The 288358-nt window shown below is 40.5% G+C and overlaps 1 protein-coding gene and 1 long non-coding RNA gene across 9 annotated transcripts; both read right to left on the bottom strand.

Annotated features, from left to right (window-relative positions):
* Window positions 1-102372: 102372 nt before the first annotated feature.
* DUSP10 (dual specificity phosphatase 10) lies at window positions 102373-177261 on the bottom strand. 3 transcript variants are annotated; one of them, XM_086342729.1, is made up of 4 exons: window positions 176963-177100; window positions 173865-174718; window positions 141028-141399; window positions 102373-103002 (listed from the first exon to the last, which is right to left on the bottom strand). In XM_086342729.1, the coding sequence occupies exons 2-4, from the start codon at window positions 174673-174675 to the stop codon at window positions 102947-102949; spliced, it is 1239 nt and encodes a 412-aa protein (XP_086198855.1). In that variant the 5' UTR covers window positions 174676-174718; window positions 176963-177100; the 3' UTR covers window positions 102373-102946. The 3 variants fall into 3 exon arrangements, with proteins under 3 accessions (XP_086198855.1, XP_086198853.1, XP_086198854.1); XM_086342727.1 differs by lacking the exon at window positions 102373-103002 and adding an exon at window positions 136777-137315 and having other exon boundaries at window positions 176963-177261; XM_086342728.1 differs by lacking the exons at window positions 102373-103002; window positions 176963-177100 and adding exons at window positions 136777-137315; window positions 176247-176944.
* Window positions 177262-182988: 5727 nt separating this feature from the next.
* LOC147356879 (uncharacterized) lies at window positions 182989-251271 on the bottom strand. 6 transcript variants are annotated; one of them, XR_015142814.1, is made up of 6 exons: window positions 251126-251271; window positions 223084-223255; window positions 216019-216105; window positions 214945-215109; window positions 193883-193989; window positions 191466-192369 (listed from the first exon to the last, which is right to left on the bottom strand). It is a non-coding gene; the product is annotated as an uncharacterized LOC147356879 (long non-coding RNA). The 6 variants fall into 6 exon arrangements; XR_015142812.1 differs by lacking the exons at window positions 191466-192369; window positions 216019-216105 and adding an exon at window positions 182989-185111 and having other exon boundaries at window positions 251126-251262; XR_015142811.1 differs by lacking the exon at window positions 216019-216105 and having other exon boundaries at window positions 251126-251262.
* Window positions 251272-288358: the final 37087 nt, after the last annotated feature.

Below are 288358 nucleotides of genomic sequence, written 5' to 3'. Positions count from 1 at the left end.
CACATATTTACTGAGCAGCTACTATGTGTCAGATGCTGTCATAAGAGCTGGGGTTAGAGTGAAGCACGAAAATATCTCTTCCATGGGACTAATTCCCTGGTGAAGAAGGTGTGCACCTGTGGACTAAAGAGTGAGAGTCTTCACTCCTTCCCTGGGACAAAGCTTTTCTAGTTTTCTGCAGCTGCCCATGGATTTTTCTAATTGAACATTTTCTTGGCCAGAGGGATTCACATAAATGAGAAAATGACATAATATATAAGTGAGAATGCTTACTTCAAAAATAGCACAATCAAGTTCTCATCCTGAAGAATAAAACCTTATCCCTGACATCCTTTGGTGATAAACAATGAACATAGTAAGTGAAAGGTAAGGCTCTAGAGTCTGACTTTCTTTTGGTTTGAATCCTGACTCTGACACTTACTAACTACATGTTAGAAGGTATGTTTTATAGCCTGAATATTTGTGTCCTCTTCAAATGCATATGGTAAAACCTATTTCCCCAATGTGATGTCATTTGGAGGTAGGGCCTTTGGGAGATGATTGGGTTGTGAGGGTGGAGCCCTTGTAAATGGAATTAGTGCCTTTATAAAAGAGAACTTCCTTGTTCCATTCTGCCACGTGAGGACACAAAGAGAAGATGGAAATCTATGAACCAGGGACTGTGTCTCACCAGACACCAAATCTACCTTGACCTTGGACTTCCCAATCTCCAGAACCATCACTGGTGGGTATTTGTTGTTGATAAGCCACCCAGTCTAGGTTTTGTTATGGCACCCTAAAAGGATGAAGACAATAAGTTGCTCAAATTATCTGAGTCTCACCCTCCTTATAGCTATCTCCCAGAGTATTTGGGCTTCCTTAGTGGCTCAGTCAGAGAAGGCAATGGCACCCCACTCCAGTACTCTTGCCTGGAAAATCCCATGGATGGAGGAGCCTGGTGGGGTACAGTCCATGGAGTTGCTAAGAGTCGCACACGACTGAGCGACTTCACTTTCACTTTTCACTTTCATGCATTGGAGAAGGAAATGGCAACCCACTCCAGTGTTCTTGCCTGGAGAATCCCAGGGACAGGGGAGCCTGGTGGGCTGTCGTCTATGGGCTCGCACAGAGTTGGACACAACTGAAGCAACTTAACAGCAGCAGCAGCGGCTCAGTAGCAAAGAAACTGTCTGCCAAGCAGAAGATGCAGGTTCGTTCTCTGGGTCAGAAAGATCCCCTGGAGGAGGAAATGGCAACCAGCTCCAGTAGTTTTGCCTGGGAAATCCCATAAACAGAGGAGCCTGACGGGCTACAGTCCATGGGGTTGCGTAGTCAGACACAACTCAGTGACTAAGAACAACTACATAGAGTACTTGTGAAATATAAATGAGGTTGTGCATACAAACTACATATTGTACATTTTCTCCTTCATTTTTCAACTTAGCTTATTATAGGTAGGCTGGCTTAGGATATGACCAAGCTGTCTCACCAGGCTTGTGCTCTCTGCCCCTTTCTAACTTCCTCAGGGTAGAAGCCCTGTTCTGTACATCATTCTCTTTGCTCCTGTGTCCTCTCCAGTGGTTCTACACACAGTAGGGGACAGGAAGTGCTTATTGACTGCGGCTGAGAAAATGAATTGGATGTCATTTACACTGACTTGGTATTGCTGAGAAGAGCACACGTGGAGTGTAATGTCGCCTCACCTCCCATCTGCCTTACTTCTGTCCATGCTGCTAAGTCGCTTCAGTCATGTCCAACTCTGTGCAACCCCATAGACGGCAGCCCACCAGGCTCTCCTGTCCCTGGGAGTCTCCAGGCAAGAATACTGGAGCGGGTTGCCATTTCCTTCTCCAATGGAGGAAAGTGAAGTCGCTCAGTCGTGTCCGACTCTTAGCGATCCCATGGACTGCAGCCTACCAGGCTCCTCCATCCATGGGACTTGCCAGGTAAGAGTACTGGAGTGGGGTGCCATTGCCTTCTCCAACTTCTGTCCATAGTCCCTGAATTTTCCCCATCAGCCTGAGGCCAGACCTCAGGCACTTCTGGTTCTCTCCTTTCATTTGTTGAAAAACAATTGAACTCCAATGATTAAGTCTTAGGAATTTTCCCTCTGTCCTATCTCTTGCAATGTATTGTGTCTTATTGGGTCTTTTTTTCCACCATCACCTCCCCTCTCCTGAATTTTATAATTTTATGACATTTCTTAGTAGAAGTACTTGCCTCTAATTCCAATTATGGATGCTGAATATTTGGTTTCCATTTTTCTTTCTTTCTAAAGATTCTTTTTTCTTTTATAAACCTTTATTTTCAAAAATTTCTAAAATGCACATGCAATATTTTTAAAATAAAATATCTTTGATAGGTTTCAATAAATGATTATCAAAAATCATTGACATTATTTTTTCAGTAAGAGGCAAAACTGACAAAGTTAAAATAAGTAGACAAACGTGATTTGTTACTCTGCCTGCAGAAGGGGATTCTGAGCAGTGTGGTGCAGGCCACACCAAGCTCCCCCAGGTCAGGGCCCTGGCTGTAATGAGGACCATTTTTAAAGTCTTTACTGAGTTAGTTATATTGCTTCTGTTTTATGTTTTGTTTTTTTGGCCCCAGGGTATAATTGAACCCGCACCCTCTGAATTGGTAGGTGATGGCTTAACCACTGGACTGCCGGGGAAGTCCCTGAATATTTGGTTTTCATCTATTGACTCAGAGCAAGCAGGAGCCATTTTATTGTCATATAACAGATATACATTAATGGAGAGTTCCTATTGCCTGTAAATCCCAAGCAGGGGAACATAATCAGTGAGGGCAGCATATCTGAGAATTGTCCTGAAACCTCTCCCTCATCTATGTTCATAAACTAGGAAAGCGTATTCAACCTGTGGTTCATTATCCAAAGGGAGTGGATATCTGCCATATACTGCCATGTTCAGGAATCACTTTTCCAAACTTGTGTATGATATTACTGTGTCAAACAAACAAAAAATAAGTTTTAAGTTAAGATTTGTATCTTAAATTGATGAATTTGTCATCAATGACATTGAATTGATCCGAGCTCAAGAAGACACCTTTGGCTTTCTTCTTTCAAATGTCTGAAGCCCTAGTCCCAGTGAGAATAAAGCACTCTAACAAAGTCAGTTTTTCTCCTAGCTTAGTCCATATTAATGTTTATTTATCAGTTCATTCGTTTGATCTTAGAAGCATGTTGTCCCCATGCTTGACTGCAAATAAGAAACATCTAGGAAACTTTTACAATAAAGTTTATCCTGTACTTTTGGAAAAGATAGAATAACAGGGAGTGTACTTATCCTCCTGGGTGAAACAAGTAAAAAGTTGAACAATAATATATTTAAAAGGGCATTTAAAATATCGATGTCAGATAATGAAGGATGGTCATTACTGAGATGGAACATAAATGAGATGATCTTTACTTACTGCCTGGAGAAAGTTTCAGGATATGGCACAGGCGGCGGGGGAAGCTAGGCAGAGCCCTACAATCTTCCTAATTCCAGAGTTGGAATTAGAATGTCAGGAATACCAACAGAGATATAGTCTGGAGTACAAAATACAGAATGGGAGAGGCTCCAGGGAGAGAGAATCCTAGAGATCTGCAGACAGAATTTCTGGAGCATTCAGTTGAATACTGATCAGAGCAAGAATATAAAGAAATGACCCATAGCTGGGGAGCTATATTAAAAGATTACAAGAAACAGTACCCAGAGTACACAAAGCTGTGGAAACAGTATCAGTCCACAATAACCAAAGTGGAAAACCTCATACTTCGGGGAGAATTGGTTAGACTACTAAGAATGATCTTACCTCAGTAGTGGGAAAAAATGAACCATAGTCTAAAACACAATGCTGCACCAACCTAACAAAACTTAAAAGCTTTCCAAGAGGATCAGACTGTTTTCAAGTGATTTAAATGGGTCCCCAAACAGAAGTCTAGAATATTTATGACTATGAAAATAAACTGAACCCAACAAAATACAAGGCAAAATGTTTGGCATCCAGTCAAATATTACCAGTCATGCAAAGAAGCCAGAAAAATACTACTGATGCTGAACAGAAAAATCAATCAATTAAAACTGAACCAGCAATGAGACAGAAGATAGAGTCAGAAGACAAGAACATTAAAACAGTTGTTGTAATTGATTCCATATGTTCAGGAAGCTGGAAAAATGATTGAACATGTTAAGTAGAGACACTAAAGATATACAAAAGTCCCAAATAGAACTACTAGAAACAAAAGCTATAATATCTTGGAAGAGAGACACACTGTATGGAATAGTAGAATATTAAATATTGCAGAAGAAAAGATTAGGAAACTTAAAGACTTAGAAATAATAACTTTGCAAAATGAAATACAGAGAAAAATATTGAGAAAATGAGTAGAGTATCAATAATTTTATAAGTCAATAATATAGAGAAAAACATTGAAAAAATGAGTAGAGTATCAGTAATTTTAAAAGTCAATAATATAGTTTTATTAATTTTAAGCAGCCAAAAAAATTGGAATCTATGGTAGTGTGAGGTGTTTGAAGAATAATGGGCAAAACTTTTACAAATTTGTTGAAAATCATGAGCCACAAATGCAAAAAACTCAATCTTAAGCACAAGGAATGTGTGGAAAAGTACATCAAGGAAAGTGTAAATTAAATCACTTAAAATCAAGGATAAAGTAAAAATTCAAATGCAGTCAGAGAAATATGTACATTATGAAGGAAGAACAGCTGTAAGGATGACAGCAGATGTTTCTTAAAAATAAGAAGCAGGAGGAGATCAGGGTAATATTGCTTAACTGTCTTTTTTATAAAAATCTAGAACATGTGACACAATAAAAGCATATTTTAAAAAAAAAGTGAAGAAAAATATCTTTTTGAGAATAGAAAAGCTGAATCAACCACCAACTGACTTTCAATTATAAAAAATATTAAAGGAAGTCCATCAAGTAGAAGGAAAACAATACCAGATGAAAACCTGAAGCTATGCAAACTAAGATAAGACATCAGAAAATGGTAACTACTTGGGTAAATATAAAGTTGTTGCTCTGCCACTTGTATCTCTTCAAAAGATAATTTTGTGCTTTAAGAAAAAATTATAACATTTATATTATAAAAAAGGATTATATGACAAGCACTCAAAGGCTGGAATTGAAAAAATAGAAGTACACTGATTTAGGTTTTTAATATTTTACATGAAATAATTTCATCTTAATACAAACCATGATGAGTTGAATTGTTTAAGTTATAACCTCTAAAACAACCAGTAAAATAGCCAGTCATAAGCAACAAGTCAACAAATGAGAAAAAAATTACTCATAAAAATACACAAAAAATCCTGGAGATTGATGGTTGTGATTATTGCACAACAATGTGAAAACATTTAATTTCATTGAACTATACACTTAAAAATAGTTCAAAAAGTAAATTTTATGCCATATATATATATATTATTCTACACTAAGGCAAAAGGAAGTAACTTTGAGTTATGACTTTGAATTAGGAAAGGGTTTTTTAAATATAAACTGAAAACATAATCCAAAAAAGAAAAAAAAAAAGTTTTGATAATCAAAATTGAGAGTGTTTGTTCTTTTAAACATCAGTGTTGAGTCAAGCCACAGGCTGAAAATAATTTCCTATTACATATCTGATAAAGAAGTGGTACTTGGAATATGTAAAGAACTCTTAAGATCCTATAGTAAGAAAGTAAACAATTAAATATGAGCTAAATATTTGAATTAAAACTTTACCAGAGAAAGTATACTGGTAAAAAACATGAAAAGATGCTCAACATTATTAGACATTGGGAAAATGCAAATAAAAACCACAATGAGCTAATTCCACACACCTGTTAGATTGTCTAAAATTGGCAAGGATGTAGAGGAACCGAAACTCTCATACACTGCTTGTGGGAATTTAAATTGATATAAATGCTTTTTAAACAATTTGCCTGTTTCTTAAAAAGTTAAATATACAGTGCTCATATGATACAAATATTCTAAGTATTTACCTAAGTGAAAGCATATATCCATATAAGATGTATACACAAATGTTCTCAATGGCTTTATTTGTGATAACCTCAAACTATAAAAATCTAAATGAAGGTGATTAATATATTCATCATCTTGATTGTGGATGGTTTCATGAGTGTAACCATATGTGAAATCTTAAACTGTATACTTTGTAAACACTTGCAGTTTACTGTACATCAATTACAGCTCACCAAAACTGTTAAATATAATTATTCCTATGATATAACCCAAATGATTTATTGAATTTTGGGGAACTCCTAAATTAGACCACTCTGGACCATCATCACTTTAATGGTATCATATGAGCTACTTTTCAACTTAATTATATGAAGAATGCTGCATGAAATTCAGAAAATCTACCTATTGTCCTCAAGGAATTTGAAGTGGCACTCAAGAGACCATGTTGGGCTGCACCCAACAGACCTACAAGCCCTGAAATAACCCAGCCTCAGGACAGAAGGAAAGAGCCCAGAGTCAGTGACAGACATGAATTGTTTATTGGTTAGGGGATCATACACATCTTAAGCAAGGTCCTGAACATCCTGGTATTTGGCAGACAGAGGCAGGACATGGCAGCAGTCATTGCTACTGCAGAGAGGGGGAGGTTACCAGTTGCAGGGGAAATTGATGTCAAGTTGGCTCCCTGGTTACCAGGGAAATCAGCAGAGGTGTATGCTCCTCATATTCCCCTGCAGTTAAGAACCATCTGGGAGCAAGTTTTTCCCTTTGATAAGCTAGCATAGTGGAACCATTCTGAATCAAAGATTAGAACAGTCACTAGCTGAGGCCAGGGGCAAGATGGGGGGAAAGGGGAAAGCATATAGGCAGTTATTGATTAGGCTCTATGTTTAAGATGGAAGATTAGTCATGTGAGTAAGGTATAGGTGAAACAGGGATTGGTTGAGCAGGGAATGAACAGAGAACCGGAGAACCACCATCTTGAGTAGCCTGATAGTACAGACCAGTATTCATTTATTCCTATGGATGGAAGAGCCTGGTGGGCTACACCCCATGGGGTCACAAAGAGTCGGACATGACTAAGCAACTAACACACACATGCGCACACACACACACACACACACACACACATTCATTTATTCACCTAAGTCCAATCCTTTACTGGGTGCTGTGGATTGAAAGATGAATAGGAAATAGTATTTGGGGTCTACCACCAATTATTATAACAGGTGTATTATATATATGTAGTAATATATGCAAAAGGTGCCAATAGAGTACATCAGAAAATACTTAGGCCAACTTGGCAGTGCAGCGAAGTTTTCCTAGTGTGAAATCTAAGCTGAGAATTAATGGAGTCAGCCAGACAACTATTGGGTAGATTACAGGCGCATTACATACAAAGGAAACAGTATGTATAGATTAGACGCTAGAGAGAGAATGGAATTGAGAAATACAAGAGATTCAGTATGACTATGAGCTAGAGAGTGGGTTTTAAGAGGAACTAAGAGTGATGGAAAGCCACTAAAAACTTTTATTAGGGAAGTGATATGTGTAAGATGTTGTAGGAAAAAAAAAATCACTCTGCAATGAATACTACTGAAGGCAATACTAGATACAGGAAGTCCAGTTAGGAGAATAACATAATAATAAAATTTAAAATGATGGGGCTGGAAACTAAGATAGTGAAAGTGGTATTTGAGATACGAATAATATGAGAGTGATTTATTGGTTTCTATTGTGAGAAACTGAATCAAAGAATATAAGAGGAGAAGTTTTTATGGAAAAGATGGTAAGTTTGATTCTGAACATTTTGTGTATTTCTGCAACACTCTAATATGTAATACAGGAAAGTGGCTTCAACAATATCCATGATTTCTTTTCTCAAAAATAAGACCCTGTTGTGAATAACCTTAATGTCATTATTTGTTAATCTGAGCCAGTAATACCTACAACCTACTTTGCGTATTTTCCTTATTGTGCTATAAATTTGAAATATCTCAAAATTTAAATTAAAACATGAAAAAACATACAATAGTTTACTGTGATAAACTTTAAGTCCTTCTGCTATAATTTAATTAAAACCTGGATAAATTAGCAAGCTAAACTTTTAAGTTCCCTAACTTTAAAGATACTACCTGAACTTGCAAAAGAGCGAGGCAAAATTTTAAGCCACACTCTAAAGATTGTTTTTTAAGGAAACTAGTGCTAGGGCTTGGGGATCTAACAACTAATCCTGGGATTTAATGCAAACTGAATATAAGACCTCCTCTTCATTATTTGGAAGGCCTCAGAAAGGACTATAGAGGTTGACAGATGCAAACCCAAATACTTCCTGGAAGAAATTGACCCCAACATTTAGTTCACAGGATTCCCACAGATTAAATTCAATAAAAGTGTAGTTCATAACAAAAAATAAATCACAAGAAAATGAAACACTATAAATAACAGTGAGCAAAAACAAGAGCAGATTTACACCCCCAAGTACTTCTCATATCAGAATTACCAGATAAAAATTTATACATAAAATGTTAAAAGAAATAAACTATTAAATTTTGAAAAATGAGTAAAAAGCAAAAGTTTATCAAACACAATCCTGCATATTTGCAAAAAAGCACTCCCAAAAGAATATTTCTTTTAAAACCAATAGAATAGGACTGAGGTTCAGAAACAAACCCAACCACATATTGGAATCAGATATACGATAAAAGTGATACTTTAATCACTAGAGCAAAAGGGATATCTTTAATAAAGGGTGGAAAATATAAAATTAGATACAAGCCATGTCAGGCACCAAGAAAAATTTAATTGGATCAGAGATATAAATATAAAAAGTGAAAATAAGTAAGGATTAGAATAAAACATGGTTAAATTTTCCTTAATTTTTATTTAATAAAATAAAACACTGATAAATTTAAAAATTCATCTACATACACCCTTAAAAATTATTAGATAGCAAAAAAAATAAGCAAAGTGAAAAAAGAAATGACTAACTGGGAGAGGAATTACCCACGTCCAAGGTCAGGTGCAGCAAGGAGAGGAGTTACCCCGCATCGGAGATCAGGGGCGGCGGCTGGGAGGAGCAACCCCACGTCCAAAGAGCCGTGGCTGCGCGGGCGCAGGAGGGCCTAGAGGAGCTATCCCACGATGAAGGTCAGGAAGGGCGGCGGTGAGGAGATACCCCTCGTCCAAGGTAAGGAGCAATGGCTGCGCTTTGCTGGAGCAGCCATGAAGAGATACCCCACCCCCAAGTAAGACGGTAGGTGTTGCAAGAGGGCATCAGAAGGCAAACACATTGAAACCATACTCACAGAAAACTAGTCAATCTAATCATACTAGGACCACAGCCTTGTCTAACTCAATGAAACTAAGCCATGCCCATGGGGCAACCCAAGACGGGCGGGTCATGGTGGAGAGATCTGACAGAATGTGGTCCACTGGAGAAGGGAATGGCAAACCACTTCAGTATTCTTGCCTTGAGAACCCCATGAACAGTATGAAAAGGCAAAATGATAGGATACTGAAAGAGAAACTACCCAGGTCAGTAGGTGCCCAATATGCTACTGGAGAACAGTGGAGAAATAACTCCAGAAGGAATGAAGGGATGGAGCCATAGCAAAAAGAATACCCAGCTTTGGATGTGACTGGTGGTAGAAGCAAGGTCCAATGCTGTAAAGAGCAATATTGCATAGGAACCTGGAATGTCAGGTCCATGAATCAAGGCAAATTGGAAGTGGTCAAACAAGAGATGGCAAGAGTGAATGTCAACATTCTAGTAATCAGCGAACTGAAATGGACTGGAATGGGTGAATTTAACTCAGATGACCACTATATCTACTACTGTGGGCAGGAATCCCTCAGAAGAAATGGAGTGGCCATCATGGTCAACAAAAGAGTCTGAAATGCAGTACTTGGATGCAATCTCAAAAACGACAGAATGATCTCTGTTCGTTTCCAAGGCAAACCATTCAATATCACAGTAATCCAAGTCTATGCCCCAACCAGTAATGCTGAAGAAGCTGAAGTTGAATGGTTCTATGAAGACCTACAAGACCTTTTAGAACTAACACCCAGAAAAGATGTCCTTTTCATTATAGGGGATTGGAATGCAAAAGTAGGAAGTCAAGAAACACCTTGAGTAACAGGCAAATTTGGCCTTGGAATACGGAATGAAGCAGGGCAAAGACTAATAGAGTTTTGCCAAGAAAATGCACTGGTCATAGCAAACACGCTCTTCCAACAACACAAGAGAAGCCTCTATACATGGACATCACCAGATGGTCAACACCGAAATCAGATTGATTATATTCTTTGCAGCCAAAGATGGAGAAGCTCTATACAGTCAGCAAAACCAAGACTGGGAGCTGACTGTGGCTCAGATCATGAATTCCTTATTGCCAAATTCAGACTGAAATTGAAGAAAGTAGGGAAAACCACTAGACCATTCAGGTATGACCTAAATCAAATCCCTTATGATTATACAGTGGAAGTGAGAAATAGATTTAAGGGCCTAGATCTGATAGATAGAGTGCCTGATGAACTATGGAATGAGGTTCGTGACATTGTACAGGAGACAGGGATCAAGACCATCCCCATGGAAAAGAAATGCAAAAAAGCAAAATGGCTGTCTGGGGAGGCCTTACAAACAGTTGTGAAAAGAAGAGAAGCGAAAAGCAAGGGGGAAAAGGAAAGACATAAACATCTGAATGCAGAGTTCCAAAGAATAGCAAGAAGAGATAAGAAAGCCTTCAGCGATCAATGCAAAGAAATAGAGGAAAACAACAGAATGGGAAAGACTAGAGAGCTCTTCAAGAAAATCAGAGATACCAAGGGGACATTTCATGCAGAGATGGGCTCGATAAAGGACAGAAATGGTATGGACCTAACAGAAGCAGAAGATATTAAGAAGAGATGGCAAGAATACACAGAAGAACTGTACAAAAAAGATCTTCACGACCCAGATAATCACGATGGTGTGATCACTGACCTAGAGCCAGACATCCTGGAATGTGAAGTCAAGTGGGCCTTAGAAAGCATCACTACGAACAAAGCTAGTGGAGGTGACGGAATTCCAGTTGAGCTATTCCAAATCCTGAAAGATGATGCTGTGAAAGTGCTGCACTTAATATGCCAACAAATTTGGAAAACTCAGCAGTGGCCAGAGGACTGGAAAAGGTCAGTTTTCATTCCAATCCCAAAGAAAGGCAATGCCAAAGAATGCTCAAACTACCGCACAATTGCACTCATCTCACATGCTAGTAAAGTAATGCTCAAAATTCTCTAAGCCAGGCTTCAGCAATATGTGAACCACGAACTTCCTGATGTTCAAGCTGGTTTTAGAAAAGGCAGAGGAACCAGAGATCAAATTGCCAACATCCGCTGGATCATGGTAAAAGCAAGAGAGTTCCAGAAAAATATCTATTTCTGCTTTATTGACTATGCCAAAGCCTTGACTGTGTGGATCACAATAAACTGTGGGAAATTCTGAAAGAGATGGGAATACCAGACCACCTGACCTGCCTCTTGAGAAATCTGTGTGCAGGTCAGGAAGCAACAGTTAGAACTGGACATGGAACAACAGACTGGTTCCAAATAGGAAAAGGAGTTCGTCAAGGCTGTATATTGTCACCCTGCTTATTTAACTTATATGCAGAATACATCATGAGAAATGCTGGACTGGAAGAAACACAAGCCGGAATCAAGATTGCTGGGAGAAATACCAATCACCTCAGATATGCAGATGCCACCACCCTTATGGCAGAAAGTGAAGAGGAACTCAAAAGCCTCTTGATGAAAGTGAAAGTGGAGAGTGAAAAAGTTGGCTTAAAGCTCAACATTCAGAAAACGAAGATCATGGCATCTGGTCCTATCACTTCATGGCAAATAGATGGGGAAACAGTGTCAGGCTTTATTTTTTTGGGCTCCAAAATCACTGCAGATGGTGACTACAGCCATGAAATTAAAAGACACTGACTCCTTGGAAGGAAAGTTATGACCAACCTAGATAGCATATTCAAAAGCAGAGACATTACTTTGCCAACAAAGGTCCATCTAGTCAAGGCTATGGTTTTTCCTGTGGTCACGTATGGATGTGAGAGTTGGACTGTGAAGAAGGCTGAGCGCTGAAGAATTGATGCTTTTGAAGTGTGGTGTTGGAGAAGACTCTTGAGAGTCCCTTGGACTGCAAGGAGATCCAACCAGTCCATTCTGAAGGAGATCAGCCCTGGGATTTCTTTGGAAGGAATGATGCTAAAGCTGAAACTCCAATACTTTGGCCACCTCATGCGAAGAGTTGACTCATTGGAAAAGACTCTGATGCTAGGAGGGATTGGGGGCAGGAGGAGAAGGGGACGACAGAGGATGAGATGTCTGGATGGCATCACTGACCCAATGGATGTGAGTCTGAGTGAACTCCAGGAGTTGGTGATGGACAGGGAGGCCTGGTGTGCTGCGATTCATGGGGTCACAAAGAGTCGGACACAACTGAGTGACTGATCTGATTTGAACTGGGAAAACGTTTGTATAACATAAATCATGGAGAAAGGCTTGATATCTTTAAAAGAAATGAATTTTTAATTGGTGGAAAAAGGCCAGAAATACCAAAAAAAGATAGGCAAAGATCCAAAGTAACACATCATAACGCCAGATATAAAAATGGTTCTTACACATACGAAACAAGCCTTCTTTGAAAGCACAGTGATGAATTCACAAACAGTAATTTTGCAATTATCTCACAAACCTACATGTTCATTTATTCTTTGATCCTGCAATCTCACTACAGGAATTTAACCCAAAGATTATTTACAGCAATATTAAAATGTATTTTCACAATGACATCACGAACCATTATTTTTAAAGGCAAAATTTGGGAAACAACCTAAATGTCCAAGAGGGGAAGTTAGCTGAGTAAGCTAAGGTATATACACACAATGGAGTAATACATAACTGAGCAACATAATGAAGGAGATCTTGTTAAGCTGATATGGAGTAATTGTAGGAGGTATTTTAAGTGAAGAAAGCAGAAATGCAAAATATCATATATCATATTATATCATATATAATATGCTGTGTTTTCATAGGAAAGAAGGGAAAACAAGAAAAAAATACATGTATCTGCTTATTTTTACACACAAAAAAAGAACCACATGAAAGAAAAACCAGAAGTTAATAAAGTTGGTTACTTACAAGAGGTGGATGTATTTTGAGATAAAAGGGATATAGAATAGGGACATCCCTGGTGGTCCAGTGGTTAGGACTGTGCTTCTAATGAAGGAGATATGGGTTTGATTCCTCGTAAGGGAACTAGAGTCCCACATGCCAAGTGGTGTGACCAGGCAGTTTAAATATTAAAAAGAATTTTTTTAAAAAAAGAAATATAGGGTAGAGTGACACTTTGCTGAGTGTACTTTTTTGATTAGTGTTGATTTTCAGAAGCAAGTTAGTTATCTACATATTAAAAATAAATCAACAAATATTTGTTGTTCCTCAGTCACTCAGTCTTGTCCAGCTCTTTGTGACCCCATGGACTACAGCATACCAGGCTTCCCTGACAGTAAATAAGAAAAAAAATTAAACTATGAAAAAGTTTAAAAAAAACCCCACTTTGTTGTATATGAGTATCATAATTCACTGAGGGATAAATCTACAAAAGAGAAAGTAATCCAAGTAACCCAAAGTATTTGTCTGTGGGATAGGTATTCAAAGAATTGGAAAATGCTGAACTGTTTTTTAGTAGATTTCTTTTTTATAATGGTAGATTTAAGGCAATTGTGAAATCATTTACGATGTATTAAATTGACCAAAAGGATAAGTGCATCAGAGTTGCTGTGGATGAAAAGACATGCAAATAGGAAATGGGAAAGGGAAGAAAGAGGATGGATTAGAATGGGAAATATTGTAAACTCATGATTTCTAAAATATTAGTATGTATGTGTGTATGCAAATACATGAACATGTGCCTGCCTGTTAAGTCTCTCAGTCATGTCTGACTCTTTGCAACCCCATGGACTATAGCCTGTCAGACTCTTCTGTACATGGGATTTCCTAGGCAAGAACCCTGGAGTGGATTCCCATGCTCTCTTCCAGGGGATCTTCCTGACTCAGGGATCAAACCCAGGTATCTTATGTCTTCTGCATTGGCAGGTGGATTCTTTACTGCTAGTGCCACTTGGGAAGCCCATAGATGTGCATGTATCTATGTAAATATGTGTATATATATGTTTATACATGCATATATTTTCCAGTACTAGTACTGTTCACTGAATGGTTCTTTTAGTAAAGACACCTTAATAACAGTGAGCATGCCTAATGCCCCAAGATTGATCTCTAATACTACTAAAGGTAACCAGGAATCCACAGAGGAATATATGACTCCATGGCTGGTCCAGAGTAAATATAAGCCTAGAACATCTTGTGTCAGAAGGATGAGAATTAGTAAAAAACTTATGGAGGCATGTCTCAAAGACATAGAAACCCATAATGAAGCCTTCAATGGCCTAATATGGCACAATTTTAGCAATAGCAACAAAATTATGAATTCATAATTCATATTTATAATAAATACATGGTGAAGATGATGGATAGATAGATAGAAAGGAGGGTTCTTGCCCTCAGTAGAAGGCTGAGGACTAAATAGTGAATGCGGAGAGTACTGGAGGTGGAAAATCATCTTTCTGCAACCATCATAGTAAAGATCAGTTCGGGCGAGCATCAATGGATGCCAAATATGGGGGAAATACTGATGAAGAGCAGAATATGCGCATGGTCTTAAAACTTCCCTTCATGGGCTGCTTATTCATTACAAGAGAGAAAAATAGTAACTATGCACTTGAGATATCAGACAACACCTTGACTGTATGATGGAATTATGTATATCACCAGTGAGTAGGTAGAGATCATGTCCCTTCAGGTGTGATACCTCAGGAGGACTCAGGGTCATTCACATCATATTCTGACCAGGAATATAGTCAGGATATACTCATGAGGAAATGTCAGACAAAGACCAAATGAGGAGTGTTCTATTAAAAAGATCAAAAGGTACTTCATCCTTCAAAAATATCAACAAGATAAATAAAGGCTTTGGAGATGTTCCAGATATGAAGTGACCTTACAAACACGACAACTGCATGCAATATCTGATCCTAAACTGGCTCTTGTACTGGAGGGAAAAAACACTAATAAAGGAAATTATTGGGTTAATTGATAAAATTAAAATATAAATAGTAGATTAGATTAAATATTCATTACTATTAAGTATACTGAAGTTGATAACTACAGTGCAACAACATAGGAAAATTTCTTATTATTGGAAAATTCATATTTAAGTACTTAGAAAAGGGCCAGTATGTGTTCAGTTTACTTTTAAATTGTTCAGAAACACACGTATGCATAGATAGATGAATGGATAGACAGATAATAGATACATACATATATACAAAGATATATAGATACATAGACAGAAATATATGCCATTCTCAAATATATATATGAGAAAATATAAAGATTTATATATTAAAAGAAATTTTTATATTTGTATATAATAAAAATTTGCGTATTTGCATATAAAAAGAAGGAGGAGGAAGAGGTGATAGAAGAGAAGGAAGGAGAATAATGAGACAGACAAAAAAATGAGATAAAATGTTAACAACAGGAGAATCTGGGTAAAAGATATATGAGTTGCCTTTTTTTTTTTTTCCTGTTCTTGCAATTTTCTCTAAGTCTGAAATTATTTCCAAATAAAAAGTATTATAAAACTCTTGACTCCTCAAATGAAATATTGGGATGAACTTAAAATAAAATTTACCTCATCAAAAAAATAAATAAAACAACTTGAATATCAGATGGGGAAATGCTTCCTGATACAGGGTAAGAGGTGAGGTCACTGTGGTGTTGGCTGTGGTTGGTGTGGGCTGAGGGTGACTCTGCAGATTGGCTCCAGATGGGAAGATGAAGGACAGATATCAGAGCAGATTCAGGGTCCCCCATACACTAGTAACGCAGAAGCCCTCAGCCAAGTTCTTGGGTTTTTTCACTATGGTGTTGTTCCCAAGCCTTTCCTTTCTGACAAGCCCTGAAGTGTTCAGTGAGGTGCCAGATTTGTCCTTGGGGGCTCCAGGACACATCCATATAGGGTTAGTTTGGCCTTGATGAATTTTCTGGGGTTGGCAAAGTTACTTCGTGCCCTGAATACCCTAATCTCAACATTTCTTTCTTTTTCCATTAAGCTCCTTGAAAATATAAGAAATATATATATATATATATATATATATATAAGAATAAGGTGGCATGGGTGCTGTGGACACACCTCAGATGCCTTCACCCAAGCCTCCAGGTCCCCCACTTCCGCGAAAGAAAGACTCTCCCTTCATGCGCCCATCAGAGACTAATTCTTTGCGAAGACTGATGGCACTATTAAATCATTAAGAAGACAGGCTGTCAGCCAGTCTGTTTACGTCTTAACCAGACTCTATCACTTACTGACTGGAGGATATTAAGAAGGTTACTTTCCTGTTCCTTACTTCGCTTACCAGTAAGAGTATAAATATTATATTGTGAGGTTTGAATGAGTAATGCTATACTACACTTATCCCAAAAAGATAGAAAGATTTAATGCATTTAGTCATTTAGATTTAATATTCTCTTAGCTAAATCCTTTAACTGGTGAGAGTTTAGACTCCTCTTTCATAACTGTATTCTGAATTGTACCTGTTTATTATTCTCTTTTGTCTGATCCTTTCAGTGTCCCTCATAAACTCTAAAGTTGACTGAGCTATATTCTTGGTTAACAGTCTCTAACCCTTGAACCCATATCCACGCATCCTCAAACACATGCATATACACGAGCGAAACTGCAAAAAAAACCCTGCAAAAACCATCTGATGCACAAAATAGGGCCTTTTCCAGATTAATCAGGACCACGCTGTCTCTAGCCAGAGAACACAGGGTTATTGGCGAATGAGCAATGATTTAAGAGGTCCAGAAGGCTCTCTTGATCCCAAGTATTCATCTAACATGCTGAAATCCCTGATATGTTAATAACATTTTATTAAGAAGATTGATATTTAGTTGAGTTAAGGCAGGAACATATTGGGAGAGATTTGTGGCTCCTGTTGGAGTCCTAATCATAATTCTGCCCTGCCTTAACCTTTCTGTGACCTAGTTTCATCAACTGTAAAAGAGAAAACCTACATCAATGACTCAGTAGAGTCATACAGGTAAAGAACTTTGGAAAAAAAACATGTCATTATGCTATATAAGTATGATCTAGGTCTCCCCAGTTGGTACTAGTGGTAAAGAACCAGATTGCCAAGGCAGGAGAAAAAATATACAGATTTTTTTTTTCAAGGAACAAATTGTCATATATACCATGAAGGGAAAAGAAAATGCAGTGTGAGAGAAAAAGTAGGATGGAAGGTGGTGAGTGTTTGTGCAGGGGTGCAGAGGTGTGTGGGTTTGACCATCAAAAAAGGCTGTCTGAGGAGGAGGCATTTGACTTCCCTTTTGGAGTAGGCCTCACTAAGAAGAAGTCATTTACTGGCTTTTCAGGTGGCATTAGTAGTAAATAAACCTCCCTAGGTCAGAAAGATCCCCTGGAGGAGGGCATGGCAACCCACTTCATTACTCTTGCCTGGAGAGTTCCATGTACAGAGGAGCCTGGTGGGCTATCGTCCATAGAGTTGCAAAAAGTCAGACACGACTGAAGCGACTCAGCACGCACACATGCACTGAAAATGAGGAGGAGCCATCCAGAAACAGGGGACAGCCTGCATGAAGAGTCTAGAGTGAATGATGGCTGTCCAGCGGACCTAGCATAGTGGGTGAGCCTGCGCATGGCCTGCAATGAAGGCAGAAGTCAGATCATGCAAGGCCCAGCTGGGCATGGGAGAAGTTCACATTTGACTTTATGAGCCCTGTGAAGTCATTGCAAGTCTTTAGGCAAGACAGTAACATAATCCAATTTGCTTTTTCAGATGCTCTCACTGACTGCCATATAAAAGTATATTGGCCTGGAGAAAAGACAGAACACAGGCAGATTAAACCCTCTTCCAAGGGATTTGGCTGCTGTATTCTCTGAACTGAAGAGACCACCCAGGCACTGGTCTGTTTGGTCACCCATACAAAATGCATCCCTCTGTATTTCAGGGAACCAGTCCAAAGCCTCCTGTACTCTTTGGGCTTGGATCATTGATGTTCCATTGGGGCTGGGAGGGACAGCAAGTTTTGACTTTTGAATAATGTCTTGTGCCTTGTAACATATGGCTTTGATCTATCTGAATGGGAATCTTGGTCTGTTTATCTGACATCATTCTTACTATCTCTTTGGCACTCGAGATGTAAATTATGTTCTGATGAATTTTTTCCTTTTAATTTTACAATCAGCTTGTCTTAATATTTTATTATTAATAAAATTTGCTCTTCTATTCCATAAGTGGAAATCTGAAGAAAGAATTCCAATTTTGAAAATCTTTTCCATACTGAGATTAACTAAATGCTCAATTGTTGGGCTAAATTGCTGAGGTTTTGTTGGTTTGCTTGTTTGCATTTGAAAAACTATGTTTGAGTATCTGGATCTACAGCTTCCATTAATTAGTTTGACTGTTTTATCCTTTTTTTTTTTTTTTTCTTTTTGCCTATCAGGTGTTACACAGATAGGTTTGATGTATTGAGTATCTATTGACCCCTATTCTGTCTCTAAGTGGCTGTATGAATTTGGACCTCTGAGACTGTCAGCTGTTTCAACTGTGACCATTTAGTTTGGATGGTATTGTGTATACTGGAGGACATAGCATTGTTTCTTTTTGTTATTATTTTATGTGTCAGTTGGGTTCTGTCAGTATCAGAGGCCAAGATGGAGTTAGGACTACAGAAATTGTATTGGGGAATAGGAGCTGTGAAAGGAAAGGAGAGCAAGCAGAAACAGTATGGTGTATCATCACACTGGGTATAGTCCTGATGAAGTTCTGCCAGTCCAGTTCCAGGCTTCAGACCAATGATTGATCCTTAAAAGAGTCCTACAATTTGGGGCAAAAATAGTCAGACCTTGAATCACCATCTTGCTCAGTCATTGGCTGAAATTCTCCTCAAGAAGAGCGTGACCTCATGTGAAAAGCCGAAGTGGACCCTGAAGGCACAAACAATCTGATGATGGGCAGCCAACCACAGCCCTTGCTGCTGGGCAGCTCCTCCTTGAAGTCCTTGTCTGTGCACATGAGACAACAGCTCCTTCTTTCTACCTAAAGCAAACTTGGAAGAGAGAGGTTAACGGAACAAACTACAGTCCTTATGTGGAGAAGGCAATGGCACCCCACTCCGGTACTCTTGCCTGGAAAGTCTCATGGACAGAGGAGCCTGGTAGGCTGCAGTCCATGGGGTCACTAAGAGTGGGACACGACTGAGCAACTTCACTTTGACTTTTCACTTTCATGCATTGGAGAGACTGCTGTTGGCCCACGGGCCACAACTGCTCACTCTTCTTCTCTCCAGTATCCATTCTAACGTGCCCACATCCTCTTCCACCACCTCTGCTGGTCTTAGTGGCTGACCTGGTCGTGTGACTCAAACTCTCATTTCTGAGAGGTCTGAGATCCCTCTCAGCCAGGGTGGTCTTGCTTATTTATTCTCAGTCACGGTTAGGCAGGAAAGAACTAAAAAGCACCCCAAGTCGGTCACCTGAGCTCCCCATGGATTACCCCCTGCCAGGGTACAAGAGCAGCCCAACTTCTCTCCCAACAAAGATGTGTATAGTCAAATCTATGGTTTTTCCAGTAATCATGTATGGATGTGAGAGTTGGACCATAAAGAAGGCTGAGCCCTGAAAAACTGGTGCTTTTGAACTGTGGTGCTGGAGAAGACTCTTGAGAGTCCCTTGGATAGCAAGGAGATCAAACCAGTCAATCCTAAAGGAAATCAATCCTGAAATTTCACTGGAAGGACTGATGCTGAAGCTGAAGCTCCAATATTTTGGCCACCTGATGCAAAGAGCCAACTAACTGGAAAAGACCTTAATGCTGGGAAAGATTGAAGGCAGGAGGAGAAGAAGATGACAAAGGATGAGATGGTTAGATGGCATCACTGATTCAATGCATGTAAGTTTAAGCAAACTCAGGGAGATAGTGAAGGACAGGGAACCCTGGCATGCTGCAATCCATGGGGTCGCAAAGAGTTGGACATGGCTTAGCAACCGAACAATAACAATCTCTCTGCTGATTAGGATCACTTACTGCTAGTGAGTCCTCTTTTGCCTGCCAGTCCCTTAGCACAAGGGACCCAAGATGCCTGGCAGGGATAAGGACTTCTAATGCTTCAGTCAGGTAGGACCTGCATACAGACACAAAGACTCTCAGTCAATTTCTAGGAGTCATGGTAAGTGGGTTCACCTCTCATGCCTTGGTTCTCAAATCCACATATCCTTTCTATTGTGAACCTAGTGCCATATAAACCTTGAGATTCTTTGTAAATATTGCATCCTGAAGAACGATGTCCAGCTTTCACAGGGTTTTGACTCTGGGCTGGCACTGCATCTGTGACTTCAGCAGGCCTTTACAATGCTCTGTGAGACTGGCATCCTCAGGATGGTGTGCTTTGTGATGCCGTTAACGGATCCCAAAGACTTGAATCCCCTCCCACATCTCCATCACTGGAAAGTGGGTTCTCTGGTCAAATACTACCTTGTATGGGATTCTACCCCTCTGAACCAAATATTCTAGGAGCCCCAAAATAGTGGTGTTAGCTGAGGCCCTGCAAGCAGAAAATGCAAATTCATACTTTGAATAGGTATCTAATCCTATTGGATCTAATTTAATAAATTTACATCTGACTGGTCACTTGATCTCCTCAAAGAATAGGGTCATGTTAGGGGCTTCAAACTGATCTTTGTTGCAAATAGGTTAGACATTCACAGGTAGCAATAAACTGACCTTTGTCAATGGGAGACTGTGCTATTGATTCCATATATATTAATGGCCTGCATCTCTGCATTCATGGCCATTTCATTCATCTGTTAATTGTGCCAACACTGGAGTAGCTGTTGACTGGCAAATACCCAGTTGCCCAAGTTATTTTTTCAATTTGGTTGTTAAATGCCTCACTCATGGTAGATACTTTCTAGTAGCCTTTAATATATAATTTTAAGAAATACTCTTCAAACTTGGTGTCCTCTCTAATATACCCATCCTCACACCTCTACTTCTGATATTTTTGATTCCAGTCTTTTGTTTTTCAAGATCTGGACCCTCTGGCCAGGTCATTCAACACTGCTCATGGAGTTTTGGGGTTTTTTCCCCTCTCACTTGTATCCCTCAGGGACCTGCTGAATAAGGCTTATAATGTAGCCAACATTAATTTTTAAAAAATGTTTATTTATTTATGTTTGGCTGTGCTGGGTCTTCATTGCATGGGCTTTCCTTTAGTTGTGGAGAACAGGGGCTATGCTCTAGTTGCAGTGTGCAGGCTTTTCATTGCAATGGCTTCTCTTGTTGCGGAACTTGGGCCCTATGGCATGTAGGAGTCAGTGGTCGCTGCATGTGGGCTCAGCAGTAGCACATCATGGGCTCCAGAGGGCAGGCTCAGTAGCTGAGCACATGGACCCAGTTGCCCTGCAACATGTAGGATCTTCCTGGACCAGGGTTCAAACTGGCATCCCCTGCATTGCAAGGCAGACTCTCAACCACTGGACTACCAGGGAAGTCAGATGGTGTGACCCAAGTGGCAGAGTTACTTGTATCATGGTCTGAGTCCTGTGGAGAGGCTTTTATTGCTCCGGATGCTACAAAAACCCAAGAGCCACTGTATCACCCAGTATCGCAGCCATATCAATATTCCTAGGTATCTAATGTGTTGCCTCCAGATACCAAAAAGTCCTGTTAGGAATTATACATTCCTCTTTGTAAAAGTAAACACAGAGTGCAACAATTTCTCTTTCATTTTAGACAGGATGATTCTACATGCCCCTGGCCAGGAGAGTCCCATAAATGCTTTACTGAAGTGGCAGTTCTATAAATTATTATAGCATTTATCTCCCACCCTCTTAGTCCCTAGGTTTGGAATACATGCCCTCCAGGGTATTAGACATCCTTATCCTCAGTGTGAGTTTCTGCAAGATACCCAGATGGTCCAGAGATCTTCACATGATATTACAGCAGACAGCTGCAAGAGTTAGCAAAAGTATTACTATAGGGAAAACAATAAACATATATATATATATATATATATATATATACACACACACGCACACACACACATAGTTTTATGTTCTGCATGAATGCAAACTATTTCTGAAAGCCCTTTCATTGTTAAGATAGAAAAAAACACACTTGCCAAATCACTGGATGCCCATCATATACCTGTGGCCACATTTATCTGTTCTAGCAAAGAGAATTCACATAGCAGGTAGCTGCAACAGGTCGAGCCTACAATGGTCAATAGAGTCATTTTCCAGAACCTATGCAAATTCTGCAAGGGCTAGATTTTTGAGTTTAACAGTGACTACCACCTTACAATATTTAACCTGAAACCCTAATAAATGCCTTTTTATTCCATCTTGATTTCTGACTTCTTGATCAAGTACCCTTAAAATCTAGTCCCATGTGGACTGACCTGATCCCTGAAAGTACTGGGGTGATCAAACATTCTACTTTGCCTAAGATTGCTCTGTTTTTCGGAGAAGGTGATGGCATCCCACTCCAGTACTGGTGCCTGGAAAATCCAATGGACAGAGGTGCCTGGGAGGCTGCAGTCCATGCGGTCGCGAAGAGTCGGACATGACTGAGCGACTTCACTTCACTTTTCACTTTCATGCGTTGGAGAAGGAAGTGGCAACCCACTCCAGTGTTCTTGCCTGGAGAATCCCAGGGACCGGGGAGCCTGGTGGGCTGCCATCTATGAGGTCGCACAGAGTCAGACATGACTGAAGTGACTTAGCAGCAGCAGCTCTGTTTTTAGCACAGAAACTCCTGCATTGCAGGCTATCTGCCAGCCTTGGGCAAACCAGCACTTTTGATTGCCCAATAACAGTCACTATTTTTTACAACTCCTCTAGGATAAAATCTCTTTTTTCCTTTATCATGACTAGCATGTTTCCGATTACGTTATGTTGTGACAACCCTATTCATTGGCCTGGAGGCCAGGACCGTACATGGCAATTTTTAAAGGAAGCACTTTTTTATGGCTTTTAGAGAAAAAGATCTCTTATTTTCTCCCATAGTGGGGAAATTTTTGCCTGTTAAGAAGGAGAATACCCACTTCTACAGACTCAAATTGTTCAGAGTCTGTGTATTCTTCAGGGGAATCACCCGTATGACCTCTGCCCATGTGTCAGGGATTTAGGTTTTTCCAACCAGGGCTTGAAGTTTGTCTTACCAGACTTACCTTTTAAAAAATTGTTTTTATTGGAGTATAGTTGATTTACATTGTTTTGTGAGTTTCAGGTATACAGCAAAGTGAATCAATGTACATATATCTCCTCTTTTCACAGACTTGTCTTTGATGAACATTCAGCAGTCTTCGAATTTCAGCTTCTCTGATTGTTACAGACTGGATTTGATCTCATGCTCTGCTCACCATCACATGAGAGGAGGGGATTTTCTCGAGCTGCCCAAGAGACTCTGGTTTTCACGTTTAGTTTTTAGTTGTTTCCATTGTTAATTGTCCTCAGTGTCCTATTACCCACATGCAGGTCATACATGCAACTTAGTAATAGTCATTCAACATCATTGCTAAGCTGCTAAGTCACTTCAGTCGTGTCCAACTCTGTGTGTAGACGGCAGCCCACTAGGCTCCTCCGTCCCTGGGATTCTCCAGGCAAGAACACTGGAGTGGGTTGCCATTTCCTTCTCCAATGCATGAAAGTGAAAAGTGAAAGTGAAGTCACTCAGTCGTGTCCAACTCTTAGCGACCCCGTGGACTACAGCCCACCAGGCTCCTCCATCCATGGGATTCTCCAGGCAAAAGTACTGGAGTGGGGTGCCATTGTCTTTTCCAATTCAACATCATTATTCTTATAACAAATATACATTTGTAGGCATATTTTATAAATTAATATTTATAAATTTCTATTATTATTATTTCATTTCATGAACACCACCAACACCTCTGTATGTTCAAATGCTTAAAATCATTCCACCAGCCTGTTCTCTCAAGATACCAGTGATGAAGTTTTAATATTTAGGTCACCACCTTGCCCCAGGCCATCTTTGCTCTACCTGCCACTCAGGGAGAGTCCTCCTTATGCATGTTCCAGTCTCTTACCCTCATCTTCATGCCTGCTTTCTCAGAAAACTTCTAATGCCAACTGTGCAAGGAAAGGAGTATTCGAAATAGAACCAGGAGTGAGGTCTATTGCAGAGTAAAGGAATATCACCTATGAAAGGAAAAGGAAGGGAAGAGGCTTGTGCAGGGAAACTGCCAGAGTGCAATGCTGTCCTGACTGTGTCAGCCCAGTGAGGAGCTCTGGAGCAAAGCTTGTTCACTGGGAGAGTCTTGCATACAGCTGAATATCTGTCTTGTGAATTTGGCTCATGGCTGCCCTGAGAAGAACATGGCCTCAACTGCCACTGCTTTGCTCTATCTTCAGTTGAGGGTCATCCCAAAGAAATGACTTTGGCTTGAAAACTGTAACAGATCCCAAAGGTATGTCTGCAGGCAGCCAGCTAACTGCATGCCTTACAGCTTGTCAGAAAGTCTGTTCTTGAAGGGGAATCTGAGCAGCACATCTCCATACCCACCGTAAAAATCATAAACACCTACAGTCAAAAGGAACCTTGAAGAATCTTTGCTTTCCACTAATTATAAGATTTGCCATTAGTCTGTGTACCTCCATGAAACAAACAAAAAACAACACACCCAGTCATCAGATCAGATCAGATCAGTCGCTCAGTCGTGTCCAACTCTTTGTGACCCCATGAATCGCATCATGCCAGGCCTCCCTGTCCATCACCAACTCCCGGAGTTCACTCAGACTCACATCCATCGAGTCAGTGATGCCATCCAGCCATCTCATCCTCTGTCGTCCCCTTCTCCTCCTGCCCCCAATCCCTCCCAGCATCAGAGTCTTTTCCAATGAGTCAACTCTTCGCAGGAGGTGGCCAAAGTACTGGAGTTTCAGCTTCAGCATCATTCCTTCCAAGTCATCAGAGACCATCAATTTTAATTCCATGCCATTTCAGAGGTGTTAAAATCCAGAAAAACACACATAGAACAGATGAAACGTGGTACTTACTTTACTTTTTGTTAACCTTTCAGAGAAGGAAGTGTTCTGTGTTGTTAACCCCTTGAGTCTTCGGTACAGGAGTTTAGTCCAATATCATCCTGAATTGTGGAAGAAGCCCAACTCTATTTCTTCTTTTTTCTATTTTCTGTGGTTCACATGGAGATGAAATAATCAGCATCACCCTCTGAAAAAGAGCCTTCCTGGATCACCTCAAGTTGTTCACATTGCTCCTCTTCACCTCTGCTCAGAGTACATAGCATTGAAAGATTAAACAGGAAAAAAAAAAAGAAAAAGAAAATTACAGAACATAACCAAAGTAAAAAAACTGCACAAACACTTTACCACTGGGTATTAAAATTAACACAGCCATTTTGGAAAATAGTAAGGAGTGTCTATAAGAGATGAAGCTATCTATACCCTACGATCTAGTGGTCTACTCCCAGTTACATAGCCAAAAAAAATATGCCAAAAGGCAGATACAGGAATGATAAAACAGCATTACCCATCATAGCTCCAAACTGAAAGCAATCCAGATTTATCCTTTGATAGTAGAATAGGTAGACTGATAAAATATAAAGCATCAATGAATTAAACCCTTGAAAAATGTGACAATGTGGATAAATTCCAGGAAAGGTAGATGTAAAGAGGACATGTGTGATATGATTCTATTCATAAAGCACAAAAATAGGAAAAAGAAATTTATACTGTTCGAAGTCAGGATAATTGTTAGTGTTGAGAGAAAGACAAAAGTAGTGACCAAGAGGTATCTTGAAGATAACAAATTCTGCTTCGCGGTTGATTCTCTCTGTCTTGATGTGTACTATATTCACTCTGTGAGGACTTCCCTGGCAGTCCAGTGGTTAAGACTCCACTTACATGGTAAGAGGGCACGGACTCGATCCTTAATCAGGGATCTAAGATCCCACAAGCCTGCTGTGTGATGTGACATTTTATAAAAAGAACTTCCCTCTTCACTTTGTGAAACTTTATCTAGTTGTACCTTAATGATTTCATATTTTGCCATAGATATAAAGAAATCCTACTTACCTTAATGACTTCATATTTTGCTAAATATGTGTATTTCACTTTAATAAGAAGTTTACAGTGAAGTGAAATAAATGACGCTCATATGACTAAGGCCAAACTCTGGTGGCTCAGATGGTAAAGCATCTAAGATTTGATAAAGCTAGGTACCTGAAGGGTACTTGACAGATGTGTGTGATATTATTTTACATTTTCTCACATGCCGAAAAATATCCTTATAAAAAGTCCAAAAAGAACTTGAAGGTCATGACAAGTCAGTTCTAAGCTTTCTCCATCCTGTTGCTTAGTGATTAGAGGTTCATTGATTGGATATAAAATAAGTGGTCAAGTTGAAAGTAAAAGTATGAAAAAATTATCATTCAAGTTCTAACCAAAGAAAAGATGATATGACTGTATTTATTAAAATAGACTTTAGGTCAAACAACAACTGCAGATTAAAAAGGTCATTTTTGAATCATTAACATTTTGGTTAAGTGGTAAGATATGAAATTAAAACTGTATGGCTGAAAGCAAAGCTAAAAATACATAAAGAAAAAAAAAAAACTTCAAAGAAATCCACATTTATCTAAAGTAAATGATAGAGTATCTAGACTAAAATATCTACAGCAAACTATGAAATCATGACAGAACATTAAAATCTTCTGTACTGTAATTAGATAGCATATTCAAAAGCAGAGACATTACTTTGCCAACAAAGGTCCGTCTAGTCAAGGCTATGGTTTTTCCAGTGGTTACGTATGGATGTGAGAGTTGGACTGTGAAGAAGGCTGATCGCCGAGGAATTGATGCTTTTGAACTGTGGTGTTGGAAAAGACTGTTAGGAGTCCCTTGGACTGCAAGGAGATCCAACCAGTCCATTCTAAAGGAGATCAGCCCTGGGATTTCTTTGGAAGGAATGATGCTAAAGCTGAAACTCCAGTACTTTGGCCACCTCATGCGAAGAGTTGACTCATTAGAAAAGACTCTGATGCTGGGAGGGATTGGGGGCAGGAGGAAAAGGGGACGACAGAGGATGAGATGGCTGGATGGCATCACTGACTCGATGGACGTGAGTTTGAGTGAACTCCGGGAGTTGGTGATGGACAGGGAGGCCTGGCGTGCTGCGGTTCATGGGGTCGCAAGCAAAAGAGTCGGACACGACTGAGCGACTGAACTGAACTGAACATAGCAAACTTAGGAGAGGCAAGTAAAGCAATTCTGAGGGCAAATTCTAACCCTAACTTATATATTAGAAAAATAAAGACTAAATGAGTTAATAAACCATCTGAAGTTCTGAGAAAAATAGCAACATAACTCCAAATATAGCAGATGGAAGAATATTTTTAATAAGAGTTAAAATAAACCAAATAGAAAGCACAGATAAAGTTCAGAGCTTACTAGTTAATACTAACCAAGATTTAGTTCTTTGAAAGATTAATAAGGCTACAAAACTTTAGCAAAATTTATTCCATAGTGTAAGCACAATAGGTATTAAAATGAAAAGTGCTATAGGCATTAAAGAGACAATAAAGGATAATGTGAATAAAGGATAGCATTCATTTGAAAATTTAGATAAAATACACAAATTAATAACTTGCAAAAGCAAAGCAAATTGACAAATAGAAAGTCTAAAACTTTAGAACTATAAAAGAAATAAAATTACTCATCAAAAAATTTTTTCTTTCTACAAACTCCTGGCCCATGTAGCTTCATGAAAGAATTCCATCAAATATTCAAAGATCAGATAATTCCAGTTTTATCCAAGCTCCTCAAGGATAGTATTGAAGTCAGTTCAGTTCAGTTCAGTTCAGTTGCTCAGTCGTGTCTGACTCTTTGTGACCCCATGAACCGCAGCATACCAGGCCTCCCTGTCCATCACCAACTCACGGAGTCCACCCAAACCCATGTCCATTGAGTTGGTGACACCATCCAACCATCTCATCCTCTGTCATCCCCTTCTCCTACTGCCCTCAATCTTTCCCAGCATCAGAGTCTTTTCCAATGAGTCAGCTCTTCGCATCAGGTGGTCAAAGTTTTGGAGTTTCAGCTTCAGCATCAGTTCTAACAATGAACACCCAGGACTGATCTCCTTTAGAATGGACTGGTTGGATCTCCTTGCAGTCCAAGGGACTCTCAAGAGTCTTCTCCAGCACCACAGTTCAAAAGCATCAATTATTCGGCGCTCAGCTTTCTTTATAGTCCAACTCTCACATCCATACATGACTACTGGAAAAACCATAGCCTTGACTACACGGACCTTTGTTGACAAAGTAATGTCTCTGCATTTTAATATGCTGTCTAGGTTGGTCATAACTTTCCTTCCAAGGAGTAAATGTCTTTTAATTTCATGGCTGCAGTCACAATCTGTAGTGATTTTGGAGCCCAGAAAAATAAAGTCATCCACTGTTTCCCCATCTATTTGCCATGAAGTGATGAGACCGGATGCCATGATCTTAGTTTTCTGAATGTTGAGCTTTAAGCCAACTTTTTCACTCTCCTCTTTCACTTTCATCAAGAGGCTCTTTAGTTCTTCACTTTCTGCCATAAGGGTGGTGTCATCTGCATATCTGAGGTTATTGATATTTCTCCTGGCAATCTTGATTCTAGCTTGTGCTTCCTCCAGCCCAGAATTTCTCATGATGTACTCTGCATAGAAGCTAAGTAAGCAGGGTGATAATATACAGGATTTAATTCATGAGTTTAGAATTAAAATTGTAGAGATGTTGTCTCCCCTAAGCATATGACAACTTCAATTAAAATGCCAACTGTAGTCTTTGAGAAACTTGTGAAACTAAGTTAAAATTGTTACAGAAGTATACAGTGCTGGGAATAAACAAGACAGTTTAAAGAAGAAATTGTGAGCCCTGTTGTACCAGATATCAAGACATGTTATGTGTGTGTGCTCAGTCATGTCTAACTCTGAATCTTTGAGACCTCAAGGGCTATAACCCACCAGACTCCTCTGTCCATGGGATTTTTCAGACAAGAATACTGGAGCAGGTTGCCATTTCCTCCTCTAGGGGATCTTCCCAACCCAGGGATCAAACCCACGTCTCTTATGTCTTCTACATTGGCAGGCAGGTTCTTTACCACTAGCACCACCTGGGAAGCCCCATCATAACAGATTAGTCAGACGTAGGTTTCATGTATCTGGACCCTTGTTTTATGACAGATACTATAGCAGAGCAACTGTTATAAGGATGGACTTTTAGCAAATTGTATTGGCACAATTGAGTATCCACTTTGAAAACTCACACTATACAAAAACATCAAATCTGGATGAAATAAATGCAATCATAAAGGACAAAGGTATGAAAATTTTAAAATATAATATAGGATAGTATTTTCATAATTCACAGCAGGGAAAATATTTTTAAAGCAGATGTAAGAAACATAAGCCATGTAGAAATATTACAAACATTATTATAAATTTAAGAAATTGTGCTCATCAAGAGATATTAAAAGGATGAGAATACAAGCTACAAAGCAGAAAATGTTCTAAAATATATCCAAAAAATCACTACTATCCAAAATAGACAAAGGACTATGAATCAATGAGATAAGCAAACTGATGGAAAAGTAGGCAGAAGAACTGAAACAATATTTCACAAAGGAGGACATTTTAATGACAAGTAAATACACAAAGAAAGGCTTAACATCATTATACCCTGAAAAATGAAAACTAAATCCACAAATATAGGCTATGGCATACCCTTCAAGTTGGCAAAAATATGAATATCTTACAATACCAAGTGTTGGGATAGATGGAAACTCTCACCTACCACTGGTGAGAATATGAATTATACTTGAGACCATGAATTATACCAATACTTTATCCATTTTGGAAAATGACTTGAAATTGTTTAGTAAATTTATACACATACATTCCTAGCTACCAGCAATTCCATTCCTGGCAAGAATGTTTGTAACATCATTATGAGTAATTGTCAAAAACAATAAACATCACAAATAAGCATCAATAAGAGAATGGATAATTTGTGGTATTTTTTTAAAGGACAATTATAGCTATATACCTAAACATGGATAAATCATACGTATAATATTAAATGAAAGACACATGGAATGAAAGAACATGTTTGATGTGATTCTATTTATAAAATTATTATAAGCAGGAGTGTAAATAATATTTATGAAAGATGCATACCTAGCCAGTAAAAGCATTTTTTTAAAAAAAGCAAAGAAAGGATTATCGGAAAAGGCAGAACACTCATTATTCATGGGGAAGGGGATGGGGGAGAGCCACATTGGAGGGTCACAGAGTGAGTTTTTTAAATTACTATAAATGTTTTCTTAACCTGGATGGTGACAGCACAGGGGGTAATTTTAATATTATTATTTAAAATGTATATATTATAATGCATTTTTGGTACATATAATATATTTATAAGATTAAGAAAAAAAAAGATAAGTGAAAATTCCAGGAAGTTGGGTCTTGATAAGATAAGACTTTGGCCTCTTCCTTAAGATGGACTGTGATCTGACACCATAGCCAACTTCCAAAGAGTAAGAAATTCAGTCAAAAAAGCCATTCATTTCCTCCTCACAGCATCACTATCGTTTGACTGGATTACCTGGACACTGCTGCTTTCTAGAGTTACAGGCCTTTGATCACTGGGGGTCAAATAAAGGTGTCAAGACATTATTAGAACATCAATTTAACAAGAACAGTAAGGATGTATATTTCACCCAAGCAGTGTGGGAAGTCTTTTTGCAGGTTTTGTTGTTGTTGTTTTAACAAAAGGCATATTTATCCATCAGGAACAAATTAAAGTATTACCTGGTGAAATGATAATGTAATATCTACATTTCTCAAGACTTTCCTAAATAAAACTAGTTTTTTCTTATATGTATCTTCTGTTTACCAAATCCTCCTAGTGAGTGAAATTTGTTCAGTGGTGTCCAACTCTTTGTGACGCCCCCATGGACTATACACTCCATGGAATTCTCCAGGTCAGAATACTAGAGGGGGTAGTAGTTCCCTTCTTCCAGGGATCTTCCCAACCCAAGGATCAAACCCAGGTCTCCCACATTGCAGGCAGATTCTTTACCACTCAAATATGGAAGAAACTGAATACTAAGTGAGGACTTTCAGTGAATTGCTCCTTATTGAACAGGGTGGATCAGCTTAAATATAGTTGTCTTAAAATAATACTTTAAACTTATTTTTTAATAATTTTGAGTCACTTTTAATTATCGTTTGCTTAAGGTCTGTTTTGTATGTTTTCATTCACGTATGACTTTTTGTGACTCATGGACTGTAGCTCACCAGGCCCCTCTCACCATGAAATTTTCCAGGCAAGAATACTGGAGCGGGTTGCTATTCCTTCTCCAGGGCATCTTCCTGACCCAGGGATTAAAGATACATCTCTTGTGGCTCCTGCTTTGGCCGGCAGATTCGTTACCACTGTGCCACCTGGGAAGCTCCTGTTTTATATAACATACTATGAAAATTTCCAAGAGAGAGGGTACACTATCCATATTGTTCTCTATATTCTCAGCTCTTAGAAACAAAGACCTAACACAGTAAATATTTGTCCAGTGATAATAAAGGAAAACAAATGAATATATGAATGAATGAACATCTAATATAACAATCATTGGCTCCTTTACACAGCTGCAGATTCAGGATTCAGCAATGTCCCTTTTCTGATTGCTTTCCAGACTTTTAGAATGAATGAGAATATGCCTCTACTGAAAGTAAGGAAAATGTTGTTAGAAAGAATTCTTTGCCCTTCAAGTTACAGTGGCAAGAATCTCTTAGAGTAACTGAATTCCCTAGGAGAGTCACTTGGAAGCTTCTGAGAAGTTGACTGAATGGGCTGTAAAGATCAAAGCAGTACCTTCCCTCATAAAAATGGCAGTCAGAAAAAGGGGGACAGTAAATCCATATCAATATATTTATCAGAACCCACATCAAGTAAAATTTCCACCCAATACCAACCTAGATTCACAATGTTCACTTCTACATATGAAAGTCTAGCTATATCTGGCTTTTAAATTCACAAACTAATATTGAAATGACAGGTCATTTGACCAAAAAAATTCACAGACATAATTACTTTATGCATTCAAAGCCTTCAGTTCAGTTCAGTTGCTCAGTCGTGTCTGACTCTTTGCAACCCCATGAATCGCAGCACGCCAGGCCTCCCTGTCCATCACCATCTCCCGGAGTTCACTCATACTCATGTCCATTGAGTCAGTGATGCCATCCAGCCATCTCATCCTCTGTCGTCCCCTTCTCCTCCTGCCCCAAATCCCTCCCAGCATCAGAGTCTTTTCCAATGAGTCAACTCTTCGCATGAGGTGGCCAAAGTACTGGAGTTTCAGCTTTAGCATCATTCCTTCCAAACAACACCCAGGGATGATCTCCTTTAGAATGGACTGGTTGGATCTCCTTGCAGTCCAAGGGACTCTCAAGAGTCTTCTCCAACACCACAGTTCAAAAGCATCAATTCTTCGGCTCTCGCTTTCTTCACAGTCCAACTCTAACATCCACACATGACTACTGGAAAAACCATAGCCTTGACTAGACGGACCTTTGTTGGCAAAGTAATGTCTCTGCTTTTGAATATGCTATCTAGGTTGGTCATAACTTCCCTTCCAAGGAGTCAGTGTCTTTTAATTTCATGGTTGCAGTCACCATCTGCAGTGATTTTGGAGCCCCCAAAAATAAAGTCTGACACTGTTTCCACTGTTTTCCCATGTATTTCCCATGAAGTGATAGGACCAGATGCCATGATCTTAGTTTTCTGAATGTTGAGCTTTAAGCCAACTTTTTCACTCTCCTCTTTCACTTTCATCAAGAGGCTTTTTAGTTCCTCTTCACTTTCTGCCATAAGGGTGGGTGTCATCTGCATATCTGAGGTGATTGATATTTCTCCCGGCAATCTTGATTCCAGCCTGTGTCTCTTCCAGTCCAGCATTTCTCATGATGTACTTACTCTGCATATAAGTTAAATAAGCAGGGTGACAATATACGGTTTTGACGTACTCCTTTTCCTATTTGGAACCAGTCTGTTGTTCCATGTCCAGTTCTAACTGTTGCTTCCTGACCCGCATATAGGTTTCTCAAGAGGCAGGTCAGGTGGTCTGGTATTCCCATCTCTTTCAGAATTTTCCACAGTTTCTTGTGATCCACACAGTCAAAGGCTTTGGCATAGTCAATAAAGCAGAAATAGATGTTTTTCTGGAACTCTCTTGCTTTTTCCATGATCCAGCAGATGTTGGCAATTTGATCTCTGGTTCCCCTGCCTTTTCTAAAGCCAGTTTGAACATCTGGAAGTTCACAGTTCACGTATTGCTGCTGTAAATCAAACATTAACCTTAGCACAGACAATTTGCAAGATATTTTATTTGTTATAATCACATCTTTGTGTTTGGGAATTAACTGCGGGAAAGCCATTTTAAATTTTAAAATTCTATATTTTAGAAGATTCTGAAAGAATTATAATTGTAATACTGGTTCACACAGTAATTAGTTATGATTAAGTAGGGCGTAAATCAATGAAAACTTACATTTATAAAATACTTATTAATATGCAAAATATATTCATGTTTACTTATTTGATTATAATGCTGTGAAGTAGCTGAATCCTCAAATGTTAGATTTCCCAGAATCAAACAGAATTTAAGTGGTAGAGCAAGGCCCTTTGAGACCCCATGGACTGTAGCCCACCAGGCTCCTCTGTCCATGGGATTTTCCAGGCAAAAATTCTGAGTGGCCAGCCATTTCCTTCTCTAGAGGATCTTCCTCAGCCAGGGATTAAACTTGGGTTTCCTGCATTGGAGGCAGGTTCCTTATCAACTGAGTCACCAAGGAAGCCAAAGATCCCTCCTTTTCTTGAGTTGGTTAAATGTGTCAGATGATGTCTTACTCCATGCTTCTTCCTAACATCTCTTTACAGAGGCCGAAGAGATGTCCTGCTGTCAAATCATGATTGAATTATTCAGTTCATTTCAGTCGCTCAGTCGTGTCTGACTCTTTGCAACCCCACGTCATGTTTCTATTGACTGAAATTGCAACTGATGAGGCTTTGATATAATTGGAAATATTTTCGTTTGTTTGTTTGCTTGTTTCATTGCAGCAAGAATCTGGGAAGAAGTGGGTGGCTGGAAGCAGAAGCCAGTAACCTGGAAGGAGAAAAGGATGCACACCACACCACTGGGTAATTCTGGGGTGTGACAAGGTAAGGAAGGGGTCTGGTGGAAGGGTTTGATGTGGGAGCATGATAACGTCACAGAAGTAGCTGTTTGTGTTATACCACGTTCAAAATAACATTAAAAGCCACATACCACAGTCTAACTTGCCAGTAATCTGAGATAGAAGTGCATTAATCCAATTACTTTCCTGGCACCCCAAACCACTTACTACCTACATGCTTTTAGAAGCTCAAATAACTCCAGGGCTAAAATGATAAAATATGCCCCAGAATAAACAAGTCTCACATTAGGGCACTGTGAGTCTCCAGGGGAGGTCTTTATGGCCGCAGGCCATGTTTCCTTATGAAAAGGAATAAACCAGCTCCTAGATTATACACTTCTTCCTTCTCTGACTTGTTGTTTAACAAAAAAGATAAAACATAAAACTTTTTTCCCCATTCATGAGGTAACAGTTGTTGCTATCCTCACACACAATCTTTCTGCCATCCTAAGATTTGTAGATGACCCACGTGTGGATGTATACAATTTCAGATGACTGTATTTGTAAACACCATTGTACTAAATATTGAGGATGTTAGGTACTATGTAGCAATAAATTAAAATTCCAGAATTGCAAGAAAAAAATGTTGAAAAGCCATTTGGTCCAGATTTTCCTTCTTGCAGATGAATAGCTAAAATATTTAAAAATGATCTTGATCCGAGGGATGGTATGGGGAGGGAGGTGGCAGGGGGGTTCAGGACGGGGAACACGTGTACACCCATGGCGGATACATGTTGATGTATGGCACAACTAATACAATATTGTAAAGTAAAAAATAATAATAATAAAAAAATTAAAAAATAAAATAAATAAAAAATAAAAATACAGAATTTTAAAATTAGAAAAGACTCTGAGTAACGAAGAGACTAAATCTTTAAGGTTCTCATCACAAGAAAAAAACTATGTATGGTGATAGATGGTGGACTTACTGTGTTGATCATTTTGCAGTATATATGATGCATATATTAAATCATTGCTTTATACCTGAAACAAATATAATGTTCTATGTTAATTACATTTCAATAGGAAAAAAAAAAGTGGAGAAAAAGACCTAAAAATGAGATGGCTAATTATTTGTGTTTTGCCTACCAATGCCAATCAATTTGTAGTGATAATCTGCATTTTGATGAAAATCAGACTTGTCTGGTCTTAGGAGGAAAGGTCACCATGATGGATGGGTTGTGAATGGCTATCCTCTACTTGACTATTTTAAATTTAAAACATAAACAAGATTATCAAGTGATCACATAAAGTGACAACTGGAATAACTCACGTTCTATTTCTTAGTTTTACAATCAGGATGCCATCATCATTTGTTTCTAACCTACTGTTCAAATTGTAGTGTGCACTCAACAGAGGTTGGAGACACAAATCTGATGGAAGAGAACATCAAGATTCTGCACCATCGCACAATTGTTTTAAAGTAAATATGTCGGTGAGTCCACAACGGGAGTTCTCCAAAGTAAATGTCACATTATTTTAGAATACAGTACGATGTCTATCGGGTTTTCCAGATGGTGCTAGTGGTAAAGAATCCACCTGCCAATGCAGCTCAGGTAAGAGACTAAGAGACGTGCGTTCGATCCCTAGGTTCGATCCCCTGGAGGAGGGCCTGGCAACCACTCCAGTATTCTTGTCTGGAGAATCCCACAGACAAAGGAGCCTGGTGACCACAGTCCATAGGGTCACAAAGAGCTGGACATGACTGACATGACTTAGCACACATGCACAATGTCTATAAAAGAATAAATGTTTATAGTAAATAAATAAGAAAAATTAACTAAAGTGAAGCTTAAAGTATATTTATTATTAAAGTAAAACAATAACTGCTGCAAATATTTAGAACTTATGAAGGATGTTTTCAGGGAAGACGCATTTTATCACTGAACTTTTTGTTAGCATTGCTTGTTCTCAGTAATAATAAAAGAGAAAGCAATATTTTGTCAGTTTTATTATTGTTCGGGTAGTAGCTGTAGACAATGCACCGCCTTAGTGCTGACCTCTGGGCAGACAGCTCTCACTGCCCATGTTGCACACTTCCAAGGTATTGGTGCAGATATTTACCCCTCTGATGTTCTATAAACCTCCCCATTTTGTGAACCCCAGTGAAATGAACAGTGTACGGACGCTAGGAGTTGGTGATGGACAGGGAGGCCTGGCGTGCTGCGGTTCATGGGGTCGCAAAGAGTTGGACGTGACTGAGCAACTGAACTGAGCTGAAGTGACAGTAAAAGTAGCTTGGGTTTACATTTCAGTCACTTGATTCAAAGAGCAATCTAATTTGTTGAACAATTCACATTTTCCCTATCCTGAAATTATGCCTCTGTCAAACATCAAGTTTCTGTCTAAATATGAATGTATTTCTATGCCCTTTATTGATTTCACAGAGAAGGCAATGGCAACCCACTCCAGTACTCTTGCCTGGAAAATCCCATGGACGAGGGGCCTGGTGGGCTGCAGTCATGTCAATGCTGGTTGGCTTAATTAATGGTTCTATAACTACCTTGGTATCAAGTAGAACAGGTGACAGTCATGATTTTTTCCCCTTCAAATTTGTCCTGAATTTTATTGATCCCAATTTTCTTCATTAAAAATTTTAGGATCAGCCTGTCTGTTTCCATTGAGATACGTATTGAGATTTTTTATTGAAATTTGTTAGAATTTATAGATCACTTTAGCAGGAATTAATACAAAATTAGCTTTTCCCCCTTACATGAATTCACTATATCTCTCCCTTTTGTTTCTATTAACATCTTTCAAACATATTTTCTATTACTCCATAAATACATGGCTATGTTTTTCTCGAATAGATTTTTATATGCCATATATTTTTTCACTTGTAACCTTCTAATGCTTAGTTTCCATTTATATAGTGTAATTTATTTTGGTGCATCAGTTTTATGTTGTGCAATATTACCAAGTTCTCTTATTAATCCTAGTACCGTATTAGTAAAATCTTAAAATTTTGTATGTAAACAATTATATAATCAGTGAGTAATATGCAAGTTTTTCCTTCTTAGTCAGTCTTTTCCCCTTTTAATTATTTTTTGGTTTATGTATGTTTATATATCTGCTTGTCTCATGGCTCTGGCTAGACCCTCCTAAATAATGTCAGATAGAAATGGTGCTATTGAAAATTCATATCATGTTCCTGACTGTATTTAATGGGAATGTCTTTAACATTTCTCCATTAATCATAATGTTAGCAGAAGTTTTTAAATAAATGCCTTATCAGATTCAGTTCAGTCACTCAGTCGTGTCCGACTCTTTGCAGCCCCATGAACCACTGCACGCCAGGCCTCCCTGTCTATCACCAACTCCCAGAATTCACCCAAACCCATGTCCATTGAGTCGGTGATGCCATCCAACCATCTCATCCTCTGTTGTCCCCTTCTCCTCCTGCCCTCAATCTTTCCCAGCATCAGGGTCTTTTCAAATGAGTCAGCTCTTCACATCAGGTGGCCGAAGTATTGGAGTTTCAGCTTCAACATCAGTCCTAACAACGAACACCCAGGACTGATCTTTAGGATGGACTGGTTGGATCTCCTTGCAGTCCAAGGGACTCTCAGAGTCTTCTCCAACACCACAGTTCAAAAGCATCAATTCTTCAGTGCTCAGCTTTCTTTATAGTTCAACTCTCACATCCATACATGACTACTGGAAAAACCATAGCCTTGACTAGACAGATCTTTGTTGACAAAGTACTGTCTCTGCTTTTGAATAAGCTGTCTATATTGGTCATAACTTTCCTTCCAAGGAGTGAGAGTCTTTTAATTTCATGGCTGCGGTCACCATCTGCAGTGATTTTGGAGCTCAGAAAAACAAAGTTAGCCACTGTTTCCGCTGTTTCCCCATCTATTTGCCATGAAGTGATGAGACCGGACGCCATGATCTTCGTTTTCTGAATGTTGAGCTTTAAGCCAACTCTTACACTCTCCTCTTCTACTTTCATCAGGAGGCTCTTTAGTGCTTCTTCGGTTTCTGCCATAAGGATGGTGTCATCTCCATATCTGAGGTTATTGATATTTCTCCCGGCAATCTTGACTCCAGCTTGTGCTTCCTCCAGCCCAGCGTTTCTCAAGATGTACTCTGCATATAAGTTAAATAAGCAGGGTGACAATATTAGGTAATTGGTTATTCTTGTTTGTTTAAAAGTTCTTTTTATTGTGTTAAGTCATGGATAGCTATTTATCTTTGAAGTTTGGGATTAACATATACACATTATTATATACAAAGCTGATAGTTAACAAGGATCTACTGTATAGTACAGGGAACTCTACTCAATATTCTGTAATAACCTATATGGGAAAATAATCTGAAAAAGAATGGATATCTGTATATATATATAAAACTGAATCATTTTGCTGTACACTTGAAACTAACACAACTTTATTAATCAGCAACACTTCAATATAAATAATTTTTTTTAAATGTTCAATTATGTACATTCCTGTTGAACACAAAGTTCTTATTAAAATATGAATTTCAATAAGATTTAAAATGCCAAATACTAATTTTATGAACTAGCCTTATGTGTTTATTCTGTTACAAAATATATTTTAATTGGCAGTTATAACACATGTAGCAACATTCTTCTCCAGTAATGCACTTATAAAACTTTTTTGATTTACTTTTCTCTATAATATTATCCGTTTTTCTTATATATTTTCTGTAGCTTATTGGTGGTTTAGTCACTAAGTTGTGTCTGACTCTTGCGACCCCATGGACTGTAGCCCGCCAGGCTCTTCTGTCCATGGGATTTCCCAGGCAAGAATACTGGAGTGGACTGTCATTTCCCTCTTCAGAGGATCTTCCCAATCCAGGAATCAAACCCAGGTCTCCTGCATTGCAGGCAGATTCTTTATCAACTGAGCTATGAGGGAAGGCCTTGTAGCTTACTATTTAAGGCATTATGCTTTTTCTTTTATAGAAAATACCAAAATTATCACATATTATTTTTATTAATTTTTTTTCTGAGTTCTAATAATCAAAAAAAGCTATGTATATGCTTTTCTGAATCTTCTAAGGTCATTTTAGAATTTTCTCTTTTAACTTTTAACTGTGGTGAATGATAATAATTAATTTTCCAATATGAAATCAATTTTGCAGTCCCTATCATGGTATATCTATAAGTTTCCAGGTCAGGTTTGCAGATATTCAAGATGCACAATCCTAAGTAATATACCTTTGCCAATATCTTTTCTTCTACTTTCTTTGTTTCAATATCAAAGTTATAATAGTAATATAAAATTATTTGAGAAGACGTCCTTATTTTTCTATATTGTGAAAAACTTATACAAACTTTGGAAGCAGCTATTCTTTAAATGTTAATAAAACATGTTTATGACCCTCTGAGCCTGGTCTCTTTTTGAGGATAGGTTTTGATTATCAGTTATATTTATTTAGTGGGTATAGTACCATTAAGCTTATCAATTATTTTATTGAGTACTTTCTTTTTCAAGAAATTATACATTTTAAAATATATTGTCATAGGTTATTCATATTTTATTATTTAATTTCTACCCCACCTAAATAGATATTCCTCCTTTTATTTTTTCTCCAGTTCTTTTTTTTGGTTTACTGCTGAAATAAACATTACAGATATAACTGAAGTTACCTATATTTCCATTCCTGGTCCCATTCCCTTCTGCTCTGCTAGAGACAATCACTATTATGGGTGATTGGTCCATGTATTTTTATGTATTTTTGACATTGGTATATTTAATTTTTTCAAATTGAGGTAAAATACACATAATATGAAATCTACCAAAGTGTATATTTCAGTGGTATTAAGTACACTCACACTGCTATCCTACCATCACCATCATTCATCTCAAAAACTCCCATCTTATACAACTGCAACCCCACACCCATTAAATGATAACACACCATTTCCTTCCTTTCATTCCTGGCAACCACCATTCTACTTTCTGACTATGAATGTGTACGTTCCATTTGTTCATTCCTAGTATTATTTAGCCATACCTTCTCTTTTTCTCAATCAATTTTGCCACAGAATCATCATATTTTCAGTATTTAGAACAAACTAATTTGGTTTGTAGATCTCCATTTTGTGTTTATTTTATATTTTAATATTGGGTATTGATTTCTTATTTATTTTATTTCAGTTCATTCTTGTTTAACTTCTAAAGTTAAATGTTTATTTAATTAACTTAAACCCTGTCTTCTTTTTCAATATGTGTGTGTAGAGGCTGTGCATTTTAAAGAACTGTTCTTCATACATCACACAAGTGACCATGTATTTTTTTGCTTCAGTAATTTTAATGCTGATTTTTTAAAATGTGGATGCATATTTTTTATTATCTGTGATTTCTATCCACAAAGTTGGGGTGGAAACAAATTTCTTATTCTTGATTTCTAATTTAATTTATGGACAAAAAAGCAATATGGTTCAAATACATTCTATAAAATATGTTGAGAATAGCTTTCCTGTATTTAAGCTACCAAGCTTCATAAACATTCTGGATATGTTTCAAGAGATTGTTTATTTTGCATTTGTTAATGTACATCCTATATATATGCCCATTAGACCAGCCTTGGTAATTGTGTCAATTGAATCTTCATACATTTACTGATTCTGTCAGTTTTTCCTAACAGTAACTGAGAAAGGTATTACAGTCTTAATATTTCTTATCAGGATGTGGGCCTTAGGAAGCATTACTACAAAGTTAGGAGAAGTAATGGAATTCCAGCTGAGCTACTTCAAATCCTAAAAGATGATGCTGTTGACATGATGAACTCAATATGCCAGCAAATTTGGAAAACTCGGCAGTGGCCACAGGACTGGAAAAGGTCAGTTTTCATTCCAATACCAAAGAAGGGCAATGCCAAAGAATGCTCAAACTACTGCACAATTGTGCTCATTTCACATGCTAGCAAGGTCATGCTCAAAATACTTCAAGCAAGGCTTCAAGAGTAAGTGAATCAAGAACTTCCAGATGTACAAGCTGGATTTACAAAAGGCAGAGGAACCAGAGTTCAAATTGCCAATATCCTTTGGATCATAGAAAAAGCAAGAGAATTCAAGAAAAACATCTGCTTCATTGACTACGCTAAAGCCTTTGACTGTGTGGATCACAACAAACTGTGGAAAATTGTTAAGAGATTAGAATACCAGACTACCTTACCTACCTCCTGAGAAACCTGTATGCAAGTCAAGAAGCAACAGAACTGTACATGGAACAATGGACTGGTTCCAAATTGGGAAAGGAGTATGTCAAAGTTGTATATTGTCTCCCTGTTTATTTAACTTATATTCAGAGTACATCATGTGAAATGTAGCACTGGATGAAGCACAAGCTGGAATCAAGTTTGCCGGGAGAAATATTAATAACCTCAGATATGCAGATGACACCATCCTAATGGCAGAAAGTGAAGAGGAAATAAAAAGCCTCTTGATGAAGGTGAAATAAGAGAGTGAAAAAGTTGGCTTAAAACTCAACATTCAAAAAACTAAGATCACGACATCCGGCCACATCACTTCATGGCAAATAGATGGGGAAACAATGGAAACAGTGACAGATTTTATTTTCTTGGGCTCCAAAATCATGGCGGACTGTGACTGCAGTCATGAAATTAGAAGACACTTGCTCCTTGGAAGAAAAGCTATGACAAACCTAGATAGTGTATTAAAAAGCAGAGACAACACTTTGCTGACAACGGTCTATATATCCAAAGCTATGGTTCTTCCCAGTAGTCCTGTATGGATATGTGAGTTGGACCATAAAGAAGGCTGAGAGCTAAAGAATTGATGCTTTCAAAGGAGATCAAAGCTGTCAATCCTAAAGGAAATTGAACCTGAATATTCACTGGAAGAACTGATGCTGAAGCTGAAGCCCCAGTACTTTGGCCACCCGATGTGAAGAGCCAACTCATTGGAAAAGATTCTGATGCTGGGTAAGACTGAGGGCAGGAGGAGAAGCAGGAGGCAGAGAATGAGATTGTTCTATGGCATCATCAACTCAATGGACATGAGTTTGAGCAAACTCTGGGAGATACTGAAAGAAAGAAGCCTGGTGTGCTGCAGTCCATGGGGTGACAAAGAGTCGGACATGACTGAGTGACTGAACAATAACAGCACATGAATATTTATAAATAAACTCACACATGTATAGATATATTTGTTGTTTATTATTTAGTCATTAAGTCGTGTCTGACTCTTTGAGACCCCGTGGACTATAGCCTGCCAGGCTCCTCTGTCCATGTGGTTTCCCAGACAAGAGCACTGGAGTAGCTTGCTATTCAGTCCTCCAGGAGATCTTCCTGACCCAAGGATTGAACCCAGGTCTCTTCATTGCTGAGTCGCTGGGAAAGCCCCCATATAGATATATACTCATATAAATACATGAAAGTGAAAGTGTTAGTCGCTCAGTCGTGTACAACTCTTTGCAATCCCATGGACTGTAGCCACCAGGCTCCTGTATCCATGGAATTTTCCAGGCAAGAATCCTGGAGTGGGTTGCCACTTCCTCCTCCAGATGATCTTTGCAAGCCAAGGATCGAAGCATTGCAGGAGAGAGAGACAGAGATAGATGTAGATATAGATATATGAGGGACTTCCCCAGTGGCTCAGTGGTAAAGAATCCATCTGCAATGCAGGAGACACAGGAGTTGCAGGTTCAATCCCTGGGTCAGGAAGGGTCCTATCCCCCTGGAGGAGGGTATGGCAATCTACTCCAGTATCCTTCCCTAGAGAATTCCACTGATAGAGGAGCCTGGTGGGCTACAGTCCTTAGGCTCACAAAGAGTTGGACAAGACTGAAGTAACTTATCATGCATGCATAGATATATGAAGGTTATATATATAAATATTATATATATTATAAATATATATAAATATAAAATACATATATGAAGGTTATATATATATATATACTTGTAATATATATATATTTTTTTCCTCAACTACTGACAGAGTTATAGTCCGATAAACCCTTCTTAAATTCAAAATGTATGTAATACATGTGATGTACAGAACATCATAGCTTTGCCAGACCTATCTTAAACATGCTCAGAACACTGATATTAGCCTATAGTTGGGCAAAATCTAACACAGAGCCTATTTTATAACTAAGTGTTGAATATCTCATGTAATTTATTGAAAGTTGTACTGGAAGTGAAAAAAGAATAGTTATATGGGTACAGAATTGTTGTAAGTGTATTGGGTGTTTATCTTCATGATTGCCCAGTTGACTGAGAGCTGTAGCTCACCATTTCTGTCCAGCATCGAGAAAGTGCGGTACCACATACTGCTGGCCTGAAAAAATTCAAACTTCAAAGTAGAGTCTCTACTAAATGCGTATTGCTTTTTCATATCACTTTCACACCACCATAAAGAGCAAAAATTGTAAGGTTGTGACTCACTCTCTAGTTCTCTCTATATATAAATTTTTAGAGTTTTTTTTTTTAGGTCATTCTCCTAATATACTTTTATAAGCATACTTTCGATTTCACATTTTATGACCTTAACTATATTAAATATGTTCATTTAAATCCTATATTCAATTATTTTAATGTTTGATATATTTGTGAGTCTGATACTATAGTCTGTCATTTCTGCTAACCCTCACTCATGATACCTGTCTCTCAAGATTTTTTTTTTTCCACATCACAAATCAGTAAAATTTTACTGCAGGATTTCTTAGGTTAAGAAAGTACTTTTCTATATATAATAATTTTGTTTATTGCACAAGCATAAGATCACTATCAACTTTGGGTCATATTTAACTAAAATAAGTCCTTAATTTTTTGTACCATGTACATAGTATAAATCCAAGTGCCAAACTAATAGAAAGAATGGGCTTCCCAGGTGGTGCTAGTGGTAAAGAACCCACCTGCTAATGCAGGACATAAGAGATGTGGTATCTCTTATGTCCTGGGTCAGGAAGATTCCCTGGAAGAGGGCATGGCAACCTACTCCAGTATTCTTGCCTGGGAAATCCCATGGACAGAGGAGCCTGGAGGGCTACAGTCCATAGGATCTCAAAGAGTCAGACATGACTTAGTGACTAAGCACAATGTGAAGAACAGATTATTGTTAGGATTTCTCAAGAGACAGTTATAGTCCTTTCATCAGGAACAAGTCAGACAAATTTTCTCCCTTCGTTCTTTTTTTCTGGTCTCTTCCTTCACTAAAGGTATAACCCAGTGATTTACAACAGGGATGCTTCTACTTCCTCAGAGTGTTTTTGGACATATGTAGAGCCAGTTTTGGTTAGGGAATGCTATTGACATTTACTGGGAAGAGCCCAAGAATAGAATATTAGATACTCTGTAATAGAAGAATATAGCACAACAAAAATTCACTACTCACAGATTTTTTAAAAATTGTTTAGTATTATTTGATCCTAATGGCAACCCACTCCAGTGTTCTTGCCTGGAGAATCCCAGGGATGGGGGAGCCTGGTGGGCTGCCGTCTATGGGGTGGCACAGAGTCGGACACGACTGAAGCCACTTAGCAGCAGCAGCAGCAGCAGCAGCATGTAACTTAATTATACATATAAACCTAAAGGATTTTTTTTCACTATTTTAAACTGTTTTCATATTTTTGTGGGACCCAGCTTTCATGTTAATCATTATTTTACTTTGTTAAGAACTTCACCAAGAATGAGTCATCATTTCAGAAAATCATTACCCATAGAAATTCTGTTCATGAGCCTAGAGTAATTTGTATCAGTCACAGTTGTAACTTTCAAGTTACCTAGAGTAACTTGTATTTAGTCACAGCTGTAACTTTTACAGTGAGTTAATAGGTAACTGTAAGTAACTGATGACTTTTTTATGACTTCCAGTATAGCTTTACTCATAGTCTATGTAGTTAAATGCATCTTAATTTATTATCATTTGTTTTCTCTTTATTTCTTGTCTATTTTTTTTTGGCTAGGATGATTTTTATTTTTTAATTTGTACTTTATATTGGAGTATAGTTGATTAATAATATGCTAGTTTCAAGTGTAGGCTTTTCTGGTGACTCAGTGATAAAGATTTGCCTGTCAGTGTAGGAGACTTGGGTTCAATCCCTGGCTCGGGAAGATCTCTTGGAGAAGGAAATGGCAACCAACTCCAGTATTCCTGCCTGGGAGATTCCAAGGTCAGAGGAGCCTGGCGGGCTCCCGGGGCTGCAAAAGAGTTGTACACAATTTAGCAACTAAACAACAAGTTTCAGGTGTATAGTAAAGTGATGCAGTTATAAATACACATGTATCTATTTGGAGAAGGCAATGGCACCCCACTCCAGTACTCTTGCCTAGAAAATCCCATGGATGGAGGAGCCTGGTAGGCTGCAGTCCATGGGGTTGCTAAGAGTCAGACACGACTGAGCAACTTCACTTTCACTTTTCACTTTCTTGCATTGGAGAAAGAAATGGCAACCCACTCCAGTGTTCTTGCCTGGAGAATCCCAGGGACAGAGGAGCCTGGTGGGCTGCCATCTATGGGGTCGCACAGAGTTGGACACGACTGAAGCGACTTAGCAGCAGCAGCATTCTTGTTTTAAAATTATATTAGAAATTATATAAGTTATAAGATTAATTTTATTTCAGAATAACAAAGGGGATTATAAACTAGGGGAAAAAAAGATGTAGTTTATGATAGTTTTGTGAATCACTGAAGCAGCTCTTCAGGGGCCTTCAGATGTACATAAGTGATTTAGATTCTACTTCCCACCTGGAAAATCCAAAGCTTAAAAACAAAGCTCTAAGTCGTTAGGGGTGACAATAAATCACTGGATTTATGTTCCTGATTTGTTTATCTTCTGCAAATGTGTGTTAGCCATTCAGTCATGTCTGACTCTTTGCAACCCCATGAACTATAGCTCGTCAGGCTCCTCTGTCCATGGGATTCTCCAGGCAAGAATACTGGAATGAATTGCCCTGCCCTCCTCCAGGGGATCTTCCTGTCCCAGGGATTGAACCCTAGTCTCTTATGTCTTCTGCATTGGCGAGCAGGTTCTTTCCCACTAGCACCACCTGGGAAGGAGTTTCCTTAAAAGCTTGTCAGATAAACCACACATTTAGATAAATATTCGATTTAATTTGGGCCTCCCAGATGGTGCTAGTGGTAAAGAATCTGCTGGCCAGTGCAGTAGATGTAAGAAAATTGGGTTGGACCATGGGTCAGGATTCCCTGGTGGCTCAGATGGTAAAGCATCTGCCTGCAATGCGGGAGACCTTGGTTTGATCCCTGGATCGGGAAGATACCCTGCAGAAGGAAATGGCACCCCACTCCAGTACTCTTGCCTGGAAAATTCCATGGACGGAGGAGCCTGGTAGGCTATAGTACATGGAGTCGCAAAGAGTTAGACACGACTGAGCAACTTCACTTATGGGTCAGGAAGATCCCCTGGAGGAGGGCATGGCAACTCACTCCAGTATTCTTGCCTGGAGAATCCCATGGACAGGGGAGCCTGGAGGGCTACAGTCCATGAGGTTACAAAGAATCAGACACCACTGAGCTCACACAAATATATTTAAGTTAGGATTTGCATCTGTTAGTGAGATGGCACTATCTCTTTGTCTTACAAGATTATTCCTTTTGTCAAAGCAAAATGTATATTTAAACACTTCATAAAATATAAAGTCTTAAATAAGTGAAAGTAATTGATAGTGATAATGTTCCTGTAGCTTAATGATTTACATGAGGATCCTCAAGAACAAAACTCGAGAAAACTATAAAATGCAAGTTTCCTGGGATACTCACCATTAAACGGTCTCCCAGCTTTGAACCTGTACCCTCTTCCACATAACCATATAATACTATGAAAAGTATTGAATATTAGCAAGAGAAACAACTAATTTTGAGGAAAAATGGATTACTTCGTGTTAAAGACCTTTGAATGGGAACAAAAGATCTTGGACTTGGTTTAAGGAAATATAGATTTTTTTCGGATGACAAAAAGTACTGAAAATTCAGTCATTGCTGTCAGGCTGAGAGTTGTCCACCTGGTCCCCTCCTGTATGAAGTGATTTTAGCTTCTTTTCCACCTGGTTCCTCACTCCACATCTTCTCTGCTGCCTGTGGTGCCAATTTCTGTTAACCTCAGCACAAGGATCTTCTATTGTTAAATGATAGCCATCTCTGGGCTTCGGGAATGGAGACGTAGAAGTGTCTTTCAGGACAAGATTGAGTGAATCATAATCTGTTCTTTTTTGTAAATTAATTTTTCAGTTCAGTTCAGTTGCTCAGTCATGTCTGACTCTTTGCGACCCCAAGGATCGCAGCAGGCCAGGCCTCCCTATCCGTCACCAACTGCTGGAGTTTACTGAAACTCATGTCCATTGAGTCAGTGATGCCATCCAACCATCTCAACCTCAGTTGTCCCCTTCTCCTCCTGCCCTCAATCTTTTCCAGCATCAGGGTCTTTTCAAATGAGTCAGCTCTTTGCATCAGGTGGTCAGAGTACTGGAGTTTCAACTTTAGCATCAGTCCTTCCAATGAACACTCAGGACTGATCTCCCTTAGGATGGACTGGTTGGATCTCCTTGTAGTCCAAGGGACGCTCAAGAGTCTTCTCCAACACTGCAGTTCAAAATCATCAATTCTTTGGTGCTCAGCTTCCTTTATAGTCCAACTCTTACATCCATACATGACTACTGGAAAAACCACAGCCTTGACTAGATGGACCTTTGTTGGCAAAGTAATGTCTCTACTTTTTAATATGTTGCTATGACGAATATGTCTTGGTCATAACTTGCCTTCCAAGGCATAATCATCTTTTAATTTCATGGCTGCAGTCACCATCTGCAGTGATTTTGGAGACCCAAAAAATAAAGTCAGCCACTGTTTCCCCATCTATTTGCCATGAAGTGATGGAACCGGATGCCATGATCTTAGTTTTCTGAATGTTGAGCTTTAAGCCAAATTTTTCACTCTCCTCTTTCACTTTCATCAAGATGTTCTTTAGTTCCTCTTCACTTTCTGCCATAAGGGTGGTGTCATCTGCATATCTGAGGTGATTGATATTTCTCCCAGCAATCTTGAGTCCAGCCTGTGCTTCATCCAGCCCAGCGTTTCTCATGATGTACTCTGCATATAAGTTAAATAAGCAGGGTGACAATATACAACCTTAATGTACTCCTTTCCCAATTTGGAACCAGTCTGTTGTTCCATGTCCAGTTTTAACTTGCTTCTTTACCTGTGTTGACAAGTGTTGCTTCTTGACCTGCATACAGATTTCTCAAGAGGCAGGTCAGGTGGTCTGGTATTCCCATCTCTTTCAGAATTTTCCACAGTTTATTGTGATCCACAAAAAGGCTTTGGCATAGTCAATAAAGCAGAAATAGATGTTTTTCTGGAATTCTCTTGCTTTTTTGATGATCCAGCAGAGGTTGGCAATTTGATCTCTGGTTCCTCTGCCTTTTCTAAAACCAGCTTGAACATCTGGAAGTTCACAGTTCACGTATTACTGAAGCCTGGCTTGGAGAATTTTGCGTATTACTTTACTAGTGTGTGAGATGAGTGTAATTGTGCAGTCATTTGAGCTTTCTTTGGCATTGCCTTTCTTAGGGATTGGAATGAAAACTGACCTTTTCCAGTCCTGTGGCCACTACTGAGTTTTCCAAGCTGGCATATTGAGTGCAGCACTTTCACAGAATCATGTTTTAGGATTGGAAATAGCTCAACTGGAATTCCATCACCTCCACTAACTTTGTTCATAGTGATGCATCCTAAGGCCCACTTGACTTCGCATTCCAGGATGTCTGGCTCCAGGTGAGTGATCACACCATCATGATTATCTGGGTCATGAAGATCTTTTTTTGTACAGTTCTTCTTTATATTCTTGCCACCTCTTCTTAATAGCTTTTGCTTCTGTTAAGTCCATACCGTTTCTGTCCTTTATTGAGCCCATCTTTGCATGAAATGTTCCCTTAGTGTCTCTAATTTTCTTGAAGAGATCTCTAGTCTTTCCCATTCTATAATTTCCCTCTATTTCTTTACACTGATCACTGAAGACGGCTTTCTTATCTCTCCTTGCTTTTCTTTGGAACTCTGCATTCAGTTGGGTATATCTTTCCTTTTCTCCTTTGCTTTTCACTTCTCTTCTTTTCACAGCTATTTGTAAGACCTCCTGATACAGCCATTTTGCTTTTTTGCATTTCTTTTTCTTGGGGATAGTCTTGATCCCTGTCTCCTGTACAATGTCATGAACCTCTGTCCATAGTTCATCAGCCACTCTATCAGATCTAGTCCCTTAAATCTATTTCTCACTTCCACTGTATAATTATTGGAGTAGAATTGCCTAAAATGTTGTGTTATTTTCTTATGCAGAACAAAATGAATCATATATTCCCCTCCCTTTTGGGCTTCCTTCCCATTCAGGTCACTCTAATGCATTCAGCAGAGTTCCCTATGCTATACAGTATGTTCTCATTAGTTATCTATTTTATACATAGTATCAATAGAGGAAGATTGACATTGACACAGAATCTGTTCTTTAAAGGCTGAAGAAATCTTTGGAGATCAGTAGGATTAACCTCATGGAGTTCATTGGTTCAATATATGATATGGGATATAATAGATGACTACAAAAGGATCTCTAGATGGATCACTTGTGTGGGAAGGGAGAAGAATGCTTCAAAATAAAATTATCATCAAAGGATGAAGCAGCATCGAACATAGATGCTGGCAGCTCTCGATACAAGTGTACAGCATGGAGGGAGGCTAGTTCTAAATAGTTTGGTTGGAGAGAGACTTTGCAGACAAGCTGGATGGACAAGGGTTAACAGCTGGGAAGCTAGAGTAATAGAAGGAAAGGCATAGAGGTGGAGATTAGCAACCACACAAGGAATGACAGAAGTTTAAGGGATCATAATCTTACATTCTGTTTTTTTTTTTTTTTCAAGAAGGCAATTAAGGTCAAAGACCTAAAGTACTTAATCTAAATTTTCACAATGAGTTAGGGACAAAATTAGCACAAGAACTCAAGGCTCCAGACCCCACAGCAGTTATACCATCTCCCCAAAGTTTACCAAGTGTGCTCTTAGAGGAAGTTCAATGCTCTGACATATAAAATCCTACTCAACTTTTATTCATCAAATACCACAAAAATGACAACATTCCCATTGCCAGCTAGCCCAGCGAGGCAAAAGTCCCCGTTCCTTCTTCCAGGAGTGTGGGTGGGCCAGGAACAATCACAGTGGCTGCAGAGATGCTGTGAAGCGAGGAATACCTTTGACTTACTCATCATAGCTGCTGCCGAGGAGCCCCAAAGCGTTGGCTCCTCTCCTGGAAAATTTGATAACTAGTTCTATGGGCCTGACTTCACTGATTGCACATTTAATTATTGGCCAATAAACTAGACCACCATTCTTGAAGCTCCTCAGTTTTCCATGTTAGCAGCACATAAGGCCTGAAACACAGCTTTAAGAAGGTTTCATTGCTCTCCATTTGAGGATTTATAGCAACACAAAAGAAAATTTGAGAAGATGTATCTTCCTGGTTCAACATCACCCACATGAGGATCCAAGGATGAAAAAGCAGGAAATGGGGTCTTGCCAAGCAGACAAAATGAAAAGGATTCTAATCCACAACACTTAAAACATGGCTAAATATCATTAATGTAATGTTGAAGTCAGACGCAAAAGAGTACAGACCATACGATTCCTTTTGTAGAATGACTTGAAAAAAGACAAAGCTGATCTTTCTTGTTAGGAGTCTGGAGAGTCTGGAGAGATCTTTCTCTTGTTAGGAGAAAGGAGTGGGTATTATCTTTTCTAGGGTTAGTGACTGTGGGGGCACCAGAGGACTTCTGGAGAGCATGTAAATTTCTGTTTTGGGATCTGAGAATTGCTTTCATAAGCATGTTCATGAAATTTTGTCTAACTATAGGTTATGATTTGCTCACTTTATGTATATACAGTATATGTCAATCTTTCACTTAATAATGCCACAAATAATAACAACTGGATGAGAGAGTTCTAGTCTAAATTTTTATTAACAAGGAGGAAAGTAATATTACTGTTACAAATTCTCCTTTTAATTTTACTTCTTTATTTGTTGGAATTAGGGTTATAGAACAAGAGGAGAAGATAAAGGGAGAAACTTTGTACACACGTAAGTCATTCTTATTTGTCCTGGACTGGTTAAACAAGTGTATATGCTCTAAAATGGAATACTCAAGGGCAACCTTTAAAGGTGTACATTGAAATCAATTCAAATCAATCCTGCAAATATTCGTTGCACTCTATTATATGCATACAGCTTCCCAGGGGACTCATTAGGTAAAAAATCCACCTGCAACATAGGAGATATAAGAGATACTGGTTCAGTCCCTGGGTTGAGAAAATCCCCTAGAGGAGGAAATAGCAACTCCCCTCCAGTATTCTTGCCTGGAGAATGCCATGGACATAGGAGCCTGGTGGGCTACAGTCCATAGTGTCGCAAACAGTCAGATGTGACTGAAGCAATTTAGCATGCATGGTATTATACTCATGAAACAGAGAATTCCACTATAGGCAGTTCCTAACCAGTGAAAGAATCTATTGTCAGCTTAGATTTCAAACAGGAAATAACTCTTCCCCTAAAAAAAAGAGGTTAAAATTCTCTTCCTTTTACTACAGGGTGGCAGCAAAGACAAATAAAGGAAAAAAAAAAAAAAAAACAGAGAATTCAGATTGAAACAAGGTACCATAGGCTGAAGAAGGAGAAGTCTGATAGATAATGGAATACTGGAGAGCCTAACAGTTAAAGAAACTCTACTTACCAATAAAGTACATAAGAGTAAACTTTGAATAAGTATCTATGTAGGCTTCAATTTTCAAAAGCAATATCCTACATAAATTGGAATGTGACATGCACAGTGTAGGACACCAAGCAGGGGATTTTATCATTTATTTGTTTTACATGAAACACTGGGAGTACAATGTAAGTAAAACAGATGAAGTCTCTGTTCGTACTGAGCTTGCAATTTTAGTGTGAATATTAGAAACAGAGAGAGTACCTTTGAATACGTAGGTAAACAGGTAATATAGTAAATGGTAATGCATGCTATGGAGAAAAAGAAATCAGAGTGAGAAGACCAAAAAGGGCTAAAGGAGGAGCTTGCCATTTTAAATTCAGTGATCATGGAGGCCCTCAATCCTAGGGTGACATTCAAGGAAAGCGAGGAAGTGAAAGAGCTGGATATGTGGGACAAGAGTGTTCCAGGTCAAGGAACAAGCAAGTGCAAAGATGCTGAGGCAGGTGTACACTTGGTGCTCAACGAACAACAAAATCTTTTGCCAGGGTAGAGCAAGTAAAGCAGAGGATACTTGGAGAGGAGATTGTAGATAGCAGAAGCCAAATCACAAGGTCCTTGTAGACCCTTGTAGACTATTGACTAAGAGAAGTAGAGAACTCCCGAAGGTCTTTAAGAATATGGAAGACATATGTAACTTAAAGGGGAATTTTGGCTACTGGGTGTAGAGGAGAAAGAACAGAAGTAAGAAAACCCATGAGGAAGTTCTGACAAGAACACAGAGGAGAATAGCTCAGGGTGACAGTGCTGAGGAAGTGAGGACCAGGCAGACTCTTGGTGTGTTTTGAAGGCAAAGGTGACAGGATATTCTGATGGATTAAATATGAGGTATGAGAAATAAGAATCAAAGAAGATGCTAAGGTTTTTGGACAGATCACTTTTTGAGAGACCTGAAATAGTTATGAGGTGTGATGTGACAACATTTTAAATTTATTTAAAATCATGAAGCCAGATAAGATTACTTAAAAAGCTGGCATAGGTAGAAAAGAAGTCTGAGGGCCAAGTCCTGGGTCAGGAAAGCATCTCAGAGATCATAAGGATGAGAACACATCATCAAGAGGGCTTGATAAAGAGAGATCACTGAGGTCAGAAGACCAAAAGGATCAGAAGTAAGTCAAAGTGTGTCTCAAGGTGGAGGGAGTAGCCAGCTTCACTCAGTGCTGCTATTAGGTGCTTTCAGGACCTAGCCATTAGAATACTGTGAAGTCACTTGTGTCCTTGAGGAAGAGAAGTTCAATGATGGGCTTTGGGAATGGTTCAAGAATGAGCAAGAGAATAGAAATCAGAGGTACAGAGTATGGGCAACTCTTTTGAAGAGTTTTAGTGAGAAGACAATTTGATAAAGTAATAAATGAATTCTTTTTCCAAAGCCATCATTGATGTGGTGATCCAGAAGAGGCACCACTTAGATCTCTTGCTACCAGGATAATGAGCAGCTCCTGCTGCTGAACATCTGGATCTAACACCCTATTTGCACCAAGACCACGTTCACCAGGGCTGTTTCAGACAATGAGGAAATATGGTGGGGACCAGACTCTTGTGGTCTCTTCACCAGCATGGCAGAAACTTTCTTAGATCTGAGCTGTAATCTGATACTCTTCCTTACCACACTCTTCTTGGGCTTCCCAGTTGGCACTAGTGGTAAAGAATCTGCTTGCCAATGCAGGAGCTGCAGGAGACACTGGGTCAAGAAGATCCTCTGGGGATGGGAATGACAACTCCCTCCAGTATTGTTGCCTGGAAAATCCCATGGATGGAGGGGCTTAGCAGACTACAGTCCATGGGCTCTCAAAGGGGGATATAACTGAGCATTCATGCACACAGCCACCCTATCCTCCTAGCTTCCTTTCCTTTCCCACAGGTCAGACCTGAACTAGGATCTGAATTTCACCCTGCACACTACGGTTGCCTCCACTTTAATGTAAACTCAATGATTTCTTTTGACTTTCAAGTACTTGAACTAACACAATAGCTAAGTTGCTAAAATTTAAAGCTTTAAACTCAGGCAATCGAACTTCTGAAGTTCTACTCCATATTTTACTGTTACTGGCAGAATGATGTCTTTGAGCAACCAATGGGAAACTTCACAATTAACCAGAATAGAGTGACTCTCACAGTTTTCTATAAAGAGGATCTAGAGAACTTTCTTTTATGTGAATTCACATGTGTATGTGCATATGAGTTTAGTAAAGATTGTAGTCTTTTTAAAGTACTTTTTAAAGTACTTGGTTTTATTTATTAAATTGGTTTACAATGCTGTGTTAATTTCTGCTGCACAGCAAAGTGATTCAGTTATACATTTATATGCATTCTTTTTTATATTCTTTTCCATTATGGTTTATCATATATGCTCAGTTGTGTTCAACTTTTTGCAACTCCATGGAGCCCGCCAAGCTCCTCTGTCCATGGAGTTTCCCAGGCAAGAATACTGGAGTGGGTTGCCATTTCCTATTCCAGGTGATCTTCCTGACCCAGGGATCGAGCCCAGATCTCTGTGCCTCCTGCATTGGCAGGCAGATTCTCTACCACTGTGCCACCTGGGAAGCCCCTATGGTTTATCACAGCATATTGAATATAGTTCTCTGTGCTATACAGTAGGACTTTGTTGCTTATCCATTCCATTTCTAATTGTTTATCTTTTAATATTTGTAAATATATAAATATACCTACATGAATTATAGAGTTTGTACTGCAGAGTATTGTTTTAATAATTCTCAATGAATCTTTCCCTGTCTTTTGAAGTGTCTAAATTTAAGATCCTCCCTAAGAATTATTTTATCTGGATACACAAATGGGGAATTCTCAACTAGAAATGACCCCTGAGACTCACTGATATTTTCAACAAATATTTCTCAAGTGTGTACTATATATAAGGCATTGGGCTGAGACAAGGTGAACAAAATAGACACAAGGCCGGCCACCAGGCAGCAGACACTGGGGTCCAGAGAGAATAAAACAAAGATGCTCATCTCACCAATTGTTAGCTATATGATATAACACTGAAGCTAAGACCACAGGTTTTAAACCAGACAAACCTAGTTCATAAACTGGTCCTATTACTTAGCAATTGTGTGACTGAAGATAATTGATATAGGCTCTCTAAATCTTATTACATCCTCTGTGAAAAGAGGGCAATAATCTTATTCTATGTAAACAGTCATAAGAATTAAAGGAAATAAAGTGTATGGAGATTGAAAACCACAATCACAGAAAACTAACCAATCTGATCACATGGACCACAGCCTTGTCTAACTCAGTAAAACTATGAGTCATGCTGTGTAGGACCACCCAAGATAGATGGGTCATGGTGGAGAGTTCTGACAAATGTGGTCTACCGGAGATGTAATGGCAAACCATTTCAGTATTCTTGCCTTGAGAACCCAATGAACAGTATGAAAAGGCAGAAAGATAGGACACTGAAAGTTGAACTCAGGTTGGTAGGTGCCCAATATGCTACTGGAGATCAGTGGAGAAATAACTGAAAAAAGAATGAAGAGACGGAGCCAAAGCAAAAACAATACCCAGTTGTGAAGTTGACTGGTGATAGAAGCAAAGTCCGATGCTGTAAAGAGCAATATTGCATAGGAACATGGAATGTTAGGTCCATGAATCAAGGCAAATTGGAAGTGGTCAAACAGGGGATGGCAAGAATGAAAGTCAACATTTTAGGAATCAGTAAACTAAAATAGAATGGAATGGTGAATTTAACTCAGATGACCATTATATCTACTACTGTGGGCAAGAATCCCTTAGAAGAAATGGAGTAGCCATCACAGTCAACAAAAGAGTCTGAAATGCAATCAGTCAGTCAGTCAGTTCAGTCGCTCAGTCGTGTCCGACTCTCTGCAACCTCATGAATCACAGCACGCCAGGCGTCCCTGTCCATCACCAACTCCCGGAATTCACTCAGACTCACGTCCATCGAGTCAATGATGCCATCCAGCCATCTCATCCTCTGTCATCCCCTTCTCCTCCTGCCCCCAATCCCTCCCAGCATGAGTCTTTTCCAATGAGTCAACTCTTTGCATGAGTTGGCCAAAGTACTGGAGTTTCAGCTTTAGCATCATTCCTTCCAAAGAAATCCCAGGGCTGATCTCCTTCAGAATGGACTGGTTGGAACTCCCGGCAGTTCAAGGGACTCTCAAGAGTCTTCTCCAACACACACTTCAAAAGCATCAATTCTTCGGCACTCAGCCTTCTTCACAGTCCAACTCTCACATCCATACATGACCACTGGAAAAACAATAGCCTTGACTAGAGGGACCTTTGTTGGCAAAGTAATGTCTCTGCTTTTCAATATGCTATCTAGGTTGGTCATGACTTTCCTTCCAAGGAGTAAGCGTTTTTTAATTTCATGGCTTCAGTCACCATCTGCAGTGATTTTGGACCCCCCCCAAAAAAAAGCCTGACACTGTTTCCACTGTTGCCCATCTATTTCCCATGAAGTGATGGGACTGGATGCCATGATCTTCGTTTTCTGAATGTTGAGCTTTAAGCCAACTTTTTCACTCTCCACTTTCACTTTCATCAAGAGGCTTTTGAGTTCCTCTTCACTTTCTGCCATAAGGGTGGTGTCATCTGCATATCTGAGGTGATTGATATTTCTCCCAGCAATCTTGATTCCAGCCTGTGTTTCTTCCAGTCCAGCGTTTCTCATGATGTACTCTGCATAAAAGTTAAATAAGCAGGGTGACAATATACAGCCTTGACATACTCCTTTTCCTATTTGGAACCAGTCTGTTGTTCCATGTCCAGTTCTAACTGTTGCTTCCTGACCTGCATATAGGTTTCTCAAGAGGCAGGTCAGTATTCCCATCTCTTTCAGAATTTCCCACAGTTTATTGTGATCGACACAGTCAAAGGCCGAAATGCAATACTTGGATGCAATCTCAAAAATGACAAAATGGTCTCTGTTTATTTTCAAGGCAAACCATTCAATATCACAGTAATCCAAGTCTCTGCCCCGACGAGTAATGCTGAAGAAGCTGAAGTTGAACGGTTCTATGAAGACCTACAAATCTTCTAGAATTAACATCCCAAAAAGATGTCCTTTTCATTATAGGGGACTAAAATGCAAAAGCAGGAAGTCAGGAAACACCTGGAGTAACAGGCAAATTTGGCCTTGGAGTACAGAATAAAGCAGGGCAAAGGCTAGTAGAGTTCTGCCAAGAGAACACACTGGTCATAGCAAACACCCTCTTCCAACAACACAAGAGAAGACTCTACACATGGACATCACCAGATGGTCAATACTGAAATCAGACTGATTATATTCTTTGCAGCCAAAGATGGAGAAGCTCTATACAGTTAGCAAAAACAAGACCAGGAGCTCACTGTGACTCAGATCATGAACTCCTTATTACCAAATTCAAATTTAAATTGAAGACAGTAGGGAAAACTACTAGACCATTCAGGTATGACCAAAATCAAATGCCTTATGATTATGCAGTGGAAGTGAGAAATAGATTCAAGGAATTAGACCTGTTAGACAGAGTGCCTGATGAACTATGGATGGAGGTTCATGACATTGTACAGGAGACAAGGATCAAGACCATCCCCAAGAAAAAGAAATGCAAAAAAGTAAAACGGCTGTCTGAAGAGGCCTTACAAATAGCTGTGAAAAGAAGAGAAGTGAAAAGCAAAGGACAAAAGGAAAGATATACCCATTTGAATGCAGAGTTCCAAAGAATAGCAAGGAGAGATAAGAAAGCCATCTTCAATGATCAGTGCAAAGAAATAGAGGAAAACAACAGCATGAGAAAGATTAGAGATCTCTTCAAGAAAATTAGAGATACCAAGGGAACGTTTCATGAAAAGATGAGCACAATAAAGGACAGAAATGGTATGCACCTAACAGAAGCAGAAAATATTAAAAAGAGGTGGCAAGAATACACAGAACGACTATACAATAAAGATCTTCATGACCTAGATAATCACGAGGGTATGATCACTCACCTAGAGCCAGACATCCTGGAATGTGAAGTCAAGTGGGCCTTAGGAAGAATCACTACAAACAAAGCTACTGGAGATGATGGAATTCAAGTCGAACTGTTTCCAATCCTAAAAGATGATGCTGTGAAAGTGCTGCACTCAATATGCCAGCAAATTTGGAAAACTCAGCAGTGGGCACAAGACTGGAAAAGGTCACTTTTCATTCCAGTTCCAAAGAAAGGCAATGCCAAAGAATGCTCAAACTACCGCACAATTGCACTCATCTCACATGCTAGTAAAGTAATGCTCAAAGTTCTCCAAGCCAGGCTTCAGCAATACATGAACTGTGAACTTCCAGATGTTCAAGTTGCATTTAGAAAAGGCAGAGGAACCAAAGATCAAATTACAAACATCCATTGGATCATCGAAAAAGGAAGAAAGTTCCAGAAAAACATCTATTTCTGTTTTATTAACTATGACAAAGCCTTTGACTATGTGGATCACAATAAACTGTGGAAAATTCTGAAAGTGATGGGAATACCAGACCACCTGACTTGCCTCTTGAGAAATCTGTATGCAGGTCAGGAACCAACAGTTAGATCTGGACATGGAACAACAGACTGGTTCCAAATAGGAAAAGGAGTACATCAAGGTTGTGTATTGTCACCCTGCTTATTATATGCAGAGTACATCATGAGAAATGCTGGGCTGTTTGAAGCATAAGCTGGAATCAAGATTGCCAGGAGAAATATCAGTAACCTCAGATATACAGATGACACCATCCTTATGGTAGAAAGTGAAGAACTAAAGAGCCTCTTGATGAAAGTGAAAGAGGAGAGTGAAAAAGTTGACTTAAAGATCAACATTAAGAAAACTCAGATCATGCCATCCAGTCCCATCACTTCATGGCAAATAGATGGGGAAGCAGTGGAAACAGTGGCTGACTTTATTTTGGGGGGCTCCAAAACCACTGCAGATGGTGACTTCAGCCATGAAATTAAAAGACACTTACTCCTTGGAAGGAAAATTATGACCAACCTAGACAGCATATTAAAAAGCAGAGACATTACTTTGACAACAAAGGTCCATCTAGTCAAAGCTATTGTTTTTCCAGTAGTCATGTATGGACATGAGAGTTGAACTATAAAGAAAGCTGAGCACTAAAGAGTTGATGTTTTTGAACTGAGGTGTTGGAGAAGACTCTTGAGAGTCCCTTGGACTGCAAGGAGATCCAACCAGTCCATCCTAAAGGATATCAGTCCTAAATATTCATTGGACGGACTGATGCTGAAGCTGAAACTCCAATCCTTTGGCCACCTGATGCGAAGAACTGACTCACTGGAAAAGACCCTGATGCTGGGAAAGATTGAAGGCAGGAGGAGAAGGGGATGACAGAGGATGAGATGGTTGGATGGCATCACTGACTCAGTGGACATGAATTTGAGTAAATTCTGGGAGTTGGTGATGGACAGGGTGGCCTGGTGTGTTGCAGTCCATGGGATCACAAAGAGTTGGACATGACTGAGTGACTGAACTGAACTGAAGAGGATTTTAGGGCTTCTCATGTAGCTCAGATAGTAAAGAATCTACCTGCAATGAAGAAGACTCAGGTTCGATCCCTGGGTTGGGAAGATCTCCTGGAGAAGGGAATGGCAACCCACTCCAGTGTTCTTGACTGGAAAATTCCGTGGCCACAGGAGCGTAGTGGGTTACAGTCCATGGAGTCACAGAGTTGGACATGACTGAGAAACTAACACACACAGTAGGATTTGGGGAGATAGAAGAGGTCTCTATATGGTAACAATAACCCTGTATACGAGACAGCAAAAGAGACACTGATGTACAGAACAGTCTTATGGACTCTGTGGGAGAGGGAGAGGGTGGGAAGATTTGGGAGAATGACATTGAAACATGTATAATATCATGTATAAAACGAGTCGCCAGTCCAGGTTCGATGCACGATACTGGATGCTTGGGGCTGGTGCACTGGGACGACCCAGAGGGATGGTATGGGGAGGGAGGAGGGAGGAGGGTTCAGAATGGGGGACACATGTATACCTGTGACGGATTCATTTCGATATTTGGCAAAACCAATACAATATTGTAAAGTTTAAAAATAAAAAATAAAATAAAATTAAAAAAAAAAAAAAGAAGAGGTCTCTAAACACAGTGGTCATTTTCAGGTCTGTTATTACCAGATCTAAAATATTTTTCAGACTGTGCTCTAATGTCAATTTAGTATTAAATCTCATCTTCACAAAAGCCTCCAAAAATGATGCAAATAATGCTGTCAGGTTATGACAAGGTCCCAGTGCCCACCTGTACATTCATTACTTACTCTACCACCACACACTGAGCCAGAATCTGGGGCACTCACCTATAATACTACCAAGATTATCAGGGTACTTCCCTCTCTTTTTTCCCCTTCCATTCTTTGACCTTTAAGTGTTTCACTCATTTACATTTTGGGTAAACTGAGTATTTGAAAAGAAAAAGAATATCTCTTCTTCAAAAAGGGAAAAAATAGAATAAATTTGTTTTAGCTTTGAGACAAAATTTAAGTTAAAAAACCAAAAACTAATCAGCAATGCACTTGCGTTGGGAACTAAAATTGGACTTATTTTATTCATTCTCTTTTGTCTGCAGATACCTGGAACTAGAAAATTTTCTGATATTTCCTGTCCTAATAATCTTGTTTTAGATGTAATTTCCAGGGTGGACAGACAATTTTTGACATCTCCCCTTATCCAACTCCATCTACACTCCTTAACAAACAAATTTTAAAAAACACTGGAGAAAAACACATCAGGAAAATGGTAGTTCATTTATGAAAAACATATATTTTCTTTCTTGTAAGTGTTGTTTTCAAGTTAGAATTTCAACAGTAAAGTGTCATTTTCCAGTGGGGAGAATTATTCACAGAATCTCACCAATTAAAGAGATGGCATAAAGATGCCTTCATTTTGTAAATGAAGAAAGTGATAGGTTTTGGGTGTGTTTTTTTTTTTTTTCCTTTTGCTCTATATCTTCTTTTCCTTCCAGTTTTATTGAGATATAACTGGCAAACAGTATTGTGTGAGTTTAAGTTGTAAAACATAATGATCTTATTTATACACATCATGAAATGATTTCCACACTAAGTTTAGTGAACATTCATCATCTCAGACACAAAATTAAAGAAATAGAAAAAAAAATGTGATGAGTACTCTTAGGCTTTACTGTCTCACCAACTTTCATGTATAATATATAGCAATGTTAATTATATTTATTATTTTATACATTGCATCTGCAGTTTTATTTATGTTGTAACTAGAAGTTTGTAGTAACTTTTGACCATCTTCTTCTAATTATCCTTCCCTCAAACCCCTGTCTCTGGTAATCACAAATCTGATCTCTTTTCCCATGAGTTGTTACTTTTCTTTGTATGCTTTTGAAAAGTAATTGACCGGCAACACTGTACTAGTTCCCGGTATATGACATTGAGATCTTTTCAATGCATTTCAAAATGATGACCACTGAAGTGCAGTTATATTATGTCACCAAACAGATATTACTTAGGTATTGACTATATTCCCCACACAATACATTTCATATCTGACTCCTTTATTTTGCAACTGGAAGTTTGTACACCTTAGTCTTCCTCCCTCACCTATTTCTCTCCTTCCTCCACCCCTATTTCTTATGGTAATCAACTGTTTATATCTATAATTCTGTTCTGTTCTGTTATTTGTTCATTTGTTTTTTAGATTCCACATGTAAATTAAAACATACAGTATATGCCTTTATCTGTCTCACATATTTCACTTAGCTCAATACCCTCTGTGTCTGTTTATGTTGTCACAAAAGACAATACGTCATTAATTTTTATGGCAGTAAATATATATATATATAAACATATAAATAAATAAATATATATATATATATACATACACACACACACACGCACACACCACATCATCCATATCTATTCATCTATCAATGGTCACTTACTTGGGTTGCTTCCATATATTAGCCATTGTAAATAATGCTGTAGTGAACATAATGGTGCATAAATATTTTCTAATTAGTGTTTTTGCATTTTCAGATAAATTCCCAGGTGTGGAATTGCTGGATCATATAGTAGTTCTATTTTTAGTTTTTTGAGAAATCTCTATATTGTTTTTCAGAGTTCCTGCAATAATTTACACTCCCACCAACAGTGCACAAGTTTCCCTTTTTCTCCAAAGTTCTTCCTTTGTGCACAAGTTCTTCCTTTTCCTCACCAACACTTTTTATGTCTATTTAGGTCTTCTACTCACTTTTTGAATGGGTTATTATTTTTTTATATTAAGCTGCATCTATATTAGGCTGCATTTTATATTAAGCTGTTTGTATATTTTTGAGATTAACCCCTTGTCAGCTGCATCATTTGTAAATATTTTCTCCCATTCTGAGAGCTGTCTTTTTGTTTTGTTTATGGTTTCCTTTGCTGTGCCAAAGCTTTAAAGTGTAATAGATTCCATTTGTTTTTTGTTTTTATTTTCATTACTTTAAGAGGTGGATCAAATAAAATCTTGCTGTGATGTATGTCAAACAGTGTTCTACTTATATTTTCCTTTAAGAGTTTTATAATGTGTGGCCTTATGTTTAGATCTTTAATCCATTTTGATCTTATTTTTGTGTATGGTGTTAGGGAGTGCTCTAAATTTATTTTTTAACATGTAGCTGTCTAGTTTTCCCAGCACCACCTATTGATGAGACTGTCTTTTCTCCATTGTATATTCTTGCCTCATTTGTCATAGATTAGGTGACCATAGGTGCATGAGTTTATCTCTGGGCTTTCTATCCTGATACATTGATCTATATTTTATTTCTTTTTCTTGTTTCATTGCTATAACTAGGACTTCCAACACAATATTGAATTAAAGTGATGAGAGTGGTGATTCTGATACTAGGCGTAGGCTTATCATATAGGGCGATTATTATACTGAGGAATGTTCCCTCTGCACCCACTTTGTTCAGAGTGTTTATTGCAAAAGAATGTTGAATTTTGTCAACAGCTTTTTCTGCATCTATTAAGATGATCATGTGTTCTTCAGCTTGTTAATGTGTATCACACTGATTGATTTGCTGACATTGAACCATTCTTGCTTACCTGGGATAAATTCCACTTGCAGGTTGCCTGACTCTTTTAATATATTATTGAATTTGGTTTAATAATATTTTGTTTAGGATTTTTGTATCTATGTGAATTGGTGACATTGGCCTGTAATTTCCTTTTTTATGATATCTTTATTTGATATTGGTATCAGGGTTATGCTGGCCTCATAGCATGAGTTTGGAAGCATTCATTCCACAATATTGGAATATTGTGATAAGAATAGTTGTTATGTTTTCTCTAAATATTTGGCAGAATTCATCTGTGAAGCTCTCTGGCCTGAACTTTTGTTTGTTGGGAGGTTTTTTATTACCGATTTAATTTCAGTACTGGTAATTGATCTGTTCATATGTTCTGTTTCTTCCTGGTTCAGTCTTAGGAGTTTTTGCATGTCTAGGAATTTGTTTATGTCTAAGTTATCCATGTTAAATAATTTCTCATAATAATATCTTATGAATATTTGTGGTGTCAATTGCAACTTCTCCATTTTAATTTCTGATTTATTGATTTGTGCACCCTTTTTTCTCTTAATATATCTGGCTATTGATCAATTTTGTTTATCTTGCAAAGAGCCAACATGGGTAGACCTAGAGGGTATGATGTTTAGTGAAATAAATTAGATAGAAAAAAAACAAATACTGTGTGTTATGACTTATAAGTGGAATCTAAAAGAAGAAAATGAATGTATAAAAAAAACACAAAGATTCAAGTTTGGTTTGGTAAACAAATTCACATGATTGAAGGGGACGTGAACAAGTAACTGGTGAACAAATACATTTGTAATTACAGGAGGTAAAAATTCTTATGAACTACAAATGAAACTGGGTGAAGAGCCAGCAACTGAGTAAGGCCTGAATGAAGTAAGGGAGCAAACCTCACCAGGATGTGGGCTGGAGAGGAGGTCCAGTCACTGCACAGCAACTGCATGTGGTGAGGGGCAGGGCAGGCGTGTCATACTGTCCCTCTCCTCCCCAGCTGCTTATGTAGTCCTTCTCATCTCATTGCATTTGATATATTCAGTCTCAGAAAACACTTATAGCTCCTCAAAAGCAGAATTTATGCTATGGGAGTTTGGATTATTTTGTTTTTTATAATCCCAAATATCCTCTGTTAAACTAAGAATCACAGATTCCAAAATCTGCAACAGTACATGCGAGTGTTTAAACTCTACAGCCAGATAAAATACTTTCTAAGCTATTCCAGTTTAGACCAGAAAATGTGGTATTTGGGCATTTATAATGTGTGTGTGTGTGTGTATGCGCGCATGTGCATAGGAGAGAGAGAAAAACTGGAAGGGAAGGAGGGAGGGAAAAAGAGATTATAATTCAGACCACAGCAGCTTTGCATGTTACAGATGAAGTAATTTGTTTATAATTGCTCAGAAGAGATATTTACCCAAGGAAGTAATAGCAACATTAAGACGCCAGTCTGACTTTCAAGTTTAGGGTCTATTGAGACAAGTCCTGACAGCCAAGCTGAGATGGTGTTGGAGAGCATGTCCACATGATTTTCTATGTTCTGATTCACTGCACTGGGCACCAGCCTAACCCAGATGTCTAACCTCTTTTTACAGTCTGCATTTCTGGGACTTCTTAAAAAGAAACACAGCAAACCCGTAGCCAGAGTCACTTTGATCAGAGAGAAGGGTGATGATACAGAGTCTGGGATCTCTTAGAATGAACTGATGACCAGGATTTTTAATTGAGAATTATGGTACTCTGGAAAACTGAATGATATTTCACTTCTTCTACTACCTAGAACTAATTTTATATCCAGGGCTTCCCTGGTGGCTCACTTGGTAAAGAATCCACCTACAATGCAGGACAGTGCCTGCCATGTGGGAAACCTGGGTTCTATCCCTGGGTCAGGAAGATCCCCTGGAGATGGAAATGGTAATCCATTCCAAAATTCTTGACTGAGAAATCCCATGGACAGAGGAGCCTGGCAGGCTACAGTCCACGGGGTCACAAGAATCAGACACAACTTAGTGACTAAACCATCACCAGCACCACAGTTTTATATCCATTTTCTGCTCTTTATTCAGGGAACCTGCTGACTTCAAAATTCCACTCTAATATAAAAATAGAAGTGATCTCTCCCAGAAGCCAATACCTTGGAGCTGCCCCAATGGCAGCTTTTGCTCTGAAAAATAAGGTTTATGAGCTCAGTGCAATTGCCCTGTTAGATAAAGTCTTAACCATCCCACTGGACTCCTAGGCTTGAGCATATTTTCTGTAGACCTGTGAGAGGACCTCAGACTAGGCAACATGCGACCCACCCACAACTTACCCACACTTCACTGGAACAGAGAGTGCCCATTGCTATTCCTTCAAGCTATGCCTAGGGGTATCTCTCTACCACCCTCCAACTTGTAGCTGGAACTGCAGCTTCTCCAGGTCTTCACCAGACTGGTGCTCTCTCTCTTTCTGTGACATTTTTGTTTCTTTCAAAGTTAGAAATGCCTCCTTTCTCAGAGAAAGACCTTATATTGATAGTCTTCCTTTCAATGACATGGGAATTTCAAGTACCAACAAATAAACAATGTCACGAAAGGTCCTTATTGCCCTTTTATTTACAGAGACAGGAAGGATCCTTCAATCACTTGCCCTACTCTCATCCTTGGTCTGAAGATGAGGATCCAGTTGTCTGAACAGTTTGACTTTATCTTTAGATATAAAATAGTTCACTTTGTCTTTGTGAATAAATAACAGGGAGAGGTGACTACTACCTGCAGCAAAGCCCACCATGACAAGAGTGTTTTGATCTTTTAATCAATTTACTTACAATAGATACAGTAATGACCACAAATTTCCGTTCATTTGGAGCTCTTAAAAGTAAGCATTTTCTTTAAAAATTCTTTAATAGAAACACTGAAAAACAGCAAACATCCTTTAAAAAGGAAATTTTCAAATGGATTTTGCAGATATGCCATCTTTTTTTTAATCCCTGGTTGAAAATACATAATTTATCTTCTCAAGAAACAAGGGTAATTGCTTGAGATAACAAATGACCTTACTCTATATTGCTTTAATTTCCCTTGAAAAGAAAAGAAATATTATTACATGATATTGTCAAAATATCCCCCAAAAGCAATTAACCCCAAGAGTAACCTATAACAATGAAGATGAGTGTGTATGGCAGGGAAGACCACCTTGTCTCCCTCACTGTGGAGTTCTGCATTCTTGAGTGGTCGCCACTGTACCATTGCCATACATGCCGCTAACACCATAGCATAAAGGCCATGTGAGCTGTCCGTGGAAAGTTCAGGGGAATAAAAATTGCTACTACATGGAAGATAAACTAAAACCCAATCTATCCTCACTTTCCTGATTTGAACAGTCATTTTTTTTTTCACAGCTCATGCAGCTCAATATCAAAAAATAACCCAATCAAAAAATAGGCAGAAAATCTAAATAGACATTTCTCCAAAGAAGAAATACAGATAGCCAAGAGGCACATGAAAAGATACTCAACATCACTAATTATTAATTCAAATCAAAACTTTTGGGCTGGCCACAAAGTTTGTTCGGATATCATCTCACATTGGTTAGAACGGACATCATCTAAAATGTCTACAAACAATAAATGCTGGAAAGGGTGTGAAGCAAAGGGAAGCCTCCTACACTGTTGGTGGGAATGTAAATTGGTACCACCACTATGGAGAACAATGTAGTGATTCCTTAACAAACTAAAAATGGAGCTAACGTATGATCTAGCAATCCCACTCCTGGGCATGTACCCAGTGTGTGTGCATGCTAAATCACTGCAGTACCGTCCGACTCTTTGCAACCCTTTGGACCGTAACCCACCAGGCTCCTGTGTCCATGGGATTCTCTAGGCAAGAATACTGGGGTGAATTGCCACACCCTTCTTGAGGGGATCTTTCTGACCAGGGATAAAAACTGCATCTCTTAAATCTCCTGCTTTGGCAGGCATGTTCTTTACCACTAGCACCACCTGGAAAGCCCAGTATAACCAAAGAAAGCCATAACTCAAAAGGATATATGTACCCCAATGTTCAATTCAGCACTGATTACAATGGAAAACATGGAAGTCAAGACACGGAAGCCATCTAAATGTCCATCAAGAAAGAAATGGACACAGAAGAGGTAGACAAACACACAATGGAATATTACTTGGCTATAAAAAAAAAAAAAACCAGAAAGAAATAATGTGATTTGCAGCCCAAATGGATGGACTTGGAGATTATCATACTGAGTGAGGTATGTCAGACAGAGAAAAACAAATATATGATATAATTTATATTAATATGTGGAACCTAAAGAAATGGTATAAAATGGTCCTACTTACAAAACGGAAGTCAAGTCACAGGCTGCAGAAAACAAACTTGAGGTTAGCAGGGGGTAAATTAGAGGGAGGGATAAACTGGGAGATTGAAACTGACATATACACACTACTATATATGTTGAAGCTGGTTTTAGAAAAGGCAGAGGAACCAGAGATCAAATTACCAACATCAGCTGGATCATGGAAAAAGCAAGAGAGTTCCAGAAAAACATCTATTTCTGCTTTATTGACTATGCCAAAGCCCTTGACTGTGTAGATCACAATAAACTGTGGGAAATTCTGAAAGAGATGGGAATACCAGACCACCTGACCTGACCTGCCTCTTGAGAAATCTGTGTGCAGGTCAGGAAGCAACAGTTAGAACTGGACATGGAACAACAGACTGGTTCCAAATAGGAAAAGGAGTATGTCAAGGCTGTATATTGTCACCCTGCTTATTTAACTTATGTGCAGAGTACATCATGAGAAATGCTGGACTGGAAGAAACACAAGCTGGAATCAAGATTGCCGGGAGAAATATCAATCACCTCAGATATGCAGATGACACCACCCTTATGGCAGAAAGTGAAGAGGAACTCAAAAGCCTCTTGATGAAAGTGAAAGCGGAAAGTGAAAAAGTTGGCTTAAAGCTCAACATTCAGAAAACGAAGATCATGGCATCCGGTCCCATCACTTCATGGCAAAGAGATGGAGAAACAGTGGAAACAGTGTCAGACTTTATTTTTTGGGGCTCCAAAATCACTACAGATGGTGACTGCAGCCATGAAATTAAAAGACACTTACTCCTTAGAAAGAAAGTTATGACCAGCCTAGAGAGCATATTCAAAAGCAGAGACATTACTTTGCCAACAAAGGTCCATCTAGTCAAGGCTATGGTTTTTCCAATGGTCATGTATGGATGTGAGAGTTGGACTATGAAGAAAGCTGAGCACCGAAGACTTGATGCTTTTGAACTGTGGTGTTGGAGAAGACTCTTGAGAGTCCTTTGGAGTGCAAGGAGATCCAACCAGTCCATTCTAAAGTAGAGCAGTCCTGGGTGTTCATCGCAAGGACTGATGTTGAAGTTGAAACTCCAGTACTATGGCCACCTCATGCGAAGAGTTGACTCGTTGGAAAAGACTCTGATGCTGGGAGGTATTGGGGGCAGGAGGAGAAGGGGATGACAGAGGATGAGATGGCTGGATGGCATCACTGACTTGATGGACGTGAATCTGAGTGAACTCTGGGAGTTGGTAATGGACAGGGAGGCCTGGCGTGCTGTGATTCATGGGGTCGCGAGGAGTCGGACACAACTGAGCGACTGAACTGAACTGATATATAGAATAGATAAGTTAATAAGAATACTGCATAGTACAGGGAACACTATTCAATGCTCTGTAATGACTTAAATGGGAATAGAACCTAAAAAAGAGTGGATATGTATGTATGTGTATAACTGACTCACTTTGCTGTACAGCAGAAACTAACACAATATTGTAAATTAATTGTGCTCAATAAAAATAAAACAAGTAAATAATCATATGCTACATTTTCATATTTTAATGTGAGAATATTGTATTTATATCTATTTTAGACTGTTCTACTGTTTATCCTTCTTCCAGTACTTTATCATTTTTGTTATTATAGCTTTATATTTACTAGAAAGGAGAGCTATTGTCTTTGCTGTGGGAGTGTTGGTGTTGATGTAAAGTAAATGCAAGAACTCAGAACCCTAGGACAGTAGTTACACCAGTCACAAGCTAATTGAATATGTTCAAATATATTCTGCCAAAATTGAACATTTATCTCATGAATATAATATCATGAAATATAGCTAATATATCCAGGTGTGTCTTGATAAATTGATAAGCCATCACAAATTTAACAAAGCCCATAAACACAACCATGTTACGATACTAGAAAGCTAATATGTGCTCTATGACTAGATCATAGGGAAGAGTCACGTGATCATCTCTGTAGATGATGGAAGAAAATGTCATTTGATTCAATGCTACATTTATTTCGAGAGTATAATTTTCTTAGTAAACTAACATAATTGAAGTTGCAAATCTCAAACTGAAAACCAGCAGCATTCTTGCTAGCCAATGCACTTGGACAAAATAACAGAAAATACAGAACATTTTAAAAGATTCTAGTGGTTTTGATTTTCTAATTTAACTTTCCCGTATATCTTTATCAGTATTTTCCTCTCACCTTCCTTAGATTTACTTTCTTTTTTTTACATCTTCTTCAGTTTTCATTAGTGGATTACTTTTCTTTCTTCTTTATTTTCTTGTGATGTCAATCTTTGAGGTATGAATTTTCTTATAAGAAAAGTTCTAGATGTATTCTATAAGTCTTTACCACATCTCATCAATTCTAACACACACCTTTTCTTTGATCATTTTAACATCTCTGAGACAGAAATTTCTCTCATAATTATCAACAGCATCTTAGCATCACTGTGGCCAGGAAGCAGAGGTGATATGGCTGTCACAGCACACACTTGACCATATGTTTACTATTTTCATTATTTACTTTAGATGCCAGCACTACTGGTATTGCCATTGAAATGTCTTCAAAAGTTTTCCCTATAATTTGGCATTGAAATAATGTATTATGGATGCAGAATACGTGGAAATATATCAGCAGGGCACACATTTACATCAATGGTATACATTTTAATATTAGACAAAGAACTGCAGTTCTATATTTTATTGCAAAGCAACTACTGAATATATTACTGGATCTAAGAAGAGAATGTATCTCCAAGTAGATTAAGCTATGTTACATTTTGTTCCTGAGATGCATGAAAAAGGATTGCCCATCAACACTAAACAAAGAACCAAATAAAGGGGAAATTGCCAAATCCCTTGGAACAGAGAGAAGAAATTTCAAAGCAAAGAGAGCTGGTATGTCTCATACATGCATAATGCAGGACAATTTTCAAAACATCAAATGGCAATTTGACTGAGACTTCCTGCTGATTTTGAACAGAAGCTGCTTAAATTCTGGTTACATATGATCCAATTGAAAAAAAAAAATGAAAACTATGAGTTTGATCAAATAAGAAATACTGCTGAAATATCAGCATTCTTTGTCATGTCTTTGAATTATACCCAAAATGCTAAAGGTGGTTTAGCATTTAACAAAAAGAAAAAGATATGTGCACAGGATATAAAAGTAGTAATTCTTGTTTTATCATACTCTGTATAACTTTTGCTAGCCAGAATTTGCCATGATATTTAGTTATAAACCACAGAATGATATCTGATAATGAGATGTTCCTCCAAGATCTATTAGGCATGCACAGAAAAATGGGAGAACAATGATTGAGCTGATGGAGAACTGGCTAAATGTCATCTGGAAAAGATGTGCAGGTGAGTCTTAAAAGATAAGCAGGGGTTTTCCAGGAGGATGAAGAAGGGACTTCACTACAAACCAGGGGAAGAGAATAAGAAAGATATAGAAGAAAATGAACTCATTTGGAGAAAGATTCAGTTTGGAACGGAGCTTCTACATGGCAAGGGACATGTCTGTTTGGTCATACCCTTCAAGTTACATCAGGGTGATCCATTACATGTTATATGTAGATTCTGGTAGTGGAGCCTTTCAAGGATGCCACAGCCTTAATCACACTATTTGAGGTGCTGCCTAATTCCGATTCTATTCCTCTATTTTCCCCTGTGTCTATCACATAGCTTGTTGGACATCCAAGAAATATTCTAGAGTTCAAAATAAAATCATATAATTTTTGTAGCTTCACCATTCCCGTCAAGAATGCTGAGAACATAGAAGGCCTCAATACATGTATTGAGTGGTGGCCTTATTTGCCCAAAATTTTCATAAGCTTAGTTGGCAAGGTTCATTTCCAAACATTGGAAGTGCTGTATTTATTCTTCAGGTTGCTTGCTTTCCCACTATATGCATGTGCTCTCTCAGGTCCCTCCACAGTATCCTGCCCTTCTCCATACTCCATGCTCCTCAATTTCTGCTTGTCCCCTTCCCTGACATTTCATACAAACCCATATAGTGGTGAGTAGTTAAAGCATTACAGTCAACTTTAAGGTAACATTTCCTCTGAGCAGTGGCACTTTGGTTATCAGCTCACTCGATTTCTAGGAGTTAAAGAAATTCTACAACTCATCTGTGTAAAATCATCATTTGTGAGATCATATTCAAATCTTCTTTAGGTCTTCTTGGCTTAAGCAAAAGCCAAGGACATTATACCTTCTCCCCATTACCACCAAATAAACGAAAATAAAACAGAACTCAGTCTTGGCTCAGAGGTTAAATTGAAGCTTTTACATTAACAGGAAAGAAATGTTTGATATGTGCATTATAAATATATAGGATAATTATTTATTCTGACCTGGGAAGTTTCAATCTATCCAATTCAAGATGAAAAATCTATCCAAGACTGGATGTAGAGGGGTGATGGTATGGAGAGATACAGACAGACAGACAGGTGGATATACAGATAAGACATTGGCCATAAAACAAAGCATTGCTTTAGCTTTAAGCAAAGGTCTTGTTCATTTAACAACAAATATAAGCAAAAAAAATCTTCCATCTTTTCTAGATTTACATTATTATTGAGACTATGGGTAATGCCTTTGCCTCAAAGAAAATGTTCTGTTTCACAGAACCAGGATTGATTATCAGCTTGTGCTGGCCAAGGAGAGATACTGAATACAGTAACCCCAATTTACCATGTCACTAATTTGGCAACAGAAGATTATTCTTAATGGAGTGAAAGAAAGCTACCATTTTTCTTCTGCATCTTTAAAGCCAATGTTTTCTGCTTCTTGAAAGAGAAGCAGTGTCACAAATTCCATTACTATAATACAAACTCTAAGAGCTGGCAGGGATGTTAAAAGGCACCTAGTCCAATCTCCTCATTTTATGGATGAAAAAAAATAAAAATATTGTCTTGTTCCAGACTTTACAACACCCTGGTGACAAAGCCAGGACAGAACCCAAGTTCTGACTTTTTGCAACTAATCACTGAAGACATCTTATGGACCAAGTGCTATCTATCAGAGACATTTCAGTTGCCCATGCAGCCACAGACTGGACTGCAGTAAAATTCAAGATTGCTTAAAAGGTCTCTTCCTACAGGTGGATGGACTTAGGAACTACAAGTAAAACAAAATATTGAGATAAGTTATTTGGAGAAATTTGTGATTGAATCTGAGACATAAAAAAGTCTTATCACTGCACAAGGGCTGCTGAGTCAGGGTAATTCTGAGAAAAAGAGAAATGACCAATGCATGCATCTCTGCATTTTCCAGATGAGGAAAGTGAGGCATGGGGGAAAACCAACAAAACCACATAGCCAAAGAAGAAGTAGGTCCCAAGTGAAGACTTCTCTTTCCTGGGCTGCATTCTGCAACCCAAAGCTGGAGTAATTCTCTGAGACATTCATGATTCAGTGAGAACACCAGCTCAATCAATAAATAATACAGACAGCTGAGAGATTGAGGTCTCTCGGCAGTTCTACCAAGATCTATTAAGAGTAATTTTAGCTCCCTTTTGAATTGCAGTCCTTTTTCTCTGAGCTCTGCCAGAGGTTTTTATTTATTTGTTCTTGCATTTTGGACAGCCTCCTTTGTTGGCTGTGGGATGGTTTTCATTATTTCATTTCATTTGGTTCTTTCAGTCTGTTTCTGTGATTGGTGTGGGCTGGAAATGGACTCCAAACATGCCTGAATGGGAGGGAGGAGGATTCTCTCAACAGCTCAGCCTGTCCTCCCCTTGGACAAGAGTCTTGCATCTCCAACTAGGAGCACCCCCATGAACCTCGGACATCCGACTTTTGTTCTCGCTCCAGCCACACTCATTCTGTTATTTGTTGCAGGCCATGAGATACTTCCTAACTCAGCAGACACTCTTCAGACTTACTTTGAGGAGTGCCTGCTGTTTATAGGATTCCAATCAGTTTAAAACCCACACAATCAATCAGCCAGTCAAACAACAACTCTTAGTTGGACAGCTACTAGGCATCTGGCATTTTGAGAAGACAAATAATGAGCCCAGTGGAAACTGTAGTTCAGAGGGTCTGGAAGTATTCCTCACTGACTTCTACAGCCTTGTTCCTGCATGGATGGATAGGATTCCTTCTCAGACAAGGCAGATACATTGATCAAGGTCATGAAACTGCTCTGGTTCAGAGAGACAACTAATGAGAACAAATCCTATCCCTTCTCCAGTGGATCTTCTTGACCCAGGAATTGAACCGGGGTCTCCGGCATTGCAGGTGGATTCTTTACCGGTTGAGCTACCAGGGAAGCCCTGTAGCACTGGGAACTCTACTTAATGCACTGTGGTGACCTGAATGGGAATGAAGTTCAAAAGGGAGGGGATATATGTATCTGTATGGCTGATTCATTTTGCTGTACAGTAGAAACTAACACAACATTGCAAAGCAACTATCCTCCAATAAAGATTAATTTAAAGAAAGGAAGTTGAAATCAAAGCAAAGTATGTCTACTACACCTCAGTACTTTTTTACACACACAATTTTCTAAGACATTGCAATGCTAATCTCCAAAATGGCATGCCGTGATTTGCACAGTCCTTTATGAAATAGTACCTAACTATACCACTTTCCTGCTAGCTGCTCCCCAGAATTTAATATGGACTGCACTTTGCAGGAGAAAGTTGTCACAATTCCAGTGATGAGAAAGGCATGCTTTAGAAGTCCTAAAAAACTGACCGCCCCCTGCTAAGCATGCCTCAGCCACTTTATCTCGCTGAGTTAAAGCTGGGTAACATACCTGTTCCTGGCAATGACTCAACAGTGCTTACATTTCTTTCCTCACCACAGCATGATGGAAGCTGTGCTACTCTATTTCTTTCAGAGGGCATATCCTTTTACAACAAGAGCTCTGGAAATAGTCTGGCCATTCTACTGGTGGAGGTTTGTAAGGCTGAGCGGCTGCTGGATTCTGAACTGTGGTTCTGGTAGAAGTGAAATAGTAAGTAAGTGTTAGCTGCTCAGTCTTATCTGATTTTTTACGATCCCATGGACTGTTGTCCACCAGGCTACTCTGACCATGGAATTCTCCAGGCAAGAGTACTGGAGTGGGTAGCCATTCTCTTCTCCAGGGGATCTTCCTGACCCAGGGATTGAATCCAGGTCTCTCACATTGCAGGCAGAGGCTTTACCATCTGAGCCACCAAAGAAGCCCAGAAGTGGAATAATCTACCCTTAAGCCAGAGCTTTGGGAAAGGCCGAGGCAGAGGACTGGTGTGGACTGACTTGAAACTCTGTTTACTTGGAGTGCTAGTGGGGTTTCTGAAAGGACTAAAAGAGTGCCCTGGGTGCTGTGACTCTACCCATCTACCATACTTTAACTAATAAAGGAAACAGAGATTTCCTCAGATTTCCAGAGCCTCTCTAAGATCAGGTTCTGATTTACTTCTTAACAGGTAGGAATTCAAGTCAAGTCAGGAAGTTATGTTATCGGACTAGGGCTTTTTCAAGCTCCATGTTGTTCAGTAAGCTGCTCACCATTATGACCCTATACATCTTATTGTAGATTCAAGACTTAAGACCTTAAGGACAGTAATAGAAGATATCGAGTAACTAAATGCCATGATGAATGGTTCCAGCAATACATGCTTGAATGATGTGGGAAAAAAAGAATTGTGTGTAACAATTTGGGTGGGTTTTTTTGTTTATTGGGGATTTTTGGGTGAGGCTTTATTGAGAACCCAGTATGAACCTACTACACAGGGAGGAGAGGAGAGTGGAGATTTCGGGCCTCAGGAATGAGCATGTGAAGAGGGTGTGGGCTGGTCTGGACCTTAGCTGTGCAGGATCATTTTCTGCCCCTGTCCCAGTGCCGACAGAGGCCAAGAGACCTGCCCAGAGGACGACTTTCACTGTCTGGAGTTGACTTCCTGCAAAAGACATTTAAGGCAATTGTATTTTCATTCTGTCAAAAATAAAAGCTTCTTGAAGAAGCTAACAAAGCCAGTTCAGATCAATTGAAAGAACTGCATTACATGACAAATGAAGGGAAGCACCATTTTCACATAAAGATGTATTGCAACCAACTGTCTCCCCTGGGCATTAATCTTGTAATTCTATCAAAAAACCAACAGTAATTAACTTTGCTCAGCATTATTCTTGCATAAACCAATATTTTCTATAACTCATGACTTAGTGATTCTCTAGGGTTTTTTTTTCTTTATTCGTTTAAGTTGAATTATTGCATCACAAAGGAGAGATAGATTAACATATGTGAGGACTTTTGAGGGAGACATACGTGGTATGAACTGTAATTCTGCTAACTACCAGCTTTGAGACTTTGAGTAAAAAGAATGTCATTCTTTGATGCTTGATTTTCTGGACAATTATGTGCAATATAATACTTGCCTGATAGGAATGATGGGACATTAAGTAAGATAATGGAAAAAACACATGACATATGGTAGTCGTTCAATAAATTAGAAGGAATGTCATTCTTATCTAATTCTATAAGTACTTCCTCTATTTATGAGAGTTCGGAAAGGGGCATCATAAGAATCTTTCATTATTTTTGTTAGATACCAACACACACCAAAAGTCACTATGATCACATCAATATGGTATTGGTAAAAGAACAGATATGTAAATAGAATAGATAATTCTGAAGTGGAAAATACAATACACACACACACACACATATATATACACACACATATATTAGTTCAATTCAGTCGCTCAGTCATGTCTGACTCTTTGTGATCCCATGAACTGCAGCACACCAGGCCACCCTGTCCATCACCAACTCCCAGAGTTTACTCAAACTCATGTCCACTGAGTCGGTGATGCCATCCAACCATCTCATCCTCTGTCATCCCCTTCTCTTCCCACCTTCAATCTTTCCCAATATCAGGGTCTTTCCAAATAAGTCAGTTATTCGCATCAGGTGGCCACAGTATTGGAGTTTCAGCTTCAGAATCAGTCCTTCCAATGAATATTCAGGACTGATTTCCTTTAGGATGGACTATCAGTTCAGTTCAATCGTTCAGTCATGTCCAACTCTTTGCGACCCCATGAATCGCAGCATGCCAGGCCTCCCTGTCCATCACCAACTCCCGGAGTTCACTCAGACTCACATCCATCAAGTCAGTGATGCCATCCAGCCATCTCATTCTCTGTTGTCCCCTTCTCCTCTTGCCCCCAATCCCTCCCAGCATCAGAGTCTTTTCCAATAAGTCAACTCTTTGCATGAGGTGGACAAAGTACTGGAGTTTCAGCTTTAGCATCATTCCTTCCAAAGAAATCCCAGGGCTGATCTCCTTCAGAATGGACTGGTTGGATCTCCTTGCAGTCCAAGGGACTCTCAAGAGTCTTCTCCAACACCACAGTTCAAAAGCATCAATTCTTCGGTGCTCAGCCTTCTTCACTTTCCAACTCTCACATCCGTACATGACCACAGGAAAAACCATAGCCTTGACTAGACGGACCTTTGTTGGCAAAGTGATGTCTCTGCTTTTGAATATGCTATCTAGGTTGGACATAACTTTCCTTCCAAGAAGTAAGCGTCTTTTAATTTCATGGCTGCAGTCACCATCTGCAGTGATTTTGGAGCCCAGAAAAATAAAGTCTGACACTGTTTCCACTGTTTCCCCGTCTATTTCCCATGAAGTGATGGGACCGGATGCCATGATCTTCATTTTCTGAATGTTGAGTTTTAAACCAACTTTTTCACTCTCCTCTTTCACCTTCATCAAGAGGCTTTTTAGTTCCTTTTAATTTTCTGCCATAAGGGTGGTGTCATCTGCATATCTGAGGTTATTTATATTTCTCCCGGCAATCTTGATTCCAGCTTGTGTTTCTTCCAGTCCAGTGTTTCTCATGATGTACTCTGCATATAAGTTAAATAAGCAGAGTGTCAATATACAGCCTTGACGTACTCCTTTCCCTATATGGAACCAGTCTGTTGTTCCATGTCCAGTTCTAATTGTTGCTTCCTGACCTGCATACAGATTTCTCAAGAGGCAGGTCAGGTCAGGTGGTCTGGTATTCCCATCTCTTTCAGAATTTCCCACAGTTTATTGTGATCCACACAGTCAAAGGCTTTGACATAGTCAATAAAGCAGAAATAGATGTTTTTCTGGAACTCTCTTGCTTTTTTGATGATCCATTGGATGTTGGCAATTTGATCTCTGGTTCCTCTGCCTTTCCTAAAACCAGCTTGAGCATCAGGAAGTTCACGGTTCACATATTGCTGAAGCCTGGCTTGGAGAATTTTGAGCATTACTAGCATGTGATATGGAGAAGGCAATGGCAACCCACTCCAGTACTCTTGCCTGGAAAATCCCATGGATGGGGGAGCCTGGTGGGCTGTGGTCCATAGGGTCGCTAAGAGTGGAACACGACTGAGCGACTTCACTTTCACTTTTCACTTTCATGCATTGGAGAAGGAAATGGCAACCCACTCCAGTGTTCTTGCCTGGAGAATCCCAGGGATGGAGGAGCCTGGTGGGCTGCCGTCTATTGGGTCGCACAGAGTCGGACACGACTGAAGCGACTTAGCAGCAGCAGCAGCAGCATGTGATATGAGTGCAATTGTGTGGTAGTTTGAGCATTCTTTGGCATTGCCTTTCTTTGGGATCGGGATGAAAACTGACCTTTTCCAGTCCTGTGGTCACTGCTGAGTTTTCCAAATTTGCTGGCATATTGAGTGCAGCACTTTCACAGCATCATCTTTCAGGATTTGAAATAGCTCAACTGGAATTCCATCACCTCCACTAGCTTTGTTCGTAGTGATGCTTTCTAAGGCCCACTTGACTTCACATTCCAGGATGTCTGGCTCTAGGTCAGTGATCACACCATTGTGATTATCTGGGTCGTGAAGATCTTTTTTGTACAGTTCTTCTGTGTATTCTTGCCACCTCTTCTTGATATCTTCTGCTTGTGTTAGGTCCATACCATTTCTGTCCTTTATCGAGCCCATCATTGCATGAAATGTTCCCTTGGTGTCTCTAATTTTCTTGAAGAGATCTCTAGTCTTTCCCATTCTGTTGTTTTCCTCTATTTCTTTGCATTGATCGCTGAGGAAGGCTTTCTTATCTCTTCCTGCTATTCTTTGGAACTCTGCATTCAGATGCTTATATCTTTCCTTTTCTCCTTTGCTTTTCACTTTTCTTCTCTTCACAGCTATTTGTAAGGCCTCCCCAGACAGCCATTTTGCTTTTTTGCATTTCTTTTCCATGGGGATGGTCTTGATCCCTGTCTCCTGTACAATGTCACAAACCTCATTCCGTAGTTCATCAGGTACTCTATCTATCAGATCCAGGCCCTTAAATCTGTTTCTCACTTCCACTGTATAATCATAAGGGATTTGATTTAGGTCATACCTGAATGGTCTAGTGGTTTTCCCTACTTTCTTCAATTTAAGTCTGAATTTGGCAATAAGGAGTTCATGGTCTGAGCCACAGTCAGCTCCTGGTCTATACATGGTGTTTACAGGATGGACTATACATGATGTTAAATATTCATTTAATTTCAGTAGAAAAAGGATAGTTTTTTTTTTTTTTTTAAGTATCTACACATTTTGGTCTTCATTTAGAAGAAAACGGAATCCCATTATATCACCAGTAATAGTAAAAAATCAATCACAAACAGATTAAAGATTTCAATATGAAAAAGAATTTAAATCTTTGTAAGAAACATTTTGAAAAATACTGGCACAATGTAACCTAGCTAAGTCTTTTACTCTAAAAGCTATAAAATAATGATGGCAATTGTTAGCTATATAAAAATTAACAACAATTATATGGAAAAGGATGCACTACAGAAAGTGAACAGATACAACATAGATTTGGGTAAAAAGAATTTGTAACACAGGGAGGTATTAGTACACATACCAAACAAAAATGATTAAAAATTTAAAGAGTAGGTAAAATACATAAAATATATAAATATAAAAGCCAGTAGAAGTGTCAATTTTGTAAATGAAAAGATGATCAAATGCATTCCTAGTCAGAAAAATGCAAATCAAAAGGAATAATGAGATATTACTTTATGTTTATCAGAAGAGCAAAACTGTTTTGAAACTGTAAACACTATAACAGATTTTTCCACTAGAATGAAGGCTCCACAGGCAAGTGATATTTTTGTCAGTTTTATTCACAGCCATAGCCTGAGTCTAAAATAGAAGCTGAGAAAAATAGCAGATGCTTATTCAACATTTGTGAAATGAGCAACAAGCAGCTAACAATTCTACCCTACTTACTATGTACTAAGCACTAATTGCTCTGCAGGTATTAACTCATTTCATCTTCACAACACTCTTAATGATGTAAGTGCTATTTTCCCATTTTACAGATGTGAAATCTGAGGTACAGAATGACACAGCTAACAAGTAGCAGAAGTAGGAATATGACACAGAGTGTCTGGCACCAGATTTTCTGTTCCTTGAACACAAGGGTGTATTATCCTTCCCCACATCCACTTTGCTGGTTGGGCTGTGGGGAAAGAGCATAGCCTTTATTTTTCTAAAGGCTGTGGAAATTTAATCTTTATTATTTCAACCAGCTCTCAAGATAACCCCAAAAGGCACACATTTCCCATATTTCTTGTCAGTTGTAGAAACGAAGTCCAAAAGGGAGGGGAATCTATGTATATGTTCAAGGCTGATTCACCTTGAACTACAGTAGAACTAAATACAACATTGTAAAGCAGCTATATTCCAATAAGAATTAATTTTAAAAAATAAATGAAATAAAATTACAGTGTGCTAAGTTAAAAAAAAAAGGAGAGCATAGCCTTTTTATGAAGCAATTTGGCAAGAATTTCACCCCTAAATGCAAAAATACCAAAAAGAAAGGATATATGCGAGGATGTTTATCATCCCATTGTTCAGTGAGTAAAATTGAAACAAAGGCAATGGCTGAATGATTTATGGTTAATACATAGCACAGAACAGTGTGAAGCTATGAAAAGAGAAAAACTGGCATTATGACAGTTGATTTGGATCAGTGTCAATAATGAAGTTTTGTAAAAAAGCAAACAAGATGCAGAAATACAAAAATAATATGATTCCCATTTTGATTAAAAAATAAAGACAAAATCCTTATCTGTGCCTCTGTGTGTGTGTGTGTGTGTGTGTGTGTTTATGTCATTATATTACTAGAGAAATACTTCTGGGTTGTTATCATGGGTGGCCAGGGGCTTAGAGCTGGGTACTGACATGAGTAGAATAAGGAAAGTGGAAACTAAGCTAAAATGGGAAAAATAAGATTGTATTTTTAAAAATGTATTTGATCACATTTATGCACTTATATAAAATAATGTTCAACAAAAATAATTGAAAGTGTCTATTCATATTTGTTGTTCCTTTTTTTAAAGTGGATTAATTTTCTCATTTTGAGTTGTAAGAGTTGTTTATATATTCAGGATACAAGCCCTTTATTAAATGCATTTAGTGAAAACATTGTCTCCCAGTTTGTGGTTCATCTTTTAATTTTATTAACACTATCTTTTGAAAAGTGAAAGATTTTAAATTCTGATGTAATCCAAATTATCTCTTTTTCTCTTTTATGTTTAAATGCTTTTTGTGAGTTGTCTAAGAAATATTTGCCTACTCCCACAGTCACAGTTTTTCTCCTATGCTTTCTTGTAAAAGTGTTCTTTTTGTGTTTATTCATTTCTAGTTAATATTTGTATATGGTTTGACATAGGGGCTAACATTTGCTTAAAAATCTTTAGTCATCAGGGGAATGGAAACTAACATCACACTGAAATACCTCTACAAATCAACAGATGCCTAAAATTAAAAAATGGCAATTTAAGTGTTAATAAGCATGGTCAGTGACTGGAACTCTCATACGTTATTGAAAGGAAGTAAGGGGGAGGAGCCAAGATGGCGGAGGAGTAGGACGGGGAGAACACTTTCTCCCCCACAAATTCATCAAAAGAGCATTTAAACATCGAGTAAATTCCACAAAACAACTTCTGAATGCCGGCAGAGGACATCAGGCACCCAGAAAAGCAACCCAACTCTTCGAAAAGGGGTAGGAAAAAATATTAAAGACAAAAAAAAGAGACAAAAGAGGGAGGGACGGAGCTCCGTCCCGGGAAGGGAATCTTAAAAAGAGAGAAGTTTCCAAACACCAGGAAACCTTCTCACTGCCGAATCTGTGCCGAGCTTTGGAAGCACAGAGGGCAACATAACAGGGAGAAAAATAAATAAACAATTAAAACTCGCAGATTTCGAGCCCTACGGTAACTCCCCCAGCAGAGAAGCAGCGCCGACGCCTGCACACGCCATTAGCAAGCGGGGGCTGGGCAGGGAGGCGCGGTGCGGGCTGCATCGCTGAGAGTAAGAATCTGACCTGAATACCCTGAGCGCTATCTGAGCGAAATAATTTGGGTTAGCAAACCAGACTGTGGGATATCTACCACGCGAAAAGACAGTCCTAACCTAAAACCGCCAGGCCCGCGCACGGAACAAAGGACTGAACAGAGATAGCCGGCTGCAGACCTTCCCCCTCCGGTGACAGGCAGCCAGAGCCGGAAGGGGGCAATCGCAGCCCCAGAGAGACATTATCTATAAAACTGTAAGCGGGCTTCTTTGCTAACTAAAACTTCTTGGGGGTCTGGACGGTCAACATCTGCCTGAGAAGGTGCGCCGATGTTACAACCAGAAAACCGAGTGACAGGGAGGCGGTAAGTCGCAGCATTGGCGCTCGCCAAACACCTCATCACCTGAGCTGCTCGGACCTGGGAAGAGCACAAAACGCAAACCCAACTGAGTCTGCGCCTCTGAGGACTACCCGAGTGCCTGAACCTGAGCGGCTTGGACCTGGGAGGTGCATGCAGCCCAGGGCCAGCCTCGGATTGTTCCCGGCGGAACAACCTAGAGCCCGAGCAGTGTGGGCAGGGAGGCTACACGCGCCGTGAGCGGGGGCAGACCCAGGGTGGCTGAGGCACTGCGAGCCCACGCCAGTGTTATTTGCAGCATTCCTCCCTCCCTCCCCACAGCGCGACTGAACAAGTAAGCCTAAAAAAAAAAAAAAAAAGTGTCCTCCACCGTCCCCTTTGTGTCAGGGCGGAAACCAGATACTGAAGAGACTAGCAAACAGAAGAAGATATAACAGAGGGAAACGCCTTGGAAGCTACAGGCAATAGACCAAAACCCTGTGGTTACTACGGACTACATAGGAAGGGGCCTATAGATCTTGAGAAATGTAAGTCTGACCAAGGAACTAGCCAAAAATGACCTGAACACACAACACCACCAAGAAAGTCCTAGATATATTTTTATTATTTTTACGATCATTCTTTTTTTTTAATTAAAAAAAATTTTTTTTAAGTCCTCTATTGTTCCTTTAATTTTCACTTTTATAACCTATTACTTTGCAAAAAAAAAAAAAAAAAACTATTTTTTTCTTCTTCGGCAAACTTCATATATATATATATTTTATAATTTTTTGACCTTGTTTTTTTTTTTTTTCTTTTCTTTTCTTTAACATTGTATTTTTGAAATTCTAAACTCTACTCTAGATTTTTAATTTTTGCTTTTTGGTATTTGTTATCAATTTTGTACCTATAGTTTATTTTTATATAATTTCTGTGACTTCTTTTTTTCTTCTTCTTTGTTTCTTTCTCTTCTTCTATATAACATTGTATATCTGAATAATATCAATTTTGTACCTGTATTTTCTTTATAATTTTTGTGACATTGTTTGTTTACATTTGTCTGTTTTCTCTCTTTATTTTTCTTCTTCTTCTTCTTCTTTTTTTTTTTTTTTTTAACATTGTATTTTTGAAACTCCAAACTCTACTCTAGATTTTTAATTTTTGCTTTTTGGTATTAGTTATCAATTTTGTACCTGTACTTTTTTTACAATTTTCGCGACCTTGTTTGTTTTTGTTTGTTCGTTTTTTCTCTCTTTCTTTTCCTTCTTCTTTTCTTTAACATCGTATTTTTGAAATTCCAAACTCTACTCTAGATTTTTAATTCTTGCTTTTATGTATTTGTTACCAATTTTGTACCTTTAAGAACCCAATCTTCAGGACCCATTTTTCACTAGGGAGCAAGAATACTGGCTTGACTGCTCTCTCTCCCTTTAGGCTCTCCTTTTTCTCCACCAGGTCGCCTGTGTCTCCTCCCTAACCCCTCTACTCTACCCAACTCTATGAATTTCTGTGTGTTCCAGACGGTGGAGAACACTTAGGGAACTGATTACTGGCTGGATCTGTCTCCCTCCTTTTCATTCCCCCCTTTTATCCTTCTGGCCACCTCTGTCACCTTCCTCCCTCTTCTCTTCTCTGTATGACTCCGTGAACATCTCTGAGTGGTCTAGTTGTGGAGTGCACATAAGGAAGTGACTACTGGCTACCCTACTCTCTCCATTATTGATTCACCTCATCTCATTTGGGTCACCTCTAACTCCCTCCTCCCTCTTCTCTTCTCCATGTAACCCTGTGAACCTCTCTGAGTGACCCTCATCGTATAGAAACTTTTCATCTTTAATGTAGATGTTTTATCAACGGTGCTGTATAGAAGGAGAAGTTTTGAAACTACTGTAAAAATAAGACCGATAACCGGAAGCAGGAGACTTAAGTCCAAACCCTGACTCCAGGGAACTCCTGACTCCAAGGAACATTAATTGACAGGAGCTCATCAAATGCCTCCATACCGACACTGAAACCAAGCACCACACAAGGGCCAATAAGTCCCAGGGCAAGACATACCAAGCAAATTCTCCAGCAACAAAGGAACACAGCCCTGAGCTTCAAGATACAGGCTGCCCAAAGTCACCCCAAAACTATAGACATCTCATAACTCACTACTGGACATTTCATTGCACTCCAGAGAGAAGAAATACAGCTCCATCCACCAGAACACCGACACAAGCTTCCCTAACCAGGAAACCTTGACAAGCCACCTGTACAAACCCACACACAGTGAGGATACGCCACAATAAAGAGAACTCCACAAACTGCCAGAATACATAAAGGACACCCCAAACTCAGCAATTTAAACAAGATGAAGAGACAGAGGAATATTCAGCAGATAAAGGAACAGGATAAATGCCCACCAAACCAAACAAAAGAGGAAGAGATAGGGAATCTACCTGATAAAGAATTCCGAATAATGATAGTGAAATTGATCCAAAATCTTGAAACTAAAATGGAATCACAGATAAATAGCCTGGAGACAAGGATTGAGAAGATGCTAGAAAGGTTTAACAAGGACCTAGAAGAAATAAAAAAGAGTCAATATATAATGAATAATGCAGTAAATGAAATTAAAAACACTCTGGAGGCAACAAATAGTAGAATAACAGAGGCAGAAGATAGGATTAGTGAATTAGAAGATAGAATGGTAGAAATAAATGAATCAGAGAGGATAAAAGAAAAACGAATTAAAAGAAATGAGGACAATCTCAGAGACCTCCAGGACAATATTAAACGCTACAACATTCGAATCATAGGGGTTCCAGAAGAAGAAGACAAAAAGAAAGACCATGAGAAAATACTTGAGGAGATAATAGTTGAAAACTTCCCTAAAATGGGGAAGGAAATAATCACCCAAGTCCAAGAATCCCAGAGAGTCCCAAACAGGATAAACCCAAGGAGAAACACCCCAAGACACATATTAATCAAATTAACAAAGATCAAACACAAAGAACAAATATTAAAAGCAGCAAGGGAAAAACAACAAATAACACACAAGGGAATTCCCATAAGGATAACAGCTGATCTTTCAATAGAAACTCTTCAAGCCAGGAGGGAATGACAAGACATACTTAAAATGATGAAAGAAAATAACCTACAGCCCAGATTATTGTACCCAGCAAGGATCTCATTCAAGTATGAAGGAGAAATCAAAAGCTTTTCAGACAAGCAAAAGCTGAGAGAATTCTGCACCACCAAACCAGCTCTCCAACAAATACTAAAGGATATTCTCTAGACAAGAAACACAAAAACGGTGTATAAACTCGAACCCAAGACAATAAAGTAAATGGCAACGGGATCATATTATCAGTAATTACCTTAAACGTAAATGGGTTGAATGCCCCAACCAAAAGACAAAGACTGGCTGAATGGATACAAAAACAAGACCCCTACATATGTTGTCTACAGGAGACCCACCTCAAAACAGGGGACACATACAGACTGAAAGTGAAGGGCTGGAAAAAGATTTTCCATGCAAATAGGGACCAAAAGAAAGCAGGAGTAGCAATACTCATATCAGATAAAATAGACTTTAAAACAAAGGCTGTGAAAAGAGACAAAGAAGGTCACTACATAATGATCAAAGGATCAATCCAAGAAGAAGATATAACAATTATAAATATATATGCACCCAACACGGGAGCACCACAGTACGTAAGACAAATGCTAACAAGTATGAAAGGAGAAATTAACAATAACACAATAATAGTGGGAGACTTTAATACCCCACTCACACCTGTGGATAGATCAACTAAACAGAAAATTAACAAGGAAACACAAACTTTAAACGATACAATAGACCAGTTAGACCTAATTGATATATATAGGACATTTCATCCCAAAACAATGAATTTCACCTTTTTCTCAAGCGCACATGGAACCTTCTCCAGGATAGATCACATCCTGGGCCATAAAGCTAGCCTTGTTAAATTCAAAAAAATAGAAATCATCCCAAGCATTTTTTCTGACCACAATGCAGTAAGATTAGATCTCAATTACAGGAGAAAAACTATTAAAAATTCCAACATATGGAGGATGAACAACACGCTGCTGAATAACCAACAAATAACAGAAGAAATAAAAAAAGAAATCAAAATTTGCATAGAAACGAATGAAAATGAAAACACAACAACCCAAAACCTGTGGGACACGGTAAAAGCAGTCCTAAGGGGAAAGTTCATAGCAATACAGGCACACCTCAAGAAACAAGAAAAAAGTCAAATAAATAACGTAACTCTACACCTAAAGCAACTAGAAAAGGAAGAAATGAAGAACCCCAGGGTTAGTAGAAGGAAAGAAATCTTAAAAATTAGAGCAGAAATAAATGCAAAAGAAACAAAAGAGACCATAGCAAAAATCAACAAAACCAAAAGCTGGTTCTTTGAAAGGATAAATAAAATTGACAAACCATTAGCCAGACTCATCAAGAAACAAAGGGAGAAAAATCAAATCAACAAAATTAGAAACGAAAATGGAGAGATCACAACAGACAACACAGAAATACAAAGGATCATAAGAGACTACTATCAACAATTATATGCCAATAAAATGGACAACGTGGAAGAAATGGACAAATTCTTAGAAAAATACAACTTTCCAAAACTCGACCAGGAAGAAATAGAAAATCTTAACAGACCCATCACAAGCATGGAAATTGAAACTGTAATCAAAAATCTTCCAGCAAACAAAAGCCCCGGTCCAGATGGCTTCACAGCTGAATTCTACCAAAAATTTAGAGAAGAGCTGACACCTATCCTGCTCAAACTCTTCCAAAAAATTGCAGAGGAAGGTAAACTTCCAAACTCATTCTATGAGGCCACCATCACCCTAATACCAAAACCTGACAAAGATGCCACAAAAAAAGAAAACTACAGGCCAATATCACTGATGAACATAGATGCAAAAATCCTTAACAAAATTCTAGCAATCAGAATCCAACAACACATTAAAAAGATCATACACCATGATCAAGTGGGCTTTATCCCAGGGATGCAAGGATTCTTCAATATCCGCAAATCAATCAATGTAATACACCACATTAACAAATTGAAAAATAAAAACCATATGATTATCTCAATAGACGCAGAGAAAGCCTTTGACAAAATTCAACATCCATTTATGATAAAAACTCTCCAGAAAGCAGGAATAGAAGGAACATACCTCAACATAATAAAAGCTATATATGACAAACCCACAGCAAACATTATCCTCAATGGTGAAAAATTGAAAGCATTTCCTCTAAAGTCAGGAACAAGACAAGGGTGACCACTTTCACCATTACTATTCAACATAGTTTTGGAAGTCTTGGCCACAGCAATCAGAGCAGAAAAAGAAATAAAAGGAATCCAAATTGGAAAAGAAGAAGTAAAACTCTCACTATTTGCAGATGACATGATCCTCTACATAGAAAACCCTAAAGACTCCACCAGAAAATTACTAGAACTAATCAATGACTATAGTAAAGTTGCAGGATATAAAATCAACACACAGAAATCCCTTGCATTCCTATACACTAATAATGAGAAAACAGAGAGAGAAATTAAGGAAACAATTCCATTCACCATTGCAACGGAAAGAATAAAATACTTAGGAATATATCTACCTAAAGAAACTAAAGACCTATATATAAAAAACTATAAAACACTGGTGAAAGAAATCAAAGAGGACACTAATAGATGGAGAAATATACCATGTTCATGGATTGGAAGAATCAATATAGTGAAAATGAGTATACTACCCAAAGCAATTTATAGATTCAACGCAATCCCTATCAAGCTACCAACAGTATTCTTCACAGAGCTGGAACAAATAATTTCACAATTTGTATGGAAAAACAAAAAACCTCGAATAGCCAAAGCGATCTTGAGAAAGAAGAATGGAACTGGAGGAATCAACCTACCTGACTTCAGGCTCTACTACAAAGCCACAGTTATCAAGACAGTATGGTACTGGCACAAAGACAGATATATAGATCAATGGAATAAAATAGAAAGCCCAGAGATAAATCCACGCACATATGGACACCTTATCTTTGACAAAGGAGGCAAGAATATACAATGGATTAAAGACAATCTCTTTAACAAGTGGTGCTGGGAAATCTGGTCAACCACGTGTAAAAGAATGAAACTAGACCACTTTCTAACACCATACACAAAAATAAACTCAAAATGGATTAAAGATCTAAACGTAAGACCAGAAACTATAAAACTCCTCGAGGAGAACATAGGCAAAACACTCTCTGACATACATCACAGCAGGATCCTCTATGACCCACCTCCCAGAATATTGGAAATAAAAGCAAAAATAAACAAATGGGACCTAATTAACCTTAAAAGCTTCTGCACATCAAAGGAAACTATTAGCAAGGTGAAAAGACAGCCTTCAGAATGGGAGAAAATAATAGCAAATGAAGCAACTGACAAACAACTAATCTCAAAAATATACAAGCAACTCCTACAGCTCAACTCCAGAAAAATAAATGACCCAATCAAAAAATGGGCCAAAGAACTAAATAGACATTTCTCCAAAGAAGACATACAGATGGCTAACAAACACATGAAAACATGCTCAACATCACTCATTATCAGAGAAATGCAAATCAAAACCACTATGAGATACCATTTCACACCAGTCAGAATGGCCGCGATCCAAAAGTCTACAAATAATAAGTGCTGGAGAGGGTGTGGAGAAAAGGGAACCCTCTTACACTGTTGGTGGGAATGCAAACTAGTACAGCCACTATGGAGAACAGTGTGGAGATTCCTTAAAAAACTGGAAATAGAACTGCCTTATGATCCAGCAATCCCACTGCTGGGCATACACACTGAGGAAACCAGAAGGGAAAGAGACACGTGTACCCCAATGTTCATCACAGCACTGTTTATAATAGCTAGGACATGGAAGCAACCTAGATGTCCATCAGCAGATGAATGGATAAGAAACCTGTGGTACATATACACAATGGAGTATTACTCAGCCATTAAAAAGAATACATTTGAATCAGTTCTAATGAGGTGGATGAAACTGGAACCTATTATACAGAGTGAAGTAAGCCAGAAGGAAAAACAGAAATACAGTATACTAACGCATATATATGGAATTTAGAAAGATGGTAACAATAACCTGGTGTATGAGACAGCAAAAGAGACACTGATGTATAGAACAGTCTTATGGACTCTGTGGGAGAGGGAGAGGGTGGGAAGATTTGGGAGAGTGACATTGAAACATGTAGAATATCATGTAAGAAACGAGTTGCCAGTCCAGGTTCGACGCGCGATACTGGATGCTTGGGGCTGGTGCACTGGGACGACCCAGAGGGATGGTGTGGGGAGGGAGGAGGGAGGAGGGTTCAGGATGGGGAACACATGTATGCCTGTGGCGGATTCATTTTGATATTTGGCAAAACTAATACAATTATGTAAAGTTTAAAAATAAAATAAAATTAAAAAAACAACAACAAACAAACAAACAAAAAAAAAAAAGAAAGGAAGTAAATGTTATAACCACTTTAGAAAATTTGACTATTTCTTATAAGTTTACCATGTGATCCACTTATCCTGTGTCCCAACAGTTCCACTTCTAATTATTTACATGAAGAGATACACACAAAAGATTATAAATAAATCTTCATACAGTTTTATTCATAGTTCCAAACTGGAATTAACGAAAATTTTCATCAACAAGGAAGTGAATTAAAAAAAACCTTGTACATGCATAATACTACTCATTTTTTTAAAAGCTGCTGATTCAAGCAATAATATGGATGAATCTCAACATCATGCTGAATGAAGTCAGATATAAAAATGTACATATGTTAAAACGGCAACAACTAGAAACTCTTAGTTACAAGATAAATACTGGAGATGTAACGTACAACATGATGACTATAAATATAACTGCTGTATGATACAGAGGAAAGTTGTAAAGAGAGTAGCTCCTAAGAGTTCTCATCACAAAGATAACTAAACTTACTGTGATAGTCATTTTACAATATAGGTAATCAAGTGATTATACTGTATGCAGTGCTATATGCCAGTTATATCTCAGATTGGAAAAAATTATATAAAAGAATAAAAGCATACATATTTTATGTTTCATTTATATGAAATCAGGCCAGTGGAGTTACGTAAGGGAGGGCTGGGGAGACAATGACTGCAGGTCCACAAATGTGAACTTTTTGGAGTGATATAGAACTGTCCTTTGTCTTAACTGGGACAATGAAACACACACGTATATATTTGTCACACTGTTTGAACTGTACTCTTAAGATGTGTCTATTTTATTATATGTAAATCATATTGGCTTCCAATGCAGCTCAGATGGTAAAGAATCTGCCTGCAACGCCGGAGATCCAGGTTCGATCCCTGGGTTGGGATAATCCCCTGGAGAAGGAAATGGCAACTCACTCCAGTATTCTTGCCTGGAAACTTCCATGGACAGAGGAGCCTAGTGTGTGCTACAGTCCATGGAGTCACAGAGTTGGACATGACTGAGTGACTAACACACAGAAATCATATTGGAAAAGGTCAGTTTTCATTGCAATCCCAAAGAAAGGCAATACCAAAGAATGCTTAAACTACCACACAATTACACTCATCTCACATGCTAGCAAAGTAATGCTCAATATTCTCCAAGCTAGGTTTCAACAGTACATGAACTGAGAACTTCCAGATGTTCAAGCTGGATTTAGAAAAGGTAGAGGTACCAGAAATCAAATTGCCAACATGAGTTGGGTCATAGAAAAAGCAAGAGAATTCCAGAAAAACATCTACTTCTGCTTCATTGACTACACTAAAGCTTTTGACTGTGTGGATCACAGCAAACTGTGGAAAATTCTTCAAGAGATGGGAATACCAGACCACCTTAACTGCCTCCTGAGAAACCTGTATCACACAAGAAGCAGCCAACCACTAGAACCAGACATGGAACAATGGACTGGGTCCAAATTGGGAGAGGAGTATGTCAAGGCTATATATTGTCACCCTGTTTATTTCACTTATATGCAGAGTACATCATACAAAATGCCAGGTTGGATGATGCACAAGCTGGAATCAAGACTGCTGGGAGAAATGTCAATAATCTCAGATTCACAGATGACACTACCCTTAAGGCAGAAAGTGAAGAGGAACTGAAGAGCCTCTTGATGAAGGTGAAAGAGGAGAGTGAAAAAGCTGGCTTAAAGTTCAACATTAAAAAAACTAAGATCATGGCAACTGGTGCCATCACTTCCTGGCATATAGGTGGAGAAACAATGGAAGCAGTGACAGATTTTATTTTCTTGGGCTCCAAAATCAATGCAGATTATGACTGCAGCCATGAAATTAAAAGATGCTTGCTCCTTGGAAGAAAAGCTATGACAAAGCTAGACAAGTTATTAAAAAGTGAGACCTTACTTTGCCAACAAAGGTCCATATAGTCAAGCTATGGTTTTTCCTGTAATCATGTATGGATGTGAGAGTTGACCATGAAGAAGGCTGAGCACCAAAGAACTGATGCTTTTGAACTGTGGTGTTGGAGAAGACTCTTGAGAGTCCCTTGGACTCCAAAGAGATCAAACCAGTCAAACTTAAAGGAAATCAATCCTGAATATTCATTGGAAGGACTCAATGGAGCTGAAGCTCCAATACTTTGGCCACCTAACATGAAGACCTGACTCATTAGAAAAGACCCTGCTGCTGGGAAAGATTGAAGGCAAGAGGAGAAGGGGATGACAGAGGATGAGATGTTTGGATGGCATCACCTGCTGAAAGGACATGATTTTGATCAAGCTCTGGGAGATGGTGAAGGACAGGGAAGCCTGGAGTGCTCAAGTCTATAGGATCGCAAAGAATGAGACACAACAGAGCAAATGAACAACAACCACAAATACTTCAAAAGTAAAAAGGAGGAAAATAAATGAATTTTTAAAATAAACTATGCAAATAAAATCCCCAATGGGATCCTTTTGCGTTCACGAAGACTATTGTGATTCACACTGATTTTCAGACTTCTCTGATTCTTGCCAAACTCTCATGACTATTAAGGATGAATTCCTTTCCAAATGTATTCAAAACATCTCATCCAATTTTTTAAAAGGGGAATCCTCTTCTCCTCCAAAAATTTAGATCCATTTATTTTATGGGCATTTTCCATAAACTATAAATGTCCATCTTGAGAAATTACAAGGGTGAGTTTCTTGAGCTAATATCCATTCTGAGTAATAGGAATATGTTTGGCTTACAGGAACAACTATTGACCATTGCTATATAATCCCTAACATGTTTTACTGAAATAGGTAGTACTCTATCAAGAATTTGTGAAAGTGTCCCAGCCTCTGACTCTTTAGACTCCCTCTTATTACCAAATAGCCCTAGAAAACCCAGTGTAGACCCTGCTCTGTGACCCAGTGGAGGCAGAGTCAGGTCAGATAATGATCGGAGAGCAATGGCTGCCCATTCAAATCACTTGTACAGCTTTTCAAAAATATTTCTTCTCAGGCCCCACCTCAGGCTAATATATCAAAATATTTAAAGATGAGGGTAGGGTAATGATAGTCGTAAGCAGCCACCCACCCCCCCTCCATGAGTAATCAGAATTGGAAATCATCATTTGAAAGGGAGAGGGAAAAGGTATGACATTTGCCACTTTTTTGAAGACACATACTTGGTAGTATAAAACCATTTTTAAAAGAGCAGAAAGCATGTACTCCACACTGAGAAAAGAAAGATTAGTATTTTAAAAATTAAGTTAAAGAAGTAAAAGTATAATCTCAGAATTTTCTCTTCTAAGAAGAGATACTTAGAAGAGTATCTAAGAGTATACTTCAGTTCAGTTCAGTCGCTCAGTCATGTCCGACTCTTTGCGACCCCATGAATCGCAGCATGCCAGGCCTCCCTGTCCATCACCAACTCCCGGAGTTCACTCAGACTCACGTCCATCGATTCAGTGATGCCATCCAGCCATCTCATCCTCTGTCGTCCCCTTCTCCTCCTGCCCCCAATCCCTCCCAGCATCAGAGTCTTTTCCAGTGAGTCAACTCTTTGCATGAGGTGACCAAAATACTAGAGTTTCAGCTTCAGCATCATTCCTTCCAAAGAAATCCCAGGGCTGATCTCCTTCAGAATGGACTGGTTGGATCTCCTTGCAGTCCAAGGGACTCTCAAGAGTCTTCTCCAACACCACAGTTCAAAAGCATCAATTCTTTGGTGCTCAGCCTTCTTCACAGTCCAACTCTCATATCCATACATGACCACAGGAAAAACCATAGCCTTGACTAGACGGACCTTTGTTGGCAAAGTGATGTCTCTGCTTTTGAATATACTATCTAGGTTGGACATAACTTTCCTTCCAAGAAGTAAGCGTCTTTTAATTTCATGGCTGCAGTCACCATCTGCAGTGATTTTGGAGCCCAGAAAAATAAAGTCTGACACTGTTTCCACTGTTTCCCCATCTATTTCCCATGAAGTGATGGGACCGGATGCCATGATCTTCGTTTTCTGAATATTGAGCTTTAAGCCAACTTTTTCACTTTCCACTTTCACTTTCATCAAGAGGTTCTTTAATTCTTCTTCACTTTCTGCTATAAGGGTGGTGTCATCTGCATGTCTGAGGTTATTGATATTTCTCCTGGCAATCTTGATTCCAGCTTGTGTTTCTTCCAGTCCAGCGTTTCTCATGATGTACTCTGCATATAAGTTAAATAAGCAGAGTGTCAATATACAGCCTTGACGTACTCCTTTCCCTATATGGAACCAGTCTGTTGTTCCATGTCCAGTTCTAATTGTTGCTTCCTGACCTGCATACAGATTTCTCAAGAGGCAGGTCAGGTCAGGTGGTCTGGTATTCCCATCTCTTTCAGAATTTCCCACAGTTTATTGTGATCCACACAGTCAAAGGCTTTGACATAGTCAATAAAGCAGAAATAGATGTTTTTCTGGAACTCTCTTGCTTTTTCCATGATCCAGCAGATGTTGGCAATTTGATCTCTGGTTCCTCTGCATCTTCTAAAACCAGCTTGAACATCAGGAAGTTCATGGTTCACATATTGCTGAAGCCTGGCTTGGAGAATTTTGAGCTTTACCATACTAAGAAGAGCCAGATACTGATGCTTGATTCTCAGACCAGCAGTGCTCCAGAAAACACAGTCTTCAAGTGGGTGACTGAGTCTGACACATCCAGACATCATAAGAGGGCCACTAAATTGCCTTGATTTGCCATTTATTTATCTTTTCTGCCAGGTCTCCAGCTCTCTGGTAGGGCTGAGCCAGCTAGTGTATCATTTGATTGTATCTGCTTTACTTTTCTACCTTTTTGTCATCTCATTTCTTCTCCTGGAATGTCTGCTCTGGTGGGAAAAAAAAAAGAAAGAAACCCTATGTTCATTTGAAGCAACATGGATGGATGTGGAGATTATCATACTAAGTGAAGTAATTTAGACAGACAAAGCAGCTGTGCAGTGCTGGAGTGGTGGCTGTGTGATGCTGGAGAAGCTGTGAGGAGATACACCATGTCCAAGGTCAGAGAAACACTAGCAAGATGGTAGGCGCTGGAGCGGCAGCTGCACAGCCCTGGAGCAGCTGTGAGGAGATACCCCACACCCAGGGGCAAAGGAGAAGCCCTAGCAAGAAGGCAGGAGGGGCGAATTTGTGTTTAGAATCAAACCCCATCCCCGCCAGAGATGCTCTGAGGGCTCAAACAAACCTTGTGTGCACCAGGACCCAGAGACGCCACAGAGATTGAGACAGAACTGTGTTTGAGCATCTCCCGTGGAGGTACAGGTCAGCAGTGAACTGCCACAGGGACAGGGGCTCTGGCTACAGCAGACGTGGGTATGGCATAAGTCCTCTTGGAGGAGGTCACCATTAACCCCACCATACAGCTGCCAGAACTTACACAAGACTGAGTAATAGACTCTTGGAGGGTACAAACAGAACCTTATGTGCACCAGGACCCAGGAGAAAGGAGCAGTGACTCCACAAGAGAATGACCCAGACTAGCTTGGGAGTGTCCAGGAGTCTCGAGTGGAGGTGTGGGTCGGTGGTGGCCTGCTGCAGGGTTGCAGGCAGTGAGTTGAGCAGTACAATGAGGAGGTCATCATTATCTTCATTACCTCCACCACAGTTTGGCCCCAGGTAAATAGGAGGGAGGGAACACAGCTACATCCATCAAGAGAAAATTAGATTAAAGATTTACTGAGCATGGCCCAGCCCATCACAACAAGACCCAGTTTCCGCCTCAGTCAGTTTCTCCCATCAGGAAGTTTCCATAGTCCTCTTACCCTTCTCCTTCAGAGGGCAGACAGACTAAACCACAATCACAGAAAACTAACCAAACTGATCACATGGACCACAGCCTTGTCTAACTCAATGAAACTATGAGCCATGCCATGTAGGGCCACCCAAGACGGACGGGTCATGGTGGGGAGGTCTGACAGAATGTGGTCCACTGGAGAAGGGAATGGCAAACCACTTCAGTATTCTTGCCTTGAGAACCCCATGAACAGTATGAAAAGGCCAAAACATAAGACACTGAAAGATGAACTGCCAAGGCTGGTAGGTACCCAGTATGCCACTAGAGATCAATGGAGAAATAACTGCAGAAAGAATGAAGAGATGGAGCCAAAGCAAAACCAAAACCCAGCTGTAGATGTGACTGGTGATAGAAGGAAATTCTGATGCTGTAAAGAGCAATATTGCATAGGAACCTAGAATGTTAGGTCCATGAATCAAGGTAAATTGGAAGTGGTCAAACAGGAGATGGCAAAAGTGAACATCAACATTCTAGGAATCAGTGAACTAAGATGGACTGGAATGGGTGATTAACTCAGATGACTATTATATCTACTACTGTGGGCAAGAATCCCTTAGAAGAAATGGAGTAGCCATCATAGTCAACAGAAGAGTCTGAAATGTAGTACTTGGCTGTGATCTCAATAATGACAGAATGGTCTCTGTCCATTTCTAAGGCAAATCATTCAATATCACAGTAATCCAAGTCTATGACCTGACCAGTAATGCTGAAGAAGCTAATGTTGAATGGTTCCATGAAGACTTACAAGACCTTCTAGAACTAACATCCAAAAAAGATGTCCTTTTCATTATAGGGGACTAAAGTGCAAAAGCAGGAAGTCAAGAAACACCTGGAGTAACAGGCAAATTTAGCCTTGGAGTACAGAATAAAGCAGGGCAAAGGCCAATAGAGTTTTGCCAAGAGAACTCACTGGTCATAGCAAACACCCTCTTCCAACAACACAAGAGAAGACTCTACACATGGACATCACCAGATGGTCAACACCAAAATCAGATTGATTATATTCTTTGCAACCAAAGACGGAGAAGCTCTATACAGTCAGCAAAAATAAGACTGGGAGCTGACTATGGCTCAGATCATGAACTCCTTATTCCCATATCAGACTGAAATTGAAGAAAGTAGGGAAAACCACTAGATCATTCAGGTATGACCTAAATCAAATCCACTATGATTATACAATGGAAATGAGAAATAGATTCAAGGGATTAGATCTGATAGACAGAGTGCCTGATGAACTATGGAAGGAGGTTCGTGACGTTGTACAGGAGACAGGGATCAAGATCATGCCCAAGAAAAAGAAATGCAAAAACTAAAATGGCTGTCTGAGGAGGCCTTACAAATAGCTGTGAAAAGAAGAGAAGTGAAAAGCAAAGGAGAAAAGGAAAGATATACCCATTTGAATGCAGAGTTCCACAGAACAGCAAGGAGGGATAAGAAAGCCTTCCTCAGTGATCAGTGCAAAGAAATAGAGGAAAACAATAGAATGGGAAAGACTAGAGATCTCTTCAAGAAAATTAGAGATACCAAAGGAATGTTTCAGTCAAAGATGGGCTCAATAAATGACAGAAATTGTATGGACCTAACAGAAGCAGAAGATACTAAGAGGAGGTGGCAAGAATACACAGAAGAACTATACAAAAAAGATCTTCACAACCCAGATAATCCTGATGGTATGATCACTCACCTAGAGCCAGACATCCTGGAATGTGAAGTCAAGTGGGCCTTAGGAAGCATCACTACAAACAAAGCTAGTGGTGATGATGGAATTCCAGTCGATCTGTTTCCAATCCTAAAAGATGATGCTGTGAAAGTGCTCATTCAATATTCCAGCAAATTTGGAAAACTCAGCAGTGGCCACAGGACTGGAAAAGATCAGTTTTCATTCCAGTCTCAAAGAAGGGCAATGCCAAGGAATGCTCAAACTACCGCGCAATTGCACTTATCTCGCATACTAGTAAAGTAATGCTCAAAATTCTCCAAGCCAGGCTTTAATATTACGTAAACCATGAACTTTCAGATGTTCAAGCTGGTTTTAGAAAAGGCAGAGGAACCAGAGATCAAATTGCCAACACCCACTGGATCATCGAAAAAGCAAGAGAGTTCCAGAAAAACATCTATTTCTGCTTTATTGACTATGACAAAGCCTTTGACTATGTGGATCACCACAAACTGTGGAGAATTCTGAAAGAGATGGGAATACCAGACCACCTGACCTGCCTCTTGAGAAATCTGTATGGAGGTCAGGAAGCAACAGTTAGAACTGGACATGGAACAACAGACTGGTTCCAAATAGGGAAAGGAGTATGTTAAGGCTGTATATTGTCACCCTGCTTATTTAACTTATATGCAGAGTACAATCATGAGAAACGCTGGCCTGGAAGAAGCCGGAATCAAGATTGCCGGGAGAAATATCAATAACCTCAGATATACAGAGGACAGTACATTTATGGCCGAAAATGAAGAACTAAAAAGCCTCTTGATGAAGGTGAAAGAGGAGAGTGAAAAAGTTGGCTTAAAGCTCAACATTCAGAAAGCTAAGATCATGGCATTTGGTCCCATCACTTCATAGCAAATAGATGGGGAAACAGTGGAAACAGTGACAGACTATTTTTGGGGGCTCCAAAATCACTGCAGATGAAATCAGAAGATGGTTACTCCTTGGAAGAAAAGTTATGACCAACCTAGATAGCATATTTAAAAGCAGAGGCATTACTTTGCCAACAAAGGTCCATCTAGTTAAGGTATGGTTTTTCCAGTAGTCATGTATGGATGTGAGAGTTGGACGATAAAGAAAGCTGAGCACTGAAGAGTTAATGCTTTTGAACTGTGGACTTGGACTGCAAGGAGATCCAACCAGTCCGTCCTAAAGGAAATCCGTCTTGAATATTCATTGGAAGGACTGATACTGAAGCTCAAACTCCAATACTTTGGCCACCTGATGTGAATACTTGACTCATTTGAAAAGACCCTGATGCTGGGAAAAATTCAAGGCAGGAGGAGAAGGGGATGACAGAGGATGAGATGGTTAAATGGCATCACCAACTCAATGGACATGAGTTTGAATAAATTATGGGAGTTGGTGATGGACAGGGGGGCCTGGCGTGCTGCAGTCCATGGGGTCACAAAGAGTCGGACACGACTGAACGACTGAACTGAACTGAACTGAACTGAAAGATAAACATCACATAATATCACTTCTATGGGAAAACTTTAAAAATGATGCAAATGAACTTATTTACAAGACAGAGACAGACTCATAGACTTAGAAAACAGACTTATGGTTACCAAAGAGGAAAGGTAGGTGGCAGTGATAAATTCTGAGTCTGAGATTGACATATACACACTTTTATACTTAAAATTGATATCCAACAAGGATCAGCTGTTAGCACAGGCAACTCTGCATATTATTCTATGTAACATAAATGGGAAAAAAATTTGAAAAAGAATAGATACATGTGTATATATAACTGAATATCTTTGCTGTACATCTGAAACTAACACAACATTTTAATCAATTTTTCTCCACTATAAAAAAAAAGATTTTTTAAAAACTTAAAAAGTAAACAAAACATGGCCATTCTTCCTTTAAAACCTGGCCTAAACTCCTCTTACAGGGAGCCTTCCATGATATATAGAGCCTGCTCACATGTTGCCTGGAGCTTTACTACTTGAAGTGTGATCTGTGGAGCAGCACCGTCGCCATCATCCACCCTAGAAATGCAGAATCTTAGGTCCCACCTCAGACTTGTATGAACACTGTGCTTGCTTAGTGGCTTTGTTGTGTCCGATTCTTTGTGACCCTAGGAACTGTCGCCTACCAGGCTCCTCTGTCCCTGGGATTTCCCAGGCAAGAATACTGGAATGGCTTACCATTTCCTTCTCTGGGGAATCTTAGTCCCTGGGGAACCCAGGGACTGAAGCTGCATTTCCTGTGTCTCCTGCATTGAACACTGTTACCTGCCATATCAGTAAACAGAAGATATTGTGGCCATTGAGCCATCTATCTCTGCAGCCACCCCCAAAAGTGCAGCCTGAGGGGATTCAGGATAGAGAAAAGCAGGTTACGAGCCCTAGACACTCAAGGTGCATAATAAAGGAATGACTCTATGACTTATTTCATTAAGCCCAGACTCTCACATCTTCTCATCAAAAAAAAAAAAAAAAGTGCTAAATCACTAACTTGAGATAGTCTGATAGTATTTATATACATTTAAAACACACAACACACTATTTTATACTGGTTTTGGATAGATGTATGAATGTAGAAAGTATCAAGTGAATGGATGAATATATATAGAATTCATGTTAGTGATGGCTTCCAAAATAAGGGTAAGAAAAATATGATTGGACCATGTGGTCAGAGGAAACTTCACCTGTATCTGGGACTCTATTTTTCTAACTAGAAAATGTGTATAATAATAATATGTGTGTACCTCATAAATTTTCTGTGAGTATTAAATAAATTAATATAGTAAAGTATTATGGTAGTGTATAATATATATTTTCAGTAACCAGATATATTCCAATAAAATATGTATTAGAATCTTTGGTTAAATTAAAATTCTCTGCTTGTATGATTTGTAATGAATAAATGAATGATATTTGAGGGGAAAAAAAAGAATTGCCAGATAATACCCAGACAGGTTAAATATTAAAAAACCTATGGTGATGAGTTTTTTGGGAGATTCAAACTATTCTGCCCCTTCCCATGACTGCTAATTTACTGGTTTTTATGGTTACTGTTTGAGAGCCTTTTCTTTTATCATTGTTATATATTTGTGAAATATCATTGACCCCCTACCAGACAATGCTTTGTTGAACTTCTTATTATGGCCAATTAAAAAAAATTAATTGGAGTTCAGTTGCTTCACAATGTTCTGTTAGCTTCTGCTGTACAGCAAAGTGAGTCAACTATATAGATACATATATCCCCTTTTTTTAGATTCCCTTCCCATTTAGGTGACCACAGAGCAGTGAGTAGTGTTCTCTGTGGTGTAAGTGGGTGGAAGGCCTAAATAAACATTTCTCCAAAGAAGACCAAGAGGCATATGAAAATGTGCTCAAGATCACTAATTATTAGAAAAATGTAAATCAGAACTACAATGAGCCATTGGTTTTAAGGCCACTGCTGAAATGAGAAGCAAATGTGAACAGGTAAGTTGAGACACCACAAAACCAACTTTTTTTGCCAAGAAACATGTGTTTTTCTTGAATGAATGTCCCTCAGATTATTGCAAATTTGGGTTCATTTCCAGCATTTTGGAAAATGTTGCTGATTGTTTTCAGGAAGGAGCACATTTTAAGAGATCCTTACACCATCACTCTAGAAGAACTCTTTCCAGGGACTGATTTTTTTTTTTTTTTTGGTTAAACGGAGCTGATTATGACAATTCATCGACAAAGCCTTGTACCTCAACCACCATTAACAGGATTCCCTAAGTGCTTTGAAAGTTGTGATTTTTTTTTCTTTAGTACTAGTCATTTGTCTCCTGGCCTCTATGCAAGCTCAGTTTAAAATTCAGGTAAAGAGGATTCTAAAAAAAATTTTATGGAGTATAGTTGCTATATAATATTGTGTCATTTTCTGCTGTGCAGTAAAGTGAATCAGCTATATGTACACCTATATAGCCTCATTTGGGGATTCCCTTCCCATTTAGGTCATCACAGAGCACTGAGTAGAGTCCCTGTGCTATACAGTAGATTCTCATTAGTTATCTACATAATGCAAGTTTTTGGAGCTCTCTTTCTTTAAAGCTATGTCATCTCTGGCGTTCAGCCCTTCGAATTTAAGCTGTCTCTGTCTCCCTGAATTTCGATTTATATCTTGTCCCTCAGTTGTGAGTATTATGCTTTGCTTGAGTTCCCTTCCTGTCTGCTGTTGCAGAAAATTCTTCTGTGAGAAAAGCTGAAATAATTGGGGAATTTACCTCATCAGTTTCCCTTCCCTTTTGTATCACAGTTCTATATTTTCTATTGTCCAGTGCCTAAATATGTATTTTATATTTTGTCCAGTTTCCTGGTTGTTTACAGTAGGGGAGCAAGACTAGTATTAGTCACTCCCAAAAGGTCCTAAGTGAAAGTCTGTTGGGGAAAAAAAAAATGCTTTGTGAATATTTTATGTTTTTGCACTGTCAGGGCTTTCTTGGCAATGTTACTGACAACCTGGGTTAAATGATTAAATAATGAACATGCCTTATAAATTAGAGATAGAAAATTGCTCTGGGGAGATTTAAAATTTTATTTTTTTCAGAGTTTTTTGCTTACATTCTATTGGTAATAAAAATCTGGAGACCTTCCTTTTCTCATCCCATAAAAATTTTTTTTACATTTCAGAGCAGCAAAGGTCTCTCTCTTTCTCTCTCTCTTTCCTTCTCTCTGCCCCCAGAAAATGGCAACAGATTTGCCAGTCACCCTATATGAGTTTTGCATCTCATAATATCCAGATTCCACTCCTGTGGTGCAACCTTTGCATTCGCAGTACATTTATTCCTTCATGTTCCATGGTGAGGAACTGACACGGCAGTAAATGCTCTGTTTTGTTTTTTTCCCCTAAAGAGATTTTGTGTTCCCTGTCAGGATAAAGGCAAGTTGATAAATACAGACACAAAAACTTAACCAAGTCTCTTCACTTTTCCTGATGATAAACTTAACACATGCTCATATTAAAAATGTTTACTTCTACAATAAACATGGAAAATTATGAAAAGAAAATACTGTAAACATTTTGAAATATTTCTGAGAGAGAAACAGAGAAAGATCAGTAGGGAAACAAAATGAGAAGGAGAGAAAGGGAAGAGGGAAAAGAATTGTAAAATTGTTATTAGTTTTTCATTTAGCATAACATTATGAGTAACTTCTATGATGCTAAATAATTTTTAGAAAAAACTATTTATTACTTGAATAATAGTCCATTTATTAGATCTTCAATATATTATGTACTCATACATGTATCATTTGGAATTTAAGATATCTCAAGCTTCATCTATTACAAATAATATTTCTTATATGTAATTCCCTAACCATATCTCTGATTACAATACATTCTTAGGATACATTATATTCTTAGCATATTTGTTTAGAAGTTGAAAAACTGGCTCAAATGGTGTGATAATTACTTTTATGTGTCATTTTGACTGGGTCACAGTGCATAGATATGCGCTCCAATACTATTTCGGATGTTTCTATGAGGGTTTTTTTGAATAAGATGAATATTTAAATTGGTGGACCTTGAGTAAAACAGTTGTTCTCCATGGTGTAGGTGGGCCTCATCCAATCAGTTGACAGCCTCAATAAAACCGAAGACTGACCTCTTTTGAGCAAAAGATAATTCTGCCAGGAGACAGCCTTTAGATTTCAGCTGCAGCATCAGCTCTTCTTTGGGTCTTCAGTCTGATAGGCTTTCAGATTCAAACCACAGTAGAAGATCTTCTCTGTGTCTGTAGCTTGTCAGTCCATCCTGGAGATTTTGGACTCACCCTCCTCCACAATTGCACAAGCCAATTCTGTAAAATAAATAAATCCCTTTTCACATATCTACACATCCTCCTAGTTCTGATTCTCTAGAGAACTCCATCTAATACAAATGCCATGAACTTCTTAAAGAGTCCAAAACCAGGCTGACATCACCAGATTATTTGGCAGTGTTTGTGAGGGGCTTCTCTTTTATTTTTAGGAGAAGGTTTTGCCTCTTTTCTGATAAAAGTCCATGGATAAAACTTGCATGTGAAGAACACAGAGAAGGAAGAACCAACTTCTTGGCTCTTAGCAAGAGATACCTCTAAGGTTGTATTACCCTTATATTCAATTTTTCTTTACATTTTGTACTCTAGGAGAATAAGAGAGGCTTTTATCATTTGTTTTATTTATTTTTGTTGTTATTTTGATTTCCACTGCAGTATATAAACAAAACTACACTTTAAAAGCCAAGATTTTCAAAATAATATGATAACAATGATACAAAATCAAAGTCTTATTAATGCTATTTGAAAACAAGTCCATTTTTCTTAAAGTTTTACAATTTGGGGACACTTCCTTGCTTAAGATTAGAGGTTGGGATTTTATATACAGATACTGGGTCAAGGTGTCAACTGACTAGACTTTCCCTAGTTCCTTCTCTCACTGTATATCCTCTGGGCAACTGTTCTTATGAATGTCTACATCATCCAGGAGCCAGAGAGCAGCAAGAAGCATGGAGACATCTTCCAGGTCATTTACCAGGGAAATGTATTAACTTAATTCCATCTCTGACTTGAATCCAGAAAAAAAAAATACATATCCCCTCCTAAGTCAGCCTCACATTTAATGTGGACAAATACTAGCTATTTGAAGACAAGTTATTAGGAAAACAAAAGTCCTATGTCTGGTCAGTCAATTCAGTCACTCAGTCATATATAACTCTCTGCGACCCCATGGACTGCAGCATGCCAGGCTTCCCTGTCCATCACCAACTCCTGGAGCTTACTCAAACTCATGTCCTTCAAGTCAGTGATGCCATCCAAGCATCTCATCCTCTGTCATCCCCTTCTCTTGCCTTCAGTATTTCCTGGCATCAGGGTCTTTTCCAGTGCATCAGTTCTTCGCATCAGGTGGCCAGAATATTGGAGCTTCAGTTTCAGAATCAGTCATTCCAATGAATATTCAGGATTGACAAGTTTGAATTCCTTGCAGTCCAAGGGACTCTCAAGAATATTCTCCAACACCACAGTTCAAAAGCATAAATTATTGGCACTTAGCTTTCTTTATAGTCCAACTGTCACATTCATACATGACTACTGGAAAAACTATAGCTTTGACTATATGGACCTTTGTCGGTAAAGTAGTGTCTCTGTTTTTTAATATGCTGTCTAAGTTTGTCATAGCTTTTCTTTCAAGGAGCATGTGTCTGTGTCTGGTATCTCACACTTACTGGCTCTTTCTGGGCATCTAGTTCAGTCTACTCCAGAGATAGGATGTAGAACTACCTGTTTCTGATATGGCCCCAAGAAGATCATCAGCTCCCAAAAGTAGATAATTGTATTGACAAATGTGTGTGTATGCATGCTCACTCAGTCATGTCTGACTGTTTGCAACCCCAAGGACTATAGCCCACCAGGCTTCTCTGTACATGGGGTTTCCCAAGCAAGAACACTGGAGTGAGTTGCCATTTCCTTCTCCAGGGGATCTTCCTGACCCAGGGATTGAACCCATGACTCCTGAATTGGCAGACTGATTTTTCACTATTGAGGGACCTTTGAAGCCCCATATTAGTAAAGAGCAATATGAAAAACTGCATTCTAGCTCAAAGAGTGGTATATAGGTATCTTTTTATTTAAGAGAACCAAAATAAGACAGTGTTAGAGAACTATAGATGCCCCTTTTGGATTGGTCAGGATTCCTGATACTGGGGGAGTCTACCACATGAAAAATACCAATATTAAGTCAGAACCACAGCAGTGAACAGGGTAAGGGATGAAATCATGGAGAAGAATATCATTAATTATTGAGAGAATTTTAAACTACCCTGCTGTTTTTTACTCTGCTTATTGTGGAAAATTCATCCAATTTCTTATTCCTTCAGCTGAAATAATAGAGAAGGAAATATTTTATTTCTTTTTAACATCAGTTCAAGCAAGGAAAAGAGAGTCACACTGAAGAAAGATGATGATAGGGTCATAGATTGATCCATAATTGTCTATGAATCAAATTGCACAAATTTCACAACCAAACATGTCTAGTGGTAGTAATAATTCAGACAGAAGAATAAGGAAACTATAAGGAGCTCCATTCAAGTAGAGTCTGCTTGCTATAGTCTCTATGGATTCTTACCATCTTCAGTGCATTACATGTGAAACTGCTGATTTTAATCATCATAGTCCTCCTCATGTTGCCATTTTCCAAACAGAGGACATAGTTTCTTACCATTTAGGTTTTTTTTAAAATATATTTTAAAAATTTCTACTGAAGGATAGTTGATTTGAGGGCTTCTCTGGTGGCTGATGTCTATGGGGTCACAGAGTCGGACACGACTGAAGTGACTTCGCAGCAGCAGCAGCTGGTGGCGCTGAGGTAAAGAATTCTCCCATCAGTGCAGGAGAGGCAGGTTCAATCCCTGGGTCAGGAAGATCCCCTGGAGAAGGAAATGGCAACCCATTCCAGTATTCTTGCCCAAAGAATCCCATGGACAGAGGAACCTGGCTGGCTACAGTCTATGGGGTCATAAAGAGTTAGACACGACTTAGTGACTAAACAATAATAATAACAAATAGTTGATTTACAATATCATGTAAGTTTCATGTGTAAAGCACAGAGAAACAGTTATATATATAAAACAACTATATATATATATATATTTTTTTCAGATTATTTTCCCTTATAGGTTATTACAAGCTGTTGAATATAGTTCCCTTTGCTATATGGTAGGTCTTTGTTGGTTATCTGTCTTAAGTCAGTTATAGTCCAAAGCTTTCCCAATAAACATGGAGCAGCTTGAGGGTAGGACCATATCATATATATCTTTATATCTCTAGTGTGTTAGCAAGAATGCCTTGGATATGGTGGCTGCTCAATAAAGATTATTTAGTTGAAAAAATATGATCAAAATGTGGGTGTCCCAAAAGAACTAATGCTTACTAAGCCCCTGATAGGAACAGAACCTTTTTCAAACTATCTCTAACTGAGGATCAGAGTGGTAAGCATAATCAGTCCAGCTAGTTAACATCAGAGATGAAATTCAAAGTGAAGGTGTTTGATTTCCAAAATCACTTGACTCTCCTCAGTTGCAAGAGGGACTGAACAGGAAAAGTAGGTTGCCTTATCACCAAAGCCCTCACTCTTTCAAGCCCTTCTTCGGTCCTATTTTATTCTCCTTTATTAAAAAAAAAAAAAAGTAACTGTTGAGATGTTAACAGACATCTGTAGATGTTGATACCAGACATGATTGCAGTAATTACAAAAGTATCATTCACCATCTGAAGTGAGAGGCATTCAAAAGAGAGAATGTGAGTAAAATGAGAACTAAAATATACACAGATTTAGCTCATGTTGTCAATATTAATGGTGATTAGGGTTATTGGATAGCTAACACAGGGAAGAATATATGCAAAATTTGATTTGTCTGTGTAAAACTAATTCTAATATTTATATAGACTTCTCAGCATTCAGTTTAATTGTCATGCATTCCTGGTGGGTTGGTGGTAAAGAATCCACCTGCCAAGGCAGGAGACACAGGTTCAATCCCTGGGTCAGGAAGATCCCATAGAGAAGGAAATGGCAACCAACTCCAGTATTCTTGCTTGGGAAACCCCATGGACAGAGAAGCCTGGCAGGCTACAGTCCATGAAATTTCAAGAGTCAGACACCACTTAGCGACTAACCAACAAATTTTTAAGTGTGGTTTTGATTAACTTGTATGGGTTTATCTGCCTCTTGGAGCAATCTTGGCCCAAGACTGCTCTGTCTTTGGTGTCTTGCCCATTGAGCTTGGATGAGGAGAAGGGGGAAGTTTGCTCATTAAGTGAAGATTAATCCATGTCATCAAGAGAGGAACCATAAGGACTAAACTTCTTCTCAATTTCTGCTGCCCTTTTCCTTTTCAATACCAAGATTTAGTATTTTACATAAAAAAGAGAAAAAAATTCAAAACACAGGACCTACTGCAAGACTGTTGAGAAAATAACCCTTCACTTTGAAGGAACAGTCCTTTCTCTTTGTCTGTGTTTCTCCTCCCTGGATCTAGTGTTTATTCCTAAAAAATCAAACCAATTTCACAAGGCTTCAGAGGTGTGTTTTCAACTGTCTGCTGGTGTTTTAAAAATGATTCTTCAGCAAGTTAAAGCCTCAAACAAAAGGAGAAAACACCCAAAGAAAAACCTTATTTCAAGATTTTAAAAAATAAATCTTATTTTAAGAATTAATGTGTCATCTCAAGATACATCTCAAGACTCAACAAGAGTCTCAGAAGTTAGAAATGTGTGCTGAATTCCTTGCTCTTAAATAAAGAGCCTGTTGAAATGCTTACTTACCTGCTTCACCATGAGGATATTAAACTTGTAAACCTTCATGGCATGTTGCCTTATTAAGATACATACCTAAAAGGTACATATTGGTAAGGTATCAAACCAAGAAAGTTCACTATGGCATAATAAAGACACCATGATAGGCTAGAATCATATTAATAACAGACACCATAATTTGCAACAAAATTGATGTTCATCATTCAGTAAATATAAAAACTGTAACCTAGATTAGTAGAAAAGTATAAAGCAGTGCTAGTTCACTTCCTCTTTGCTTTCTCATTTCTTTCCCTTCTTTCTCCTTCCACAAGAAATGACTAAACCTTAGTATGCGCTAAACAATATGTAAGTGCTTTGGTGGGGAAGACTTGAAAAAATAACAGACAAAAGCCACATGCTGGCAAATGCCAGAGAACATGACAACAGCTCTGCAGATGAGAGCTAAGCCGTATACAGCACAGCCATCTTAAAAGAAGCAACACTGATAGTATCTCCAAGAACAATCAGCCTTTATTGAAAACAACGTGACTTGAAGGAAGTAGAAGGCATGGATTAGGAAAAGACTGAGAAAATTATGCAGTGAGAGGAGAGAGTAGCCTTGAAGGTAACTTGAGACAACTTGCCTTAAAAAAATGCATACATAACTATAAACTAGATCCCATAGGATGAGTAAAGTGGCACAGATGACCGTTTATTATTAACTCTTTACGCTGAAGAAAAAATTCACTTTCAGGCATTTATAATACATGTCTGATTACTCTTCAGCCCTCTGGTGAAGATGCACAATAACTTTGAATGTATTCTCATGGTGTAAAGTTGAATCATCAGTAATAATGAGTACAATGTGTCTAATTTTTCTTCAACCTCTACACTCTAAAAGAAGGACTTTAAACAGTGTGGAGATTCCTTAAAAAACGAATTAAAACTGCCATCCAACCCAGCAATCCCACTGCTGGGCATACACACCAAGGAAACCAGAATTGAAAGAGACATGTGTACCCCAATGTTCATCGCAGCACTGTTTACCACAGCCAGGACATGGAAGCAACCTAGATGTCCATCGGCAGACAAATGGATAAGAAAGCTGTGGTACGTATACACAATGGAGTATTACTCAGCCATTAAAAAAAAATGCATTTGAATCAGTTCTAATGAGGTGGATGAAACTGGAGCCTATTATACAGAGTGAAGTAAGTCAGAAAGAAAAACACCAATACAGTATACTAATACATATATATATGGAATTTAGAAAGATGGTAATGATGACCCTATATGTGAGACAGCAAAAGAGACACAAATGTAAAGAACAGTCTTTCAGACTCTGTGGGAGAAGGCGAGGGTGGGATGATTTAAGAGAATAACATTGAAACTCGTATATTATCATATGTGAAACAGATCGCCAAAGTTTGATGCATGAGACAGGCTGCTCAGGGCTGCTGCACTGGGATGACCCTGAGGGATGGCATGGGGAGGGAGGTGGGAGTGGGGTCCAGGATGGGTAATACATGTACACCCATGGTTGATGCATGTCAATGTATGGCAAAAATCACTACAATATTGTAAAGTAATTAGCCTCCAATTAAAATAAATAATTTTTTAAAAAATAAAATAAAATGAGGACTTCACTACTAATGATGATCACCCACAAAATCTGTTGAGACTTAAACCAAGACAACCACTGACAGAATTTAATAGGGAAGCAGCTAATCATTCTTAGGACTGTGGACTGACTTCTCAGATGGCAGGTGTTCAAATTTCTTGGGACTCCAAACAACGTTTTTGAGCCACTTTACAAGTGAGGAATCCTGATGGTACAAGTAACAAGAATCACACAAGCCCAGCTTAAGCAATGAAAGGGAAAGATAAAATTGCAAGGATTTAGTAATAGCTTAGAGAAGTCAAGAAAAGATAAGCCCACCCTAAGGAAAAGGATGAGAATGAGAAACTGAAAAGTTGTAAGACATCCAGGCAGGTCTCCTTCTATCACTGTCAGCTCTTTTCTCTTATAATATCTGTTTACATTTTTTTCTCCCACATATCATGGACACCAACATCTCCCAAATGCACATAGTATGTGTCCAGCTGCCTAGAGAGAAACTGACCTCTGGTCTCTTGCCTAATTCTAAATTTCTGGAGATTTGTCTCTAAATAGCCCATCTTACTCAAGTCCCTATTCCCCATCTAGTCAATAGTGACCCAAAGTGGTTACAGCTTTCAGATAGCTACTGAGTTCATAGTGCTATTACATGCTATTGGGGGAGGGGAGTGCAGAGAGAGACAGTCCCCAGAAAGTTGAGCATGTGTTCCAAGGCAGATGGCTGGCCAGACAAAACAACTCTGAGAGACCACAACTGCTTTCGAGTATGAATTTAACTTTTTATACAGAGCACTTAGCACCACCTACTCCTCCCACCCCTCCAATGTAAATAAGCCTTGTTAAAACATAACTGGGTCAGAAAGTTACTTCTCTGGTTTGCCCTTTCTGGATTCTATACTGTGAACTGCAGTTGTCCATGGAGTCCACACATATATCCATGTCAATAACCCCCAAATGGTTCAGGGCTTGATACAGAAGGATATGTGGAAAATAACTAAAGTACACTAGGATATAAGATTGGTGGATGAGACAAAGAATTTACTGGAGGAATCTTTAGAGGCCACCCAATAACAGCCTTCAGGTCAAGTCATCCCAATATAGCCACCCAAGTCATCCCACATAGATGTGCAACCTAAGTAAAAGGCTTATCTTTACTGCAAATACAGCATCTATTTAAGGGTCTCCACTAACTACCTCCATCCAGATTGCCAACACTAAATCTTCCTCTGTTTAAATTCTAGAGTCATTTCTGTGTTTAGGTAACTCCAGTATGATTATATTCACCCAATAACACTACAAAAATATCATTTTAGTAGTAATTTCCAACTGCATCTTACTAAGGAACATGTGAAGATCTTTAGCCAGTTCAGACCTTGAAGAGGTCTTCTATCCTGTGATAATCATCTAAATGTTGCAGCACTGAGGTTTTCTTAACCCTTTCCTGGGTGACCCTGCTAGCCTGACCCTCTGCATTTCCAGCTGGAATATTCACTTGCCTCTATCTGGGTTTCCCCGGTGGCTCAATGGTAAAGAATCCGCCTGTCAACCAGGAGATGAAGGTTCAATCCCTGTGTTGGAAAGATCCCCTGAAGAAGGAAATGGCAACCCACTCCAATATTCTTGCCTGAGAAATCCCATGGACAGAGGAGCTTGGCTGGCTGCAGTCCATAGAGTTGTGAAGAGTTGGACATGACTTAGCAACTGAGCATGCACTCATCTGGTCTGCATGCTCAGGTTCAAAATTTGAAGTGAACATTTAACAAGCACATAAAGAGAACCTCTATCAAAGATGTAATTAAGGAGGCTGGGGTTTGCTTCAGCTAAATGAGCAAGCCATAGGTTGCCAGTTCTTTATTGTTAGAGAAAACCTTTTTCTCTCCTATCTGGATAACACTGCAGTTTTTGCTGTCTTTATTGGAAATATCCTGTTATTTCTAGCTGGTTGCCTCAATCATGTTTTGAAGCTGTGATGTCAGTGGAGATGTTTTATTACACTGTCTGAAAGGTGAAGAAAGTCTCAGATTGGTAAAATCTGGATCCTCTCATTGTGCATTTACTTTAGGGCCTAGGAATGTCCTATAGCTTTCTGTAATACATCCCTTTTGGACTAGAGAAACCTGGTTACTCACCCAATAACTATTGCATGCCCTTTCATGTATGGTCTACATTTCTTACTGCACATTACTTTTCCTCCATAAACTGGAAGACCACACTGACTATAAGGTTATAGGTAGTACCAACCAATTATAATACATTGGACAGTCGCTGGCCAGAAAGCAGGATAGTGGATCATCTGTCCCTTCCCTTCGTTAATCCCCCATTTTTCAATCTGTCTACATCAAGCTAACACATTCCATCCCTTCTACACAAACACCAAATAGTTAACACTAAATGGAAAATAAAATGGGGGTAATTCTCTTTTGGAATGCCATATTTTGGCATTTCTCTCCCAAAATGTCTCAAGGTCTTTTGGCAAAGGGAGTTTATTCAAAAACGTTGTCACTGTGGTATCCTCGTCTGGGATCACAACAGTTGTCTGAGGCATTCTTCCTCATTTCCTGTTGGGAACAGCTGTGAGAGGCTGTTTATTAAATAACTGTTACAATTCTACAGCTCCCTCCCCTCCCCATCACTAGGAAACCATTTGGCATTTCAAGGTTGGTTAAGATGAAGGCTGTCCATTGATATGTTAATAGAAAAAACTGAGTTTACTTCAAAGGAAAAGATAATTTGTTTCTGTTATCCTAAATTATTACGAGCATTGTTAAAAAGGTAAGTATGGACCCCCAAATGATATAATAATTTACAACAATGCTTCAACTTTCTTGGTAAGAAATTTTTACTTTTATTTCTTAGGGCCAATGCACACTTGGATACAGGGCAGCCAGATTAACAGGAGACTGAAAGACAGAAGTGACAGTGACATTTGCCTTCTTCCCTTTTCAGAGAAACAACACCTAAGAAATGTGAAACAAACCTAGGATCTAATCTGATGCTACAAATGACTCAACCAAGTGTCTCTCTAGAGACACAGGCAAATTTGTACATTGCTTTGTGAAGGCTTTTATCTATAAATGTGAAAGTCCACTTGAAAATGGTCTCTAATTACTCAGGGAACATGGCTGAAGCCGTTTTCTCTAAAACATCCCCTGCATAGAACCCACAAGGAGCTCCATTTTGAATTTTGAATTAAACTTAAAATTTTGAGTCAGAATCTTCTTCTCAATGGGGCTAATGTCCTCAGAAGGCACACTGATCAGTCTTGTTGGTTCATACATGTTATATGCGCTTTTCGTGAGTTTCCTTGTAAAAGAGCTTGGAGACAGATGGAGGGAAAAACAAACAAGCAAGAGATGGAATTGAAAGTAATAAAATTAATGTTGTAGTTTAAATCGTGTTGTATCACTATAATACATTCTGGTTATTTCATAGCCTGAGAACAGTGCCTGTCATACAGCGGCCGCTAAGTTTGTTGACTGAATGAATGAGATTCCCAAACAATCAATAATTAGGGAGATCAGTTTAGTTTTGTCTAACATCCAATGGAGAAAAATCATGGAGAGAAGAATGAGCTCTGATATAGAAATCTTGCATTCTGAAAAAGGGAAAAGTTCTTGATGTTTAAATGTTACTCAATGTTCTGAAGAGGTGGAGAAAATTTGGAAAGCTGTTCTTTGGAATTCAACAAAAATTTTTCACTATGTGTTCATGTGACTGCCTTGCTAATTTTAAAATATTAATTTAGGGTGAAATACCAAATTACTGTCCCTTTCATATCCATAACAGAAATAGTCTATTGAAATATGCCCTGATGTCTTTTGCATCTTCTTCAAAGCAAGTTGAGTAAACACTCGGCTCATCAGGTAACCAGGCAGAGTTCTGGGCTCTGACTCACCTGCCATCCCCTTTCCACCCCAAAACTTCAGATCAGTCCAAAGAGAGTCAGAGAAATGCTGGTAGAATACACGATGAATGAAGCTTTCCAGGGTCGTCGGGAAACCCATCCACTCCCTCTCTGAGCCCATCCCAAATGCTCATACAGCAGCTGATAGCAGCAGGGCAACAGGTGAGGTGAAGGGAGGGCCAAGGAGGTCAAAGCAAGACCAGATCATGAACCCATAAACCCAGCATCATCAGCAAACAGCCCCCACTTCCTCTTCCACCAACCACACAGCTCTATCAGGCAATCAGGTTTCCCTGGAGGTTTTGCAGAGATGTCCTAGTGGTGACTACTGCTCTTTGTTATATGAAAGGATAACTGCAGTTTTACTCAGGTGCAGTGGCCAGTCCTTCTCACAAAACATAGTTCTGCACTCAAATACTCATTCACCCTCTTCTACCTCATTCCATTTGTTAATAGCCCTAAAGTCCTCTTGCATATTTCTCATGGTGGATGGTGGCGTGTTTAACTTGTTTGATAAGCTGGTTTGTTTCGTTCCAAAGGAATTTTATTTTCTCATCTTATGATGTTGGGAGGTGACCCAGTAACACAGGATATGCCTGCTATTCTTTTTCAGTGACAACCTTTTACCCTGGTGGCACATAATTAATGGATTTTATGGACTCAAATAACGTGTCTTTGCATCTGGTCCCATAGGAATATATTCATCCATTCTTCGCACCTACGCCATGTATATATTTAACTCCACATATGTATCGGTTCAGTTTAGTTCAGTTCAGTCGCTCAGTCATGTCCGACTCTTTGCGACCCCATGAATCACAGCACACCAGGCCTCCCTGTCCATCACCAACTCCCGGAGTTCACTCAAACTCATGTCCATCGAGTCGATGATGCCATCCAGCCATCTCATTTTCTGTCGTCCCCTTCTCCTCCTGCCCCCAATCCCTCCCAGCATCAGGGTCCTTTCCAGTGAGCCAACTCTTCGCATGAGGTGGCCAAAGTATTGGAATTTCAGCTTCAACATCAGTCTTTTCAATGAACACCCAGGACTGATCTCCTTTAGGATGGACTGGTTGGATATGCATCGATTCTAAATATTCCATTTTGCAGTGTTGAAAAAGGCAGCTGTTCTCTTCGTTTCGTAAGAGTGTAAAAAGAACGGTACTCTGAAAACAATTTATAATTCATTAACACCAGTGTTAGGACTCTGAGCATGCTTCTAAAGGAATTTCTGTGGGATACTGTAACTCTTCTCCAGAACATCAGTGACAAATGGTCGGGCCACCTTCGTATCATCCAGAAGTACAATGGAGCCTTTAGAGTCTGCTTATTCTCTACCTGTACCTGTTCTTGGGGCAATAAGTTCAAAATTTTATTACTAGTTGAGTGAAGGGAGTGCCCTATAATTATTTTCAAGTGTATCTCTTAATGCTTTGAAAAACTACCAAGACAAGTGGTTCTTAAAGTTATTCAAAGAATCCTAGGGCTTTCTGAGATCATATAAAGGGAATTCATGGGGATGAAAACACTTTTGGTAATACTATGAAGACATTATTTGTCTTTTTCATTGTGTTAACATTGGTGCCAGTGATGCAAATTGGTGGTGGGTAAAACTGTAAAACTGCTGGTGCTTTTGCACAAATCTTGGTATTGACACCAAATGGTAATAGCAGTTTTCTTTTTTCCATTGCCACACAGATCCAATTAAGAAAAAGTACTCATTTCACCTAATAATGCCCTTGATGGATCAGTCAAAACTATTAACATTATTGAATCTCAACCTTTGAATAAATATCTTAGCAGCTATGTGACAAAATGGGAAGTAAGCATAAAGCAATTATGCTACGTACCAAAATATTATGGCTGTTTGAAAGGAAAGCACTTGGAGATTGTTTGTGGTGCAAGCTGAACTAGCCACTCATTTCATGAAACACTATTTTTACTTGAAAAAATGACTGACAAACTATGGTAATTCAAGCTTTGGTATTTGATCAGACATTTTCTCAAAAGTGAATGAAGTAAGCATGTCACTAAAAGACTACAACTGAAAAAATTATTGCCAGTAGTAAAATTTTAGATTTCAAGTGAAAATTAAAATTTTAGGGAGAAAAAGCACTGTTTTTCTATCATGACATTTAGCTTAAGAACTTCCTAATAAATCCTTTCCTGATGATATCAATTATGAGGTCAATGAACGTAGTTCTTAAATACTGTATAATGAAATACATCATTTGCATTTGGAAGAGCTGTGATAGGTTAAATTTTGACCCCGCAACTTTTGGCCCCTGGTGTCGCATGATTTTTGTTATAATACATGACAAAAAGGAGTTTGCAGATGTAACTAAGGTTCATGATTGGTTGATTTTAAGATACACTGAATATCCTGGATTATATAGATGAATCCAAATTGCAGAAGCCCTTAACAAGAAAAAGAAGAAACAGGAGAGATTTAAAGAATGAAAAGAACTCAACCTGCTTTACCTATCTTGAAGACAAAGGGTATCACATAGAAAGTGTAAGAAGAGAATGAACTCTGTGAATGCTTGGAATGAGACTGGAAGTAAATTCTTCCTCAGAGTCATCCCTAAGCAATGCATATGACTCTTACCTTGATTTTGGCCTTCTGAGACCTAAACAGAGAACCCAGTTAAGACACAATATCTGGACTTCTGATCCATGGAAACAGTGAGAAATGGGTGTTGCATTAAGCCTCTAAATTTGTGGAAATTGCTTGTTGCAGCAATAGAAAACTAATATACTCAGTGAACCAAATATTTTCCAAATGACCAATATATGATGCTTCTTGCATCTGTAGCTTGATACATGGCTTGAGCAATATCAATCATTTTCTAGGCAAATATTGCTTCTGTCTTCTTCTCCTGTTTGTCTACTCACTGAACTTTAGTTACACATATATTCACTGTATTACATGAACTTTTCTCATATACATGTCATTGAATCAAACACATATTTCCTCATGGATTTCCTTCTCCTATATGTATTTTCCATCTTTTTGAGTTTTCATTCTTTTTTTTTTAATTTAATTTTTTTTAAACTTTACAATATTGTATTAGTTTTGCCAAATATCGAAATGAATCCGCCACAGGTATACCTGTGTTCCCCATCCTGAACCCTCCTCCCTCCTCCCTCCCCATACCCTCCCTCTGGATCGTCCCAGTGCACCAGCCCCAAGCATCCAGTATCGTGCATCAAACCTGGACTGGCGACTTGTTTCATACATGATATTATACATGTTTCAATGCCATTCTCCCAAATCTCCCCACCCTCTGCCTCTCCCACAGAGTCCATAAGACTGATCTATACATCAGTGTCTCTTTTGCTGTCTCATACACAGGGTTATTGTTACCATCTTAATTCTATAAACTTTCTTCTAATTTTTCTTTCAGCTCCCTAATTTTTTCTTATGTCTAATTATTGTCAAACCCATCCATTGATTTTTAAATTTTAGGTAATATGTTTTAGTGATATAATTTACTTTTGTTTAAGTGTCTAGTTCTCTTCCAAAATTCTAAGTTTATCTTGTCATATTAAGTGAACATAAAATTTAATCCTCATGTCTGAAAGATATATATATCATATATACATACACACACACACACACACATATATATATACACACATTATATATATATATATATATATATATATATCTGAAATTGTGGAGAGATAATCTGGAGCTCTGGATAATGTTTATCTATCACCTAGGCTAATGCTAGGAGTCCCAGACTTATCTTAATCCAACACATGACCAAAATGCTCCAAGGATGGATTACAAACTCTCTAAGGTTGATATACTCATTATCTCCTTGCTGCTGCTGCTGCTAAGTCACTTCAGTTGAGTTGGACTCTGTGTGACCCCATAGATGGCAGCCCACCAGGCTCCCCTGTCCCTGGGATTCTCCAGGCAAGAACACTGGAGTGGGTTGCCATTTCCTTCTCCAATGCATGAAAGTGAAGAGTGAAAGTGAAGTCACTTAGTCGTGTCTGACTCTTAGCAACCCCATGGACTGCAGCCTACCAGGCTCCTCTGTCCATGGGATTTTCCAGGCAAGAGTACTGGAGTGGGGTGCCATTGCCTTCAGTCCACAGGTATAATCCTTTGGGGATACCAATCCAAAACCTGGGAGATTTACCAGTATCCTTTCTTCCTTGGAGGGAACATTGAACTCCAACATTTCCCTTAGTCCTCTCAGCCTGCTAAAGACTTTGCTCAATTTTTCATCCTCTCAGCTGACTCTTCCAGAACCAGAAGATGCATTAGTATTAAAGCATGCCCAAATGCCAAGATTACTTCTCTGGGTTTCCTTATTCTCCTGAATTTTGTTTCCATAATTTAGAATGACTTCAGCAGTTCTCTAGTGTTTTCAAAAATGTTTCTTGTATTATATCAAGTTTTATTACTTATTTTTTAAGTATATCTAATGTTTTAAAATTTTTTTGGCCATGCCATGGGTCATGTGGGATCTTAGTTCCCTGACCAGAGATTGGACTCATGACCCCTATGTTGGAAGTATGGAGTCTTAACCACTGGACTGCTGGGAAAATCCCATAGTAATTAATTTTAGTATAATAATTGACCCAAATTGCTAGCCCTACTTTACTACAAGCAAATCCTTATCCCTTATAGTTTATTACAAAGTATTGAATATAAGGGAAAAGATATGGGGAAAACATATATATAATTGAATCACTTTGCTGTATACCTGAAACTAATACAACATTGTAAGTCAAATATACTTCAATAAAATCAACAAAAAATCTTTTCTGGTTTTCTAATTTTCCTTGATATTCTGTAGTTTCTCTACAATGTATTTAAGTATCAATTTGTTTTTATTTACCCTGCTTCATCACCATTGTTCTTTTTTCAGTCTGCATCTGGTGTTTGTTTTCAATTCCTAAACTCTCTACTATCGTATTTTTGAATAGTATTTGTTCCTACTATCTCTAGTCTTTCTTTTTGGGAATTTCTATTAGAATTTCTATTCTACTAATTTCTATTAGAATTTCTATTCTAATTTCTATTAGAATTTCTGTTCCCTATACCTATTAACTTTTCTTCCAAATGCTCTACTCATTTTTCTTGATCTAGGATATTTTAAGTGGTTTACTCAAAATTATTTTTCAATCCATTAATCTCTCCTCTGGTATTTATAGTTTAGTGTTTATCTTGTGTGTTGTGTTTATTTTTACCACTCATTTTTCATCTTTGAGAATTTCTAGTTTTCTTTTTCAAAAGCACCTGTTCTCTTTCACAATTTCCTATTATTGTTCTATGAATTATTTTCTTTTTCTTATACTTGAACATCTTAACCATGTTCATTTAAAAAGTTTTATTTTTCTGTTTTCATGTTGAGAAATAACTAAATATTTATTAGACGTGTCTTACAAATATTTCTTATCCTTCCCCACAGTCTGAAGATGTATCCTAAAGTCATTGCATAGTTTTTGCTGAGACCATTTTGAATTCACTATTTGTACTGATTCTTACTGAGTTAGTAATACAAGAGATTTATCTCACTCCAAAACATGATGTAAGTAGGGGTTCTTACTTGTTATAGTTGAGTCTATTTCCATTATATTTAGAAAAACATCTTAATTTTGCACCATATAATTGGACAGGAGCCAAAGTTTCACGTGGAGCTGGGATTTCTTGCAAAGAGTACATTTTCATCAACAAAGTTTGCTATCCAATCTTCTGTTCCTACTCGGGTATTTGAACCCTACTTCTTTCATCTGATTGTATAACCTTCTGGGACACATTCTTCAAATCCTACTTACTTTTTATGCCCAAAATCTCCTTCATTTCTGATACCTAGAGAATTTACTTCTTGCTTTAAAAACTGGCAGGGTATTTTTAAAGAGGTATTTTAAATCTATTACCTGTATTTCTGTGTGCTTGGAATTTGGAGTGTGCTCAGGAGGGCACTTACAGCATTTGTTCAGTCTACCATCTTGAAAGGGATTATTTTTTAAACTCTAAATGCAATAAGTGGGGAAAACCACTAGATCATTCAGGTATGACCTAAATCAAGTCCCTTATGACTATACAGTGGAAGTGAGAAATAGATTTAAGGGACTAGATCTGAGACACAGGGTGCCTGATGAACTATGGATGGAGGTTTGTGACACTGTACAGGAGACAGATATCAAGACTATCCCCAAGAAAAAGAAATGCAAAAAAGCAAAATGGCTGTCTGAGGAGGCCTCACACATAGCTGTGAAAAGAGATGCAAAAAGCAAAGGAGAAAAGGAAAGATATACCCATTTGAATGCAGAGTTCCAAAGAATAGCAAGGAGAGATAAGAAAGCCTTCCTTAGTGATCAATGCAAAGAAATAGAGGAAAACAATAGAATGGGAAAGACTAGACATCTCTTCAAAAAATTAGAGATACCAAGGGAACATTTCATGCAAAGATGGGCTCAATAAAGGACAGAAATGGTATGGACTTAACAGAAGCGGAAGATATTAAGAAGAGGTGGCAAGAATACACAGAAGAACTGTACAAAAAAGACTTCCATGACCCAGATAATCACGATGATGTATTCCCTCACACTCACCTAGAGCCAGACATCCTGGAATTTGAAGTCAAGTCAGCCTTAAGAAGAATCACTACGAACAAAGCTAGTGGAGGTGATGGAATTCCAGTTGAGCTCTTTCAAATCCTGAAAGATGATGCTGTGAAAGCGCTACACTCAACATGGCAGCAAATATGGAAAACTCAGCAGTGGCCACAGAACTGGAGAAGGTCAGTTTTCATTCCAATCCCAAAGAAAGGCCATGCTAAAGAATTCTCAAACTACTGCACAATTGCACGCATCTCACACACTAGTAAAGTAATACTCAAAATTCTCCAAGCCAGGCTTCAGCAATATGTGAACCATGAACTTCCATATGTTCAAGCTGGTTTTAGAAAATGCAGAGGAACCAGAGATCAAATTGCCAACATCCGCTGGATCATCAAAAAAGCAAAAGAGTTCCAGAAAAATATCTATTTCTGCTTTATTGACTACACCAAAACCTTTGACTGTGTGGATCACAATAAATTGTGGAAAATTCTGAAAGAGATGGGAATACCAGACCACCTGACCTGCCTCTTGAGAAACCTGAATGCAGGTCAGGAAGCAACAGTTAGAACTGGATATGGAACAACAGACTGGTTCCAAATAGGAAAAGGAGTACGTCAAGGCTGCATATTGTCACCCTGCCTATTTAAATTATATCCAGAGTACATCATGAGAAACGCTGGGCTAGATGAAGCACAAGATGGAATAAAGATTGCTGGGAGAAATATCAGTAACCTCAGATATGCAGATAACATCACCCTTATGGCAGAAAGTGAAGAAAAACTAAAGAGCCTCTTGATGAAAGTAAAAGAGGAGAGTGAAAAAGTTGGCTTAAAGCTCAACATTCAGAAAACAAAGATCATGGCATCTGGTCCCATCACTTCTTGGGAAATAGATGGGGAAACAGTGGAAACAGTGTCAGACTTTATTTTGGGGGGCTCCAAAGTCACTGCAGATGGTGATTGCAGCCATGAAATTAAAAGACGCTTACTCCTTGGAAGGAAAGTTATGACCAACCTAGACAGCATATTACAAAGCAGAGACATTACTTTGCCAACAAAGGTCTGTCTAGTCAAGGCTATGGTTTTTCCAGTGGTCATATATGGATGTGAGAGTTGGACTATAAAGAAAGCCGAGCACCAAAGAACTGATGCTTTTGAACTGTGGTGTTGGAGAAGACTCTTGAGAGTCCCTTGGTTTGCAAGGAGATCCAACCAGTCCATCCTAAAGGAGATCAGTCCTGGGTGTTCTTTGGAAGGACTGATGTTGAAGCTGAAACTCCATTACTTGGCCACCTGATGTGAAGAACTGACTCATTTGAAAAGACCCTGATGCTGGGAAAGATTGAAGGCAGGAGAAGGGGACGACAGAGGATGAGATGGTTGGATGGCATCACCAACTCCATGGATATGGATTTGGGGAGACTCCGGCACTTGGTGATGTTCAGGGAGGCCAGGGGGTTGCAAAGAGTCGGACATGACTGAGAGACTGAACTGAACTGAACTGAAATTCAATCACATTTGTCAAGAAGGATATTCTGGTGTATCTGCCAGCAACAGATTATAAAAATTCTAAATCCTGTGTTTTTTCCTGAGAAAGTAAATAAGAAATTTAGATCAATATTCTGAATTCAGACTATATATTTTTTTTTTCCTAATTGAAATGTAGCTGATTTATAATGTTGAGTTCTAGCTGGAGAGAAAAGCTTGGGTAAAGGCAAGGAACTCCATGCTAGTGGGTGTGTGAGTGCTAAGTTGCTTCAGTCATATTGGATTCTGGACTGTAGCCTTGCAGACTTCACTGTCCATGGGATTCTCCAGGCAAGAATACTGGAGTGGATTGCCATGCTCTTCTTCAGGGGATCTTCCAGACACAGGCACTGAACCCACATCTCATATGTCTTCTGCATTGGCAGGCAGATTCTTTACCACTAGCACCACTTGGGAAGCCCATGCCAGTGGGTATCAGACCTCAATTCCAGAAATCTGTGGATGTTGTCTCCTATGGTAAGGTGTCCATAATTTGACTATATGAAGGCTTTTAAGGAGATTATTCTGGATTATGCAGGTGGGCCTAAATATGTCATGTGTTTTCATAAGAGAAAGATAGAGGGAAATTAGATACACACAGAGGGGAAGGAGATGAGAAGACTAAGGCATGAGACAGTCACAAGCCAAGAAAAGCTGGAAAAGCAAGAGATAGATATGCCCTGTGTGTGTGTGTGTGTTAGTTGTCTTAGTTGTCTGACTCTTTGCAACCCCACCAGGCCCCTCCATCCATGAGATTCTCCAGGCAAGAGTACTGGAGTGGGTTGCCATTTCCTTCTCCATAGATATGCCCTGAGAGCCTTCCAAAGCTGTGTGGCCCTGATGAAAACTTCATCATCAAGGTTTTCAACCTTTAAAACTTTTAGCCTTCAGAAATGTGAGAGAATACACTTCTGTCACTTGAAGCCACCAAGGTTGTATTAATTGGTTAGAACAGCTACAGAAAACAAGTACATTCCCGAAACATTTGCGGAGGCGAAATGCTGATGTTAATGGCCAACAGTGAATAAATACACAGCTCTTTCCCTGGGAATTTTTACTTTACTAGCCCCTTGTCAAAAGGAATGTCCTGACAATAAAATCTTAGGCATTTACAGAGAGCTCAAGTGGTAAAGAATCCGCCTGCAACGCAAGAGACAGGGTTTCAGTCCCTGGATTGGGAGGAGGAAATGGCAACGCACTCCAGTATTCTTGCCTGGAAAATCCCATGGACAGAGGAGCATGGTGGGCTACAGTCCTTGAGGTCGCACAGACAGACATGACTGAGCACCCATGCACAGGCAGGTCTGGTCATGAAGGGTAACATTTTGAGGAAGTCAGCTTTCAGGAAGTGCTTACAGTGGTGGTACCAGTGTTCCAGAGTGCCCGTGATGTCTGGGCTGGTTATTCAAAACATCAGAAGATCAACACCAACCATAATTGATGGAATTTTGGATGCTGAGAGAATAGGAGAGTTAGAGGGAACAGATTAAGTTCCTTCATTTGTTTCCTTCTTTTATTCATTCATGCATTTATCCAAGCAACAAAGAAGCCAATACCCTTTGATGTAGGAGAACGTCAGACATTGAGATTAACGAGTAAGGGCTTTAGGCGACACAGGCTGGGCTTCCCCTCGTGTCTTCCCACTATGCTGAGATGACCTTGACAGAGTTAGGTATTAGACTTGGCAAAGCCTTCATTTATTAAAAAAAAAAATGGGGATAATAATGCCTACCTTTCAGAGAGGTTACAAGGACTAGATGAGAAGCTTATGCAAAGGATTAGAGGTGTGTTTGGGGTGCACTAAAAACTCAGTGCATGCATGTAGGTGCAGTCGCTCAATCATGCCTGACTCTTAGCAGCCCCGTGGACTGTAGCCCAGTCTTCTGTAGCCAGACTCCTCTGTCCATGGGATTTCCCAGGCAAGAATACTGGGGTAAGTTGCCACTTCCTCCTCCAGGGGATTTTCCCGACCCAGGGATTAAACCATGTCTCCTTTTTCTCCTGCATTGGCAGGTAGATTCTTTACCAATGAGTCATCTGGGAAGCCACTACTCAGTAACGTCCAGGTAGCACTATAGAGTACCTCCACTTATTGAGTTGTGGGCTCTTTTTATTTACTTCTTAGTTGATTTATCAGACACTGCAGTTGCCTGTTCCCCTGAAGGATTTTGCCAGAGATAAATGTGAGACATGAGAACTTTTAAATTACAATGAAGTTACGCAGTGTAAGCTATGCTGTGTACGCAACCCACTTCGGGAGCACACAGGGGAAAAGAATGGAGAGAGGAAGAGGAGGATCTGGAATGGCCTCAAGGAGACAGTGACTTTGAAGATGGGTATAGAAGACGCTAGTAAAGTAGTGCTCAAAATTCTCCAAGCCAGGCTTCAGCAATACGTGAACCGTGAACTTCCAGATGTTCAAGCTGGTTTTAGAAAAGGCAGAAGAACCAGAGATCAAATTGCCAACACCCACTGGATCATCGAAAAAGCAAGAGAGTTCCAGAAAAACATCTATTTCTGCTTTATTGACTATGCCAAAGCCTTTGACTGTGTGGATCACAATAAACTGTGGAAAATTCTGAAAGAGATGAGAATACCAGACCTCCTGACCTGCCTCTTGAGAAACCTATATGCAGGACAGAAAGCAACAGTTAGAACTGGACATGGAACAACAGACTGGTTCCAAATAGGAAAAGGAGTATGTCAAGGCTGTATATTGTCACCCTGCTTATTTAGCTTATAGGCAGAGTACATCATGAGAAATGCTGGGCTGGAAGAAACACAAGCTGGAATCAAGATTGCCGGGAGAAATATCAATCACCTCAGATATGCAGATGACATCACCCTTATGGCAGAAAGTGAAGAGGAACTCAAAAGCCTCTTGATGAAAGTGAAAGTGGAGAGTGAAAAAGTTGGCTTAAAGCTCAATATTCAGAAAACGAAGATCATGGCATCTGGTCCTATCACTTCATGGCAAATAGATGAGGAAACAGTAGAAACAGTGTCAGACTTTATTTTGGGGGGCTCCAAAATCACTGCAGATGGTGGTTGCAGCCATGAAATTAAAAGACACTTATTCCTTGGAAGGAAAGTTATGACCAACCTAGATAGCATATTCAAAAGCAGAGACATTACTTTGCCAACAAAGGTCCATCTAGTCAAGGCTATGGTTTTTCCTGTGGTCATGTATGGATGTGAGAGTTGGACTGTGAAGAAGGCTGAGCGCCAAAGAATTGATGCTTTTAAACTGTGGTGTTGGAGATGACTCTTGAGAGTTCCTTGGACTGCAAGAAGATCCAACCAGTCCATTCTAAAGGAGATCAGTCCTGGGTGTTTTTTGGAAGGACTGATGCTAAAGCTGAAACTCCAATACTTTGGCCACCTCATGCGAAGAGTTGACTCATTGGAAAAGACTCTGATGCTGGGAGGGATTGGGGGCAGGAGGAGAAGGGGACGACAGAGGATAAGATGGCTGGATGGCTTCACTGACTCGATGGAGATGAGTTTGAGTGAACTGTGGGAGCTGGTGATGGACAGGGAGACCTGGCGTGCTGCAATTCATGGGGTCGCAAAGAGTTGGACATGACTGAGCGACTGAACTGAACTGAACTGATAGAAGACTGTGAAAGATTCGATCTTACGGAAGAGAAAACAACCACATGTGTTCCCAAGGATCTGTGATTACAGATTGTATGTCTACACTCATTTGTATAGATTTATGTTTTGGAGCAAGGCTATCTTTTTTGCTTTTCATTTGTATTTTCTTCCTTCTGGATGGTAAGTTGAGACAATAACCTACATCTTCTTGAAATAAAATAGTTAATTCTTGCTGAACTTTTCTTCTATAATGTGAAGAATAGCTAATCAAATTTCTTTGTGAATATTATACACTTTTACTTTATATGTATATTTATAAATATATATAAATATCAAGCAGTGCCTGGAGCCAATAGCTGCTCAATAAATTTTACTTATAATTCTCATCTCTTCTATTTATCTCATTTGCCTTTGCCTCTACACTGTAGAGGCAGTTGGTTATTTAAAAAAAAAATAGTGGATTGGATTTCATGGTCTGGAACTTGAGGGCAACTTGACTTTCAAATTACTGTATCTCCTCGAGATCCTAGCACATACAGAGGGCTCCATGGGTGGTTGGTGATGGAAAGGAGAGAGAAGGAGCAGAGCAAGGACAGAGATGAAGAAAGCAAGAATGGTCCACGTACTACTTTATGAACCCTGTGGTTCATAAAGCTATGGTTTTTCCAGTAGTCATGTATGGATGTGAGAATTGGACCATAAAGAAAGCTGAACACCAAAGAATTGATGCTTTTGAACTGTAGTGTTGGAGAAGACTCTTGAGAGTCCCTTGGACTGCAAGGAGATCCAACCAGTCCACCCTAAAGGAAATCAGTCCTGAATATTCATTGGAAGGACTGGTGCTGAAGCTAAAGCTCCAATACCTTGACCTCCTGATATGAAGAACCAACTTCTTGGAAAAGACTGTGATGCTGGGAAAAATTGAAGGCAGGAGGAGAAAGGGACAACAGAGGATGAAATGGTTGGACGGCATCACCGACTCAATGGACATGAGTTTGAGCAAGCTCTGGGAGTTTGTGATGGACAGGGAGGCCTGGCGTGTTGCAGTCCTTGGGGTTGCAAAGAGTGGGACATGACTGAGCAACTGAACTGAACTGTGCCCTGAAGAGTTATCTCCTTCTCCCCAAGGGAAAGGGCAAAATAACTTAGTGTTGTGGAATTAAGGGTTTGTTTTTTTTTTTCCTGAGACTTGCACTTTTCTGACTAGGGTTTTTTTGTGTATGAGTTATCTTATTTAATCCTCACAACATGCCCAAAGTCCCAGAGGTTGAAATACCAGTCTGATTCCAGAGTCTTCTCTTTCCATAGCATCATCCTGACTATCAGATACTGCTATTTCTCTAATAAGAAAACAGAACTATCAGAGAAAAGATCAAATTTCTTGTCCAAGATCAGTTACTAACTGTATGATCTCGGGTTGTTTACAGACTGCTACCTGCCGGTCCTCAGTTTCCTCTTTTGTGTAACAGCAATAATGCCTGCCATTGCTAACTTCTGCAAGATTGCTGTAAGGGTCTCATAGTATGAGTGTGTAAAGGAAAATAACCTTTGATAATTGTAAAGCTATAAACGTATGAAAACCTGTTAGTGACATTCATACAAAGTGTCTGTAACTGATACCAGATCCTTCACTGAGTAAGGAAGAAAGGGTGGAACAAGGAGAACAGAACAGAGTCAAATATTCAGGCACAGAGGTAAAAGGGCATAAGAACCTGCTGGGGACACTTGAAGGTCTTACTATGCTACTTCATAGCTTTTCTGTCTGAACCAAGGCTGTCCAGACCTGATGTGATAATCTTTACTTTTCTGCATCCTGTCTTTGTGTTTACCCAAGACTCCGGAATTCATAGACTGTTTCTCACCCCCAAACACATGCATCCATCCCTGGGGAGAAGATCCTTCCCTCTCCAAATATGTACAAAACCACCATCCCCAGCGCCGGCTGCGGGCTGGCTGAGCTCAGGGCTATTCTGGGGCAGCCAGTTTGCACGCTGATAGGGGAGGATTAATGAGACAGTCTGCTCATCCATTGCAATTAGAAACAACACTGGAACTATTCTGGGGCTATTTCTATGCAGGGAACTTGAACTGCTCATCAGCCCTCCTCACTCAGAGACCTGTGGGTAATTAGGGCTGTGTTAAATATAGGAGAATCAGCGCAGAGCAGCCCCATCTGTGCTGGCGCCTTGGGTGCTGAGGATACATGGTGCCCTCAGCTAGCACTCCAAGAGCACTAAAAGAAGGATTTAGCAGCAACCTGGAGGATTTTGGTGTTGCTTAACTAAAGCTAAAAATGCCCTGGCCTTTTAGCCACGCATGGGCTGTCAGAGACAATTCAGGAGTGAAAAACCACGTCAGCCCCAGTAAAGCATCCTGACATTTATGGACCCTGAAGAGCCAAGCCCACAGGTTTGCCACCAGACCATTAAAAGGAGCAGTTCATCTTAGAACTGAGGGTGTGGAAGGAGTATTGCATAAGTCTATCAACCTTATATCTCAACATGAACAACTTGACGGACAAGTGAGCAAAGATGCATCCTTATCATTGCAACCGCCTGATGCCAAACAGTTGTGTGGACACTGGGTCATTATGAAGCGATTTCCTGTCCTTGTGAAAAGGTACTCTTAAGTCAGGAACTAACGGCACTCTGGATTTGAAAACTCTTAGCAGCCATTAAGTAATTTTCCCATAAGATTGCCAAGGGGCTGAAAAAGATCAGGTATTATTACCTCCATTTCTAAGATTTTATGATCATCTTTATTTTCTAAAAGTTGAAGTCTGGAGAATAAAATCAGGCCCAGCAGCAGGGCCCACAGTAGGTCCAAAGAGAGCCACCTTGAACTCCTATGGGCAGTCATCAACACGGGATGGTCCTCACCTCCTTTTTTCATGCTTTTTCCTTTTTTCTGTTTAGCATCATTGATTCACATTACTCTGTCTTCTAGCTTGCTGATCCATTCTTCTGTATCATTTAGTCTACTTTTGATTCCTTCCAGTGTATTTATAAAAATACACTGGAAGGAATCAGATATTGCATTCTTGATCTCCATTTGGCTGTTCTTTTTATTTTCTAATTCTCTGTTAAAATGTCTAATTTCTTGCTCTGTGCATCCATTTCACTCCCGAGATCTCTGATCATCTTTTCAGTCACTACCCTGAACTCTTCCTCATATATAGATTGTCTGTTTCTACTTCACTTAGCTCTTCCTCTGGGATTTTAATTTGTTCCTTTGTCTGAAACATGCTCCTTCTAAAGACTATGCTTTTCCATGGATGGGTGGTACTGGGTCTTGAGCCTTCTGGTGGACTAGGCCATTAGATCTAAATCTCTTTTAACTATATAAGAGGAATTCTTAAGCATAGAATGTACTGTTTGATGTTCCAGGACATTCCAGTTGATATTTGCACTGAGGAGAAAACATATTTATCCCCTTATATGAAGATAGTGGTAATGAAAAAAAAAAAAAAATTTGACTTAAGTGCTCACTTCCTCTTTTGAGCTTCAGGTTTGTTCAATCATGAAATGATTCAGAAGGAAATAATTATAATTTAAACACAACTTACAAAGATTCTATAATCACATATGTTTTTAGAGGGCTCAGTAACCTCATGATAAAGACTTCAACTTTATCCTGGCACCAAAGACAGGTGGTTTTTAGGAAATTCTCTTAAAGATAAAGGATAAGTTATTACATCTAATCCTTCCTACTACTAAGGAAAGAGGTACAGTGTCTAGTAGGTTTTCTTGAATTTTACAGAACATGTATATCCTCACTGGGCATGCTAATCCACTCTACCAAGTAACATGAAAGGTTATTAATTTAATTAGAAAGAAAGAAAAGAAAGGAAGTGAAGTCTCTCAGTCATGGCCAACTCTTAGCAACCCCATGGACTGTAGCCTGCCAGGCTCCTCCATCCATGAGATTTTCCAGACACGAATACTGGAGTGGGTTCCATTTCCTCCTCCAGAGGATCTTCGGACCCAGGGATCGAACCTGAGTCTCCCACACTGCAGGCAGACTCTTTACCATCTGAGTCACCAGGAAGTAAGGCTCCTGATGTATTATGATTTACAGGAACAAATAAATATTTGGTCTTTGTTCCTGCTTTTGATATATAGAGCTCCTAAAACCCTTGGAATTTCCCATGGATGAGAGCGATACTGGTGCTTTTTGTCATGCAGTGAGATAACTTTCGGAAAGCACCTAAGGATGGGGGCTAGGCACTAGGGAAACCAACCATGCAATTAACTATTGGGAACTTTCAGCCCCGCCCTAGACCTCTGGAGAGGAGAAAGGGGCTGGAGATTTAGTTCAATCACTAATGATTTAATCAGTTGTGCCAATATAACAAAACCTCTATAAAAACCCAAAAGGACAGGACTTTATGAGCTTCTGGGCTAGTGAACACACAGAGATTTGGGAAGAATGGTGTGCTCTCAGAAGACATGGAAGCTCTGTGCCCTTTCCTTATATCTTGCCCGATGTCTTTCTTCTACTTGGCCATTCCTAATAAACTGGTAACCTAGTACGTCACATGTGTCTCAGAGTCCTCTATGCCACTCTAGCAAATTAAATCCAGGGAGGGTGTCATTGGAACCCACAATCTTTGGATAGTCATTCAGAAACACTGGTAATAACCTGGACTTATGACTGATGTCTGGAGTGGGGGGGTCTTGTAGGACTAAATCCTTAACCTGTGGCACCTGGTACTATCTCCAAATAGTGTCAGAATCTAGTTGAATTGTAGGACACCCAGCTGGTTTCCAATAATAACTTGGTATGGTGGGGAAAAAACCCACACATTAGAACTGGATGTAGAAACTGAGCTCCAGAATAAGAGAAGTATCTGCAATATTTCAAGGCTGTCCTGAAAGCTGCTCTTATATCTATACCCAGTACATCCCATGGTGCTAGAAGGGTCTCTATTAGACACGGATTGTTTATGAAGCCATTCACCTGATAGGTGAATCATAGAGCAGCCATTCAGGATTTTGGAACCAAACTCTGACAGCTTCTTCAGGAAAATACCATTCATTTTTTGAGTAACAGTTTGAAATTGAAAGCTTACTCATAGATGATTACTTTATGAACCTGGATTGTTCATGAAGAAATATGTTATTGACCCACTAAGTCTCTAAATTGGGCAGGAATAACATTATTTGCTTGTCAAGTGGAACTGCACTATGTGAAATCAGATTCAAGTAAATTAAATAAACAAGTGATCTATTCCTGCTGCATCACTTCCTTGAACTCACAGTTATGGCTTCATGGAATGTTCTCTGTGACCAGTGGACCGAAAGACAAATATTTGACCTTGATTGCAGAGTTGTGTATATCTCGATACCATCCTAAAATGAATGGCTACGTCACTACAGCCCCACTCGGTGGGTGGCCAAGGCTGAGGGTGGTGAAGGAAAAATTTCACAGTGGGCAGAACTTCCAGCAATACACCTGGTTGTTCATTTTGCCTGAGAGAGAGTCAGAGATATGGATCTACGTTGCTTTGCAAGAAGTAGCCAATGGTTTGGAAGGCTTCTCAGGGACTTGGAAGAAATATAATTGACAAATTGGAGACAGAAAAGTCTGGGGAATAAGCCAATGGGCAGAACTCTCTGAATGGGCATAAGATGTACCATGTGAATGTTTAAAAAGCTCAACCTCAGCATAGAAAGGTCTTAATAAGGGACAAGACAATGTATTCTGTGAATCTCCGTCAAGTCTGCTTCTCTCAGTCACACCTGTCTGTAACCAATGGCTCATGCACAAAATAGCCATGATGGAAGAAATGGAGGTTATGCATGGGCTCAGTAATATGAATTTCCATTCACCATGGCTACTCTGGCTACAGCCAACACTGAGCACCCAACTCACCCAAAGCAGAGACAAATACCAAGCCCCTGAAATAGAACCATTTCTAGGGTACTCAGCCAGCTATATTATGTAGGTTAATTACATCGGAACTCTCCTATTATGGAAGGGGCAGTGTTTTGTTCTCACTCTACAGAAACACACTCCTCATATGGATTAGACTTCACTTACAATACTTTTTCCAAAATTAGTATCTGTGGGGTTATAGAATTCTTATATCTTATTCACCATCATAGCATTCCACAATGCCTTGTTTCTGATGAAGGAACTTACTTTGCAGCACAGGAAGTGGGGTGACAGGCTCACACTTGTGGAATTTACTACTCTTGCTATGTTATCCATCATTCTGAAGCAGTAAAATAGTACTTTTGACATTTCAGTTATGGAGCTAGATGGATGGTAAAATTTTCAGGGCTAGGGTAATGTCCTGCAAGATGCAGTAAATTTTTGAACATATATGTCAACAAATATATGTTGCTGTTTCTCCCTTATTCAAGAGTCACAGGCCCAAAAAGAGCTGTAAATGAAAAAAATTCCTCTGACTGTTACTTTTGGTGATCTACTTGCAAAATTTGTGCTACCTACCCTGCACCTTTGTGCTCTACTGGTCTAGAAGTCTTAGTTTCCAAAGCACAGATACACCTGCTAGGAGACCCAACAATGGCTCCATTATACTGGAAGTTGATACTATCTGCTGACTAATTTGGGCTCCTCATGCTAAAGGGAAAAAAAAAAAAACAGGCAAAGGATGGGGTTGCTGTATTTCTGGAATGACTTGTGACTACCAAGGGGAAATTGGATTACTATAGGACTATGGGAGTAGGAAGAACTAGATCTGGATGAAGGGCACCTCTTAGGCTCTCATGTCTTACAACAAAAGAACCCAATGCAGGTAGGACTGCCAAAGGTTCAGATCCATCAAAAATGAAGATTTAGGTTATCCCAACAGCCAAGGAACTGGGAGCAGGTGAGATGCTTGTTGAGGACAAAGGGTAAATGGAATGGGTAGTAAAAGAAGGAAGTTATAATTATCACCTGTGACTACATGATCACTTGTAGAAATTAGGACAGTAAGAGTTATAAATATTTCTTACTTTGATATAAATATATTTGGTTTATATTAACCAGTTCCTTTTTCTCCTGTAGCTATTGTACCATCTAATATTAAATGTGGTTAGTCTTTGTATTAGTCTCCTTGGGCTGTCACAACAAAGTCCCCAAAACTGAGTAACTAAAAGCAATAGAAATGTATTACCTTATAGTCTGGAGGCTTGAAGTCCAAAATCAAGGTGTTAGCAGGGTTGGTTCTTTTGGAGACTCTGAGAATATGTTTCATGTCTCTCTCCTAGCTTCTGGTGATATCCAGTAATCTTTGGTGCTCCTTTACTTAGATGAATCACTCCAGTCTCCACCTCCCTAGTTATATGGCATTGGTTCCTCTGAATGTGTCCAAATCACCCTTTTATAAGAAGGATGTGTCCAGTTATACCAGTAATTGTATTAGCTCCCATCCTAATCCAATATGACCTTTTAAAACCTTGATTACATCTGCAACTATGCTATTTTCAAATAACATCACATTTACAAGGTCTGAAATTAAAACTTCAAAAACATCTTTTTGGCAAACACAATTCAATCTACAATATCCTTATATCTCAGTATTTAAATTACAGGATTTCAAAGAGACAGATCTCAAGTACAAGAGAAATGATTACCCCCAAATGAATAAAGTAACACATGAGACTATGCACTCTCATTTGGAGAAAGGATTAGTATCTCTTCAACTGTGGAAGTGATAGCTGCATCTTCTTAGGTGGAAACATCACTTTCTAATGTCTTTGTTCGGAAGTTATATATATATGGTTAAGAGAAGTGTAAATGGATAGCAAGTTGGCAAAGGATAGACTCTGGCAGTTTTGTGCAAGATCAACTTAGCTGAATATGAAATTGCATTTCCCAGAATTCCTTTATCTATTTCATGCTGGGATAAGGTTCACTTTAAAATAAATCTGCAAGAGATTGGAACACAGAAGTGAAGCAGCAGCCATTATACTATGAAGAGGGCACCAATGACTATTGCAACCAATGCACATTTTCACTGACCTGGAAACTCACCTTGGGTTAGGGCCATAACTGTGACTGTGGCTCTTAAAGCTATTTCCAGATTTCCTCCTTTGCTTCATAAGTCCTGCACCAGATACATGGTCAGCAAAATGGGAAAGGATACTTCTGGGTACTGGATACTTCTAAGTCACCCACATCATGGAAGTTGGTAAAAGGCAAATGTGGGCACTATTTTTTTCCACATAATTACAGTTCTTCCTTGTTCTCCTTTACTTTATGGCCACCTTTTCTCCCTGTTAGCTCTGTTGATCCACAGAGACATGGATCATCATCATCGAACATGGAGGCAATGTACTGCCATTGACTTCTTCACTACAGCTCCCAGTTGTCTCACCCTGTGTATCTTCCACCAAACAATGGCAAAGTTTGTCACAAAGGAGGAAATCAGGAACAATGGAAAGCACTGGTATTCATAGTCTACAATCTCCATAAAGTCAGAAAATTTTCTATAGATAGGTTTTGGACAGTTATTTCTAAATACCTTCTTATTGCCTTTCTGGATCCTTACTCATCATTTTTGATGCTCTCTTCCATTCACATCCATATATTATGACAGTCTCCAATGAGACCTTAAAAACAAATATCAACCCATATTTCTGGAGATTGGATGTTACAATGCTTGGGGAATAAAATATAATGTGTTGTGGCTTATGTATAAGAGCCTACTCACAATCAGGGTGACACCCATATTTCTTGATTTCTATTCAGTTTTACTTGTCAAACTTCTCGTCTTCCAGAAGATCTAGTTAGAGCAATTTACAAGCATTCTATCTTATTCCACTTCTGAAGTGTGATTGTTTTCCGAGTTCTATATAGTCTTTTTGTTTGTTTTACTATAAACTCCCATTTTCTTCTGTTCCCCATATTTTATCACCTTTCAGAGGGTTGCCTTTTCTCATTTACCATCAACATGTGGTTTGGCAGACATGTACATTTCCTCTTTCATATCTTCCCTTGTACATGTCCTCCTTTTGTCAGCTTCCCCGCCCCATGTCCTGCCGTACATGTCCTTTTCCAAAAGTTGCTAGCACGAGCTCTTCCATGAAATGTGAACTCTACATCTGGGTTAATATTCATTGATTGGAAACATATTAACTGGGGGGGGATGCTTATAGAGGAGCTGAAGCTGCTATTCTATTTAATTTAAAGTAACAATGCCTTTTTTTTTAATTTTATTAGATATGTTACAGATTCATTCTATTGTTAAATTAATCCAGCATGAAATAATTCTTGCTGGACTCAGAGAATAATATGTGCATCAGTTATTCAGAGACCCTGTTTCTCAGGAAGACAACAGTGAATTCCCAGCTCAGTCCCAAAGCTCCGAGACAACAAATGAGGCTCAGAACCTCATTTGAGGTAACAGAGCAGAACCCTAAGGGACCTTCCCAGGGCAAACTCCTCCCTCATATCCTTGGCTTAGATCCTTTTTGAAGTGCCTAGATGATAGTATTGATGCACATTTCCTGAGTTGTTTCACAGGTGCTAAAACCACCATCAAAGAGAAGAAATTAACTACTTGATGCTCATGAGCACACAGCCCCCAGACCTACTGGCACCTAAGCAATGATAATGTTAAGCTCTGTGACGCTGCACTATTACCTCACCATCAATCGATCAGAGAATTGCACAAGTTGATCACATACCTCGGGACTCCAGTTCCTTACCTTGTCCTTAAAAATGCTTTGCTGAAACCCATCTAGGAGTTTGGGTGTTTTAAGTACCAGCTGCCTTGACACCTTGCAATAAACACTGCACTTTCCTTCACCACATCCTGGTGTCAACAGATTGCCTTTACTACTTGAGGGTGAGCAAACCAAAGTTTGACTCAGTAACAAAACCTGGGGAGTCTGGTTTCTGGTGCAATGGCTTGGTTAATCCATGTAAATTTCACTAAGTGGTTAACATTCCTCATGAAGAAAGAGGCTAAGTGATTCAAAACAGATTAGTAAAATAAAGACAAGTTTCTCAGAATTCTTGGTATGCTCATTGGCAGAATTCCTATCTGCCCTAGGACAATCTTGCTCTCAAAAGCATAAAGTTATAAAGTTCAAAAATCATAAATTATTTTCATATTTTGCTCAAGAAACTATAGCAATTCTTATTTTGTTAAAAAGAAAAAAAAAGGGGGGGAATAAAACTCACACTATCAGAACTTTAATATTTGAACTTAGAATAAAGAAAAAGAAATATATAGTAAATCATTATATATTTTAAATCCCTAATTACACATCAATCCCACTTCTTAAATACGTTCTAGCACCAAGAAAATTGTTAGACTGAAGAGTAGAAAGCACCATAGAGAAATTTGCTTTTCACCTTATTAATGCTTTGTAATAAACCAAACTAAGTCAAAACAACCTTCAATTAATTCTTGTTAAATTCAGTCTCTATTTTGCTAATCAAACAAAAAGTTAAATCACTTCTACTAGAAAAGCTATTTTTTAAATATTAAAAAAATTTCATTATAATACTGGTCGGCAAATGTTCACAAGGATATTATGTCCAAACGTACTCATATAGAATTGGAAATTTCAAAATCATTCTACTTTTTTACTCACCTTGGGCAAATTTTAATCTGCTGTGAATCCTCCCTATGGCCAATTCCCTGGAGGCTTCTATTTTCAATAAAAATAGAAAACATTTGATTTGTTTTCTTCCCCTACCCCCTCCGTACTCCTCTGTGGACTGAGAACCCATGGAATACCAACTATGTATTAACCAAGTGTGATGGGGAAGCTGTACTTATGAAGTTGAATTCAGTTTGCTGGCAGAAAAGTAGGAAACAGCAGTGTGTTGCAGTGCATACCAGGTCTTCCCTGGCGGCTCAGAAGGTAAAGAATCTGCCTGCAGTGCTTCCTGATTAACGTTACCAAAGGTGCCAGGTGGGTAAGTGACAATGGAAGGGGGATATCAAGACCCCCACAATATTGATATTGTAGGGGTCATATTGTAGGGGTCACAGACATTGATCAAAGAGCCACTGGGGAGATAAGAGAATTCTAACCAATCAATCTGGCAGTGACCTGGTCACCAAGGCTCAAAGGCTGCTGTCAAACCTCACACCTTTTTCAAGGAGATTACCTGAGGTTTCCCCTTTGTAAGAGGAATTACATTGGCAGAAGTGGATGGCAGGACTGTGACAATAGAGGGGACCATGACCTGGCCGACTAGAGCTTTTTCACTTCCTTGCTAATTCTCTCTGCTTCACACTGAGGCCAGAGAATATTTCCTTTCCCTCATCTCTCTATCCCTGTATCAAAAATTTGTGTTTACTTCCAGTTACGTTACATGGACAGCTTACAAGAGGTAAGAGATGCTTGAACTTGAATTGAGGAAAAGAAGAGGAAATAGACACATTTCCAAATGATTTTCATTTATATAATGAAAATAAAATTTTTACACAATCAACAGAAACACACCAAGATTTTTTGCGAAAAATATTTTTAAATAAATTTTTGTCTTTTTTTTTACATTCTGATATACATATGTAACAAGGTTTATGGCACTGTAACCAGAATCAAATCAAAGAGAAAAAAAAAAGGAAAAAGGTGGGAAAGAAAGTAACTGGTTTTGTTTAATTCCTTTCTATCTCCAAGCTGGCAACTTTGCACTATTTGTCTATTTTTCAGCTGCCAGCTCTAACTCATTTGCACACTCAAAACACCATATTATTGCACAAGAAGCCAGTGAAGGCATATGGTATAATGGTCAGTTCCTTGCTATTTGAAAAAAAAAAAATCTCTTAAACACAGAGAGGGAAGAAAAGTAATCCAGAGTATGAAACACACAAAATCAACAGTATCCTTTGTCTCTTTAAAGAATGTGAAGGGTTCTTAGACCACTTAAGCTGCCCTGGTCTTCTCTTTGCACCAGTGAGCACAGCAGGGCTTGGTTTGGTTGGGTTTTTGTTTTCTATAAGGACAGGTCAGGCAGATCCTAGGTCTTCATGATTCAATTCTTTTCTACTTACTTTGGGTTCTTTTTAATTGGTTTAAAGTATAGTGTCTTCGGTCTATGAACCTGCACAGACTAGTTAATCGTAAACTCTACAAATAGCTTAAAAGGAAAAGGGGAAGAAACAGGTTTTATGATATTTTTATTGTTGGCTTAAAAAAATGACTTCTTTAGACTCCCTGCTTTGTCAGTTGGTGGGAAGTAAATCTCAACGGCATCAAAAGTTAAATTCTTCTCACACTGGTTAAAAATAAAGTTTTTAAACAAGTTTGTTTCCATTCACAAACTTTACCCCCATCTAAAAAAAGAAGAAAAAGAAAAAAAGAAAAGAAAGAATCCATACTCCTTCCTCTTCATCTCCTAATGGAGAACAGTCATCCTTTCCAGCCAGACTATGGTCACACAACTGTCTCCACACCCATCAGCTTTGGTGTAAGGATTCGTGGTGTCACACCATTGTTCAGGTCTTCCTCAAACTCCAGCAACTGCCCCATGAAGTTAAGGTTTGGGGAAATAATTGGTCGTTTGCCTTTGACAAATTTATAAGCATCAGTCATGGTCATCCGCGTGTGCTTCATCAAGTAGGCGATGACGATGGTGGCAGAGCGGGACACGCCCGCCTGACAGTGGATGAGCAGCCCCTTCCCACACTGGTGAGCTTCCTCTGGAATGAGGGAGAAAAGCAAGAGGTGCAGGGCAGGGGACAGAGAGATGGAAGGAGAGAGGTTAACGTTTATCTAGACTTGATGATGTCATATTCTGTAGAGAAAGACAACATGAAAATGGTTTGGGAACTAAGTATAATGTCCTACTTAATTGTGTCTGTTTATGGCACAACCTCCAGAACTGGCTAAAAGCAGCATTAGCTTGAATAAGAAGCTTATTTTACATTTAGAGGGATGAGTAGGTGAGAGTCATTCACTATAATAGTGGACTTCACAGGTGATGGTGGTCAACTGAGGAATGAGTTGTGACATAATCAGCCTAAATGTAGTCACTGGTGAAGTAGACCCTTCTGATTAAGGATGTTAATTCCCATCGTCACACTGTGTCATTTATCGAAGCTAGTGTTATTAACAATGTCTCTCCTACCTGTGATAGAGAAAAAGCACTTCTTTTTTTTATATTGTAGAACTGCTCTGTACAGGAACTAGTATTAAATAGATAAGAGTGTCACCTCCATCTGAACTGTCCAATCCCCTCACATGCATACATGATGTTCTAACATGGTAATGATATGGATGACGGAGGAATTCCAGTGCTGGCTCAGAATCCAGGGCAATCGAAAAAGATAATACTTTAAAGGTTTTCAGATATATTAAAAACCCAGGAGAACAGCTTGTGGGCACTGTCTGAATGGATTCTCAGTGACACTTCTAAACTATTGGGTTGGCCAAAAAGTTCGTTTGGGTTCTTAGAGTATACAAATACCCAAACAAATTTTTTGGCCAACCCAATAAAAGTCATCCCAAAGACAGTATCCCTGAAAAATATACCAATTAGAAGATTGGGAAAGGAGTATGTAAAGGAGAGCCAGATTTTAACATAAACTACTTCTACTGGTTACCCACTCATAGATCAACAAAACAAACATTGAGCAAATTTTCAACTTAAAAATTCAGAGATTTGACTTACTTCTTATAGATAACAGTATTTTACAAAAGCATCTCCTGTTTTCAATTTCTTCTTTTTAGCACACACTATTTAACGGCCTCCACCCCCAGAGTGGAAAGCATGGGGGTAAAGAAGATGAGCCACAAAGGGCTAGGTCTGGCCATGGTTCCACCTCGTAGAGGACCTTGCGTGAATCCTGTAACTGCTCAGAGGCTCAATCCTCCTATCTGAATAATGGGAGTAATACTAACCAGGCATAGGGGAATACAGGAATAATATCAGCCAACGCAGCAATAACCAACTGTCATAGTTAAATCCTAAACCTAGACTCTGCTTAGTTTACATCAAACTCTCTGTGGATGCTATTATGTTTCTAAAACAGGGTGTATTTTTCTTAAAGCAAGACTGTAAGATTTCAGTTTACTCAATGATATAACAATGAAAATTTAAAAATTGTGCCTGTGCAGGGTGTGATGTGGAATTGTTTCCAGCCTTTAATGTTATTTATTTTTGTTTTGTTTTGTTTTTAGAAAACCAGGTAAGCCTGAATAATTTATAAGGAATGTGGATGCTTTGATTGAAATCCTTAGACCCTAAGCACATCTTATGCTACTCATTAAATAGAAAACAATTTCTTAACTTCCCCCAACTGGAACTAAGACAAAAAGTTGTACTCATGACATTATATGTCAACCAGGATGTTCCTCATCTACTTGGATGCAAACTTTTCTCCCTTGGGGCTCAAGATTTGATTCAGATATCATTAACAAAGAGTTTAAGGTATCTTTGCATCCACAAGCATTATGCATTAGAACTATTGTAACACTTGACTTACAGAAAAATCCAAACAAATTTTCTGGCCAACCCAATAATAGAGCCTTGTAAACACTGCCCACACTTCTGGCCCCAGTGTCTGGCCTTGGAGTCAAGAGCATTAGGCTCTGGTCCCTTCTCTAACACTAAAGTTCCTACAATCTAGGAGAAGTCACTTTACTTTTCTGAGTTCAATGACCATTCAGAATTTCCTTCCAGATTGAACATTTCATAGGCCTGCAAAACCAGGCAAGATCAGCAAGAAAATGCCTGGGCCAAGTGACCAGAGCTGCCAACTCTACAGCAAATCTACCTACTTCAGTGGCTGATAAATCCAAGTTTTTGTGTTTTTTTTTCTGACAAAAGAGTATTGAACTTGAGTGCATTCTTCCTGAGACAGAGGCCAGTGACAACTTGCTACAATATTTAGGAAAAGGACTGGGTCACTCTTTTGTAGTAAGAAAGACTAGAGTCACTTGAGAAAAAAATTGTTGAGTGCCAGGTCCTCTCCAAGTGATCATTTAAGCCTTGCAACAGTTTGAGGCTTAGAAGCAGCAAAAGTTAAAGTTGAGGATTAGGGTTAGGCTGGTCGTTGCTTCTCTGTGGAGATTAAAGCCTGCTGCTGCTAGAATTTTCTCTCCTTGGGAACTACACGGGCTATACCATTCGCTCTTTCCTACTTCAATGAGCCTGGATGAACTAAGGAAATCTAGTATCATCTCATGAGCGCTCAACCTCACACGCTTTGGCTACACAACTTTTAAGAATGGAGAGACAAAGCAAACAGAAGGGGAATACTACTCCCCACTCCCCCCACCACCTTCGCACTGATGTGATACATAAAGATGTTCACTATAGCACTATGTTTCTGAAAAATATCCTTCAGAAACGATCCTTCAGCAAATGCTACCTTGACCTCAAGCATTGGCAATTAACTCAAGGTAAGATGAGATGGCTGGATGACATCACTGACTCGATGGACGTGAGTCTGAGTAAACTCCGGGAGTTGGTGATGGACAGGGAGGCCTGGCGTGCTGCGATTCATGGGGTCGCAAAGAGTCAGACACGACTGAGCGACTGAACTGAACTGAAGGGAGACATGGATAAGCTTAGAAGTCTGTGTCATACTTACAATACAGCCAGCACTCAGTACCTGCAGGGCATCGCTTCCTGCATCCCTCTACTCCTGTGGATAAAATCCACAGATGTTCAAGTCCCTTTATATAAAATGGCACAGTGCAATCAGCCCTCCATATCCAGAAATTCCATCAGTGGTTGGCTGAATCTGCAGAGGTGGAACCTGTGGATCTGGTGCTGTGCTATGCTTAGTCATTCAGTCATGTACAACTCTTTGCGACTCCATGGATTGTAGCCTGCCAGGCTCCTCTGGGGATTCATGGGAAGCCCATGGGGATTCTCCAGGCAAGAATACTGGAGTAGGTTGCCATGCCATCCTCCAGGGGATCTTCCCAACCCAGGTCTCCCTCATTGCAGGTGGATCCTTTACTGTCTGAGACACCAGAAAAGCCCACCAGAGGGCAGGCTATATTTAACTCCCTACAAGATGCCAAGAAATCTCAGTAGACCATATACTCACGCACCTGTTTTGGCCACCAACTTCTTCCTTTCTACCAATTCTTTCGATATGATGTCATAGAACATCTCAATGCTAACCCCTGCCACTTTTTCACTGGGAACTGGAGACATGAGGTGGTCTCACTGAATGGATTCCCAACCCAGTTGAATGACTGTACTTTGATAACCATGGCTCCAAAACACTTGCTGGGTTATGACTTAGGAGAATACCCTGCACCAGGTGGGGGAGCCCAAAAACACTTCCGTGGAGCTTTTCTGCAACTCAGGCAGAAATCTCGGACCTGCTATCAAAGCAAAAAAGCCGGAGGGAAAAGGAAGCCAGAAGACGAGACTTCCCCATGGGAGATAGTTACCGATGAACTCAAAAGCCTCTTCAAAGTACTGCCGCAGGTTCTGCTTGTTGCTGTCGGTGGCCGGCAGCCGCTTGTAGTTGAACAGGCCTTTCTCGTAGTGGTAGAGGGGCAGGTGGGTGGTGACGTTAATGACGTAGCCAATGTTCAGGCGCTGCATCGTCTCCAGGTCCTGAGCGTCCTGCTCGTTGCCAAGGAACAGGAAGGGCAAGATGGGTGTCAGCTCCGCGTTCTCAATGTCGGGGGTGCTGGGGATGGATTGAGGTAGCATGCTCGAGGCCGCAGACGCGCCGCCCCCCACCTCCCGGCACTCTTGGAGCTGGAGGGAGTTATCACAGAGGTTTTCATGGTTCTGCTTAAAACTGCTAAGTCCACCTGCAACACAAACACAGGAAGTGAGAATGACTCCCACCTCGAACTTCAGAGCTGTCAGAAGAATGAATGCGTGTAGTTGCTTATTGCATTTTTAGAAAGAAAATCAAAACACAAATGAAAGTCCCTTGGGAGACCCAGGACAAATTTTGGAGGCTGCATGCAGTACTTTGGAATTGTGCCTTTTATACAAACTGGGGCATGTTCCCCTGGAAAGAGTTCCACGAAGCATCAGGTAATTTCATTAGCCGCACATTTGATCTGCCCCTAAGAGTCATATGCTCAGTGGCCTATATACAGCCTTGCACTTTAGGAGCCCAGGAAGGCACAGATGACTTCCTCGGGTGTAGAATTTCTGCCAGTAACTAACTGGGCAATGGAGGTGTGTGACTTGCACCCTTTGTAAGCTCACCTCACCCAGAAGGCCAAGTTTGCTCCCAAACAAGAGAGTGGTTACAAGCAAAGACCTTAGAAGAACCCAGATTATCTTGGTTATAATCCCAGTTCCACCACTTCTTGGGTCTGTGATCTGGATAAGTTAATTTCTCTTTCTTGGCCTCAAATTCCCCATCTGTAAAATGAGGGTAATGGCATATACCTCTTAGTATGATTAGGAATCTGGTATACAGGGATCCAGAGGAGGCAATGGCACCCCACTCCAGTACTCTTGCCTGGAAACTCCCATGGATGGAGGAGCCTGGTAGGCTGCAGTCCGTGAGGTCGCTAAGAGTCAGACTTGACTAAGCGACTTCACTTTCACTTTCATGCATTGGAGAAGGAAATGGCAAGCCACTCCAGTGTTCTTGCCTGGAGAATCCCAGGGACAGCGGAGCCTGGTGGGCTGCTGTCTATGGGGTCGCACAGAGTTGGACACGACTGAAGTGACTTAGCAGCAGCAGCAGCATATAGGGATCCATACAAAGTATGCAAACCTCCCCCTCATCAAATGCAAATCATTTATGAGAATATATATCTTAAGGAAATCATCTGACCAAAGATATCCAGCTAGATGCATAAAGATGTTCACTATAGCAGTATCCGTTTTCTAGAAAGGCCAAGTAAGAAACAAAACCATTTTTGAAAAGAGAAAAGTTGTCAGTCACCCAAGTGCAATATTATGTAGCCATTCAGAGTTGTGAAAGGACCATGAAAATAAAGACTATGTTTCTATTTAATATTAAATGAAAAAATCTGATTCAAAAATGTTCACCATCCACATGATCAAAAGCTAAAGAACCATGCAAAAAAGAGCACTAGTTTAAATTAGGAAATGTATGGATTATAGTCTATTGCTTAAATTTTTTCTTTAATATTTGTTAGATGTGTTTGTGGGTAAGCCAAAAGGATTATTATGAAGGTCAGATTACACAGTGTACATGTAAGGGCTATGAAATCAGAGTTGACAGTATTACCTACTCAGTGAGCTCTAATTCTTATCCATCAGACACACTCTGGCCTTGCCTTTGAACACAGGCAGAAGCTGGAGATCGCCTAGAAGCTGAAAGTCATCAGAACACATTTACCACTCCCTCTCTCCTCCAGACGGATGCCTTACTTCTCTCTTGATAGTTTGAGGAGATAAGAGAAGAAACATAAGTGAACAGGATATGGTTGTGTTAAAATAAATAAAGGAAGTTGAACTGTTCACCAGTTTCTGAATCTATGTCCTTCTCCATTTCAAGTCTCATCTCTGTCAACCACATCAGGAAGCTTCAGGCTGTACCCCAAGACCAAGTCTCAGTGCGGCTCACAGCCAGTGCACACAAGTTGTAAAAACCCGGGAAATCATTATTTTTATTAAGATGCAGCCATGACTCAAAGTGTTTTGAAAGGAGTAGTATCATGACCATCTGTGTCTAAGCCTATTTGAAAAGAAAAACAAGAGCTACAAATTCATTTTAATTAATTTCTAGAATTAAACTCTGCCTTTACATCTTATTAGTTTATTCTGCTATGAAATAATGATTAAAATAAAAAGTTTGTCTGGATCCAAAGGGATCATTTTTCAAGCAGACGGAAGAAATGGAGATTATCAGTAAAAACTTCATTAGTGAATATACCTAAACAAGAATTTGAAATTACCCACCGTCACCAACACAAGCTCCATGAAAGAGACTGAAGAGTTATTTAGAAGTTTGCTCAGCTTTGGCTCCATAAAATCCTAGTAAACAGTTCCACACCAGTTCTGTAATGGGAACCTAGTTCACTTTTTTTTTTTTCCTTAAGAAAAAGACAGTTGTTACACTTTTCCATATAAGATGAGAGGACAGAACAACAAAACAAACTCAAAAGAAGCCTTTAGGGGGTAGGTGGGGGGGCAGGGAGACTTCTCTGTGTTCTTATTTAGGGTACTCAAGCTGTAATTTGTCTTAAAAGCAGCTAGTTTGGGGGAAAAAAATGCATGCCAGAAAACCACACACACAGAAAAAAAGCAACATAGAGCTTTTTAAAATTCTGTCTCTACACCTCCTTCCCCAATGACATCAGCTGGAGACTCCCCACCTGCCCAGTTGCCATAGCAGTTACACAAAGACATACAATGACATCAGTTGGCATGATATCAGCTCTTTGAGTGCAAACAATACAAGAAGAACTACTTTGTTTAAGGCCTTTGGTGCAACTGTGTTCTGGGGAGCCAATGACGTAATGCTAACAGGTGGCATGAGCCTTCCATTTGCCTAATGGGGGGAAAAAGCCCATGGGGGAGGGGAAGAGAGGGAATTGGAGACAGACAGACACAAAATGCTCCGGATCCCAGGGGGTGCTCACATGCGAAATTATGTGTATGTTTAAGCCGTGTGGGAACTCTGTTCGTCGAATCTTTGGAGGCAGAGTGCATAGAAAAGGAAATATTCTAATTCACACATATTAACTAGACAAGGAAACGTTCATTGAGGGATATGAACAAACAGTCTGTTCAACTGCCAGTCTGCTGACCAATGTCAGCATCAGTTCTCCCTAAGGGTCATGCACAGCAAGATACTGCAGTTAAAGAACTCTGAGGATGGTGCTTACAGCAAAATGAACCAGTAGAATCTTATAGTAGTGGCTTTGACAGAGATGTCTGTAGGGAGGACTGTTTTCTTCCCTTAGGGCTTTGGAAGTGAAGGGAAGGAGGAGGGCTTATGTGGTTCTCTCTTCCAAAGACTTTCCCTCCACCCTACCTCACCACATCCCACAGAAGCTGAACAGACTAGTCACTTCATGAGGAGTTTTGATTACTTTGTATTTGTTAGGACAACATAGGAGCATTACAAGATGACAACTAACAACTGAAGTGGAAGCAGTGTCGCATGGTGGTTAAGAGAAGGGTGAGAGACAGTCAAATACAGACTGCAACTGTGATTATGTCTCATGAGAGCTGTAAGACCTGGTACAAATCTCTTTTCCTCACTAAGCCTCAGTTTACTGATCTGTGAAGTGGGCATAATATCACCTACCCAAATTGTGGTATAGGATACCTATGTAAACATATGATCGGGCATTTGATAAGTAATATTTCATTACTACAATGTCATCATTGCTGCTGCCCTCACCTTCAGCAGATCTGCTGACTCTGAAGTTTGTGAGAACCCTCCACGCAGTGCCGTGACTCTGAGGCCAGACTGAATCCCAGCACTGCCAAACACTGGCAATGAGACCTTGTACAAGGTCCTTACCTCTCGGCTTCTTCGCTTCCCCGCAGGTGAAACAGGGTCACCTGCCTTATCGACAGTCTTGAGAATTAAACTGATTTATAAGAATAAAGTATTTTGAAACAATATATAGCACATATTAAGCACTTTTTTCATTACTTTGGAAAACTACCATTTTAAAGATCTAAAAAAAAATTCTAAGACAAATACCATGTGATATCACTTATATGTGGAATATAAAATATGACACAAACAAATCGATCTATGAAACAGAAACAAAATCATGGATAGAGAACAGACTGGCAGTTGCCGAGGGGGAGGAATTTGGGGGAGGGGTAGAGTGTGAAGTTGGGGTTAGCAGATGTAAACTTTTATATATGGAATGGATAAACAACAAACTCCTACTGTATAGCACAGAGGACTATATTCAATATCCTATGAAAAACCATAATGGAAAAGAAAATTTTAAAAAAGAATGTGTATATAGGTGTAACTGAATCACTTTGCTATATACCAGGAATTAATACAACATTGTAAATCAACTACATTTTTGTAAAAAAAAAAAAAAAAAAAACTAGATATCTCAAAAAAAAAAAAAAATTCTAAAGAAGCCAGAAAAGGAGGAAAAATAAAGTACAAACTGAATGAATAAAAGAGCTTTAAGATATGAGGTTATCATCCAGAAAAAAATCTGCTTAATATAAAGACTCTAAATGATAAATAAGCTAATGTTCCAGAGTTTTTATTTTAAAAGTTTATTGAAAACGAACTAGGAACCAAGGTATCTGAGCAATTTTATAGTTTAAATAATATACTTTTATTATAAAGAAAGCAACAGCATTGTTTCCTAAACAATGAAATCTGATTTCATTTTCTTTGTCCTAGCTTTCCCAAGAAAAGTCTGCATGTCTTTGGATTCCTGGTTTTGCCAGAGGAGAATTGAGTGTTTTCAATAAAATCCCTCTTCTCCCCTCCCTCCCCTTCTCTCTCCTGTGCCCCCAAGTCCCACTGGCTGAGCGATCTCTATAGACACAGAACTGCTCGAAGTTATCAGTGCAAATATTTCCCAGGCATGGGCAACAGAACTGGAGGCAAACATTTCAAACCTTATCTCAAAACCAGGTTCTCTGCCAAAATGAGTATGGTCAGCACGTGGATTCTGAATGGCAACAACAAAGAATACACAGCACCCCCACAAAACACGTAAAAATGCAACTGGTGCGTTTCCTCCAACAGAAGGTCAGTGAGGTGAGAGTACCACTGAAGCAGTGGATTCTAGTTGAAGTGGGAAACCTCTCTCTATAGATGCATTTCAGCTCCTGTAGCTGTTTTGGCTATTCCAGCCCTAGAAACACAAGAGCCCTCGGTAATGTGATTCAGAAGCAGTGCTCTGGGTGGCAAAATAAAGAAACTGCATCCAAATGCAGAATCTATAAGCAAGACATTTCCATCTTTCAACGATGGCCAGCACTTTGACACACCAGCTTTTTGGCTGTACACTAAGTTGAAAAGAGAGCATGTTCCAGAAATCTAATAAAAATGCTCACTGAAGGTCAGCAAATGGCATGAACATCCAAAGAAAAGTGGAAGGGGGTGCAAGATGGACTTTGCTACAAGCCTGCTTCGAGCATATTCTTTGTCATTCTTTGTTGTCTAGATTTTCTTACTGGGTAACTCGTTTTTTAAAGTAAAGTGGTGCTTAATGATAGTAGTTAAGAACATAGACTCTGGAGCCAGACTGCTTGTGCTGAGAATCATGGTTTCTCTAACTAGCTGTGTTACCTTGGTGAGTTATTTAACACCTCTGCACCTCAACTTCCACACCCATTATGTGGAGCTAACAGAAGTGTTTATGTCATAGAGCTCTTAATATGGATAAGATGCTACATGAGTTATTACCACTATAAATGAGAAAGCGATTGTTAGAAGATGGGTCCTTATGGATACTATTTTGTGGGTCCTCTGTGGAAACTGGAGTCCATCTGAGCAGACTCTCAAGATCCTGTTCTCACAAAGCCTGAATAAATTGGAGCTGACGTCAGGCTTCCAGAGTTGAAAGTCTCAAAGACAGAAGATGGGATTGGGGGAGTGGGGGAGTGGGGGTGGAGGTGGGGGATTGTTTCATACTTTTCAGGGAAGAAAATCACCCACCTTAACAGGAGAGAGGAATATTAGGATATTATAGGATATCAGGCATATAATCTAGATCCACAAAGATTACTTCTACCTCTTATTCTCTAAGAAATTGTCTTCATAAGTCATAGATGCAACAGGGGATTTTATGGTAGGAATGGTTTCAAGTTCAATACCAGAAGGTATCACCTAAACTGTTTTATGATCAGTTGTGCCTCCAGGGAATGCATATCCTTTCCCGAGGGAGGTGGCATTAAAGAGGGAGAATGAGTCAAAAGTACTGAGTCACCAGGTGTAAGGTAAGAACAAAAGGGATAAAAGAAACAACTTTGTTACCAGGGGAAGAGAGAAACTTAGAAGGCTGAATCCAACCGTGTTGCCGGTGGAGACTGTGAGTCAGAGAAGAGTATCCCTATGACCCTTAAAATGCTGTCATTTCATTGCTTACATGTGAACTGTCCAATGTGTGAAAAAAACATAAGCAACAAGTTACCATAAACGTTAAAACTCTTTAAGAAAAATTAGGATCTTGAATTCAAAGGAGCACATTTTTATTATTTGGGCAATATTTGTGTTCCGGGAAGATATATCTGTTCATTTATTAGTCCCTTGCCTCATGGATTTTTTTACTGTCTGTTCTCTCTAATAGGAGATACAAGTTCTCTACAGATGTATTTTCAAAGCCAACTGTAGAAGGTAGTCTATTATATACCAGGCATCAGGGAAAGAGTGCAGGAATAACCTGATTTAAATCCTTTTGTACACAGGACTTAGCTATATGTTATAGGAAGACAGGTGATTTGTTGATATATTTGATACCAATAACTGTAGGTAAGAGATCAATCTCTCAGTCATGGATGGGTGATCAATCTCTTTTTGGAAATAATTTAGGTAAGTTAAAAGATACGTAAAAGGATCTCTCTGGTGTCTACTTTGCTGTTGCTAAGTCACTTCAGTCGTTTCCGACTCTGTGTGACCCCATAGATGGCAGCCCACCAGGCTCCCCCATCCCTGGGATTCTCCAGGCAAGAAAACTGGAGTGGGTTGCTATTTCCTTCTCCAATGGATGAAAGTGAAAAGTGAAAGGTAAGTTGCTCAGTCATGTCCGACTCTCAGCGACCCCATGGACTGCAGCCTACCAGGCTCCTCAGTCCACTGGATTTTCCAGGCAAGAGTACTGGAGTGGGGTGCCATTGCCTTCTCCGGGTGTCTACTTTACCTAGTGACAAATCATAGGTGGAAATTACTTCAAGAATGTCCCTCACAAAACTGTCTTTCCAAAATAACTATTACCCCTATCTTTACATTTAATAGTAATTTAACAAAGTTATATTTAGTGATGTTTTAAAGGGAAAAAAAAAAACAGAAAAGTCTTCAAAAATTTATGCCAGAATATTCTCAAATTTTGAGTTAATAATATGGTCCTTTCATTGAATTTTCTGCTGGACAAAAATCATAATTTAGACTATTAATGCTTACTTGAAATAGACATTCCAGATTATTTGCCATCCTTTCTACTACAAAAACTCAGTAGGTTATAAAATCTAGCACTGTGGATCAGCTAATACTTAGCTATAATATGTATCAAGAGCTATAATAATTTTTGCTCTTTCCTAAATCTTTATATAAGATGCAATGTGCTTTCAGCTAAATATTTGTTTCTATATACTTCTATACTTCTAATTATTAACTTGTTTGGGGGCTCTGACTTCTTGTGTTTTAAAATATATCACTTCCTTCTTTGACAGAATCTTTATACTGCCCTTAATGGAAAGAATTTTTTTGTTGTTAATTCCTGCCTAAATATTTACCTCAAGAAAGCAAACAGAGTCAGAAAGATCCAATGACTTAGGATCTTTGATTTATAAAAACTGAAAATGAAGCTTTAATTGTATGCATTCCAAGAAACGCTGACAGGGGCACGTTTTTGTCAAAGTTTAAAAGTTTCTCCTTCTAACCTTATCACCCTATCCTCAGCTCAGAAGCTGTCCCTGCTCCCTCCACTCTGGCCACAATCAGCTCATTCTCCGTATCTAATAAGTCTGTTTTGGTTTTGTTTTGTTTGTTTATTTGGTTTATTAGGAGATAGACAAAGTGAAGGGGATGCAGAGGTATAAAATTCCAACTGTAAAATATGTAAGTCATGGGGATGAAATTCACAGCACAGGAAATATCAATACTATTGTAATAACTCTGTATGGTGACAGATGGAAATGAGGCTTAGCACGGTGATCATTTTGCAGTGGATAAGAATATTGAATCACTATGTTATACACCTGAGACTAATGTAATAAATGTCGATTATAATCAACAAAACACAAAGTGAGCTGATTTTATAGTATTTAAATAATAGATCAACAAAGCTACTTTAAAAACAAATCAAAACAAAACAAAACCAAACAAACAAAAAGCAACAAAAATGAAGTTGAACGTGGAATGAATTTTGAGTTTGGGATCAGCAGATACAAACTATTTTGCATAGAATAGATAAATAACAAAGTCCTACTGTATAGCACAGGGAAGTAAATTCAATACTCTGTGATAAACTATAATGGAAAAGAATATGAAAAAGACTCTGTGTCTAGGTATAACTGAATCACTTTGGTGTACAGCAGAAATGAACACAACATTGTAAATCAACTATATTTCAATAAAATGAATTTTTTTTTAAAGTTACCTCACTACAGAATTGGTGGAGAAGAAAGCTGGGGATTAAATTTCAGCCTGCTGAAGTAGCTCTCAACTGCACACAAAAAAGGCAGTTTCTTGTTACTACCCTTGAAGGGTGGTGCACTTGTGTTGCCCCTTCTTAGCATTCGTACTTTAAGGCTTTAATGAGTAACTAGCGTTTGGGATAGAGCAGTTTAATTTGTGTGTATTTGAAGAACATGGGCAGATTGTTTGAGAGCATACTTCGCTCTCCAAGTATGTAAATACAGCCTGTTTCTTTAAATCTGTTACCTCATTTATTTACATTAGAACAGAAAGCACTGCCAGAAGCAACAGCTGATGACAGTCATACAATTTTCCACAAAGACAACAATTAAACAGCTTTGTGTTCTTTTAATGAGCAGATGACTTTTCTGAGAGAAGGCTTCAAACGTAGTAAGATCGCTGAGTTCCCACAGCCAGGAACCCCTCAGGTTTGGCAGAAATCACTGTGACTTTAAGGAAAAACACCCTTTGGCCCCCAGTCCTGCCAGCCCTCCTGTGTTAGCCTCTCTTTCCTCCTCCCCACCCTCCCCCTGCCTCTCTCACAAAACACTTTGGAAAGAAAACAAAAGGGAGCTTCTACCTGGAACATGTCTGATGCTTAAATGTCCAATGAATCCGCACAATATTTTTGAAACCTATTTTTAAAGAGTTGAAGTGAAGATGGGAAAAGTGGTCAAGCCTCCCTCCTGTCCCCCACCGCCCCCCACCACACACACCATGAGGCCCCTTAGTGTAGAGAACACCATCTTTACATCACCCTCCCCATTCTGCCTCCTAAAAGTTTCAGGAAGCACCATCTGGAAGGCAGAGAGATCAAGCCAGTTAATCCTAAAGGAAATCAACCCTGAATATTCATTGGAAGAACTGAAGCTGAAGCTCCAATATTTTGGCCACCTGATGGGAAGAGCAGACTCATTGGAAAAGACCCTGATGCTGGGAAAGACTGAAGGTAAATGGAGAAGAGGGCAACAGAGGAAGAGATGGTTAGATAGCATCACCAACTCAATGGACATAAATCTGAGCAAACCCCAGGAGATCGTGAAGGACAGGGAAGTCTGGCAGGATACAGTCCATGGGGTCGCAAAGAGTGGGACATGACTTAGGGACTGAACAACAGCAGCAGCAACCTGGAAGGCAGGGGGTAGGCATAATTGATTTTTCCAAGTCGCTTCTTCAGCCTGAGGGGCAAGAGAAGTTGTCCATGCTCCCTTAGGCCAAGCCTAGACTGGTCAGAGCTGACCTCTATGGGTCTACTTGTACCCTTCTTCCCCCAGTCTGTCCAAAGTCCCACATTATGGTCCTTATTTTCATTGGGAGTTCATCTGCCATGAGACTGAGCTTCACATCCACTCACAAAAATGCCAATTAAAGAAATTAATGCAATAGTTTTTCTTTTCAAGACAGAGCTTTGGGATTCAATCAAGGGAACAACTTTCTGCTACAAAGTGTCCCTATCAAACTACAGATTGAGTATATAAAGGGGCTGATAGAAAGACAGCCAAGTTCAATCCTCCTGTTCCTGAAAACATTGAAAGTTCAGATTTCCTTCTGGTCCATCCACATCTAAACTTTACCTATTTCATCCCAGGCCAACCAGTTCCTAGAGAAAGGCACATCTTGAACACACAGCTCAGGCCTATGGGTTTTCTAAACAGACACACCTGATGAACACAACTTTTAAAATCTCTTTTAGGGACTTTCCTGACCGTCCAGTGGTTAAGACTCTGTTCTCCCAGTGCAAGGGGCCTAAGTTCAATCACTGGTTAGGGAACTAAGAACCTGGAAGCATCAACTAAGACCCAACGCAGTCAAATATATAAATAAGTATTTAGAAAATCACTTTTATCTGAGAGCAAGTCCTCCCAGACATTATGAGATTTGAGTGACAGGCTCATGATGCCCCTTCCCTCTCCCCTCCTTTCTCCCTCCCCACCAGTCAGGGTCCGATAGGAGGAGATGGATGATCAATATATAAAACACAAATAAAAGATAATGATTAATGACGATGAGGGCCATGAGGTGCCCTCCAGGTCTCCGGTGCTGTGAGAGGGGGCCGATTAGATCAGGTTTCAGAGCAGGCCTCTCTGGGGATAAAAAGGGATTGATTGGTTTGGAAAACGGATGGAGGGGAGGGGACTCAGGAGAACAGTTGAGGCAGAGAGGACCGCAACTAGAGGCCAAGGCAGGACACTCATGAGGCCTCGATGACTCAAAGGGACAGAATGTGATGAAGCAGAATAAGGGAGCAAGAGTGACCAGAGGAGGCCCAGGAGTCTGCAGAGGGCCTGAGAGCCGTTAAGCAATTGGGATGTTAATCTAAATCATCAGGAAGCTCCTGAATGTTTAGAAGTCTGTAATATGTGATCAGTATGAGTTTGAAAGGGAAAGAGAGAGAAGAGTGAGAAAAAAATTATTAATAATTTGGCAGATGGTACAGTTTATCTATACTCCAAACCTGGGCAAAATTCATACCCTTCCTTTTGCAGAATACACGTTTTGTACCCACTATGGACTGACTGTGTCTCCCTCTGTCCCCACCCAAATTCTCATCCTGAAGCCCTAATCCCTAATGTGATATTATTTGCAGATGGGACTTTTGAGAAATAGGTTTAGATGCAGTTATGAGGCGGGGTCCTTAAAAAGGAGGTTAGAACCTTATAAGAAGAGACACCAAATACCTTGGTCTGTCCCTCTGTGTGTGTCTCAGATTGAGGACACAGCAAGAAGGTGTCCATCTGCAAGCCAGGAAGACCTCACCAGCACCTGACCATCCTATATCCTGATCTCGGACTTCTAGCCTCCAAAATTGTGAGAAAATAAATATCTGTTCTTGAAGGCACCCAGTCTATGGTATTTTGTCATGGCAGCCCAAGCAGACAAATACAGCAATGCTTTGAATTCCCATATAGCTTACTTTTTGAAAATATAAATTATAATGCTTACTTTTGAAGTACCACACCCATGGCTGTGGACTGCCTGAAATCTGACCCCTGGGAGCCAGCTCAAGTAGGTACCATATCTCAAATTCAAGCCAGAAGTGGTCCAAGGTCAAGATGGGAAAGCTGCCTAAAGCATGCCTGTGGAATCTTCCAGAACCTTCGTGCCACAAGCCAGCTACAAGTAGAGGAGCCCATTTCTTCCCCAAAACACATGTCTCCTCATTAGTTATACTCTCCCTGTGGATCAGTGCTGACCCCTGTCCTTCCTGCAGCCTCTGTCTGGGTTGAAGAAAGGTTTAGCTGGAGACTTTCTGTGTATCATGGAGGCCACTCGATACCATGTTAGGGCTTCTCCTCTGTTCACTAAAAAGCTCAATACCGGTTAATCCACCAGGAAGGATTAAAGAAGGGGGAAAAAAAAATCCATGAGATCATGCTGGAAGACTAGAGAGGGAAGAATGTTAACAGGAGAAGAGAGCTATAAAACACAAAGCCATGTTTTCCCCAAGAGCTCAAGCAGATAGTCTCCATGCTTGCTTAGGTCTCTGAAGAGAGGGGAAAGCATTCTTTGCTTTGCAGTGCAGGAGTTTAACTAATGAAGCACTGCTAAACAAACAAACAGAGGAAAGCCCAGGCAAGTTATTCATTAAACAAGCCCACTGTACAAAAGGAAAACTGTTGCTTAATGATCCACCTCCCCCGAGGACCAGCATTTATCTTAGACCCCAAATTAAACACATCACAACTTCACGGCAAAAGTATGTTTCCCAGAGGGATTTAAGTAGAGTCCAATTAAATAAATCTCTAGAAATATCAAGAGCAGGCCTCAAGAGAGAACATATTTCTACTGTGAAACATTCCCATTGGAAATCATGTTCGTAAAAGGTCATCTCCAAACATCCATGACAAGAGGAGGGGAAGAAAGGCAGGAAGTGAGACAGGGTCATGTGAGTGAAGGGTGGGTTCCATCCTTACTATCACGTAGGGAAGCGCTGGGCAAAGAGTGCTGTGAGCATCTCCGCTAGCTGTGGGTGACACTCCCACGTCCAAACAAATAGCTTTTACAAGGATGTGTTTTCATATGATCTGAGGGTCAAAGGGCTGTGGCTTAGGGAATTCAGGAAGTGGCAGGGGAAAGGATCAAGTGTCAACATCAAACCATGAGTTGTTTTACTGAACCAGTGTTTTCAGTTCACAAAAGGCATAGCAACAACTTCCTCAAGCCACTGAGCTGAATTCTATATTTGGCAAGAATACTAAGCAAGTCTGAGCATTAAGGATAAACTGCCAGAAAGAGCAGGCATGAGCTCTCTTGGCTCAAGGATTCACTGAGTCAGCTGTGCCCAGTGGTCCGAGCCCCACATGAGGGCTGAACTTGGAAAGATCAGCCTCGTGCCAGGTGAGGGGCCTTTGTGTGCCGAGAGATACATGAGTTTGCACCAGGTCAAAAGCTGGTGTGTCCCCATGTCATGGATCACCTTCTGGGATGAAAGGGAAGAAAAAATAAACCAGGAAGCCAGTACATCTCTGGCAGGGAGGACTGGGATCATATATTTTCAGTGTAGACTTGAGGTTCAGTGGAAGGTCAGCCAAGGTTGGTTCAGCCTGGGATGGGTGGAAAGGAGAGGTGACTTGAGAGGCACCCCACAGCTGGCACCCTCAGGTTGCCCAGCGCCCTCCCTTGAAGCCAGGCCTAACATTGCTCAGGGATCAGAAGTCCTGACAGCAGGGACTTGGAACACTGCCCCTCTCTCCATGCCGCATTCATACTGGGTGCTAGCTCTGTGACCCCTCTTGCCGCTTCTAGAAAACCAGGGGTTTGGATCGTCTGTAAGTTTCTCCCCAAAATTTCGGCATTCTATAATTTCAGCACAGTGTGGACAAACTGGACATCAATGAACAACCAAGAGAGACATTATCACGGGATTTGTGAACCCTAGATGACCTGCTTCCCACCTCAGGGCCTCTGCACGTGCTGTTCCCTCTTCCTGGAACTCCCTTCCCCTAGGTCCTCGTGTAGGTGATTCATACCTCAGATCAAACAGGATCCCATCATAAAGGTCTTCCTTTTATTTACAGCAACTCTCCTACAGATCTCTTTCACTATGCTGTGAAGTTTTAAAGTTTCATAGTCTTCACGGAGAAGACAATGGCACCCCACTCCAGTACTCTTGCCTGGAAAATCCCATGAACGGAGGAGCCTGGTAGGTTGCAGTCCATGGGGTCGCTGGGAGTCGGACACGACTGAGCAACTTCACTTTCACTTTTCACTTTCATGCACTGGAGAAGGAAATGGCAACCCACTCCAGTGTTCTTGCCTGGAGAATCACAGGGACGGGGGAGCCTGGTGGGCTGCCATCTATGGGGTTGCCCAGAGTCGGACACGACTGAAGCGACTTAGCAGCAGCAGCAGCAGTCTTCACTGATCGCTTATCTGAAATCACTTGTTAATTTCTTCCCTTGTTTTTGTTATTATTAAAGTGTGGATCCCAACAAAGCTGAGCTGTTGTGCATCTTAGAGGAAACACAACATCACTGCCCTGTGGCTCAGGCGGCCTCTGCACTTTCCAACAGCATGATCTCAGCAAAGTTCCTTAGCCTCCTTGGACCCAAGCTTCCTCATTTGCAAAACAGGGCTAATAATAGTTCCAGTAGGCAACAGTAGAGTCACTTCAAGGATTTAATGAACTAATACTGGGAGTTATTCATAGAAATTGGAAGTATGCACTGTTTAGCACTGAGAGCCATACCTGATTTATTATAGTAGGTGCTCATTAAATGTTTCGAGAGTTTAAAGAAGACACACATTAGTTGTGATAGGAAATGTCACTGAGGGTGGAAGAATAACTTGTTTGAAGTCAGTAGACCTGAATTCCAATCCCATCTCTGTCAATTACTAGCTGGGTATCCTTATACTATAACTTCTATGAGTGTCAGTTACAGGTAAATAGCTATTCCTAACTTATATCTCAGACTTCCCAGGTGGCACAGTGATAAAGAATCTGACTGCAATGCAGGAGACATGAGTTTGATCCTTGGGTCAGGAAGATCCCCAGGAGAAGGAAATGGCAAACCACTTCAGTGTTCTTGCCTGAGAAATCCCATGGACAGAGAAGCCTGATGGGCTACAGCTCATGGGACCACAAAAAGTCAGACAGGACTTGGTGACTGAACAGCAACAAAACTTATAGCTTCCTTGTAAAGAATAGAAACATTGACTATGAATGACAGAATTTCTTGATATGTTGATTACAAACAATAAACAGTATGGTTACATATTTATTAAAAATGTTTCTAGATTAAATGAGCTTTGGAATGAGAGGAGAAAGATCCAGTTCGTTGTAAAGATGTACTATATGTTGCTCAGCATAAAGCTAGGAATTTAAAAGATTAAAATGTTTTTAAAAATATATAGTCTCTGAAGATAAATCAAATGAGAGAAAGAATGAGATGAAGGAAAAATTGAGGAAATTTAGCAAAAGGCCTGGGCAGAAGAAACGTTTTAAGACTCCTCAAATACCCTGTGATAAACCACATTGGAAAAGAATATGAAAAAGAAGGTGTGTCTGTCTAGATATGACTGACTCACTTTGCTATACAGCAGAAATCAACACAACATGGTAAATCAGCTACACTTGAATTAAAAAAAAAAAAAAACCTGAAATGATGCCATCCCATTGAGACTTGTATAGGACAGGTACAGGGCCAGCCAGGTGAGTTTAGCGTAAGGACACAGAAATCCTGTCCCTCTCCCAGACTGGGAAGGAGGGCTGGAAAGGCTCATGGGGAAGAAGTAGCCTGTAGGTGTGACAGACAGCCATGCCTGAGGATGACTGGTGTCAAAGACAAATCATTCCCAGTGGCCTTTAACATTTTCTCCTCTCTCCATGCCTCCTTCTCGCTGCTGCAGCTGCAGCTAAATCGCTTCAGTCGTGTCTGACTCCGTGCGACCCCAGAGATGGCAGCCCACCAGGCTCCCCCGTCCTTGGGATTCTCCAGGCAAGAACACTGGAGTGGGTTGCCATTTCCTTCTCCAATGCATGAAAGTGAAAAGTGAAAGTGAAGTCGCTCAGTCGTGTCCAACTCTTAGCGACCCTGTGGACTGCAGCCTACCAGGCTCCTCCATCCATAGGATTTTCCAGGCAAGAGTACTGGAGTGGGGTGGCATCGCCTTCTCCACGCGTCCTTCTTGGAGGTTCTATATAAGCAATGAATGAATAGAAAGAGCCATGAACAAGTAGAAGCTTACTTAGGAGGGAGCACTCAGCTTGTGGGATGTCAGGGAACAGGGGGAGAGACCCCCACAGTCCATTTACACACTCATTTATTAAGTATGAACATGTGGGCTGCGGGGGACAGTACTGAAATCTAGTTGGGCCCCCTCCCAGCTAACTGGCTTGCCCAATGAGACAAGCTGAGTTAACAGACAGATGAGTCACACAGTGTGAATTTACCAGCCCCAGGGCCATTTCTTCTGCCTCCTGTTGATGGGACAGAGGCTGGAAGTAAAATCAGCAATTCTCGGTTCCTCCCATCCCTCCCTCTCAACCTTGCACCTTTGAGCAAGTTACTTAACTCAGCAGCCATTTTAAAATATAATCATATCCTAAGAGCTTTTTCTTCAAACATAGGAGTTTCCTCTTCTCTAAAAAAGACTGTTCCAGCCCTGATTCTCTCACAGGGGTCACATTACTGGTGTTCTTGAAAGACAGAAACAAAGGCCTCAGAGACACTGGTCTTCTGGAAGGTGAGGATCTCAGAGACACAGAGTGAGCAGAGAACGCCCAGTTTTCTGTGTCTTTTTGGTTGGTTCTCACAAACTCTTTCTAACCTTCCTAGAAACTGGGAGTTAGCTCCCACAGTTACTGAGAGTGGCAGTTACCTAACTCTCTGCAACCTCAAAGCCGAACAGTTCTAAAGAGCAAGCCTGGCATAGTGGTAGTATGCAGAGTGCCCAGAGCTGGCCCAAGTAGGTAGAAATCAAGTCACTGTGGGCATTTCAAGAGACTTCTTTTCCAATTCTGGAAGAGTCTTTGTTTCATTCCTTGTTTTCACTGGTAAAGGAATCTCCCCTTGCAGTAACTACACAGCTTAAGTTTGTCTTTTCTTAGAAATGAGCCTTCTAGGGCAGCCCCAAGATGCCCTTGTAGGAGTCCACTTTCTAGGAGCTGGTGACCTAAGAGGGCCTTCAGGAAGAGAGCCAGGCCTCAGCGGTAACAGAAGGGTGACAGTTAGCAGGACCACAGGGAAGACAGAGTGTCTATTTTAAGAAGGAAGGCGAAACCAAACTGAAAAAGAAAAAGAAAACACGTGGAATGATGGTTTAAAAATCCAAACCAAAGCCCCCAAAGAAAAGATCTGAACACAGCATTTAGGAGATGTCAATAGGACACGTATGACAAAAGTGAGATTCAAAACATTGCTGCTGCTGCTGGGTCACTCAGTTGTGTCCAGCTCTTTTGCGATCCCCATGGACTATTTAGCCCACCAGGCTCCTCTGTCCATGGGATTCTCTAGGCAAGAATACTGGCAACCCATTTCCTTCTCCAGGGGATCTTCCCAACCCAGGCATCAAACCCGAGTCTCCTGTGTGGGCAGGTGGATTCTTTGCTACTGAGCCTGGGAAGCCCCAGACATTGCAAACTACTTAAAAACCAACCAACAAACAAAAATTACTACAAAACACACCTACCTATGTTATCACCCTACAACAGTTTCCGGTAAGGAACTTAATCCCAACACCAATATTTAAAAATCTCTGGTATCAAAGTGATAAAAATGTAATATATATGTCATCACCCTTTATGTGGTATTGTTGGACATGAAGAAGCAGAGGGACCCCAAGAGTTGCAGGCTGGAAGGTTCTGGGCATGGTGGTGTCAGAGGCTACCCTGTCTCAGGGCCAAGTCTCGTGGTCAACAGCAGTTGCCAGAAGACTGAGTCATTTCACAAGTCTAGAGCATAACTGGCCATTGTCACCTGAGATGTGGGGTTAGAGAAACAAGCAAGTTAAGCTACAGTACTCTGTTTTCCTGGACACTATACCCCTAAAACATACATCTCAATGGAAAGCAGTCTATTCTTATAAAACCACACTGTTAGGGGCAGCCTGTAACTGCCCCTAACAACACAGAATCAATACAGACTCCACAAGTTAAGGGCATGGAACCCAACAAGACTGTCCCTTACTTCTGACGCCAGCCACAAGCCCAGGGGTTCCTAGGCCACCCGCACTTTTGACCAATCAGCTTAAAATTCTTGGCTTCCCACACCACTCCCCACTCAGGTTGGATAATTCACTAAATGGCTCACAGAATGCAGGAAAGAGCTTGATGGTTTTATTACAAAGGATACATATCAGGACCAGCCAAGTGAAGAGATACACAAAGCGAGAGCTGAGAGGGTCCTAAACAAGGGCCTTCAGTGTCCCATGGACTCATCAGCCTTCCACTGTGTTCATGAATCAGAAAGCTGAATGCAGCTCTGGAGTTGAGTTTTCATTAGGGCTTCGCTACTAGGCCCCACTGAGTGAACCAGTCACGTGACTGAATTCAATCTCCAGCCTTCTACTTCTTCCTAAGTGGAGCTCAAACTACACAGAGAGTCCCTTCCCTATAATCACATTGCTTTACATCGGCTTTGCAGTAAGAATTTGACTTTCTGCTGTGTGACTTTGGCAATTTACCTAACCTCTCTGAGCCTCAGTTTCCTCGTCTAAAAAGTAGAGATAATAATACTGTTATCACTACATAGAGATCAGCACTATTCCATAGAAGTATGATGCCAGTTACTATGTAGCAAATCTTTTTTCTCATAGCTGCAGTTTAAAAAAGGAAAAAGAAATTGGTAGAATTAACATTAATTGTATATTTTACTTAGCTCAACATGTCCAAAATAGTATCATTCCAATGTGTAATCTACCATAAAACAATGATCAACGCAATATCTTAAATGCTTTTTACGCAAAGTCTTTGAAATCCAGCATGTATCTTACACACACAGCACACCTCAGTTTGGACTGAGGACTCATTTCAAGTCCCATGTGGCTCATGGCTATCATATTGAGACACGGCTGCAGATAGAGATGACTATTGCTGTCTTCATTGAATGAGTTAATGCTGAGTGTCCATTTCGCAAATGTTAACTAAAATATGTGTGTGCACATACACACACATAAGCCCTGTGTTAGGCAACTCCCACACAACATCAAATATCCTCCATCTTCCCCGGAAAAGAATAACTTTAGTTTGGAGGAGAGAGGCTCTTGGGTGAATCATTTACAGTATGTCCTTTTATTCCCAAACTCCATCTCCCCAGCCCACATTTGCCCTTGGCAAAATCAAGTAGCCATGGACAATAGCTTTTGATGAGAAAAGAAGCCCTGAAAGCAGCCAGATGGGGAGTCTCAAGAAACTCTGAATAGCTGGGAGGTGGGGAGGAAGAAAATTACAGTGGGGGGGTGGTGCTGTGGCTCATGAAGTCACTGAGTAGCCCCTCTGCTCCCCCTCAGGCCGTCTTCCAGAGTCATGGCTTAGACCTCAGCAAGTGTACTTGCCAATCACGCCACTCTTCGGTCCCTAGAAAACGCTCTGCATTGTAAATGCAAAAGAATGTCATGAGTAGGAGATTGATTTCAAGGCAATTATTTAGGCCGCTTTGTAGCATCTGATTTCTCAGGACCCAAAACATAATCAAAGTTTTTCTTTGTTTTTTTTTAAGATGTAGATATTAATAAGAAAAGGACTTCCTAGGTGGTACTAATGGTAAAGAATTCACCTGCCTATGAAGGAGATGCAAGAGACACCGTTCGATCCCTGGGTCCAGAAGATCCCCTGGAGTAGGAAATGGCAACCCACTTCAGAATTCATGCCTAGAGAATCCTATGGGCAGAGAAATCTGGTGGGCTACAGTCCACGGGGCCACAAAGAGTTGGACACCACTGAGTGACTGAGGACATACAACACATTATTAAGAAAGCCCTGTCTTTGAATAGTGGTACCCCACATTCAGCTTCTCCCAACCTTTATAACAAAGCTGCCCATCACCCTGGCATTCATCCAATTCAGTCAGTTCTCACTGGAGTGGGATAGAAGTTCCAAGCCACCCTTAAGGTAGGAATGAAGAGATTCACCTAATAAGGGCAGACAAATGCATCTTTACATAATATGCAAGATTAATTATAATAAACTCAATCCAATTCACATACTTTATCAAGAAAGACAAGCTAATTATCGGTCAGAGAATTAGCTCCTATTTAAAGGGCATTTTACCTTAATTTGGCAAATGAACTAATGGGAATTGTCTTTCCATTCTGATGTATTCTTTTGACTGTTTAAGCAGTCAAATGATTTCCAAGCTGCACTAAAACCCCAGGGTTTTAAAAAAATAGGAGAAAGAGGCAGGGGCACAAACACTTGATAGCTTCTCACAAAATCTAACTCTTTCTGTTGTTATTTACAAGGATATTCCTTTCAAAATGCCTTATCAATAGCATCAAACTGCGATTTGATTCAGTGACTCAGATTTCTGAAACAAGGAGCTGGTGTTGGTCCTGCCAGATCATTCACGTCCACAATATTTTCTGGTTTTTAATAGTATTGACTGGGTGCCTCTACACTCCCTTACTCTGCCCACCAACACAGAAATTGGAAATTTACAGTACATGCCTTAGGGCACGTGTGTGGCACACACAGAATTTGTGCAAAGACCTCGTGATAAAAGATAAAGACTTCCCTACAAACTAGTAACTTTAACAGGCAGTTGGAGCTTATTTTTGAAGAGACACGCAGGAATGAAAAAATGAAGGAGGATTAAAGGGAAAAAAGAAACCCAAGGTGACTGGCCTGGAGCTTCCATTCCTCAATGGAAAAGTGGAGAAACTCCCAAACAAGGGGTTCCCTCCAGAGAGTTCTCTTATAATATCAAAAAGTTGGGACTAATCTTAACTTCATGAGTAGGCAAACGAATGAAGTAAAAAGTGATACAACCATAAAATAAGACACGTTATAACATTCAAAGAGAACCTGTGATGATTATACAGGAAGTAAAGCATAGGCAATATAAAGTGAAAATGAATTTCAGTTTCTGTATGAAAAACTCTGCAAAATATGCACATATATGGGTAAGGAATGCAGAGAATATGTAAAAGTGAAACTAGGCCAGTCCGGGGGATTAGCGTGTCATCTAATTTTTCTTTCTAAAATTTTCTTAATAGTCCAGCAGTGGGTATATAATTGAGTCTTTGCTAAGACTTAATTTTATAAGATTTCCTTACATAGAAATAGTATATAATTTTCCAGAGTAGCACTGATTCAGAAAAAAGTCCTGATGTAGTTACCTATCCACCCCACTAGAAAGGCTGGGTTTTTCCAAACCTTTAAACATAAAAAAAAAATTGCCAAGCATCAAAGAGCCATTTCTACTTACATTCAGTGGTGATATCAATTCATTTGACTAAATTTATTACTTATATATCCCTTGGAGATAGATATATGATGATGAGCTTTTATTACAGATATATGGTATTATAATTATATACATTTGTAATAAATGTTAGCAACTATGTGTCCGGCATTGTTCATATATATATATATATATATATATGTATATATTATCTAATTTAACCTCAAAGAATCCCATGAGAAAATTGTCATTCCCCTCCCTAGTTTATGGAAAAGAAAACTGAGGCACACCAAATTTATTTCACTCAACTTCATGCTGCTAATCAGTGGCAAAATTGAGATTCAAACTCAGCAGGCTGACTCTAGAATCTGTGCTGTTAACTTACTATTAATATATTCTCTCTGCTAGAAAAGATGCAAATTTCTAATAGGAAAGCTGAATACAAATGCAAATCAGCCAGTCAATTCACTGAAAAGTCACTTAATCAGCTCCTTACAAAGGGGAAGGGAAGGAAAACAGGAAGCAACCTGGCCAAACACGTGAACCCACAGAATTTGCTTATTTAGTAACAACTCAAATGCAAACCAAAGCATTATACTCCCACTGGGGTTTAAAGGATTATTACTAAACTGACAGTTAGGAAATATGGATTCTATGCCAGTGCTGCTACCAACTACTTACGTTCTCTTGGGTGAGTAATTAGTTTCCATATCTGTAAAATGGGACAGTGTAAAAAAATGTTCAATAATTCTGCCTGAATGAATACCACTTCAAGAACTTGGTTCCCAGGGGTCCACTCTGCTATCCTTCAAGGATGTTATTTATGCTTTTTCTGGGGTCTGTCCCTGTCACATTTTAAGGTTACCTGAGCTGTACTTATAAGCTTAGAGTATAGAACGGAAGAAGAAAGATAAAGAAAGTAGAAGAGGAAAACAATAAATAGTAAATAGGTTGATAAGATTCTTATTCACTAATCTCAAGAGAATTGATTTCCCAGAGGTAATGATAACAACAAGAAAGTCTTTACACCCTTGAGGGGGTAAAATAACATAGGTAATATTATTATCCATATTAATAGAACAGATAATGAATATAAAACATAAATAATCAAATCCTGTCAGGTCTTAGAGTCTTTGCGATATAGTCATATATACCTATCAAACATGCCTTCTTACTTACTATGTATAATTTCATACCTGTCTTCCTTCTTCCTTATCTACTCCCCACTCTAGAAAGTGAGTACATTCATATGGACAAAAGAAGGAAACTTCATCTTCAGATCCACAGGCTACTAGAAGAATGGACTCTAAACTTCTCTGTGTTGAAAATACACGGAGCAGAAGGTTCAGAACGCTGTGCCCAGCAGTCTCTACCAGGTACAGCTGAGTGACCTTGGACAAGTATCTGGACCTCTCTGAGTCTCAGTTACTCATATGTAGAATGCAGTGTTATCATGAGAAACAGTGTTCCCATGTCAGAGTCCACTAGATAGCAAACATTTCCTAAATGCTACAAATAATCATTGCAGTTTTCAAATATTTCTTTCATTGATTGGTGGCTGTAGTTAGAAACCTCTGCCGTGACTAAAATTTGAAGTTTCCCAAAGCTGGGATATAATTCAGGATGAGGTCACTGAGCAGCCAGCTCCTCTCTGAGGACAGAGTCAGCCACTCTGAGCACTGGAATTTTCAGTTGAGGAAATACAAGAAAATGGTGGGGTGGGGCTGGGGGGCAGCAGATATTGTAACCAAGGACACTTCATAGATAAAGCACAGTTAAAGGGACCCTAAGGAATGAGATCTATAGCTCGCTTGCAAATAAACATGTGGCCAGCCTGGAAAGAACTGAGCCTTTGAGGTCCTTAGAGCTGGGTTTCAGTTCTCATTCTGAAACTCACTGGTTAATAATCGCGGCAGGGGAGGGTATTGAATCTCCTCCTCTGATTCTCCCTCTGTAAAACTAGGAATCTAAAACCTCTCTCAGGAAGCTGTGCTGGGAACTAACTAAGATGCTGATGTGATATCCCGATGCCCAGCACATAGAAAGCTTTCAATCACTTTTTTTTTCTCCCCGCAAACTATCTGGAAAATAATTTTCTAATTTCAGGGATGACAGGATGGTCAGTTATATGTGATTAAACAGTGTTCCACTGTCAGAGTAAAATATCACTCCATGAGAATCATCAGACCATTCTTACAGATCTTACCATAAAAAATATGTTTTTTAATAAGAAATACAAGGCCCAGGAAGATGTCCTGGATCCCTTCAAGGAAGCCCCTCTGAGAAGTCTGTCTTGTCTTATTATTTTAAGACATGTCTTATTATTTAAGACATTTTAACACAGACATGTTGTCATAACTAATGACAGTAATTCACGGCCTTGGAAACTGGAACCCAGGACTCCAGTCGAGGAGCCTGACAATCTGGTTTCTGACTCGGACAGCACCCTCTGCCCTCACACCGGTCTCTTTCCTCTGCACCCCTGCCCCTCCTTCCTTTCCTCCCAATCTACTTTTTCTTCCCTGTCTGCCAGGAGCAACAGCTGGTGATATTTAGCCCAGTGGTAGCAAACCCCAGGGCCAGAGTACAAAGAATGTGGGATTATTTCTCCCAAAGAATAAGCACCGAGTACTAAAGAACTGGACAGTAATGTTCTGCCTAAAGTGGTGACCACCACCTTAGCCAGGGACGCAAAGTAAGCTCACATGAGCTCACATCATAAGGGGAAAAGCTTACACTCCTCAAAGGGAGGATGGCCTGACAGTGCCCCCTGCATCGGACAGCTCCGTCTATTTACTTAATTGAGAATTGGGCAACAGATGCCTGATGGGAGTCCACTGGGAAGTAGAAAGGCCAAACCACACCCTTTGTTGAAGAACTCTGAGAGAGTTTAGCTTGATTTCGATGTCCGTGAAATTCCAGTCTTGGGGAGGGGTGGTAAAAGAAAGATAAGTAGACTTCTATCACAAATAAAACATCATGACAATATGGATAATTTGATGAATCTGCAATCCTTTTCTTTATGTTAGTGATCTAGAGGCAGAGCATGGGATAGCAGACTTTATCTTATATGAAAATACCAGGCTGCACAGCTCATTTCTGTATCCAAAAGCATAGGCTCAAGCTTGTTTTCCCTTTAAGTTACATAAAATATGGGTCTTGTTGGGGTGGGGACTGGAAAAAAAAAATATATATATATATACACACACACACATATATATATATACACACACATATATATAATGTATTTATAAATATACTTATATTTACATAAATATAGATAAATTTCCCAACTTTAAGTAATAATAGATTATACAGATATAAGCTGAAAAAAAAAAGATGCTGAGACTTTCCTCCTCACTTATGCATAAAAGCATCCAGAATCAAGGACTTCATAATTAGAAAGGATACTACATCAACATGAATATAAAATGTATATTGAAGTACTCTACAATAAAATTCAGACTGTGGTTCACACTCCCACTTTTTTCTTCCCTCCCATTTTTCTAATTAGTAAGGTTACAGTACATGGATCTGTAGCCACAGAAAATCTGTGCAAGAGGGACCCACACAGTTTAGGGGAAATAGCACAGGCATCAAAATGATAAATGCTTGTGTTTTTATTGAAGCCCTGTCCCTTAGAGTGGGCTTCCCTGATAACTCAGCTGGTCCCTTAGAGTAATTTTTAATTGTACTTGAAAACTCTTTTTTTCCTAAGCAGGCCAAAACCTTGTCTCTGAAATACCATTTACAATGTTTGTTTGCTTTGCATGCCCTCTTTTCATAGAGAGCTTGCAGGAAAAAATAAACGCAGGTCTTATTCCTATCAGCAACATGTCCCAAATTAGTGAGGTTCAAATGACACAGTTCCACTCCAATGCACAGAGGAAGCCTGTCAGCCCTGAGCTTCTTGAGACAGAGTATGTGCATTTCCTTTTTTGATAAAAAACCCCAAAATTTTTTTTAAAAAAAGTAAATTTTTGGATCAAGACTTTGGAAAGAAATTGTGTTGGCCCAAGGAGATGTGCTTAGAAAAGGCCAGACTCTATCTTGAAAGGGAAAAATAAAGGAGAAAAAAGCCAAAGGTCACACAAACATGGATTTCCTAGGAGAATGATATTTTCTCCAGATAAACTGTTCCCTAAACAAGATTTTGTTGCAGAAGAGAATGAAGAATCCACACAGGTACATGAGCTGCAAAGTGGAATGGATTTGGAATATTAGCCTGGTCCACATATGCTCTCATTTTAACATTCAAATTATCCTAGTTATGATGGCAGATGCCTTAGCCTAAAGACCAGTGCTGAGCTGTAGAAGGCATTCAGTGATACCTGATGAACAATCACTTTGCTGTATAGCAGTAATTAATGCAACACTGTATTGTAAATCAACTATACTTCAATGAAAAAAAAAAACAAAAAAGAAAAATTTAAAAAGTGAATGAATCTCCCATACCCACAAGGGTTTAACATCCATGGAAACCAACCAATCCATAAGTCCTTAGACATCTAGGTTCAGGGATGCATTTTGATAATTGTTTTCCAGCTCTTCCTGAAACCATTAAATTCCCTAGAAGATGGGATCAAATAATCATTAATATTGTTCCATATTTCTAAGACCCAGGTAAATATCAGGGCTATGAGCTTGCTGGTTTCAAAATATCTTAGACTTAAGTCCTTATACTTCCGGACTGAAATCCCAAAATTCAAGAACAAAGGTAAAAATACTCAAAGTGATTGATCGTTGTTGCTGTTCATTCGCTAAGTCATGTCCAAATCTGTGACCCCATGGACTGCAGCACACCAGGCTTCCCCGTCCTTCACTATCTCCCTGAGTTTGCTCAAACTCATGTCCACTGAGTCAATGATGCCATCCAACCATCTCATCCTTGATTAAACATATTATTTTAGGGACTTCCCTGGCAGTCCAGTGGTTAAGACTTTGCCTTCCAATGCAGGGTACCTGGGTTTGATTTCTGGTGGAGGAGCTAAGACCCCACAGACCTTGAGGCCAAAAAAATAAAACGTAGAAAATGAACTTATGGTTGCCAAGGGGAAGGGATAATTAAGGACTTTAGGAAGGTCATGTACACATTGCTGTATTTAAAATGAATAATCAACAAGGACCTATTGTATAGCAGGTGGAACGCTGCTCAATGTTATGTGCCAGCCTGGATGGGAGGGGTGTTTGGGGGAGAATGGATACATATATATGTAAGGCTGAGTCCCTTCACTGTTCACCTGAAACTATCACAGCATTGTTAATTGGCTAAATTGGCTATACCCCAATACAGAATAAAAAATTTAAAGTTTGGCGGGGGGGGAAACATAGTGAACTTAACAGGATGGATGGATTTAAAAAAAATTAGAAGCAATATTTAACAAATTCAATAAAGATTTTAAAACAGATACATCTTTAAAATTATGTATGCATTATTTTATATTTGCATGCAATATAGTAGATACTGTTATCATTAGATTATAGTACACACCTACACACACAGACACACACAATCAACCTATCGACCTGGAAAGACCTATTTTTGCACTAAGGCTCTGAAATTAATCATGCATGTGACCTTGGACGAGCAATAAACCTCTCTAGGCCCCAGTTCCGTAACTGCATAATAAGAAGACTGGACGAGATCGATGGTGTCCCAGTTCACTGTGTGTTTGAATCACCTGGGAGCTTTTAAAAGTCCTGATACTTCAGCTGGACCCCAGACCAATTTAATCAGAATCACTGGGGGTGGGAACAGAGCATCCTAGGCCTTAAGTTGCCTCAAATGATTTCAAGGTGCAGCCTGCAGTGAAAGTTCCTGGACTAGTGACCTCTAAGCCTCCTTCCTCCTCTATAACCTGGGAGTCTCAAGTTCAGAAGAGGTGAGATGACTTCTCCTGGCCTTCTCCTGGGATGAGAACTGCTGCCCATCTTGTGTCCTGTAGCTGTTTGAACCAAACTGCTTCAGAACTGCAAACCAACACATTCCTATGCCCAAACTAGCGCTCCCCAGGGATGCTGGGCCAGGCAGAGCCTGGTTGGTGCTAACACTAGAAATAAAGGAAGCAGGCCCAGCTCCTGGTCAGAGGTTAATGCCAGGTCCTGAGAGCAGGAACACCACAAGGCTATGTCTAGAGAATGTTTCGGTTCTGTAATTTTGCCAGATCTCCCTTCCTCTACCCTGCTTTTTCTCATCTAAAAGGAGTTTCTTGAACTTGTCCTTCACAAGCCAGATGGTAAACTTAACTGATCTGAATGGGTGAGGACAGTGGTTCCTACTTAACATGCTCTCTAGGGCTGTGCTTAGAAAAGGGACACCCCTTCTTCCCATCCTGCTGCCCCCTCACCCAGTCTCATGGATGAGATTCTGAAAGGACGTGGGGGTAGTGGGGCAGAGCCCAGGGCCCTGATTTATTGACAGCTATCTATGTGCCAGACACTCGATTTACATTGTCTTTCATCCTTGATATTGGAATTATCCCTGTCTTACAGTGAAGAGAAACGGGCTTGGAGTGGTAACCTGAGTTGCCTAAGGACAACTCCAGTTGGTCAGTGGCAAAGTCCCGATTGGAGCTCAGGTGAAAGTGAGCTAAACTCTGCTGAACACACAGTGAACAGACTTTTCACTCACATTTTAATTAGGAAGCAGCACAGTACATCCAAAAGCTTAAGGAAGATACAGTCAACTCTGAACCAGCTCGACTCACTGAAAGAAATGAGCAGGCCTTTCCATGAATTCTCTCCTTTTCCCTGGCCTTCCATCTCATCAAAACGCAAAGCTTCAAGAACTTTTCAAAATGAAGCATACTCCCCACTCCTTCCACCTCCCCTTTTAAAGTCAGACTACAATCCTTATTCCAAAAATAAATCAGCCTGATGAAAGGCCAGAAAAAGCAAAGCTTAATAGTTTTATACTTTCATTATTTAGTTAAGGGACATTCATTGGACAGATTTATCATCACATTTTTACAAATTCCCCACTGAATAAATAATTCTAGGATATGCCGAAATTACTCTGGCCTTCTGACCCAACATGTCTTTGTAATTACTTGGCACTCCAACTGTATGCTACTTAAATTAGGTAACAGTCATCAAGTTATTTTTAGGCCATAGCAACACACACACACACACACACACACACACACACGGCTGTACCTAACTTGTTATTTGCACTCCTTTGGAAGAGAGGCCAAAACTGCAGTTTTACTGACACCATCATTTCTGTTCAACCAACAGTAATACTACTGGGCTACATGGAGGGAGAGTTCACTCTGTATGAGGAACTGTTCTAGACATTTGTACACATTAATTCATTTACTACCTGAACTACCACCAGGAGAGTGCTGCTACTACATCCTTTTTGTAAACAAGGGAAATAAGGAAGTAAGGGAAGTAGCCATTGGCCAAGGGCACGTAGCTAGCAAGGCATGAGCCAAGACGCTCGGACAGGCTGGCCCCCTGCTCCTGCCTGAATTTCTCCGCCATTTGCTACACGGCTAATATTCAGTATGTCTGGATGTTAAACAGAAGCTCAGAATCACAACACTAAACATGTGAAAATAGATTATGCCTTTGTTTCACATATCTTAAAAAAAAAATCCTAACATCCCTGACGGTCAAGAGGAAGACTTTTGTTTCTCCCACAAAACAATGCAGAAGATAAAACATACTTCCTCGGGGTCTCCGATGTCTAAGCACAGCCCTTCACTTTGTCATCAGACTCAGTACTGTCTACAAGTGTTGACTTCAGAGCCTTTTGTGACTATGGGAAGATGTGCCATCTATGTGGCTCACTTCAGGAGTTTTGATGGAAAGTTTTCTAGCATAAAAAGTTACCTCTCTCTGTGATCAGATCTTTGCTACTGAATCAGCTTCCTGAAGTGGTACTCACTCATCCCCCGCCAGCCCTGCCCCCAGTAAATACTACTGACTCAGAGGCAGGCTTGTCAGTCACTCTTTGTTTTGTGACAGCACAGAGCAAGTCCAGGTATGGGACCTGATGGACTCCTGTGGAAGAGGATGCTATAGATGCCTCCCAGTCTGAGGGAGTGCGTGGGTGTTGGTGGGGTGGGAGGCGCTGCCCCATAGATTCAATAGTAGCCAGTTAGTCAAAGTGGAATTCCAAGCTTGAAAAAGTCAACAACAGGGACATGACACCAATATTTAGGAGTGAAAATGTTGTCTGTACTGTACTATAAAATATGCCCATACTTCTTAATTTGAAAGCATTAAGTTTAAACATGAAACATACTGAAATATAGTCAAACATTATCTATATTCTAATATATTTCAACAACCAATAAAGGAAGAGAAAGCAGAGAGGGAAAACATTAACAATTGTTTAATCTGGGTACTAGGTATATGGCGATCATGATACTCTTTTCTATGTTTCTCTGCATTTGAAAACTTTTATAATAAAAGTTTTAAAGACACAGATTGTCTTTAAAGAGGAGGTGATAATAGACTATCCATTCCTACATAGGTAAATGACAAATTACTTCCCTGAACCCAGCCTTGCTGAAAAGGGAACCTTACAAACATCATAGCAAAGATGGTAGCTCTCATTATGGAAAACCCAGAATCGTCTAGCCTCCTTATTCAGCTCGGTGAAAAATCACATTAAAAGTCAACTTTGTGTAAAACAGATTATAATTCTCTCAAAGCCTTTGCAAGTCTCTATACATGTACTTATTCGACTCATGGTTTGCCAGGTGGAGTAGAAGCACAGGTCTGATGCCATTTCTTCTTTGGAGGATGAGAATAAAAGATGAATTCAGACATAGGTCCCAGTGGGGAGGGGACTGTAAATTAGAACAGTCCCTTAATCCCAGGGTCTTCTGCGCCTCTGATCAGTTTCTTCCCAACCTGACACAGCATTACTAAAACAGTGTCTGAGCAGCCGCTCTACTTGACAGGCAGCACCAAAAATGGAGAGCATGGCACTGAAACAGGGGGGACATAAAACTTGGACAGGGAGGGCAGCAACCAGTGTTTACAAACAGAAACCAGAGACTCAGATGGGTCAGCCATAAATTAACCCGGGATTGTACTGAAATCTCTGAAAATAAACTCCCGAAGCCTTAGAAGCATCTACCCCAGATGCTAACCAACCCCCACCCCTAGCCCCACCACATCTTCCCTGCGAAAACCACTCCTTCCAAAATGGTACCGCTACTACTCTTGCTAAAATAAAATCTTACATCACCAAGGGTAGGGATTACTAAAATAAACCTCAGCAGAAAAGCCCAATCAGAATGGTCTGATAGACTCACTCAAGAACCTAGGAGAAGTTTGCTGGCCATGCCTTCTCAGAGGTACCCACCCCATTTTCACCTCAGTGGTGGTATGGTATTAACTTTTGGTTTACCCAGATGAAAGGGCAGCTAGAGGGGCATTCTAATATTGATCTCTTTCCCTTCTTTACCATCATGGCCCCAATTTTAGGCCATTCCCCTCCAAAGAGACCAAAATCACAATGACAAAAATAATAAAGTACATTACAGACCCTTCTGCTCCCAAACTACATATCTTCAACAAAATCCCCAGATAGTTGAAGAAAGAGCCCAAACTACAAATAATACAACCTCTACCACCAGTGCAACTTCCAGGTCGACCGCCGCTGCGTCTCACCAACCCGAAAATGATGAGCCCTGTGGGCGGTGGTGGCGGCAGGCGCCCAGCTGTGACATCAGCAGCATGTCTGGCCCCGCCCCACTGAGGCAACCTTACTGACACTGAGGAACAAGCCCAGGCTGCCTGGGCTCTCAGCTGCATCCACAGGAAATGGGGAGAGGAATCCCACTTTGATCAGCAACACCTAGGAGATTCATTTCCCAGCAACCCACAAGCCACTGCCATACACAATAATGCCCACTCCAAAATAGAGGGTAGACTCTACAGCTCCTCCTTAACACTCTCAATGTTTAAGTCCAGGGTCATCTTCATGTGGATTATTTGATGCCTGTTCTCAGATCATTTGGATGCAAAAGGCCTGCTTTCCCTCAACAGCATCTACTCTACATGAGCAAGAGACCACCCTGAAGATCATTCCATTGGTTCTCCACTTCTTGGCTCCCCAGTACAAACAACTGAGAAGTTTGTAGAGTGTATTTTCTCTTCTGAAAGAGATGAGACAAGCCAGGAGCACAGAGACAGAATGCTAGCTGGGTAAACCTACTGGGAGTCACTCAAAGTCAGCCAAACAAGAATACAAAACGACAAAATACAAGGATACACAGAGGAAATATGAGCATATCAGTAACCACAAGAAAACCCATCAAAAACAACATAAAATGCCTGGGTGCTGCTGGAACACTCTGGATGTAACTTCCATGATGTTCTCCTTCCCCTGAGAGCCCACCAGCCCTTCCTTAAGGGAAGCTGTACCTTTATCCTAGTTGAGCCCAATAAGAGTAGGCTCAAGGCCAGTGATGGTGGGCAGGGGAGATGAGGTCCAAGGAATTTAGAACTGGATTTCTAAGAACACTCCTCAACAAAAGGCAGAATGCACCACTGGGAAGACAAGAAGAATGGCAGAACTAGCCCACAAAGGAAAACCAACTACCTTGCTCATTCCAATGGCCTTTTGCAATTTAAATATGCAAGGTGTTCAAAGGAACCCAGCGATGCCTTTGGTCTACACAGTGCAAGAGACTGGCTGCCAATGTGGCCCAGACTGTGTGCCTTGACCCAACACTCAAGGAAAGAGAAGAAAGAAGAAGACTACCACCATCACCACCACCACCTGACAGAAAACACTGAAGATGAAGTGTGGTGTACAGTGTCCCAAAGGATGGCATCCAAGGGCAAAGAGACACATCTTGGAGGGACAGTGGATGCGGACTCCCTCTAGGTTAGGCAACGCTGTGCAGAAGGAGCCCAGAGACAGGTGGGCAATTAATTCCTCCTGCCAGGGCTCAATGACACTGACATCTAGTTATTCACGCTCAGTGTCCTGGGGCAAGCGACCCACCATCCCATCTTGGAAGGAGCTATGATGTCAACGGTTGTCAGGTGACACCAGAAGAAACAGTGTGTTGGGAGTATTTCATAAAATGACTCCATCCCTTGGAGTTTTGGCAAAGGAATGGATGTTCGAGGTGAACTCTTGGAGGGGCCCTAAAATAAGGATCTCTGCCCTTTTTGAAGGTCACTTTCAGAGAGGTGAGAAAGAGGAAGAATTTCCCACAGAAAGAACTGGTACCTGGAGGTTTACTTGCAGTTCACCATGGTTGCGGTTTTCTCTGTTCCATCAGCTTTGGTTAAGTCTGAGAGACAAGAACTTTCCAGCTAGTTTGAATGGAACAGAGTTACCAGCGCAAGCATGACTGCAGATGCCATCTGGTGTCATAGAGCCCCTTTTTAGAAAGATGAGAAAACCATCTCCGAGAGGGGGAAATGACTTGCACAATGCAAATCAGAAGGTGAATTAAAGACTAGAGCCCAAGTCTTCTGGCTTTCAGTTCAAGGTTGCTGGGTTTCTCTCCCAACCCCAAAATAATTAAGAGAGGGCATGGAAGGGAAGACAAGAAGAAGAAAGGCAATTCTGGTCTTTTGCAGCCAGCGGAAGGAGGATGCTGGTACTTCTCAGATAAAACCCAGGGTGACCCCAGGGCTGTGCTTGGGGAGAGGGTGGGGGCATTACCTTTCAACACCAGAGGTTCTTTGCCTTCTCTCTTCAGAGACTCGAGGACTATGTGGAGTGGCTGGGAGGGTACCACTCGGCTCGGCTCATTGGTATTCTCATCGTAAACTATAATTTCTTTGGAAAAGATCCTCTTGAAAGAGTCCTTGCCTTCCCTACAGGAAATCAAGTCTAAGACAGTGATCTTGCCCTGCTGCAGTCTCCGCCGGCTGATCTTATCGGCACAGTTAATGTGGACAGCTCCTTGGATGTGACTTTTGTTGTACTCCATGAAGGGCCGGCAGTCAATGATGACAGGGCCCTGGCTTGGCAGGTGACTCTTGCTGCATTTGGTCATCTTCTTGGCCAAGTCATTGGGGTAGATTATTTTGATGCTGGCTAGCTGTTTGGGGGTCCCTGCCATGGGGCTGCCCACCCCACCTGATGGACTTAGAGAGCCTGCATTCTCACTGTTGTTGACCATCTGGCTGGCAGGACAGGTGGTAGAGCTTCCGATGGCGGTGGTGGCGGTGCCAGCGGCAATGGCCTGGGTTGGGGCCTGATTGTCCTTGTCGTAGGTTGCCACAGTGCAGCAGCTGGCACTGCTGCACCCACAATTCAGGGAGCGGGCAGAGCCGCTGGATGAGGGCATATACGTCAGATTCGCAGCCTTTAGGGACACAACGGTGGTGGCGATGACAGGAGGGTGGCTGGTACTGCCAGGGGCGGCAGAGCCAAGGTAGCTAGAGTCTAAACAAAGGTTGAGATCCTGAGGTCGAACGGGCCTAGACAGTGCCACCACTACCCTGTCGTCTAAAGGAGACGGAGGCATGAGGAGGCTGAAAACTGGCAATTCAAGAAGAACTCAAGACAGTCTGTAAAGAAGGGGAGGGGGGGGAAAGAAAGAATAAAGTCATGTGACACAAAAAGCAGTCGAATCCAATCCCTAGGAAAGGACTTTGCATCCCTCTTAGCGAAGTCGTCCTAAGTGCCCAGTATCCTGTCACTCAAAGCTTGACTCTCACCACTATGGATTCAAAGAGGATGCACACCTGAGGACCACCCCCCGCCCAACGCCCTGTCCTGGCTGAGTCTAAGGTTAGATGTCAAGTCTATGCCAATGTTGATGAACAACCTTTCATGGACCCACATCCAAGTTCAGCCTTAGAAAAAGTACAAGCACAAAGGATCAGAAAAGCTCAAGATGGATGGGAAGGTTCTTAAAAGGCATCTCTTCTGGGCCTCATCTCCAGGGCAGAAGTATACTGCAATCATCTGAGAAGGACCCATACGTCCGCCCTTGCATACTTTCCATGTAATTCCTTCAGCCACTGCAAAGGCAAAGGAATGACCAAGAGTGCTGGCAAGGCTCATGGGAATATACAGCAGCTAAATATACATCAGGGGCAGATGTCAACTTTCTGCATATCAGAATGAAAGTAGCCCTCTAAGTGAATCTCTTTAATTTTGAGCTATTCTTACTTTTCTTTCTCCCAAGTCCTTTGAAAAGCACAACAAAGTCATATTAAAACCTCCCATGTTTCCTATTACCCTCTTATTTATAAATTAATCTGCATGTCCTCTTTCATTACATACTGGTCCCCTAAAATGAAGCCTCAAGCTACAGAGGCAGGTCTGAAAACCCTGATCCTGACAGATCCATCCCTCAGATGGCTCCCTTGCCGCACCACCCACTCCACTCCTGCCTTTAAGAAAAGAACCACTTCAACTCTCCATTCTCCTCCTTTCCCTACAGGAACATCCTAGAGCTTCTCTCAGCGGAAGGTAGCCACTATGCATAATCTTTTGATCTCACACAGATGTGCCCTCTCTTCAAGAGGATGGATTCATAAAGAAGACTTCCCAGTGAGAAGTAAAGAGTTGCCCACAGGGGTCTATGTCCTGTCTCATTGAGAGGGTACCTGCAAAGGGACAGTTCCTTCCTCCCTATAGGCATAGAGGTACTCCACTCCCGGGCCCTGCTGGCTCCTCTCCTACTAGACATACACACAGAGGAGAGGAGCTCATCTAAACCAACTTTAAGAGATGTCTGGAAAAATGTCATCCAACATCCCTCTACACAGGACTGTCACCATTCTCAGACACAGAGCCAAAATGTCACAGGCAGAATACACACACACACACACACACACAGACACATACACACACAGGGGCTCGCACCTATCACATCCACAGATCCCCACCGGACTCAGCTTTCCCTCACCACCTTTAGATGGGCAAGAAGAATCCAACCCCTGTTCTCCCTCCCTTTCTCCTTTCTTTCCTCCCTCCTCCTCCCCTTCCTCCCTTGCGTAGTATTTTTTGAAGAGCGAGTACTATTCCAGAAGCTATAACTGTTTCCCAGCTGGACCCAGCAGTGAAAAGTCTTTGCTATTGTGTTACCTGGTAGGGTACGTCCCAGGATCAACAGTCCATTTCCCTTGAGAGGGACGCAGAAGCGTGCTCATGGAGACACAAGCTGGGACCCCCACCTCCACACAGAGTGCTCGGCGCGCACAAACGCGCTCGCTCGCTCTCTCTCTCTCTCTCTCGCTCGCTCTCTCTCTCTCTCTCTCTCTCTCTCTCTCACACACACACACACACACACACGCGCGCGCACGGAGTGTATAAAGAGACCTGCATCCCTGCAGCACAGGGTCGGGCATATATATTGCCCGTGAAACCATCCAGACAGCCTAGGAAACCTCCCGAAAAACACTGAGCTATCCCCCTCCCACTCTAGTCGCCCTTCCACCTCTAGTTAGCGGCTGGAAAGAAAATTAAGTGGTCAGAGAATGCTGCTTCCCCACTCCCAGGCACTTAACATCCTCCTTCGCAACACAGCGCACTAACAAGTCCCTGGCCTTTAAAACTGCCGCAAAGCATCCCAACAAACCTCATTTTTTCCTTCGCCCCCAATCCAAGTAGACTGCAGAGAGAGTAAACGCACAGGGCGGCGTGAGCCAACAGCGGGAACACTTTAACCTCACCTGCTGTGGCTCCTCCATAAACATCGCAACACACACACGCGCACACACACACCACATACATACTCACTCACACTCACACCGCCTCACACCCCTGGACTCTCAGGAGTAGCCACGGTGACTTCCACTTACTTCATAAATAAGTGTAACCCTCCACCATCTGGCGCTCCGCTTCAGCAAGGGATTCGCACATTCAGCCCTCATTCACTAGGCTTCATTGATCTCCAGCAGCAACATAGTTACTTTCTCTTTTGCTACACTGTAAATGTAAGGTTCTGAGGGGGCGGGCCGGCTGCCGACCGACGGTGTGTTGAACCAATAGGAATTCGGAGAAACCTGACCGCTACTTCGCTGCAGCCCGCGACCAATGGGCACCTGGAGGGGGCGGAGCCAGGGCGTGGCCATGGCTCTTTAAGGAGGGTTTATCCGACGCCGCTTCGGGTCCACAGTGCTTTAATACGGACGGTGATGTCATTGGCAGCCAATCAAAAACTTAAAAGGGCCAACTGGGGCCCGCGCGGAGCAGCTGCTCTCTATTTACATGTAAACCGAACCTGCAGGATGCAGTTAACCCTTTCCGGGGCTGAATTGTCAATGGGCTGTGTTTGCCGCTCCGCCTAAAACTGGCTCTGCAAACTTGGCGGGATCCCTGTACATCGCCTCAACAAGGGACAGACCACGCTGTTTATTTTCCCTTCTTACTCTGGCTGGATGATCAACCGTGTTAGAATAACTTTCTAAAGGCAAGAGGCAGCGAGAATAATCACTATCCCCAGTTGGAAAAACGGGTTCCCTGAGTCCCTCGAGGTGACTTGATAAACCGAAGATTCACGGACATCGCCCAGCTACCCGAGCGGGGGGATGAATGTAAGCGCGCGGCCAGGGACATCGCTTCTTCTACAGTCTGGGCCCGGGGCCACGCGCTGGAGGCCTGAGCTCCAGCGGGACTGGCAAACTTGCCAGTCCATCCACCGGCAGTGAGGCCCGCCAGCTTCGCCACGGCCGAAGTCCTCGGGGCCGCCCCGCTTGCTCCGCGCCGCCAGGAAGCATCGACCGCCCGCCCGCAGATGTCGCTGCCCCTCCGGCTGCCCTACTGCTGCCCGGCGCGGCGGTGGCGCGGCGCCCTGTGGCTCGCCTACTTCAGCGCCCTAGTCACGCCCCCGCTTCCCTCGCCTGCCTCCCGGAGCTCCATCCGTAGCTCGAAGGCAGCGATGCGGAGGGCTGCTCGGAGGCGGCAGCCTGGTTCCCAGCCAGAAGCTACAGAGGGCGCGTCCCCGAGGGGCTGCACAGGCGCCACCCCATAGCCCGCGCGCCCTTCCCGGCACCCGGGCAAGGCCTCCTGCCCGCTAGCGCCCCCTCTTCCACCCAGCGAGCAAGGTCCCCGCGCCGCACTCAGCAGAGCTGCGCGCTACCGGCCTCCTTCCCCTCGCCCCTCTCCAGTTGCCCGCCACCCTGTAGGGGCCCTGGGAGCCGAGGACCCAACAGCCCGGAGCTTCTGGAACAGCAGCGGCTGGAGGAAAGGAGCTGAAGCTGAGAAGAAATAACCAGCTTGAAGTGGAGCCGACGGAGAACTGGAGGCGGCGCCGCCCCTCTGGGTTCTCCTGTATTTCGTCGCCGGAGGGGTCGCGGTCAGAGGTGACCATCTGAGCAAAACAGGGGATTTGGAGGCGGGTGTGTTGCCAGCTGGCCTGTTTATCGTCAGGAAAAATCAGAGAAACTGCTGGAAAGTCTTGGGGTAGGAAAAGAAGTGGAAATGATGAGATAAACTGCAGAGAGTTTGCATCAAGGAACCCTAAAGAAATAGAGCTTTTTTCTTTTTCCTCCGTCTCCTGTCTGAGAGAGGCAGGGGTGAAAGAGTGAAATAATTATAGTGGAGTAATATGTTATGAGCACTATAGACTATTTGGCTATGAATTTTTTTCTCTTACCACATTGAAGGTGTCTGGAGACATACTTCAGGTTGTAAGCCTGATAGGCAAGCTAAGTGACCTGGGGACATATTCACATCATTGCCTTAAGTACAGACCTGAAATTTGAAGATGCCAAACCTTGGCCTGCTGGCCAGCTATGTTCAGTGAGCTGAGAGATCCCATATATACATAAGCACACAGTCTAGGCTTCAGAGAGGTGTTTCAAACTGAAGTGAATGCATGCAGTCATCTTAAACAGAAAAGGATTTTTGTAGCCCCCCTCTCCACTCACACACCAACACACATACACATTGCCCTTTAATGATAACCAGTGACTGGCTTGGGGACACCACTTGGTCCTTACATTTTTGGGGATCAGCAGATTCTGGCCAAGAAAAATGGGTTCTGGATAATTTCCACAGAAATCAGAAAACTTCCCAGAGGATCTAACCCTGGATCTATTTGCAGCTTTAATAACTTGCCTTTTCCTAACTGTAGATAATTATTGAAAAAATATTGACTAATCCAGGGTTGGAGAGTTCTGACTATAAGTCCTGATTCTGACTCTCATCTCTTATACTGTTCATCCAGAGACACTATGTTTATTTATATGTGTGTAAAATAGCAAAACTCCAGCTCAAAAGAAAAAGGAAAAAGTTCAGTTCTAGTGTAAGCAGTTTGGGGGTGGGAAGTGGGGAGGTAGGGGGAGTAGGGGGAAGGTGAGGGGGGAGAGGTTCTCTGCAGATCAAGGGCATTCAGTAAAAATTAATTTTTTAATTTTAAAAAGTATTGTCTTTGCTTCAGGAAATGCTGTGCCTCTAGTACCTAAAGGCTAGTACCTAAAGGTAGTCACCATCTATAAGTTATGAATTCATTGCTGACACCTCAGTATCTAAGTCCAAACAAAGCAGGAATTTATGCAATTGAGTAAGACTTCTTAACAGCCTTTCTACAAGGCCCTAAGGGGAAAGTAACTTCAAAAGGAAATGCAGTTCATTTAATGAGATGATTATTTTATTATAGTTTCAAACTAGTGGATTATTATAATTTAGTTGGCTAAGACTCTAAGCCAGTTCTACTGAAAAATCGGGAAAGATGGCAAAATTCCTCATCAGTTATCAAGCCTAAAACTTGGAATAAACATGTCATTAACATATACTAAGATGTAATTATTTTTTGAATTAAGCATCTCTAAGTGTATAGTTTATATTCAAATTATAGTGGTAGGAAAAAAACAGATTTTTTTGTACAAAAAAGAGTTGATTTTGTTCCATTTTTTGAGTCATAAGTGAGGAAATAGTATCTGAAGTACTACCTTTAGATTTAAATTAGTAATACCAGCCAACCAATGGCTGTGAACCTGAGCTGTATACAAATATCCGGCAAAGCCTTAATGTTCAATTTTAGTCCCAAAGAAATAGTGAAGCATCTTCACTGCATTTGAGTGTTCTAACATGATTGTACTGAACTGTATCTTTGTTCTGACCAACAAACATTGTGAGAAAAATATGAGTTCCTTCAGTGCATAGCACTGTGTTAAAGCAAAAAGGTGAAGCTAACTTAAGCCAGGATATAAGACATAATATGGATAATATCGAAAAATATATTAAGGACTTCCCTAGTGGTCCAGTGGTTAAGACTGCACACTTTCACTGCAGGGAACACAAGTTTTATCCCTGGTGGGGAACTAGGATCACAAATGCTGTGCAGCTTGACCAAAAGAAAGTGAAAGTGAAATCACTCAGTCGTGTCTGACTGTTTGTGACCCCGTGGACTGTAGCCCACCAGACAAGAATACTGGAGTGGGTTGCCATTTCCTTCTCCAGGGGATCTTCCCAACCAAGGGATCGAACCCAGGTCTCCCACATTGCAGGCCGATGCTTTAACCTCTGAGCCACCAGGGAAGCCCAAAGAAAAAAAGGATGTATTAATTAAATGACTGCTTTTACGTGCATACAAATGGTTAAGTGTGTGGGATGATGGCAGAGGGTTGGGACTGGTGAGAGCTAGGTTTTCAAAATACTCAAGGTTGAAGTGGATTCCTGAAGGTACTAGAATTAAGGAAGAGAAAGGCTTAGAGAACATTTAGAAAGAGGAAATTGTGGGATAAATGTGATGTTAAATCAATAAGCAGTGGGGGATGAGCAGTGGGATAGAAAAGTGAGGTGACGAGCAGATGAAGCCACTGAGACCAGCCTGTGGAATATCCTGTGACACTTCTAGGCCTTGAGGAAGGCTAAGGAGAAGGATCCCCTGAAAGAGTGGGCCACCGCAGTGCCTGTGGGGGTGACAGAAACAGAGGACCCACCTACACTTTTCACGGTCTCTGAGTTTTGAACACAGGAGGCCTGCAGATCTTTCCTGTTAAATTCATGGGTAAAATGCAGTTTGGGGCTTCCCAGATGGCTCAGTGGTAAAGAACCCACCTGACAATGCAGGAGACCTGGGTCTGATCACTGGGTTGGGAAGATCCCCTGCAGAAGGAAATGGCAACTCACTCTAGTATTCTTGCCTGGGAAATCCCACGGATAGAGGAGCCTAGCGGGCTGCAGTCTGTGGGGTCCCAAAAGAGGCAGACATGATTTAGCAACTAAAACAATAAGTAAGTGTGCTTGGGACTTAGGAAAAGGTTCTGAGGCACTGAAGTTTCTTTATCTGCATGTACTAGTGTGATAGCCACTTGCTGCACGTGACTGTTGAACACTTGAAATGTGACAAATCTGATTTGAGATGTGCTCTAAGTTTACACTGGATTTTGAAAACTGTATAAAAAATGTAAAATATCTCTGTTACTCTTATGTCCATTACATATTGAATTGTTTATGGTTTGAATATATGAGTTAAATAAAATATGCTAATAAAATTCATTTTACCTATTTCTCTTTTCTTCTTAGAATATGACTATTAGAAGATGTTCAGTGACTTATGCCATTTACATATTACTATTGGACAGTATTCTTCTAGAACCTGAAATGGCTCCTTTGATTTGAGGTCACTTTGGTGCCAAAGGCACCAGAGCCACAGAGCTGGTCTAACATTGACCTGGAGGGGACTTGAGAGCTTATCTAAGCCAGTGGTTTTCAAACTGTGTTAGGATGAGCCAGAGGGAGGAGGGATGTGATGCAAGTGGGGTGACTAAATCCAAGGCAGCAGAGAGCTGGTGGAGCTCTAAGACCACCACCCACCCCCGCCCCAACTGCTCCACTCTTAAGATGTATCTACATATATTACTCCTGAAACTCCAAAGTAAGATTTCACTGGAAGGAAACAACAGATTCTGGCTATTTCATTTGTTCTTTCTTTCTTTATTTTTTAATCCTGGTCCATTGTTTTACCTGCAAACCAATCTGAGGCCCAGAGAATGCAGAGGGCAGGGCCCAACACCAGGCTTGACATCAGCCCTCATTTCAAAGTCCAGCCTGGCAGTAGAGGAGGTGACTGACCTGTTGGCTTGGGAATTAAGCAGCTCTCAATCCCATGGACAGAGGAGCCAGGGAGGCCACCATCCTTGGTGTCACAAAAGGGTCAGGCAAGACTTAACAACTAACCAGCAACTATCTCAAGTACAGTGAGAAATGCCCTTTCTGTAGTTAGGTACTCCTCCCCCATGTTCCACACCATCTGTGGTCTCACACATGCCTCCTGTTCTTTGTCAAGAGGGTTCTGACTAGGCCCAAGTGTGTGGATCTTGACACCAACTTATTTCCTTGTGAAAATAACAAACACTAACTCATTGGCCCCAGGTCTCTGGCAATGCCTTGCTCTGCAGTGGATGGCTTATTATTATTATGTGTTGCTACATCAAAAACTTAACATTTTCCCCTTTGCCAAACTGAGCAATCATTTTCTCATTAAGAAATGCTGTCAGGCCCAGAGGCCTTCAGCCCCAGGAGGCTATGTCAGGCTGTGTTGTTCATATTGTGGGAAGCAAAGATAAGAGATAAACACACATCTTTAGCATTCTTAAACCCCCTTAGGACTTGTTGCAGGTCCAACATGAAGGAATTAATCTAACCTTCTCAGCATAGCCTAGTGGATTAAGACAGTACCACTTCTGGATACTACAGTTCCCTTTAGGTTACTGAGTGTGTCTTGAGCTTTATGTCCTTCACAATTAAACATTGATTAAACTGATTCTAAGGGGAAAAAAATAATAACAGGTAACATTTTTTAGTGTTTTGTTTTGTGCCAAGCAGTGTTGAAAGAGATTCACAGACATGAACTCATTTCAATCTTCATATCCATATGGATGCTGTAAGTAGGTACTTTTATTAGCCTTACTTGAAAGATGAAGAAACAGAAATACAGATGGATTAAGTAATCTGCCCCAAATCACACAGCTGGAAAGCAGCAGAGGCAACATTTGAACCCAGACAATCCGGCCCCAGAGCATCTGCTTTTAACAATTCTGTGTCATTTAATTCACGGTCTCTATGATTTTATAAACTTCTATCATATCCCCCTCAGCCTCCAGACTGCCAGGCTATTTTTAATTACCTCTTCGGAAGAATTCACTGTTTTTTCCTCTACTTTCTCCCGAACTTCTCAGAGTCTACTATGTCTTGGTGTGGTCTCTCTCACCACTGCATCTTCCATGCTTCAGTTCAGTGCAGTTCAGTCACTCAGTCGTGTCTGACTGTGACCCCATGAATCGCAGCACACCAGGCCTCCCTGTCCATCACCAACTCCCGGAGTTCACTCAGACTCACGTCCATCGAGTCAGTGATGCCATCCAGCCATCTCATCCTCTGTCATCCCCTTCTCCTCCTGCCCCCAATCCCTCCCAGAATCACAGTCTTTTCCAATGAGTAAACTCTTCACATCTATTAAGCTTCTACTTCAGTTTCCAGAGTCCTCTCAAATAGTTCTGTAAACTCGTCAGTGTTAGGGTTTCACTACAGGCTCAACTGACAGATTCAAGGAAGGGCCAATGACTTCTCGTTTGCCAACCACGTCTTGTTGCTGTCCTATCCCTAACATAGGACAGGAGCTAGCACAGGGTGAGCACAGAAGCTCCGTTGAATACATGAATGAGTGAGTAGCAAATGAATGAATGAATGAATGGCATTTTTCTTATATGTGCCATGAATTGTTGGTTTTTTTAGCTGCATACCTGGGTTCATCTGACACTTTTCTAATTACTCATTTTGGCTTCTCCCTGATAGCTGAAACTTGAGGGACCTCTGAAGTCCCTAAATTCAATCCTCTCCTGAATGATTCATGCAGATGTTAATCAAGCATCTGTCTTTGGGGATCCCTGTTGTTTACACATCATTCTTGTTTGTTTGTTACCATATTATCCCATTTACAGTTCAAATCCAATTTCTTTTCCATTAGCACCTATGGAAATATTAGCTTTCTCATTATATTCCACACAATAGTTGTATTTTTGCATTTGCCAGCACTAATGACTTTATGTTCATCTTCCACACTTAGGAAAATATCCCTCATTATTTTCACTGTTTCAACAGAATGAAGGTATCTTCATTTTCCCTTTTATTTTCATTTCTAAAGCAAGCACTTTAGAATTGCACTCTTGGCTTGCAAGGGCCAAGAACGTACAAATGTGGTGGATGAGTCCCTTTATGGGTGAATTTAAGTATTCTCTATATGCTGAGTACTAGGCCTACAGTACCACCCCTGGCACATAGTAGGTGTTCAAATGAACTCAGGTCAGGTCAAGTCACTTCAAGGTGTTAAACAGGTAAGAGAAAAGTCTCTATTGGAATTGATGACATTTTTAGTTCAAGTTGGAATCTTTAAGATGGAGGAATGGATGCCATAAACTTTCAGCTCACAAAAATTCAGAATTTTGAGAGAGAGAGATTGGGTCAAAGAGTGGCCAAATGGAGTGCTGGAGCTCTGTTTCATTCAACTACTGATGAGTGGACCAACCTGTGAAATAGCGGAAATGGATGAACCAACAAATGTCTCCCCTCTCTTTCAGGTCAGGTCAGTTCAGTTGCTCAGTCATGTCCGACTCTATGTGACCCCATGGACTGCAGCACACCAGGCTTCCCTGTCCATCACCAAATCCTGGGGCTTGCTCAAACTCATGTCCATTGAATCGGTGATGCCATCCAACCATCTCATCCTTTGTCGTCCCCTTCTCCTCTCGCCTTCAATATTTCCCAGCATCAGGGTCTTTTCCAATGAGTCAGTTCTTCACATCAGGTGGCCAAAGTATTGGCGCTTCAGCATCAGCCCTTCCAATGAATATTCAGGACTGATTTTCTTTAGGATTGACTGGTTTGATCAACTTGCAGTCCAAGGGGCTCTCAGAAGTCTTTTCCAACACCACAGTTCAAAAGCATCAACTCTTCGGCGCTCAGCTTTCTTCATGGTCCACCTCTCACATCCATACATGGCCACTGGAAGAACCATAGCTTTGACTAGAGGGACCTTGTCAGCAAAGTAATGTCTCTGCTTTTTTTTTCTACCCCATTCTCAGGAACTAGGAAAACTGGTGCTACTTGATAAACTTCTCATCTGAACTTTAAATGGCATTTCTGACAGCAACCAGTCCAACGAACTGTTTTCCCTGTGTTATGCACAGAACAGAAATGACAACAAAATTCCGATTCCCTTGTCAATGCACAATCCCAGAACTCATATATTATGTGAGTTCTCCAAAGTAAGAACTAGAAAAGCTAGAGACTTAGACACTCTCCAAGGTGACCCAGAATATTTTACCAGTTGTTTTTTCTAGCCTATATAGAATTTGTTACTGCTTTCCCTAAAGTTCAAATTTTTTCTTTCCCACTTCCTGTCTTCCAATCGTTAAGATTACTTCTGGGAGGAATAACGGAGAAATCAAAAGAAGGAAGAAAAGAAGAAAAAAGGAAGACTGAGAGGGCTGGAAATTTTGGTTGTTTTCTTTTGCTTTTTTTTACATTAGATATTAAATTTTTTATTGACACATATTTAGTTTACAAGGCTGTGTTAGTTCAAGTGCATGGAAAGTGATATATAATGTGCATTATTTTTTATTCTTTTCCATTAAAAGTTATTAAAAGATATTGAGTGTAGTTCCCTGTGCTACACAGTAGTAGATCCTGTTGTTTACCTGTTTTATAGATAGTGGTGTATACATATTAATCCCAAATTCCTAATATATCTCCCTGGCCCTGCTATCCCCTTTGGTAACCAGAAGTTTGTTTTCTAGGTCCATGAGTCTACTTCCAGTTTGTAAATAAATTCTTTTGTATCTTGTTTTAGACTCCACATATAAGTGAAATCATATATTTGTTTTCCTTGTCTGACTTCACTTAATATAATAATCTCTAAGTCCATCCATGTTTCTGCAGGTGACATAATTTTTTATGGCCAAGTAGTATATATATTGGAGAAGGCAATGGCACCCCACTCCAGTACTCTTGCCTGGAAAATCCCATAGGCAGAGGAGCCTGGTAGGCTGCAGTCCATAGGGTCGCTAAGAGTCGGACACGACTGAGCAACTTCACTTTGACTTTTCACTTTCATGCATTGGAGAAGGAAATGGTAACCCACTCCAGTGTTCTTGCCTGGAGAATCCCAGGGACAGGGGAGCCTGGTGGGCTGCTGTCTATGGAGTTGCACAGAGTCGGGCATGACTGAAAGTGACTTAGCAGCAGCAGTATATATATACATACATCTTTATCCATTTATCCAGTAATGTACATTTAGGTTGCTTCAGTGTCCAGGCTATTGTAAATAGGTGCGGCTATGAACATTGGGGTTCATGTATCTTTTCAAATAAGAGTTTTTTCTGGATATATGCTGAGGAGTGGGGTTTTGTTTTGTTTATAAATTATTTCTTTGTACTTTTGATTATGGGACTGGGAAAGGTACATTTGGGCAGAGAGGGGCAAGGACTGGTCAAGCAGAAGAAATGTTGCCAATTCCAAACATTTTTGTTTTCATGAGATAAACAGACTAGAACAGAATTTGGCCACAGAAAGGAGTTGTTGAAATCTTTGCAGCCAAAAATGAGGTAGCATTGAAGCTCAGTCTGGCTGTCCCCAGCAGATGCTGGGCCCACACTCATGAGGTGGGAGGGAAGCAGTCACGCTGCTGGTCTTGCTGCATCTCTGTGAGGGGCAACTCTGACCCAGACAAAAGCTGATTGTTTTTATGCCAGATCAGGGGGCATCAAGTATGAGAGGATCTGGTAGCAGCCTTTGGGGAGGCTTAGTGAGTTCAAATGCATGCCCAATCCAGTCGCTCAGTCTTTTCCAACTCTTGCGACTCCATGCAGAAGCCTCTGCAGCATGCCAGGCTTCCCTGTCCATCCCCAACTCCCAGACTGTGCTCAAACTCATGTCCATCAAGTCAGTGATGCCATCCAACCATCTCAACCTCTGTCGTCCCCTTCTCCTCCAGCCTTTAATCTTTCCCAGCATCACGGTCTTTTCCAATGAGTCAGTTCTTAGCATCAGGTGGCCAAAGTACTGGAGCTTCAGCTTCAGTATCAGTCCTTCCAATGAATATTTAGGACTGATTTCCTTTAGGATTGACTGGTTGAATCTCCTTGCAGTCCAAGGGACTCTCAAGAATCTTCACACCACAGTTCAAAAGCATCAACTCTTCGGCACTCAGCTTTCTTCATGATCCAACTCTCACATCCATGCATGACTACTGGAAAAACCATAGCTTTGACTAGACAGACCTTTGTCAGCAAAATAATGTCTCTGCTTTTTAACATTCTGTCTAAGTTTGTCATAGCTTTTCTTCTAAGAAGCAACCATCTTTTAATTTCATGACTGCAGTCACCATCTGCAGTGATTTTGGAACCCAAGAAAAGAAACTCTCTCACTGTTTCCATTGTTTCCCCATCTATTTTCCATGAAGTAATGGGACCGGATGCCATGACCTTAGCTTTTTGAATGTTGAGTTTTAATACATGCCCAGAGACACTGTACTCAAACCTTGGAGAACCCCAAAGATGAGTTTCTCTGATCCCATAGTATGAGGAACAGATTATGCCTCCTTCTCTCATGATGATGCAGAGCTTTTCCCTTGTGTTTTTGAGCTGCTGTGATCTCCATCTGTGATGGTTAATTTCAAGTGTCAACTTGACTTGGCCATGGTGCCCAGAGAGATGATCAAGCAGTATTCTGGCTATTTCTGTGAGGGTCTTTCATTGGGTGGGACCAATGTTTAAATCAGTGAATTTTGAGTCAAGCAAATTGCCCTCCTTAATATGGGTGGGCCTCATCCAACCAGTTAAGGATCTCAATAGAACCAAGACTAATCTCCCCCTCTGCCAACAAAAGAAAGAACTCTACCAGCAGATGGCCTTTGGACTTAAAATACAACATTGGTTCATCTTACGTATCCAGAATGGCAGCTCATTCTGCAGATTTTGGACTTGCCAGCCTCTATGACCAGAAAAGCTTTTTCCCTGAAACAATCCCCCGTTTCCCTGCTTCATACACATAAACATACATCCTAGTGGTTCTGTTTCTATGGAAAACCCTGATTAATACACTAATACAACCTTCATTTTTGGGGACAGAGCAGAGCAAGATCTGGGAAATAAGCATTCTACTGAGTGTTAACACAGCTCTGTTGGGGGCCGGCGTGAGGCACTCCGCCCGTGGCAAAGGTCATGAGGAAGGAGGCTCGACATACGCAAAGGCAGGATCGAGCCTCAGGAGTCCCCCTGGAAATCCTCGAGCATCTACCCCCATAACCAGAGCCTGCCTACTTTGCTACTTTGTGCTCTCATCTACACCTCTGACTTTAAGGGGGGCTGTCCCCCACCACCTCTTTTGGAGAAGGAGTTAACTTAGAGCTCCAGTTAATGATAATTCCTGGGCGTGATAGGAGTGTTTCAACCTATAAACTCCTCTGAAGGTTCTCTAGCCTGCCTGACAGGCTTGTCCAGCCACATGTGATTGCTCACAGCCTCCCAACCGTGAGAGGCACAAGATGCTTTAAACCTTCTAAAAACTTCCTTAGAAAAGTTAGAAAACCATTAGTATAAGTATAGTGGGCTGATTAGAAATTGTATTAGTGAAGGATTTTTCATTTGTTGAGCCAACGTTTGCTGCTAAGTCTCCTCATCTCCTGCCCTTACACACATTAATGAATATATAGAAGAAATAAGTATTAACCTTTGATATTAATCACATTAGACCTTAGGCTAAGTAAATTCTTTCCTTAACTAAAACCCACTATACCCTCACCCTATAGGTATGTAACTTTATTTGGGTGGCGTCTGTTTTAAGAATAATCACCCCTGGAGAAATAAGTGTCCTGGTTGACTGACCGCTGTCACAAGGAGAGGGTCATAAATTGTCAGCAGGCCTCCTGGCCAGAAGATGATGTAACACCCCTAAGACCTCTGTATACATTTGTATGAAGCACCTGACTTTGATAAAAGTCAGGACTGCTGACCCCACGTGACTTTTGCATAACATCTCAGTGTATAAAAGTAGACTATGGAAAATAAAGAGTTGGGATCAGTTCCTCTAAAGACTGGTCTCCCCATGTCGCGCTCTCTCTCACTCCGGCTGAATCTCCATCTGGAGCGTGGAGCCCACCAAGCTTACTAGTTTTGCCTGGGCTTCTAAGATCCGACTGGGGAGGCCTCAGTGTCTCCTCTCCTTCAGGAGAACGGAAGGACGCCTGCGGCCTACGTAAGTGGTGCAAGCTTCTTGTCTTGAAGCTTTATTGGTCTCCTGCATAAACCAAGCTACTCAGCCTCTTATCTCTACTTTTTCCTACTGAGCTATCCTCATTCTATTACTCTTTATATCTCTAATTAATATCTAATTGAAGCTATTATATCCTGATCCTCGCCAAAGCCGTCCCCGCTTCAAACTCCCTGGATCATCTGGGGCTGGACCTCGGCACAGCTCCATTCCTTTCCTGCGTTACAGAAGACACACTAAATTCAGTGTACCTCATCTTTGAATGCCTTCATTTTCAAGAGTGTAAAACTACTCTGAAACAGTAATGACTACACACTAAATAAATCTAGGATAGAAAAAAAAAATTTGGAAATCTAAGCTATGATTATTAATGAAGGAAAACAAATCTCCCTGCCCCCCACACTATAATTTTTTAGGAGAAAGCAGAAAAAAGTAGTAAGGCTTCTAGTTTTAGAAATCTAAAGCAATCTAGAGACTGGAAATACAAAAATAAACAAGATAAGTTTCTAAGCCTCTGATTTGTGTCCATTTAGCCTGAAGGAAGAAAGATGAATATTTTTGCTTTCCCCCACAAATGCATATTTAATCTTTATCTAAACATCCTGAATTTTGAGCCCATCAGGAGCTTCTATAGTCAACGCAGATTGCTTTCCCAGTGTTCTATCATGTATTAAGAAAGCTATTTTAAATCCCAGAATTAATGGTGACATCTTGTTGCAGTTATTTATTCCTTGTTTTGCTTTCCCAAGTTAATCGACCTACAGTTGAATTATTACAAGATCTCAGCATAAGGGCCTAAGGAGTGGATTTGGCAAAATGAAGAGGTCACAGTTCACAAAACCGCATGGGACATAAAAATGTACTGTATTTTTGCAGCTGCCTAATGTTTTTGGTTTTCCTGGCTCTTTATCAGGAATGTGTGAAGCGATTGACTGTGAATATACAGCTCTCTGCTTCATCCTCCTTGGCTTCCAGCAGACTGGAAGCTCCTGCCTGCTCTCTAGACCAAAGCTCCTCCAGCTTCAAGTACACACAGATTCCCCAGGGTATCTTGTTAAACTGCTGATTCTGACTCATGGGGTCAGGGGTGAGACTGGAGCCTCTGCATTCCCTCACATTTTCCAGAAACTTTGATGTAGCTGGTCCACAGACCATACTTTATATCTAGACCCACACTGTCTAATACGGTAGCCACTAGCCACACATGGCTATTTGAGCACTTGAATCGTGGCTAGAATGAATAAACGCCTATTGTCCATATAGAATGCACGCTTAGATTTTGAAGATTCAATAGGAAAAATAGACAAAATACCTCGTGAATAATTTCATCTTAAGAACATCTTGAAAGAACATTTTAGAAATACGGGATTAAACAAAACATACTATTAAGCTACTTCCACCTGTTCCTTGTTACATCTTTTAAATGGAGTTACTGGAGAATTTAAAATTACGTCTATTGTTTGCACATGTGGCTAGCATGACATTTCCGTTGGATAATGCTGTTCCAGATCAACAGAGCTGGCCCTCGAGGTATTTGTAAGGGAGTGAGTTTCCTATTCCTTTGATCACTTTTTGCCAGACACTGAATCCATCTCCTTAACTCCTCAGAACTTCTTTCTATGGTGCTGTCTCTCACCCACTTCCCACCCATTCTAAAGTCAATCCCAACACTGCTTGGCCATCTTGGGTCCTATCTCTTAAACTGTATACTCTCTAGCAAGGCCTAGCCAAAAATGACACAGAAACCCTCCCCCAAATTCATTAATGGGACTCTCCTTTGTGTTTCCCGAAAGTCTGTGACATATACACATACATATATGTCTGTGACACATAACATTCATAAAAGACCAAGTCTCTTAACAAAAAGGGCATGGGCTTTAGAATCAAGAGACCCTGGAGTTTAATTTGATCAATTTATTACTTAACTTATAGTCTACCCCGTGCCTCTCTTTTAGATGCTAGGGATTCACGACTGAACAAAGTTAGCATACTCTCTGTCCTAAAGAGTTTACAGTTTAGAAGAGAAAATAGACATTGTCAGAAAGTACATGAAGAAGCAGATTACAAAATACCATCCCAACTTCTCTCTTTTTTTTTTCTTCTGTGACTATTCATTTCCCTTTCTGAGCCTCAGTTTAATTTTTGGAATAGGAATAATAACAATGTTTTCTGAGGCTCTGTAAGGATTATAAACAATGACTATATTTGTATAGCTAGCATAATGTCTGGCACAGAATAAGTGTTCAATGAACAGTTGCTGGCCGGCTAAATAAAGGTGAGCAATGCTGATCGTATTTATTTGTTTGCTTATTTGTATGCTGCCTGTTTCTATGTTAAGCAAACAGCTCTGGTAAAGCATCATTTCTACCTGAGGTCTATGAGGGTGTTCCTGGAGAGATAAGCATTTGAATCATCACAGTGAAGAAGACACCCTCACCAATATGCATGTTGCTCAGTCGCAACTTTTTGTGACCCCCTGGGACTGCAGCATGCCAGGCTTCCCTGTCCTTCACCATCTCCGGGAGTCTGCTCAAACTCATGTCCATAAAGTTGATGATGCTATCCAATCATCTCGTCCTCTGTTGCCCCTTCTCCTCCTGCCCTCAATCTTCCCCAGGATCAGGGTCTTTTCCAATGAGTCAGCTCTTTGCATCAGGTGCCCAAAGTACTGGCGCTTCAGCATCAGTCCTTCCAATGAATATTCAGGATTTATTTCCTTTAGAATTAACTGGGTTTGATCTCCTTGCTGTCTAAGGGACTCTCAAAAGTCTTCTCCAACACCACAGATCAAAAGCATCAATTCTTCAGCACTCGGCCTTCTTTATGGTCCAATTCTTACATCCATACATGACTACTGGAAAAACCATAGCTTTGACTATATGGACCTTTGTCAGCAAAGTGATGTCTCTGCTTTTTAGTAGGTTTGTCATAGCTTCTTCCAAGGAACAAGCGTCTTTTAATTTTATGGCTGCAGTCATGGTCCACAATGATTCTGAAGCCCAAGAAAATAAAGTCTGTCACTTTTTCCCCATCTGTTTGCCATGAAGCTTTTAAAAACTAAGATCATGGCATCCAGCCCCATCACTTCATAGCAAATAGATGGGGATCAAAAAGGTGCATGGGCATGAGCCAATCTCTGGACAGCCCAAACAGAATGAAAAGGTAAAAGAGGGAAAATTCCCTCCCTCTTTCCTACCCTTGGACATAGGAGTGGTTTGCTGGCCTTCAGACTCTGGGACTTATGCCTTAGAACTTTACCCTTGAACCAGGAGTTGCACCATCAGCTCCCCTCATCTATAGGCCTTTGGACTCAGACTTAATTACTGGTTGTCCTGGTTTTTCAGTTTGCAGACTGGGGCGGTGGTGGTGGTGGGGATGGCTTTGGCATCTCCATGACTGTATGAGCCAACTCAAGTAACAAATCTCCTCTTATATGTTTCTATACACATCTTATTGGTTCTGTTTTTCTGTAGAACCCTAACACTGTCTCATTCCACTAAGTGTTTGCAGTAGCTGGTTAGGTCATTGTCACATTACAGATGGTAGAGTAACTTTGGCTCCTGATGTCATTCAAACTTATTGAGTACATTTCCCAAAACCATTCTTTGCACATAAGAACTAGTCAATAAATAGCCATTGAAATCAAACTACTCCTGAAATAGACAGTGCAAGTGTCCTCATACAAAGCTCCTCATTTGCAGAAAACAATAGTAGCCAGTGGAAGCAACTTACCCAGTAATACACTTTCAATAGTAGTTCTAGAAAAGAATATGTTGGCCCTTGATGTATGGCAGAAACCCATAAATATTACAAAGCAATTATCCTCTAATTAAAAATAAATAACTTTTTTAAAAAGAATACACTGATCCTATTTGCTAGGCACTTGTGGGAAAAGAAAGAATTTGTGGAAAAGCAGTCAGAGGAATGAGGGAAGATCAGGAGAAAGAGGAGCTTAGAAAGGAATTTCAAAAAAAGAGGATAACGGTGTGTCTGACGCTGTAGGGAATTTTAGTAGGTTGAGGTCAGAGAAGACACTTGGGCATGGGAACTAGGAGCGAGTGGCAGAGACATCGGGAAGAAGAAGCCTGGTGACAGTGGAGGTGACAGTGTCAAAGACTTCCTCTTCAAGAAGTGCTGTGATTAAGGAAAGGGATGAGATAAAAAGCTAGATGGAGGAAGCAGAAGCATCAGGGAACTCTGTTTCAGAAAGCAGGGGTTGGGTGTTTTGGTGGCTGAGCTTAGTTGCTGCTTGAAATGAGATGCAGAAGGTACAAGAGAGGAAGAGAGCAGTTGTCATAAAGAAGCCCTGGAGGTGGGACGATAGAGGAATGGGTCAGCAGGATGGGGACAATCGTTAGCCAGGGGATCCTTTCCTCCAGAAATGAAAAGGAAATGTGAGTAAACTTTCCATTAAGCATTGAGGGAAGACAAGAATTGTTTAAGAAGTGAAGTAGGAAGCAGGACAAAGAAGGAGGTGAGGAGGGGATGATGTGCTGGCATTTTACCTGTGCATCCAGCCCAGACTCTTCTGACCCAGGCTTTTCAAAGTATGGTCCATGGACCAGTGCAGGACCACAGGCTGCTTGTTGCTGGTCTCAATTCAGAGAAGCAGCTTATGTCAGATGCAAAAAAAAGAAAAGAATTACTAAGCACACTATTCCATGCAGCTGAAATTTTTCCCTCTTTGAAAGTGGCAGAGTATTCATTGACCTTCTGGCTGGGTTCCCTTTCTCATCTTGGTGTACAGAGCAGGGAGTTTTGGGTAACATCTCCTACTGACAGTTCTGCCTTAATATCCCATAGACCTCTCACCATCACCTACCTCCTAAACCAACTTTTGCTCCTTGACTGTCTCCTGCAGGGAGCTGACGCCTCCATGCACCAGGTCTCCAAGACAGAAACATGGGGGAAGGCAGTTTATTCTAGAACTCCAGCACCCTCCTTGATCAGTCATTCACCAGACTCCTCATTACTCTTGCTACTTAGCTCTCAGATCCACCCTCTTCTCTCCAGTCTCAAGATTGGCAATCTAGTCCAGAGTACCAAGATTGGGCTTGGATATTACCACAAAACTTGGGCAAGCCACCCATCAACACTGCTACCCCAATGAGCTGTCCACACCCAAATCTAAACACCTCACTTCCTGGGCTAATCCGTCAATGGTCCCTCCTCATCTATAGAAACACCCTGGAATGGTCCTAGACCCTGCCTCACAAGCTGGGCATTTTGAACTGCTGGCGTCTGCCCTTTATCTGACCTCTGAGTATTCAAGCACACTGCTCCCTTCAAGTGTGATTTTTGGTTTCCTGTGTCTGTCACTGCAATGCCTTACCCCTAGGAATAGAATCTGCCACACCAACACCCAGAACAGTGTCTGGGAAAGCGTAGGCTCCCAGTGCTTGTTTGTTGAATGATTAAATGAAGTCAAGACAGAAAGGGACAACGTTGCTGGCCTCATACTGAGCAAAGGTGATGAAAGTGGGGTCATGAAATGCCACGTGGCTATGGTCAAAGTGGGCATTGAGCCTGGACTCCACAGAAATTTGGTCACAGAGATGGCAGGGTAGGAAAGCGGGAAGTCATGTGAACCAGGGCTTAACATGCTTCCAGTGGCTGTGACTTCTCTGTCTGTATCTGATACATTCACTACAGCTCTCCTGCCTCACATCAGAAGCATCCATGGCTGAGATCACCTTGCAAAATGAGAGTCCTACCATCTGCACATTTTGTGTCTTCTCTTCATGTCTGTCTGTCTCTGGTTTCTCTCTCTTCCAACCCAAATACCACTACACTCCCAAGCCCTGCCCCGCCCCCAGCAATTCCACTACTATTTTGGCCTCTGCCCTTGACTTTGACCCTATTTACTTATGATGTCATTTTCCACATTCCTTTAAGATATGACTGGCAGAATCTGGCCCCAGATTCCAACATAAGCAATAGATGCTAAGAGAGATCCAATTCTAATATTCTACCCTGGTCTTTAGGACTCCATTTGTTATTATTGTCACTTTATGCTAAAGAATGTCAGGTAGGGCAGGGAAGGGAGTTTGGGGGTGGGGTAGGGGCAGAGGAAAACTAGCACAACCTTTTGGAGCCAAATAATAGATTATGGCTGGAAACTCCCGTCTTGATTTGCCTCGAGGGCCACAGTTATATTTGGCTGGCCCCCGATTGACATAATTATTATTGCCAGAAAGTAATTTTAGAAAGAACTTAAAAGGAGGACATGGGTGATTAAAGTTCTAATAATAACATTTCTAAAAAGTCTGGGTTAATGAATCTATAACTCAGGTAAAAGAAAAGAGGCTTCAGGTGTTCAGGGATTAGTGCCTGGAACTGAGTTTGGAAAGAAATATTCTGTGGGGAAGTCAAGTAGGGCAGAGACAGATCACATGCCCCTAAGAAATCTTGGGGAAATAAAAAGAGAGAGAGAGAGAGATGTAGAGAGATGTAGTTCTTTTTTTTCTTTCTTTCTTTCTTTTTTTTTTAACGAGGAATGTTCCTCTAAAATTTTTGCAAGTAGAGTTATACAAAGTAGATAAAAAGCAGCAAAGCAGCTTGGTTCATTCACTGAGCATCTCTTACGTGTAAGGTACTGTACTAGTTCTGGAAGATTCCCATGGGTTAGAGCAGGGCTGATCTAAGGGCAGACTTAGTCACTCTGGCTGTTTATAACCAGCATCTGCTTTGATTAGGCCAGGGTCCAACCTGATTGGCTGACACCCTGCCAGTTGTTAAATATTTTGCATGTTACCCTTGGATATAAGGCAAACGTTCTGTCCTAAAATAAATTACAGTTTAGAGGATGAGATGGGCCCACAAATAATAGTGCAATGCTGTGTCGTAAGAATTGAATTTCACATTGTCCTTTACAAAGTGTTTTCACTTTCTCTATCACATCTGAACTTAACAACAGTTCCCTGGTGGGCGTTCCTAGTCTCATGTTGCAGATAACAGAGCATAAAGTTCAAGAGGCAGTGATGTTTTCACATTTCATAGAGCAAGATCCTCCTCTAATTGGCCTCCATCTGAATTTCCCACAATGCCCATTGCCTCCCTATTTAAAACAGGAGATTCATGAAAGCAAACCATTGTTTATTTCATGAATTGATTCTTGATTTCTAAATACAGATTTTCATACTTGAATAACTGATGGAGAGCAATCAATGATAGCTCTGTCACTCTGATCAGATCAGATCAGCCACTCAGTCGTGTCTGACTCTTTGCGACCCCATGGATCGCAGCATGCCAGACCTCCCTGTCCATCACCAACTCCCGGAGTTCACCGAGACTCACGTCCATTGAGTCAGTGATGCCATCCAGCCATCTCATCCTCTGTCGTCCCCTTCTCCTCTTGCCCCCAATCCCTCCCAGCATCAGAGTCTTTTCCAATGAGTCAACTCTTTGCATGAGGTGGCCAAAGTACTGGAGTTTCAGCTTTAGTGTCATTCCTTCCAAAGAAATCCCAGGGCTCATCTCCTTCAGAATGGACTGGTTGGATCTCCTTGCAGTCCAAGGGACTCTCAAGAGTCTTCTCCAACACCACAGTTCAAAAGCATCAATTCTTTGGCGCTCAGCCTTCTTCACAGGCCAACTCTCACATCCATACATGACCACAGGAAAAACCATAGCCTTGACTAGACGAACCTTTGTTGGCGAAGTAATGTCTCTGCTTTTGAATATGCTATCTACGTTGGTCATAACTTTCCTTCCAAGGAGTAAGCGTTTTTTAATTTCATGGCTGCAGTCACCATCTGCAGTGGTTTTGGAGCCCAGAAAAATAAAGTCTGACACAGTTTCCACTGTTTCCCCATCTATTTCCCATGAAGTGATGGGACCAGATGCCATGATCTTCGTTTTCTGAATGTTGAGCTTTAAGCCAACTTTTTCACTCTCCTCTTTCACTTTCATCAAGAGGCTTTTTAGTTCCTCTTCACTTTCTGCCATAAGGGTGGTGTCATCTGCATATCTGAGGTGATTGATATTTCTCCCGGCAATCTTGATGCCAGCTTGTGTTTCTTCCAGTCCAGCATTTCTCATGATGTACTCTGCATATAAGTTAAATAAACAGGGTGACAATATACAGCCTTGATGAACTCCTTTTCCTATTTGGAACCAGTCTGTTGTTCCATATCCAGTTCTAACTGTTGCTTCCTGACCTGCATGCAAATTTCTCAAGAGGCAGATCAGGTGGTCTGGTATTCCCATCTCTTGAAGAATTTTCCACAGTTTATTGTGATCCACACAGTCAAAGGCTTTGGCATAGTCAATAAAGCAGAAATAGATTTTTCTGGAACTCTCTTGCTTTTTCCATGATCCAGCAAATGTTGGCAATTTGATCTCTGGTTCCTCTGCATTTTCTAAAACCAGCTTGAACCTATGGAAGTTCACGGTTCACGTATTGCTGAAGCCTGGCTTGGAGAATTTTGAGCATTACTTTACTAGCATGTGAGATGAGTGCAATTGTGCGGTAGTTTGAGCATTCTTTGGCATTGCCTTTCTTTGGGATTGGAATGAAAACTGACCTTTTCCAGTTCTGTGGCCACTGCTGAGTTTTCCAAATGTGCTGGCATATTGAGTGCAGCACTTTCACAGCATCATCTTTCAGGATTTGGAATAGCTCAACTGGAATTCCATCACCTCCACTAGCTTTGTTCGTAGTGATGCTTTCTAAGGCCCACTTGACTTTACATTCCAGGATGTCTGGCTCTAGGTCAGTGATCACACCATCGTGATTATCTGGGTCGTGAAGATCTTTTTTGTACATCCTGATAAAAAGTTATAAAAGCCTCATTCTGAGAAAGGAGCCATCAGGAAGCTCAGATGAACTACACAGGGGAAGCATGGCATCTCCTTCACGCCCTCTGCTAGGTAGTTCTGTGTAAAACAGACACATGCAAATCAAAACAAAAAAGCAAGGACAAGGACAGAGTGGACTGCAGAGAGAGTGAAAATAAACAAAGACGCAAGGAAACAAACAAAAGCTTTAAAGATGAAGAGTACCCGGTTATCCAGAGTCAGAACTTTATTCCTAAACAAGCCACAGCTTATCAGGTAACACAGAATAACAGTACGTGTTCTTCACACCAGCCCTGAGGAAAATAGGTTAAACCTAGTGAAAGTTGTGTTGATAGCTGCAGAAATATACTTGGGATTTATCTGGGAATTCACTCATGCAAAGCACCTCATTCTCCCAAGAGCTGCCTACACATGCAACTACTCTTAAAGACCCTCCAGTCTTGATCTACATGATCACAACTTGTCCCTTAGGCCACAGAGAGGAAAACAAAATCTCTCCCGAGTGTGTGATACTCGCAGTCTGTATCATCATCTGTGCAATCCTCCTGATACAGGAGGATGCCTAGATCCAGGCTCTCAGAGCTGGGACCCTCGGCTGATGTATGTCTTTTCTTCTTCCGCACTTGGTAGGCATCTTAGCCCAGCTCCATTCATACAAATCCCCTAGTGATTTTCTTCATGGAACCTTGCAGAAATGCTACGTCAGGATGGGAAGGGAACTTAGGAATTGTTTAATGCACTCTCTCTTTTACTAGGAAAGAAGCCCGGGGTTTACAAAAGTGAAATGATTTGTTCAAGGTCACAAGAGAGGTTAGTTGCACAATTAATATTAGAGACTCTAATTTTTGGTCCTTGCCATAGGCATTTGTTCATTTAAATGTTTGGAATAGCTTTACTATCACACACCTTACAAAACTAGTAATTTCAACTGGTGTTATAGCGTCAGTCACAGAAATTAGGCCACCTTATTAGGACCTGCTCACTGGGACATCCTGACCTGTCTGAGGCGAATTTCGGAAAAGTTGATCATAAATACACTTTTGATTAGATTCTGTTTTGCATGTACTGAGAGAATTTTCTCTAGTATGTATTTGAAAGGGTTTCAGAGTAAACTCTTTCAAGCAAAGACATTTGCAACAATAAATATTTGTTGCCTGATTGTTCTTTTATTTTTTAAATAAAAACAAAAATTTCACAGATGCTGCCAGGCTTGAATTCCCCTGGGCCAGGACTAGAGTCCTCCCTCCAGCTCTCAGCTCCAGGACACCCGGGACAGAGTCCCTGGCCCTTTGGCCAGGCTTCTCCACTAGCTGGGAGGCCCAAGGAAAAGGGATCATTGACCCTGACTCGGGGCACAACCCCAGATAGTCATAAGCTAAAGAAGCTGCACCATCCCAGTCAAAGCTTGTCATGAGCCCAGTTCAACAGAAGAAACACATTTCCTCCATCAGCTGCAAATTCTTTGCAGAACTTCTAGGAGTTTCCAGCATCCCCTGCAGCCTCCCAACTGCTGTCCCTGTCCTCCTCCACACCCCCTGCCAGACCCCCATCCAGGATGATTCATTCTTCTGACAGCTCTAACTGTATGTTTTCAGGCCTGGCACACTCTTCTCACTGTCGTCCTCTAGCGAATTTTGGTCACTTTGCTACAAGAGTGGCACCAATTAAATCTCCGTTGAGCAGAGGCATTGATCAATTCTGTTCAATCATGAACACCCAGTCCTGAGTCTCAGGCCGGGGACACAGGAGGTGCACAAGTATTTGATGACTAAATAGATGGATTGATTTTCCAAAAGGGAGTCATTGGCCCTGACTCACCTCTGTCATAGCATAGCACCTTCATAGATGCCCCTCCTGCCTGAGGCTGCTTTCCTGTTGCCCTGACACCTAAGATGGCCTGGCTTTGCCACATCTTTTTCCTGGATCTACTTCCTGTGTTCCTTACCAGCTCCTGAGACCATCTGCCAGGTTTCTTTGGAGGGTTTTCTTTTTCCTGTTGAGAGCCATCCACTCAGGCCCATCCTAACAGATGAGGGCACTCTCTTCATCCTCCATCTCGGGGAGAACACCTCCATCTAATGCTGAGTCCAAATGCCACTTCCACAGTGGATGGCAGGTCCCCTGACCCCATTCTGCCCTCCAGGAAACAGAGCTGCCCTCTCTATGAGCAGGTACAACTTGGTTTCCCATGACCCCTGTTACCTTGAACACGCCTCCATCCTTGTGGGAAGGTCATCCAGAGGTTACAGGTTTTATCATCGTCACTTGGAGGCAGGATGGTATAATAGTTAAGAATGTGGCATTGGGGATTGAGCAACACGAGGTCAAGTCTGGCAACTTCTACTTCCTATAGGCAATTTGCTTCATTTCACTACCCCTCAGTTTTCTTATTTGTAAAATCTGGAAAATACCAGGACCTAGCTCATAGGGTAGAAGTGAAACTTAAATGAGAAAAAGTTACTCAATTCATAGTACATATTATACATGCTCACTAAGTGCTTATGTGTCTGAGAGTGGAAAAAAAAATGATGAGTTATTTTCAGAGGAGGGCCATGCAAATTGGAGAAGTTGAGAAAGTGTCAGATATGTCATGGGGGAAGCAAAGAGGCTCTGGGTAAAGATGAGGAGGTTGTTGGAGATTAGGCAAGTTTGGAGTGGAGACAATGAAGAATTAGAGAAAGAGGAGGAGATGACAGAAGAGTAAGAGGGAGTTACATGCTAAGCTTCTCAGGTAAGAGGATCCAGGGGAAGAGTCTGGATGTTTTAAGCAAATTTCCTGACCAGCTCTATTCATCCCCCAGACAAAGGTATGGTCTGCAGACTATGCGAACTCACGGCCTTTCTCTTATTTTATAGCTTTATCATTTCCACCACAGTGACAGACACTACTCTGACACTGGGTGGATCCCAGGTGTCTGGCAGATCCCCTCAGCCGTCCTCAGGCCAACTGCTGCCTGCCCACATACAAAGCTGGAGCCCCTCCTAGCCTGTCATGAAGCTTGAACTTCAAATGACTGACTAAAATACGATTATTGAAGAGGTTCAAGGACTTAGTTCCTTCTTGCTATGAACACAAGAACAGCAAAGTAAATAAAAGTTCAGTTTATTCTCCTGACCTCACTTTGAGAGATAGCCTCCTGTTCATTTGTTCACTCGATACTGTGTCTGGCTCGCTGATGAAAGTCAGGGCTGAGACAAACCCTGACCTGGAACACCAGAAATTTCCACCATTCTTCTGCCTCCTAGGTGGTCTGTGTCTCATCAGAGGACTCCATGGGCACATTAAGGGCAGGCTGAGGGGCCAGCTTCTCAACCCACCCCAACTTTGAGCTGAGGCTGCTGCTGCTGCTGCTAAGTCACTTCAGTCGTGTCCGACTCTGTGCGACCCCATAGACGGCAGCCCAACAGGCTCCCTGGTCCCTGGGATTCTCCAGGCAAGAACACTGGAGTGGGTTGCCATTTCCTTCTCCAAAAAATGAAAGTGAAAAGTGAAAGTGAAGTCGCTCAGTCGTGTCCAACTCTTAGCGACCCCGTGGACTGCAGCCTACCAGGCTCCTCCATCCATGGGATTTTCCAGGCAAGAATACTGGAGTGGGGTGCCATTGCCTTCTCTGGAGCTGAGGCTAAGAGGGTTAAATAGCTTACCCAAGGCTACCTGGTCTGGAAATGGTGAAACCAGCTCTCCACCCAGATAATTGGTCTCCCAGCTTCCTTTATGACCTCCCCTCCCAATCTATTCCCCTTACAGAACTCTCCTTTAAAAGAAGAGTTTCCTCTTCTCTAAAAGAGGAAAGTCTCAAACAGTCACTCTCTTGTTAAAAATATTGGGTTGGCCAAAAATTTCCTTTGGGTTTTTCCATAAGACACAGTGAAAAGATCTGAAAGAACTTTTTGGCCAACCCAATACTTCAGCACTTTCTCTTCCATTTGAATACAACTCATTCTTTCCTTGTGGCTTAGCTGGTAAAGAATCCACCTGCAGTGCAGGAGACCTGGGATCAATCCCTGGGTTGGAAAGATCTCCTGGAGAAGGGAAAGACTACCCACTCCAGTATTCTGGCCTAGAGAATTCCATGGACTGTATAGTCCATGGGGTCCATGGGGTGGCAAAGAATCAGACAGGACTGAGTGACTTTCACTTCCACTTTCATTCTTCTCTAGGCCTGCAGAGAATGCCCTGTAGGGTCTGGCTCCCATTTCACTGCACTGCCTCAATAATGTCCCTTTTCTTTCTCTCACTAAACTCCAGCCCGTCAGATCCGGAAGGAGGCTGATCTCTTTCCAGCCTGAGTGTATGTCTGTGAGCCATTTCCTTCCCAGAAGGCTCGTCCCCAGCTCTTTGCATACTGGATTCCTTTTCTTCCTTCTAGTTTGAGCTTAGATATCACCTCACTTGCAGTTTAAAAAAAAATTAGTTCCTACTCTTATTCTGCATCATAGCCCCCTGTTTATTTTCTTCATGGAAAATAAAATTTTGAAATTACTTGTCAATAATCTGTACTGTTTCTTTCTACTGAAACAGGTTTCTGACGGCATGAGGTCAGGGGTTTTGTCTCATTTTTCACTGAACACACTCCCCTTTACTTGTGAGGTGATCATTAAATGCTTGTTGAATAAATGAATGAAAGGTTTGACTCAGAGGTAAATTTACATGAAGCCAATAAATTTAATCCTCAGGGCCCCTCATTTTCTAAGGAATGTAGGCTCATGTCCACATGGTAGTATTTTTGAAAAACTTGCAGCAACAAAGATATTTGAGCTGCAATTATTTAAACCTGCAGAAGTGTTTTACATGGGTCTAAACACTTCCAGGTATAGTTACGTCACTACTGGCTATTCCAAAGCAAGCATGGTGTCCAGGAATACTGCTACTGTCCTCTGGGAGGGCTCACTTGATCTTGGGACACAAGGGTGTGGGCCTGTGGCATCAGAAGTATGTGGATGCAGAGGAGAAACAAAGCCTGGAGTGCACGGCCCCGGCTGGTAGTCTGTGGAAAGTTCTCCCAAATCTTACAGCTTGTTCGTGAAACCTCAGTAGAGTTTTACCAACTTTGGTCACAATCCTAAAAATGTATGTGACATCACTAAGACTAAGTAACACATCTGAAAGGAACTTTTCCAAATTATTATTTGCTGTTCTTGTTGTTCAGTCTTTAAGTCATAGCTGATTCTTTTGTGAACCCATAGACTGTAGCCTGCCAGGCTCCTGTCCATAGGATTTCCCATGCAGGAATACTGGAGTGGGTTGCCGTTTCCTCCTCTGGGGGATCTCTCCAGGGGCCAAACCCACGTCTCCTGTACTGAAGGTGGATTCTTTACCACTGAGCCACCTGGGAAGCCTGGTAAACACTCATGCAGTTCAGTTCAGTTCAGTTGCTCAGTCGCGTCCGACTCCTTGCGACCCCATGAATTGCAGCACACCAGGCCTCCCTGTCCATCACCAACTCCCAGAGTTCACTCAAACTCATGTCCATCGAGTTGGTGATGCCATCCAGCCATCTCATCCTCTGTTGTCCCCTTCTCCTCCTGCTCCCAATCCCTCCCAGCATCAGAGCCTTTTCCAGTGAGTCAACTCTTCTCATGAGGTGGCCAAAGTATTGGAGTTTCAGCTTTAGTATCAGTCCTTCCAAAGAACACCCAGGACTGATCTCCTTTGGAATGGACTGGTTGGATCTTCTTGCAGACCAAGGGACTCTCAAGAGTCTTCTCCAACACCACAGTTCAAATGCATCTTATAAGGAAAAAACAAATTTCCTACAATTATGGATCCCAGACACTAGTCATTTTGCATCACAAAAGGTGAACTATTTCTTAAAACCTTTTATTGGAAAATTAGTTGATTTAAAATGTTGTGTTAGTTTCAGGTATACAGCAAAGTGGATCAGTTATTCATATACATATATTCACTCTTTTCTTTCTTTTAGATTCTTTTCCTATATAGGCCAAAAGAGAGCACTGAATAGAGTTTCCTGTGCTATACAGCAGGTTCTTATTAGTTAACTAGCTTATATATAGTAGTGTATACATGTCAATCCCAATCTCCCAGTTTATCCTTCTTCCGACCCTGCCTTATCCCCCATTAACTACAAGTTTGTTACAGGCCTGGCACATAATAAGTACTATATAAGGGTAGGCAATTGGTAGTTGATTGAAGATGTGGAGTATTCACTGAGGGTGAACTTCACACAAATTAAAAAATATAATTTAAGAGGTCAGGAGATCTTAGGATGGAATGCAGAATGTGACAAAATAGCCTAACTGGTGGTGTTGGAGAAGACTCTTGAGAGTCCCTTGGACTGCAAGGAGATCCAACCAGTCCATTCTGAAGGAGATCAGTCCTGGGATTTTTTGGAAGGAATGATGCTAAAGCTGAAACTCCAGTACTCTGACCACCTCATGCGAAGAGTTGACTCATTGGAAAAGACTCTGATGCTGGGAGGGATTGGGGGCAGGAGGAGAAGGGGACGACAGAGGATGAGATGGCTAGATGGCATCACTGACTCGATGGACGTGAGTCTGGGTGAACTCCAGGAGTTGGTGATGGACAGAGAGGCCTGGCGTGCTGCGATTCACGGGGTCGCAAAGAGTCAGACATGACTGAATGACTGATCTGATCTGATTACTAATGTGTGAAACAACCTTACTGAAAGGGATGGGGGTGGGGAAGGAGTGCTGACCTAAGTCACTTTGCAAATTAGTAGAATCTGTAAGACTTAAGGCCAAAGAAACTGTGTGTAAGTACTGTACTCTAGCTGATAAAGCTGAGTCTCACAGGAGGAAGAGTTAACAATTCTGATATTGCTGCACAACTGTACTGGAATTGAACAATTAAAAGAGGGTGGATGGTGGAAGCAGGCTTCTCACTGTTGAAGTGGGAGGTTAGCAATATCAAGGAAAAGGGTCTGGAATGATACATGAAGTAATAGTTGAGAGAGGCAGACCTTTGTACTAACTGATGTTTAGCTTAATATAGATAAGGATGGTTACATATAGAAATATACATAGATATGTATATTTACACAGGTTAGTATATACATTCAGATCAGATTAGTCACTCAGTCGTGTCTGACTCTTTGCGACCCCGTGAATCGCAGCACACCAGGCCTCCCTGTCCATCACCAACTCCTGGAGTTCACCCAGACTCACGTCCATCGAGTCAGTGATGCCATCCAGCCATCTCATCCTCTGTCGTCCCCTTCTCCTCCTGCCCCCAATCCCTCCCAGCATCAGAGTCTTTTCCAATGAGTCAACTCTTCGCATGAGGTGGCCAAAGTACTGGAGTTTCAGCTTTAGCATCATTCCTTCCAAAGAAATCCCAGGGCTGATCTCCTTCAGAATGGACTGGTTGGATCTCCTTGCAGTCCAAGTGACTCTCAAGAGTCTTCTCCAACACCACAGTTCAAAAGCATCAATTTTTCAGCGCTAAGCCTTCTTCACAGTCCAACTCTTACATCCATACATGGCCACGGGAAAAACCATAGCCTTGACTAGACAAACCTTTGTTGGCAAAGTAATGTCTCTGCTTTTGAACATGCTATCTAGGTTGGTCATAACTTTCCTTCCAAGGAGTAAGCATCTTTTAATTTCATGGCTGCAGTCACCATCTGCAGTGATTTTGGAGCCCAGAAAAATAAAGTCTGACACTGTTTCCATATTTTGTCAGCTGTAAGGTCCTAGAAGCAACTAAATTTTAGTATTAATGAATGTACTTAATATTTAGATCTTGTTTTGTAATACCAATCTCCATTAGAAGGAACCAGAGTTCCTTGGAGGAATGGTTGATTTTATGACTGAGGAAGGAAATATACAAGATGATCCTGGAATATCTCCAGTGTCAGAAAGTAAAGTGTTAAAAAAAAAAAAAATAGCAACATAAGGACAGGGTATTTCAAAGGTGGCATTGGAGCCAAGTAAAACAGCCCCCAATGGTTAAAGTTGGGAATAATTTGAGCAATAGAGCAAGTAAAATAGTATTGGATTATAACCCAAAGTATGAAATAAACATCCATGTACCTATAATAATTAAATAAATGATTGAATACATAAATAAGTGAGAAGAGATAAATCTCCCATGCTGAAAATTTCAAATTAATTTATGTAAATACTCTGTCTCAAGGAGGTGGAGCATGACTCCCTACTCCTTAAATGTGGCCCAGACTTAGAGATGTCCTTTCAAAGGGGACAGATTGAAAGGAGGGAGGGAGCACGAGGAGTGATATGTGCCTTTGATAAGGTGTAATGAAAATGACAGTTTATCTCTGTGGTTTTCCTCCTGAAACCTGCACCCTCAGTCTAATCATGAGAATAACATCAGATAAATCCCAACTGAAGGGCATAGTACAAAATCCCTGGTTGGTAGCCTTCCAAAGTCACAGTGAGGTGAAGGTATTAGTCGCTCAGTCCTATCCAACCTTTGCGACCCCATGGATTGTAGCCCACCAGGTTCCTCTGTCCTTGGAATTCTCCAGGCAAGAATATTGATAGCTTTCCAAACCAGGTCTCAAGACCAAGGGAAGGAAGAAAATGCCACAGTTAAGAGGAGCCTAAAGAGACCTGACAATCAAGTGTCGTGTGGAGTCTGGATGGGGTGCTGAAACAGAAAAGGGACATTTACTTAAAAATGAAGAAAACCTGAACAATGCATTTGTTGCAGGAAGGAGGACCCCTTCCAGGGCCCGAAACTGGGCTCTTGTCTAACACTCAGAAATGACTTGTCAGAGGAGACACGTGTGCTGACAAAGCAAGAGATTTTATTGGGAAAGGGCGCCCGGGCTTAGAGCAGGAGGGTAAGGGAACCCAGGAGAACTGCTCTGCCGCGTGGCTCACAGTCTCAGGTTTTATGGTGATAGGATTAGTTTCCAGGTTGTCTTTGGCCAATCATTCTAATTCAGAGTCTTTCCTGGTGGTGCACGCCTTGTTCAGCCAAGATGGATGCCAGAGAGAAGGATTCTGGGAGGTGGTTGGACAGGTGGTGTTGCCTTTTGACCTTTCCCGAACTCTTCTGGTTGGTGGAGGCTTATTAGTTCCCTGTTCCTCACCAGGACCTCCTGTCATAGAACAACTCATGCAAATGGTAACTATGGTGCCTGGCCAGGGTGGGCGTTTTCAATCAGTGTGCTTCCCCTAACACATTGACTAGTTAAAGGTAATGTATTACTAACCCTTCATTAATGGCAGCTAATGTACCATGCAAATGGAAAAGACCAGTAATGGGGGAAACTGGTGTGAGGTGTATGGGAACTCTGTTCTATCTTCACAATTTTTCTGTAAGTCAAAATTTATTTCAAAAATTTGTTTATTTTTAATCAGACACGTCAGAGGAGGGACTGAATCATCTTTCTAGGGTAGAAAATAATTACAATATCATTGTAATAGGAAAAGGAGATTAAAGAATATTCAATCAAAACACAAGGAGAAAGTATTTTAAAGATGTGTCACACACATAGAGGTCAGAGCATTGAGTCAGGAATATCAGTTGTAAAATTACATTGTATTTCTGTGTTCTGTAAAATTTGTGAACTACCAGCTTTTCCAAATATGTAATGTGCTGTGGTTTCTCATTCTAAATGAAGTCACTTTTGTATCTTTCTTAGTATATGTTGCTTTGTACTATTTTTCTTAAATTGAACCACCAAACTGTATAAACTTCGAGTCCCACAAAACTTGAAGGAAACACTTTCTGACTCCAGGGCCATTATAGTTCCTGACATTCTTCGAGGTCAAGGTCTGGGTCTGTCTGCGGCCCCACCCATGGGTTTGGGGACTTTCCCAAACTCATTTGAAGCAGCCTCCCCGCCTTCCAGAACCTCTGCCACCTCAACTGCTGGCATCTTTAACTCACTGTCATTGAGCAGTTGTCTATTCCTGTTCCCACATTTTGCATACTGCTTGGGCACTCTTCCTTTATACCAGAGAGTCTCATTCCTTATTTTTTTAATCTTTTTTTTTTCTTTCTTCCCTCACGTTTCTTTCCTTCCTTCCTTCTTTCTTTCTTTTTTCCCTTCCCCCTCTCCTTCTCCCCTGTCTCTCCCTCCTTTCTCCCCCCTCCTCTCTCAGGCTCCGTCTTTCTTTCCACTGTATTAAGGTACATGTAAAAAGCTGTACATATTTAATATATAAAATATGTAAATGTGGGCACATGTATACATCCATCAAACAATCACCACCATCAAAATCATGGATGATGATGATGATATGATCTGTGTGTGTGTTAAGAACATAAGACTTACCTTTTAGAGAATTTTAAGGATACAATATAGTATCATTAGCTGTAAGCACTATGCTGTATGGTAAACCTTTTATTTAATCTTGCTTAAAATCCTGCAGCAATGTTAGTTCCCTTGTTCCTACGTGGCTCCCATGGGCTTCTCTCCAGGCAGACCCATCTGATCGCTCCACATGATTACGATCCCTTTACAGGTAACTGGTCATCCCATGTCATCCGTGTGCAGGTTGTGTCTCTAAACAATATCTTGCACATATTGTGTCCTGTGACATCTGGATTCTACTGTGATGTCAGAAGTCAAGTTCCCACCCTGGTGATTTTCCTCTTAGATTCTCTGATAATAAAAATCATAACTGTCTTTTCTTTGAACGTCCAAACTGACTTCCAAAGTTCTAGAATTCGTACATGGTTAGCTTTTCTCAGAGTTTTCTTCATACTTCCTTATAATTTGCTCGGTGCATTTACATTAAAAGAAGTTATTGATACCATTGACTTTATCCTACCATCCTGCTATTTGTTTCCCTTTTACTCCCTTCCATTTTTTTGTTCCTCTGTTTCTCTGATTTTTTTTTGTTTTATGTTTTTTTAACATTCTATTTTATTTCTTTTATTAACTGCTTAGTATATGTCTCAGCTTTTGCTTATTTAAAAGGTATTCATTTTATCTTCAATTTTGAAAGGTATTTTTCTTTAGGATCTGGAAACCTTGGTTGACAGACTTTAAAAGCATTGTTGCAGTGCCTCTGGCCACCACTGTTTGTGACAAGAAGTAGTCTTAATTGCTCATCATTTCCTCCTGTTTATAATTTTTATAAGATGAGAACACCAGACCAACTTACCTGAAAAAAAAAAAAATAATAATTTTTATAAATTATTTAATTGATTATAACTTTTAATTTTTAGTAGTTTTAGTTCCCATATACCCTCTTTCCCCGGCTCACAGTTTTTGCTATTATTAACATCTTGTATTAGCATAACACATTTATTAAAATTGATGAACCAATATTGATGCATTATTTTGACCAAAGTCCATAGTTAACATTAGGAGCATTAATGCTCATTAGGGGTCACTCTTTGTGTTGTACATTCTATGGGTTTTGACAGATACACAATGTCAAGTACCCACCATTATAGTATTTTATAGAGTCATTCCACTGCCTTAAAAATCCCCTGGGTTCCAAAGATTTATCCTTCTCTTCTCTCCCCAAACTCTTGGCAATTGCTAATCTTTTTAACTATCTCTATAACTTTGCCTTTTCAGAATGTTATACAGTTGGAATCACATAGTATGTAGCATTTTCAGACAAGTTTTTCTAAATTATATGCATTTACGTTTCTGCTGTGTGTTTTTATGGCTTGATACCACTGATCGTTTCTTCTGTTTTCCTTTCTCTTCTTCCTCTTTTTTTAGTTTTGGCTTGTAAGTGTGACTATGATGTATCTGGGTGTGGTTTTCTATATATTAATTTTGCCTAAGGTTTCTCAAACTTCTTAACTTTGTAAGTGATCTTTTTCTTCAAATTTGGGACTTTTACAGTGACTATTTCTTGAAATAACTTATTTCCTGCTCTGTACTTTCTCTTTTCTTCTGCAACTGCAATTACATGACTGCTGTATTACTATTTAATATTGCTCTGCAGTTTTCTAGGATAATTTATATCTATATTTATCCAAGTTGGTCCACTGTCCCTTTATTCTGCTGTCTCTAATTTCCTGTTAAGGCCTTCAGGTAAAATTTTAATCTCAATTATTTAAATTTTCAGTCCTTAAATACACATTTGGTTCTGTCTTATAGTTTTTTCTCTGCTTTTAATATGTTTTACGTTTACTCATTAAGAACATATTTTCTTCTAATTCACGGCCATGTATTAAGTAAATTCTTTAAAGTAATTGTCTGCAAAACTGAATATCTGGGCCACCCCGAGGTCAGTTTCTATTGACTTCTTTTGCTGATGAGAGATCACATTTTCCTGTTTCCTTCCATGTTTAATAATTTTGATTGCATACTAGGTATTGTTAATTATATCTTGTAGAGACTGTGGATTCTGTTATCATTCTCTGAAACATTGAGCTTTATTCTAGCAGGCATTTCCACCACTGGTTAATCACTTTGAATTTGTTTAGGTTTTAGTTTAAGCTTTATTAGGGAAGATAATGGAGTGGGATAATGGAGTGGGTAGCCTATCCCTTCTCCAGTGGATCTTCCTGTCCCAGGAATCGAACTGGAGTCTCCTGCATTGCAGGTGGATTCTTTACCAGCTGAGCTACCAGGGAAGCCCTTTATTAGGGAAAATCTATAAAAAGATCAAGATGTTTTCCAGGCTTTTATCTTGGTGGGTCTCAAACTACTAACCTTGTCTTCCATGCAGACCTACTCAAGGCTTGGTTTTAAGATTTTTTTATAGAATAGGTTTTATTGTAGGGCATTTTCTTTACATCTTATATGTATTTTTCCTAGGATTTCAGCTGGTTAAGCTGATAGTTAGGAAAGCCTAGGATGTTGGTATCCAACATCTGTCAGTAGGACTGGACTACAAGTGCCTCTGTTCTGCTTACAACCCTATAGTGGCTATTATTTAAGTCTCCGTGTGTCTCCTTCTGTGCAAGTTCAGCCCATTCCTCACCTGAGAACTCATAGGGAACCTCCAAATAGAGTTATAATCTTCTCTTCACACCTTCCTTCTCTCCTGTGTCCTGCCCCACTGATTTCAGGCCCTTGAAAAGCTTCAAGTGCTGACCTTTAGCCAAGAGACTCGTCTGTGATCTGCTTTTACTCTCTCTGTGCTGTACCGCAAGGAGAGAGCTGGGGCCAGAGTGACTTTCACCTTGTGAGTTTGTCTTTTCTCAGGGATCAGACTCTGGTACTTCCATTGTATTGATCAATGACTGAAAAAAGCCCTCATATATTTTGTCCTGTTTTATATTTTTTTACGGAAGTAAGTCTAGTTCAGTAATAGTTACTTCGTCATGACCGAGCTTGATGTCTTAATTAAGCCAGAATTTAAATCCTTGCCATCTGAATCCAGAATTAGTCATCTCAACCACTATGCTATCTTGTTTTGGTCTTAAAAAAAAAAAAAAAAAAAGGAAGAAGTTGAACCCTCTACAGAAATTGTGGGGCAAGGCAAAGTGAATGATTAAAATCTTGATCAGGGAAGCTGACCAAGGAATTTTCACTTTCAAACAGGATGAGATGGAAAAAGCTGTTTATTTGAATAACAGTAATAACACCACCTTATGGACTTTCAGTATCTTCAAAACGTTTTTCTGCCCATTATTTTATTCCCACAAGAAATCTTGTTATATTCTGATATATTAGATGCTATCACTCTTGTGAGACAAAAAACTCAGAGACCAGGAACAGTGGAGTAACCTGACTGAGATCACACAGCTAGTTAATGAGGTGGTAGGGCCAAGATCTTGGTCTCCAAATCCAAACATTTACTATTCGGACTCCCCACTCTCCCCCAAAATTAAGGGCATTCTCACAGAAAAGAAGGAGTCTAGGAAGTGGTTGTAGCCTTACGTCAAGAGAGAATACTTTGGTCCAAGCTATGGCTAATTGATAAGGAAACTGGCTGTAATGCAGGAGACTCGAGTTTGATCCTTGGGTTGAGAAAATCCCCTGGAAAAGGAAACGTCAACCCACTCCAGTATTCTTGCCTGGAAAATCCTATGGACAGAGGAGCCTGGCAGGCCACAGTCCATGGGGCTGCAAAAGGGTCAGACTTGGCTTAATGAATAAATGATAATAGCAACATGCAGTTAAAACTTAGAAGACAGCAAAGTCATCTTTCTAAGCTTTCTAAACAGCCCTGACTTCATTCTCTGCTCTCTCTTATCAAGGAGAATACTGTTCTATGTAGAGTAAGAACCGTGTAATAAATAACTGCAAGTCCCTTTGCAAATATCTAATACTAGAGAAGTAATTATTAGTTTATCTCTTCATCCTGAGTGTAGATTTATAGCCTATGAGACCTGGGAATAATTTACATAGCACATATATTTGCAGGTATATTATGCCTACTTGTCTCACCTTCTGGAGAAGAGAATTTATATAGTAAGTTTGGGGTGGGATTAATTAAGGTTGAGTTTTTTAAAAAATATCTTCTCAACAGCAGCCTTACTGGAAATGCTCACTAACTTTTATCAGTTGAGGTTCATACTGGCTCAGTCAATATTTTATCAATCGTATTTAAGAGTGGTATTTTTACTGTCAAGAGTTTGTCCAGTTTCTGGTTTGTTATTTGGTTGGAGATAACAGGAATTAGAATATCTGCATTGATTAGCTTTAAAAGCTCAAAAATTGGGGCTGATTAGTGGTCCCTGCTCTCAGGTGGCTCAGTGATAAAGAATCCAACCTGCCAACACAGGAGACAAAAGATGTGGGTTTGATCTCTGGGTCGGGAAGATGCCCTGGAGAAGGAAATTGCAACCCATGGCAGTATTCTTGCCTGGAGAATCCCATGGACAGAGGACCCTGGAGGGATGCAGTCCATGGAGTCACAAAGAGTCAGACATGACTGAATGACTAAGCACAGACACACGTGTACTGCTTAGGAAGGTGGTGGTGGAGGACCTGCAATAGATTCAGACTCCCAGGCAATAAGGATGATGAAAAAGAGCTGACGGTTAACCAAACAGAGTTATCATGGTGTTTTCAAACTTTTATTTTCCCAGCTGGTGGGAAATAAGGACTCAGACTCAAAAATCCAGGGAAGAAAAAAATGAGCTGCAGACAATTTTCTCATATGGAAGATAAGCTATAGGGCCCCAAATAGAAATTCTGCCTGCTATTGGGTGGGAATTTTATCTAGCAGAGAGAATTTCAAAATGCAATACCTTTATTTTAGAGCTGCAGAAACAGAGTCCCAGAAAATTAAGTCCCCTTATCAGACTTAAGTCCCCTGATCACAGTCACATTGTGCAGTCATTAGGAAAACCCCACATTCACTTGGCTCATCAAGAATCACCCCGAAACAGCTCTGAGACAGTGTCTGGATGATAGGTGAGCCTTGCTAGATCTGAGGGGAGGAGAGGGACAGGTGAGCCTGGTGTATGTGGGGGAAGAAAAAGCCTGGCATGCTTTCCAGCACATGAAGCTCTTCTCTATATTTTAGCCCATTTCTTCCTTGCTTCACACCTGTGAAGAAGTTAATATAATAATCTTGATATTAGAGCTGAAATCAAAGCCCAGCAGGTATACAGAGCCAGGCTGTCGGCCATCTAAAGCCTTGGCAGAAATGGAATTTCAACCTGAAATTTTTTTTCGTACCACATCCACAGCACTTCTAAGGTTTGGAACCCAGTCAGTTTTCCTTTATTAAAATCTGCAGAGCCTGGAGCCTAGGATCCCAGCCGGCCTGAGGACAATGAAGGGCTGCTTTTAAGCAGGGTTCCATGAGCTTAATGCTACCACTGCCTTTTCCCTTGTTCATCTTTAGCAAAGCCTATGTAAATGCAAGTGTTATTTGGGTTAAGAGGATGTCCAGGATTCCTGAGCAACTTCAGCAAAATCTGGAGAGAAGACGAAGTAAACCAGTCACACAGTGACAGCAGTCACAAAGCATGCTCCCTGCCTCAAATGTGGCTTTCCTCCCTGTTCCTTTCTTGCTTTTCTTGGTAAGCTTGTCTTTCTCCCCACCAGGAACCAGGCCCCTCTAGAAGCACAGAGAGTGTCTTCTGATCTTAAATACCTGCCATTCTGCTGGATAGCCATAGCAGGTAGCATATTGCAGCCATGTTAGCAGTGCGTGGGCGCAGGCTAAGTTGCATCAGTCCTGTCCGACTCTTGGCAACTCTTTGAGTAAGTAAAACATCTGAAAGAAACTTTTCTAAACTATTATTTGATGTTCTTGCTGTTCAGTCTTTAAGTCATGTCTGATGCTTTTGTGACCCTATAGACTGTAGCCCACCAGGCTCCTCTGTCCATAAAATTCTCCAGGCAAGAATGCTGGAGTGGGTTTCCATTTCCTCCTCTAGGGGATCTTCCAGACCAAGGGATCAAATCCATGTCTTCTGTATCTCCTGCATTGCAGGATTCTCTATTGCTGAGCCACCGGGGAAGCCGCCATGTTAACAGAGACTTATTAAATAAAAATGAATCTGCGTACATAATTCTACCACAACCCATTGAAAAGTTCATAATCCTTGTTTTTTTTTTTTTTCTTTTCCTTCTAAGGAGCTTTTCTAAGCCTTTTTTGGTGTTTTAAAGATAGAAATGGGTCTTGTAATTTTAAAATGTAGACTCATAATTAAAGAGGCATAACTTAGGACAATGTGGGGTTTTCCCTACCACATAGAAACAGATAGCTAATTTGATTAGTTCAAAGAGAAAATATTCAAATGTTTTGGTAGGTGTTTTCCACAAAGATGAATGTGTTCTGAATGGTTAGTAGTCTTTTGTATAAGGTCGTCACAACTGGATGGAGAGTAGAAAAAGATTCTGATATTTGATTCAATTGCACAGGTTGATGTTTTGGAATCAAAGGCTGCATCTTTATGTGGCAAAGTTAGTGGTTGAAAAGTAAACATTTCCACTACCTGGTTATGTGGTTGACACCTTTGCTTCCGAAAGCATGATCTCCAGCATCAGCCTCAGCATCACTTGGAAGCTTGCTAGAAGTGCAGCATGTCAGCTGCATCCTGGAACTGCTGGATCAGAATCTGCATTTTATCAAGATCGCCAGGTAAGCTGAATGTACATTCCTGTGTGAGACACAGAGAAGTTATTTCTAGCTGCTTGTATTTGGGACTATGGAGGTGCCTGATTTCACCCCCACAACTTGAAGCAGGTAAAGAGTTGGGGGAATTTCTCACCATGAGAGAAGACCAGAATAGCCAGGAGCTTTGGAGCCCTGAAAGGACCCATGGGAAGAGGAAGTTACAATTGCTTTTAATAACAATCTATTGAGATATAGTTTGCACGCCGTGCGATTCACCCTTTTAAAGTATCCAATTCAATAAATTTTGTATATTCAAATCACCACCACGACCAATTTTAAGACACTTTCATCATTCTTAAAAGAAGTCCATACCAACTAGAGGACACCTGCCAATGGCCCTTCCAGTCCCCAGTCCTAGAACAAACACTGATCTACTTCTCCTCTTTATGAATTTGCCTACTCTGAACTTTCATATAAGGGCATCACACAATATGTGGCCTTTTGTGACGGGTTTCTTGCACTTGGTATAATTTTTTCAGGGTTTATCCATTTTGAGCATGAATTGAAGTATTTCATACCTTTTGATGGCCAAATAATATTTGACCCTATGGATGTATCTCATATCTATTCATCTGTTGGTGGACATTTGGGTTGTTTTCTGATTTTGGTTTTAAAGATGCTGCCGTTGTGCTGTTCAGTTGTTCAGTCATGTCTGACCGAACTCTTTGTGACCCCATGGGCTGAAGCCCACCAGTCTCCTCTGTTTGTGGAATTTTCCAGGCAACAATACTGGATCGGGTTGCTATTTCCTACTATGAACACTCATTTACAGGTTTTCCTGTGAACATATACTTTCACTTAGAGCCATTTTTGACCCCTAAATTAAGTGACTGATGTAGCTTCCAATAAGAAAGGCAAGTAGGCAGGGCTCCTTGGAAGAACATCAACTTACTGAGGAATAAATCCTGGTGCCTGATCCAGTTCTGTCATTCACTATATGTGCACCTTTAGCAAACCATGTAACATCTGAGAAACGCCTCTGCAAAATGATAAAATACCACATCAACTCTAGGGACTTTTTGTGAGCGCCACATGAAATGATGAACACAACCCATATTTAAATGCAAAATAATCACAAACATAAAACGGTCTCAACAGTCTGACAGTCCTTATATCATTCTCAACACGCATTTGGCAATCCTTGACATTGTCAGGCTTCTCTGGTAGCTCAGTTGGTAAAGAATCCACCTGCAATGCAGAGCTCTCAGTTCGATTCCTGGGTCGGGAAGATCCACTGAAGAATGGACAGGCTACCCACTCCAGTCTCCTTGGACTTCCGTGGTGGCTCAGCTGGTAAAGATGCAATGTGGGTGACCTGGGTTCGATTCCTGGGTTGGGAAGATCCCCTGCAGAAGGGAAAGGCTACTGACTCCAGTATTCTGGCCTGGAGAATTCCATGCAATGTATAGTCCATGGGGTTGCAAAGAGTCGACACGACTGAGCTACTTTCACTTTCACTGATATTGTCAGGAGCTGGTGAGCTAAAGACCTCTTTTTTCTGAGCCTGGAAAGGAGGACCACATTGCAGACCTCCCTGTCTGGTGCCTAAAAAGATTACTTGTTCAGCAGACATGCTAGTACACTGTGACTCTCTGAAGATGTGCTTAAGCATTCAAGTCAACAGGCAACCTCATGTAGGGCAAAGAAGCATCTTATTCACAATGGCTTGCTACAGAAAAAAACAATAGACTTTAAAAACTAATTAGTTAGTGACTTTTCAATGTTTATAATGTGCTCACGTGCTTCTGGAGGGTGGTAGAATGGAAGCAAACAGAGAAGTACAAGAGAAGATCTTGAAACATTACATTGTTTTCAGGGAAACCAGTGGGGCCTCCTCACCTTTCTTATCAATAATCAGAAACATATTGTATTTCTGGTAAGGAATACACCCTAGAATTGGCATACAGGGGCCTTTTTGGAAAGTGTGGTTCAGGAAGACCACAATTCTCTAAAGAAGAAGAAGAAACAACAGAGAAAGAGAAGGGAAAATCAAGCAGTTACGGCTTCTGCTGCCATTAAGGAAACAGCAGAGCCCACATATAGTCCAGGAGCGTTTCAAGCTGAGTATGAGCCCTGTGGGCTCCCCCATGCCCTGTTTGACCCCCAGAAGCAGAGAGGAGTGCACAGCCTGAAACTCTAACTTCATAAAAGGGTGGAGAGCACTGGGTGTGTGGGCAGAAGGGGATTTATCTGCTTCCGGCGCCAGACCCTTTTGCTAAATCAAAATGCTGTGGTTTTACTGGTTATACTTGTTAATACAATCCCTGCCCTTTCAGGATATGTGTGTGGTAACAGCACCATCTGGGTTAGTGAAATAGATACTCTCAGGTACAACAGACTAAACACAGCAGGATGTTCATAAAACTCTTGATCCAGGAGCCCTTTGGGCCACCAAGGGGAGGCACAGAGGTTATATAAGCAAATTACTAAGTCAGGTTGAAACCAGACCTACAGACATTTTTATAATTTAAAAAAATTTGCCCACACCACAAGAGGCTGACTCTCAGACTCCTCCCCGAGACGTGCTAGACCACCCTGAGGTGCCAGCAGCGCCTTAAGCAAACACGGGCCCTTCTTGCTGCCTGGCCACCACCTCTAGGAAACCCACCCCTCTCCTAGCCCTGGGTATCAGGGCAACTTGGCAGGACAAAATCATCTTTCTAGAACATTCTATTGCTACATTGTTGTATTAACTTCTACAAGGGGAAAACCATTTCATTGGAAGACTTCATATCTCCTTCCCAGGGTGATAACGTGGACAGAGAAACTATGAACAAAGGAGCCATGAAGCTTACATTCAAACCCCAGCTCTAGAAACTGGTGAGTGGTGGGATCCTGGGGAAATGATTTTGCCTCCAGGAGACTGTGTCTCTTCATCTGTTCATGTTGCTAGGAGAGCCTGCCCCACAGAAGTGTTCTGCAAGGCACACAAGCTTGACATCTGGATGGAGTAGGCATTCCAAGAAGGCTAGGAAGGACTGATGTTGAAGCTGAAACTCCAATACTTTGGCCACCTGATGCGAAGAGCTGACTCATTGGAAAAGACCCTGATGCTGGGAAAGATTGAAGGCGGGAGAAGGGGATGACAGCAGATGAGATGGTTGGATGGCATCTGAGTGACTGAACTGAACTGAGATGTTTCCCATCACCCCAGTACATGATTTCCCCTACAACCAAGAAGCCAGGGAGCCTAAGATTACCACATGGAGAGGAAGCACCAGAGAATTATCACTCTCCATCCCCCATGCAGGAGTGGGGAGGGGGGCAGTCCAACCCGACAGCACTCACCTCTTCTGTTTACTTACAAACCTTACTTTCACAAAGAAGGCAGACATTGCTTGCTTGGCAAGGTTCCCTTGAAATGGATGCACTCCTACAAACATGTCTGCCTTCACTGAACACTAAGCAGAGTACTTGCTGCGCTGATGACCTGGTTCATTCATCATCTAAGGCTGGAAAAGACCTTGGCTCATAAGACACCTACCAGTTGCTCAGTCATGTCTGACTGTTTGCAATTCTTTGGACTGTAGCCTGAAAGACTCTCTGTCCATGGGATTTTCCAGGCAAGAATACTGCAGTGGGTTACCATTTCCTCCTCCAGGGGATCTTCCTGACCCAGGGATTGAAACTGAATCTCCTGCATCTCCTGAATTTCAGGTAAATTCTTTACCACCGAGGGAAGGCCTCAAGACACCTAAGGCCCAGTGAATTTCCCACTCTGCCTTTGTGACTGCTGGAAAGGTCAAGTGCAGATGATAGGCAAGTAAGTTGATCGTATGGGATCATCAACTTAGGAAACTTAAAGGAAACCTACTAGAGAGATTTGTCGTGTTCAAAACCAGGAGCAGAGTGAGCTTGTATCTAGGATTCATACCAAGAGGATGCTGATGTACATCTTTAAAAGAAAATTATAAAAATGTGTACCAGCAGGGTTGGGAGTCCCATGGCTTGTTGCAGGTGTTGGGGTCATTCCTCATTGTTTGGGGGTCCCAGATTCATCCTTTTACCCAGGAATCTGTGGTATACAGCATTTCATCTGTGGGGTTGCTCTGCTGATGCCATGTTCAGGGGTGCATGGACCAAGGTCAGAGCATTAACCTCAGCCAGGTGAGTTTGGTCACAGCTTCTTGTCTCTGGTTTCCTCTGTTTTCTCATATCTTTAGTGATGTCAGTGATGGCAACTCCCCTTGAGCTTTGACTTGTGCTTTGAGTACCTTGACTATTCCATTGGAAGTACTTATGCTGAAGCTGAAGCTCCAGTACTGTGGTCACCCAATGTGAAGAGCTGACTCACTAGAAAAGACCCTGATGCTGGGAAAGATTGAGGGGAAGAGGAGAAGGGGGTATCAGAGGATGAGATGGTTGGATGGCATCACCGACTCAATGGACATGACTTTGAGCAAACTCTGAGAGATGATGAAGGACAGGGAAGCCTGGCATGCTTCAGCCCAAGGGATAGCAAAGATTCAGACATGACTGAGTGACTGAAAAACCACAGCTTAGGACCAAAGGAGGTAATGTTGAAAGGACTTTGGAAAGTTGAGATTTGGGTAGAAATGCTGTTGTTGTTCATTTGCTAAGTCATGTCTGACTGACTCTTTGCAACCCCATGGACTGTAGCACACCAGGCCTTCCTGTCCATCACCAACTCTCAGAGCTTGCTCAAACTCATGTTCATTGAGTTGGTGATGCCATCCAACCATGTCATCCTCTGTCATCCCCTTCTCCTCCTGCCTTCAATCTTTCCCAGAATCAGGATTTTTTCCCAATAAGTCAGCTTTTCACATCAGGTGGCCAAAGTTGGGACTTTCAACTTCAGCATCAGTCCTTCCAATAAATATTCATGATTGATTTACTTTAGGATTGACTGGTTTGATCTTCTTGCAGTCCAAGGGACTCTCAGGAGTCTTCTCCAACACGATGGTTCAAAGGCATCAGTTCTTTGGTACTCAGCCTTCTTTGTGATCCAACTCCCACATCCATACATGACTACTGGAAAAACCATAGCTTTGACTAGACAGACCTTTGTCAGTAAAGTAATGTCTCTGCTTTTTAATATGCTAAGTTGGTCATAGCTTTTCTTCCAAGGAGCAAGCATCTTCTAATTTTATGATTTCAGTCACCATCTGCAATGCTTTGGGAGCCCAAGAAAATAAAGTCTGTCACTGTTTCCATTGTTTCCCCATATATTTGCCATGAAGTGATGTGATGTTGAGTTTTAAGCCAGCTTTTTCACTCTCCTCTTTCAACTTAATCAAGAGGCTCTTTAGTTCCTCTTGGCTTTCTGCCATTAGGGTGGTGTCATCTGCATGGTTAGAAATGTAAGGGGGACTATTTTGTGACTAATCGCATGTGCTGAGGGGGAGAAGCACATAAAAAGGTCCATTGGGTTGCTGGGTCCATGTTTGCTTTCAAACCTTCTGAGCTCTCTCTCTCTCACAGGGTCTGTTCACACAGTTGAAAACCAAAGCTAGTCACAGGAAATCCTGTCCTTCCTCGGGTCACAAGGCATAGCTCAGTGCCCAGCCACTGGACAGATAGCACCAGTATCTCTGCCACCTCCCAGCCTCTGTGTTCACCATTCTCCCGGCACAGTTGTCCATTCTGCTTCCAAGACCCATCCTGACTTGAGGAGGGAGGCTCTTGGGCAGTTTCCGCCTCCCCCAGGGGGCTCTGCCTCCAGTCCTCCTAGACAAGCCAGGTCCAGAGATGAACGAAGGACTCTGTCTGGTTCACATATCCCCTCACAGGTAGCCTAACCTGGGTCCAGCCAGTCCTGCGACCTGAGTTAGCCCCTCGTTTACAGCCTCCCTATGGAAATGTGTCTGCTCTGCATGGAGTCATACTAAGCATTCCAGTCTGAACTGGCTGGCCTGAGGCTTGGGCTCTGGTCCCCAAGTTCCTGTTCTGATATCTGTCTGCTCCTCTCTGTCCTTCCCCCTCCACACCCGTTTTCAAGTCCAGTTTAGTTGACTTTCCAAATAGCACTTCCCCCAACTGGGGTAGCCAGCTTCCAAGATGGTCCCCATGGATGCTCCCTCCCTCCCTGCCCTTCACACCCTCATGAGTTTTCCCCCTGTGAGTCAGGAATGACCACAGACTAAAGCTGAAGTAAGAGTGGGTGTGACTTCTGAGACTCTTGTCGTTTATTCTTAGATCTAGCACTAAGCTGGGAAGCTAACTGCTTTGCCCAGAATGCACTCAAGAGTACCCTTTGCAAGGGGCCACATGGAGGGAAACCAGAGCTTTCCACCAAGAGCCAGCACCAGTTTGTGGCCAGTGAGCAGAGTATCTTGGAAGCAGGGCTCAGAGGTCTGGACAAGCATTTATATGACAGCTTTGGTAATGACCTTGCCCTCATGACAGACCTTTAGCCAGAACTACCAGCCAAGCTGCTCTTGAATCTCCTGATCAACAGGAACCATGAAAGAGAATAGGTGATAATTTTGTTTTAAACCTAAGTCTGGGGGTTACTTGCTACTCAGCAGTCAAAAACAAATACACCAGCTCGTCTAATTTCCCTGAAGCGGTGCCCCATCCACCCACTGAACCCCCGTCACTTCACGAAAGATCCACACCCCACCCCTCTCCCCCTCCCTGTCATGTGCTGGTGATCAATTCATTGCAAATTCTACCCATCTCTGTCACTTTGTCTTGCTGTGAGTAAACGAGCCAGGCTTTTTGTGTGAGTTCTGAAAAAGACTATAACTAGGCAGGCTCCCCACTGCCGAATCCAAACCGGCCCAAAGATGATACTCATGAGGGTGGAATTTCCAAGACTCATGCAATCCGATAGCCTGAGTTTGTTCTAAACTTTAGCCACTTTGCAGATTCACTCTCTAGGTAGAAAGACTAATGCTGTTTCCAGATGTTCCTGTGTCCATTTTACAGATGAGGGAACAGAGTCTGGCATGGGAGCTCCTGCTGGCCTTGGTTTATAGGAGGGCTCAGACTTTTGGCTGATGGCCTGTGATGGGGTCTCAGTCCTGCCCATGGGTCATCCTTTCCATTTCAAGGGCCTCAGCCTAGGACTGAGCCACCCATGGCCTTTCTGCTTCGATACTCTTGACCCACTTCCTTCTGGGGAAACAGTGGATGAAACTGGGTGATGTCATCTAACCGCTGCCCAGCTGCAGACTGCTCGTCATCCATCATCATGGTTGCTGAGTCTCAGAGGGGTGGTCACCTGATACAGGCGGGAGCCCCTGGGACAGAGGAGGAGCTGGGGGTATAGATCAGTGAGGCAGAGGCCTCAAAACCAGAGCCAAGTACTGACTGGAGCAGAGTGTGAGCCCCAACACAGGCCCCGCCGTCAGCTGTCACATGGCAATAGATAAATATGATAAATGGTCTCCTCAGCCGTCTTGTGAAAGGGCTTCAGCAATGCACTATCATCCTGTTTCCTCGCTGGTGTTCTCATAGATACAGTTGAGAATGTCAACCTGAAATTGAAGCTCCAAACCCCTAAAGATGCAGAGAAATAGATTTTGTCTCAAGACATTTTCTCATTCGGGTTCCTTTTCTTCCCTCTGCCTTGAGATGATTCTCATCTCTAGTTAAAGAAATGCAGAGCAAGAGGTGAGTCAAAGCAGTGAAAGATCTGGATTCAGATATATGTTGTAAAAAGAGGGCAAGTCACAGACAAGGATGAAGGTGGCCGTTTTCAGCGGACATGAGTGAGCCATAGAGAGACAGGAGGGGTGCAGACGTGCGTGTGCGTGTGTGTGTGTGTGTGGCCTGCCTGCCCTCACCTCTGTCTCTAACCTCTTCTCCAGAACCAGTTTACCTCTCTCCACTGGATTTACAGGAGAACCGTGAGGTGTGTGTCAAGCGCACCTGTAACTGTAAGACCTCAAGAAGAATATATGGCCATCACTTTAGAGTTCAAAGTCAGAAGTTCCTGTAGGCACATCTAGGCCCCAAAAATGGTGTTGGGCCTAAAGACTGTCTTGCTCACCAGATAAGAGTTTTGGGGATACTTTCTTTCTCAAGGTTGCTATTACTTCAGGTTTGCAGCAAGGTCCAGGGGTCAAGCATGCCTTGGCCATATCAGTCACTGTTGAGTCATTGGCTTTTTTGAAGGAACTCCATTGTGTCCACAACGGCGGGCATCTGTGCTCTCTGGCCACCTGAGAACATAAGAAAAAATAATGATAAGAATAGCAGCAACCCTTAAATAGCATCACTGTGCAGGCACTAAGTGTTTTACAAATATTCCCTCCTTTAATGCTCACAACAAATCTATAATGGAGGAATTTCTGGTAGCCTCACTTACAGACATGGCACTAAGGCTTAGATTTAAGCAGCTGACTTAACTTTACATGGCTGGTGTGTGGCAAGTCTGTGTCCTCCACTATCACACTGGCTTTCCAGCAGCATCAGCTCTTTAGTAATGTGAAGCCCTCTTCCAGGAAAGTTTTGAGATGGGACATAGGCCTTTCCTTTCTCCCACTGCTCCCCTACACAAGACCTGAACTCATAATTGTCCCCATAAAAAAAGAAGGAGCTGAGTCAGGTGCCCCAAAGCTACTGAGGGCCTCATGTACCCATCCTGCTGCTAATAGGTTTTTTTTCCAGCACTGATTTTCCCTTCCCTCATCCTTTTTGGCTCTGACACCATGAAAGTCACTTAGCTTGCCTTCCAGCCCCACTGTGGGTACATGACCTAGAAACCCAGGATATGCACATGAAAATTCAAACTTTACTGAAAAGTAGCCTGGGGAAGAGCCATGGGAAGGCTCTGAGCTAGAAAGTGGGCGTGGGCATGGCTCCCAACTCTGCCACTTTGGAGTTTCATGTTCTGGATCAGATTATAGAAATATACTTGAGTTTAGACTCTTCATCTGTAAAATCGGAATTAACAAATGCTTGTCTGTAGAGTTGTGGGGACATAATCAGACCACATGTGTGGAGCCCCTGGTATGGCACCATCTTCATTGTGGGGGCAACTATGAGGTCATCAATGAAGAGGATTCTTGTTCTATGGGCAAGTGTTAGTCACTCAGTCAAGTCTGACTCTTTGTGACCCCATAGACTGTAACCTACCAGGCTCCTCTGTCCATAGAATTCTCCAGGCAAGAATACTGGAGTGGGTAGCCATTCCTTTCTCCAAGGGATCTTCCTGACCCAAGGATCAAACCCAGGTCTCCTGCATTGCAGGCAGATTCTTTTCCACTTGAACTTCCAGGGAAGCCAGCATGCATTTTTCCCCCCTATTTCATTTTCAGAAACAGGGATTTGTGAAAATCTTCTTGTTGTGCACCACCGTTGACTCGTCACCCGCCCATTCTATGCTGAGGCGCTGAGAGGTCAAGGCTGATGGACTTAAGGGGTTATGTCTGAGTTGATAACAGAGTGGAAACATTTTGGCAGCAGACAAAATATGGAATGCTATTTTCCCCCATCTTGTGCTGGAGTGCATGTTTTTAACAACCCTCCAGACCTCTAAACAGAGCTATTGACCCCTTATAGTCAATTGCCTGGGGGCATTGGGGCAGAGAGGTCCAGCTGGTGATCGCCACACTCTGCTTCTGCAGATCTCATGTCTCGACACAGCTGGTGTGGGGGGTTTTTACATTAAGCTCAAAGGATGCTTCTGTGCTTTTCATAGCCCACATCCTGCTTCACCCTAATTGGATCTCTAGCAATGTTTTCTGCAGGCAGAAGCGTTCTATAAAATGTGATGGATGGATGGATGGATGGATGATGAATTACTCCATCTAGGAGGAAGAATGGACTCACAATAGATAGATGCCAGGCCTTTCTATTTCCAGGTGGCTGACTTTATTGTATTGATGGTGGGCTGGACCACAGCCACCATCCAGACTTACCTGTATCTTCTGTGCAAAGCTCCTCTTAGAGGAGAAAGGTGAAGAGCATTCGGTAGATATTGAGTCTAGGTAGCTTACTTTCTGGGTTCCTGTATTAGCCAGGGTCCAATCAAGAAAACAGAATCCACTGTAAAATTCTTTTTTTTTTTTTTAAAGAGGGAATTTGAGAAACTGGTGACACAGATTTGACAGAGGAGAGGCAGAGGGAAGAGTGTGAGAGGGAAGTGGTTTGATTCAGCACCAAAAACTCAAAATTGCACAGGACTGCCTGTGAAATCCTGTTTGGGTCACATAGAAAGGCCTGGAAAGTGATGAGCTTGACCTCCGTTATTCAAAGTGACTAAGGAAAGTTGGGCTGGCTTTCCCTTGGACAGTGATGATCTGAGCTGAATAAAGGCTTCCTTGTGATTGTGAGGGGCTGGCAGTGATCATGAACCAGGAGTGCAGCCACATCATTGAAGTGCAGGAACAAAGACCCAGGGTGGAGCCACTGCACCCTAATCATCCCTCATGCTCCCCACAACTCCCCATAGTTAGTATTGGCCAGGTATTCTAAAAGCCAGATATACATGGATCATCCAAATGAAACCATATGTAGACTTTGGCAGCTCTCAACCATGATGATAAGGGTTGAGGTGCAAAACCCATTCAGACTTTACAACTGGTATCCTAGAAGCCAAATCTTCAAGCAGAAACAAGAAGAGCTATTTGGATTAAAGTGGTCAGGAGAGGTAGAAATATTTAAGAGAAAAAAATTGGAAAATAATAAAAAGAATGGGGCCAGCTGTTTCCTGGGGAAACCATTTTCCTCAAATGTGTCACCTTCCTAACTCAAAGCATCACAGTGTAATAAAGAGCATCTCCTGAGAGTGGTGGTGATGGGAATCACCGAGATCTCAGTGTCCAGATACACTGACATGTACTCCATGAAGCCAGGTTTGTCATCTGAGAGCTTGAGGGGATGATAGAAAGAGGCAGGTGAGACCTGTGGTCAATACAAATAATCTTTGGTCTCCAGCCATTAACCAGGATGGTTACTGAGACTATTTTGAAGACCTAGGAATATAACTGATCTGACCAAGTCTGAATAGTTCTAAAATCCATTCTTTTAAATATTTATTTATCTGGCTGTGTCAGGTCTAGCTGTGGCTCACAGAATCTTCATTGTATCGGGGGAAACTTTCGTTCAGCATGGGTCTCAGTAGTGATGCATGGGTTTAGTTGTTCATGTGGGATCTTATTTCCCCGATCAGGTATCAAACCTGAGTCCCCTGCCTTGCAAGGTGGATTCTTAACCACTGGACAACCAGAGAAACTCTTAACAGTCTATTTTTTAGAGAAAAGTGGCCAAAATAAAAGTCCAGCCTTTAGGAAAGGACCCACAGCCCAATGCCAAGTGGCAGGGGGAAATGTTATTCTATAAACATCACGTCTTAAAGTTCCAGCTCATGGAACACTAATCCTGGAAACGCCTTCATCCTTAAGAAGAGCCTAGTTTGGGAAAGGCTCTCTAATGCATTCTCTTGCCTTCTTGCAGAATTACAGTGCTCATCAGCATATCATAGTTCTGAGCTGGCCTAGAGTAAAGCATTCTCAGCTTCTTCCTTCCACCTAGGGTTTCCCAGACTTCTTTTACAGTGGAAATTACTTTCCCATTACCTGCCATCCCATCTCAAATGGGAAGTGGGGAAAATCTCTTATTGGGGAATTGAAATGTTATTTTCAGAACCTCAGTCCTTTGAAAAGGATCAGTCTTGGATGATGGTCCTCACGTGTGCCTTTCTGCAAGATGACCATTTTGATCAGTTACAGATCCACCTACATAAGTTGTCCAGGTAAAAGCAGAGAACTACTAAAGAAACTGGTGTGCGCATGACACTCAGGTCCACACAGAGCTCCCATTGTGACTATTAAGGCCCCACATCAAGATAAATAAATGTCACACTGGGATTATTTCCTCTGTTCTGCTGAATAGTCTTGAAGATAAGGAAACATTCTTCCCAACATAATGAGCCATCAAAATACACTTATATGAAATCCCAGGTACATCCAAGTGATCTGTGCTGCTGACAGTGGGCTTTCTTCTCTCCCATTTCTTTCATTATGTCCCCAACAAAGGAGCTATGCTATTACTCTTGCCCTGGCAAGAGATAGCGTTTCAGCCCTTGGAGATCTGACAATCGCATTTAATTACTTCCAGCACAAGCACCCACTTTATTAGCACAGTCAGGATCAGCAGGGGCTTCCTGTAGGTCTCAGGAGTGGGGGTTAGTTGAGACGTAGGTATAAGGCTCTGTGTTCATACAGAGAGGACAGCGTGCTTGTGTGTTGCTCTGTCGTGTCCGACTCTGTGACCCCATGGACTGTGGTCCACCAGGCTCTTCTGTTCATGGGGTTTTTCAGGCAAGTATACTGGAGTGAGTTGCCATTTCCTTCTCCAGGGGATCTTTCTGACCCAGGGATCGAACCCATGTCTCCTGCATTGGCAAACATAGTCTTTACCACTGAGCCACCTGGGAAGCCCTATTTTCTTTCCTATACAAGGTCTAGAAATCAGAACCCAGTCCACACACGTGCCCGCAAAAGTTGACAAATCAACAAACAAACAGCAAAGTGCAAACTGTGGTGAAATGGGCTTTCTGTGCATTGTTTAACACGTTGAGAAAATTAAAACTTCCCCCAGACCTAGATGGATTGCCTACTTTTGCCCTTGACTCCATCCAGTACCCTTTCCAGTTGCTGTCCTCCAACCCAACCCAAGCCTCAACATCGCTTTAAAAAACAAAATAAACCCCCAAACCTGACCTTCCCCTTGTTAAAATGGTAGCTGTCCTGAGAGCTTTCCCAGTGGTCTGTGTTGATGCAGAAGTGAAGCTTTGAACTCCATCACTGACTGTTGACTCTTAACCAGCTTACCGTGGGCCCTGTCAGGAACTCGACACCTTACCACCCCTATGGCACCTCTAGGTGGCTTTGTGCTTGCCCCACCTGTGTAGACACACCTGTATACAGGGCAAACCCCAGAGCACCCTGCAGTTTTAAATACTAACTAAAAGAAGCCCTAGTTACAAACTCAGAGTTGAAGGCACTGCCTTTAAAGTCTCTGGAAATACCCAGTATATCTCCTTCACTGTGAAGGGGCCATCACCACAGCCTCAGGTAAGCTTCCAGGGGAATCTTTTAAAGTCCATTCATCCTTGAGCCTTCAAGTTCTGTCCCAGCCATTTGGGAGCTATAGGTAAACCTATGGGACCAGTCGAAGGATGAGGAGGGGAGAGTGGGTTAAATGAAGGCATGATTTTCTTGTCATCCAACCAAAGGCAGTTTGTTTTACAAAAGAAGCCTTTGCCTAGGGAAATCATTATCATTTAATTCCAATTTATTCTTTAAAATACCTTCTGTCTACACTCATCTATTTCTTTCCTTGTGGTAAGTTGCAGTGAGAGAAGAGCTAAGAGTTCAGAGGTCTGGGTAAACGTGCAAAAAAGTTCAGAGAGCATCTAAATGCTGTCTGATGACCTGGTCAAGAAATTTGACCAGGGAACCTCAGGAGAACTGTGCATCAGACACTCCTGGCTACAAATTCTACTTTTCCTTAATGATAACCATTCACCCATTTCATGTCAGGCAGGAAATTAGAGCAAAAGGATTTCTGGCAACTCCAGAAAGCCTTTCTCCCAGTAAATAGAGTGGTGGGAGGGCAAAGGATGATGGGTAGTTGGACTCTACCCATGGGGAGACACAGAGACAGAGGTCCAGACCTGGGTTCCAATCTTCACTACCCAGGGTTCCAGTCATGCAGGGTCCCCCACACCCTACCTCTAGACTCACAAAAGCTGGAATTCCATGCCTCAGCTTATCATTGTCCACTTAGGGGACCCACAGCTAGGAAAAGATCTTGTGTCTAAGAAGGAATGGGTAGGAAATAGATTCAATTACTCAAAAAATATAAGAATCCCTACCATTTACAAGACACTGTGTTGGATATTATGAGAGATGTTTACAAGATCTAAAACTCTATAGTGTATACTGCTGCTGCTGCTAAGTCACTTTAGTCGTGTCCGACTCTGTGCGATCCCAGAGATGGCAGCCCACCAGGCTCCCCCGTCCCTGGGATTCTCCAGGCAAGAACACTGGAGTGGGTTGCCATTTCCTTCTCCAATGCAGGAAAGTGAAAAGTGAAAGTGAAGTCGCTCAGTCGTGTCCGACTCTTAGCGACCCCATGGACTGCAGCCTACCAGGCTCCTCCGTCCATGGGAGTTTCTAGGCAAGAGTACTGGAGTGGGGTGCCATTGTCTTCTCTGCTATAGTGTATAGGGAGGGCTTAATACCAATAAGAAGCTGTGGTACTAAGCCATATCCATGGGTTTCCCATATGGTACTAGTGGTAATGAATCCACCTGCCAATGCAGGAGACAGGGGTTTGATCCCTGTGTTGGGAAGATCCCCTGGAGAAGGAAATGGCAACCCACTCGAGTATCCTTGCCTGGGAAATCCCATGGACAAAGGATCGGACGCAACTAAGCAACTAAGCACTGAGCAACTAAGCACACACAAGCCATATACATAAGTAATTACAGTTGCTCAATGAGGTAGGGGGAAAAATTAACTTATTCTGTGAACACCTGGGTTTGGGTCCAAGGTAGTGATGATGAGTTATGTCACTGCAGCATGCCCCACAACATATCTCAGCCTTGGTTTCCCATAAGTAGAAATGGAGATAAAAGGGCCTTTCCCTTAGGATTTTGATGAGTATTAAATGAGGAAAGGCATGGAGACCACCTGGCCACAGATTGATACCATTAGGTGTTTTCCTGACATTGCTATTTCACCCAATGAGCTAAGCAATGTCTCTTTAGAGTCATTCATAATCTCTGAAGAGGGAAAACCTCATTTACTTTCCTGACCCAGGCATGTCCCAAAGTAGCCTGCCCGACTCCTCTGTCCATGTAATTTCCCAGGAAAGAATACTGGAGTGGGCTGCCATTTCCTTCTCCAGGGGATCTTCCTGGATCAGGGATCGAACCCACGTCTCTTGCATTGGCAGACGGATTCTTTACCACTGAGCCACCAGGGAAGCTCAATGTATTTTACTCATGTTTATTGAGCATTTAATGTATGCTGTGTTAAGTTCTCTTCAGATATCACCTCATTTAATCTTTATATCACAGGAAGAAGGTACTTTGTAAATTCTCAATTTACAGGTGAAGCACCTAAAGAACAGAGGGGTTAAGGAACACCCCTAAATGTATACACATTTGATCCAAACCAGGGCCTTTCTGAGTCAGGAGCCTGTGCTATTAGCCACCACCTATTTGCTTCTCCAAGGCTTCACACTCAGGACAGCAATAAGTCTCAGAAGTTTTCTCCCATCAATGGTGGGGTTGGCCTCACTCAGTGCTGAAAATGCCAGAAACACCGAACTACCCCAGGACCAGGACTGGGGTTAGCAAAGGTATGATTTAATGCCTGGGATTGATGATACAGTGGAAAACTGGGACTAGTTAGCAAGGAGGTACACACGAGATACCTTCCTGCGAAATGTGTGAGAATTTAGGAGAGTCAGTCTGAGATGCAGTTTTCAGAAACCATGATTCAGTGGACATTTCATTCCAAATGCTTTGAAGAAGCCCAGTCACTAAGTGGCTGCTTTAACTTTCTACTCCTTAAACCCAGACTTTTTCATTTGAGTTTAGTCTTTTCTGCAGGCAGACCTTGTGGCTGTTTCCATTGTTTTGTTAATCGCTCGATTCTTTTTTTTTTTTTTAATTTTATTTTACTTTTAAACTTTACATAATTGTATTAGTTTTGCCAAATATCAAAATGAATCCGCCACAGGTATACATGTGTTCCCCATCCTGAACCCTCCTCCCTCCTCCCTCCCCATACCATCCCTCTGGGCCATCCCAGTGCACCAGCCCCAAGCATCCAGTATCGTACATTGAACCTGGACTGGCAACTCGTTTCTTACATGATATTTTACATGTTTCAATGTCATTCTCTCAAATCTTCCCACCCTCTCCCTCTCCCACAGAGTCCATAAGACTGTTCTGTACATCAGTGTCTCTTTTGCTGTCTCGTACACCGGGTTAAAAAGAATACATTTGAATCAGTTCTAATGAGGTGGATGAAACTGGAGCCTATTATACAGAGTGAAGTAAGCCAGAAGGACAAACATAAATACAGTATACTAACGCTCGATTCTTTATAAGTCAATTCTCAGTCCACTTTTTTTACTCTGTTTCGAAGACCTGTGATAATGACATTGGGAGTGTTTCTTTAGCCCAGAAGTGGGAAGTTGCAGGTGAGAAAATAGCATGATCTCTCATTCTAGTTGGGAAAAGAATTCTAAGAACTGCATTACCATTTTCTGATACACAGGGCAGAACCTGTAAATTTTTACAATTTTAGTTCTGAAGGGGGTCAGCAAACAATGGCCCTAGGCCAAATACAATCTGCAGGCTACATTATAAATAAAGTTTTATTGGGACACAGCCATGCCCATTTGTTTATGTGTTGTCTCTGGCTGCCTCCAAGCTACAGTGGCAGAGATGAATCACTATTACAGACATCAAATGGTCCACAAAGCCTAAAATTTTTACTACTTGGCCTTTTGCAGAAAAAAGTTGCCAACTCCTACTCTAATTTACTCTTTCCATTTCCATTGCTTGGACTTTTCCCGAGATGTAATAAGATATGTATATTTAGTCTTCATCCTAGTTCCTGACACAGAACTTCTAAAACCCTTGTCATTTCCTGAGTGAGCATGTGACTACATCTTTTGTCCTAATATTTGGTTCTTGACTCTCATTCCTAATGTAGAGCTCCAAAAACCTTTGTGATTTCCTGAGTGATGGTGGTGTTAGGAACATGTGACACAGAGCTCCTAAACCCCTTGGAATTTCCGAGTGATAGGAGCATCATTTGTTCTAATAAAGCAACTCTTTGTGGGATCCTGGGTGGGTACTCATTGCTAGAAAGATCAAGTCATGATTAGAAGCTTGGAATTTTCTATTTTACCTACAACCCCCACCCCAGCCTCTAGAGAGAAGAGGGAATGGGAAATGAATTAATAGACCATACATACCTCATGAAGCCTCCATAAAAACCTCTAAAGTATGGGATTCAGAGAGCTTCTGGGTTGGTGAACACAACTGTGTGTTGGGAAGGTGGTGCACCCCAACTCCATGGGAACAGGAGTTCCTGTGCTTGGGCCCCCAAGGGCTCACCCTATGTGTCTCTTCATGGAGCTGCTCATCTGAATCCTTTGTCATGTTGCTGCTGTTTAATCACTAAGTCATGTCTGACTGTTTTGTGACCCCATGGACTGTAGCTCACCAGGCTCCTCAGTCCATAGGATTTTCCAGGTAAGAATACTGGAGTGGGTTGCCATCTCTTTCTCCAGGGGATCTTCCTGACCCAGGGATTGAACCCACGTCTCCTGCAATGCAGGCAGATTCTTTACCACTGAGCCACCAGGAAAGTCCATCCTTTATCATAACCCTTGTAATAAACCAGGAAACATGTGTAAATGTTTCCCTGAGTTTTTTGAGTCATTCCAGGAAATTATCAGACCCAAGGTGGAGGGTTATGGGAAATCATGACCTTGCAGCCAAGTCAGACAGAAGTGCAAGTAGCCTAGGGACCCATTACTCGTGATTGCCATCTGAAATGAGGGCACTATTGTGGGACTGAGCCTTGAAACCTGTGGAATCGGGTGCAAACTCTGGTAATTAGTGTCAAAATTGTATTAAATTAAGGGACACCTAGTTAGGGTCCATAGGGTAGGAAAATGTATTGGTGTGGAGTAGGTGTGGGTGTTGGACTGTGAAGAAGGCTGAGCGCCGAAGAATGGATGCTTTTGAACTGTGGTGTTGGAGAAGACTCTTGAGAGTCCCTTGGACTGCAAGGAGATCCAACCAGTCCATTCTGAAGGAGATCAGCCCTGGGATTTCTTTGGAAGGAATGATGCTAAAGCTGAAACTCCAGTACTTTGGCCACCTCATGTGAAGAGTTGACTCACTGGAAAACACTGATGCTGGGAGGGATTGGGGGCAGGAGGAGAAGGGGACAACGGAGGATGAGATGGCTGGATGGCATCACTGACTCGATGGACGTGAGTCTGAGTGAACTCCGGGAGTTGGTGATGGACAGGGAGGCCTGGCATGCTGCGATTCATTGGGTCGCAAAGAGTCAGACACGACTGAGTGACTGAACTGAACTGAGATGTGGGTGTTGATATCTGTGCTCTCTGATCACATTCATTGGCTCAATGTCCCCAAATCTGGGTAAAGAGGAAGAGCAGAGAAGGGCAAGGGTAAAAGAGGGAAGAATAAGAAAGGAACAGAGCAATCATGGAGGAGAAATAATAATAAAAACCAAGATATGAGATCAAGTGAGCAGAGGTGGTAGAAAATGGTCCCCTGCATTCATCTTAGTTGTTCTATCCCTCAACAGGTTCTTTCAGCTCCAAAGTTAGGGTCAGCTCTCCTATTGGTCAAGCAGGCATTTTCTGCCCTTTCCCTTCTCTGCTGTATGTCTTTTCTTCCTCACCCCTACTTCCATCCTTCCTGCTCAACTCCCCTTAACTTCCTTTTTTTCTTAATTGGAGCAAAACTGCTTTACAGTGTTGTGTTGGTTTATGCCTTTGAACAACAATGTGAATCTGTCATAATTTTATGTATATGTATATACATATCCCCTCCCTCTCAAGCCTCCCTCGCTCCCCCTAGGTCATCACAGAGCACCAGGCTGGGCTCCCTGTGCTATACAGCAGCTTCCTACTAGCCATCTATTTCACACATGGTAGTGTATATATGTCAATGCTACTTTCTCAATTCTATCCTCTTCCTTTTTTCTCTTTGTTGCCCCACTTTCTATGCCTCCTTCCCGGTATTAACCCACAAAGGATCTTGCACCTCAAGGAAGGAACTCGGTGAGAAGGGGCTGCTTTCTACTGCAGGTCACCATGGAACCAGTGCCTGAGAGCCCCAGACTAGATGCAGACTCTGTGCTGCATCTGGGAAAAGCAACTGAGCTTTCTTTGAGGAAGATTGTGTACACATGCACACATACATACACATGCCCAGCAGCATGAAATGAAATGTGGAAATGAAATAAAGCATGCCCACCAGCTCAAACCCTTTCTTTTGACTGCACACATCAGGCTCTGGGCTGCTGGCTCAAGGGAACAATGTCAGGGTACAGGGCATTTAACATGATTCCTCTGCGGGGAGTTCCAAACTATCATAATCAAATTCAGAGAAGCCTGATGTCATGCTAGTGGCAGTGGAATAACCCATACGCTGTGGGCTAACCATGTTACATCAATTTTCATTGCATGTAATTACATTTGTGGAGACAGAAGGGGATGACTTGATGAGGCCCCATCAGTAATAACAGCCTAGAGAAGGGACTTTTGCTGGAGTTAATGGGTGCCCTTGAATGGATGATGCAAACACACACTCTACAAAATGAATCAGTTGCCAGCCATTGGTTCATTCTCACTGATGTTTGAAATTATCCATCCGTTTACCTCCTTTCCATTTTCCTGCTAGTGTCTCGGTTCAGTTCCAGTTGCCTCAATCCTAGACTGTTCTCATAGTCTTCCAAATAATTTCCAGTCCTCTTGGGACTTTCCTTTCCTACCCTGTCTGTTATATATATATATATATATATATATATATATATATATATATATATATATATATAATTATATATAAGTATTGAGTTGAGTTATATATATAATATATTATATATATATAATTATATATTATATATACTCAGTTGCTCAGTCATGTCTGACTCTTTTGTGACCCCATGTACTGTAGCCCGCCAGGTTCCTCTGTCCATGGTATTTTCCAGGCAAAAATACTGGAGTGGGTTATCGTTTCCTCTTCCAGGGGATATTCCCGACCCTGGGAATATTGGCAAGCAGATTCTTTACCACTGAGCTACCTGGGAAGCCCCCAGATTGAATCTTGTCCTTTAAAGGCAGATTGTCATAAAGAAAAATCTCATCCTATCATTATATAATCCCTTTACTCAACTACAGAAAATGACTCATTCTCCTCCTGCTGGCACTCAAAGCTCTCAGCACCTTGCCCTGAGACCATCCTTCCCGATGCATTTCCCACTGCTTTCACAGGTGGACCCTGCATTCTGCCCATAAAGGCCCCCTAATTATTCCCTGAACATGTCTCATGTTGAATTATGATCGTGACTTAAAAAAAAAAATCTAACTACAGTTCTGATACGCCTGCCTACTTAATCTTCTGTATCCAGGCTTCTATTATCTTATCTCTGAAGTCTCTTTCTTATTATTCCCTCAAAAAATGATGTCACCCTCTTCTGAATACCTAGGACACTCTGCTGGGACTGATCCTTGTAAATAAGGCCAACAACTGTGTACATGTTGATCTATACTTCCAAACTATCAGCTCCTTGAAGGCAGGGTTAGTTTATATTTTAGTCACCTTTTGTCTCCCACAGTATTTTACATGGAGTAAAAACTGAATAAATAAACCATTTTTATATGCTGAACAAGTAAATACAAGTGTCTACGGAGTTCATATAATAAACTGGATGACAAAGAAATAGAACTCCACAAAGAAAACATAAATTACACATATGACCCAAATCTAACTGTTTGGGGAATAAAATAACAGCAGGAAGTTGTTAGAAGCTTATGAATGGAACCAGAGGTAAAAAGACAATGTTGGTTCCATATATATGTGTTAATATACAATATTTGTTTATCTCTTTCTGACTTACTTCACTCTGTATGATATTCTTTAGATCTATCCAGTTCAGTTCAGTCGCTCAGTCGTGTCCGACTCTTTGTGACCCCATGGACTGCAGCACGCCAGCCTTCCTGTCCATCACCAACTCCCAGAGTTCACTCAGACTCACATCTATCGAGTCAGTGATGCCATCCAGCCATCTCATCCTCTGTCATCCCCTTCTCCTCCTGCCTTCAATCTTTCCTAGCATCAGAATCTTTTCAAATGAGTCAGCTCTTCACATCAGGTAGCCAAAGTATTGGAGTTTCAGCTTCAGCATCAGTCCTTCCAAAGAATATTCAGGACAGATTTCCTTTAGGATGGACTGGTTGGATCTCCTTGTAGTCCAACAGACTCTCCGGAGGCTTCTCCAGCATCACAGATCAAAAGCATCAATTCTTCAGCACTCAGTTTTCTTTATAGTCCAACTCTCACATCCATACACGACTACTGGGAAAACCACAGCCTTAGATACATGGACCTTTGTTGGCTAAGTAATGTCTCTGCTTTTTAATATGCTGCCTAGGCTAGTCATAACTTTTCTTCCAAGGAGTAAGCGCCTTTTAATTTCATGGCTGAAATCACCATCTGCAGTGATTTTGGAGCCCCCCAAAATAAAGTCTCTCACTGTTTCCACTGTTCCCCATCTATTTGCCATGAAGTGATGGGACTAGATCCCATGATCTTAGTTTTCTGAATGTTGAGCTTTGAGCCAACTTTTGCACTCTCCTCTTTCACTTTTATCAGGAGGGTCTTTAGTTCTTCTTCACTTTCTGCCATAAGGGTGGTGTCATCTGCATATCTGAGGTTATTGATATTTTTCCTGGCAATCTTGATTCCAGCCTGTGCTTCTTCCAGCCCAGCATTTCTCATGATGTACTCTGCGTATAAGTTAAATAAGCAGGGTGACAATATACAGCCTTGACATACTTCTTTTCCTATTTGGAACCAATCTGTTGTTCAATGCCCAGTTCTAACTGTTGCTTCCTGACCTGCATACAGATTTCTCAAGAGGCAGGTCAGGTGGTCTGGTATTCCCATCTCTTTCTGAATTTTCCACAGTTTGTTGTGATCTACACAGTCAAAGGCTTTGGCATAGTCAATAAAGCAGAAATAGATGTTTTTCTGGAACTCTCTTGCTTTACCCACACCTAGATCTACCCATTGGAAACAGTGGAAACAGTGTCAGACTTTATTTTTTGGGCTCCAAAATCACAGCAGATGGTGATTGCAGCCATGAAATTAAAAGGCACTTACTCCTTGGAAGAAAAGTTATGTCTAATCTAGATAGCATATTCAAAAGCAGAGACATTACTTTGCTAACAAAGGTCCGTCTAGTCAAGACTATGGTTTTTCCTGGGGTCATGTATGGATGTGAGAGTTGGACTGTGAAGAAGGCTGAGGGCTGAAGAATTCCTGCTTTTGAACTGTGGTGTTGGAGAAGACTCTTGAGAGTCCCTTGGACTGCAAGGAGATTCAACTACTCCATTTTAAAGGAGATCAGTCCTGGGTGTTCTTTGGAAGGACTGATGCTAAAGCTGAAACTCCAATACTTTGGCCACCTCATGTGAAGAGTTGACTCATTGGAAAAGACTGATGCTGGGGGGGATTGGGGGCAGGAGGAGAAGGGGACAACAGAGGATGAGATGGCTGGATGGCATCACCGACTCCATAGACATGAGTTTGGGTGAACTCTGGGAGTTAGTGATGACAGGGAGACCTGGCGTGCTGCAATTCATGGGGTCGCAAAGAGTCAGACATGACTGAGTGACTGAACTGAACTGAGATCTACTCACATCTTTACAAATGAGCCAATTTCATTGCTTTTTATGGATGAATAATATTCCATTGTGTATAACTACCACATCTTCTTTATCCATTCCTCTGTTGATGGACATTTAAGACTCTAGATAATGCAAAGCAGAAATAGAGACACAGATGTAGAGAACAAATACATGGATAACAAGGTGGAAGAGGGAGTGAGAGAAATTGGTAGATTGGGGTTGACACATATACAGTATTGAAACTAGATGTAAAATAGATAATTAATCCATCCTAAACGAGATCAGTCCTGGGTGTTCATTGGAAGGACTGATGTTGAAGCTGAAACTCCAATACTTGGGCCACCGGGATATGAAGAGCTGAGCCATTTGAAAAGCCCTGATGCAGAGAAAGATTGAGGGAAGGAGGAGAAGGGGATAACAGAGGATAAGATGGTTGGATGGCATCAGCAACTCAATGGACGTGGGTTTGGGTGAACTCCGGGAGTTGATGATGGACAGGGAGGCCTGGCATGCTGTGATTAATGGGATTGAAAAGAATTGGGCTCGACTAAGTGACTGAACTGAACTGAATGAGAATAATTCATACAGCACAGGGAACTCTACTTAATGCACTGAAGTCCAAAAGGGAGGGGATATATGTATATCTATGGCTGATTCATTTTGTTGTACAGTAGAAACTAATACAACATTGTAAAGCTTCTATAATCCAATAAAAATTACTTTTTAAAAAGACAATGTTTGAGAATGCTTTGGGACCAAATGGAGATTTGGACTATGTCAGAATGGAAAAGAAATGAACCTATTCTGTGCTGAATGCTGTGCCCTCACTTTCCTGGGAAACACTTCATTCACTTCTTATACCCACCTAATACTACACACAAAACACGTGCCTAAGGTGACTCAGCTTTAAAGGGGCAGAGTTAGGGCTCAATTCAGGCCTCCCAGTCTCCCTAGCCCACACTGTTTCCACGCCATTCTGCTCCCTGTGCAGGTGCATGGGTGGGGCAGGGCAGGACTGCAGCTGGGTAGAAGCTGATGGGGTGACACAGTGGTGTAGGAGAGTTGTGAGGCAGAGGGAATAAGCAAGAGGAGCAGAGGAAGCAGTGAGGGGGTGGTGGATTAGTCAGAAGGTCCTGGGGTGAAGGGGAAGGGCTGCGGATTGCAGTCCAGGAAGGCTGAGGGGGACTTGGGGCAGCAGTGTCTCACTCAGAGTGGAGGGTACTCTCTTTAGAGCTGAAGGCTATGAAAGAAACAGGATTGGAATGGAAGGACTGTGGTGAACCCAGAAAAGTCTTGGATTGTGGGATGCTGTGCTCTGCAGAAGAGGAGGGATGTAGGTGGAGGCCCTAGACAAGAAAGTCATCCTGCTAAGAGGCTCGCCCATCCAGTGGGCAGAGTTGGCTGTGCATGTCACGTGTGTTTGGAGGGGAGGTGGTGTTGGGAGAGTGTTTTCCAAAAGAAAGCCTTTGATTTACTGCTGCCCCAGTGGGAGTTATTTACGGTTATCAATCCCACAGCTGGTAGGAAGGAAGCCAAGAATCATTGTGCAATTGGGGAATTCTCTTTTGTTCAAAGTGCCCATTTGACTGAGCTAGATATTGAATTAATCTAGTCAAGAAACCACTTGAAACAACTTAAGTTGTTTTAAACAAATAGACTTATGGCCTATGTATTACATTTTTTGTCTTTATTTCATTTTTTGGTCTTTTTTTTTTTAATTTAAGTATAGTTGATTTACAGTGCTGTCTTACTGTCAGGTGTACAGCAGAGATTTTTAGTTATATACAAATCTATTCTTTTTTAAAGTTTTATTTTATTTTTTAACTTTACAATCAAATCTATTCTTTTTCAGATTCTTTTCCCTTATAGTTTATTACAAGATGTTAAATATGGAGGGGGAGGAGCTAAGATGGCAGAGGAATAGGATGGGGAGACCACTTTCTCCCCCACAAATTCATTTAAAAAACATTTAAACGCCAAGTAAATTACACAAAACAACTTCTGAGTGCCGGCAGAGGACTTCAGGCACCCAGAAAAGCAACCCATTGTCTTTGAAAGGAGAGAGAAGAAATGCAGCTCCACCCACCAGAACACCAACACAAGCTTCCCTAACCAAGAAACCTTGACAATCCACCTGTACAAACCCACACAGAGCGAGGAAACTCCACAGTAAAGAGAACTCCACAAACTGCCAGAATACAGAAAGGACACCCCAAACTCAGCAATATAAACAAGATGAAGAGACAGAGGAATACCCAGCAGGTAAAGGAACAGTATAAATGCCCACCAAACCAAACAAAAGAGGAAGAGATAGGGAATCTACCTGATAAAGAATTCCGAATAACGATAGTGAAATTGATCCAAAATCTTGAAATCAAAATGGAATCACAGATAAATAGCCCGAAGACAAGGATTGAGAAGATGCAAGAAAGGTTTAACAAGGACCTAGAAGAAATAAAAAAGAGTCAATATATAATGAATAATGCAATAAATGAGATCAAAAACACTCTGGAGGCAACAAATAGTAGAATAACAGAGGCAGAAGATAGGATTAGTGAATTAGAAGATAGAATGGTAGAAATAAATGAATCAGAGAGGACAAAAGAAAAACGAATTAAAAGAAATGAGGACAATTTCAGAGACCTCCAGGACAGTATTAAACGCTACAACATTCGAATCATAGGAGTTCCAGAAGAAGAAGACAAAAAGAAAGACCATGAGAAAATACTTGAGGAGATAATAGTTGAAAACTTCCCTAAAATGGGGAAGAAAATAATCACTCAAGTCCAAAAAACCCAGAGAGTCCCAAACAGGATAAACCCAAGGCAAAACACCCCAAGACACATATTAATCAAATTAACAAAGATCAAACACAAAGAACAAATATTAAAAGCAGCAAGGGAAAAATAACAAATAACACACAAGGGAATTCCCATTAGGATAACAGCTGATCTTTCAATAGAAACTCTTGAAGCCAGGAGGGAATGGCAAGACATACTTAAAATGATGAAAGAAAATAACCTACAGCCCAGATTATTGTACCCAGCAAGGATCTCATTCAAATATGAAGGAGAAATCAATAGCTTTACAGACAAGCAAAAGCTGAGAGAATTCAGCACCACCAAACCAGCTCTCCAACAAATACTAAAGGATAGTCTCTAGATAGGAAACACAAAAGGGTGTATAAACTCGAACCCAAAGCAATAAAGTAAATGGCAATGGGATCATACTTATCAATAACTACCTTAAATGTAAATGGGTTGAATGCCCCAACCAAAAGACAAAGACTGGCTGAATGGATACAAAAACAAGACCCCTACATAAGTTGTCTACAAGAGACCCACCTCAAAACAGGGGACACATACAGACTGAAAGTGAAGGGCTGGAAAAAGATTTTCCATGCAAATAGGGACCAAAAGAAAGCAGGAGTACAATACTCATATCAGATAAAATAGACTTTAAAACAAAGGCTGTGAAAAGAGACAAAGAAGGTCACTACATAATGATCAAAGCATCAATCCAAGAAGAAGATATAACAATTATAAATATAGATGCACCCAACATAGGAGCACTGCAATATGTAAGACAAATGCTAATGAGTATGAAAGGAGAAATTAACAATAACACAATAATAGTGGGAGACTTTAATACCCCACTCACACCCATGGATAGATCAACTAAACAGAAAATTAACAAGGAAACAAACTTTAAATGATACAATAGACCAGTTAGACCTAATTGATATCTATAGGACATTTCATCCCAAAACAATGAATTTCACCTTTTTCTCAAGCGCACATGGAACCTTCTCCAGGATAGATCACATCCTGGGCCATAAAGCTAGCCTTGGTAAATTCAAAAAAATTGAAGTCATTCCAAGCATCTTTTCTTTTTTTTTTTTAATTTTATTTTCTTTTTGAACTTTACATAATTGTATTAGTTTTGCCAAATATCAAAATGAATCCGCCACAGGTATACATGTGTTCCCCCTCCTGAACCCTCCTCCCTCCTCCCTCCCCATACCATCCCTCTGGGTCGTCCCAGTGCACTAGCCCCAAGCATCCAGTATCGTGCATTGAACCTGGACTGGCATCTCATTTCATACATGATATTTTACATGTTTCAATGCCATTCTTTTCTGACCACAATTCAGTAAGATTAGATCTCAATTACAGGAGAAAAACTATTAAAAATTCCAACATATGGAGGCTGAACAACACGCTGCTGAATAACCAACAAATCACAGAAGAAATCAAAAAATAAATCAAAATTTGCATAGAAACGAATGAAAATGGAAACACAACAACCCAAAACCTGTGGGACACTGTAAAAGCAGTCCTAAGGGGAAAATTCATAGCAATACAGGCATACCTCAAGAAACAGGAAAAAAGTCAAATAAATAACCTAACTCTACACCTAAAGCAACTAGAAAAGGAAAAAATGAAGAACTCCAGGGTTAGTAGAAGGAAAGAAATCTTAAAAATTAGGGCAGAAATAAATGCAAAAGAAACAAAAGAGACCATAGCAAAAATCAACAAAGCCAAAAGCTGGTTCTTTGAAAGGATAAATAAAATTGACAAACCGTTAGCCAGACTCATCAAGAAACAAGGGAGAAAAATCACATCAATAAAATTAGAAATGAAAATGGAGAGATCAAAACAGACAACACAGAAATGCAAAGGATCATAAGAGACTACTATCAACAATTATATGCCAATAAAATGGACAACGTGGAAGAAATGGACAAATTCTTAGAAAAGTACAACTTTCCAAAACTCGACCAGGAAGAAATAGAAAATATTAACAGACCCATCACAAGCACAGAAATTGAAACTGTAATCAGAAATCTTCCAGCAAACAAAAGCCAGGTCCATATGGCTTCACAGCTGAATTCTACCAAAAATTTAGAGAAGAGCTAACACCTATCCTACTCAAACTCTTCCAGAAAATTGCAGAGGAAGGTAAACTTCCAAACTCATTCTATGAGGCCACCATCACCCTAATACCAAAACCTGACAAAGATCCCACAAAAAAAGAAAACTACAGGCCAATATCACTGATGAACATAGATGCAAAAATACTTGACAAAATTCTAGCAATCAGAATCCAACAACATATTAAAAAGAACATACACCATGACCAAGTGGGCTTTATCCCAGGGATGCAAGGATTCTTCAATATCCGCAACTCAATCAGTGTAATACACCACATTAACAAATTGAAAAATAAAAACCATATGATTATCTCAATAGATGCAGAGAAAGCCTTTGACAAAATTCAACATCCATTTATGATTAAAAAAAAACTCTCCAGAGAGCAGGAATAGAAGGAACATACCTCAACATAATAAAAGCTATATATGACAAACCCACAGCAAACATTATCCTCAATGGTGAAAAATTGAAAGCATTTCCTCTAAAGTCAGGAACAAGACAAGGGTGCCCACTTTCACCATTACTATTCAACATAGTTTTGGAAGTTTTGGCCACAGCAATCAGAGCAGAAAAAGAAATAAAAGGAATCCAAATTGGAAAAGAAGAAGAAAAACTCTCACTGTTTGCAGATGACATGATCCTCTACATAGAAAACCCTAAAGACTCCACCAGAAAATTACTAGAACTAATCAATGAATATAGTAAAGTTGCAGGATATAAAATCAACACACAGAAATCCCTTGCATTCCTATACACTAATAATGAGACAACAGAAAGAGTAATTAAGGAAACAATTCCATTCACCATTGCAATGGAAAGAATAAAATACTTAGGAATATATCTACCTAAAGAAACTAAAGACCTATATATAGAAAACTATAAAACGCTGGTGAAAGAAATCAAAGAGGACACTAATAGATGGAGAAATATACCATGTTCATGGATTGGAAGAATCAATATAGTGAAAATGAGTACACTACCCAAAGCAATTTATAGATTCAATGCCATCCCTATCAAGCTACCAACGGTATTCTTCACTGAGCTAGAACAAATAATTTCAAAATTTGTATGGAAATACAAAAAACCTCGAATAGCCAAAGCGATCTTGAGAAAGAAGAATGGAACTGGAGGAATCAACCTACCTGACTTCAGGCTCTACTACAAAGCCACAGTCATCAGACAGTATGGTACTGGCACAAAGACAGAAATATAGATCAATGGAACAAAATAGAAAGCCCAGAGATAAATCCACGCACATATGGACACCTTTTCTTTGACAAAGGAGGCAAGAATACACAATGGATTAAAGACAATCTCTTTAACAAGTGGTGCTGGGAAAACTGGTCAACCACTTGTAAAAGAATGAAACTAGAATACTGTCTAACACCATACACAAAAATAAACTCAAAACGGACTAAAGATCTAAACGTAAGACCAGAAACTATAAAACTCCTAGAGGAGAACATAGGCCAAACACTCTCCGACATACATCACAGCAGGATCCTCTATGACCCACCTCCCTGAATATTGGAAATAAAAGCAAAAATAAACAAATGGGACCTAATTAACCTTAAAAGCTTCTGCACATCAAAGGAAACTATAAGCAAGGTGAAAAGATAGCCTTGAGAATGGGAGAGAATAATAGCAAATGAAGCAACTGACAAACAACTAATCTCAAAAATATACAAGCAACTCCTACAGCTCAATTCCAGAAAAATAAATGACCCAATCAAAAAACGGGCCAAAGAACTAAGTAGACATTTCTCCAAAGAAGACATACAGATGGCTAACAAACACATGAAAAGATGCTCAACATCACTCATTATCAGAGAAATGCAAATCAAGACCACTATGAGGTACCATTTCACACCAGTCAGAATGGCTGCGATCCAAAAGTCTACAAGCAATAAATGCTGGAGAGGGTGTGGAGAAAAGGGAACCCTCTTACACTGTAGGTGGGAATGTAAACTAGTACACCCACTATGGAGAACAGTGTGGAGATTCCTTTAAAAACTGGAAATGGAACTGCCTTATGATCCAGCAATCCCACTGCTGGGCATACACACTGAGGAAACCAGAAGGGAAAGAGACACGTGTACCCCAATGTTCATCGCAGCACTGTTTATAATAGCTAGGACATGGAAGCAACCTAGATGTCCATCAGCAGATGAATGGATAGGAAAGCAGTGGTACATATACACAATGGAGTATTACTCAGCCATTAAAAAGAATACATTTGAATCAGTTCTAATGAGGTGGATGAAACTGGAGCCCTTTATACAGAGTGAAGTAAGCCAGAAAGAAAAACACCAATACAGTATACTAACGCATATATATGGAATTTAGAAAGATGCTAACAATAACCCTGTATACGAGACAGCGGAAGAGACACTGATGTACAGAACAGTCTTATGGACTCTGTGGGAGAGGGAGAGGGTGGGAAGATTTGGGAGAATGGCATTGAAACACATATAATATCATATATGAAACGAGTTGCCAGTCCAGGTTCGATGCACAATACTGGATGCTTGGGGCTGGTGCACTGGGACGACCCAGAGCGATGGTACAGGGAGGGAGGAGGGAGGAGGGTTCAGGATGGGGAACATGTGTATACCTGTGGCGGATTCATGTTGATATATGGTAAAACCAATACAATATTGTAAAGTTTAAAAAAAAAAAAAACTAAAAAAAAAAGATGTTAAATATGGTTCTCTATTCTGTATAGTAGATCCTTGTTTGGGTTATCAATTTTATATATAGTAGTGTATATCTGTTAATCTCAAGCTCCTAATTTATCCCATAGCACTATCAATTTAGCAAGTAAGTAAATAATATATCTGGCATGCAAAATGCAGGTTCTATCACTTCAACTACTACTATGACTGCTACTAACTACTAGTACATATTATTATTATCACCATGATTGCTGTATTTCATTGTATGACTCAATTCATTTCAGTTCAGTCGCTCAATCGTGTCCAACTCTTTGTGACCCCATGAACCACAGCATGCCAGGCCTCCCTGTCCATCACCAAGTTGTGGAGTCCACCCAAACCCATGTCCATTGAGTCGGTGATGCCATCCAACCATCTTATCCTCTGTCGTCCCCTTCTCCTCCTGCCTTCAATCTTTCCCAGCATCAGGGTCTTTTCAAATGAGTCAGCTCTTAGCATCAGGTGGCCAAAGTATTGGAGTTTCAGCTTCAACATCAGTCCTTCCAATGAACACTTAAGACTGATCTCCTTTAGGATGGACTGGTTGGATCTCCTTGCAGTCCAAGGGACTTTCAAGAGTCTTCTCCAACACCACAGTTCAAAAGCATCAGTTCTTCAGTGCTCAGCTTTCTTTATAGTCCAACTCTCACATTCATACATGACCACTTGAAAAACCATAGCCTTGACTATATGGACATTTGTTGGCAAAGTGATGTCTCTGCTTTTGAATATGCTGTCTAGGTTGGTCATAACTTTTCTTCCAAGGAGTAAGTGTCTTTTAATTTCATGGCTGCAATCACTATCTGCAGTGATTTTGGAGCCCAGAAAAATAAAGTCAGCCACTGTTTCCACTGTTTCCCAGTCTATTTCCCATGAAGTCATGGGACTGGATGCCATGATCTTCGTTTTCTGAATGTTGAGCTTTAAGCCAACTTTTTCACTCTCCTCTTTCACTTGCATCCAGGTAACATTTGTTGGAGATCTTCTATTTGGAAGGCATCCATCTGGGGGCTTTATATCCTTACCTGCTAATACTCATTAAAACTTTGCCAGTACATAGTATCATTAGCCTTGTTATGACTGGTCTCCAAAGATTCTTATTAATGACAGATTATTTTGTAGATTGTGCCTGGGAAAGGAGCCTTGTCAGCCCAAAGGGGCCTCCAGGGACAGTGCATGCCCTTTCTGAATCATGTCTTATTTTAGTATCTGAAATTCCAGCGCCTGGCCTTGTGTGTGGAAGGCCTTCATCTTAAGCGGGATGCTAAAGTTGACATTTGTTAGGGACCAGAGTATCCCAGGTGGTGCTAGTGGTAAAGAACCCACCTGAGGATGCAGGAGATGTAAGAGATGCAGAGATCAATCGCTGGGAAGATCCCCTGGAGGAGGGCATGGCAACCCACCCCAGTGTTCTTGCCTGGAGTATTCTCCCATGGAGTATTCTCCCATGGACAGGGGAGACTGGCGGGCTACGGTCCATAGGGTCGCACAGAGTCAGACACAACTGAAGTGACTTAACATGCAGGCCATAGGGGATCCTCTTCTCATCCATTCAATCAATACCACTCCTCCTCCCTCACCAACTCTGCCAGAGGGAAGAAATTAATCCTCACCAGACTAAAGAGTCAGCACAAATGAGATTATATATTTTGATTAAATCACCAATGACTTTTGATTCATACCAGAGACACGTGCTTAGATTACACATGAAAACTACTTGGGTCCAGACTGTGTCCTCCTAGAAAGATGTTAACATAGTTACACTGACCTTGGGGCTATATTCCAGGAAACACTTACATTATTCAATAGAAAATAAAAATAAATAAGAGTTTTTAGACAGAGGTGGTGTCATGAACTATTTGTGGGCTCAGAAGCAGCTCAGAAACCAGCCTTCCTTTTCCCCACTATGTCTCATGTCAGAGGCTAGTTTTACTTTAAAGATCAAAATGTCTTTCATTAGCCTTTACTATCTTTTATGTAAGATGCTGTCTTATCAGGACTATTCTCATTGCTATAGAAATTAAGAAAATAGGAGAATGGTGCTTTAGAATAAAATAACACTAATTATATTTTGAAAAGTGAAGTCGCTCAGTCGTGTATGACTCTTCGCAACCCCAAGGACTGTAGCCCACCAGGCTCCTCCATCCATGGAATTTTCCAGGCAAGACTACTGGAGTAGGTTGCTATTTCCTTCTGCAGGGTATCTTTCCAACCCAGGGATGAAACCTGGGTCTCCCACATTGCAGGCAGACGCTTTACCGTCTGAGCCACCAGCTGCTGCTAAGTTGCTTCAGTGTCCAATTCTGTGTGACCCCAGAGACAGCAGCCCACCAGCCTCCCTCCATCAGGGAAGCCCGGATAGTACTTTGCATTTCATGAAAAAAATCTCATCAAGTCATTTTTTGCCTTGTCAAGATTTTATTAGCGCATCCAATCTCTTCTCCAGAGTTCAAATCTGTGGTTCAAATCTGGCTCACTAAGACTAAACTGATGGATAAAAAGCTAGAAGGTGCACTAATTTAGCTCTTTGTTCATGAATTCTCTCAACCATTGGTTGTACCAAATATCATTTCAACAGTGAGATATTTTACTATTTTCCCCCAATTCAATCCTGTTTTACAAAGCTAAAAATGTGATTGGGTTCCACCACAAAAATAAGTTACATGGAAAGCATCTCAGTAGAAACTTTAGTTAAATTCAATTATTTGGACAGAATAAGACAAAGTCAAATTACAATTTGATTTTTTAAAGCAAAGTGAGATATACATATATAGAGATAATGTTGACCCACTGCGTACGCTGAAAAACCTCCTGCTTCCTGAAGTTGGCAGTGGAATACATTACATAATGATAAAGAATATAATTCAGCAAGAGGAAACAACAATCTTAAATATATATGCATCAAACATAGGAGCATCTTAATACATAAACTCAATATTTACAAACATCAAGAGAGAAATTAGTAGTAATACAATTAGTTCCAAATACCCTCATATCAATGAACAGATCATGCAGACAGAAAATCAATAAGAAAACACGGGCCTTAATGGGCACATTAGACTAGATAAAATTAACAGGTATACAAAGAGCCTTTCAACTCAAAACAGCAGAATACACATTCTCTTTATTAAAAAAAAAAATTCTCCAGAATAGATTATATACTAGGCCACAAAAGAAGTCTCAGTAAATTTAAGAACATAGAAATTATATCATTTCTTTTACCTCCACAATGGTGGGAGACTAGAAAGGAACTACAATAAAAAACTGAAAAACACAAACATTTGGATCTAAGCAACATGCTACTGTACAACCAATGTGCCACTGGAGGGGAAAAAAGACAGAGAGAATAACTTGACACTTGTAGATAAATGAAAATTAAAACAAAATGATCCAAAATCTGTGTCATGTTGTAAAAGCAGTTCTGAGAGGGAGTTTAAAGTGATACAAGTCTATCTCAGAAAACAAAACAAAACAAAATCTCAAACAATCTAATCTCATACCTAAAGAAACTAGAAAAAAGAAGAAGAACAACAACAACAACAAAACCAAAGTTAGTAGAAGAAAATAAATAATAAAGATACAAAAATTAATGAAACAGAGACTTAAAAATAATAGGCTAATAAAATGAAGGGCTGGTTCTTTGAAAAAATAAAGAAAACATAAATCTCTTAGCCAGATTTAACAAGAAAAAGAAAAAGACGATCCAAATAACTAAAATCTGAAATAAAAGAGGAGGAATTACAACTGACACCAGAGAAATATAGAAGATATGAAAGACCACTACAAAAATTATACACCAATAAAATGGACAGCCTAGAATAAATGGATGAATTCCTAGATGTGTACAATCTTGCAAGACTGGGTCAGGATCAAATAGAAAATATGAGCCAGTTATTACCAGTAATGCAGTTGAATTGATAAATTTAAAAACTCCCAACAAAATTCCAGGACCAAATGGCTTCACAGGTGAATTCTATCAGACATTTCAAAGAACTTAACAGCTATTCTTCAACTATTGTAAAAAAATAAAGAAGAAAGAGTGCTTCCAAACTCATTCTCCAAGGGCAGCATCACCTGTTACCAAAATCAAAGACACCACAAAAAAAAAAAGAAAGAAAGAAAATCACAGGTGATATTACTGATGAACATAAATGCATAATTTCTCAATAAGATACTAAAATTCAAATTCACTAATACATTAAAAATGAGTTTTAAATTGAACTTAATACATGGTTGAGTCTATAATTCTACTATTTTCCTTTTTTTTGAAAAATTATAGTTGATTTACAACATTATATTAATTTCAGGTGTACAACATAGAGAGTCAGTATTTTTGCAGATTATATTCCACTATAAGTCATCACAAGATAATGGCTATAATTTCTCTGTGCTATAAATTGTATCATGTTGTTTATCTGCTTTATGCACTGTAGTTTGTATCTGTTAGTCCCATAACCCTGATTTTTCATTCCCCTTTCCTTTTCCCCTGAGGTAACCACATTTTTTTCCATAGCTGTGAATCTGCTTTGTACATATGTTCATTTGTATTATGTTTTAGAATAAACAAGTAATATAAAAAAATACACCATGACTTCAAAACAAAGAGAGGGTGTATATACAACTGATTCACTTTGCCATGCAATAGAAACCAATGCAACATTGTAAACCAACTGTACTCCAATAAAAATTAATTTTAAAAAATGCCATGATCAAAAGAGACATATCCAGGTATGCAAAGATGGTTCAGTACCTGCAAATCAATCGGTATGATACATCATATTAGCAAACTGAAGAATAGAAACCCTATTATCATTTCAATAGGTATATTTCTGAGTATTTACCCAAAGAAAATGAAAACACTAATTCTAAAAGATATATGTATATCAATGTTCATTGCAACATTATTTACATAGACAAGATATTGAAGCAGCCTAAGTGTCCATCAGTAGATGAGTGGATAGGGAAAATGTGGTATACACAAACATATACATATAATAGGATGCTGCTGCTAAGTCACTTCAGTCTTGTCCGACTCTGTGCGACCTCATAGACAGCAGCCCACCAGGCTCCCCTGTCCCTGGGATTCTCCAGGCAAGAACACTGGAGTGGGTTGCCATTTCCTTCTCCAGTGCATGAAAGTGAAAAGTGAAAGTGAAGTCACTCAGCCGTGTCCAACTCTTAGTGACCCCATGGACTGCAGCCCACCAGGCTCCTCCGTCCATGAGATTTTCCAGGCAAGAGTACTGGAGTGGGGTGCCATTGACTTCTCCGATAATAGGATGCTACTCAGCCATAAAAAAGGGATTCTTGCCATTTTTGACAACATGGGTGAATCTAGAGGGTATTATGCTAAGTGAAATGTCAGTCAGAGAAAGACATATACCATATGATCTCACATATGAAATGTAAAAGATAAAATAAACTATATGAAAACAGTCTCATAGATACAAGAACAAACAGATGGCTGCCAGAGGGGAAGAGGAGACAAAATAAATGAAGAGAATTAAGAGGTACAAATCTCCAGTTTTGTAATAAATAAGCCACAGGAATATAATATACAGTGTAAGTACCATTGGTCAGTATTATTGAAACAACTTTGTATGGGGATGGATGATGACTAGACTTACCATGGTGATCATTTCATAATGTATGCAAATGTCAAATCACAGCATTATACACTTAAAACTGACACAATATTGTACATCAACTATATTTCAATTTTTAAAAAGTATTCACTTTTCTTAATGATGCTTAAAAGTTGTTTTTAAAATATTAACATTTAAAATAATATTTTATCATAAATAGTCATGTTCTTTGATGCATTTGTTATACAGCCTTTAAGCTAACTTGTTACTCCATGAATCAAATTCATTGGCCCTCCTACAGTTCAGTGAAAAAGCAAAAAAGAAAACCCAAAGATGAGAAAGGCAGAAAAAAGACAAGTACTCTGGTTTACCTGAAGCTCTGACTTATCTTCAAGGAATTGTACTGTGCCTTGAGGGGTATCTTTCTTCACTCTGTTAAGAAGGCAGCTTGCCACAATTTTATTTCTTCTTGGTTGGGGACTACTGATTCTAAATAGTTTGCTATTCTACGATTGGCGCAGTCTCACCCCCAGCAAAGAGGTAATAAATATAACTATGACAATGATAATAACATTTATATAGTTCCATAACCCTTTGAAATGCATTACCTCATTTGCTGTGCATGATGCATAATAACAACCATGCAATTTATCCTCATGGCTCCCATCAACCGCATATTTGTTAATGCTCAGAGTCTGGCATTATGCGGACCAACTTTCCGATCAAGCAGACCTGAATTAACAGATTGCTCTTTGGTCACCAACTAGCTCTGTGATTTGGGGTCACAGAGCCTTAGTCTCAGTTTCCTGGGTTAGCACCGCATGGTATAGAGCAGTTGCTTTGAATAAAAAACACTATTAAAAGTAAAGCTTCCAGCACAAGAAGCACATATTTTAAGCATTCAGTAACTTAGAACTCTGTTTTCCCTCTTTCCCAATCCAAATATCTGGGGGTAAAAATAGACATATTCCTTTTTCCCTAGTTGTTTTAGGGATTGGCTTCCATAAAAGAATGCTAACGATGCCTGAGAGACCTATGCTCATTTTACTAGGCCAGATGGGAGTCAGGAGCAGAAGACAGGAGTCCTCAGGAGGTGAGAGGCCAGTGGGGTGGGGAGATGGTGTCGGCATGGTGCAAAGTGAATGGGGCCCCTTTGAATGCAGAATAAACCATGTTCAGGCAATAAGGCTGCTGGCTATCAAAACTGATCCGGCAATTAGCAAATACAGATTCTTAAGATCTCCCAGGTTGGTAAGCTCCAAGCTTTAACCACAGACACCTGTAATTAAAGGTTTGGGTGACATGGTTCCAACATAACCTGGTCCAGTAGTTGTCTGGCTATAAACACTCTTTGGATGCAGGGACTAGGTACTCACAGAGCCTCATCCCAGCAGGGAGGAATGATTCAGAAGAGATGACTCACTTAGGTAATTTGTAACAACAGCTATAAACTGCTCAGACTTTTCCCCCCTCCAGCCTCCAACCCCAGTTCTGCTGACACTTTTCTTTTTTGTGTTCTCTGCCCTTCTTTTGGAGAAGGCAATGGCACCGCACTCCAGTACTCTTGCCTGGAACATCCCATGGACGGAGGAGCCTGGTGGGCTGCAGTCCATGGGGTCGCTAAGAGTCAGACACGACTCAGCGACTTCACTTTCGCTTTTCACTTTCATGCATTGGAGAAGGAAATGGCAACCCACTCCAGTGTTCTTGCCTGGAGAATTCCAGGGACGGGGGAGCCTGGTGGGCTGCCGTCTCTGGGGTCACACAGAGTCAGACATGACTGAAGTGACTTAGCAGCAGCAGCAGCATTCTGGGGAGAAGGCAGTGGAAACCCACTCCAGTACTCTTGGCCTGGAAAATCCCATGGACGGAGGAGCCTGGTAGGCTGCAATCCATGGGGTCTCGAAGAGTCGGTCGGACACGACTGAGCGACTTCACTTTCACTTTTCACTTTCATGCATTGGAGAAGGAAATGGCAACCCACTCCAGTGTTCTTGCCTGGAGAATTCCAGGGACGGGGGAGCCTGATGGGCTACTGTCTATGAGGTCGCACAGAGTTGGACATGACTGAAGCGACTTAGCAGCAGCAGCCCTTCTTTCAAGGTATTGTAAGGTTGACTCCAGGAAGAAAAGAGCAAAAAATAACTGAGATAACATCTCTGAAATAACCAACCCTCAAATGTACCCTGAATAGAGTGATGATTGGCAAGGTCTGGTCATCTTGAGAATCATTTTCTTTTTTGTTGTGAACTATTCTTTAACATTTTTGATGATGCTGATTTATGATCATTTCTACTGGGAGAGTCAAGTGACAAGTCCAATTATGCTCTAGCTAAAAAGACCATGAGGTTTTTTTTTTTTTTTAAAGACTGGCTTTATTGATAAATAAGGGCCGGTCTTCAGTGATAAAGATCAAATGTTCACACTGGTGGTTTTTAATGATCTACTGATATGTTCAAAAGATACAGTAATGATTCCATTTAGCACTTTAAATTTAAGGAAACAGATCTGGCATATTAGCCAAGTTTTACTGATAAACGTACATGTAAGGTGGCAGGAAGTGCTCAATTACCTACTTTTTCCTCTAGAAAAACTGTCATAATTGAATTAACTTTCAAATAAAGAGTTTTCCTATCATTAGGTAATACAAAATGATTAAATGAATTAATAAGCTTCAGTGATTATAAGTTTGGACTTTTCTAGAGAAAATAATATGGTTGATAAGATTCATTAAATAAATCCATTATCAATCTGCCATTCCATGGACTTTAAAAATATCTCTATAGGCAAATGCCTATAAAACTGCTCAAGGCAGTTCTGATTGTTGCTTGCTATTTTTATATTCAAATAATGTTTACTTAATCTTATAAATTATACTATAAAAATTCAATTTACAATTGTTTCTAGATGCTATTTAGTTCTCCAGGAGTTCATTTATCTTGAAAAAAGTGTTAACAAACCTTCTCACCTTTGCTTGTCACTCACCTCCCTCATTTTTTATTCTTTCTTATCTCATTAGGATAAAGAACGAGTATACTTTGTTTCTTTGCTTGTAACATTAAAATATAATCACTTTCTATATTATGAGAGATCTTTGAAACCAAAAGAGAAAGGAAGGGATTCTTCCAATCCCATGTATTGTCTTTGCTTTAAATATGTATGCCTTTCTATTTTGTCATAACAGGTAAGAAATAAAATTCTTCAGATGCAATGGGACTAGTTAGGGTTAGAGTGGGGCTCAGAATATGAGACAGGGTGAGAGAGAGAGAGAGAGAGGAGGGAATTTCTGATACAGGTGAGACAGATGAATGGAGAGCCAGGAACTTTCCCCTTGCCCCCTAGTTCCACTGCTTTTAGACAGATTTCCTTAATCTAGGTAAGAGAAATCAAGAGAGTTTTTTTTTTTTTCAATCACAAATGAACCATTTATATACTGAGTAGTGACAAAGATGAAATATGTAGTTAATTCAAAAGTATGTGTGCTTCCTATGTCTGAGTTCTTGGCAGAGCTTTTCAATCTCATGTAATCTGCATATTTTTTGGTCTTTCTTTTTTTTTTAGGTTATTTATTACCTTCTGTCTTCTCTGTTCTTCCCACCCCCCTGGAAATCCTATTAATTAAATTTTACATTTTTAATCTCCTATTTTCCTTTCCCATTTTGTGATATTCTTTATCAACATCTTCTTTCAACTACTCTGTTAAATATATATATATATTCTTTACATATATACATATATATATTCTCATCCTCTACCTTGTTCTTTTTTTAATAGAATCTTTTTTATGAATGCACTATATTCTCTTTTCTCTCTGAGACTATTTTAATAACTTGTTGGAATTTTGTTCCTCTCCCTCATTTTCTTTGTTTTCTCCAAATTTCTTTCTGTCTCTTTTTCTGCTTCTTTGTTTTGGTGTCCGTTTTAACGCTACTTCTCAACATGTCTGGTGAGTCCTAGTTCTCTGTTCCTATTTAAGAAAAGAGCACTAAAAATCAGAATAGAACCATAAACAAAGTTAAAAGGGAAATTGCAAACTAGAGATTATGTATGTATGTATGACCCAATAATGGTCAGTGTTTTTATATCTAAAATGCATGAACAAATCAACAAGAAAAGATAACTATTTTAATAAAATGGATAAATGTCATGGACAACCAATATGCAAAATATAATTAGTTAACTTTTTAAATGCCTAACTAATAATCAAATATACATTAAAACAAGATGTCCTTTTTAGTACCAAATCATCTTTTATTTTTTGTTGTAATTCCAAATGTTGGCAAGCATAGGGAAAAGATACTTTCTTACATTGCTGATAGGATTATAAATTGGTCATTTTTTTCAGATAACAATTAAGCTATATGTATTAAAGTTTTGAAAGAATGAACCATTTAAACTAGAAATTCTACTTCTTATAATCTTAAGAAAACAATCAGTCAAGTTTGCAAAGACTTACATTCATTCTGCTGTAGTTTATTATGTTGAAAATTGGACACAATACAAGTGTCAAATGTTATGTGATTAACAGGATAAATTATAGTAACATCCATCTGAGAAATACAATTCAACTATAAGAAATAATATTATTGAAATTTATTTATTGACAAGCAAATATGTTACTGATATATTAAGTCAAAAAGGTGTGACAGAAAAGAAGTTTGTATAAAAATGGGACTCCATTGAAGATGATACGGCTTATGATATATACATACACAGAAAATCCTAGATGACATACATAAACCACACTTATTTATAGATGATGGCAATATGTGTGTTTTATTTCATTCTTTATGCTCTTATATATTTTCCAGGTAATCTACAATAAACATAATGCTCCATGCATACTAAAAATATTTCTCCATGCATAAAAAATAATTAAAATGCAGAATGAGAGAGACAGTGGGTTTAGAGGCTCTGAGAACATTTGTGTGCAGGGGTGATGGTTAAGCATTGCTTCTGACCAGGAAGCTTTATCATAGTCATTTTGTAGGGTCCCTACTGCCTCCAGTTCCTAAATTTTTCCAGGGTCCTGCAAGTCAAATTCATTTATTTCTTGTACTTCTCTTCTCAACATCCTTTCAAGGCTCAAATAAATTCTACTACTCATCTATCTGTCTTCAGATTTCAAAATATTGTTGATACTTCTCATTTGCTGAGATAATCTTTCCTGTTCTCTTTCTTCTTTCTTCTTGCTGACTTGTATCTTGTTTGTTTCTATTTTCATTTTAATAAAATTTCAGGAGAAGAGAGAAATAGTTGATTCAATCTAAAAACCTTTAACAAGAAATCCCATGGGTATTTACACATTGGCTCCTATTCATAACTAACATTGTGCACAGATGTCTCGAATAAGAAGCTGCAGGGGCTTGGCTAACTGAGTTAGTACTAATCTGGTGAACAGCTGACACATGACATTACCTGGATTCACCTGACCTAACTAAGAGTTGGGACATGAAGATTCTTTTCCTTCCCTGATTATTCTAGCCATGGCCAGGGACATGCAAAAAGCAAGTGGCAAGCACAATATGCCAAATTCTCTATAATAAAATGTGCTTGAATAGGAAGGAAACTGCAGCTGTTCAGTACAGATGGCAAATAGCTGACTGCTTTTTAACAGGATACAATGAAATATCTAAACTGAAGAGACATATTGAGAAATAGATGTGTGAGCAAAGCAGCTACTTCCCATTAAAAAAAAATAAAATCTCTGAATAGTTAACATTTATTTTTTTAATGAAAATTTCCCCATAACCACTGGCCCAAGTAGAAAATTTCCAAGGCAATTCGCTAAATATTATGTCTCCAAACGTACTTGGAATTGCCCCAAATTTATTGATCTCTCAGGAATCATCTTTGTACCACCTGTTTTATTTCTTAATTATTTATTTTAATGGAGGATAATCACTTTACAATATTGTGATGTTTTTTGCCGTACATCAACATGAATCGGTCACAGGTATGCATGTGTCCCCCATCCTGAACGGCCCTCCCACCTCCCTTCCCACCCTATCCCTCTAGGTTGCCCCAGAGCACTGACTCTGGGTGCCCCGCTTCACGCGTTGAATGTGCCCTGGTCGTCTATTTTACATATGGTAACGTACATGTTTCAGTGCTATTCGCTCAAATCATCCCACCCTCCCCTTCTCCCTCTGAATCCCAAAGTCTTTTCTTTATATCTTTGTCTCCTTTGCCTCCCTGCATGTAGGATCATCAGGTACCACCTGTTTTAAATGGCAATGCACTACAGTATTCTTGCCTGGAGAATCCCATGGACAGAGGAGCCTGGCATGCTACAGTACATGGGGTTGCAAGAGTCAGACACTACTTAGCGACTAAACCACTACCATGGTTTAGTATGATGAGGCAATGAAGGCAGATGTCTACTTGTGTATCAGTGTGTGTTTGCATACTTGTGTGCACACTCTACTATTATTTTATGTGTTCACTTAGCCTCCAGATCTACAAAATTAGAGGTTTAAAAAAATTTTTTTCCATTTTTATTAGTGTATTTGCTTTACAATGTTGTGTTAGTTTCTACGGTACAGCATCGTGAATCAGCTGTTGTTGTTATTCAGTAACCCAGTCATGTCCAACTCTATGTAACTGCATGGATGGCAGCATGCAAGGCTTCCCTGTCCCTCACCATCTTCCAGAGTTTGCCCAAGTTCATGTTTATTGCATTGGTGATGCCATCCAGCCATCTCATCCTCTGACACCCTCTTCTCTTTCTGCCCTAGATCTTTCCCAGGATCAGGGACTTTACCAATGAGTCATCTGTTCACATCACATGAACAAAATACTGGAGCTTCAGCTTCAGCATCAGTACTTCCAGTGAATATTCAGGGTTGATCACCCTCAAGATTGAGTGGTTTGATCTCCTTGCTATCCAAGGGACTTTCAGGAGTCTTCTCCAGCACCACAGTTTGAAGGCATCAGTTCTTTGGCCTTCTGCCTTCTTTATGGTCCAGCTCTCACAACCATACATGACCACTGGGAAGACCATAGCCTTGACTATACAGACCTTTGTCAGTTGAGTAATGTCTCTGCTTTTCAACACGCTGTCCAGGTTTGTCATCGCTTTCCTGCCGAGAAGCAACTGTCTTCTGATTTCATGGCTGCAGTTACCATCTGCAGTGATTTTGGAACCCAGGAAGAGGAAATCTGTCATTGCTTCCACCTTTTATATCCCCCTTTTTTAAAATTTCCCTCCTATTTTGGTCACCACAGAGCACTGTGTAGAGTTCCTTGTGATATACAGTAGGTTCTCATTAGTTGTCTACTTTATACATAATATCAATATTGTGAATATGTCAGTCCCAATCTCCTAATTCATCCCATCACCCCCCACTTCCACCTTGGCATCCATACATCTGTTCTCTGTGTCTGTCATGGGCAGGAATAGTGATGTATTTTTCAAAATTATTCTGTTTCTCATAGCACTCAACCCCTGCTAAATACGTGGTAGGAATTCAATCAACACTCACTAGTTTACTGATGGACTATGTGGTTGAAAAGTTATATCTGGACTTCCAGTAGCACCAAGAGAACATCTAGATCTGTATAATACAAACATATTGACAGAGGAAAATGTTAGCTAAGAATTATCAGTTAAATAAGTCAGGCACAAATGGACAAATACTGTTTAATTCCACTTACACAAGTTACCTGGAGTAATCAAATTTATAGAAGCACAAAGGAGAATAGTGGTTGCCAGAACTGGGGAAAAGGAAGAATGAGAATTAATCTTTAAGGACAGGGATTCAGTTAGGGCAGATGAAAAGTTTCTGGATGGAGACAGTGATAATGGTCGTGGAACAATGTGAATTTTACTTATTCATTCACTTATTTATTTGGCTGTTCCAGGTCTTAGTTGCAGCATGTGGGATCTAGTTCCCCGACCAGGGATCAAACCTGGACACCTTGTACTGGGAGTCCAGAGTCTTAGCCACTGGACCACCAGGCAAGTCCCCAGTGTGAATTTTACTTAAGGCTACAAAACTGAAAATTCAAAAATAGTTAAACTGGCAAATGTTATGCTTGTATGTTTTACCACAGAAAACAAAAGAATTGTCAGTCACATCATTCATGGCTTGGGAGGGACTTCTTTTACCAGGAATGTCTGGAATTTTAGACATATCTCCTTGTTTACCAGGGTGATTGCAGTTTCACCAATCTCTTGTTCAGATGCACTGCTGCTGCTGCTGCTGCTAAGTCGCTTCAGTGTCTGACTCTGTGCGACCCCATAGACTGCAGCCCACCAGGCTCCCCCGTCCCTGGGATTCTCCAGGCAAGAACACTGGAGTGGGTTGCCATTTCCTTCTCCAATGCATGAAAGTGAAAAGTTAAAGTGAAGTTGCTCAGTCGTGTCTGACTCTTAGCGACCCCATGGACTGCCGCCCACCAGGCTCCTCCATCCATGGGATTTTCCAGGCAAGAGTACCAGAGTGGGTTGCCATTGCCTTCTCCGTCAGATACACTGGAGTCTGGTAAAAGGAAAATACACATCTGAGTAAAATACAATGGAAACTTACTTTTTGTACATTTCATAGAGACTGCTGTCTGTCAGAGTCAGTCTATTATTTCATGTCTTTCAAGAAGATAAAGTTTCCAACAGACTTTGTCTTTTGAGAAGTTGCTCACCCACTTGCATTTTCTAGTAAGCTCCATCTGGGTCACAGTGGTACAAATGTGTCCTTGCTGCCTTGGTAACCAAGGATAAGATACTGGGTGGGTAGTTTAAGGAAGTAGACTTCAGCTATGAAGCCCCTTGTTCCCATAAAAATTTTGTTCCTGAAGTCTCCATACCTTTCCTTCTTTCTGTTATGATTTTGCATCCTTTGGAACATCCCAGATAAATGTGATCCATCCAAAGGCACAACTCTGAAGTCACTCCGATATTTGCTAAATAAGTTGTAGCAGTTTAGAAGAGCTAGTGGTTAGGGGGGCCTGCCTAATGTCCTGAGGTCCCACAAGTTTTCCCAACTTGGCATTTGACAGTCATCCATGGAATGGTTGACCTTGTTCAAGCATCAACTGGGAAGCCACTTGAAACTCTGCTCATCAGAACCTACACTGAGGTGAAAGGTTCAAGGGACTGGGTAGCACCAAGTGTTACCTGAAGAAACATCCGAATTGTCAACAAAGATGGAAGCAGGAGTTTAAAGTCAAGATGATCAGTGAAAGGCTGGCTGGGGTGAGGGGCTGAGTCCAAAGCTCTGAAATACATGATGGTGTCAGAGGCTCAAGATTGGTTGACGGTGGGCCAGGGGTGGCTGGCGAGGTAGTCATGATGTTGTTAAGTTTCTAGGCAAGATGAGACATCAGAGAGTACAGCAAATTACAGAGATGGCAACCAGCAAGTACCACATGGACTCTGAGAGTCACAACATTGATGAAAGGAGAAAGTTCACTTCGTTCATCAGATGTGTTATATACATGATATGAAAACTCTGCCTCCATGAAAGTGTTCAAGTCATTAATTAAATGTTTCCTTTTTCCCCAGCTATGACCTAAAGAACTAGCTTGAGAGAGAGCACATGATGAGGAGAAAAAGGAACCAGAATTTTCCTTTTCAGGATGGATCTTTGTCACTCATTCTTTTTCTGGGTCTCATATCCGTTCTCTTATCTTCCGGCTTGATTAAAGGTCACTTTCTGGTTTCATGTTATCAAAACTCTCACTGAACTTCCTCCAGGGAGCAATGCCTCTATAGATCCCCTGGAGAAGGAAGTGGCAACCCACTCCAGTATTCTTGCCTGGAAAATCCCATGGACAGAGTAGCCTGGTGGACTAGAGTCAATGGGGCGCACAACAGAGTTGTGCCTTTGAGTTGTTTAGCAACTAAACAACAACAACCTTCTTGCCTAACTGAATCTCCTTCAACACAGCCTCTTTGTGCCATTACTTGGTTGATTTCTTTGCCCTCAGAACATCCTCTAAAACTTCCTTGCCCCTCTTTACCTTTCTGAGAGCCCAGGCATAAGACTCACCCAAGCAGGCTCTTCCTTCCATGGGGCAGGACTCCAAGAAAGGAATTTACATTTGCAAATAACAAAGGAACACGGAGTCATTTCTGAAATGTTTTCTTGATGACTGAAAATTTAGCTCTCATAACTGAAGGTTAAAAGACTCCAAGACCTCATCTTTCTTAACCTTTTGTTTGAAGTCAGTTTGGGAATGGAGAAAGAAAACAAAAAAGTCTGAAGAATATCTAATTTTGTGAATCTCATTTTCAAATTCAAATCTCAAATGTTCCCTGAGGCAGTGGATTGTGAAGGCAGCACAGTGATGAAAACTTAATAAAAGTCCCAGAAAGATCATAGATTATGCTGGCCTGTCAACTGTCATAGGTAAGGGAACAATAATGACATTATTCTAATATTTAGGGATGTTCTTGGCTGTGTTCTATCCTCTGCAATGACAGCTACTCTGGCTTCAAACTTCATCACTGTCTACCATGAGCTCATCCACAGTTTTCTGGTCATTTCTGTCCTATACTTTCTTTGTTTGGCCTCTGTTTAAAATAAATATTTAACCACAAAACTTATATATGGTGATATCTTTATGTCATCACTTTATATCATGATTTTAGTCACTTCTGATCCCAGGCTCTCGTATTTTTCAGTCCATTAACTCTGCCCCCAGTTATCTTTTTATAACAGAAGTATGGGTCATATAAATGCCATTCTCTGGTTTCTCCATTCCTATATGATAAGTTAAAGCCCTTTGAACAAACTGCAGGGACTTTATAATAGAAACTCTGATTCATTTTACAGCCTCATTTCTCGCCCTCCTCTGTCCCCAAGTCTCCAGCACCACCATGATTTATACCACTGCAATCCCAAACATATGAGACTCATTCACTTCTCTGTGTTTTCCCTGGGATGTCCTTTCTCTTTTTCTCTGCCTGGACAAAGAGGACTTGGCCTCCAGAGCTTACAAGTGTCCTCGTCTGTGAAGTCTTTCCTAAGCTCATGCCAAGATAATTGCTCTGCTCTCCAGTGCTAGGATGTCATATTGGAACTGTTTACAAGTCTGGGATCTGTGCCTATTCCCACATGGTTACTCAGACACACTAGACAGAATCCTCCCTTTTGTACTACCCCCTACCCCTCTTTGCTAAAATGCCTGGCCTTATGGCTCAATTAGTGCTGAATGAAGGAAAGAATGAATGAAGACAAGGAAGGTGACAGTCTATCCAAGGAGAGTGGATAAGCCGTGTGCCATCTTCAGTGGAGCTAAAATTGGCATGGCACCAACCGCTGTACCCAGGTTCTGGGGACATCCCCCGTTCTTTTCCAGAGCTGTCAGCTAAGGGATGAGTCCACCTTTGCTTTCTTTCCTAGCAGGTTTCCTTGTTGAAGTTAATCTCACTGTCTCAAAGGAGGAAAGTTGACATATAAATGGAAGAAGTACCTCCTATGTTGGGCTTCCCTAGTGGCTCAGTAGTAGGCTCGACCTGCCAATGCAGGAGACACAGGTACAATCCCTGGGTAGGGAAGATCCTCTGGAGAAGGAAGTGGCAACCCACTCCAGTATTCTTGCCTGGGGAGTCTGACAGGCTACAGCAAAGAGTCGGACATGACTTACAAATAAACAACAGCAATAACTTCATATGTAACATCTAGTATGACCTCAAATCCCCTTTTTCAGTTTGGGGTAATGACACTCCTAAAGGAGTCTGGTGGCCAAGGCTTCTCTGGTGACTCAGGCAGTAAAGAACCTGCCTGCAATGTGGGAGACCCGGGTTCATTTCCTGGGTCGGGAAGATCCCCTGGAGAAGGACATGGCAACCCACTCCAGTATTTTTGCCTGGAGAATAACATGGACAGAAGAACCTTTCAGGCTACAGTCCTTAGGGTTGAAAAGAGTCAGATATGACTGAAGCAACTTAGTGCAAAGGAAACTGGAAAACTTTCCTCTCAATCCCCCACACACCTTTTCTGGAAATCCAGGATTTGTGATTGTGACAAAGTCCCAAGTTCATCTTCTTCTGCTTGCTGCTGCTGTGTGTGATGTGCCAAGTCACTTCAGTTGCATCTGACTTTTTGCGACCCTATGGATGGTAGCCCACCAGGCTCCTCTGTCCATGGGATTATCTGGGCAAGAATACTGGAGTGGATTGCCATGCCCTCCTCCAGGGATCTTCCTGACCAAAGTATTGAACCCACATCTTTTACATTTCCTGTATTGGCAGGTGGGTTCTTTACCACTAGTACTACCTGGAAAGCCTGTTGCTAGGAGTGTTAATTAGCACATTTCTCTAGAAAGCAATTAGGAAAATGCATCAGAAGTCTTCAAAATCTTTCACCCCTTGGATCTGGCAATCTCATTTTGGTGACAAGGGGAAAATATATAGATATTCATCCCAGAATTATTTATATTAGAGAAAAATTTTTAAGCAATAGGTTAATTACAGAACACACATTAGTCAGTAATGATCATATCTTAGAAAAATGTTTAATGACATTCCCCAAATAACTATGCCAATTTGTTCATGAAAAACAAATACCTACCAATTTTTCCATATTCAACAGCTGCTAATGTAGAGGAATTAGATAATTTTTTTTCTTTTTGGCCCCTGGAACATTCCCATCCTGAAACCAGAAAGAAAAGTGACTGCTCAGTCAGCTGATTGAAGCCTGATCTCAGAGATGCTCAAAGCATCTTCAGCACCTCTTTCTCTCTGTCTGCCTCCACCCAGAGAGACTCCCTGTGTCATAGTGTCTCCCTGTGACATTTTCTGGGGTGCACAACCCTCTGCTGGTTCTTCACAGCATCCTGCGTCTGGCTCTGAGGTTCCAGAGCGATGGGACATGGGTTGTTCCTAGCCTGCATCCCTCATCCCCAACTGCATTCCTGTTCCCAGGAGGCAGGAGAGATACTGCTCACCCCTGGATTTCCAGCCTAGAACCAGGTCCGCCCAGTCTGGCCTTTCTTTGCCTTCTGGTGTCAGAGACCCCTCACATTTTACCTCATGAGCACGCAGCATTCCTGATACACCGTCACCCACCTCTGAATCTGCTCACCCAAACGCTTCTCCGGAGAATAACAGAGAGAGAGGATAAGAGAAGAAAACTAAAAAGGGTCTCACTCTTCCCTCAGATTGTGTCCCCTCTGCCCCAGCTGCCGGTCCTTGGTGGCTCTTTCCGTGTCTTTGATGCAACTGGCCCTCCCCAGAGAGAGCGGGTGAGATGGGAAAGTTTGAAGGTAGATTTAGAGGATTCTGAAGTGTCTTTCACCTCTTTCCTGCTCACTTTCCTCCCTCAGGAAAATCATCCCACCTTAATGACGCTTGGTCATCTAAAAAGAAAAGGACGCAATTAAATACAGACACTTTGACCCAACCCTCTCTGAGAAAAGAAGCAGGGATTTTGTTTTGAATTGTTGAAAGAAGTCAGCACAACAGGATAATAGATTGTTCTTTGTACTCTGTTTCCCAAAGCAGACACAGGTTAGGCCTTCCAGGGCTTTGGGGCCCAAGGCCAGGAGACAATGGCTCTGCTCCTTATTCACTGGTCCAGAGGCTCACTTCTGGGCATTCCTCTTTTACACTCCTCTCCCCTCCTATGGCAGCCCTTTTCAGGGAAGTCTGTCTGTAGAGAAGCATGGCTTTATGTGAACTTCTGAGCAAACTTCCTTATCTGGTTCATCTGTCCCTCTGCACTCGTCTTCTCTAATTTGACAGACATTGTAGCTTTCTTTACCAGAAACACTCCTGCCACCACTCTGGTAGCCTGTGCCATGAAATTGACAGCATACTTTGGTCTTTGGGCTGTTGAGAGTTAAATTAATGACACAGCTGCTTACTGGACAGTGGCTCATGGGTTTCAGTGTTTCTCCCTGGCCTCAGTCTCCTGCAGGTGAGTAATGATTGTAATAAAAATGACAGAGTCAAACTGTCTCATCACTGTGAGGCTCCAGAGAAGTTGGAGCTGTCCAGCCAAAATGCATCTCAGAAGGTGACCCTGGGGAGAACAATATGGCGGAGGAGTAGGTGGACATGGAGTACATCTCTCTCCATGGATACATCAGGAATGCACCTTCAGACACAGAAACGCATGCAGAACACCAGCTAAGAGTGGACAGGAGTACCTGACCAGGGGAAAAGAATATATAGAACCATGCAAAACTCGGTAGAATGAAGGAAGTAGGGAGCAAAACAGGAGTGTTAGTAGGACTGGACCTGCCCTTGGCGGGTTGGGGATCTGAAGCAGGGGTCCTATCCCCACACTGGGGCAATTGTCTGAGTCAGAGGAGAAACATTTAAGGCTGAGAGTGAAACAGCTGATCTCTGGCAACCTAAATGGAATGAGAATCAGAAAGTCTTTGCTGCAGCCATACATACCCCAGACAGGAACACTGGTCCCCAGGACAGGGCAGTGGCTGAGAGCTGGAGTTAAGGGATTGTGGAGCAATCCCAGGCGAGGGCTGCTGTTGACTGTGGAGAGACGGATTGAGGGGATGTGAGGGAGGAGACTGTGGTGGGAAATGGAGGAAAGCCAGGCAGCCATGGAAGCAAGGCGATACTGCTGAGCCATGTATAGGGGGTGGAACCATCACCATACCCTCTCTCCCCCCACATGCCTGCATAGGCAGCTGAACAACAGAGAGGCTGGCCCATCAAATGCCTGATATGCTGAACTACAGAGCAGGGCCCAACCCAGGGTATCCCTTTAAGTGCCTGCTGCTCCAATCTACAGAGAAGGACCCCAGGCAAGGGAGCCCTCTAAGTGCCTGAACAGGCGGAACTACTGAGAAATACTGGCCAAAGAGGACGTCTGATCGTCAGCTACAAGAGGCTCAAAAAAAGACTCTGATAGGGCCATAATTCCTGCACTGGAAGCAGTCCGTGTCCCTGCACACTTGGCACCGCCAGAGTCCCCACAAGCCAAGCAGCTGCGCCACCTTCACGCTCAACTCTCAAAAAAAGTCTTGCATCTATGCATACAGGGTCACTTCAGTTGTGTCCAACTCTTTGCAACCCTGTGGACTGTGGCCTGCCAGGCTTCTCTGTCAGGGAGGGGGGTTGAATACTGGATACAGGCAAGAATACTGGAGCATATTGGCCAATACCGGTCGCCATACCCTTCTAGAGCGCTATACTTCCTGCCACCCTAGCCGCCAACCCCTTGAGTACCTGGTGCTGCCAGAACCCCTGGGACCCAAGCAGCTGCCCCACCTCCACACCTGGCCCTCATGGGGGCAAACCCAAGTCCTCCAGGGCAGACTCAGGAGCAAACCCCAGTGGACAATCCACATGTAGAGGTGGAAATAAAACCACAGTTGAAACCCAGGGGGAGCGTGGATAAGGAAGAAGACCCAAAACCTTCCCACCAGTTATATAAGCTGCAGATTAAATCCACATGATCATCTAGACAGACTCTGTCTCTGCCAAGTCACTTCAGTCGTGTCCGACTCTGTGCGACCCCATAGACGGCAGCCCACCAGGCTTCCCCGTCCCTGAGATTCTCCAGGCAAGAACACTGGAGTGGGTTGCCATTTCCTTCTCCAATGCATGAAAGTGAAAAGTGAAAGTGAAGTCACTCAGTCGTGTCCGACTCCTAGCGACCCCATGGACTGCCGCCCACCAGGCTCCTCCATCCATGGGATTTTCCAGGCAAGAGTACTGGAGTGGGGTGGACTCTGTCTCTGGAATATATAAAAAGCCATTGAGAGCTCCCACAAAAGAAAATGCGCTAGTTCTGATAGCTGTGGACCTTCGGGGCAAGAACACACAGGAGCAAGACCAGATTAGAATCTGAGCTGCCCCCATAACAGGTCCAGAGATCAATATAGTGTTAGAGGGCATCCTAAGGAGGTGAGGTGAACTGTGACTCCCAACGAGGGAAAGGACTCTGACAGCAGTGACTCAAGAAAAACATTTATTATTCTTATTTTTTTGACTTGTTCTGTAGATTCTGTTGGATTTTTTTTTTCTTTTTTCATTTCCTTCCCCCCCACTCTGTTGTACTTGTCAATTTTATTGACACTAAGGAATCCTATTAAGCTTTTGAACTTTTTTTTTCTCAGTCACATTTTTTTATTGTTGTTATAAACCTCTGCCTCTATGTTGGGCTTTTGCAGTTTTGTGGAGTTTTCATTTTTTATTGCTTTTTTTTTCTCTTTTTTTAATTTTAATTTTTTAAACCTATTATTATTTTTTCTACATTTATTCCTTTGTTTTCTTTTCCTACTGTTCTTTTCCCCTTGCAGTTAATCTTTAACTTACGTAAATCTTCTTTATCTATATCTATTTAACTGTGCATATCTATTCTTTCTTTCTTTTCTTTCTCTCTTTCCCTCTCAACATATTTGTTAGTTTTATTTTCATTGCTTTATTCCCCAGTTGGCACCTTGCTTCAGTTTCATTTTCCAGTTTGTGCTTTAGTTAGCTTTGTTCTGGTAAATATAATTGTTGGATTCTTTTGTTTGCTGGGTCAGTCTATTTTACTTTATTTTTGCTGGACTGTTTTGATTTTGTTATTGAGTCACACTTTTTATTGTTGCTATAAACTTCTGCTTCTACATTGGGTTTTTGCAGTTTTGTGGAGGTTTTCTTTTTTTCTCTCTCTTTTTTTAATTTTAATTTTTTAAACTTATTATTTTTTTTCTACATTTATTCCTTTGTTTTTTCCCCTTGCAGTTAATCTTTATCATATATAAATTTTCTTTATCTACCTCTATTTAACTTTGCATATCTATTCTTTCTTTCTCTCCTTTCCTCTCAACATATTTGTTAGTTTTATTTTCATTGCTTTACTCCCCAGTTGACACCTTGCTTCAGTTTTGTTTTCCAGTTTGTGCTTTAGTTAGCTTTGTTCTGGTAGATATAATTTTTTATTTATTTGTTTACCAGGTCAATCTATGGTACTTTATTTTTGATGGACTGTTTTGATTTTGCTTATGGATGTATGTGTATATGTGTATATTCAGTCACACTTTTTATTGTTGTTATAAACCTCTGTTTTTACGTTGGGCTCTTGCAGTTCTGTTGAGTTTTCCTTTCCTTTTTTCTTTCTTATTATTTTTTCTTTTTTATAATTTTAATTTTTAAACCTATTATATTTTTTATACATTTATTCCCTTGTTTGCCTTTCCTACTGTTCTTTTCCCCTTGCAATGTATATAAATCTTCATCTACCTCGATTTAACTTTGCATATCTATTCTTTCTTTTCTTTCTTTCCTTTCTCTTCAACATATTTGTTAGTTTTGTTTTCATTGCTTTATTCCCCACTTGGCACATTACTTTAGTTTTGTTTTCCACTTTGTGCTTTAGTTAGTTTTGTTCTTAACTGCTAAATATAATTTTTTATTTCCTTTGTTCACTCGGTCAATCTACTGTACCCTATTTTTGTTGGACTGTCTTGACTTTGCTCATGGGTGTATATGTATATGTGTATATTCCATTATTTTAATTATTATTTGCCTGATTTTGTAACTGCCATTTGTCTGGGGTTCATCTTTGGTTTCTCATTTTTGGATATTTGTTTTAATCTTACTTAGTGTCATAACAAACCACTTGTGAAACCTTAGTTCCTGACTAGAGTTCAAGCCCCGAGCCTTTGGAGTGGGAGCACTGACTCCAAGGGCCTAGACTACCAGAGAACTAACCCTAGGGAGTACCAAATAGTGAGAACTCACAAAAAGGAAGCCACTTGAATACAAGACCCAGCATCACCCAACCACCAGTAGCACCCTGTGCAGGACACCTCATCTAAACAACAAACAAAACAAAAATACAAACCAAATAATCAGCAGACAGGATTACCACTCACTCAGCCTTGCCCATCAGAGAAAAAATAAAGAAACAACAAAAACTCAGCACAAATCTCACCCTATGTGAAGCTTACACAAACCACTGGACCAAACTTAGGAGGGCAGAAACCAAAAGGAAGAAAGAAGTCAACCTTCTTCAAGAAAAGAATTCAACTTTCCTTGAAGCTTGGGAAAGGAAACCTCAAACTCAGTAAGTTAAAAATATATATAATGAAAAGGCAGAGAATTACTACACAGATGAAGGAACAAACTAGAGACACAGAAGTCCAAATAAACGAAGAGGAAATAGGCAAACTACCTGAAAAAGAAATCAGAATAATGATAGAAAAGATGATCAAAAACTTTGAAAACAAAATGAAGAAAATGCAAGAATCAATTAACAAAGACCTAGGAGAATTAAAGAATAAGCATACAGAGACAAGCAACACAATTACTGAAATTAAAAATACTCTAGAAAGAATCAATAGCAGAATAGCTGAAGCAGAAGAACAAATTAGTGAACTGGAAGATAAAATGGTGGAAATAATTTCTGAAGAGCAGAATAAAGTGAAAAAAAGAAAAGAACTGAGGGCAGTCTCAGAGACCTCTGGGACAATATCAAACACACAAACGTTTGAATTATAGGGGTCCTAGAAGAAGAAGAGAGAAAGAAAGAGTATGAGAAAATTTTTGAAGAAATTATAGTTGAAAATTTCCCCAACATGGAAAAGGAAATAGTCAATCAAGAAGCACAAAGAGTCCCATACAGGATAAACCCAAGGAGAAACATGCCAAGACACATACTAATCAAACTAACAAAACACTAAACACAAAGAAAGAATATTAAAAGCAGCAAGGGAGAAGTAACAAGTAACATACAAGGGAAATCCATGTGCTTAACAGCTAATCTTTCAGCAGAAACTCTGCAGGCCAGAAGGGAATGGCAGGGTATATTTAAAGTACTTAAAGGGTAAAATCTACAGCCAAGATTACTGTACCTGGAAAGGATCCCATTCAAAATTGATGTAGAAATAAAAAGCTTTTCAGACAAGCAAAAGTTAAGAGAATTCAGTACCACCAAACCAGATTTACAACAAATGTTAAAGAGACTTATATAGTCAAGAAATATAAGAGAAGAAGAAAGATCTACAAAACCAACCCCAAACAATTAAGAAAATGGCAATCGGAACGTATGTATCAATAATTACTTTAAATATAAGTGAATTAAATGCTCCAACTAAAAGACACAGAATAGCTGAATGGATACAAAAATAAGACCCATATATATGCTGTCTCCACTTCAATCCTCAGTATACATACAGACTGAAAGTGAGAGGATGGAAAAATATATTCCATGCAAATGGGAAGCAAAAGAAAGCTGGAGTAGCAATCCTCATATCAGACAAAATAGACCTTAAAATAAAGAATATTACAAGAGATAAGGAAGGACACTACATAATGATCAAGGGATCAATCTAAGAAGAAGATGTAACAATTGTAAATATCTGTGCACGCAACATAGAAACACCTCAATACATAAGACAAACACTAACAGACATAAAAGGAAAAATGGACACTAACACAATAATAGTAGGGGATTTTAACACCCCACTCACACCAATGGACAGATCATCAAAACAGAAAACTAATAAGGAAACACAAGTCTAAAACAATACATTAGATAAGATGGATCTCATTGATATCTTCAGGATATTCCATGCAAATGCAGAAGAATACACCTTCTCAAGTGCACGTTGAACATTCTCCAGGATAGACCACATCTTGGGTCAAAAATCAAACCTCGGTAAATTTAATAAAACTGAAATCATATCAAGCATTTTCTCCGACCACAATGCTATGAGACTAGATATCAATTACAAGAACAAAACTGTAAGAAACACAAACAAGAGAGGGAGGAGCCAAGATGGCGGAGGAGTAGGACAGGGAGAACACTTTCTCCCCCACAAATTCATCAAAAGAGCATTTAAACGTCGAGTAAATTCCACAAAACAACTTCTGAATGCCGGCAGAGGACATCAGGCACCCAGAAAAGCAACCCAACTCTTCGAAAGGAGGTAGGAAAAAAATATAAAAGACATAAAAAAGAGACAAAAGAGGGAGGGACGGAGTTCCGTCCCGGGAAGGGAGTCTTAAAAAGAGAGAAGTTTCCAAACACCAGGAAACCTTCTCACTGCCGAATCTGTGCCGAGCTTTGGAAGCACAGAGGGCAACATAACAGGGAGAAAAAATAAATAAACAATTAAAACTCGCAGATTGCGAGCCCTACGGTAACTCCCCCAGTGGAGAAGCAGCGCAGACGCCTGCACACGCCATTAGCAAGCGGGGGCTGGGCAGGGAGGCGCAGTGCCGGCTGCATCACTTAGAGTAAGAATCTGGCCTGAATACCCTGAGCACTATCTGAGCAAAATAATTTGGGCTAGCAAACCAGACTGTGGGATATCTACCACGCGAAAAGCCAGCCCCAACCTAAGACATCGCCAGGCCCGCGCACGGAACAAAGGACTGAACAGAGGAAGGCTGCAGACCTTCCCCCTCTGGTGACAGGCAGCCAGAGCCGGAAGGGGGCAATCGCAGCCCCAGAGGGACATTATCTATAAAACTGTAAGCAGGCTTCTTTGCTAACTAAAACTTTTTGGGGATCTGGACTGTCAACATTTGCCTGAGAAGGTGCGCTGGTTTTACACCCAGATAACCGAGTGGCGGGGAGGCGATAAGTCGCAGCATTGGCGTTTGCCAAACACCTCATCACCTGAGCTGCTCGGACCTGGGAAGAGCACAAAATGCAGGCCCAACTGAGTCTGCGACTCTGAGGACTACCCGAGTGCCTGAACCTGAGCAGCTTGGACCTGGGAGGTACATGCAGCCCAGGGCTGGCCTCGGATTGTTCTCGGCGGAACAACCTAGAGCCCGAGCAGTGTGGGCAGGGAGGCTACACACGCCGTGAGTGGGGGCAGACCCAGTGTGGCTGAGGCACTGCAAGCGCACGCCAGTGTTATTTGTTTGCAGCATCCCTCCCTCCCTCCCCACAGCGCAACTGAACAAGTGAGCCTAAAAAAAAGAAAAAAAAAGTTTCCCCCACCATCCCCTTTGTGTCAGGGCAGAAGCCAGACACTGAAGAGACCAGCAAACAGAAGAAGTTATAACAGAGGGAAACGCCTTGGAAGCTACCGGCAATAGATTAAAACCCCGTGGTTACTACAGACTACATAGGAAGGGGCCTATACATCTTGAGAAATATAAGACGGACCAAGGAACTAGCCAAAAATGAACTGAACCCACAATACAACAAAACCAGAGAAAGTCCTAGATATATTTTTACTATTTTTACGATCATTCTTTCTTTCTTTTTAATTAAAAAAAATTTTTTAAGTCCTCTATTGTTCCTTTAATTTTCACTTTTATAACCTATTACTTTGCAAAAAAAAAAAAAGACCCTATTTTTTTCTTCTTCAGCAAACTTCATATATATATATTTTATAATTTTTTGACCTTGTTTTTTTTTTTTTTTTTCCTTCTTCTTTTCTTTAACATTGTATTTTTGAAATTCCAAACTCTAGTTTTTTAATTTTAGCTTTTTGGTATATGTTATCAATTTTGTACCTACAGTTTTTTTTATATAATTTCTGTGACTTTTTTTTTTTCTGTTTCATTCTCTTCTTCTTTTATATAACACTGTATATCTGATATTCCAAACTCTACTCTAGATTTTTAATTTATGCTTTTTTGTATTTGATATCAAATTTGTACCTGTATTTTCTTTATAATTTTTGCAACATTGTTTTTGTTTGTTTGTTTTCTCTCTTTATGTTTCTTCTTCCTTTTTTTTTAACATTGTATTTTTGAAATTCCAAACTCTACTCTAGATTTTTAATTTTTGCTTTTTGGTATTAGTTATCAATTTTGTACCTGTATTTTCTTTATAATTTTCGCGACCTTGTTTGTTTTTCTTTGTTCGTTTTTTCTCTCTTTCTTTTCCTTCTTCTTTTCTTTAACATCATATTTTTGAAATTCCAAACTCTACTCTAGATTTTTAATTTTTGCTTTTATGTATTTGTTACCAATTTTGTACCTTTAAGAACCCAATCTTCAGGACCCATTTTTCACTAGAGAGCAAGATTACTGGCTTGACTGCTCTCTCTCCCTTTGGACTCTCCTTTTTCTCCACCAGGTTTCCTGTGTCTCCTCCCTAACCCCTCTCTACTCTACCCAACTCTGTGAGTTTATGTGTGTTACAGATGGTGGAGAACACTTAGGGAAATGATTACTGGCTGGATCTGTCTCCCTCCTTTTCATTCCCCTCTTTTATCCCTCTGGCCACCTCTGTCTCCTTCCTCCTTCTTCTCTTCTCTGTATAACTCCGTGAACATCTCTGAGTGGTCCAGTTGTGGAGTGCACATAAGGAAGTGACTACTGGCTACCCCACTCTCTCCACTCTTGATTCCACCTCATCTCATTTGGGTCACCTCTAACTCCCTCCTCCCTCTTCTCTTCTCCATGTAACGCTGTGAACCTCTCTGAGTGACCCTCACAGTAGAGAAACTTTTCATCTTTAACGTAGATGTTTTATCAATGGTGCTGTATAGAAGGAGAAGTTTTGAAACTACTGTAAAAATAAGACTGATAACTGGAAGCAGGAGGCTTAAGTCCAAACCCTGACTCCAGGGAACTCCTGACTCCAAGGAACATTAATTGACAGGAGCTCACCAAATGCCTCCATACCGACACTGAAACCAAGCATCACACAAGGGCCAACAAGTTCCAGGGCAGGACATACCAAGCAAATTCTCCAGCAACAAAGGAGCACAGCCCTGAGCTTCAAGATACAAGCTGCCCAAAGTCACCCCAAAAACATAGACATAACTCATTACTGACATTTCATTGCACTCCAAAGAGAAGAAATACAGCTCCACCCACCAGAACACTGACATAAGCTTCCCTAACCAGGAAATCTTGACAAGCCACCTGTACAAACCCACACAGAGCGAGGAAAAGCCACAATAAAGAGAACTCCACAAACTGCCAGAATATAGAAAGGACACCCCAAAATCAGCAATTTAAATAAGATGAAGAGACAGAGGAATACCCAGCAGATAAAGGAACAGGATAAATGCCCACCAAACCAAACAAAAGAGGAAGAGATAGGGAATCTACCTGATAAAGAATTTCGAATAATGATAGTGAAATTGACCCAAAATCTTGAAATTAAAATGGAATCACAGATAAATAGCCTGGAGACAAGGATTGAGAAGATGCAAGAAAGGTTTAACAAGGACCTAGAAGAAATAAAAAAGTCAATATATAATGAATAATGCAATAAATGAAATTAAAAACACCCTGGAGGCAACAAATAGTAGAATAACAGAGGCAGAAGATAGGATTAGTGAATTAGAAGATAGAATGGTAGAAATAAATGAATCAGAGAGGACAAAAGAAAAACGAATTAAAAGAAATGAGGACAATCTCAGAGACCTCCAGGACAATATTAAACGCTACAACATTCGAATCATAGGGGTTCCAGAAGAAGAAGACAAAAAGAAAGACCATGAGAAAATACTTGAGGAGATAATAGTTGAAAACTTCCCTAAAATGGGGAAGGAAATAATCACCCAAGTCCAAGAAACCCAGAGAGTCCCAAACAGGATAAACCCAAGGCAAAACACCCCAAGACACATATTAATCAAATTAACAAAGATCAAACACAAAGAACAAATATTAAAAGCAGCAAGGGAAAAACAACAAATAACACACAAGGGAATTCCCATTAGGATAACAGCTGATCTTTCAATAGAAACTCTTCAAGCCAGGAGGGAATGACAAGACATACTTAAAATGATGAAAGAAAATAACCTACAGCCCAGATTATTGTACCCAGCAAGGATTTCATTCAAGTATGAAGGAGAAATCAAAAGCTTTTCAGACAAGCAAAAGTTGAGAGAATTCAGCACCACCAAACCAGCTCTCCAACAAATACTAAAGGATATTCTCTAGACAGGAAACACAAAAACGGTGTATAAGTTCGAACCCCAAACAATAAAGTAAATGGCAACAGGATCATACTTATCAGTAATTACCTTAAACGTAAATGGGTTGAATGCCCCAACCAAAAGACAAAGACTGGCTGAATGGATACAAAAACAAGACCCCTACATATGTTGTCTACAAGAGACCCACCTCAAAACAGGGGACACATACAGACTGAAAGTGAAGGGCTGGAAAAAGATTTTCCATGCAAATAGGGACCAAAAGAAAGCAGGAGTAGCAATACTCATATCAGATAAAATAGACTTTAAAACAAAGGCTGTGAAAAGAGACAAAGAAGGTCACTACATAATGATCAAAGCATCAATCCAAGAAGAAGATATAACAATTATAAATATATATGCACCCAACACGGGAGCGCCGCAATATGTAAGACAAATGCCAACAAGTATGAAAGGAGAAATTAACAATAACACAATAATAGTGGGAGACTTTAATACCCCACTCACACCTATGGATAGATCAACTAAACAGAAAATTAACAAGGAAACACAAACTTTAAATGATACAATAGACCAGTTAGACCTAATTGATATCTATAGGACATTTCATCCCAAAACAATGAATTTCACCTTTTTCTCAAGCGCACATGGAACCTTCTCCAGGATAGATCACATCCTGGGCCATAAAGCTAGCCTTGGTAAATTCAAAAAAATAGAAATCATTCCAAGCATCTTTTCTGACCACAATGCAGTAAGATTAGATCTCAATTACAGGAGAAAAACTATTAAAAATTCCAACATATGGAGGATGAACAACACCCTGCTGAATAACCAACAAATCACAGAAGAAATCAAAAAAGAAATCAAAATTTGCATAGAAACAAATGAAAATGAAAACACAACAACCCAAAACCTGTGGGACACTGTAAAAGCAGTCCTAAGGGGAAAGTTCATAGCAATACAGGCACACCTCAAGAAACAAGAAAAAAGTCAAATAAATAACCTAACTCTACACCTAAAGCAACTAGAAAAGGAAGAAATGAAGAACCCCAGGGTTAGTAGAAGGAAAGAAATCTTAAAAATTAGAGCAGAAAAAAATGCAAAAGAAACAAAAGAGACCATAGCAAAAATCAACAAAACCAAAAGCTGGTTCTTTGAAAGGATAAATAAAATTCACAAACCATTAGCCAGACTCATCAAGAAACAAAGGGAGAAAAATCAAATCAATAAAATTAGAAATGAAAACGGAGAGATCACAACAGACAACACAGAAATACAAAGGATCGTAAGAGACTACTATCAGCAATTATATGCCAATAAAATGGACAACGTGGAAGAAATGGACAAATTCTTAGAAAAGTACAACTTTCCAAAACTCGACCAGGAAGATAAAATCTTAACAGACCTATCACAAGCACGGAAATTGAAACTGTAATCAAAAATCTTCCAGCAAACAAAAGCCCAGGTCCAGATGGCTTCACAGCTGAATTCTACCAAAAATTTAGAGAAGAGCTGACACCTATCCTGCTCAAACTCTTCCAGAAAATTGCAGAGGAAGGTAAACTTCCAAACTCATTCTATGAGGCCACCATCACCCTAAAACCAAAACCTGACAAAGATCCCACAAAAAAAGAAAACTACAGGCCAATATCACTGATGAACATAGATGCAAAAATCCTTAACAAAATTCTAGCAATCAGAATCCAACAACACATTAAAAAGATCATACACCATGACCAAGTGGGCTTTATCCCAGGGATGCAAGGATTCTTCAATATCCGCAAATCAATCAATGTAATACACCACATTAACAAATTGAAAAATAAAAACCATATGATTATCTCAATAGATGCAGAGAAAGCCTTTGACAAAATTCAACACCCATTTATGATAAAATCTCTCCAGAAAGCAGGAATAGAAGGAACATACCTCAACATAATAAAAGCTATTTATGACAAACCCACAGCAAACATTATCCTCAATGGTGAAAAATTGAAAGCATTTCCTCTAAAGTCAGGAACAAGACAAGGGTGCCCACTTTCACCATTACTATTCAACATAGTTTTGGAAGTTTTGGCCACAGCAATCAGAGCAGAAAAAGAAATAAAAGGAATCCAAATTGGAAAAGAACAAGTAAAACTCTCAGTATTTGCAGATGACATGATCCTCTACATAGAAAACCCTAAAGACTCCACCAGAAAATTACTAGAACTAATCAATGACTATAGTAAAGTTGCAGGATATAAAATCAACACACAGAAATCCCTTGCATTCCTATACACTAATAATGAGAAAACAGAAAGAGAAATTAAGGAAACAATTCCATTCACCATTGCAATGGAAAGAATAAAATACTTAGGAATATATCTACCTAAAGAAACTAAAGACCTATATATAGAAAACTATAAAACACTGGTGAAAGAAATCAAAGAGGACACTAATAGATGGAGAAATATACCATGTTCATGGATTGGAAGAATCAATACAGTGAAAATGAGTATACTACCCAAAGCAATTTATAGATTCAATGCCATCCCTATCAAGCTACCAACGGTATTCTTCACAGAGCTAGAACAAATAATTTCACAATTTGTATGGAAATACAAAAAACCTCGAATAGCCAAAGCAATCTTGAGAAAGAAGAATGGGACTGGAGGAATCAACCTACCTGACTTCAGGCTCTACTACAAAGCCACAGTTATCAAGACAGTATGGTACTGGCACAAAGACAGAAATATAGATCAATGGAACAAAATAGAAAGCCCAGAGATAAATCCACACACCTATGGAGACCTTATCTTTGACAAAGGAGGCAAGAATATACAATGGATTAAAGACAATCTCTTTAACAAGTGGTGCTGGGAAATCTGGTCAACCACTTGTAAAAGAATGAAACTAGAACACTTTCTAACACCATACACAAAAATAAACTCAAAATGGATTAAAGATCTAAACATAAGACCAGAAACTATAAAACTCCTAGAGGAGAACATAGGCAAAACACTCTCTGACATACATCACAGCAGGATCCTCTATGACCCACCTCCCAGAATACTGGAAATAAAAGGAAAAATAAACAAATGGGACCTAATTAACCTTAAAAGCTTCTGCACAACAAAGGAAACTATCAGCAAGGTGAAAAGACAGCCTTCAGAATGGGAGAAAATAATAACAAATGAAGCAACTGACAAACAACTAATCTCAAAAATATACAAACAACTCCTACAGCTCAACTCCAGAAAAATAAATGACCCAATCAAAAAATGGGCCAAAGAACTAAATAGACATTTCTCCAAAGAAGACATACAGATGGCTAACAAACACATGAAAAGATGCTCAACATCACTCATTATCAGAGAAATACAAGTCAAGACCACTATGAGGTACCATTTCACACCAGTCAGAATGGCTGTGATCCAAAAGTCTATAAATAATAAATGTTGGAGAGGGTGTGGAGAAAAGGGAACCCTCTTACACTGTTGGTGGGAATGCAAACTGGTACAGCCACTATGGAGAACAGTGTGGAGATTCCTTAAAAAATTGGAAATAGAACTGCCTTATGATCCAGCAATCCCACTGCTGGGCATACACACTGAGGAAACCAGAAGGGAAAGAGACACGTGTACCCCAATGTTCATCACAGCACTGTTTATAATAGCCAGGACATGGAAGCAACCTAGATGTCCATCAGTAGATGAATGGATAAGAAAGCTGTGGTACATATACACAATGGAGTATTACTCAGCCATTAAAAAGAATACATTTGAATCAGTTCTAATGAGGTGGATGAAACTGGAGCCTATTATACAGAGTGAAGTAAGCCAGAAGGAAAAACACCAATACAGTATACTAACGCATATATATGGAATTTAGAAAGTTGATAACAATAACCCTGTGTACGAGACAGCAAAAGAGACACTGATGTATGGAACAGTCTTATGGACTCTGTGGGAGAGGGAGAGGGTGGGAAGATTTGGGAGAATGGCATTGAAACATGTAAAATATCATGAATGAAACGAGATGCCAGTCCAGGTTCAATGCACGATACTGGATGCTTGGGGCTAGTGCACTGGACAACCCAGAGGTATGGTATGGGGAGGGAGGAGGGAGGAGGGTTCAGGATGGGGAGCACATGTATACCTGTGATGGATTCATTTTGATATTTGGCAAAACTAATACAATTATGTAAAGTTTAAAAATAAAATAAAATTAAAAAAAAAAAGAAACACAAACAAGTGGAGATTAAACCAGACATTTCTATATAACCAACAGGTTATGGAAGAAATCAAAGGAAAATCAAAAAATTTCTAGAAACAAATGACAGTGAAAACATGACAAATCAAAACCTATGGGATGCAACAAAAGCAGTTCTAACAAGGAAGTTTATAGCAATGCAATCCTACCTCAAGAAACAAGAAAACCATTGAATAGACAACCTCTTCAGCAATACGTGAACCGTGAACTTCCAGATGTTCAAGCTGGTTTTAGAAAAGGCAGAGGAACCAGAGATCAAATTGCTAACACCCACTGGATCATTGAAAAAGCAACAGAGTTCCAGAAAATCATCTACTTCTGCTTTATTGACTATGCCAAAGCCTTTGACTTGTGGATCACAACAAACTGTGGAAAATCCTTCAAGAAATGTGAATACCAGACCACCTGACCTGCCTCTTGAGAAACCCATATGCAGGTCAGGAAGCAACAGTTAGAACCGGACATGGAACAACAGAATGGCTCCAAATAGGAAAGGGAGTACATCAAGGCTGTATATTGTCACTCTGCTTATTTAACTTATATGCAGAGTACATCATGAGAAACGCTGGGCTGGAAGAAGCACAAGCTGGAATCAAGATTGCCAGGAGAAATATCAATAACCTCAGATATGCAGATGATACCACCCTTATGGCAGAAAGTGAAGAGGAACTAAAAAGCCTCTTGATGAAAGTGAAAGAGGAGAGTGAAAAAGTTGGCTTAAAGCTCAACATTCAGAAATCAAAGATCATGGCATCCGGTCCCATCACTTCATGGGAAATAGATGGGGAACCAGTGGAAACAGTGTCAGATTTTATTTTGGGGGGGCTCCAAAATCACTGCAGATGGTGATTTCAGCCATGAAATTAAAAGACGCTTACTTCTTGGAAGGAAAGTTATGACCAACCTAGATAGCATATTCAAAAGCAGAGACATTACTTTGCCAACAAACGTCCATTTAGTCAAGGCTATGGTTTTTCCGTGGTCATGTATGGATGTGAGAGTTGGACTGTGAAGAAGGCTGAGCGCCGAAGAATTGATGCTTTTGAACTGTGGTGTTGGAGAAGACTCTTGAGAGTCCCTTGGACTTCAAAGAGATCCAAACAGTCCATTCTAAAGGAAATCAGTCCTAGGTGTTCTCTGGAAGGAATGATGCTAAAGCTGAAACTCCAGTATTTTGGCCAACTCATGTGAAGAGTTGACTCATTGGAAAAGACTGATGCTGGGAGGGATTGGGGCAGGAGAAGAAGGGGACGACAGAGGATGAGATGGCTGGATGGCATCACCGACTTGATGGACGTGAGTTTGAGTGAACTCTGGGAGTTGGTGATGGACAGGGAGGCCTGGCGTGCTGCAGTTCATGGGATCGCAAAGAGTCGGACACGACTGAGTGACTGAACTGAACTGAACTGAACTTTACACCTAAAACAACAGGAAAAATAAGAACAACAACAACAAAAACCAAAATTAGTGGAAGGAAAGAAATCATAAAGATCTGAGTGGAAATAAATGAAAAGGAAATGAAAGAAACAATATTAAAGATTAATAAAACTAAAAGCTCTTTCTTTGAGAAGGTAAACAAAATGGACAAACCTTTAGCCAGACTCATCAAGAAAAAAAGAGAGAAAAATCAAGTCAACAAAATTAGAAATGAAAAAGGAGAGATTACAACAGACAATGCAGAAATACAAAGGATTATAAGAGACTATTATGAGCAACTATATGGCAATAAAATAGATAACCTGGAAGAAATGGACAGATTCTTAGAAAAGTTCAATCTTCCAAGACTGAACCAGGAAGAAATAGAAATTTTGTACAACTCAATTACAAGCACTGAAATTAAAGCTGTGATTAAAAATCTCCCCAAAAACAAAAGCCCAGGACCAGATGGCTTCACAGAAGAATTACATCAAACATTTAGAGACGAGCTAATGCCTATCCTTCTAAAACTCTTTCAAAAAATTGCAGAGGAAGGAACACTCCCAAACTTATTTTAGGAGGCCAACATCACCCTGATGCCAAAACCAGACAGGAAGATTGATATTGACTACAGGTCAATATCACTGATGAACATAGATGCAAAAATCCTCAACAAAATTTTAGCAAACAGAATTTAGCAACATCTCAAAAAGCTCATACATCATGATCAAGTTGGGTTTATTCCAGGGATGCAAGGATTCTTCAATATATGCAAATCAATCAATGTGATACACCATATTAACAAATTGAAAGATAGAAATCATATGATCATCTCAATAGAAGCCTTTGACACAATTTAGCACCCACTTATGATTAAAAACTCTTCAAAAAATGGGCATAAAAGGAACCTACCTCAACATAGTAAAGGCCATATACAATAAACTTACAGCAAACATTATACCCCATGGTAAAAACTGAAAGCATTCCCCCTAAGATCAGGAACAAGACAAGGGTGTCCACTTTCACCACTATTATTCAACATAGTTCTGGAAGTCCTAGATACAGAAATCAGAGAAGAAATAAAAAAATAAAAGGGATCTAGATCAGAAAAAAAGAAGTAAATCTCTCACTGCAGATGACATGATATTGTACATAGAAAACCCAAAAGATAGTATCAGAAAATTACTAAAGCTAATCAGTGAATTTAGCAAAGTTGCAGGATACATAGTCAATATACAGAAATCACTTGCATTTCTATATACTAACAAGGAAAAATCAGAAAGAGAAATTTAGGAATCAATCCCATTCACCATTGCAACAAAATGAATCAAGTATCTAGGAATAAACTTACCTAAGGAGATGAACTGTACACAGAAAATTATAGGACACTAATGAAAGAAATCAAAGACAAAATAAACAGATGTAGACATATTCCATGTTCCTGGGTAGGAAAAATCAGTATTGTGGAAATGACTATACTACCAAATGCAATCTATAGATTCAATGTGATCCCTATCAAATTACCAATGGCATTTTTCACAGAACTAGAACAAAACATTTCACAGTTCATATGGAAATATAAAAGACCTTGAATAGCCAAAGCAGTCTTGAGAAAGAAGAATGGAGCTGGAGGAATCAACCTTCTTGACTTCAGATTATATTTACAAAGCTACAGTCGTCAAGACAGTATGGTACTGCTACAAAAACAGAAACATAGACCAATGGAACAAGATAGAAAGCCCAGAAATAAACACATGCACCTCTGGGTTCCTTATTTTTGACAAAGGAGATACGACTATATAATGGGTGCAAAGGCATTCTCTTCAATAAATGATGCTTGGAAAACGAGACAGCTACATGTAAAAGAATGAAATTAGAACACTTCCTAACACCACACACAAAGATAAACTCAAAATGGATTAAAGACCTAAATGTAAATTAGGTAAATTAGACCAGAAATTATAAAACTCTTAGAGGAAAACATAGGCAGAACACTCAGTAACATAAATCAAAGCAAGATCCTCTATGACCCACCTCCTAGAGTAATGGAAATAAAAACAAAAGTAAGTAAGTGGGACCTTATAAAACCTAAAAGCTTTTGCACAGCAAAGGAAACTATAAGCAAGGTGAAAAGACAACTCTCAGAATGGGAGAAAATAATAGCAAATGAAACAACTGACTAAGGATTAATTTCCAAAATATACAAGCAGCTCATACAACTCAATACCAGAAAGACAAACAACCCAATCAAAAGGTGGAAAAAAGATCTAAACAGACATTTCTTCAAAGAAGATGTACAGATCACTAACAAACACATGAAAAGATGCTCAACATCTCTCATTATTAGAGAAATGCAAATCAAAACTACAATGAGATATCACCTCACACTGGTCAGAATGGCCATCATTAAAAGTCTACAAACAATAAATACTGGAGACAGTGTGGAGAAAAGGGAACCCTCTTGCAGTGTTGGTGGGAATATAAATTGATACAGCCACTATAGAAGATGGTATGGAGATTCCTTAAAAAACTAGGAATAAAACCACCATATGACCCAGCAATCCCACTCCTAGGCATATACCCTGAAGAAACCAAAATTGAAAAAGACACATGTGTCCCATTGTTCATTACAGCACTATTCACAGTAGCTAGAACATGGAAGCAACCTAGATGTCCACTGACTGATGAATGGATTAAGAAGTTGGGGTACATATGCACAATGGAATATTACTCAGCCATAAAAAGGAACACAGTTGAGTCAGTTCTAATGAGGTGGATAAACCTAGAACCTATTGCCCAGAGTGAAGTAAGTCAGAAAAAGAAAGATAAATATATTCTAACACATATGTATGGAATCTAGAAAAATGGTACTGAAGAATTTATTTTCAGGGAAACAATGGAGAAACAGACATAAAAAACAAACTTAAGGACATGAGGGAGAGGTGAGGAAAGGGTGAGAGGTATGAAAAGTGTAACATGGAAACTTACATCACCATATGCAAAATAAACAGCCATCAGGAATTTGCTGTATGGTTCAGGAAACTCAGACGGGGGCTCTGTATCAGCCTAGAAGAGTGGGATAGGGAGGGAGATGGGAGGGAGGTTCAAAAGGGAGGAGATATATATATACTTATGGCTGACTGCTGAGGTTTGACAGAAAACAGCAAAGCTCTGTAAAACAATTATCCTTCAATTAAAACTCATCAGTATTAACTTTAGTGTAGAAGCAGAGACAAAGGACAGAGGAAGCCAACTCAAAGAGTATTCTGGGGCACTTGGAGGGGAAAATGTCCAGGGGAAAAGATTTATGAAGTGGTCAAATCCTCACGAACTCTCCTGTGTGTTCCAGGAAAGGTGTGGATAAGACAGTGCAGATTGAGAGACTTGATAGATGTATCAAGTATGTTGTGTCTTTCCAGAATTGACCCCTACCAGATTAAGTCCAAAGTTATCAGTGTTCACTGATACTTTTAGGTTGGTAATGCTCTCCAGATAGAGATTTCACAATTCATTGCTGATATCTTTTGCTATTCTGGAGAAGGAAATGGCAACCCACTCCAGTATTCTTGCCTGGAGAATTCCATGTAAAGAGGAGCCTGGTGGGCTACAGTCCATGGAGTCACAAATGACTGAGTCAGAAACGACTGAGCAACTAACACACACACACATCATTTGATATCCAATAGTTAATCACACTGGGGACTTCCCTGGTGGTCCAGTGGTTAGGACTTCACTTTCCAATGCAGGAGGCGAGGGTTTGATCCCTGGTCATGGAGCTGAGATCCACATGCCTCATGACCAAAAAATCAAAATATAAAACTGAAGCAATATTACAAAAAATTCAAAAAAGTTGTTAAAAATGGTCCTCATAAAAAGAAATCTTTCAAAAAAAAAATGTTTTAAAAAGAATCAGTCAGGCTGTAATGAAGTGACCTTTCAAAACTTTAAGAAAATCCTTTCCCATCTGCCCTACAAGGAGAGCAGCAATGTCTATTTTTCAAGTTTGTGTTTCACAAAATACATTTTGGGGAGTTACAACTTGAATTCCTTTATCCCTTCTTCACACCTTCCATGCCAAGTGATGCTCTGGAAACACAGATACTATGTTGCATCTCTTGGCAAACCCTCTCTCATCTTTGTGGGGAAGCAATATGATTCTCGTTGTTACTGTTGTTTGAGGGAAATCATTTTTGAGACCAGGATTCTTCAAAATATGTTCTACTTCAATTATTTCAATTTCTAAACATTTATCAAGCACTTACTCTAAGTCATTCATTATGTAGTTGTTATAAAAATTATGAGGATGAGTGGATGGTGCTCAGACTCAAGTAGCTTTGGAGCTCTCATCTCATTCGAAAAAATAAGTGCCCTGATCCCAACTTTTCTCACAGTTGAATCCATTGAGCAGTTGAGAGTTTTAAAAAGTATCTAGCAGCTAGAAATTTCTCACAGAGATTTGACAGTATTATGATGGTGCTTGCTACTAATACAAATAATCACTTTCCACTGTATCCCTAGTGTATAGCACTTACTGGGTTGTACAATTATTCTTCCATATGAACCTCAACCCTATAGGACTTCTTCTAAGTGTGATACCCTGTACTCTGTTTTGAGACCCTCTTGTCATTTATCTTACATGTTTGAATTCATTTATCTATTCATTCATGATTTACAAGAATGTATTTCTTTTAAAAGTCCATTTTCTTACCACTGAAGCCTCACTACTGAGCATAAAAATAAGCACACAATGCAGGAAAAAAAAAAAAAAAACACAGATCCTATATTTATGCAATTGCAAATGCATTGGGTATAGTAGAAAATGCAAAACTGTCTTTTGCTACAAATAGACAAACCTCAAGTTGAAAGGATTAATTACTAACATAACAAAGTGAGGCACACAAAATCTGATCCAGTCTTCTCCAGAAACAATAATACTGATTCATCTGATTAACATGTACTCAACATATCAAGATTAAAACAAAATGATTATACATATCATCATTATTGTAATTGCTCTGAAGGCTGTTGCCAGTGCAATAAGGCTTGAAAGAAAAATAACAGGAATGACTATGGGAAAAGAAAGAATTATTATTTTTAGGGGACCCAGATTCTACTGAGAAAACCGGAGAAATGACTGTTAGTCAAGACTGTGCTATAATTGAAAAACTGAACCAAAGAATGGGAGAGATATTGGCAATACATACAACCCAAAAAAGAGTTGTATTGTATTCAGAACCTACAAAGACCATCCTCAAACCAGTAAGAAAGGATGAATAGAAAAAAGAAAAAAAAAAGGACAAATGTTGTGTTGTTTTTTTTTATAGAGGAAAACTGAGTGGTCAATGAACCTCTGCAAAGATGTGCCACTTCTCTTGTTCTCACACAAAGGAGGGGTTTGTAGACAATGGCCTCCAAGTGATTTTATAATCATGTATCAAACAATAAACTTCATTAATTTATTAAATAATAATAAATGAATCAATGGTCTGCTGTGTGTATGCTGAGTCCCTCAGTCATGTCTGGCTAATTGCAAACCCATGGACTATATTCTGCCAGGCTCCTCTGTCCATGGAATTTTCCAGGCAAGAATGCTGGAGTGGGTTGCCATTGCACTGCAGCAATGGTCTGGTAACCTTCTGATTCAGTTCAGTTCAGTTGCTAAGTTCTGATTCAGTTCAGTTGCTAAGTTGTGTCTGACTCTTTGTCACTCTTTGTGACTCCATGGACTTCAGCACACCAGGCTTCCCTGTTCATCCCCAACTTCCGGAGCTTACTCAAACTCAGGTCCATCAAGTTGGTGATGCCATCCAACCATCTCATCCTCTGTTGTCCCCTTCTCCTCTGGCCTTCAATCTTCCCCAGCATCATGGTCTTTTCCAATGAGCAAGTTCTTCTCATCAGGTGGCCAAACATCAGTCTTCAGGACTGATTTCCTTTAGGATTGACTGTTGTGATCGCCTTGCAGTTCAAGGGACTCTCAAGAGTCTTCTCCAACACCACAGTTCAAAAGCATCAAGTCTTCGGTGCTCAGCTTCCTTTATACTCCAACTTTCACATCCATACATAACTACTGAAAAAACCATAGCCTTGACTAGACGGAACTTTGTTGGCAAAGTAATCTCTCAGCTTTTTCAGTATGCTGTCTAGGTTGGTCATAGTTTTTCTTCCAAGGAGCAAACGTCTTTTTATTTCATGGCTGCAATCACCATCTGCAGTGATTTTGAAGCCCCCCAAAATAAAGTCTCTCACTGTTTCCATTATTTTCCCATATATTTGCCATGAAGTAATGGGACTGATGCCATGATCTTAGTGTTCTGAATGTTAAGTTTTAAGCCAACTTTTTCACTCTCTTCTTTCACTTTCATCAGGAGACTGTTTAGTTCTTCTTCACTTTCTGCCATAGGGGTGGTGTCATCTGTATATCTGAGGTGATTGATATTTCTCCCAGCAATCTTGATTCCAGCTTGTGCTTCATCCAACCTGACATTTTACATGATGTACTCTGCATATGAGTTAAATAAGCAGGGTGACAATATACAGCCTTGACGTATTCCTTTCCCAATTTAGAACCAGTCTGTTATTCCATGTCCAGTTCTGTTGCTTCTTAACCTGCATAAAGATTTCTCAGGAGGCAGGTCAGGTGGTCTGGAATTCCCATCTCTTGAAGAATTTTCAACAGTTTGTTGTGATCCACACAGTCAAAGGCTTTCACATAGTCAATAAAGCAGAAGTAGATGTTTTTCTGGAACTCTCTTGCTCTTTTGATGATTCATTGGATGTTGGCAATTTGATCTCTTCTTCCTCTGCCTTTTCCTAAATCCATCTTGAACATGTGGAAGTTCATGGTTCATGTACTATTGAAACCTGGCTTGGAAAATTTTGAGCATTACTTTGCTAGCATGTAAAATGAGTGCAATTGTGCAGTAGTTTGAACATTCTTTGGCATTACCTTTCTTTGGGATTGGAATGAAAACTGATCTTTTCTAGTCTTGTGGCCACTGCTGAGTTTTCCAAATTTGCTGGCATATTTAGTGCAGCACTTTCACAGCATCATCTTTTAGGATTTGAAATAGCTCAACTGGAATTCCATCACCTCCACTAGCTTTGTTCATAGTGATGGTTCTTAAGGCCCACTTGACTTCACATTCCAGGATGTCTGGCTCTAGGTGAACGATCATACCGTAGAGGTTATCTGGGTCATGAAGATCTTTTTTGTACAGTTCTCTTGTGTATTCTTGCCACTTCCTCTTAATATCTTCTGCTTCTGTTAAGTTGATACCATTTCTGTCCTTTATTGTGCCCATCTTTACATGAAATGTTCCCTTGGTATCTCTCATTTTCTTGAAGAGATTTCTAATCTTTCCTATTCTATTGTTTTCCTCTATTTATTTTCATTGATCACTAAGGAAGGCTTTCTTTTCTCTCCTTGCTATTCTTTGGAACTCTGCTTTCAGATGGGTATATCTTTCATTTTCTCCTTTGCCTTTAGCGTCTCTTCTTTTCTCAGCTATTTATAAGGCCTCCTCAGACAACCATTTTGCCTTTTTGCATTTCTTTTTCTTGGGGATGGTCTTGATCACTGCCTCCTGTACAATGTCACGAACCTCTGTACATAGTCCTTCAAGCACTCTATCAGATCTAATCCCTTGAATCTATTTTTTCACTTTCACTGTATAATCATAAGGGATTTGATTTAGGTCATACCTGAATGATCTAGTGGTTTTCCCTACTTTCTTCAATTTAAGTCTGAATTTGCCAATAAAGAGTTCATGATCTCAGCCACAGTGAGCTCCCGGCCTTATTTTTGCTGACTGTATAGAGCTTCTCCATCTTTGGCTGCAAAGAATATAATTACTCTGATTTCTGTATTGACCACCTGGTAATCTGCATGTGTAGAGCCTTCTCTTGTGTTGTTGGAAGAGGGTGCTTGCTATGACCAGTGTGTTTTCTTGGAAAAATTCTGATAGCCTTTGCCCTTCTTTGTTTTGTACTCCAAGACCAAATTTGCCTGTTACTCCAGGTATCTCTTGACCTACTTTTGCATTCCAGTCCCCTATAATGAAAAGGATATCTTTTTGGGGTTTTAGTTCTAGGAGGTCTTGTAGGTCTTCATAGAACTGTTCAACTTCAGCTTTTTCAGCATTTCTGGTCAGGACATAGATTTGGATTACTGT

Source organism: Bos grunniens, chromosome 16 (genome assembly GCF_055505025.1).
Source record: "Bos grunniens cultivar Pamir isolate PY7600 chromosome 16, Bosgru_T2T1.0, whole genome shotgun sequence".
Taxonomy (NCBI): Eukaryota; Metazoa; Chordata; class Mammalia; order Artiodactyla; family Bovidae; genus Bos; species Bos grunniens.
The sequence above is the reverse complement of the archived record's forward strand: the minus strand, read 5'-3'. Positions and strand labels throughout refer to the sequence as shown.

Coding starts and splice junctions, on each gene's coding strand:
- DUSP10 (XM_086342727.1), bottom strand. CDS start 174,675: ATGCCTCCGTCTCCTTTAGACGACAGGGTAGTGGTGGCACTGTCTAGG. Junction 141,400..173,864: donor AGAACCTCTGGTGTTGAAAG/GTAATGCCCCCA, acceptor TTTGTGTTGCAG/GTGGACTTAGCAGTTTTAAG. Junction 137,316..141,027: donor AGAGGCTTTTGAGTTCATCG/GTAACTATCTCC, acceptor CCCTCATTCCAG/AGGAAGCTCACCAGTGTGGG.